General features: G+C 39.9%; 1 protein-coding gene across 2 annotated transcripts; it reads left to right on the top strand.

Annotated features, from left to right (window-relative positions):
- Positions 1 to 1,388: 1,388 nt before the first annotated feature.
- On the top strand, positions 1,389 to 151,781 carry ANTXR2 (ANTXR cell adhesion molecule 2). Of its 2 annotated transcripts, XM_045995396.1 has the most exons (18): positions 1,389 to 2,236; positions 2,279 to 2,477; positions 3,124 to 3,195; positions 5,322 to 5,393; positions 19,966 to 20,047; positions 20,517 to 20,624; positions 20,744 to 20,812; positions 21,595 to 21,675; positions 40,917 to 40,977; positions 43,423 to 43,521; positions 45,532 to 45,601; positions 56,901 to 56,979; positions 68,947 to 69,042; positions 88,065 to 88,110; positions 88,945 to 89,036; positions 95,587 to 95,754; positions 96,061 to 96,141; positions 149,881 to 151,781. In XM_045995396.1, exons 1-18 carry the CDS (start codon positions 1,399 to 1,401, stop codon positions 149,917 to 149,919), a joined length of 2,352 nt encoding a protein of 783 aa, XP_045851352.1. In that variant the 5' UTR covers positions 1,389 to 1,398; the 3' UTR covers positions 149,920 to 151,781. The 2 variants fall into 2 exon arrangements, with proteins under 2 accessions (XP_045851352.1, XP_045851345.1); XM_045995389.1 differs by having other exon boundaries at positions 1,389 to 2,477.
- The last annotated feature ends 136,577 nt before the right edge of the window (positions 151,782 to 288,358 follow it).

Here is a 288,358-nt window from a genome sequence, read left to right on the forward strand (position 1 = left end):
TACTGATTCTGAGGGACATACGCATCCTGATGTTTACAGCAGCATTTCCAGTAATAGCCAAATCATGGAGAGGGCCCTTTCCTATCAGCAGCCTTTCCACCGCATCAGGTAAGAAGCAGATGGTACTGGCGTTTCCATCTCCAAGAGGCAGATATTTCCAGACTGGGGGTCTGTCTGAGTTTATTAAAGCTTTCATCCGGGGCGCCTGGGTGGCTCAGTGGGTTAAGCCTCTGTCTTTGGCTCAGGTCATGATCTTAGGGTCCTGGGATCAAGCCCAGCACTAGCCTCTCTGCTCAGCAGGGAGTCTGCTTGCCCCTCTTCTCTCTGCCTGCCTCTCTGCCTACTTGTGCTCTATTTCTGTCAAAACAAAACAAAGCAAAAAAACAAAACAACCCAAAACTTTCATCCATTCATCTTTCTTAGTTTAGCTGCTATAGGAGTGACGGTTCAAGGTACCATTTTATTGTGTCCTGACTGGTCTCCTTGCTGCTTCCAAATCCATTGTATCATACCAGCTAGAATGATCTTTGAAAAGCAGAGACCAGCATACTTTATCCTGTATTCCACCCCATGGGTTAAAACCCTGTAATGGGCTCCTATAAAATATCTGAATTGTTTGTCACAGTCTACAATGCACCATGTGATCTGGCCCCTGCCTGCCGTCCTTAATGCATCTTACCCACAAAGTTGGAGCCATTCTACTTTTCTTTCCCTTTTCTTCACGGTGCTAAGCCCATCCCTCTGGTGAGCTGCAAAAACTAAGGGGTGTTTCCTCTTTTGGTTCTCAGAATAGCTGATTGCCTTTCTGAGTCACCTAGCCAGTCCTTATCTACCGTATTACCGTATTTTAACTCAGCAAAGCACCTGCTAATATGGGTATTTACTTCTCTATCTTTGTTTTTCCTCCTCAGGCAGGCTGCAAGCTTCCTGAAAGCAGGCCTTGTCTTGCTCTGAGCAGCGCCTCACCGTCAGTGGTGTTCAGGACATCTGTTTAAAGGGACTGGTTCCTGGTGCCAAAGCGCTCACGAATCTGGAGGTGCATGTTAGACAATGTGGAGGGCAAGTTCAATACGCACGACAGCCCGGCCACAAACAGACGGGGCGGGAAGGGCAGTGTGAGTCCGCACTACAGAACTTGTTCTCATGAAGCATCGACTTAGACGACACATAAAGGAGGGGACACCTCGTGTTCCTGCCAGCGAGGCCGCAGGGTCTAACCGCGGGCGTCAACGCGGGGAGGCGAAGTCGCAGGCGGAGGTGCGGGCGGAGAGGCCGCCGCTGTGCAGGGGCGGGGGCCGGAGTCGCGCTTCAGCTCCTGCAGGGGTGCGGCCGGAGGGCCTAGTTGGCTGCAAGAGAAAGTTTTTAAATTTTCTGGAATTGGGGTCAGATGACGGTTGCATGGGTTATTTGGGGCACAACTTTCCGGTCCCAGAATCCTGCCCAGGGCCTGGCCTCCACCCGCTCCCGGCTGCCCGCACCCCTGTCCGGGCTCCGAGCCGAAGGCTCACGCGGGGCTGCGGGCGAGGAGGAAGCGGCCTAGTCCGGGGCCCGCGGCTCGGCGGCGGCGGGAGCGCCCGCGGCGGGGGGGTGGGGCGGCGGGGACGAGCCCGCCCCGCCCCGCCCCGAGGCGCTCCCCGCGGGGTCCCCGAGGGCCGGTCCGCAGGCCGGCGGGTCGGGGCGGCCGCGGCGGACGGCGCTGTTGGAGCCCTCGGAGTCCGGCCCGCCCCGCGGACCCGGGGCGCGTGTGGCTGCGGCGCAGGCCCCGCCCCCGGACGCGCACCCACACCCGGACGGCCCGGCCCGACCCCTCCCGGCCAGGCCGAGCGGCCACTCTGCGCCGAGCCCGGGCCCGCTCGGCCTCCCGCACGCAGGGCAGCGGCCGGCGCCAGCTTGGAGCCGGGGGGCGCGGGTGCAGCGCGGGGCGACCGGGCCGGGCGGGGCGGGCGGGGGCCGCGCTCCAAGTTTGCGCGGCTCCGCGCGTCCGGGCGGCCGCGGGGCTTCGGCGCTGCGGGCGGAGCGGGGCGGCCCGGCGGGTCCGCGGCGGCTGCCCTCGGGCGCTCAGGGGCTGCGGCCGCGCTCGGAGCCGGGGGCCCGCGCGCTTCCAGAGCGGTCGTCGGGAGTTCCGGCACCGCGTCTGCCTTTGTCCTGCTGGGACCTCCCTCCCCGCCCGCCCCTGCGTCCGTCCGTCCGTCCGTCCGTCCGTCCGCGGGTCCCGCCGCCCCGGCCGCTCGCCGTCCCCCGCCCCGGGGCGCGCCCCCGCACTCCGGCCGCTCGCCGTCCCCGCCGAGCCGGGACCAGGGCGCCGGGAGCGGACGCGGCCGCAGGATGGTGGCGGGGCTGTCCCCGGCCCGCAGTCCCGGGAGCTGGCTGGTCCCCGGGCTGTGGCTGCTGCTGCTCAGCGGTCCTGGGGGGCCGGCGAGCGTCCCGGAGCAGCCGTCCTGCACGAGAGCCTTCGACCTCTACTTCGTCCTGGACAAGTGAGTGCTGGGGGGGCGGGGGGCAGGGTCTTCTGGCGGCGGCGGTGGAGGGGCCGTGGGGGGGGGGGGCACGGCGCTGCGCGAGCGCCCTGGGGAGGAGGCTGGAGCCCGACGGCGGGGGCTCCGTGCGTCCCGGTCCGAGGGCCGAGCGCTCTCCGGGCGGGGCGGGCGGGGCAGGCGCTCTGGGGGGGGGGGCGCTGTTGGCCCGTCCTGGGGCCTCTGGGGAAGGGGCAGTGTCTGGGGTGGCCGTCTGCATCCCCGCAGCCCGGACGGGCCCGCCCTCGGCCCCTCTGCCTTCGCCCCCTCGAGCTGGCTGCAGTTCGCGGGCCCCCATCCTCGTCCCAGCGCTGCCCCGTAGCCTGCAAAGCCCCAGGGTCGACAGACTCCAGGCGGTTTGCGTATCCCCTGGAGGAAGGTTGTGCTTGTTTCGAGGGGGCGGGATCCTTCTCCGAGCCCTTGGGCAGGTGGTCCCCGAGGGCGGGTGGGCTTCCCGGAAACTCAGGCGCCGAGAGAATCCGGGGAGCCACCCCCGAGTCCAGCCGCCGGGACTGTAACTTTACTTGAGGTGCAGGCCCGGATACCCCCACGTACACGTTTTGCTTTTGCGTTTTTGTTTGCTTCTGATCAGCTCAGTTTCCCTCCGCAGGTCCGGGAGTGTGGCTAATAATTGGATCGAAATTTACAACTTTGTGCAGCAGCTCACGGAGAGATTCGTGAGGTATCTCTGCTTCCCTTTCCTTTTCCAGGCCCGGGGTGGGCGGTGCAGGGAAGTAGCCCCAGCTGTAAGATGCTCCTGTTTCCAGACCTTCTGCAGGGAAAGCCTCCCCTGAAATGTTGATTTTTTAGGTGCCTCCAGACCGTTATTACACACATAGTTACCAGGACGGCCCTTCAGTTGTTCAGGATTATTTCGTCGAGATTCCAGAAACTTGGCTCAGGCCCTGGGGAGGCATCTTCAAATACTATTACACATGTCTTTTCCTTTCTGAATTTTCATCTGTTTTGAATTTCAGTTACGCTTTCTCATAATGTATCACATTAAACAAATTTTATGCTAATAGTATCCATAATGTATTTTTCTTTCCACACAATTCTTAACATCGTAGAGGTCCTCATTAAAAAAAAAAAAAAGTGTTGGTAAACTTCAAATGAACATGTGTTAATAACCCACTACCAGAAAAGACACTTGTGTGTGTTTAAAGAGAGGACTCGTGTTTACCCGATGTGTGGGTGTGTGGCTGGTTTAAAATTTAACTGTTCTATATATGCAATAAGCCTTACTAGGAGAGACTGGGTTTTCTCCTACAACAGGCATAACTGCTCTGAAGTGCAGCCTACTCTCTTCTTTACGGGTAACTAGGAATTAGTGGCATCTCTATTTAAAAATAACCCTGAAACACCAGGCTTTTGAGCCTTTTTTTTTTCTTCTTCCCATTTTTCTTCTTCTTCTTCTTCTTCTTCTTCTTCTTCTTCTTCTTCTTCTTCTTCTTCTTCTTCTTCTTTAAATGCAGTGAGCAAATGCAAGTTTATCAAGATAATGGAAAGGACACAAAAAGGAGCTGTATCATTAAATATTGCTTCTTTCAGTCTTGTTAGCCCAAATGTTTTCTGTAAAACAGGCTTGGATGATCAAAACATTTTGAAAGTCATGTTGTAAGTAACTTCAAACAATCTGTAGAGGCCTAGGCAATCCTTGCTTTCAGTTATTGGCAGCAGTAAACTTATCCCTATAAAAATGTATGCGTGTCCATGTTCAATCATCAGTCTCCTGCTTAAAAGCCAAGTATAACACTCTCATTTCTGGACAGGGTCTGAAGTAAAACTGTCTAGGAAAGAAAAATAAGGCCCTGTATCTTTAAATGTGGAAGGCCGTAGAGACGGTTTATAAATTTTCTGATTTAATCTGAGAGTGTGCAGAGAGTATCACATAGATTTTGATTGAAAGTAATGGATCATTTCAATACAACATTTTGAAAAAGTGGGGCTTTTATTTATTGGGTCTGGTTTGCAAGTTGCAATTCTGTGTGCACAGTTCTCTGGCTCAAATTTAGTTGCTAACTCATAATACGTTGTAGAAAGTGACTAACGGCTGAATACTGGATGACAGTGTCTTTAAATACGGAAAAGCCTTTGAGATCATTCTGATCTTCAGTTTATAGATCTTAGTTTCCTGTCTTCAGTTGCAGAGCTTGGTCGTAGTTAGGGAGAGTGTCTTGGAGACAAGAACCGGTCTGTGAGATACATGCCTAAAGCTTACGAGATGTAGCTAACTGGGCCAGGGCTTGCCGGTTGGCAGTATGATGTTTGAGACTTGGACAATAGAAAAATGTCTAATCGAAACTGATTTGTGAGTCTCTTTCCCATTGTCCATGACACTCTTTAAGTTTTCTTACTTCGGGATCACTTTTGTCTGAACTCACATCATAATTGTGGTAATTTAATCAAACTGACTGCTCTCCAGCCCTTCAATGTTGCTAATGACAATCGCTTAGAAGGGCCTGGCCCCTTTAAGGAGATGAGCTAGAACAGGGTAAATACTGAAGGAAGAAGTATTTTCATTGAGAAGATTTTACATGGCCTAGAATTCATCTTTCTAGTTAGTCTCTTCCCTGAATGGCCTTAGGGGTCATGTAGGATGGTTTGAGTGCTGAGACGCAGTGACTAATCCCAGGCTGGCTTCACAGTAATGTCAAGCAGAGTTAGTGTATCTATTTAGGAAGTTCCATTTAGAAGAAGCCTGGACCATCAGAGTCGGATTTTAACTGAGACTCCATAGCCATGTATCTGTATTATATCAATATTTCTTTTAAAACTGTTTTAACTGCCTCTTTTCTTATTTTGCAGCCCTGAAATGAGATTATCCTTCATTGTGTTTTCTTCTAAAGCAACCATTATTTTGCCATTAACTGGAGACAGGTTAGTGCATTATCATTTCACTGTAGGCTTTTAGTAGAGACTAATCTTGAAGGAATGATTGATGTTTCTGAGTGGTGATTCAGGCCTCCCAGTGGAGTCAAGCAAATGCACAGACAATTCAGCTCTGTTCACTAATAGAGGAGAAAGGAGGTGTGAGGAACAGGAAAGAGCAAATAATCTGAAAATCAATATCACTCTTGTGGGCTGTGGAATGTACAGTGAAACCCAGATACCTGCCTTAGCTGGGTACTCACTACTTCCCAACTTTCCCCCTCTCTGGTACTATAAGTAGTTCTACATCTGTCTTGTTTAAGTGTAATATATTAATCTACTAGGAATTTGCAGGACATCAGGGAGGAGAAAGATACAGATCTCTGGATAATTTACTAGATTCAGCAGATATCCCACATCTTCCGTCTTACTTGGAGATCCAAAGGAAATTGCTTTCTCTTTTTATTATATATATGCTTATTTTATGTAATAAATGTACTATATATGTAATATAAAATATGACCTATAAATTTGTAAATATATGTAAAAATACATATTTTATATACTTAAGTATATATAAATATATATAAATACAAATATAAAGATTATACCTATAAATGAAAAATATATATATTCTCGTGAAAGATGTGGTGTTTTCCAAGTCACTGCCGTGGTTTTTCATATGACCATTTCTATGTCACCTGAAACCAGTGACAAGTTAGAAGTAGTCACTGACATGTTTTAAAGAATGGCTACCTTCCATTGGATCAGTTTTGGATAGTAGACTATGAATTCCAGAGCAGGAAGAGAGATTTTCTTCTTCATTTTTGTATCTACTTTACTTAACACAAAGTATGAAAAGACAGTTTTTGCTCAATTCTTGTTGAATGAACGGATGGTTTAGCATTCTTTTCAAATCATATTTCTCCAAACTGTTATTTCGGTAAGGGAGACTGGTGTACTTTGTTTTGCATGATATGTGGATTTCTGAAAAGCTACACTTGAATATAGCTTTTTTTTTTATAAATTAATTTTTTCTTTAAAAATGTCAAGAAAATAAGGGCGCCTGGGTGGCTCAGTGGGTTGAAGCCTCTGCCTTCAGCTCAGGTCATGATCTGAGGGTCCTGGGATCGAGCCCCGAATCAGGCTCTCTGCTCCGCGGGGAAGCCTGCTCCTCCCCCAACCCCCTGCCTGCGTCTCCGCCTACTTGTGATCTCTGTCTGTCAAATAAATAAATAAAATCTTTTAAAAAATGTCAAGAAAATGTAATATTTATTTAAGTATTTTGTTTCTTTCAACTTTTTGCTTAAGCTCTGGTTAAGGAAACATAATATTTAAAGAAACTCAGGGAGAGAACTTACTTATATGTTGCAGAATTAATTTGGAAAATTATGTGTATATGTATATACATATATACACACTATGTGTGTGTATATATATATCCATACATATGGGTATATATATAAACTTCTAATTTATTTGTGCTTTAAGTGTTGCTTTTTCTGGAGAGGAAATAACGTCTGTAGATGAGGCGTCCCATTCACGATCTCCGTCTTCTCGCTGACCCTTTCCTTCCGTACTTTGTTTTGTACATCCCAGTGTACAGTGTACAGAACAACAGTGGTCCCTTATAACCCACATGCAATAGCTTTGCTTCCATGAAAAGAAGTTTTTTTCATTGCCCAGTTTAATTTTCAAAGATGCACATAGATCTCCTAATGGGGTATTTTCAGGAGAAGGAACGGACAGTTCAGAGTTTACCGAGCGCATATGTAGGGAAAAGCCCTCGGCATAACCCCAGACAGAGTAGCCAGTCGTCACCTGCTTGTGCTACCAGGTTCTCTGTAGGCACTTTCGATCGGGGTCCTCCAGCACTTGGAAGATGAAGTGTAGTGATTGGCCAGGCGAGCTGGTATTGCTTAGAAACGCATGGAAAGGGGTGAAAGTGTTAATCTAATTTGGAGAGTCTTCCTTTATCGTGGGGGGGGGACTCTCACAGAGCAGAGGACTGGGGTAAAGAGGCTTCTCTCTGAAGACGCAGCAGATCGAGAGTTGCAGTTGAGAGTCACTGAACCAGTTTCCTAGCCAAATGGTCAAGGACAAGATAATTTAACCTCTTCATGCCTCGGTTTTGTCCGTTTATGTAATGATGACAGGGAGGATGGTGACAACAACGTCTGCGTCCTTAGGCTGTTGTAGAATGAAGTCCATCAACGTGGAACGCAGGACAGAGCCCGGTGCGTGTGCATTCAAGAGATGGAAGTTCTGTCGTTGTTACTCTCCATTTCTCCTACCATTATTATTACTATTATTTAATCTAGGGAATATGTAGTGTTTTCATGATTAGGGAGGAACGATGCTTACATAAAGGGATAATCATCCTGTTAAAAGGATTTATAATCTAGGAGGGATGTGAATAATGCTACTTGAACTTATATACAGTTCACTCCCCTGACTCTTCGCAAATAATGCTCTATTCATTTTTAATGAATCGCACTATCTGTGGCGTGCTGAATTAGGTGCCGTGGCAGACAGGATACTCAGACCTAGGTTAGAATTACAGCTGTGCCACTTCCTGATTCAGAGACGAGGGGCCGATCATCAGTGTGTCAGTTTTTATGTATGCACACCGACAGATTTGGCCATGTTTTCTTTCTTTCTCTTTTGAATCTTTATTATTGATACTCTTTGCTTTCTTAAGAGACTTTTTGTAAAGATGAAAATAAGACAAGGCAGAGAAAAGTACTTTGTGTATCACAGAACGGTTTCCATTAAAGGGTATTATTTTCTGCTCCTAGATCTTTTACTAATTTTATTTTATTAAATCAGTAACTTCTCAAGTGTCTCTGTCCTGGGTATTTGGGTAGAGGGTCAGTTTTCCTCCGTTACCTACTCTCAAGGGTGTAGAAACAGCTCACATATTTAGATACAAAATCCGAACCAATATTTCTGCAACTATTGTGGAAATTGTTTTTTGAAACTATGTTTCAAAGCATAGACAGTGGAATTCTACCTATAAACTTTCTTGATGTCCTAGATCACATCACACAGAGACCTGATAAAATGAGACACACAGCAGGTTCCAGAGTTTTGGTTCTATTGCTTATAATTCTTCATTCCTTTGGTTATTATAAAGAAGTACTTCTTTCATGTTTCTCAGAGTGTTGCTAAATATTTTCAGTAGCGATGAAGGAGATTGGAAGGCACTGAGTCCTTAAGACAGAGCAGTGTCTTCTTCTAGAATTTCAGCATGGCGTCCGGTACTCGGTAAGTACATGAATAGAATAATAACTTGGCAAGATATGACCAGTTCTACATTTTATATACTCATAATATAAAAACTTTACCCTTTTAAGTGTTTCAGTTTGAGACACTCTCTTCTCTTGCCCCATGATTTTTGTCCTCTGTGTATCCGTTGGCTGATTCATCTACTTGTCTATCTACCTGCTTGCCTACCTTATATATGATGTATTGAGAATTATGGGCTCTGGGGGCAACACAAAGATGAGTAATCTAGTGTGTGTGAGAGTAAGGGGTGTGAAAATGCACTTAAATAGTTCAGGGCTGGGGCGCCTGGGCAGCTCAGTTGGTTATGCCACTGACTTCGGCTCAGGCTGTGATCCCAGAGTTCCGGAATCGAGTCCCGCATCGGGCTCCCAGCTCCGCGGGCAGTCTCCTTCTCCCTCTGACCTTCTGCCCTCTCATGCTCTCTCACTCTTTCTCTCTCTCAAATAAATTAAAATCTTAAAAAAAATAAATAGCTCAGGGCTGTATTATAGGATCAGATAAGAGGAAAGTCCTGTGTTGATTCAGTATGGACACATCTGGCCTTTCAATATTAGAGAACCTAAATCAAGAGTAATTTTAAAGGATATTTTTAGTTATTATGCTACATAATTGGGGATAGTGAATTATGCTCAGTTCTATGCAATATGATCTTAATGATGTGAAAGTGATTTAGTGGAAAACATTTAGTGAACAGTTATTATGTGCTACGCAGTGTGCAGAATGCTTTCCATTCATTACCTCATTTAATCCTCATATCAATACACGTAATACATACTATTATTATCTTAACTTTACAAATGAGGAAATGGAAGCCCAGAAAGGTAATGTAGCTTATCCAAGGACATACAGTTAATACGTGGTGAGGGTATAATTAGCCACAATGGTCTTTTAAAGTATAAGGTAGCACACGCCCCTCTCGTGCTTGACAGTTCTGATGGCTTGGAATGGAAAGCCCACGTCTCCCGGTGGCCTAAAAGCCCTACCGGATTGCCCTTACGCAACCCTCTCCTGCCACATCGTGTGCCACGGTTTAGCCCATTAGTCTTTCCGTTCCTTGAACAGGCTGGGCTCGTTCCCACATCTCTGCCGCAGGACTTCCCTGGGCTCGCTCATTCTTATTATTTAGGCATCGTCCCGTGTGTCCCCTCCTCTGAGACCCTGAGCCCGGCCACCAAGTCTACAGGCGCTCTGGCCCTCCTCCTCAGAAATCTGTCACGATAGTCTGTTTGTTTATCACTTTTTGAAATTATTCTCTTAATTTGTTTTAATCTCCATCGCCCTCACATAAATTGCTTGAGAGCAGAGGGTCTTCTTTGTCTTGCCACTCAGGTGTTCGATACTAGAACAGAGCCTGGACACAGTAGATTCTCAACAAATGCTTGCTGGGTGAACGGTTGAATTGCTCTGACTCTGGAACCTGGGTTGTTAACTACCATAATATATTTTCTCTCTTTGAGACATGATAAATGATGACTTAGGTTTGCTAAGTTTCTTCCTACTCTTGTAGATCAGTTATAAACATTTTCAACTCTCTTTTTACTCTATTTGTTCCCAAATTGAAAAAGTCACATAATTGTTTGACCTGAGCACAATGATCAATTACTTAAGAAAAAATATTCCATAGGCAAATTTACAGGAAATTAAAGGGAGAAGTCATTTGATTAAGTTTAGAGAATATATACATTTCTGTTTTTTGAAAAGATTTCTTCTTATTCCTTAAAATCTGAATTAAAAATTTACTTGTGATAAAACAGCCCTTCATAGGAATTGGTAGCTTATAAATCGGTTCATTAATTTTGCACAGAAACTTGGCAGTATCTGTAAAAGTTTAGAAGGTTCCTATCAGCCATTCTGCTTTTTAGGAGTGTTCCACGATCCTAGCACCAGTGTGCAAAGATAGGTCTATGCGAAGTTGGACCCTGCAGTGTTGTTCTTAATAGTGAACATTGCATTCAGTCTAAATGTGTTTCAGTTGGCGTAATTAAAAAAATATAGAATGGGATGCTATGTAGTCATGAAAAGAATTGAAAAATCCATGTGTATTTAACACGAAAATATATCTAAGATACACTAATTAGGAAAAGCAGGTGGCAGAAAGAGTTAAGTATGATTTTGTTTTTCTAAAATAAAAAAAAATCTTTAACCGTTTTTATGGTGTGTGTGTGTGTGTGTGTGTGTGTGTGTGTGTGTGGTCATACATGCATGGAAAAGTCTGGAAGATACACAACAAACTGCCGACCACGATACTATCTTAGTGAGAATCTGGGTGGGGAGAACCTTCATTTTTTAAATTTCCATACACCTTGGTGATTCAGTTTTATTTCAACATTATTATTTGTAAAAACAAAAATAAAACCAAAAAAAAAAAAAACTGAAATGCTCAAATGAGAAAAAAATGTTACTGACTTCTTTAGCCAGAGATAGCTGTCTTGGGGACAGAATGGAATTTGGGAGTTGGAAAGAGAGAGCATTCAGAAAGAACACGTATCCAGTCGCTACCTTGGGGGATCCTGAAAGCTCCTTGTTAAAATGAAATCACCAGGAGTGGACCTTGAGTCAGGTAGACATGGAAGCTACATACTAGTTGTGTGACCTTGGCCAAGTAATGTCACTTCTTGGCGCCCAGTTCTCTTGCCCGTTGGAAGGAGCTAATCGTTCCTACCATGTCACCATGTTAGGACGATTACATGCCTGTGACGCATGGTGTGGGCTGGGGTCTAAGGCTGGGAAGGAACTCGGAGGTTATCAGTGTGCACCACCATCATTTCATCCTCGGGCGGCAGGATTCGAACCGTAGTTCACAGAGGCCAGATGAATTTGCTCGAAGTCACACAGCCCGGCATTTGGGACCGGGGTTCACGCCCGGGGCCGAATCCGGAGCATGAGCGCTCACCACTGTTGTGCGTCGGACTGGCTGGCATGTTCCCCCTTCTCCGCTTTTCACAATTAGTCAGACTTTGTCGTAGTTCAGAGACGGGTTTTTCCTCTCAGTCTAGTCTATTCTACAAGCCAGTGATGCGGAGAGAGGAAGTGAATGTACTTTTTGTTGTTGTGGATTGTAGTAGAGAAGTGGTTCCTCCTGGTTAGGAACGTCGGCTTGGGCCACACATTGTGCGAATCCCGAGAGTCCGGGCAAGGCAGCTGCTCAGATTCTCGTCGTGGATGTGCTAACGGTCCCTTTCAGGGCAGCCCCGCGTCTGCCTTATAGTCTCCAACATGCACCACGTGGTTACTCGTACCTGGGAGACGCACCTGGCGCACCCAGGTGGTGAAATGCGGAGGTCGGTTTCTCCTGAGTCACCGGGCGGGGAAGCGGGGTAAAGCATGCACCCAGGCGGCCAGCGTGGACTTCGGGGGTGACCCAGTCACCACACCTCGGTAAGCGTAGACGAAGCTGGAGAGAACTTTTTCATAAAATCCAGATTGTGCGGAGCTTTGTGTCAGCAGCTGTTTTTGAATCTAGGGCTGCTGCCTTGGCTTCGCTGGTCTGGACTCTGGACCGCAGAGACATTGGCGTATGTTGGCCTTAGAGCGACGTGTTATATAGGCAATAAGCAGGTTTTGATTCGTGACAACACACCGCAACACTTAGTGGCTTACACAACAGCCGTTTTATTCCCGTTCACAACTCTGGGTGGATGGCATGGCTGGGAGGTTCCTCTGCTGCATGTGATATGACCGGATGCTGAGTCTTGGAGGCTGGTTGTTATTCTGGAGCTCAGCTAGAGCTGTTCGGTGGAATGACGTGGTTCTCCTCCATGGGACCTCCTTATGTGGCACAGCTTCTCGCGGTATGATGACTGTGTTCCAAGACGGAGCATTTCTGCAGCAAGTATTACAAGATGAAGGAAACTAAGTCCCCGTTTTTTTAAGGGTTGAACTCAGATGGCCACGAACATCACTCTACCTTATCCGATGGCCAGGCAGTAGCAGTACGAGGCCAGGTTCAAGTGGGGAGGACGTAAATGCCGTCTCTTGATGGGAGAATGGGCCTGTAGGGAGTGGGAAGGAGTTGATAGAGGTCGTGTTGGAGGTCACCTACTATAGGTTCTATGAAAAGTAATAACGAAACTCCAAGATGCATCTCTTTCAAAAGAGATGTAAACATGTCAGCTTAGAGAAAAAATATAACCCTTGTATATAACCAAAATAAAAAATTAGACTGGTAACTTGGACTCTAGTCTTTAGATTCTGGTGTGACCCGTAATCCCTCTCAGTAAATTTTGAATGCGAAGTGTCCTTTACTTTTATAATTTTTATTAACCTCTTCCTTTCTTTTATTCTTTTCCATAAATGAAAATCATTTGTTTATTAACAACATTAATACATTCTCTTTTACTTTTATATTTTTAACATTACCATTATGCTTGAATCACGTTAGCGTAGATAGGCACATTTTACTTTCCCTCCATGATTTTAAAAAGTATTATTAAATTTCAACTATCAAGGACTTACAGATTAACAGAAGGTCAGATACTTTCTAGAGCACTGTGAGGTTGGAAGTTTTCTTAACTGGAAATGACTGCAAATTTTTAAAAATATCTTTAAAATTTCAGCTGTGAAAGAAGTACGTTTTGAGGTTGTTGGTATTCAGCTCTTTGTTCTTATTCAAGAGCAACAGTCCGCACTTACGGATGTGACTTGTTGGTTGTGTAATTTAACATAAAGTTTTAAAATGGCGTGTTCTGCGAGGAAAGAGTAAAGGCATAGTTCCCCAATGAGGCTTCGGGGCTGCGACTAACAAAGCTGTTAATCCGTCCTTGAGTTTCCTTCTGTGGATAAAGAGACCAGAGTAGAGCGAAGGTATAAACAGCGGGTGTTGTGATTGACTCCTGCGTGCTGTGCGGTGCACGAAGGTTCTGCGCGGGATAGAACCTTTCATTTTGATGAAATTCTGCTATGTAAGTCCTGTTATCACCCCCATTTTTCAATGGGAGAAATGGAGGACCAGAGAGGCTACCTAACTTGCCCCGAGTTGCAAAACTAGGAGGTGTGAGGGTCGAGAATTGAGGCCAAGGCCCGGTTGCTAGACTGTGTGCCGCACGCATTGATGCAGTGATGGGGATGGGCTGGTGGAAACCTCACTCGATCCCTCTCGCGTGACGGGATAAGGGAATTAGAGAATTATAACTAGTTACAATTACAACTCACGTCTGTTAGTATTACTATTAACAACTAATACTAATAACTAATACCATCTCATGGTGGTGGTGTACTCTGATAACCTTTGTACCAAACCCTTTATACGCGTTACCATCTGACAGGTTTTCCAGAAGAGCAACGAGGCGGTGGAAGGGAGAACCTGCGGGGAGGAGAGTTTGTTTTGGGTCCTACGCACTTTTCTTTCTCTTGTCTCTCTTCTGCTGCCCCCTCTGTCCAGGCACCTGCTACCTTCTGAATGCTCAAAGCTGCCAAGTAACATTACATTATCAACATCATAGTGGGCACCCAAAAATATCTGTAAAATGAATGAATGAAATCCCAGCTGGACAGGCATTATTGTTTACATTTTATGGAGATGGAAACTGAGACAGTAAACGGCTGGTGCGTATGGTTTATTAGTTGTAGAACCAGACCGTAGCTCACCTCTGGTTTACTCCAGTCTGTAGGTCTTCCTCCCTCATTACGCAGCTTCCCACTTGACTTCTTCCCGGGACCTTCTCCCACCAAAGTTCCATATAACTCCTTTCCTTCCTTTTTTTTTCCTTTTCCCTCCTCCTTTCTGGTTTCTTCTTCTTCTTCTTCTTCTTCTTCTTCTTCTTCTTCTTCTTCTTCTTCTTCTTCTTCTTCTTCTTTTTAAGATTTTATTTATTTATTTGACAGACAGGGATCACAAGTAGGCAGAGAGGCAGGTGGAGAGAGAGGAAGAAGCAGGTTCCCCGCTGAGCAGAGAGCCCGATGTGAGACTTGATCCCAGGACCCTGAGATCAGGACCTGAGCCAAAGGCAGAGGCTTAACCCACCGAGCCACTCAGGCGGCCCTCCTTTCTGGTTTCGGTATCAAAGTGTTCCAACTCTCAGTTTGCTGAGGGAGTGCTCCTTGGAATCAAGGAGAAAGTAACCTGGTCAACAAAACCCTACGAACATGGGAAATGACTGATACCAACTGAACAGCAGTAGTACCTGTAACTTTGTACCTGTAACTTACTCAGTACTTCCTGTGTGCCACTGAAGCCTCACCATGGCCCCACGGGGGAGATACTTTCATCATGTTTTACAGATGAAGAAACAAGGTAGGGCTTGGAATTAACCTAAGTTCTCTCTGACTATAAGCTGTACCATCCGAAAAACTGTGTTTTATAGTTAAAAAAAATTATCCTAGTTACCCCCAAACCCTTTCAGTGGAGGACTGACTGGCAAAATACTTAAGGAAAAGAGCATTCCAATAACATGGAAAGATTTTTTAAATTAGATCAGAGGTGGGTGCTTGGGTGGCTTGGCTGCTGGAACGTCTGCTTTGGCTCAGGTCATGATCCCGGAGTCCCAGGACAGGGTCCTCTGGCGGGCTCCCTGCTAAGCGGGGAGTCTGCTTCTCCCTCTGACCCTCCCCCGTCTCGTGCTCTGTCTCTCTCTCTTTCACTATCTCTCAGATAAATAAATAAAATATATGTAAAAAAAGAAGATTCGATCAGAGGTTCTTATTTCTGGGTAAACATTAGAATACTCTGGGGAATTTCAAAAAAAAATAACCCCGAACGTATCACAGACCACAAGTAAATTAGAATCTCTTCAGTTAGAGCCCACAAGGGATTTTTTTTTTTTTTTTTTTAAGCGCTTTGGTGATTCCAGGGACGGCACGGTGGAGCACTAAGATGTAGGGCTGTGTGTGGACGACGTGGGAGCCCTTCTCTTTACCACCGTGCAGACTCAGTGCTCACTTGTGGGAGGCGCTCCGCAGGTGCACGGACATCGAGTGAAACCTAGAAAGAGTTTTGAAATCTGGAAAGTTAAGAGGTTGTCCCTTGGGAAGTTCAAGTACTGTACAAATGTATAAACATAATATCCTTAGTCACAAGCTGAAGGTACTTAAAATAAAAAAATCGTGCCTTAATTGTGTTAGTTGGGCAAGTCAGAATTCCGCCAATAATTGTATTATGTCACTCTTTACAGTATATATTTATTTGAGTTATGACATGGACACCTTCCAAAATCCAGAGTGTTCTATGGATGGAGAAAAGCCATTGGTGTGTCCCAGAGTGTGGTGGTGTGGTTGCTATGTTTCCTTCCCTTCTCTTCTTGCCTGTCCTATCCTTTCCCTTCCCTTTTATCTCTTCCTTCTACTCGGCAGAGAAATTGGAGAGATACTAACAGAATGGAATGTGTTACTTTATGGACTAAAAAAAATAAGTCAGTGTGTTATTGCCTCTCTCTCTCTCCCTTTCTCTCTCTCTCTCTCCAAAAATATAATTGTGATGTAAAAAAGAGTTGATTATAGATTTTAGCCCACTGATTCTCAACAAAAAAATCAGAGGTTTAATATCCCATTAAATTGTTTTAATTCTGCCTCTTTCCAAAGGGTATCGGAAGCTGCAACGAACATCACAACATTGTAGAAAGATCACAACATACAAAAAGAAAAGTTAAAATTTTGGAAAAGAGGATGTAGCAATATGATAACCATAGGAACTTAGCAGAATTCTGTGAATGAGTAAGAAATTTACTGTGGGCTTCCCAACAGTTAGGGCAAGAAACAGTTGACATAGTTGTAGTTAGCAGAAAGGAGGAAGTGTGTGGTGATTACTCAGGGATGACGAGAACCTTCTGCCACGGACCTTAGAGGGGATATTATGTGTTATGATAGCAGCACCCTTGACTACAGCTTCACAACAAATAACAAAGTGGTTTCAGTATCACAATTCCTGTAGCTGGAGACATAACGTGAAAACCAAACTTGGTGAGGTTGATCTAAGATGTTGTTGAATTTGAGCTTTATAACGTGCATTTTTTCCTTTGTTTTTGTCATCCCCCACTTTTTTCTTTTTTTTTTTTTAAGAGCTTTCTTAGAGTTTCAGTTTAGATGAATCAGTTCTCTTTTTAACCTACGACATCATTTTGCTTCCCCCGCTCCCCAATTAGCTATTTGCTAACAAACAAATTTAGAACTTATTTTCAGTTGCTTGGCATCTTTCGAAGGCCTGAGATCTGCCTTGTCTTCTTTTGGCTTTTGTTTTGCCCTAAAATGACACTGGTTGGTGGAGGCTGACAGACTGTAGTTCCACTGAAAGGGGGTAAGACCAGGGCTCATGTGTGTTGGTGTTAGTGACTATTGGCAAGAAACACTTTGCCTCCAACGACCATGTAATGATGGAATTCCGAGCTACTTAGAATGTTATGGTGTCAGGTATGGTTATGGATAGAAAAGCCAGGGGTATTCTTCTTCTTCCAATGAAATAAGCTAGCTGAGTCCTGCCTGCCAGAAAAATTCCGAATTCCATGCAGGGCAAGTTGTTGTAGCCTCGAGTCCTCTGCTGGTGGTGTCTGGTTCTTAGAAGTAATTAAAGGGTGAGGTGAATCTGACCTGAATGGAGAAGGCGTTTTTTTACCATATCACCGTGCAAAATCTGTTTGTGTAAACTTGAATTTTAGTTGTCTTTTTCATTTCCCTTTTGGCAGCAAACATTCATGCTTGAGGACACACTGCCACTTGTTTTTGGGAGATACCGAAGATTTGGTTTTGGTCTGCATACAGACAGAATCAGTTTCAAGTTGTGTCTAAATTTTTAGATAAAGCAAGCTTATAAAGTAGGTAATTTACTCCATCATCTGTGAAATTTTGAATCTTTTTCCTATGGTAGATTGAAAAATTTATTGAACACTACTTTGTAAAAGGCGTTATAATTAGTAAGTGAGAGCAGGAGGATACATTATAAACGGCAGACCTAGTGATCGTTCACTGTAGACTTCCCGTCTAGTTGAGAAGTGAAAACTTTACATTCAGTTCAGTTAATTACGTTAAAGTAGAAAGTTTTTGAGAGACAAAGTTATTTATTGTGTCGTAGAAGTTGATCGTGGATATGTTTGGGGTACCTTAAGAAAAGAGCATAATAAAGTTAAAGATAGGTTCACAGTAGACTGATTTTAAACCAGGGATTAAAAGAGACAATCAGTGTGGATTGGTAGAGATTACTGAATCAGGAAGGAAGAGGATTAGGATCATATTTTGAAACTTATCTTATGTTTTTGGGAAGCTCCTTGAGATGGAAAACTTGTCTGATAATAATTTTCATTACAACATCAATACACAATCACTAAGTTACTTTTAAAACATGAATGTAGCTCTGGTGAGTGACTCGTGTATTTCAAATATTCAAAATACAATATTGCAGCATGATAAATTTTTTTTTACTATTTTTGACATATGTTTTAATAGTGTATGATATATGTTTTATGTATATAATTTTAATAGTGTATATGTGTGTATGTATATATCCTTTTATGTATGACTCTAGTAAGTTACTTTTTATAATTTTTCATCTATCATTCTTATTTGTGCTTTTTATGTTTTATTTAAGGCATTATACTTCAGTTTACTGTTGCAGGGACTTTTTTGTTGAAAAGGTGTTTTTCTTGGGGCACCTGGGTGGCTCAGTCAGTCAAGTGTCTGACTCCGTTTTTTAAAGATTTTATTATTTATCAATCCCAGGAGCCTGGGATCATGACCTGAGCTGAAGGCAAATGCTTAAAGACTGAGCCACCCAGGGGCCCCAAGTGTCTGACCCTTGAGTTTGGCTGGGGTCATCATCATAGGGTTGTGGGATAGAGCCCCATGTTGGGCTCCTTATGCAGTGAGCATGAAGCCCGCTTGAGTCCCCCCCCCCCCCCCGCTCTGCCTCTCCCCCAGCTGGCAAGTGCTCTCTCTCTCACACAGTCAAAAAGAGACTTGGCTTCTTTATAAAAACTACAATTCTGAAAACAATATATTAAGATCTCTCTTCTGATTCTTTAAATTCAAAAAAAAATTTTTTAAGATTTTATTTATTTATTTGACAGAGAGAGAGATCACAAGTAGGCAGAGAGTCAGGCAGAGGGAGAGGGGGAGGCAGGCTCCCTGCTCAGCAGAGAGCCCGATGCGGGGTTCGATCCCAGGACCCTGAGATCATGACCTGAGCCAAAGGCAGTGGCTTAACACACTGAGCCACCCAGGCGCCCCTAAATTCAAAAATTTAAAACAAAATTTTGAGTTTATTTTGGATTGTTTTTGCCACATTGTTGTATTTATTTCTTATGATTCTTATGGTTTCTCTATTTTTTAAGGGGTCTTTGAAACCTATATTGAAAAACTCTGAAAAATTGGTCTTCTCTTACTTAATACATAAAAATCGCTTTTAACAATGTATTCATGGGGCGCCTGGGTGGCTCAGTGGATTAAGCCGCTGCCTTCGGCTCAGGTCATGATCCCAGGGTCCTGGGATCGAGCCCCACATCGGGCTCTCTGCTCAGCAGGGAGCCTGCTTCCCTTCCTCTCTCTGCCTGCCTCTCTGCCTACTTGTGATCTCTGTCTGTCAAATAAATAAATAAAATCTTTAAAAAAAAAACAAACAAACAAACAAAAAAAAAACAATGTATTCATGCTTCTCTTAGACATACTGCATTGGGATATTAATCAGTCATGATGAAAAAGATTATTCTGTAGTTTTTTTATCTTTTTCCTTTATATTGCCTCTTTCAAGAGCCCATTACCATCCATGTCTCCGCCCATCCATCCTTTATTCTTTACTCTGTTTATCAGGTATGTACTAAGTACCTACAGTGTGCAAAAGAGTGAGTTAGTGTCTGGAAGGGTGAGAAGATGCTACAAGTGTCACTAGATTCTGAGACACACGACTCTGGGAAACAGGTAGAAACTGTAAATTTCTGTAAGTAGGGGTTAAGTAATGTGCCTCAGAAATTTACAGATAACAAAGAAATTTCCAGCTTGTAGGGAAGTGGGTAAGTGTTTCAGAAATGCTTTTCACTTAAGCTGACCTATACAATCCTCGTTTGTTTTGGATGAAGGAAAATGTTTTACTCCTTAGCATTTAGTCAAACAAATACGATAGAAGTTACCTGTTCTCAGCTCAAAAATGCCTAGAATAGACCTCGATGTTTCAAGATATTTCACATTGGCAGTGCTTTTATTTTTTGTAGTTAAAATATGAATGCTATTAAATGTTTATTAAATAGCAAAAAGTATGAGAAGTTATGTCCTCAAAGCCCGTGTTCTTTCCTCTTACTGAAGGAATCTTGATTGTAATATTGCCATGTTTTTGGATAAGTGCTTATTGTGATCTTTTGTTTAATTTTATATTTTTCAGAAGCAAAATCAGTAAAGGCTTGGAGGACTTAAAAGATGTTAGACCAGTAGGAGAGACATACATCCATGAAGGACTAAAGCTTGTAAGTTCTTCACATTTCTAAGTATGGGAGAGAATGTTTTCTTATTCTGTAATGCAATGAACTCTAACTTCTGGTCAAACTCTAAGACCTCTTTACATGTTTATCTTTAAAGAATTAAAAAAAATTTTTTTTAATGCTTTTAGTTGTTCTGAGGATGAAACTGATTGACTGTGGTGGTAAGAAAAATTTGGATGGCATTTTGCTTTTTAAGGAATTTTTCATTTTCTCTGTGGTTATTTTCAGACTAGTCAATCAAAGCTTAAAATTTATATCCTTAGACCCAATACTAACTACTCTATAATGTGAATCTATGCATATTTCAAATAAAATAGTTAACACAGAATACCCTGTTTTAAAAGCCCGTCTGTAATATTTTGCTTTTGTCAGACTCATAAATTCAGCTTGATGGAACATGCTGGTTAAAAGTTAAGATTAAATTGTTAGTTGGATAATTATTCTTCATTTTCAGGCAAATGAACAAATTCAGAAAGCAGGAGGCTTAAAAACCTCCAGTATCATAATTGCGCTGACTGATGGAAAGCTGGACGGTCTGGTGCCATCATATGCGGAGAAAGAGGTGAGTATGAAGTGAAACCGTGCTTCAAGCCCCAGTGTGCTTTGCTGTGTGTGTCTGCGTGTACAGCCTGATGTTGGAGTAATACCGACCGCCCTGCGCTGCTCTCTCTCTCTCTCTAGGCAAAGATATCCAGGTCATTTGGGGCTAGAGTTTACTGTGTTGGTGTTCTCGACTTTGAACAAGCTCAGGTGAGCACAGCAGATCTGCAGACTTCAATCTAAAGGACGTAATTGTCTTCAGGGCAGTTCTTCAGAATCACCACTGATGGCTCTCTGTGACCCTAATTGGTTGTTAACCATTTTCTATAGAGTGATTTTGAATTCTGCATCAATAATGTCTGGTTTGGATAGGTTTCATTACTAAAAATGAAACTCTAAAGTTTCTTGAATAATTATTTGGTTTAAAGGAACTAATATTATAGAACACACATTTGGATTAAAATATTATGAATACTCCTTCTTGAATTCAACTTGACCTCAAGATTATTATGACAGTCGTATTTAGGTGTTTTAGTTTGATTGAAAACTTGACTCTTAGGAGTGCAGGCACTTGGGAAATCTGTTTAGAGGAAATCCTTAATATTCTCATTCCCAAACCCTGATATTTTCATTAAGTTTTGAAGGTTTATATATATATATATTTTTTTTTCCTGCTCACCAGATGAATTTACATTTAAATTTTTAGTTAAATATGACTAAGATTCCTGTGTCTCTTGACATTTAACAGCTAGTAGAGCTGTGCACTCTTGAGATTCAAACTTGAGACCAGTGTAAAGGGCCTGTGGCAGATTCATTTCATTGTGATACATTTGCAGTAACACTAGTGCATCTCCTTCAGCCCTGACAGGCTGCCCTGGTGAATTAATCCTGTAGTATAATTTTCCAGATGAACATAACTGAAACATAATGAAGTGTATAAAACGTGTATGTCTCAACTACCTGTTAATTAAATGTTCCTGCTTTTTCTAAAGCTGGAAAGAATTGCCGATTCCAGTGATCAAGTTTTCCCTGTGAAAGGTGGATTTCAAGCCCTTAAAGGAATAATTAATTCTGTGAGTATTTTTCTGGGAGTAAGAAAGGCTTATGACTTTAGGTACATTTTATAACGTAAGCAGTAATCTTCGTATCCGTTCAGGTGGTTGTTGTCTTGAAGAAAGAGATTAAGAAGGACATTTGTTTGGTATTGAGAACATGGCGGCATTAATCCTAAAGATGTGGATTTTGTTTGTGTTCGTGGTTGGTATGAAGGCTTGTAGGTTGAACTCTGAGCCTGGGTGTGAGATTTCAAGTCGAAGATCTTCATGAACAGTCTTAACATGCCCTTTGAGCATGGAGTTCCTCACTGTCTTCATCTCTTGCAAGTTTATAGGCTTTGTAGAAGAAGTGTAAAATAAAAATCTGGGCCGGAATGTGTGATATGTGTCCCTCCTCCAAAACACGGTGTTTCTTAGCTCTCAAGCCGGCCCCGTGCAGCGGCGGCTGAGCGGCCCTTGTTGGTTCTGTTCTAACGATTCCTAGTTTCACTGGAGCTCGTCATGTTTCTGTTTGGAACCCAGCAGCCCAGTCTCTGGTGATTGTGAGTTGGGACCCCCTAAAGAGGGGAGAGGAGGCGGGATGATGAGAGGCAAAGCAAGGCTCCTTGGCTTCCACTGCTCAGGTTTATGTCTCCTTTTACTGCCTTTTGCTAGAAGCACTAGGAACAGTTGCTGTTAAGTATTTATGATATTTTGGTAAACACCATCCTAAAACGGAAGTGAATGATATATATTCGCTAAGCCAAAGCTTTTCCTCTCATCTTTAGGTATTTACTGAAGGGAAAAAAACAAAAACAAGAACAGTAAGTCTCAGAGTCTTTGGATGTTTGGTTCTGGCGTTGAAAATTTCTCTTGAAAGAGCATGTTTTTCAGAAACCGAGGGAGATCGATTGCTTTTGTTTTTAGGTAGCCTGTAGGTTTTTTTCCCCCTAATTCATGGAACTTTTCAAAGAAGAAAATATGATTTGGTTAGATTGCATATCAGTACATCTAGTGGACAGGCCGAATGTAAATGCAGAGATTTTATTATTTTAGGAGTTTGATTATGTCTAGTCTTTAGGAAAAATTTAGAAAAAATTTAATTATGTCTAGCATTTAGAAAAAATTGCAGATAAAAAATAGGAAATATTTGGATTCGTATTCATGTGGATTTATATTTGAATTCAAGGTAAATACTCTGTAACTGATTTGTTTTAAAATATAGGAAAGTGGGTGGACAGTGCAAAAGAGAGCATAATTTGATCCTGTAAATAAACAAATCTGTGGATTGTATTTTAAACTTTTAAATAGGATTTCATTGTGCTGGGGAATTAGTGGTTATTTTTATAATTATAGTGGGAAGGAGAGAAGACCTCGCTGGGTTATTCCCTTTGGAATCCCCCCCCCCCCCTTCTATGTAAAAGGTTCAATTCAAAATCCTTGGTGACTAATTGGTTTTTGAAACTCTGTGGGCTGTGACTGCATATTTCTCCTTCAAGGAATTAGTAGTTGACTACCAGAGGAGATAAAGTTGTTTTGCTACATTTATTTATTAAGTTTCATCTATTTTATTTGTATTAGGGAAAGTTTAGACGGAATTTCTAACTACAGCCTTTGTGGCCTGACGTTCTCGATGGACTTTAGCTTGAGTATGTTATGTTGAAAGACTTGGCAGGCAATTAGAAAGATTCGTGTCATTTCAGCCACAGATTGCATGCAAAGTCTCTTGCGTTTCATTTGCTGGGCCTGTGGTGTAGTGTTCATGCTCATTCAGTTAAACTTCAGCTCTTCTGTCAAAACAAGGAGGAGTGAATTGTCCTTTGGGAAGCTAGCCTTGGGGGGGTGGGGGGCGGGGGGGGCGGGGCAGCAGTCACGTGGCAGAGCTGAATGGGGTCTGTACAACCAAAGTTGATCCCGCTCACGGTTGAGATTTTTATCGACATGAGGATCCTGCGATTTTGGCTCGCTTGGTTGAAGTTTAAGGCAATTCAAGCACTTTATGTCTTTTCAAGGCAGGGATTGTTGCATCTCTGGTAATATACAAAAGCTATAATTCTGCCTGGAATTTGAATTGCACTTTATACTTACAAAGTACCATCTTATTTTCAAAAATTATATTTGGCATTTAAAACAAATATACTGCATCTATTTCAGGGTAAGGGCAGAGAGAAGAGACTGTCCCTTCATTCTTTATGATTTACCAGACTAGTGGATAAAATTGTACTGTGGAATGGATTTATGCAAAGCTAAGCAAATGTAAAGAATCAGAAAACTGAGGAAAATTCAGATGTCTGGTACTTTGAAGGCAAGATATTAGCTAAATTGGGAGATGATTTATTTTTTTTTTTTTGCTGGTAGTTATTCATATACATCAGGCCTTATTGTCAATTAATTTCTTTCTTTGAGAAATTTAATTAATTTAAAATTAATTTAAAATTTAAAAATTAATTTAATAATAATTTAAAATTAATTTAAAAATTAAATTAATTTAAAATTAATTGAGAAAAAAATGTAAGCTGATTTTCATGTTTTCTTTGTCTTCCCTCTCTTGCCCATCCAAATCCAGTGACCTAAATGGTCCGGTCCCCTTGCTGTAAATCACATTTTGTTAAGGCGTGGTTTGTACAGAATCAGCTTTTTAATCAGCAAAGACAGGAGTTCACTTTGGAGCCTTCTTTCATTGTAGTTAAAAAATAGAAAAGAAAAGAAATACTGTAGTGGTCCTTTCTCTTATAACTTCAAAAGTGAGTGATGGGAGAAGCCTTTGTTATGAACAGTTTGCATATTAACAATTTAATACCTTCTCTAAAACCCATTTGATTCAGAAAATCATTTGCATGTTTTATTTTGATTTAGAATGAAATAGATCATTTCAAAATTTTTAGATTTCTATCCCGGCAAACATGGTATCTAATTGTTTTCGAAATATTGGTTTAATCGCCAATCTTAAAGTTTAAAAGTGAAAGTTTAAAATTCATTATTAGCTCAAGTAGGTGCTGGTGAAAGCTTTCCTCTTTCACTCCTCCCTTCCCCCCATTATCTGAGTTACCCTTTCATCCACTCATTTATTGAGCTCTAACCTTGCTTAGGATACCTTGTTAAGCCCTGAAGAGGGACATGAACAAGACAAATTCTCTGTTCTAAAGGAGCTTGAAAATAATGATGACTTGAGGCTTGGAATATGGTAGCCCCTGCAAGAATTACAGAATGTGGGTATAAGGACGAGGTGGGAAAGTTCATGGGGTCACTCCGGCTGATAGAGAGGAATCCTGTCTTGCACTTTGCATTAAGATGCCAATATGGCGTCCATAGTCTCTCATGGTTCTGTGGACTCCGGGAAACAAACGGAGGGTTTTTGGGAGGGGGTGGAGGGATGCATTATCCCAGTGACGGGTATTAAGGAGGGCATGGATTGCATGGAGCACTGGGTGATACATGCAAACAATCTTGGAACACGACATAACAATAAAAAAAAATTAAAAAGCCAATATGGCTAGAGTAAAGTTGACAGAAGGATGGGATAAGTTTGGATATATGAAGTCCTGGGAGACTTTTGGTGGTGGAATTTGAACTGTGCTCTGACAATTAGAGTAAATTAGAAGCAGGGAGTCCAGAACTCAGAAGGAGCCTGGGCTGAGGGGCTGGAGAACGGGAGGGAATGTGGCCCGGCCTGGGTTATGGAGGAATAATGAGGGACAAATGTTGACAGGCAGGCTGGATCAGATTATGGAAAATCTCCAATGTTTGAGTGGGGAATTGGCACTTATTTTGTGAGTAACTGGAGAACAATGGAAGAGCAGCTTACGGATAAGATTTGTAAGCTAGCTGAGAAAGCCTAGGAAGAACATCCTTACGGTAATGTGCAGGATGATTTGGAAGACGGAAAGGTGTGTTATAAGTGTCTCGCAAGAGTTCCTTGTGAGAGACGTGGTGAAAGGAAACCTGATAGAGTGAAACCAGTAGGAAATTGGGAATAAGACCTGAGTGTGAGTTCCAACCCGGCTGCTGCCCAGCTGTGTGAAGTTTTGTACTTTCTATCATGCAATGTCCCTGGTTTTAAAATTCTTGTTAAGTCAAACAGGGACAATTCTATTTCGTTGGGTTGTTTTGTGAATTAAATGAGATAATGATTAAGAATGATCTGACTCAGAAGGGTGGGACTTGCAAACATTTGGTAGGAAGCTAGGAAGGTCAGGAAGTTGGGACCATGTAGGATGGGGTTACGGAGGATTCTGTAGGGCAGTCCACGGAGAGAGATGGCTGGAATTCTAAATAATCAATGGCTTAGGACTAAAAGGACATGGCCTTGATAGGTGAGAGGATCAGATCTACCAAGTGGGTCGTAACTACAAGGACTTCTAGATGGTGTAGCTAACCAAAATCGAATAGGTGGCCCTGCCCTGGTTCCAAATCCTCAGGCTCTGGGGCTGTGGCCCAACCAGCAACTGGGGAAGGAGATTCCCATGACAAAAACGGTGTAGAATTTCCAGAGTCCGCATTTAGAAGAGAGCTCCAGTTCTTGTTGGAGAACCCGTAGAGCTGGTAGTGATTCAGAGTAGAAACCTAGTTGTTCAGGGGGAAACAGCATCTCCAATGGACCATCGTTCCTTAGGGTGTATTTTGGGTACTGAGATTCTAGGTCTGTCCCAGTTAAAGTAGGTCAAGGACCATAAGGAAAACATGGCCTGGTCAGAATGCTGTCAGGAACAGGGAGGGGCAGAACCTCCAGGGCTACAGCTTTTCTCTTCCTGAGCCAGCTCGGCAGCTCTGGAAAATATTAGTGGCTGTTGTTATTGCTGTGATGGCAGTGAAACTGGAAACAAGGTGAATTCGGGAGTTCAGTTCCTAGAACCCGAGAGATCACTAGATACAGGTTGAAAAGGACAGAGAAGGGAGTCAGATGGAACTCGGACATTTTGCCCTGACAACTCTGAATAAGGGAAAGCAGGGAAGGTGAAGGCTGTGTTTGCAGAGGGGCCCGGAGTGCTGGAGGAGCCGGTGGAACTGGGCAGAAGGGCAGAGGGAGAAGTTGACCTGGACCTGGGGAGTCCCCACGGGGCATGTCCTTTAGGGATGGGGCAATCCAGGGAAATGTACAAGTCAGAAGACTTGAGAACTGACTCATTGTTTCTCCTCTTGGGTTTTCTCCCCTCCCGTTGCCCACAAACCCAAGGATATAATTCTTCTCTTTCCCACTTCAGATTATCTTTAATATCTTAGAATGTTAAACAATTATTTTTGGTTTCTTGGAAAGGTGGTTGCAAGACTTTTCTTTGAAAACAAAGTTGGTTTTTTTTTTTTTTTAAGATTTTATTTATTTATTTGACAGACAGAGATCACAAGTAGGCAGAGAGCCAGGCAGAGAGAGGAGGAAGCAGGCTCCCTGCCAAACAGAGAGCCTGATGCGAGTCTCCATCCCAGGACCCTGGGATCATGACCTGAGCCGAAGGCAGAGGCTTTAACCCACTGAGCCACCCAGGCGCCCTGAAAACGAAGTTTTATTTGAACTAGTCAGACTGACATGTGAGTGCCACGTGGCTCATTGTTTCATTAGGTGGTATTCAAAATGAAACAAAACCACAGACTGGTGCATAACATGGAAAGAATAAAGATAAAAATACTCCGTGAAAAACCTCCCTCCCTCTTTTTTTTTCCCCCTAAAAACAAGACCTTGGTATGTTATACTTTTTGCAATTATTTCCACAATTGTTTTTTGATCAAGGACCTCAGAATGTATTAAGCAGGGGAAACGAATCCGTTGTGAAACTGGTTTTATAAATAACCCTGATCCAGAGGAATTAAGAACACTATATCCTAGGTGATGGCTGCTAATACCTGAGCTCCGACATTCCTAATGGGGACGTAGAGGAGCGTAAACATAAATAGGAAGGGAATGATCACTCCTACGTGAAGGAAATTTAAATCAGACTGAAATAGATGATTCATAAAGAGAAAAAAGTGCAACGTGTGTTTCAAAAAATAACTTCATTCGTAGTGCTGAAAAGGTAAGCTTCAGCTGAACTTCGCACCGAATTGTTTGTATCAGTAATGTCTATTGTTTTTGAAACGTTTCTAAGAAAGGTGTCTACATTATGTTTTAATGAAATGAGAAGACACTGCAAAATCATTTTCTTTCCACGCAAATAATTTTCATGGAGAGGTGCCTAATGAACAATCTGATAAGACCTCAGTTTTAAGTGATTTTAGCAGGTTCTGCTACAAATATTGACTGCTTAGTTGTGGAAATCTTTATTTATAAAATCATGGTTTGATAAAAAAAAATCTGAAGTCTGAGCTAACGATAAAGATGCAGTCACAGGAAAAAAAACCCAAACTGGTAGGACTTACTTGAAATTGGAAATCAGTTTCTAGGACTCTTTAAAAAAGACTGGCTGTAATATGAGGCTCACTATAAATCAGCTTCTTCTGGGCTTCTGTTTATCCATGGATCGTTAGTACTGAATATAGATGAAGTGTCTCATTATAACATCGTTCACATCAGTGGTCGGAAGGTTGGGGCCATAGTTCCTCCTCCCTTTTTTGCCTAGTGTCTCATATAGCTTTAGGTAAGTAGTAATTGCTTAATTCATATATATCAACGAATGAATGAATAAAATTTACTTTTTGAAAATATTTTCATGTTTTTATAATATGGTTATGTTGTATTTAAGCATTTTAAAAAAACTTTTTTTTTAAGATTTTATTTATTTATTTGACAGAGATCACAGGCAGGCAGAAAGGCAGACAAAGAGAGAGGGAAGCAGGCTCCCCGCTGAGCAGAGAGCCCGATGTGGGGCTCGATCCCAGGACCCCAGGATCATGACCCAAGCCAAAGGCAGAGGCTTTAACCCACTGAGCCACCCAGGCGCCGCCCCCCCCCCCTTTATTTTGGCCAGAAAATACTTTACTTTGAATTGACTTATGATTCCATATAACTTTGATTTCATCATCTTATTTATATTCCTCTGTACTATGACTAGGGTGTCAAAAACCAAGTTCATACTAGCTTAAGAGGAAAAAAAAACTTACTGTTTTATATAACTGGGCGGTCCAGAGGGAGGAAATTGCCTCAAGTGTAATTGAGTCGGGAGAATCAATCCAAGTTCTTATGATCTGTCTTCATCAGTTTTATTTGCCTCATTCTTTCATTGTTCAAATGAGTGTCAGATGACGGTAATGCCTGAGATTTCAGGCTTTGGGACCAGTTGGCTTTACAAAGAGAGAGCTGTCCTTTTGGAGCATCAGTATACTCTGTCCCAGACAAGGACTCTCAGTGAGTCAGTTGATTCAAGTGCTCCTTCCCGTCACATGTTTAAACCGGCCAGAGTACCACGTCTACCCAGTGATGAGCGGTCGGCAGCGAGGTGGAGAGGAGAAGGCATCATGATCCGTAGCCTCACTAAGGGCCACATGCAGTGCAGAATGCTTTCCTCAGTACACGGGGAACACTGTTCCTATACCTGTAAGGGTGAGAAAGTGTTCTTGGTAGGAAAAAAATTCAATAGCTGTTATAGTCCATTATATTCAAACACCTTTAAAATGTTTTTGCCATATATTCTAACAAGGCACTTTATTCCTTCCAAATTCCAAGAAGCTAAAAAATACAAATAAAAAATTTGTTCTTAAGCTACTCATTTTAGGTACTGAAATTTTATAATCTTATCGTGATATCCGTAGTCCAGTACTCTATTTGCATTTCCATGATAATTTTACTTAATAATAACATTATTCTTTTTTTTTATTAGATTGGAACTGTAGTTAGGAAAATCTACTTTTAATAAATACAGCTTTGTGGGGCACCTGGGTGGCTCAGTGGGTTAAAGCCTCTGCCTTCGGCTCAGGTCATGATCCCAGGGTCCTGGGATCGAGCCCCACATCGGGCTCTCTGCTCCCTGCGGAGCAGAGAGCCTGCTTCCTCCTCTCTCTCTGCCTGCCTCTCTGCCTAGTTGTGATTTCTCTCTGTCAAATAAATAAATATTTATTTATCAAATAAATAAAAATATTTATAAAAAATACAGCTTTGTGACATTTTGTGAGAAAACTAAACTGGTACCATTGGGTTATATAGCCAATATTAAGTGCCAAATGTTTATTTCTTAACACCAATCTTTTGGGCTACAAAAGACAACCTTTAGAGGCTCACCTGTTCTTGAAAGCAAATTCAGTGAAGTAGAAGGACATCGATAAGGAGGATAAAATGGTTAAGAGTTATGGCTTAAATGTACCACCAGTATAGAGTATAATGGATAAATGCATGATTTCTCAGCTACATCTTATTTTCCCCCAAATATAATAATTCCCAATTTATTTGGGAACTTTTTTTTTGAATACTGTATACTTCATATAAGTATATATATATACACACACACTTTTGAATACTGAAAAAGACACTTTTCTGGGGTTGGGTCACACATATTGACATGGCACCCTTGACTTTTCTGAATTCATTGTTTTAGGCGTAGGTGTTGGATTGTAAAGCTAGTAGAAAAGCTGGCACGTCTTTGCTTTTCTATCCTTGTGGCATAGGGAAATACTTTATTTGCCACGCTGGATATTTCTATCCTTGTGGCATAGGGAAATACTTTATTTGCCACTCTGGATATTGAAAAATTAAGTAGAACAAAGACAGACTTAGAATGCTCAGCAGATAGATTTCGCATTTCAGTTAATAAAACAAGAGAGTGAGCAAACAGGACTAATATGAAATACTGCAGGTATCAGAGTGAAAAACATATTGGGATTCAGTTTCTTTAGATTCTAAAACAAATAGCAGGGGCGCCTGGGTGGCTCAGTGGGTTAAAGCCTCTGCCTTCCGCTCAGATCATGATCCCAGGGTCCTGGGATCGAGCCCGGCGTCAAGCTCTCTGCTCAGCAGGGAGCCTGCTTCCTCCTCTCTCTCTGCCTGCCTCTCTGCCTACTTATGATCTCTGCCTGTCAAATAAATAAATAAAATCTTAAAAAAATAAAACAAATAGCATATTTGTTATAACTTTATCCATAATTTCGATGTGCTTTTTATGGAAAGTCTATTCATCCTTTAAGAAAGCCTTTAATGCTTATTCTGAATTTGAGCTGACCACAAAAAAAAAAAAAAGTGGAGGCAGATAAGCTTCTTTTCAAATCTCAATCCATTTTTTGGCTGATTTCTATGTTGTAGTGAGAAAGGAAGACCTGCTAATATGATTTGTTATGAAAATTCAATTGTGAAATGCAGAGGAACTTAAACGTCATTTGAGGTTTTTGTGTCAATTCCTGATATGGGCATATTTTTACCAAGAGTATTGTCAGAACTATTCATCTGTTATGTTTGGAGCTGAAAAGAGTAAAAGGCAATGATTATAACTCACATTCTTCCTTAGATTTCTTAGAGTAAAAGTTTGTTTAAAAATTTCTCACTGGTGCTTATACAACTCGCTTACGTGCCAAGGAGGAGAGAATCCATTTTTAGTAATGGGCCAGCGCAGAGGGTGCTGTATCGAGCAGCTGGGATTTTGAAGCTCCAAACACTTTTTAAAAAATGAACTCATCCAAAACACGTGCTTACAAATCATCTTTTAAAAGATTTTATTATTTTAAAATAATCTCTGTACCTGGAGTGGGGCTCCAACCCTCCACGCTGAGATCAGGTGCCGCGTGCTCCGTGCACTAGCCCCATGACGACAAATCATAATCATTTTTCACTGATGTCATACCTCTTAAAGAAGAATACATTTGATAGGGATGTTTGGCAGCCAGAGAGAAAAGAAAGATCATCTGAATATTGAAAGCTAAGAAGGAAACAAGAGAAGATTGTGAAAACAGTCTTACATTTGTTTTAGCTGTGTATTTTATACGTATGTACGGCTAATTACAAAGGCTTCATTTTGTTGGGACCTAGGAATAATGCTGTTCAGTGATTTTTCCTTATGAGATATAAACTTGGAATCCTTCATATTAAGATGAACTCCTGTCGTGCTTAAAGCTGCTCAGTGAGTAAGGAAAAAAACACTCGCTTTTTAAGATTTACTATTATCCTTACTGATATTTTTTGACATATTGTATGTCATGGAAATTAGCAGTTTCTGTCTGTTAAAGACATACCCAGGGTGCTTGTAAATTATCTATAATGTTCTATTGTAGATCATGTTATATATCCAGAGTTGGTGTTCAAAATTTATTACTACAATGAACTTTTAAAATTTTTAATAAAGTTGAAGAAAACGTTATAGATATCTAGGTAGTGTATTGAATTTAAGTGTAATGAAATAATCTATTTTGGGGGAAAATCTTTAATATTTAGAACTGACTTTTACACATAAGATCACAAATAAACCAGTCAATGGGATTTAATTTTTTTCTTCTTTCACATATCCTGCCTAGAATTAACCACTTAAGATACATATATATTAAGTTCATGTATCTTTTCGTGTTGTTTTTATTGTTTCTCAATTTTTTTTTTCCAATTTGGCTCATTGCCTTATCAGTGGCACAGTTACCAAAATTTATACGATGCAAAATAAGCTTTCTACTGTGTGTGACTGGAGATGTGATTTGATTCATTCAAGTAGTGCCTAATTAAGCTCTGTATTTTTTAATATGCTTAACTGTTCAGTATTACACACCTCATTTATTTGTCTTAGAGTCAAAATACTCATGCTTTTTATTAGAAAGTTTTACATTTACTTTTCAATTAATTCAATAAACATTAATTGAGCAGCTGCTATTTTTAATATATGGAGTTATCTACCTTTTATATTAGATTGGGTTTGAATATGTGGTATTATCATTCATTAAAAAAGAGTTTACCTACTTTTTTCTGGAATGGGCTGTATTCTATTTTCCAAATATAATAACCTGAATAGCCATTCAGAAATTGGAAAAAGTACAGATTTTTGTTTATATTGTTGTGGAAAATTTCTTTTTTTTAAAACTGATTGCTTGGTCTTCAAATCATAAAACCTAGATATGTCTCCAACGTTCAACATCAACTTCAAAGACACTGCATGTCCTAAGTCATAGGCTGCCTTTGTTTCTCCATCTTACTAATTTCATGCTGAGGTTTGTTTGTTTGTTTAAAGATTTTATTTATTTATTTGACAGAGATCACAAGTAGGCAGGGAGGCGGCCAGAGACAGAGGGGGAAGCAGGCTCCCTGCTGAGCAGAGAGCCTGCCCTGGGCTCGATCCCAGGATGCTGGGATCATGACCTGAGCCACCCAGGCGCCCCCATGCTGAGTTTTTATCTTGGGTGTCTCTCAACTGCAGTTTTCCACTAATTAATTCTATTTTATCTTAAATGCCCGAAGAAAAAGGCCACAACTATGTACAAATACGCATTTTTTTCAGGCCATAATACGGCTTTTACTACTTCTTCCATGTCCCATATCTGTTATTATAACACGTGTACATTATGTAAACATGTTGAAGAACTTACAAGCTCTCAAATCAGAATATGGTTTCATATATATCTTAAAATATCTCAGAAAGAAGAAATCAAATATGGTGCTATCTGGTTATTTCTGCTGTAGATGGCTCCTGGATGAAACTGCCACTTTTCCTGATTTTTATTCAGTAGTTAGAAAGACCTGTTTGTAACTTTATAGGGAAGCAAGATGAGTTGCTTTGTAACCAGGAGGATATTTCAGAGTTGTGTCTGACTGCGCAGTGGTTCTCACCTCTGTTCCTGCGAACATTGCCCGTTCTAGCTACAGAGTGCGTGGCTGCCCCTTGCTACTTGTATGTGAATTTGGCCCAGAGTGAAATCCTGCAACCTGACCGCAGAGCATTAGATGTAGGCTCACTCCGAATTCATTTGAACCTGCCTGGAGTGGTCGGGCGAAACGCCATTCTGATACTTCATTCAAGTGGCCCTGCAGAGAAGGGACAGCAACAACGGGACCTACTTTGATCTTCTGCCAAACATCCGTGATCTCAGATGCCAGCAGGGGACAAGGTCAGGGCTGACTCCTAAGGCTGCATCTGGTCCTCCTGCTAAGCAAAAACGAACCCAGAGGGAGGCACGAATAACCATGCTTCTTCTATCCCCCTCCCTTGCCAAATAGCAAAATTCCATGAAATTAATATTTGTGGTGTGCACCGAACTAACCGGAGTATTTGGATGATCAGAATTGCACAAATAGTGAATTAAAATTGGACACACCAGATAGAAGCGACAGAAAACAATTACAATTTGTAGTGGTGAATGCTATTGTTCCTCTTGTAGTTGTATCCCAAACAACTTGGAAGAGGGGTAATATTTGTTCAAATTTATTATCGTAATACGGGGCAGACTTTTTATCTCATGTATGAAAGGAAGCGTTCAAGACAAACACGTGTCATTTTTTAATTTTTTTTAAGGTATTTATTTATTGGAGGGAGAGAGAGTGTGTGTGCAAGTGTGCACCCACGTGTGTGCTGGTGTGCGTAGGAAAGGAGCGTGGCATGGGGGTGTAGAGAAAGGGAAAGGGGGAGAATGCCAAGCCGACTCAGCGCTGAGCACAGAGCCTACGCAGGGCTCGATCCCACGGCATGGAGATCACAAGCTGAGTGGAAACCAAGAGTCTGAGACTCAGCCAACTGAGGCACCCAGGCGCCCCAAGACAAATACATTTGAAGCAGTCCTGAATGTTTTATTAAGGAGAAAGGACAGTGACTGTGATTATAGAGATTAAATATATAAAACTGTCTTCTAGGCATTAAATTCACAGTTTGCAAAAACGTGTTGGGGTATAGAATTTTTATACAAATTACTAGAATTTAGAATTCTGTGTCTTTTAACTTCTCTTCCATTTTTTTTAAAAGATTTTATCCATCCGTTTAACAGACAGAGAGATCACAAGTAGGCAGAGAGGCAGGCAGAGAGAGGAGGAAGCAGGCTCCCCGCAGAGCAGAGAGCCCGCCCGACGCAGGGCTCGATCCCAGGACCCTGGGATCATGATCCGAGCTGAAGGCAGAGGCTTTAACCCACTGAGCCACCCAGGCACCGCCCCCCTTTTCCATTCTTGATTTGTACTGGCTTATGAACACAAGTGTTGCCAGTGGTCTTGTGTTTACCAACAGCTGCTCTGCGGGGACCTCTCTCTCCTGGAGTTCACACCTTCATCTTCCACCCAGCCATGCCCTGCGGGTCCAACTGTAGGTTAAAAAGTTTTCAGAGACTCCGTGGTTCACAAATAGCATAAGAGGGAAAGAAAGCAAGGGAAGAACAGCCGAGGAGCAGACCTCCCTTAGGCAGGCACGGAAGTCCACCTCGTTTTCCAGTGTGTGCATCCCAATATAAAAAAAAAAAATAAGATTTTTTTTTTTAATTTATTTGACAAAGAGAGAACGACACAAGCAGCGGGGAGGGGCAGGCAGAGGCAGAGGGAAAAGCAGGCTCCTTGCTGAGCAAGGAACCCGATGCAGGGCTCGATCCCAGGACCCCGGGATCATGATCTGAGCCAAAGGCAGACGCCTAGCTGACTGAGCTACCCAGGCACACCTGGGCACCCCATTTTAGAAAACATTTTCCCTCATGCTGCTTGCATTTATTGCTTGATTGGATGGTTATACTGTCAGAATTTCCATGCATAGGGATATTCGTGGTCTAAAAACTTTCTCTTAAGGATATAACCCTATTAGGTTGTTTGAAGAGTCATCATCTCATATATTTGCACTCATATATTAGTATGAATCAGTTCATGAGATGAGAACAGCTACATTGAGATGGAATATTTTGGGCAGTAGTAAACCTGGATAATGATTGTGTTTAAAAAAGGAGTGTCTGGGGGCGCTTGGGTGGCTCAGTGGGTTAAAACCTCTGCCTTCGGCTCAGGTTGTGATCCCAGGGTCCTGGGATCGAGCCCCACATCAGGCTCTCTACTCGGCGGGGAGCCTGCTTCCTCCTCTCTCTCCGCCTACCCGTGATCTCTCTCTCTCTGTCAAATAAATTAAAAAAAAAAAAAAGTGTCTCTGTGTGTCTAGCAACCTAGGTGAGACAATGAGCGAGGGAGAGAGAAAGACTAACTTATTTCTGTATAAAAAATTCACCTAAAGTCTGTTCCATGTCCAGAAAAAATGGAGAAAAACAAAAGAAAATGAAATAAAAAACCCCCAACCTTCTGCCTTCTGGCTCCGAATATCCTTTCTATTCCTAAGACTCAGGCAAGTTCTGGAAATGTATGAAACCTAAATGCCTTTAAATGCCATTGACATCATTGCTTTTATGAAATTAAAAAATGTGTTCAGATAACAAATTGATTTTCTAAACACAGTTTGATTTTCTTTTTCCAAGTGCTTGCTGTGCCCCCAAATCAGAGTTAGGACCTTCTGTTGTTCTAGTATAGCGTCTCTTGTCTTTTAGGTTCTAGAGTACTCTGAGAAGTGAAGAGTACAAGTGTTTTATCTGTGCAAAACAAATTTGAGATAGAAAACAATAGTAAAATAAGACAATAGAGGAAAAATTAATCAAAGAGAGAGGGCCCTAAGCATTTGCATATCCTATATGCTACTAATTCATAAGATGATCTAAAATGTTGACTTACTTAAATCAGTGGAATTGGGATTTTTTTTTTTTTGAAGTAGGCTTCACACCCAGCATGGAGCCCAATGCAGGACTTGAACTCATGACCTTGAGATCAAGACCTGAGTGGAGATCAAGAGTCAGATGCTTGACCGACTGAGCCACCCAGGTGCTTTGGAATTGGGAATTTTAAAACAAATATATAAAAACCCCAATAAATGTAGGCAAAAGCTTAGTGACATACTTTTGAAGATAAGAAATAATATAGATTGTGGAACGTTTTGATAGTCTAAAAGGAACGTGGGCAAAACAAGCAGATCAATTTTCAGTAGTTTGCTAGGTATTAGACTTTGTGATGGTTAGACCTTCTGTCACAAGCCTGGAGGGTAGCAGACTGCACTGGTAAGAGCAGGCTTTAACGTCAGTCAAACTTGAAGAGATCTGGCTGGGCTATTTAAAAACTCGTCGTTCTTATTTAAAAAATTAAAATTAAAAAGACCTCTCTAAAACCTCAGTTTTCTCATCTATAAAGTGGGGATTAAAAATAGGACGTATTTCATAAGACTTGAGAGGATTAACTGAAGAATTTCAGCTAACGTACTTAGTACAGTTCCTGAAACATACTAATTTCCCCCCAAATGATAATTATTATTACCATTGTTAGAAGTTCTTTTGCATTTTTGACTCCTGATATTTGTACTAAATTTAGGAAGTTTGACTTTTAGTAAATTTGGCTTTTGTTATCCCTGTTAATATTTGAGGACTTAAAAATAGGGATTAAGTAATAATGTACTGTTATTTTCATTTGTAATTATTCCTTAACACTGATATTACTTTTTGAGTGAACAGATGCTTAAGTAGTATTCTTCTTTTTCATGGTGAGCATCAAGTTCTTTGCCAATTTATATATATATATATATATATATATATATATATATACACACACACACACTTCAGAATCTCAAATGATGCAATTTTGCATCTAGTGTGTGCATGGCTTAAAGTGCCTAGTTTTATTAATAGCATTTGGCTTGTCTTTAAATTTCGTCTATGGTGCTATTAGCTGTCTCTGATGTCAACCAAGGCCGACCTTTAGTGGAAACTATTTTCCGTTTCTATTGAGATATAATGAAGACAGACGGCAACACATATTTGAAGAAACATCCTTACAAGATGCTGTGTTGTACAATGATGGAAATGCAGAGTAGGAAGGATAATGCGTCAATTATCGTGGATGGGACACCTGATCCAATGTTCAATCAATCAATAACAGTATTTAATTTAGTAAAAATTAACTAGAGTGTTTAAAATATTTGTCCTCTCTGTCAGTTGCCATTTGGTGATGATAATTTTAATATAATAGACCTATTTTGGTATCTTGAGCATTTGAACTTGTGTGCAATTGCTTGTACGGAGAATAGATTATAAACTGTTTCGTGTTTATGGAACTGATTGTTTCAGTACTTTAATGATGGAAAACTATCTGCATACAGACATTGAGTTATTTTGACTTCTAGTTATTTTCCTAATAAGGGACTCTAGATGGTAAACTCTAGATGGAAAAACCAAATTTAGGATGTATTTTGTTTTTTAAAACAGCGCACACTTTCTTTTCTCTCTTCCTTCCCCACCACATTCTCTTTGCCTCTCTTTGTTTTTCATTTGGAAGTGGTTTGGGTGAACTTGGTGAAATTATGAGTTTTTGGATTTCCGGCACTCACAATTTATTGGAGGGCTAGATGCTTTTTCACATCAATTAACTTTATTCTGCCTGATCTTTGCCACAGTATGGTTGCTGACGTGCTTACTAGATAGATATTTGTAGCATTCTCAGTAAGCCGTGTAATCTGTATTCCCTGGACACGTACTGGTTGTGCCGGCCCCGAGAGGATTGCACATGCGATACCCTCTGTCTACACCAAAGAGTTCGTCTTCCAGTAGAGGAGATGATTCATATACCCAGCTAACTGAACATCAGGTCCAAAGAAATTAAAAAAAAATCACCACAAACTTCAGAGAAGGGCAGGTAATGTCCTGTGGGGAATTCAGCCGGATTCCTGCGGACGGTGATGCCACTTTCATGACTCATGGTCTACACGGCTTGCCTTTCAGTCAATGTGCTCCTCGAGTCACTTTTCCACTCAGTAATATCATGTCTTTAAAGTTCATTTTATTGGGGCGCCTGGGTGGCTCAGTGGGTTAAAGCCTCTGCCTTTGGCCCAGGTCATGGTCTCAGGGTCCTGGGATCGAGCCCCACATCGGGCTCTCTGCTCAGCAGGGAGCCTGCTTCCCCCTCTCTCTGCCTGCCTCTCTGCCTACTTGTGATCTCTGCCTGTCAAATTAATAAATGATCTTTTTTTAAAAAAGTTCATTTTATTAAAATAAGTATGAATATTAAACTAATGTACGTGTATCCTGAGGTATAAATGTATATTACACAATTTCTTGCAATATATAACCAATCTTTAGTTATTCTTAGTTTCTGCTTAATGTAACTTGATTTCTTTATTCTCAGAGTTGAATAGAAAATAAATTTCTAAATGATCTTGAACCTTTATTTTAAAATGAGAATACCTTACGGAGACTGGCTTCAGAAATGTATAGTAACAGTGCTTAAAGGGGTTTACTCTCCAGTCTTCAGGAGAGTGCCACGGTAACTGATCATTTGATCTTGCTGTTGGAAATATCATTTTATTTTTGGATCCTTACTGTTTGTTTGTTTATATTTAGAGAGGGCGGGGGGTGGTGGTGTGTGGGAATCTCAAGTAGGTTCCACACCCAGAATGGAGCCCAATGCAGGGCTCGATCTCACTACCCTGAGATCAAGACCTGAGACAATCATGAGTGGAACGCTTTACCCGCTGAGTCACCCAGGCACCCCTGGAACTATCATTTTAAAACTATTCAGTGGATTACATCAAATTAAAAGAGGAAGTCAAGATACACACACGTGTCTTAAATATTTTGAGATCTGATTTATTTATGGTCAATATTGCTAGGAGAGAGAAAACCAGCACCATTTTAGAAAGTCCCACTGGTCATTCTGGGTTGCCTCTTCTTGGCCTTTGGAAAATCTTGCAATGTCTCCGTGTACCTTATTCTAAGGAATCTTTAAAAAAAACAGCTGCAATTTCCAATGGATTCAAACTTTAAACCTTTCATAGTTTCTCTTGATGCTTGAAACGTTTTTCAGTAATGCCCCTAGAGGTGTGCCTAAAATAACGAATAAAGAAATTGTGACCTGAAAGACGTTCCTTCACAGGAGCCTCCTTAATGGGATCTGTTTTCCCATAAATTTCTTCAGACTTGCTGGCAAGTCAAATAGATGGGGAGGCCTTGTGTTTCCCTTTGACCCTTCGATTTGCACGGCTCCCTGTTCTTTTATCTCAGATCGGCCAAAGCCAAAGCTAGAACGCTCCATTTTGGTTAGTTGGAACCTTTTCTGTTCTGTTCCCCTCTGAGTCTTGTTCCCTGTACCGTGTTGAAATCTTGGGATTCTTCCCCTCCACGAGGTGGGTCAGTGTGTGACAGTGGTCCTCAGCGCTTTGTCCAATTCTTAATTGAAGCGTGGTACATTCTCCCGAGAGGAGTGAGTACTGATTATAGGAGATAAAACAGCAGACCAAGAGGACGTCTTTGGGCAATGGAAGGCCTTTGGGTGACTATGGAATCCATCTCTGGTCATTCCTGAATTTAAATAGACCCCCTCCAGAATTTCTCAGACATAAAATTTTACTCTATTTGTTTCCCAATCACATAACCTTCAATTGCTTTGCGAAAAGTGGAGCCACTGGGGAAGGGATCTTTAAAAGTACAAGGGACCCCTCTTCTCCATGATGTCTCTTCAGCGACAGAAATTCCCAGCTGGGTTTTAGAGTCTGACAGTTTATCCTTCTATTATTCAAGAAGGCACGGAAAGTGTTTCTGCTTCCTTCCTTCCTGTTGCAGCTCTGAGCGGGAGAGGCTGGAGCCCACTGTCCTTCATCCGTCTTCAGCTCTGTGGAGAAAGGAATGTCTCCCAAGATCATCTGGAATTTGTCTGAATTTGATAATGTAGTGCAGAGCAGTTCTAAAAATAAAGACGGGCTTGTTGTGTCCATTAGGAGCCGCTTATTGCATCATTGTTGTTTTTCACTTGTAGCCTTGGGCCTTGTATGGTGGTTTCTGTTTCTCTGAACAAGCTAAGAAGAGCCGTTCTGTTCCTGCGCTCTGGGAACGCCGGAGTGCGGAGTCTGTGTTTTTGAGGGTCATACTTGGCTCGTACACGGAGCCTGTGTTCCGCAGCTGTGATGTTTGGTGCATGTAAGGGGGATTGTCATCTGTGGGAATTGAGGCTGAGACATGGAATAGAAACACCACAGTCAAAGAAATGTTTATTTATTGATACTCTTGAACCTCTTATTAAAAAAACATATTAAATTAGCATAATTGAGCAGGAGGTCTGATGTGCTCTCTTGTTTTTGCCCGACAGGGAAAGACAGTCTAGATTTTACAGCAACCGAGAAAGCGTAGTTGTCTTTGTGTTCAAGGCTCCCAGACTTTGAGGTTAACATCTGTTTTATCTGTGCTTATCTGAATTTACTCTAATCAGATAAGGATTCCTACAGAACACAGTCTCGGAATGTATACTGAAGGACAGCACAGAAATTTTCTAAGGGCTTGAGAGCTATGTCTATGATCGTAGATTTTCTCTGCCGTCTCTTGAAGTTAAGGGGAAGACTTTAAGATCGTTAGCAATCTTATAATTCACTTTGCATGTTAGAATTTAATTCTCTATGTTGGTCTTCTTTTCTCCTTTTTAGATACTCGATCGGTCATGCACTGAAATCCTGGAATTGCGGCCTTCAAGTGTCTGTGTGGGGGGTAAGTGGTTAGAATTTAAAAATACCATGTAAGAAATTGTATTTTTTCCCCCTCGTTAAATTATATGATTTGAAACTCATGTTGGAAAGAGAATAACAAAATTAACTTTTTTGGCATCCTTTTCTGTAAGAATTTTTAAATAATTCCTTGAAATATTTCTATTTTAAATTCAAATTTTTTAAGATTGGAGTGTTATTTTAAATAATGAACATATTGTGTGACAGGCTTTTAGAATTTTCTGTATATTTAGTTCATGTTTGAGACCTTTCCTATGACAAGTAAAATAAAATATGAGATTTTTTTTCTTTTATCTGGTTGTACAAACAGCCTTGTATCTGTGGACTCTGAGCTGCGTGCTTTGGTGACCTGGCCAAAGCATGGCTCCCACCGGCTCAGGGCATGCACGGGAGTGATGGACGGACGGGCGGATGGCGGGAAGAAGCAGGTGGTTTCTTTAGCCGGCGCTAGAACAAACCCAGGGTTTAGCACTTCCAAGCCATCCTTACCCAGGGAGAATGTGATACTCTCTGGCCCATTCTGTTTCTTCTTCAAGGCTGACCTGGAGTTCCTTTCAGTCTAGAAAAGGAAGAGTATTGGGCCTAGTGGAGAGGAAATGTGGTGTGTAATTTCCCACGGAGCCTCCCAGCCGCTGGAGACGGTCTTAAGTTCTGTATCTTGTCGACTCCCTGTTTAATGGTCATTGGGACATTGAAGAGGACTAGTGCATTTGACCATCCTGGAGCATCCCCCTGCCTTCAGGATTTTACCTGCTCTTCCTAACAACAGTTCGACAGTCCTCTTTTCTTTCTTTCTGTCTTTTTTTTTTTTTAAAGATTTTTGTTTGTTTATTTGACAGAGAGACACAGCGAGAGAGGGAACACAAGCAGGGGGAGTGGGAGAGGGAGAAGCAGGCTTCCTGCTGAGCAGGGAGCCCGGTGCGGGACTCGATCCCAGGACTCCTGGATCATGACCTGAGCCCAAGGCAGACGCTTAGCGACTGAGCCACCCAGGTGCCCCTGACAGTTTCCTAACCCCTGGCCCAGGATGATGAACTTGAGTCAGGAGTTGCCCTAGCTGACTCTGTCCATCTGACTCGAAAGCCCTGTTCTTTTTGCTGAGTCACATTTTTGAAGTTTTACCTGCACTTTTTAAGTGAAATTCCTTTTATAAGATACTTAATGAAGAGTGGCAATAGCAATATTTTCTTCCTCAATAAATTACTGTGTACATGTCAGGTTATGGTAGATAGGAGATCGTCTGAGAAGACCGACAGGTAATCACTGTTGAAATAGTTAACATGCATCTTATAGCTAAACAGCGGACAGTTAAATGCCAATCAAGATATTCGATCAGTTAACCTGTGTTTCTTGAATTTTATTTTACTAACTAACATTTAGTGACAGTGCCTCCTATCTGAGTCCTGAGCAATAAGCTGAATACACTTTCTTTAGTGACTGGCCGTAGATCGTTAATATCGTTAATAGTCCAAAAGGCATGACCTTTGGTGAGTTATAAATTTGTATGCAACAGAATGACTCCGGTTAGTAATGTCAGGAAACCGTGAAAGAACTCCATATGGGCTGTCGGATTAAAGAAAGTATGACCCAGGACAGTTCTAAGAAACAGAGAGCATGAATAAGTAATTTCTCTTTACATTCCCATACCTTAATACCCTAGAGTGGAGGAAAACAAAGAAGCTTCTTTCCTGCTGATACTTCCCTAACCATAGAATTTGGGGAAGTTTTCCTTTTTTTCTTTTCTATGCTTTCCTTTCTCTCTTTCTTTTTTCTTTCTCTCTCTCTCTCTGTCCCTCCCTCCCTCCCTCTCCCCCTCCCTCCCTTTCCTTCTTCCTTCCTTCCTTCTTTTCTTCCTTTCTTTCTTACCCCCTCTCTCGCTCCCCCTCCCTCCCTCCCTTCCTTCTTTCTTTCTTTTTCTGGGGACAGAGAAGATGGGGTCAGGGGAAGTTTCTGTGGTATGCGGGAATAACTGTTAGGCTTCAATTCTTATATCCTGGTTACTATGGGAAAACACTTTGTTTAAAAAATGGTGGCTCAGTGGGTTAAAGCCTCTGCCTTTGTCTCAGGTCATGATCCCAGGGTCCTAGGATCGAGCCCCGTGTCGGGCTCTCTGCTCCACAGGGAGCTTTCTTCCTCCCCTCTCTCTCTCTGCCTGCCTCTCTGCCTACTTGTGATCTCTGTCTGTCAAATAAATAAAATCTTTTTTTAAAAAATGAAATAATGCCTTCCTTTGTGGCAATAAATGGTATCTTCCCTGAATTTCACTAGAGGGCCCAAGAAAGAAAGTTGGAAATAAAGCAATGTCTTCATTGTTACTAGTGGGCTTAATACTGTGAAGAAATTCATTCTGTGCATCTTGATACTTTCAAATTATGTCTTTTTTTTTTTTATAAAGCAGGGATTAAAATGTTTATTTTTTTTCTCCTAGATGAATTTCAGATTGTTTTGTCCGGAAGAGGATTCAACTTGGGCAGTCGGGATGGGAGTGTTCTCTGTACCTACACTGTAAATGAAACGTACACAAAGAGTATGTTCCTCATAGTCTCCTTGTTGCCCGGATATCTGCATGGCATATAAGCACCACGCGTTTTCTCTTCTTTCCAGCTGAAATCAACCATGCTCTGTTTTTTAATCACAGGAGGAAGAAATGAAATCCAGTGATAGTACAAATAGTAATAATAATTATTTTTGTTACTTAGTGATTACGACCTTTGTTTATAACTTAAGAAATGCTGAACCCGGGGCACCTGGTGGCTCAGTGGGTTGGGCCTCTGCCTTCGGCTCAGGTCAAGATCCAGGCATTCCGGGATCCGCCCAGCAGCGAGCTCTCTGCTCGGCAGGGAGCCTGCTTCCTCCTCTCTCTCTGCCTGCCTCTCTGCCTGCTTGTGATCTGTCTCTCTGTCAAAGAAATAAATAAAACCTTAAAAAAAAAAAAAAAGAAATGCTGACCCCTGTCCTAAGAAGCCTCATTTTACAGATAATGGTCTAATGGCTGAAAGAGTAAAATGATTTGCCTTTGGTGATATAGTCAGTAAAGGGCAGAGCAGAGAGTTGAACCCAGTTTTCCTGACTCTGTGTGGACATCAACTGCTGGGCTTAACTGCCTCTTTCCCCGGATTTATTTATTATCACTCTTGCCTGAAAATCTAGCTCTCTTGGACTGTTCTACTGCTTACTGTCTTATTTTATTCCCGCTCATTTTTTTAATCTAATTTCCCAATAGTTTGCCCAGCAGCTCCTGGACATAGGCTTTTCGTCTTACAGATATTTTATGTATTTTGTATTTTTAGATAGTTCACATATTTTGATCTCCAGTGCCGGCTCAGGGCTGTTTGTTGATAATTATCATATTTATGCAATTAGGTTTTATTTTCCCTAATGTGGTTTTCCAAACAGCAGATGAATATAATGTTTTTATCTCCATTGTGCAAGAAGCTCCTTCAATAGATCCTAATATCCTGAGCATTTTGGGTCTCTTTTAAGACATTTTTTCCCTCATCGATGATTATATTGGCTTCTAAGATTTTAATTTGTAAGGCAGATGCTGTAATTCTGTGAACTCTGATAGAATTATTTTCTGAGAGGTGCATGTAAGCTTTGCTGCTTCCCCGATGGTACTAAACATCCCAGTAGCGTGGCTTTGGCTGTGCGCACAGCAACCGTTCAGTGTGTGTTTGCTGAGCTGACGTGGGGAGGACCTCAGCATGGGCAAGGTCGTAATCATCTCCTGCCTCTCCTGTGAGCATCCTCATTTGGGGAAGGCAAGACAACAGTATTCGAACCAAACTCTCCAGAGTAGTTTCCGCAGTTGAAGAGGACAAAATAATTCTATTTTTATTCATCTGAATCTGAGAGTTAGTTTCACCTGACTCCCTTTGAGTATGAGTAGATAGTTGATTGTAGTATAAGTATAGTTTTTCCTCTGCTACGTAAGATTAAATTTATTAAAGTAAATCACTGAAGAAATAAGTGGAGTCAGATTGTGTTTCCATCCCTCACATTCTAGGATTATCCATTTGCTTTTGTAACTTTTCTGAATATTTATAGGCCAGATTTTCCCCCCCATATGTTATTAAAATTATTAGGGCAATTTAAGCATTTAGTTTTATGAAATGTAAGATCCAGCTATCTTATTAAACTGAAATAAATTCAGTCTTCCTTGGATATTCATCTTGTCTCCATTGTTTTTAAATTCTGCTTTTTAAAAATATATATCATTTATCCTTCAAAGTCTAAGATATTTGAAAAGTGGAGATGGAAAAGATGATAATTTTATAGTTTCTACAAATACTTGTGAATTTAGTCTAATAAAAGCCATAACTTATAATTGGACAATACTGTATATCGATGAGGCTTACGACCTCTATTTTTTCATTTTCTTTTCCTTCTCTTTCTAGATGAGAATCTATTCGGTTTTTTATGCTAATGTATCTGATGTTTCACCATTGACCTGATTGCTGTTAGGTTTTTCATAGTATTAATGAAACTGTGAGATACATAGAGCTCTGTATGAATTCAGTGGCTTTTTATTTTCTAGGTGTTAATCCAGTAAGTGTGGACCTTAATTCTATGCTTTGTCCTGCACCTGCCCTGAATAAAGTGGGAGAGTAAGTACTTCCTTAAAAACATTGAAAAAACATGTTAGGCTATGAATTATTAGGAATTGATGACAAATATACATTATTATTTTACTGCCTCTTTTTTTATGTACAGAGTGAACATGAAACACTAAGCTCTGGGCAAACTGCTCAGATAACTACTGTAACTATACATAATATACGCTCAGTAGGTTGAAAATGCTAACGTCTGCTTTATCTTGTTTCTTAAATACTGATTAAAAGGCCCTATAAATAGTTATCTGGATGGGTATGAGAACTATTGCTAGAGCCTTTAAATAGTCAGAGCTACAGTCTTTATTTCAGACTCTATAGAATAATACGTTTACCCACGCACACACACACATACACACACGCACGCACGTTCCAAAGTGAGATTTTGATTAATTCCTATGGTCTTTATTTATTTATTTATTTATATTACTTTTTAAAAAGATTTTATTTATTCATTTGACAGAGAGGGAATACAGCAGGGGGAGGGGAAGGGGGATAAGCAGGCCTTCGGCTGAGCAGGCAGCCCGATGTGGGGCTCCATCCCAGGACCCTGGGATCATGACCTGAGCCCAAGGCAGATGCTTAATGACTGAGCCACCCAGGAGTCCCCTATGGTATTTAAATATCAATATAAAAGAGCAGGAGGAACATGGTTCAATAAGGCATACCTTGGACTAGAAAATATTTGAGCTTTAATTTGTATCCAGGTCCTGTTAGAATGTCTGTTTTCTCATGATCTTTCATGTGGCAATAAACCATAATGGTAGCTGGTAAAATAAGGGATATTTAGTTTGGAAGAAGAGATTTTATTTAAATCACCCAAACACAGGTAATTTCACTAATAATTTAGTTTTTCTATTTGTCATTTTTTCCCCCCTCTCTTTTATGAAGGAAATGATTGGAGACAGTTCAGATGTTCCCTAGCCTAACAGTAGGGGATACAGTATGTTTAGGATAGTAAATAAGTTAGAGGATTACTTTATATTGATCTCGCATGTAGAGCAGAGGAAAATAAAATATAGAAAGTTCATTAGCTTCTCTTGGCTTTTTCTGCTTCCGTCCTCAGCAGGAATGGTCCTGTTAAGGCTGGTCATTTATGTCATCCTGCACTCAAAATCCTCGATATTTTCCACTCAGAGTGAAAAATCTAAATATTGCAATGTTTTACGAGGTTCTATAGGATCTGGGTCCCTTTTCTTCCAACTTCCTTTGTCCCTTCCTTCTGTTATGGTCACACTGGTCTCTCTGCTGTTCCTCAACCACGTAGACACTTTTCCACTCATTGTTCCTCTGCTTGAATGCCCTTCTCCTCGTTCACTTGAACCTGCTTCAAGCCTTGTTCAAATATTACATCCTTGGGAAATGCTTCCTGGTCACCCTCTTTAATGAATACAGTCTTCCCCCTCTTAAGTTTTGAGCTCCCTCTTCATGTCTTTCATGGTTAATTTTTTTCTCCCATGCATTTATTTGTCTGTTCTTGTGTTTCCCTTTCTGCTAGGTTACATTTTGTTGTTTTTGCTCTGTCTGTAACACCAACATGATGCTTGAGAACAGATTCATAGATGTTTGTTAGATGAGAGGATGTATGCATTTCTCTCAAATATTTTGAATTACTGGTTACCTAAAAGCAAAAAGAATGCCTTTTATTGCTGGGGGTGGGGGCAGGGGCTCCTATCAGGTAGGAGAAAAATGACCAGAATCTTTTTGGGTGGTGTGCCATTTAAGAGAAGAGAAAACTATCTTGGCATTTTAATAACAGTGACTGGATTAGGAAAACAGTTTACTTTCTTCTCCAGAGTAGTTATAAAATGCAATATGGCTGTTCTGCCCCGGACACGGAATTCGTTCTCTACAGACTTTGCCCTCCAGCAGTCCGTTTTGAGGAGACGACTATAGAAATTGCTGGTATTCTTCAGTGATTTGTAGATTGGCTAAAAACCCGGGAGATGTCATTGTACAAAATTAAATAGAGCGTAATAAGCATGAGACATGAGAAGTCATCATTTGTTTGGCTTTGGACATTAATATTTCACCTGCAAGCAAACTGAGAATTTGAGGGGAAGGAGATCTAAAATAATTATTTTTGGTCTTTCTTTCTTTGTTTCTTTTTTTTTTTTTTTTTTTTGGTATCAAGTACATGATACCACTGAGGCAAAGCATGAAAAGCTTTTATTTGTGAATGTATTGCGCATTTGGGGACATCATTGTTGCAAGTCATTTGGACCTTTCCTTTGCCTTGAGTTTTCTTCAGATACTTTCGTAGGTGATGAGCTCTCTTATGAGATTGGATGAAAATCAACACAATGGAAACAGTTTAGCCGTGTAAGGTGACTGATGCTTAATATGTTTGCCTAATTAGCTTTTGGCTAAGGATTCAAACCCATTAAGTAGCTAGTTAGTCTATGTTTCAAATAAACACATCTGGGCCAACAATGAATGAGGGCTTTTCCTGTGTGAGGGTGACAGATGTGGTGATGGTTCCCCCTGTTCTCTCACTTAAATAATTAACAACACCCCGGTGCAGTAACCCTACGTAGGCAGCCTCAGAGCCAGATGCACGGTCTCAGAGCGGGATCCGTGGACACGCGCCTCATCTCATTAGCCGGCTCTATCAGTTCCTTTCTCATCTTTATGTTACTTCCTGAATTCCATTTGCTTTGAGGATTTTTCTTTCAGAAACCTAAAGGCTGGTGAATTTCAGTTTGTAAGAGGGTTAATGGGAAGTTGCTTTACTTGGGGAGATGGGGACAGAGAATAGAGCAGTGGAGTTGGACCACAGGTTTGCGTTTGGAAATTGATCCTGTGAAGTAAACAAAGGTTAAAGGGATCTGGGCACATCTTACCCAGGTATGTCATGGCTCAGCATTCTTGAAATGGGTCTTTGAAGTACTTTCTTTGAGAGAGATCTCCGTTTATCAGATTTCTTTATTTGCTATAGATTTCCAGATGGAGATGGATTCTTTTTTTTTTTTTTTGACGATTTTATTTATTTATTTGAAAGAGAGACAGAGCAGAAGGGAGAGTTCGAGAGAGCAAGCATGGGCAGTGGGGAGGGGGGCAGGAGGAGGGAGCAGCAGGGGGAGAGGGAGAAGCAGACACTCCTGTTGAGCAGGGAGCGCAACGGGGGCTCGATCGGAGGACGCGGAGGTCATGACCTGAGCCCCAGGTAGATGCCTAACTGACTGAGCCACCCCGGCGCCTCTGAGGTGGATGGATTCTTAGTACTTAAACAGGAAGAATGTAAAGGTGGGAGTCGTGAGGTTGTTCTTTTGTATCTCTTTCACTGGACACAATTCAATGTTAAAGCGTCTGTGATAAAACAGATGATCTCACCAAGACAAATCTGTGGATCGTTTGGAAGTTTATTTCTACCAGTGGCTCCTCTGGACCAACATGTCTCCAGGGTGAATAGGAAGGACTCTGTGAAGTGCCTTCCCCTTGCAGGGCATTCACCTCCTGGCGTAAGGTGCACGTGTCCGGGTCCTTGCAGGACGGGCTCCTCCTCCGACCCTTGTGGAGTGAGACATCGACAATAGCACAGCTGCTCCGCAATAGCTGAGATCTCAAACCTGTAATTTGGCAAGAAGAACAGAGCAAATTGGGTAAATATACATAAACACATTGTGAAGAAAGAAAAACAGAACAGAATGAACCGGAGCCTTATCCTACAGCTTGTTTGATGGAGATGATTTAAGGAGGCATATGGTATAGTTAAATGTGCTTTCAAAAACATTGGCCAGAATCTTCTGGCAAATATGAAATAAATATCTAAATCGGATGAAACTGATAGTATTAGTTCTCTTAAGAGGCAGTGTGGGAAGACACTTGACAGAGTGTTTTAGTAAGAAGTGGTGGGACATTAGTGCATGTGGAAAATTTCAAGCATGTGATATTGAAGGATCATCCAAAGGAATGGTGCGGCAGTCTCGGGGTTAGAGCCCGACTTGGTAATAGGATCTTGTTATTTTCTTCAATGTTGTTGTTTTTTTCAGTACCGTTATTTTGCCTGGAATAAAACTGATTCATTCCACTTGTCTTTCTCGGTTAGACAAATTTTCTGCCTTTTGCACAGCTTCCCACTTGAACACTTCTTTTCAAAAATACACCTATGTATGGATGTGCATACAATCCCTCATACCATTATTTTAGTAGCAGGTGGTAAGACGACACCTTGTTCACTCTTCTGTTCCTAATGAGGAATGAGACTTGATTTATTTATTTTTGTCTCGGATACTAGGACATTAGTTATGTCTTTACTCTGAATGTAAACATCAGAATCTTAGTGAGATCTAATCTGATTTCAACTTTAGTAAGGCTGAAGACTCTGTTTCTTTATTTCTCTACCCCCCACCCCAGTGTTAGAACCATTTATCTTTTCTTTCATGTGGTATATTGCTTTCTTTCTTTTTAAAAATTTTATTAATTTATTTGACAGAGAGAGAGAGACAGAGCACAAGCTCCGGGAAGGGTGGAGGAAAAGGAGAAGTAGGTTCCCCACAGAGCAGGCAACTTGATTCGGGGCTCTATCCCAGGACCCTGGGATCAGGACCTGAGCTGAAAGCTCAAATGACTGAGCCACCCAGATGCCCCTATTGCTTTCTGATTAGACCCATAAATGTGATCAGTTCACCTAAGCTGCTTTGCATCTCTGTCCTAAGTGTTATATTTAGTTTTGGAAATTGTCTAAGAGGAACAACAATTAATTTGAACACATGGAGTGATGGCCAAGAAGATGTTGCCACTGTGGAAATGTTAAATAGGGCGAAATTTAAAATACGGAAAATGAAATGGTTCGGGTGTGGCGCATCAGCATCAGCTGTCTTCACACACCAGCTCTGTCATGTGAAAAACAGGTTTGACTTTTTATTTATTGTTCCGAGAAAGGAGGAGGAAAGAGTGGAAGGTAAAGGGAAGCACATTTCAGCTCAGTGTAAGGGAGATCTTTCTAACAGAATTATGTAGAGTGTTGAAGTAACCAGGCGTGTTCAGAGAGGGACGGATACACGATGAGATAGAGGATGCCCTTTCAAATGTACGTAAATCCTCTTATGTGGTGCTCCTAAATATTATCATTTTTTTTGCTATTACTAAGACATTTGGCATTTTTGGATGAAAGGAACTAAAAACTCAGTGATTATTTCCAACTATGTTTTCATTATTTTGTTAAAATATACAAAAACAGGAGGTGCCTGGGTGGCTCAGTGGGTTAAGCCACTGCCTTCGGCTCAGGTCATGATCCTGGAGTCCTGAGATTGAGTCCCGCCCACGTCAGGCTCCCAGCTCTCCAAGGAGTCTGCTTCTCCCATTCCATGCTCTCTCTCATCTCTCTCTCCCTCTCTCTCAAATAAATTAATTAAATTAAAAAAATACATATATATACAAAAACAGCTAAAGGGGTTATTTTCAGTGTAATACTGAAAAAAATACAAGTTTAGGCGTGATGTATGGCGCATCTCTGAATAGAGCTTTTTTTCCTCCTGAAATCTAGCAGTCTTCATATATTAGTTTACACATTTATTGAAATGTCTCAAAAATTACTTTATTCAGGAATCCTTTAACCATTTTAAAGAAAATATCCTTAGACAAAACACTAATTTCCATATATACTCCTCACTAGAAGTAGAATCTTTAAACTATTCACAAATATGAAGACTTAAAAGTAAGTTTTAAAAAGGTCTGTGGACTATTTAATGGTAGCTCTTGATTTCAAAATACCTGAAGTCACCACAGTTCTAATAACATTTTGAGTATTTGCCCGCTGAATTTTCAGTATATGCACATTGGAGGTAGATTATTTATTGCTTCTAGCCAATGTCTTTCATGGTTTTATTTAATTTTTACATCTTTGTACATGGATCATAAAATGGCACTGTTTTGTTGGCTGTGCATGAAGTCAGCAGCAAGCGAATGCTTTGCCGATAGGCCACTGTGGATTGAAACGTCAACCGTATTTCACGGTGTATGGAATTTCTTAGTTCAGAGTAGCTCTGACATCTGGCACTGAGCTATTCTGTTTTGGAACTCTCCTACATCTTTAAACATTAAGTAAACTCTGTGACCATGAGGATTTACTGAGTTTTATTTACTTCATTATGTTTCACAATACTATTTAATAATTTTTCATGTGGGATGGATTTAGTTTTATCACTGTTGAGTATCAATGACATTAAAATGCACTTAAAGCAGTCTTTTTGTTATGGTAAGTGCTTGAGGTTTCTTCTATCCTACTTTTTTTTTTTTTCCTTATATGAGTTCTAGACCCAATGTGGGGCTTGAACTCAGGACCCTGAGATCAAGAGTCGTGTGCTCTAGGAACTGGGCCAGCCAGGTGCCCCTATCCTTCTACTTTGAAAAAATATTCCAAGAATGGAACAAAGATTGGATTAAGATATTTGTAAGGAATTCTAAACAATGTAGAACCAATTTACAGAAAAGAATGTGGGAAGTTGTCAATTCTCAGCCTTCTTCTCTGCCCTGACCACCCCTGCATTATGGACTGTGGGCCAGTCCCATCTCAGAAGTTTTCCCTTTGTCTTTCATGGTTTATATTCTCACCTCCCTGGCTGTTTCTTCTCAGGCTCCTCTTCTTAACTCAATTATCCATTAACTCAATTATCATTATGGTGAGATGCCTGACCATAAATGCTTTTTCTCTAAGGCTTCCTTTTCTTGATGAGGAGCTCCAGATGTCCAGACAAGATCTTTTCCTTAACTCTAAACCCACTATCAAAGGTCCAGTATCCAGATATCTGCTGACTCACCTGGATTTTTCATGGGCACGTTCAACTTGAAGTTCCCAAGTTAAACGTGTGTACTTCTTTTTAAACTCTCCATCTCTTGGGTTTCCCGTGCATACCACCTCCCAGCAAGGTAGAAACTCCGGTCATCTTGAATGATTTCCTTCCTCCTTACCTTGTACATCCAAGGAATGTCCAGTCATTTTTATTCTAACTCCTTTATAACTCCCAATTTTCATTTTCACACCACGCTTATTGCCACTATTTCAGTGCAATTCCACTTTGGTTCTTACCTGAAATACACCAATGTATTTGTAATTGGTCTTTCTACTGTAGAATTTACTCTTCCAATCCATGCCCTGCTCTGTAAGAAGAATGGTATTTGTAAAACACAGTTCTGACAGTATTTCTACATAATTTAAAAACTCTTAAGACTGATTCCAAGTGTCTAAACGATGGCCTTCTGGGGTTATCAGAGTCCTTCCCCACGCAGTCTGCATATTCTGAGTCTCACACTTGTTGCTGCCGCCATATTGAATGGTTTCAGTTCCCTGACTATTCTGTGCTTTTCTTCCCTTCCAGCCTGTCAAGTAGCGTTCCTCCCCCTTGGATCCATTTCTCATCTCTTTTCCTCGTTATCTCCTGATCATTCTTTAGGATTCATCTTTGTGTGACTTCCTGCAGGAAACCTTGGTTGGTGTCCCCATGGCAGAGCCGAATAGTAGTGTCTCCCACCGCTGGGTCCTGTAGGAGCCCTATGCTTCCACCTGTTTTAGTAATAACGCGCTCTGTTACAGCTGTTCATATGGCTCCCTTTCATTACGGTTTAGTACCATGTTTTATCTGTTACTGCAGCCCTGTTACCCGCACGTCCTAGCTTGGTGTGTTGGAGGCAGTTTACAAATAGTTGTTTAATTCACTTACAATAGAATGATTGAGGGACCCAGTGACCTTACTGACAAACATTTATAAACTAATTTAGAGTGCAGTTTGAGGTTTGAAGTTTAAGCACACAACCTCTGATGTTGGGTTTAATCAGATGATGTTTTGTAACAGGGAGGAAATAACATTGAAAAATTTCTCCACGCCAGCCTGCATGATGTTTATACACTAGGCAGCTGTTGAACAGGGTCTCTGTCTGTATTTTCATACAGCAGTAAGTAGAATAGAAGTTCTTTAAGCCAACAAGTGTTAGGTAATTATTTTATTGCTGCTCTGTATTCTTCTGTATTATCTGTGTATTTTTTAGCTTGGGTCTCAGAGATTTTATATAAAAAGCAGCTTGTTATTTTAAATAATCCGTTAGAAAAATAATCAGGGGTGACTAATGTGGGAGTATTGTGTTCCAGCCACTGTGTTGAGTATTTTACATTTATTATTTTATCACGCTCTCCTCCCCCAAACAACTCTGAAATAGGTTCAAGTATACCCATGAAATCTGGTGGGAAACATTACGTATATTGGAGTTCGGGGGTAACGAAAGGTCAGGGTATTAGGTTTGGGTTAGAGGGCAGGGTGGATTTACCTGTGTGCCCGCAAAAGACTGGCGTAACTTTGGGCAAAGGTAGCTTTCATGGCATTGCCAGTATCATAAATTTAAATTATTTAAAAAATGTTTTTCTAAAGAAACAACAACATTTAAAAGCAGAACGAACTTTAATAGTGTATTTTTCATGTTCTCTTAGTATCTCGTAAATGCCATTCTAGTTAACCATGAGTGATGTACGAATATGGTGAAAACCCGGGGAGTGTTGCTTCACTGTGGCTGATGAGAGAAATGTAAACGTAAGACTTTCATGTACTGATCAGGGATTAAGGACGTTTGGGGTAGGAGTAAAAGCACTTTGACTACAGAGTCAGAGAAGTTCGATGTTTGGGCGGGTGAGCCTGGGTTTCCTCACTTGGACAGTGGGGGAGATGCTGCTGCCCAGCCCAGTGGGTCTCTGCGCCGGTTACACGAGAAGATGAGCGAGGTGTGTGTGTGGCTTGTAGCAGGGACTCAGTAAATCCCGTCACTCTCAGTGCCGTTGTTGATGCCCGTGGTCAGCTCTCAGGAAGGGGAAGGTCACCTGTTTCAGTTGAGCCCCCATGTCAGAAGAATCATCTGGGGCTTTCCGTATCTGTGGAGGCTTGACTCAGTTTTGTGACACTAACCACGTTTACTGAGATCGGGGACAGTGCGCGGTTTTTCGGTTGCCTACAAGGTCTCCTCAGCATGTATCTCTACTACGGCAAAGGGTGAATTTGTTGTAGGATGTAGCTTCTGTTCTTACTCCATTTGGATAAGCATGAACATCTTTTTTTTGTTTTCTTTTTCTCCATCCAACAGCGTTAGAATGTTTAATGTTTCCTTCATTAATTAGAGAATGGCTTTATTTCTGGTGAATTCTAAGCACCAAATTATCAACAACTTCAGTCTTATCTACCGAACTCATAAAAATTGAATCAGTAGTTTACTTGCAACAATCATATGTTATTGTGAATTAGATCATTTCCCCCCAAACTGAAACCATGCCTACCATGTGATATGCTTTCTGGTACGTGTTTTAAAATAGAGGAATTGGAAACCAGGAGAGATTATTTTTGGATTCAACTATGCTTCGTCTTCAAAAAAATAGAGAAAGAAACAAACCAAGGCACTCGTTTCTGCAGAGTAAGCAGTTGGGTTGCAGTTTTCTTTCTCAAATAAGCCGCTTGGTGTTCTGTGGGGAACTAGTTCAAAAGTTCAAACAAGTTGATGTAAACATCTTAAGTTCTCATTCATTTCTGGAGATAGCTTAACTTTTTTTTTTTTAAACAAACCATTTTGGAGGGAATAATTTATAAGACATATTTTTAATAGGAGTATTCCTGAATCTTGAAGAAAACAGTTCAGCTCCAAATTTGCTAGGAGTATCTCTCCTGATGGCTGTTCCTGTATGACTCCAAACTAAATGTAACATTGAGAAAAAAGCACATTAAGGATTTTGATTTCAGTAAGCCTGTGTGGTCTGATGGGGAGATTCAAGATTAGTCAGAACCCTACCTGGCGTTACCACTTTAGGCAAAGCAGTTAGCATTTCTGGGCTCTGTGTACCCCATCTGCACAACTGTGGAATGACCACTTACGTTAAGGGCTATTGTGAGGATTAAAGGAGATAAGGTCCATGAAATGCTGAGGGCGGTCTTTGGCACAGAGCAGGGACTAAATAACATTCCTCATCTCCCCTCCCTGGCGTCATCTTTGAAAATTTTACTGGTGGTTGGAGATTGTTTCTCTTTTATCATAACTCTCTGCAAGAGTAGTGTTTGGCTTTCAATTCAAGGGGTAGAGAAGAAATCCTCTAAATATAACCAAATTTTTCTAATTCAGAATTTTAATAATAGCTGCAGTTTTTAGCTCTTAATTCTTAGAATTTAGAATGTTTTACTGTATTGAAGCTAGATTACTAGAATGTTACCTACCACTTTCTGCTTTAATGGGTGGACAGCTTTGAAATGATGGCACACTGCTTATTATAGGATAATATACCACGTAAATGATTTTGGAAAAGGGCTGTTTCCTTAATATTTAAAAATCTCCTTATTTATTTATTTATTTTTGCTCTTTTGATATCTTGCTAGAGCTTTTTCTGTCCTTGTTAGAGCTATTTAGTAAAAGAGTTACCAGGGGTGCTCAGATGGCTTAGTGGGTTGAGCATCCATCCATGATATCAGGGTCCTGAGATCCAGCCCCGCACTGGGCTGTGTGCTGGGCATGGAGACTGCTTAAGATTCTTTCTCTCTCCCTCTCCCTTTGCCCCTCCTCCAAAGCTTCGTGAGCACTTGTTCTCTCTCTCTTTCTCTCTGAAAAAATAAAAATAAAAAATGAAAAAAGAAAGTGACCAACCCCTGACTGAGTGATCCCAAATAATGAATTACTAGAATCTGAATTAATGAAATTTAATTATTACTGTCTTATCATTTGAAATCATATTTCAAAAACAAGAGCAATATTCTAACTCTGATATGTCTTAGCCATGAAAAAAAAATTATCCTTTCTTCTTCTGCCTTTATCAAGATATTTTAATGTCCTGGGACCCTCCGCAACAAATACCTACAAGTAAATTGCAGTATCTTTTTTCTTCACTTTAGTTCTCTTGTATTATTACTTTTTCTATATTTTACCCTTTAAGGGTTTTTTTTTAATTTCCAATTTTTTTGTTTGTAATAATCTTACAATGATAGTAATATCTGAAGATTGGTAAAGGAACCTAAATAAGAAGTAAGAGTTTTTTTTTTTTTTTTTCCTTTTCTTCTTTTTAGGTTTTTGTGAAAACAGTCTCAGCATTTCTCTTATGGAATTTTTTAAAGTTCCTACTTATGTTAATACTTCTTCAGGAACAATTAGATCATTTAAGGAATTTGCTTCTGGCTACTAAGTAGGGACTCGATGGAAGGAGGAAAGAAAAAAGCTGGGACAGCTGATCAAAAGTCGACTTTCTTGATGGTTTCGAATCATTTAAAGAAATAAAAATCTCCCACAATCCTCTGGTTTTTAATGTGTCTTTAATTACTGTTTTTTTAAAATTTTCTTTCAGAACTCTTGATGTTTCAGTGAGCTTTAATGGAGGAAAATCTGTCATCTCGAGCTCACTAATAGTCACAGCCACAGAATGTGTAAGTAAAAAGTTTGCATAAAGTTACGCTTTAAAAATGACTCCATCCGGAAATAATTATGGCTTGTCAGTGTTCTTGCGTGCTGTAGTAAGGAGGATGCAAACAGTGACGGGGGAGACCGCCACAAGGAAAATGCCGTATAGAATTTATTTTAGATTGTTTCTTTTTTCTCTTTAGCCTCATTAAAAAGATATTTTAAGACAGTATAACTTTTATTTTGATATTTATAAAACGCAAAAGTTGTATTTAAAAATCAAAATAAAGAAGGAGAATAATGTTCAAATGAAGCATTTTCCTTGAAATGTTAAATGTCAAAATGGAATAATTTTTTCTATGTTATCAAGGTTGAATTATTGTGCCTAAGACATTGATTATGTTTTTGAAATTATTAGTATATCTTAATGATGGGCTCACATTTTGTCTATTTTTAATGTTGGTGCTTTCTAATATGAGTAAGTAATCTGATTTTGATAGCTTGATATATCTTAGTTTGGAAGTCTGTTTTAGTTGGGATGATTGATTTGTAGTACCTAAGATGCAGTCATTTAGGATGTAAACTTCATTGTTAAGACAGTGTTTTTCTTGTAGTTAATTTTTGGGGCTCATGGAAAGTTTTGATATTCGATTGTTGAACATGAAAACAGAGAGCACTAAAGGGAATGAGTACATGGCTATTATTTTTATGAGTATATTATCTTTGCAAAAAAGACATTAATCAAAGCAAACAAAACCCCCAAATTCTTGCCTTTTGAAAAACCAAAAAAACCAAAATTACAAACATTTTCTCATTTCTACATTTTCTCATATCTCATGATTTCATGGCTTTATATTCTGATCTTTAAATCAGAGAGACATCCTTCCTTCAAGAAAAAAAATAACTCAGTATTATCTGTATAGGGACAGTTGTTTTTCTCTTTGTAAGAAAACATTGCAAGGAAAACAAATATCCATTTGGACCCTTGGGCCAGTATGGAATTTTCTGGATTACTCTTTATCAACACCTGTCTGTGTTTCGAAAATTCTAGGTTTTTTTTTTCTTTTTATATGTAATTCATGTTGCAATTTGCAGGTTTTCTGGTCTGTCAGGATGTGGTTGGGATTACAAACATTTTGTGGTTATGCCATTTCTCTGTGTTTAGATCACTGAAATGGCATTCTTACTCTATCCTTCCACTTACTGTGCTCTCCTAGCCATCTTTTTTAACCTCTCTTGCATGCAAGCAGGAACGTAAGTGTTTGCATCCCATAACCACTCACAGTTTTGGTGTGCAGGGATGCGAGGTTAAATGACTCATTTGGAATTTACAAAACACGTACTTTTACAGAAGTCCTCCTCGGCCTTTCCGGTTCTCAGGAGAGCACATTGTGAGTCGAGTTCGTTTGAGAGTAAGGTGATTTTTAACAAGGTGACGTGGGTTGTGTCAGACATGGAGAGAGGAAAAGGGTCAAGTTGTAATATTAAGTAAGGGGTCGAAGTAATTTTCTTGAAAAGGTGAGATCTGAATAAAGACTTGAGAAAGGCGAGGGAGTGAGCCCTGACGACCACCCGAGGGAGGAGAGTTTTACACAGCAGGAGCAGCTAGGACAAGGCTAAGAAGGTGCTGTATCTGACAAAGCAACGGGGCCCCGGGGCTGGAGTGGCGGTAGCTGGGGAGAGCCAGAGTCTCAAGATGAGTGGCGGGAGGAGCACGGATCATGTCGGGTTTTCTAAGCCATTATAAGGACTTGAGTTTTTCTTCTGACGGAAATGAGGAACCATTGGAAGGTGACATGATATGACTTAATACTTTGAAAAGATCATTCTGGCTACTATGTAAAAATAAGCTTCACACGAAGGCCAGATGGTTTTTAAGAAATCTGGAGACCAGATCCTTGGCTATTTCAGTAACCTAGGAGAGGGGAGGATGTCTCCGCTGAGGAGTCAGCGGTGGAGATGGTGAGACGTGATTGGATTCAAACACATTAGAGTACAAGGGGAGCACGTGGGATGTGTAGACAGATTAGATGTGGGTGTGAGAGAAGATCATTAAAGATAATTCTGGACTTTTAACCTGAGCAACTAGAAGGATGAGTTGTCCTCAGGTAGAGCAGTGTTTAGAAGAAGACGAAGACCTCTGTTTTGGAAATGTTGAGTGCGGGATGTCTCTGTAGCCATCTCCGTGGGAGTATCATAAAAGCAGTTGTTGAATATACAAGACTGGAATTCCAGATAGTGGTCTGGGTTGGAGATACACACTTGAGAGTTGTATAGGGTGAAGTAATCAATGAAATTCCACGTGATTTTTGCTGAAAAATAAAAAAGGAAAAAAGAAAGTGGCTTTTATGAGCTTAAAGCAGAAGGGAAAGTGTACCAAAGAAAGTCATTTTTTTTCCTCATCTGTTTGTTTGTTTGTTTAATTGGAGAATAGTTGACATAGTTTTATTAGTTTCTGGTGTACAACATAGTGATTTGATATTCATGTACATTTTGAAATGGTAACCACAAAAGTAGTTATTATCTGTCCCTATACAGAGTATTACAATATTGTTGACCATGTTGACTGTGTTCCTTGTGCTATGCATTACTTCCCCGTGTTTCATTGATTTTACAACTGGAAGATTGTACTTCTTAATCCCCTTCACCAGTTTCATCCCTCCCTTCTGGCAACCACCAGTTTGTTTTTGAGAAAGGTTTTGTATTCTTGGAGGTCAGGATAAGCTCGGTCCTGAAAGGACAGCAGGACCTAGGCAAGGAGAGGAGGGGAAAGCAGATTACAGATAAATAGAAAATGAAATTGAGAGTAGATATATTTGATTGGAGTGAAAATGGTGGGATGGAAGCTTGAAAATAGAACATTTAGACTGGATTATCAATAGCCTAAAGAAAGAGAATAATCTGATGGAGTTAAAATATCCTTTGGGGTCCTGGGGTGGCAAAGTCGGTTGGGCGACCAAGTCTTGGTTTTGGCTCAGGTGGTGGTCTCCAGGCCGTGGGGTTGACTGAGCCCCACACTGGGCTCTGCGCTCAGCAGGGAGTGAACTGAAGACTCTCTTCCTCTGGGCTTGCACTCTCACTCTCAACTAAACCGATAAATCTTTAAAAAAATAAAATATCCTTTGATTGAGGAAAGGATCACAGTAATAATTTGTCAGGTCTGTCCTTCCTTCATTCCTTTTTTTTTTTTTTTTGGCCTCTCCTTCTCTCCTTTCTTCCTTGAAGTTAGAGAAATATGTAGTGATAAAGAAAAATTGTGCCGGACAAAGCTAAACAGGTGAGGAAGACCTTCTTCACAGCTATACAGGGCCCCCTGGCTTGAGCATGCTACTCTTGATCCCAGGGTTGTGGGTTGAAGCCCCATGTTGGATGTAGAGATTACTTAAAAAAGAAAATCTTTAAAAAAAACCTATTACAATAGGGGAGAGAGATTGAACTCAAGACAGCTGGGACAAGGGGTGGAGGGAGTTGCAGGCCACTCGTGTACACTACTGGGCTTTACCCAAAAGAAGAGTAAACTTTCTCATATTTTCCTAACAAGAGGTGGTGTTAAAACTTGGAGCTAGGCACCCATGATGTTAAGCCCCCGCCCTTCCATAGAGACTGAGAGATGGGGCGCCATTTTGTTTGGTGATTACATTTCAAAGTGGTAGCTCTCAGGTTGAGAAAGACATTCCCTCTGGGACCCATACAACTGGAAAGACACTAAAATTTCTATACATTCCAAAGAGACAGAGAAAGATTTTGCAATTAGAAGTTTTGTAAAGCAGATTCTCTTTTTAAAAAAAAAGGGAGATGAGGGACCTATTGCCAGGAAGAAATCTGTCTAAAGTTTAATCAGAATGAGGGAAAGTGTAAGTCCATCTTGGTCCATAGAATAAGTGAAGTGAGTAACGGAAGGGATAGCTCACGAGATGGGAAGATCAGGACACTTCCCATGTAAAGGAGCCAGAGGGCAATGGAATTCCCATGGGAAAAGAAGGCAGCATTAGGAGGTGAAGGAGAAAAGGTCAGAGGTCACAGTGACTTTGATGCTTCAGTTCAGATTGATGATTTATAGCCTTCTGTGTGAATTTTATTATTCCAGTAGTTATTACAAGATAATAAATACTGCATTCACTTTATTGCACTAATAATCATAGTGTAATTCATTTTCCCCATTAGAATTAGCCATTATCGTGTATTCAAACTCAAAAACCTCCAGTGTGTGGTAGTAGTGTTATCATTTTATAGCTATGGAAGGTGAGACGCACCTGCCGACGTGTGTCTTAAATCTCTATTCAAGGTAGAGTGGGATAGTGGGCAGCATCATAAATGCCCAGGCATCGTGTTAAGTGCTCTTCAGTCTGTCGGGCACATTCGGGTAGGACGAGATGCAGGTCCTAGTATCTCTCCTTGTAGGAGGATGCCTTTGGCTTTCACAGGCGTTGGAAAGCCCCACAAAATAAAAACCATTGCTTTGGCAATGGACGAATCCTTGTGGAAATCCCACAAATAAAGAAGCCCTTCTTGTTTGCTCCAGGAGCACCAGGCTCAGTTCTGCCGAGGCCCTTACATCACTGAGCTGCAATTTCCTGTTTACTTCTGGGCTTCTCTCAGCCGTTGGAGATGTTGACGGCAGGGCCTGGGCCATGCTCTTTGCCCTTCTCCTAGTGTCTGGTCCTGACACGGGGCCTGGGCTCCAAAGTGACTTGTCGAATGAGTGAATGAAAGTAGCTGTATACCTAGTTTAAAAGTGGGGAAGCGAAGGATTAGATTGAAGAGATTTGAGATGAGAGCCTGAGAAGGGCTTATCTCTACACAGTGATTTCCCTTTATCCGTCTGGAAAGATCTCCTCAAGGTGTCTCTGCTTAAAAAAAGCAGTCAGAGATACCTTTCCTTTCCCCTTGGAACTACTGTTCTCTGGACTCTTCTGACATAACTGTATCCAGAATGTGTTTTCTGAGCCTGTATTACGTGCCAGACACCGTGCTAAGCCCGCAGAACCCGTGCCAAGCACGTTATGACTTCTTTAAACACGGACAACTCAAGAGGAGGCTATTCCTGTCCCTTAATTTTGCAGGTGAGGACCAGAGAGCCGCCTCCCATCCCTCGTGCACATTTAGGCGAACATGTTAGAAGGTGCTGCTTCTGCGGGGTAGACCCAGCTCTCTGCAGCGTGCCTGGCTTGGTGCGACCGAACATGGGCTGACCGCAGCCCTCACTGCCCCTGAGAGGGGGACTTGCAGCCTGGGGGCTCTGGAGGTTCGCTTACCGGCTCAGTGTCACGGTCAAGTAAATGCTCGAATTGAGAACGGAATCCGAGGCCGTCTCCCGCCCCCAGCCTGAGCATTTGGGCAGTCTGCCATTTGTAACCAGGGCCTGATTTCATTTATATGGAACACGGGTTGGCGGTTGGTTTCTGTAAGAGGTGGACAGTATCTCAGGGTTTGAGGGTCGTACAGTTTCCATCACAGCTACTCCCCTCTGCTGTCGTAGCACGAAGGCCTCTGTAAGTGTCACGTATGTGGATGGGTGTGGCTGCGTCCAACAAAGCCATGTACCCTGACATTTGCACTTTATGTAACATATTCTTCTTTGGATTTTTTTCCAGCTATGTAGTAACATTAAAAAAAAAAAATCTTAGCTTGCCAGGGGTCTTAGGAAACAGATGAGCTGATTTGGCCTTTGGGACATAGTCTGCTAATTCCTGGTAGGGAATCTTCCAAGAGAATCCAGAACATCATCAGCATTCTGGGACTTTTCTTTCTTCCCCTAACTCTAAGTCTATAGGAGAAAAAAAATTATGGAAACCCGTTTCCCCTTTCCCACATCTGTCTTTTTCGATTGTGGCTCTGTAATTAATTATTTTCTAGGTAGGTTATGACAGTTTGGGCATTTTTTGAGTGATTGTTCTTTCCCGTAGTTACGTGAGTTTTGAAATTTTTGAGTGATTGCTCTTTCTCACAGTTATTTTGCAAGGACTGTTGTGGCTGGTTTGTTTTTATATTTGTGTGATTCTCTTGGCTCGAATTTCAGTTGCATGGGCAGGGTGAAGTTTCTGATTAGAAAGCTTGCTTGTAATGAAGGAGAGGAAATTAGATGCAGACCAGGTTCAAAAACTTCTTGTATCCCAGATGACTGCAGACTAGACTCTCTCCACCCTAACGTCAGGCTCAGGCTCCGGTATGTCCTCAGTTAAGACTTCAAAGAGTTTTGGCTTCTGGCTTGAACCATCTTCGGGGCAGTAATTCTCAAACGGGACTCCTCAGCTGACTTGCACAACCAACTCCTCAGAGACATCTGAGAATGCCGTTGTTTCAAAACTATGGTTACAAAGATTCAGTCCAACAAATGGCCAATTGAAAGGTCATCCAACAAACAGACATTAATCCGTCGTAACAGATGGCCAGTTCTCTCTGTATTGAAAAGAACGACCATTTTTCAGAAATTTGTGTTTCAGACCTTCTCTTTAGCTCCTTCGGGTGCCACCAAGTCCCCTCAAACGCTGTATTTCAGCCACGGTTGTCTTTCTCTTGTCCTTACAAGAGGTCACTAATTCTGCCCCATTTTCTCCCTGGGCTGGCTTCCTTTCCTTTCCTTTCCTTTCCTTTCCTTTCCTTTCCTTTCCTTTCCTTTCCTTCTTTCTCTTTTTAAAGATTTTAGTTATTTATTTGAGAGAGAGACGGAGATAGCAATGGAGATAGCAAGAGAGAACACGAGTGGGGAGGAGAGGGAGAAGTGGTCTTCCTGCTGAGCAGGAACCCTGATGTGGGACTCGATCCCAGGACCTCAGGATCATGACCCTGAGTGCAGACGCCCAGTTGACTGAGCCACCCAGACGCCCCCCCTGGGCTCCCTGACTTCCTCAGAGCCCCTGGCCAGGTTATTTGGCTTCCACGTCCCCACATCTGTGGTGGTTCGCTCAGGGCTTGCCCCTCCAGCTAACCCATGGGCTTCGCGAGGACTTGTCCAACTTTGTAACTGTGACACCTGCTCACTGCCGACGATCGACGACACAGCTCTGTGTGCGATCGTGGCTGGTTTGCTTCACTCTTGCAGACTGCAGGCTGCTGTCCGCTCACAGGGCTGAAGTCTATGTGTTTGACCTTTCCTCAATTTGTTTATAAAGCTACGTGAACAATGAGATGATTTCCCTTTCAAGATTGAAGCCTTTCATGCTCCGATAATGGCTCTGGCCAATGAAAACAACGGAACGGGGAAAGCCTGAATTTGAATCCAGTTAACTGAGCTCATGTCTGGGCCTGGGGGCATCCAGGGACGGCTCCGACGCTGACCGCTGACCACACGGTTGCGATGCATGACATTCTTTGCTTCCTCTGCCCTGTTTCCCATCACACTTAGCTAAAATACGATAAGGATTAGGTCTGCAGGTCTTTAGATAAAGTGTGCATTCTTTTTTAAAAAATTTTATTGAAGATGAACCTTTGGAGTCAGTTGATGTAATAATATTGCCATAATAAATGTTTATTTCCATCTGGATGTGCATAGTATTTTATCAATATTCCTAACAGAGTCATTGTTTTGGAGGGAAAACCAAGAATTTTAACTGCCCGTCATGGCGAGCCCGTCCACTTTACATTCTGTCAATGCGATTTCTGAATTTCCGGCTCACGACACATCCATAGAAAGAAAAAAATGTAACCACTACATTGTTAGCAGATTGATATCCTCTAGTTGCATGTTCCTATTTCTGAGCACAGAGTTTGAATTCTAAGAAAGGAGGAAATGAAGTGTTCGTGGAACCTTTTTGAGAACTGTATTGCACAGACAGTACATTTCCATGAGTGCTGTGACCGGGTCCTAATGTGGGAAAGGCCGGGGAGGGGTTGCTGTAGTCATTCTGTACATAGACAGATTGGGGGTATCTCCTCGGAGAGGTAGGACCCTGCATTTATGCATTTGACAGCGCTTCTCCCCTAGGATATCACACTTTCCTATGTGTTTCTTTAACGTTCTTATACCGTCACATTCCTCTTTGCCTAGATTTTGGAGCCAAGCGTAATCCAGGCTGTGGAGAGTCCCATGATTTGTGCATGGCTGTTTAGAAGTCTGTGTAGAAAGATGCCCTTTGAGTACTTCTTAAGTGGCCTGGTGTATGTTCTGAATTGTTTCCTTAGGTTTTAAGGAGAGAGAATTTAGATATTTGCCTGGAAAATTTCCGTGAAGTATTGATATTCTGTCTCTTTTCCTCTTTTTCTCCCTCTCTCTCTCTCTCTCTCTCTCTCACACACACACACACACACACACACACTTGAGTTTCTATGAGCCAGACATTAATTTAGATATTTAAGATACATTAATAATAAAATGTTGAGCTCATATTTTCATTCTACCAAGCTCCACGACAAGAGGTTGCCACATGAATCCTTGTCTTTTTATTTCTTTTATCTTGAGTTAATTCTTTATGGTGAATATCACATAATAGCCTCTTCTCGTGCCTTGAGGACGGTCAGATAGTGAATGGTAGAACTCAGTGAAGACAGTGTGTATGCACGTTTCCATAGTTATTCTCGTCTTCTGGAAGATGAGATAAATAAAATGCCCAGAGATTCTAAGTGATAATACTTGGTAACTTTGCGGCCTTACACCAGCTGCACAAATTCCTGTGTGCTTGTTTCCTCTTCTGTTCTGACGCAAAATCAAAATCAAAGGAGGGCTTTCATTGTTCATGTGCAGTTCATGCTTCATCTCTGGAAAGTAATGAATGTTTGATGATCTATGCTGTCCTGAGAATTAGTTATTTTATTTTTTAAAATTTTTTATTTATTTTAGAAAAGATTTTATTTATTTATTTGATAGAGATAGACATAGCGAGAGAGGGAACACAAGCAGGGGGAGTGATGCTGAGCATCACAGCTGAGCAGGGAGCCTGATGCGGGGCTCGATCCCAGGACCCTGGGGTCATGACCTGAGCCAAAGGCAGGTGCTTAATGACTGAGCCACCCAGGCACCCTGATAATTAGTTATTTTAAAAGTAGATTTATTGAAACTGAAAGGCTGCTAGTAATTGCTGTCTACGAAAATGGGGTTGTTTTGGGGTGTTTCCATGCTGCTGTGTGCTCATCTTCTTTTCCCCTCCATTGTGATAAGAACAGATGATACGGGAAAGGATACACATGTCGAGATTTTTCTGATAAGCTGAACTGAGTGTGTTTTGCCAGCACGTCATCGTCGCTGTGTCTTCTGAGAACCTTCTCTTCTGTTCTCAGTTGTTTACATGTAACTGTTTACATAAAGATTCTTATCTCTTTTTGTGCCTTTGCCATTGTGTATTGCCTTTAATTTATTGTTTAAAAAAAGATTGATTGATTGATTTATTTTAGTGGCGGGGGAGGAGCAGAGGGAGAGAGAGTTATGTCGACTGTGCACTGCGCTCAGAGCCCCAGGTGGGGCTCGATCTCACCACCCTGAGGTCATGACCTGAGCCCAAACTGAGGGAGTCTGGCCCTTCCAGCAGGGCCCCCAGGTGCCTCGTACTCACTTGAAATTCCGTTACAGGAAGTTCTGACTGGATGCTGCTACCACTGTCCCTTAAACGTTGGGAAATCTCTCAGCCTTGAGCAGTCCTGGCCCTTCTCAGCGCGGGTTGGGCAATCCTAGATGTACAGGATACTGAAAGCGTTATGAGGAGAAAGATGCTGACGGAAGCAGAACTTCTTTACTGCAGAGCCACTCAGAGCTTTTAAGCGTGTTAGTATGACCAGTGATTTTCTAAGAGAGCTAGCACGGTAATAGCTTTTCCACAAAGAGTTCCATGCTATGGGAGCCACTGGCTTTCTTCTTTTATGAATTAGAAAACAGAGGCTCCAAGAAATTAAACAATTTACTTAAAATTAAACCTCTAGACCAATACTTTTAATACGGTGCCATTCTAAGATGGATGCTGGTGCCCCCCCCCCCCAACCTTGCCACCCCTCTCTCTCTGTCTGCTCTTGGGATAAAAGTGGCTCTTACCCTGACCTCTGGGCTTCGGTTTGTTTTTTTTTCTTTTTCTTTTTTTTTTTTTTAAAGATTTTTATTTATTTATGTATTTGACAGAGAGAGAGGTCAGGCAGAGAGGCAGGCAGAGAGAGAGGAGGAAGCAGGCTCCCTGCAGAGCAGAGAGCCCGATGCGGGGCTCGATCCCAGGATCCTGAGATCATGACCTGAGCCGAAGGCAGCGGCTTAATCCACTGAGCCACCCAGGCGCCCCTGTTTTTTCTTTTTAATTTCAGTTCAATTATTGAACATTACGTCAAAAACTAATGTTTTGTTTTGTATTTTAAAGATTTTATTTATTTGAGAGAGGGAGCATGAGCAGCCGAGGGAGAGGGAGAAGCAGACTCCTGCCTGAGCAGGAAGCTCAATGGGGGGCTGGATCCGGGACCTTGAGATCATGGCCTGATCCGATGTCAGATGCTTAACCCACTGAGCCACCCAGGTGCCCCTGGGCATATATTCTTACTTGTTTTGAATGGCAGGAAATGTATCTCTGAAAATGCCCATGAAGTCCCAAAGAGAGACTATATTGATTTATTTACAGGTTTTTTTCCCCTGCATTCATTCCTTTAAAAGAAAACAACAAAATAAAATAAGGAAAGAAATGAAACAAAGAAAACACACACACACACACACACAAAACAAAACATTATTACTGGGGATACTAGAGAGTGGGGTTTGGGAGAGACACCTTGTGCCCTGGGGAATTATCCCCCCAAATTTACCAAATTTTACCAAAAATTACCAAAAATTTACCAAAATTTACCAAAAATTTCATAAATACTAGTCTTTGCATTTATGCATTTTGCAGTTCTCTTTCTTTGGAGTTCATTCTCTTAGTAAATCATTTTAAATGCCAAGCATGGTGTACACATTGGTAAGTAGGTTGGACAGAGCCCCATGACTTGCTAGAGCTCATAGTCAAGAGTGATAGAAAAGAGAAATTAAAGAAATAATCACAGGGTATCAGAAGTAAACAAACAACGTGTGATCAGCTCAAGACTGATTCAAGAGAACCATAAATGGGACAGTGAAGAGGAGCATTCCCTAGTCAGAGGCTCAGAGAAGACGTCCTGGGCAAGTGGCTTAAGGCGAGCCATGTGGGATGACTAGGTGGAGGAAGGGCTTGGGGGCAGGGCCCAGAGCTGGTTCCTTAGGGCCGGAGGAGCTTGGTGGCAGGAAGTGCGAGGACACCAGTGCGGTTCTTGAGAGGGTAGTTCCAGAGCTTCCAGGAAAAGTCCTCGGAGGTGTGAATGCTTGAGGTTGCTTTCTTGCATGGATGCAACGTACCATCTGCCAACAAGAACCGCTGCTGCTGGGACGCCCGGGCAGCTCAGTCCGTTAAGTGTCTGCCTTGGGCTCAGTTCATGATGATCCCAGGGTCCTGGGAGCGAGCCCCACATCAGGTTCCCTGCTCAGCAAGGAGTCTGCTTCTCCCTCTGCCCAGCCCCTGCTCGTGCTCCCCCTTGCCATCTCTCTCTCTCTCTCAAATATATAAATAAAATATTAATTTTTTTTTTTGAAGAACCATTTGTTGTTGGTTTCTCACTTGCTTGGTGATTTTTGATATTTATCTGGCCCTATCATTTCAATATATAATGTAAGTAGTGTTTTATCATCCAAAAGTTTGGGGAAAATGTTGCATAAGTTTTGCCTAAAAGTAATCATGCTTATGATCAAAATAACTCTTCTTCAGAGATAAATGATAGGGACCATACGGCCCTTCTGTATAACCCCAGACAGTGATTTTTCTTACATTCTTTTAAGGCATGATTTAAAACTGTTCATAGCACTTTGGAAGCTTTCTTATTTCTTATTGACTGTTTTAACATACCTGTATGAAATAGAATATGAAGGAATTTATAGAATTGAAAGGAATGTAATGAAAATCTGATCTGACATTGGTTATGCTCTCCGCATCATTTTCTGGTGTGTCCTTAAAAAAATGTGTATTTGGAATGTAACCCTATGCTTTCCTGACCACTTTGTTTCTGTCTTCTGCCTTTTTTAGTCCAGTGGGACGGCTGCCATCATTGCTATTTTGGTGTTACTGCTACTACTGGGCATCGGTCTGATGTGGTGGTTTTGGCCGCTTTGCTGCAAAGTGGTGAGTAAGGAGGACTTGCATCTCTGCTCTTCTGCGGAGCAGTGAGGTGTAAAGCAGGGCCCGGAGTGTGACTCAGTGCCGGTTCCAACAACGGCAAAGTGTCAGTTAGCAGATTGAGTTTTAATAGTTTTTATTACGACACTAAATTCTAGAAAACGTGCATGCCAATAAATATTATCAAACTTCATCGAAAACACATTTCAAAATCAAGTTTGGAGGGAGGCGGGGAGAGGGGAGAGGAAGGCGGGAGAGGTCAGAGGGATAAAGGGTTTTCCCCTGCAGCGCGAAAGAGTTTCAAGTAAGTTGGATGGTATTTTCACTTGGGGTCATGGGGAGAAGTTGATGGCCTGTCAGGTTTTCTTGTCAGTACCGAATCCTTCATTACCTCTATGAAAAGTCTATTTCAGGACCTTCTCTGTTTGCCTCTTGGAAAAGCATTGTAGAAAATAAGTCATGGGCAAATGTTAGTGTGTCTGGCAAATCCGCAGTTTTGAAGTTACGACTGTTGGTTTGTTTGTGTTCTTTTTTGTGTTTGAGTAAAACCTTTCAAAAAAGACAGAGTGTTTCTATTCGCTTTCTACTGCTACTGTAACAAAGTGCTCCACATTTGGTGGCTTAAAGCAACACAGATTTATCATGTAACAGTTATTTAATCACAGATACGAGCTGGGTCTCGCTGGACTAAGCTGGGCTGAAAGGTATTGACAGATTCATTCCTCTCTTAATGCTCTGGAGGAGTCTCTTCCTTCGGGTTCCCACCTTCTAGAGGACACACCAGTCCCTTGCCTCACGGGCCCTCCCTCCATCTTCAGAACCAGCGACACTGTATCTCCTGGGCCATTCTTCTGTAGTTAGGCTTCCCTGCGACACTTAACCCAGCTGAGAGAGGACCTCCGGTGTTAAGGAACCATGTGAAGAAATGGGGCCCACCTGGATTATCCAGGATGGTCTCAAGATCCCTGACTCTCAAGCTGCAAAGTCCCGTTTGCTGTGTAATGAAAATGACTCATAGCTCCAGGGACCTCCGGGGGGTTGTCATTCTGTCTTCCACGGGGTGGACTGTTGGGTCACAGAGTTCAGCACATTTCAAGCAATCCAGCTGGGACTGTTCAGGTTTCATAGAAAAGAGTATCCTGGAGAGGCACCCGTTCGAAGCCCACCTCCTCCCCGATAACGTTCCTTTCATTGTCGGCAGGTCACACAGAGCTGGACCTTCTGTAGATCACAGTGGGTTGTATACGAGTTTACTAGAGAAGCTTTTTCCTCCCTCGCTTTCGGTGACTCATTTCAGTTTCCTTGTAACTTCAGGCACTAGTCTGCAGTACTCCGACATCTATTACTAATTACCCTTCAGCCTGCTTTCGTGAATCAACAGTCCTTTATCGCAGAGTAGTTGGTCCATGGGGGAGGCACAGAATTAACTCCGACAATGGTAGATACGAGAAGCATCCTGTCTCTTTGCTGAACTAATCAGTTTCCTGCCCTAGCGATTTCTGCTCGGTTTCCTGCTGTAATCTTGAGTATCCTAATGTGGTTATTTAAGGGTGGACTGCATTCTCAAGTCTCAAATTGAAAAGCAAAAACGTGCCCTAATATGATTGGTTTTTTAAATTTAAATTTTATTTAAATTTTAAATAAATAAAAATTTATTTCATTTTTTATTTAAAATTTGCAGTGGTGGATTTCCTTCATTACTTCACAATTTCATTTATTATTGATCAGAGGGCTCAAAAGTGTCAAAGTATCTGATTTTTTAGAAGATGTGTGTGACAACCAAGCTCACTTCTCTGGGACATTTCTAATGGGCTCAGGTACAGATCTTGAGCACCATTTCAGATGTTATGGAGAGGACTCCATCTCTGAGAGTAGGTCCATTTACAGCCTGAGACTGCAGATCGTGGATCATGGAGTGTATTTCTTTATGCAAAGCCTAGAGGGAAGCCTTGAAGGTGTGGTGTCAGGATGTCGGGAGGGCTTCCCAGCGTTACGAACATCGTGAATGCCTACTAATTTCTGAAACTCAGCTTAGTAGAGATGCCCACCTGTTTATGACGTTTAGAACTACAGATTAAAGGACACCTAGCCCTGAGTATGAACGGATATTTATACTTAGGTACAAATGAATCATAGCAACTGTTTTCTAAGGTAGCTTTAAAAGCAGGGTAGAGGCAAAATTCTGTACTTCGTTCTTGCAATCCATGTCAGTACTATGTTAGGAACTGGGGGGAGGGTAACAAAAATGACTATAATACGGTATGGAAACTCACATTTTTAATACGGAAGCACAGAAATGTGGGCAGAGTGTAACTGGAGGGGCACGAGCGACCCAAGAGCAATGTCTGTAAAGCACAGGAGGAACATGAGGAGAAGGGATTTGCCGGAGTTGTGGGGTTATTTCAGAGAGACTTTACTGGGCTGATGACTCCAAACGGAGTTTCGAATATTGAATAAGATGTTTACAGTCGATGAGGGACATTTCCGATGACGTGTGCGTGGAATTGCGTAGGGTCCCTCCAGCGTGCTTTGGGAAGCAGTAGGCTGAAGCCTACCTAGCATGCCAATGAAGGAACAGCCGAAAGACGGTGTGGGATTTAGGCAGGAATCCCATGCGGGAGGCTTCCTCTGTCTTTTAGGAAGTTTGAACTCACCCCAGGGATGATGAGAGGCCACTGGAGAGATTTGGTCGGTGTGATCCCCTGAAGGAGGCTGTGCTTGCTTTGTAGCAGTGTGTGCCAGGTCTGGTCCTGGTGGGCATTAAGTCTGTATCCAGCTGAGTTTCCATCAACAACTCAAGTGGAAAGCGAGAGACAGATCATGCACCTTAGAGAGGGCTACAGCAGAGGGTCACTTGCGAAGTAGACGGAGTGGAAGATGGAACCTGAGAGAGCTGCGGGAGGATGGAGATGGGAGCGAGACAGAAGGGGCCGAGGGACCATGGCGGAGGGCGTCGTCATCGTTCAGTGGCAGGGTATTTGTTTTATTTTGTTCCTTTTAGAGAGTATGTCTGTGCTACGCTGGATTTAGAATGTAGTTCGTGCAAACTCATCCTTAGTGGTTTAATTATTAGGGATCAACTTACCTTCGACTGTATGGTCACCATGATATTACTTCTAATGGGAAATGAATTGCATTTGTGTCTGCTTGGTGTGGTAAAAGTTTTGCTTTGTGTGAATGTTTTAAAGTACTAGGGGCAAACATTTAAATCTCATCTTTCAGCTGAACCATGATGAAACAGCTTAAAATGTCTGTTCTTGATAAAGTTCTAGAACATAGGTGAGGTTCGGTGGGGTGAGGTCTGGAGCTGATGACCGAGAAAGAATTCTTGACCCATCTTTGGTGCAAAATGGTGGTTTATTAAAGCTCGGGGACAGGACCCCTGGGCAGGAAGAGCTGCTGCCCTGGTTGCGAGCCCTTTGCTGGTTACGTACCCTGTACCCTGCGGTTGGGCGAAGGTGAGGGATTCAATGGAGCTTTCGTATGCTAAAGAGGGCCTACAAGGTGTCAGGATACAGGAGGTCTTGCAGCTAGATCAAGGTTGTCTTTCCCTTTTAGCGAGCCATTAAGATCAAGATAGTTGGGAGATTCCTAAAGAATGTCATATGTGCGCACCCAGGAGTGGTGGTGGGAGGAGGGGGAGATGGGAGGTGTCAGCCTTTTGCTTGGTCCTCAGCCAGCCTTCTGCTCCCTCGTCACTCTCAGGAACTTCAGATTTTGCCAGCAGGCCACCTCCTCGGAAAGCCTATGCTCAGGAAGTCTGATAAAGATAGAAAGTTTGGAAATAAAGCCCTGAACAGAGGCCCTAATATTTCTCACATATTCTTACTCTTTAATTTCTTATTTTATGTAAATTCTTATGAAACGATTTGTTCATTGTTCAGAGAAGATTAGCATTTCGCAGATGTCTAATCCATAACTCAAAAATGACAGAGTCACTTACATTTTAGACAGCGGTTCTCATTTTTTTTTCTTTTCCCCTGCCCTAAACAATGGGAAGCTCTCAGAGCAGTCGTGGTAAGATTTCCAGTGGGGGTGATTCTCCCTGAAGGGAAAGAGTGGGCAGGTGAGGTTCTCCAGGGCTGAATGGCATTTGGAAAAGCCCTTGTAGTAGCTGAATAATGGTCCCTGAAAATATGCAGGTGTTAATTCCTGGAAACTGTGAATGTAATCTTCTTGTGGCAAAAGGGACTTTGAGATGTGATTAAATTAAGCTCCAGAGGTAAGGACATTAGTGTCCTTGGAAGGGGAAAAGGCTTGACCCCAGAGGCAGAGGTTGGAGGATACCCCTACTAGCAGGGAATGGTGACAGTCACCAGGAGCTCAGGGAGGCAAGCAACAGCTACGGAAGGAACCAGCTAGGGGAGCTCATAAGCCCCACATCAGATCCCTGCCCAGTAAGAAGCCTGCTTCTCCCTCCCCTACTCCCCCTGCTTGCGGTCCTTCTCTTGCTGTCTCTCTCTCCATTAATAAATAAAATCTTTAAAAAAAAAAATAAGACAGAGGAGGAGGAGGAAACAGCTAGTCTACTAATGCCTCATTTTAGCCTTATAAGACTCAGTTCAGACTCCTGACTTCCAGAACTGTAAGAAGTTTCTGTTCTGTTAAGCCATTGAAATTGTGGTAATTTGTTATGGCAGCGTTAGGAAACTAATACTGTATTGTTCCTATACAGTATATAGGAAACTAATACAGATATTGCCCAGGGTTGGGAATCACTGCTTACGGCTATCGATTATGGCAGTTCTTATGTGATACGTTTTCAGAGCAACTCGTTACAAAAATCGCTCATGGAGTCTAAGAGGTTGCAAAATGGAAGACAGTGACTTATTCTTCACAATGTTAGCAATGGTTAAAGGCTATTAAAAAAATCAGTATGCATTTTTTAAACTTAGAATTACTTTCTGTTTTGTTTTAACTAACTATAAAATAAATTAACATAATGTTTTATATTCAGAGTGGAATTTACTTATTTCAGAGTGGCAAGGAGTTATTGGAAGAAACAGGCTTCTAATTGTTGAAAGTGTTCAAGGCATATATGTTGTTAGAATCATTTGACAAGGGGATCCAGGGACAGCTTTCTCCCAGGGCTTCTTATTTACCGTCCCATTCATATTCAGATATTGAACCACTGAATCCTATGAAAGCTAGGAAGTGACCTTTTTAATCTGCAGGGAAAAGCAAAGAACTTGAACATTTAACTAAGTGACTCTGTCTCGGAAACTATGCCATTGACCTCATTAGCTGTACCAATTTGGGATCAGGAACAAGAAACATATCAAAGTCATAAATATCCCCTCTAGCATATTTTATATTGAAATTTTAATCAAAATCCTCAAAGAGTTACCCCGCTCAGGTTAGAAAAGGGTACTGTTTGGTGGTACTTAAAGGAAAGTAAGATTGAACAATGATTTATGTGATTATTTGTTGAACATTTCTCTCACTTTATAGTCTAATAGTTTCACGAAGTCAAGTACTGTGTGTATTTTATTTTACTCCTCATTGTAAACCAGGCATCTTATGCAGTAAACACTTAACCTCCTTGAACTATGTCAATTCTTAAAATTGAAATACTTGACAAGTTTTTATCTGGAAGACCACTTCAAAACAGGTTACCTTGTTGCCAGTTTTAATCAAAATTCTGTCAACTGTGGGGAAGCATTTTACATGAGAGGATTAATGGTACAGTCTTAGTTCTCTGTATGATTTTCACTGGTTTTATTTAAAAGGTATCCTTTATGATGTATCTGTAATAGGAAATGTGGCCTTTGCCATTCTTTAAAATAGGAACCAAGAGACAAGTAGGTAAGGATTGTTAATTGTAATAAAATTCTGAAGTAGAAGCAATTTAAGTTTTGTCTGGTGGCTTCTCCATGTATCCGGCAGGGATTTCTAACCTGAGGATTTTGTGAACTTAGGTGGAAAAAAAAATCTTTATTTTTACTTCCAACTGAAATATATTTTCTTCATTTATGAGTGTAGACCACTATCCACAAAAGGATTGGCAGTTCCGGAGACTTTGTCAGCCATAGTAATCACAGATATCCTATGTCTTCAGATAGTTTTGAAATATCTTTTACAAGTATCATAACTTCAAAAGTTAGAGTACTTCCCATTATTTAATGTAGTAATTCTCATTATTTAATGGACTATTCATAACGTAGCATTTATTTCTATATCATAACTTTTGTGGGTTTTTAAATTTTTTTTTACAGATCGGATAATTATATTGTAATGCAATATAATTGGATTCCTTAAAATCCTTTGTATTTTAATTTAGCTTAATTAATCTGGGAGGGGATCTGTAGGTTCAGAGAGGGGCACAGCCTAAAAAAGGTTAAGGAAAACCCCCTGCAATTGGAAATCAGGCCACGTGGAATGCTTTTCATCTGAGACGACTTAAAAATTTTAACTCCCTCAGTTCATTTTTTTTTTTAAAGATTTTATTTATTTATTTGACAGGCAGAGATCACAAGTAGGCAGAGAGGCAGGGAGAGAGAGGAGGAAGCAGGCTCCCCACTGAGCAGAGAGCCCGATGCAGGACCTTGGGATCATGACCCATCCCGAGCTGTCCTTCGGTTCATTTTAATGCATATTTTCAAGGATAAAAGAGAGAGAGAGCATCATTTAAAATGTGGCAAAGTAGTTTCCTCTGTGTACCCGTTCTTTCCATGACAGAAGAAACCTACACCAGTGATAGTTGGAAGACTTTTTCCAGTGGTAATCATGGTGCAAGCGCCCTTATGCACAGCGGAGATTTTTTAGGCACCACATTAGTGAATGACAGAGTGTGTTGAGTTTGCAAACTATTCCGTGAGGGAAAAGTTCTCATTTTTGTGTGAAGTTATTTCTCACCATCTGTTGCAGAGTCTGTGTCCTGCTCACCGAGGATCCTCACATCCATCCTGTACAGCTGCTTGTCGTTAACAAAGACATCAGCTGCGTCCTTCCTTTTTCCTTAAGTTAAAAATGGGGGCAGGAGAGGTTAAAAAATCTTAACCATGTCCTGAATCACGAGTGAAACGTTAGCAGATATGGATGTTTTCATCACTGTTTAGCTTGGAAGATGTGCTGAGCTGATGGCAGATTTGTTTTACTCTCAGGATGCAGAAATGACAGTCCTACGGTTGTATTGCTCGGCAGAACCAGACACTCTGCAGAATTACAGATGTAAGGCTAATGAGGTGGCAAACAAAGGCTTTCTGGAGTGTTGTCAATTACAGTGTGTTATACAGCTGCAGATAAATATCCAAATATGCTGGAAATGATAAATATCCACTCTGCTCTCGTGTCCTTGGCCAGAGTTCTCCACCCTCGGGGGGAAATTGCAAGCGCCTTTTACCTCCGTGCATTTAAGACATTACATAAAGGTCTCATAAATCTTAATTTAAAGAACCATTTTGAAAAGTTATCCCTTTAAAGCCCAATTTGCTTATAAGTAAGTTGAGCTTTCACGATGAGGTTGTATCTGCCTGGAGCTCCATGCAGTCGTTTTCTTAGCCGGCAACAGCTGTGCTGTTCTTTCTAAATAGTAACAACCCTTCTATATTGCACTTGTGTTTTATTGTCCAGGAAGGCTCTTGGTGCCTTTATTGAGTTCTTTGAGAGTAGCCTGACTTTTTTTTTTTTTTTTTTTGGAATGCACAATAAAACAGAAGTCATTTAAATTTTAATATGCCTTCTTTGCACCATTAATTAAAATGATTTATGTTTGGTTGCCTCCTTGGAATAGAGTGTGATGTTAGTGCTTATTGCTTCCATGGAGATGTTTTCCAACAGAACATCATTTGCAGAACGGGTGTCCGACCCTTCCTGGTCTAGTGTTTTGCTGTGGCAGCAACACCTTCCCTTAGCTCTTGTCCGAACACACTCCTGCACTGTTCTTCCCAGTCCCCGCTTGGCATTTTAAATCCTATCTATCGTCTGGACCTCCCACTGGTTATTTATTTGTGCAAAGTAGGAATCTCTGATCCCTGATGAGTCTGTCAAGGAGGAAAGGAGAGGGCGGATGCAATGGCTCAGATCATATTTTGATCTGGATGATGAAGGCATCTAACTTGAAGAGATGCAGAAAAAAAGCTTCCCAAATACCAGTGTAATAGAACTTGGTGTTTCTGCACTTGCTCTGTGATCTTATCAGAAAGAGGAAGGAGAAGGGAAGGAAGGCCCCCATCTATTTCAGACCAGTTTTCCTAAACACTGAGAGCGGCTTCTCCATTGTTTGTGGGCTCTTAGTTGCTTAGATGACATTGCTGATAAATTGGGCATTTGTTTTTGTCCCTGGCAAGAATCAATCCTGAAACGCTACTTGATCTACAGGCGTTGTATCGTATCTTTTTTTTCATCCAAGGCAGTCACTGTTGACAGTTCTTTTCACTCTCTTCGGAATATTGGAACATATGATCGCATCAAGCTGGCTGCAGGTTCCAGTGCTGACATTTTCTAGCGCAAAGAATGCCCACATCACTCGAACATTTGAAAAGTGTTAATGAGCAGATCAAAAGGACTGTTGCCTGAAGCAGCTAACTTTTTTTTTTTAAGAAATCGGCTCTCCTCCAAACTGAAATCTTCATTCTAGCAGCTAAGTAGATGAGATGTAATCCTCCCTGATGATGATAATAACAAATGAAAAAAAAATTGGAGGAGAATCAAACTCTACATATGGTTCATAAAGTGGTGAAAGTGTTTTCCAGAATCTTCAATACAGAACTCAAGGATGCTAAGTGGAAAAATCCTGGCAACTAGGCAATATTATGCCTTTTAAAATCTGCAAATTCTCATAAAATATGGTGCATATGAATACATCCTTTTCTGAAATGGATGTGTTCTTGCACTATTTAGTACAAGAATGGGATTCTCATGACTGTTATTTTTAATGTATTTACACTGACAGTAAGGTTTCCTTTTTCTCCTGCACTAGATTTGCTGAAATGGAGGGATATCAGTTGGACACATATTTTTTTTTCCCTAAAGATTTTATTTATTTATTTGACAGACAGAGATCACAAGTAGGCAGAGAGGCAGGCAGAGAGAGAGAGGGGGAAGCAGGCTCCCTGATGAGCAGAGAGCCCGATGTGGGCTCGATCCCAGGACCCTGAGATCATGACCTGAGCCGAAGGCAGAGGCTTTAACCCACTGAGCCACCCAGGTGCCCCAGTTGGACACAGATTTTTTTCCATTTTGACTTTTGAGCCAAATGGCTTATTTTCAACCTCTTTTGTTCCTTATGAGGCCCTGTAACAGAGTGGTGAGAGGGAACATTTTGAAACATCACATAAAAATCTTTTATTTCCTGTTCCAACATTTCTAGGTCAGTGGTGTTGGGCATATTAATTAACAAGTTATGTCTCTATAAAGTGGGAATGATAATCTCTATCTTTCATAGTTACTGTAAGGTTTAAATTAAACTCAGTCTATCTTTCTACCTACCGACCGACCTATCTCTCTACCTCCCTACTACTTCTTCATCCACCCACCCACCCACCCATCCACTATCCATCCCTTCATGCATTCTAGCAGGTAACAACTACTCAGCACATCTTCAGCCTTTTCTTTTGCACCCTTTCCTGTTGCAGTCCCAACCATATTTTAAAAGGATATCCTTTGGCAGAAGAAGTCAAACTTAAGAGTTTGGAGATGGATGGACCTGAGTCCTGCATTTCAGGATTGCATTTCTGATTTCTCTTTGTGTACCCTAGGGCAAGTTATTGAAATTAGAGTCTCCCTCTCCTGATATTTAAAATGGGGATAAGTATAGGAACTTCACAGGGCAAATAGGAGAATAAAAGAAATTTAGAGTGTATGACATATAGCAGCACCAATAAAGGGTGATTACTGTTAATAGTAGCAGCACAGAGATGAGCCTTAGCTCTGGGTTGGTTTCTGAAGTTCAGCCTTAGCTGTTGTGGTGGTGGTTGTATCCCTTAATTTACTAGATCAAAATTTGATTTAAGTAGAGTTTTAATGGCTGTATTCCATTGTTAACAATGTGGAAAATGTACTTGCTAGAATTTCAAAGTCAAACTTAAACTCATAATAAGTAACTCATTTAGACATACATGAGATGAATTACACACTATTGGGGAAAACAAACCTTAACGTTCTTTTCTGGAACAAGGTGAATACAAATGTATATTGATACATGGCCTGCTTAATTATGGAAAGGCACAGAAGCAAAAACCTGGTGGAAAAGTTGTGATATGTATTTTTTTAAATGTTCTATCAGAATTTTCATGTGGGAAATAACCTATAATTAATTAAATTTATTTCCTAGATGAAGAAACTTAGGATGGTCTTACGTCTTCCCATCTGCCATTGAGTTAATTAGTTCTCTGATTTTATTGGTTGAAAGAGAAATTTGATGCTTCATTTTCTTTGAAAATAGCAATATTTTAGTTTCATGGGAATCTGTGTCTATCTGTTTATCATTTATATTTTTTTCCCTGAGTATTTTTCTTTTAATTTAAGAGATTGGCTGTGAGCCCTTGTGAACATTCTTAGTCAGTTCCTTCGGGTCACTTTCAATCATACTTTAGTATATTATTTTCTGAGCACTTTATTAGGTACTGGTGATACTTATAAAGAAGGAGAAATGATTATTGCCCTCAATAAATCTACACTCTTAAGAGATAATTTTAAAAATTTCCAAATAAACATATAAGCCCAAGTTAATGAAGCATGAATGACTCAACTGTGCAACAACATTTATTTTTAGAAGTTTTCAAGCTTCCAGATAGACCAGTAGGAAGACTGGATGGGACTTAACATGGAAGTGGCCGTCTTATTTAGGGCAAGCAAAGGGATCTTTACTTTTTCTAGACTAGAGATCCATATAAAGGGATATTTATAGATAGGGTGTGAGGTCAGAACTGCATCACAGGGAGGGATTTCTATGAGCTGTATAAAGTTATGGCTTACGATACCAGGTAAAGGGTCTCTAGTAAAGGGGAAAAAATGCAAAGGTGTCTCTTATTATCCTGTTATCCTGTTGTGATTTTGTCAGCAGTTGTCATATGAGGTTTTATTTTATTTTATTTTATTTTATATTTTATTTTTAAGTGGTCTCCATGCCCAACATGGAGGCCAGTGTGGGACTTGAATTCATGACCCTGAGATCAAGACCTGGGCTGAGATCAAGAGTCATGTGCTTAACCAACTGAACCAACCAGGTGCCCCATGTCATATGAGGATTTTAAATTGAAACAATTTGCTCATATCATGCTAAAACAAATGCTATGCAGGGTAAAGAATATGACAAGTATGACATAAAAAAGGATGAGTCATGGAGGAGGATGTTCAATAATTTTCAGGAGGATATAACATAGAACCAGGTTGGGGATACTGTTTATATCCTCAGAAATATATATTAGTACAAGATGAACAGGTAATAAGCAGAGTAAATTTGAAATCCTCACAAGAAAGTGAAAATGAATTCAGACACACTGTACTCAGACTTAGTGAAATGAAGGGTGTACCTTGGTCTTTTTCTAGGGAAAGAACTCCAGAGAACATTTTAAAGTAATTTGCAAGACTAAGAGTAGAAGCATGAAGCATGATTTGTAAGGATGTTCTAATAAAAGTTAGTAATTCATAGATTTCACTTGTGGTCATTGGACCCATTGATCTATTTTGACCAGAGAAACAATTAGGCTTCTGTTAGGAAAATATACCTGGTTACACAGGTTAGAATGAGGGATGGAATTAGAGATAGAAAAACAAGATAAATATCTAATTTATGTAAGTAGAGCATGTAGACGTTGATGCCAAAAAAACTATGGTAATTACCGAATATCAGTGTTATCAGTGTGTTATTAATTCAGAAGCACAGAGCATAAGTAAAGACTGATGGGGTGCATCTGTTCGGTCTGAGTACCATACATCTATTTATAATGGCTTGGCTACACTTAAAATGCTGTTATTGGTTCTGGCAACCCCACTTGGAGATATTGATCAAATGAATATGTACTAAAGCAATGGCCCAAGATCACCAAATAACTCAGGACGATTGCATGAGAAGTAGTTGTGATGTTTAGCTTCTAGATGACTAGGGCTAAGTAGATACATGGTTATTTTATTCTAGTATTCAAAAATAGGAACTGCTGTCTTCTGGAAGAAAGATTAGTTGTGTGTGTATGTGTGTGTGTGTTTCTACATTCTAGGATCGGGACTAAAGATTGGAAACTATAGAGAGGGAGTGGAAACTACAGAGAGGGAGACTTTGGCTTCTTTGGGGGGGGAAACTTTCAAATGATGTGAATTCCTTGCCAGTGGAATGAATTGCTTTGTGAGGTAGTGAATTCCTCTTTATTACAGGAATTCAAACATAGTTGGACTACAGCATGGTGGGTTTTCAGAATATTGAAGTTTTGGTTGAATGTGAATTGGAGAAGTTGAAAAATGTTGTACTAGATATTTTTAAGGTCCAGAGAATTATGAGTTTATAATTTTAGGTGGTAATAGAATGCAAAGGATCCTTCCTTCTTCCTTTGTTCTTCCTTTCCCTTCCCTTCCTTCCCACCTTCCTTCTTCCCTCCCTCTCTTTGTTCCTTTCTCCCTCCTTTTTTTCTCCCTTTCCCACCTCCATCCTTTTTGTTTCTTCCTAACTTCCCTATATTCCTTCCTTACAAAACAGAAAATCTATTTTGTGCCAGACACTTTACTAAGTCCTGGGAATACAGTGAACAACAAAGCAGACCTAAATTTCCTCCTCTCGGAAATTACACTTTTATGGGTCAAGATAAAATTATCAACTCTGATAGATGCTAGGGAACCAATAGGCATTTATGCATATGAAGGAAATCTTATCCACATTGGGAAGACTGAGGGAAGTCCTGGGGGGAAGGTGAAGGACACAGAGAGAGAAATATTTCATATGGGTGGGAAGGTGAGGGACAGAGAGAGAGAGAGAGAGAAAGAAAGAGAAATACTTCAAAAAAATCTGTTGGACGTGGCAAATGATTTGGTAAAGTCATTTAGAACTGAAGAAGAAATTATAGATTATGTGAAAATTTTGAGACTGCAACTAGAAGGAGTAATTTACTTTGAAAGAAACAAGGAAGAAGCGTTGGCACTTTTGATCCCTTTGAGTGTGAAATATTGATAGATCTGGTTTTCACTGACTGAGTTTGGATGGGTGGTTTGATAATGATATGAGGTGCTTCCTTTCTGTGAAGGAAATGTACCTGTAGCTTGATCATCTTTATTTTATTTTACTACAGCATTACTTTAAATATTAAGCCTCTACTGGCATTTATTTCTGGGCTAATTATAAAAATCCACAGAGTTTTTAATCTTTCAAAATTACTAGAAAGAAGGGAAATTTTATTGGTAAAATAAAATTGAATTAATTAAAAGGGCTGAATAGAAATAGCTGCATTATTTGTAGCATTCAAATTTTTGAATGAGTTAGAGGCTCAGACATAAATGTCTGAATGTCTAGTCTAACAAATGACTAGATGTCACATCTTTGTGGAGGTTGCATCTATTTGAGATTTAGATGCAAACTAAAATTTGAACAGTGAAGATTTTATATATTAAGAAAATTAAGAGTTCTCTAAGCATTATAAATAACATTACATTTTAAAAACCTTTCACTATGGAAAATTTGAAACATACAAAGAGAAAGTCTAAAATAATGAGTTCCTTCCTGTTTCTTTCATTCAGCTTCAGTGATTTTAATTTATGGCTGATCTTATTTCATCTATAATCCTCTCCACTTAACCCACCCCAAATTATTTTAGTGAAATATCAGAATCATATAATTTAAAAGGTAAGCAGTCTTTTACGAACAATATCCATTGCAAGGAGAGACCAAAAGCAACAAAGACTAGAAAGGAACAGAGATAATCTACAGAATAGTGACTTTACAGGTAATACAACTAAATTTGTACCTATTAATAATGATTCTGAATGTAAATGGACTCAGTCCTCTGATTGAAAGACATAGGGCCTCAGAATGGATTAAAAAAACCCAAGACCCACTGATAAGTTACTTACAAGAGGCTCATTTTAGATCCAAAGACATCTTCAGTTTGAATACAATGGGGTGGGGAATCTTCTGGCATGCTAACGAATGCCAGGAGAAAGCTGGAGTAGCCATACTTAATCAGACAAACTAGACTTTAAACTAAAGACTGTCATAAGAGATGAAGAAGGGCACTATATCATAATAAAGGTGTTTATCCAAAAAGATGATCTAACAATTGTAAATATTTATGCCCCCAACTTGGGAGCAGCCAGATATATAAATATATTAATAACAAACTCAAAGAAACTCATTGGTAATAATACAATAACAGTAGGGGACTTTAACACCCCACTTACAGTAATGGACAGATAATCTAAGCAGAAGATCATCAAGGAAACAACGGCTTTGAATGATGCACTGGACCAGATGGACTTAACAGACATGTTCAGAACATTTCATCCTAAAACAGCGGAATATACATTGTTTCTGAGGGCATGTGGAATAGTCTATAGAATAGATTGCATACTGGGTCACGTCAGGTCTCAACCAATACAAAAAGATTGAGGTCATACCATGAATACTTTCACATGACAATGCTATGAAACTTGAAGTCAACCACAAGAAAAAATTTGGAAAGACCACAAATACATTGGAGGTTAAAGAACATCTTACCAAAGAATGAATGGGTCAACCAGGAAACCAAAGAAGTGTAAAAAAAAAAAAAAAAAAAACAAAAACAACAACAACAAAAAACACATGGAAGCAAATGAAAGTGAAAACACGGCAGTCTGAAACCTTTGGGATGCAGCCAAGGCAGTCACAAAAGGGAAGTATATAGCAATATACTCAGGAAGCAGGAAGTCTCAAATGGCACACCCAAACTTATACCTAAAGGAGCTGGAAAAAGAACAGCAAATAAAAGCTGAAACCAGCAGAAGAGGGGAAAGAATTAAGATTAGAGCAGAAATAAATGCTGTAGGAAAACAAAACAAAACAAAACAAAAACAACAGCAAAACAGATCAGTGAAACTTGGAGCTGGTTCTTTGAAAGAATTAACAAAGTTAATAAACCCCTAACCAGACCTACAAAAAAGAAAAGAGAAAGGACCCAAATAAATAAAATCATGAATGAAAGAGAAGAGATCACAACCAACACCACAGAAATACAATTATAAGAGAATATTATAAGCAATTATATGGCAACAAATTGGGCAATCTGGAAGAAATGGATAAATTCCTAGAAACATATAAACTACCAAACCTCAAACAGGAAGAAATAGAAAATCTGAGCAGACCCAAAACCAGCAAAGAAATGGAAGCAGTAATCAAAAATCTCCCAATAGAAGAGAGCCGGGGGCCAGAGGACTTCCCAGGGGAATTCTACCAAACATTTAAAGAATTAATACCTTTTCTTCTGAAGCTGTTTCAAAAAATAGAAATGGAAGGAAAACTAAATTCATTCTATGAGGCCAGCAGTACCTTGATTCCAAAACCATACAATGACCCCACCAAAAAGAATTACAGACCAATATGTTGAACATGATTGCAGAAGTTTTAGAGATATTAACTAATCAAATCCAACAGTACATTAAAAAGATTATTCACCGTGGTCAAGTGGGATTTATTCCTGGACTGCAGGGGTGGTTCAATATCCACAAGTCAGACAACATGATACACCACATAAATAAAAGAAGAGATAAAAACCATTTGATCCTCTCAACAGATGCAGAAAAGGCATTTGACAAAATACAGAATCCTTTCATGATAAAACCCTTAAGAATGCAGGGATAGAAGGAACATACCTCAACATCATAAAGGCCATATACAAAATATCCACAGCTAATATCATCCTCAATGGGGAAAAACTGAGAACTTCTCCACTAAGGACATGAACACAACAGGGATGGCCGCTCTCACCACTGTTGTTCAGGGTAATACTGAAAGTCCTAGCCTCAGCAATCACACAATAAAAAAATAAAAGGCATCCAAATTGTCAAGGAAGAAGTCAAACTTTCACTATTTGCAGATGACATGATACTCTATTTAGAAAACCTGAAAGTTTCATCAAAAATTGCTAGAAGTGATACATGAATTCAGCAAAGTTGCAGGATATAAAATCAATGTAATGAAATCTGTTGCATTTCTATATACAAATAATGAAGCACAGATAGAGAAATCAAGGAATTGATCCCATTTGCAACTGCACCAAAAATCACAAGATACGTAGGAATAAACCTAACCAAAAAGGCAAAAGACCTGTATGTTGAAAACTATAGAACACTTTGAAAGAAATTGAGGACACAAAGAAATGAAAAAACATTCCTTGTTCTTAGATTGGAAGAACAAATATTGTTAAAATGTCTATACTATCCAAAGCAATCTACATATTCAAAGCAATCCCTGTGAAAAACCACCACCTTTTTTTCACAGAGCTAGAACAAGTAATTCTAAAATTTGTATGGAACCAGAAAAGACCCCAAAGTGATATGGAAAAAGAAAAGCAAAGTGGAGGCATCACAGTTCCTGACCTTAAGCTATAATCATCAAGACAGTATGGCACAAAACAGACACAGAAATCAATAGAACAGAATAAAGAACCCATAAATACACACACACGTGCACGCGCTCAGATGCGCGTGCACACACAGGAATATTACGCATCAAAAAGAATGAAATCTTGCAATTTGCAACAATGCGGATGGAACTAGAATGTATTATGCTAAGGGAAATAAGTCAGTCAAAGAAAGACAAATTCATATGATTTCACTTGTATGTACAATTAAGAAACAAAATGGATGAACATAGAGGAAGGGATGGGAAATTAAGATAAAAACAGAGAGGGAGGCAAACCATAAGAGATTCTTAAATACAGAACAAACAGGGTTGCTGGAGAGGAGGTAGGTGGGGGAATGGGCTAAATAGGTGATAGGTATTATGGAGGGCACTTGGGGTGAGCACCGACTGTTATATGTAAGCAATGAATCACTAAATTCTACTCCTGAAACCAGTATTATCCTATATGTTAACTAACTTGAATTTAAATTTAATACTAAAATATATATGTATGTATAATATACATGCATGTATATTATATATATTTAATACATATATAGTGTATATATATAGAGAGAGAGAGAGAGAGTTAAAAACTAAGAAATAAAGGGGTGCCTGGGTGGCTCAGTGGTTTAAAGCCTCTGTCTTTAGCTCAGATCATGATTCCCAGGGTCCTGGGATCGAGCCCCACATCAGGCTTCTCTGCTCATCGGGAAACCCCCGCCTGTCTCTCTGCCTACTTGTGATCTCTGTCTGTTAGATAAATAAATAAAAAATCTGGGTGCCTGGGTGGCTCAGTCGTTAAGCATCTGCCTTTGGCTTAGGTCATGATCCCAGAGTCCTGGAATTGAGTCCTGCATCGGGCTCCCTGCTCATTGGGAAGCCTGCTTCTTCCTCTCCCACTCCCTCTGCTGTGGTCCCTCTCTTGCTGTGTCTCTCTCTGTCAGATAAATAAACAAAATCTTTAAAAAAAAAAAAAATCTTAAAAAAAAGAAAAATAAAAACATATCCATGACTATAGTAATATACCTGGATAGTAGTAATAATTCTTTGATGATGCTGATTTTCAAAATTATTACTGTTTTAAACTTTTGAAATGTTTAAAAGAAAATTGAAACATTTGACCTTAAAGTGAAACAGTTCATATTTTCAAATAATTTTTCTTCTTAGGCGAGAGACTTGGATTTGTACTTGAATTATCAGAGACATTTGGCACTTGGTCATTAATTTTCCTTTACCTTTTTTTTTTTTTTTTTTTTTTAGTTGGGTGGAGGGCAGAGGGAGAAGAGGGAGAGAGATTTCAAGCAGGCTTCACATCCAGCACAGAGCCCAAGGCTCACGATCCTAACCTAACGACCTGAGCTGAAATCAAGTCAGATGTTTAACTGATTGAACCACACAGGCACCCCTGATCAATAATTTTATATAATGATGGTGTGATATACTACCTCAGTGCTGGTAGAGGTCACTTAGACTTGAACTCAGTCTTCATTCCTCTCATATAAAGAATCAGCCATATATAATTTCATGAAAGAATGTATTGAGTAATGATTTATAGAAAGGGCATCTTGGTTAAAAAGTCGATTTGCTTCTAGACTCACAGGTGGGGAAAGAGAGTAAGTTAATTTCCCTCTCATCTCTTGCAAAGCAAGTTAGCTTGTGCATTGTAAATTTAAGACAAAGTCAATGAGTCTTAGAAGGAAGATTTCAGCAGAAAATTCCTGCTGTGTGTTGAGGGGACATACCATAATCTAGTGGAAAATGTTTGCATTTTGACATTAGAGCAACTGTTCAGTGAACCTCGCGCAAGGTATTTGACAATCTTTGTTCTTGTTACTCACCTGAAAAATGAAGGCAGGAATACGTTTGTGGCATAAAGATAAAATGAATGAATGAAGGTGTTGCGTGAATTGTCAGGTGGTTCCACAACCGAGTGTCTTCAGACAGTTTAGCGTCTTCATGGTTCTGTGGAGACTGGCTCAGCAGGAGGTCCTCTCCCTGGGGTTTTCTTGTGTGATTGCTGGGGCCAGCTGGGCTGGCGTCATCTGAAAGCTCGACCGGCCTCCAGGTAGAAGAGAGCCACGTTTGGCACTTCGGCTGGGATGGCTGATGTAGCGGGGAACTGGCTGGCACCCCTCATTACCTAGCCGTTCCGTAAGGTTATCCTGGGTTTCTTCCTCCTCCCGGCCCGATGGTCTCAGGGTGGACTTCTGGCATGGCAGCAGCCTTCCTCCAGAGTGAGTGCCCCCGGATGTTGAGGGAAGTGGAAAAGCTTCTTTTGACCGGCTGCAGAAGTCACGTGGTGCCTCATCACCTCATGCTAGCCCGTCAGAAGCTACTTACAAGTGAGCCTGTATTCCAAGGAAGAGGCGTACCCATTGGAAGGCAAAGTTCACTGGGGACATCTTTGGCCTACCACGGGGTGTTACTAATCGAGTTATTTTGACACGTCTATGCTGTCTCCTTGCCATGCCACCACAATTTTTACCTTTTTTTTTCCCCTGGACAGGTTATCAAGGATCCTCCTCGACCACCACCTCCTGCACCAAAAGAGGTAAAAAAGTACCTAATGAGTGATGTGGATTTCTTCTATACTTGGATATCATCCCCAAGTTTATCAGTTACCTTGTTGCCGGATAACTGCGAGACCTATGTATTGACTTCTGAATTTATGAAAATTAATCGGCGTTTTTCATCTTCTTGTGTTTCCTTTCATGTGCTAGAGGGATAGGACCTTCAAAGACGGATAAATATAGACCGGCCATGAGACTCAGTAGTGCCCAGAGATATACTTTACTTTGTCTGTCGGTCTATCAGTGGTCCTGATGTTACTTACTTTATTTATAAAAACTTAGGGAGTTTAACGGTGTTCATCCTTTCTTCAAAATGATCATTACTTTTATATCACTCTATTTGTTAGCCAAGATTGTGTTAGCAATGTGAAATGTGGAAGGTAGTGCACTTTCCAAACTTCCCAACTGCCTGTCTTTTTAGTACCAGTTTTGCCATTTAACTTAACGTGTATGTTGCTGCTTTAAATGATTTTTGAAAGCTGTCTTCAGTTTAATGTCTTACCTTTTTAAATTGAAGAAACAAATAGAATTGGGAAAAAACAAATGGCGCTGGTCATAGTTAAGGAACAACTTCGGGTAGTCTGGTGACTTAAGGGAGATTCCTAAAACCAGAACGGCAGGATCTTTCCATTCTGTCGAACTCCACTTGAAATTGATGCACGTAAGTCCAAGTGGATCCAGATGCCGCGTATATAATGGTTACTCCATTTCTTATCAGTGGCATTATTCAGAAAAGTGTTTAAATGTGTGTTCACTCTGACTAAACAGCATTTTAAGAAATTAATTAAACCCGCTCTTAAAAACGTGCATCTCCATAGGAGGAGGAGCCTCTGCCTACCAAGAAATGGCCCACCGTGGACGCTTCCTACTATGGCGGTCGAGGGGTTGGAGGAATTAAAAGAATGGAGGTTGGTACCTTTAAAAAAAAAAAAAGCTGCTAATCTGGAATGTGTAATTCTAGAACTATTAAGCCATGGAAACTCTGCTTTTCAGAATTTAATAATACCATTCAATTTTACTTAACACTGGGCCTTTTTTGGATAATTTTTTTTTTCCCCCTGTGGAAGCATCCTGGCCATTTCAGAACGGTTCAAGAAGAACTGACTTCATTAGTCAAAGAATTGCATTGATAAGATGTTTGAACTCTAAAGGGCAAAACAAAGTTGGGGTTTTTCTCACTGTTTTGGAAAAAATTACTGCAGACAGCATCAACTTTGTAGAAGCCAGCCACTTGGAGTAGCAACAATGCTCGTCTTTGAAAAGATCCAGTAGTTATGTAGCATTTAGGGATAAAAACATTAAAGGATTCGTTGGTATGGGTATGACCTTATCACAGATGTAAAGGAAGCACATTGAAGGCATTTCTTAAATAGCTTTTAGTTAGCACTTATGAACAACCATAATTAATTCTAAATATCATTTATAGAGTATATTGAACTTCTAGACTGACTCAAAGTGTGGATTAAACTTGAACTTTAATATTGTATCTCAAAGATGAAATGAGGTCTTCTTACCACCACAGAAACAGTCTTCAAAGTGATGGATTAATTAATAAGAAGCCCTTACTGCCAGCACTGAACCAGCCCTAAACCGCAGCGTGGACAGGCCAGCATCCCACCTCAAGGAACAGCTGGAGAATTTTCTCATTGATAGGCTGACTTTATCATTAAACACAGATCCTGGCTTCTCTTTCTTCTTGTTATTATAAGTATTAATAATTATTCCTTACTTCTTTTTTTTTTTTAAAGATTTTATTTATTTGACAGACAGGGATCACAAGTAGGCAGAGAAGCAGGCAGAGAGAGAGGAGGAAGCAGGCTCCCTGCTGAGCGGAGAGCCCGATGCGGGGCTGGATCCCAGGACGCTGGGATCGTGACCTGGGCTGAAGGCAAAGGCTTAACCCACTGAGCCATCCAGACACCCCAGTAATTCTTTACTTCTAGATAAGAAGGACTTTTCACGTGTTCTGCGGTCAGTTCACATGTCTTCTCCCATCATATGGGCTTTGTCCTTTTACTGCCAGCAAAAATCAGTGAGCTAATTAACCACCTCACAACTGTTGCAATATCCTCTTTTTTCTACATTTCAGTAATGTAGTAATGTACATTGAGATTCCCAAGGAGAGTTTCCCCTTTTCGGAATAAATTTCAGTGTTCTTCTGAAGGAGCTCAGACCTATTTCACATGGTTGTCATTTCCCACAGTGGTTATTCAAGTCATCTGATAGTGATTCTCACTTTCTTGACCACATTAGATCTTAAGATAAATCACATTTTCCCTAAAATAACATGCGCTTTATTGCTGAAATATCCTCGAGACTGGTACCCCACCGCTAACAAGCCACGGAAAAGGCAGGTGCTAGAAGCTATTACATTTGTCTCTTGGAGAAGATACTGTGTAGGCGTTCGCAAGTGGGTGATTGCTAGTATCCAACAGTCCCGGAGGTCGTGGCTAGGCTCGCTCTTGTTGCTGACACAGAGCGAAGGTGATTTTCCGCCTGCTTCCCCTTTGTTGTGTCATTCTAGGCTGGAGGGGTGGGGAAAGATTAGATTAGATAATCTAACTTACATTAAAAACTTGTAAATACAAGAGTTATATACGGACATCTAAATACTGTCCTTCCCAATGTATTTTTAATTTATTTCACCTCATTCCAAAATGTGTGTATAAAACCTGTACCAAGGGGAAAAGTGGTTTGAGTGTGCTCTACTTTATATTCAGAATAATAAATTTAATTCCATTTTGAAATCTACACATTTAAATTACCACATGACAGTGAGATAAGGATATGTTAGTAAGTGAGCCTTAAATGAATAATGTTTTTGCTGAAAACACTAGGAATTATGCCAGATTTTCCAGTGTATCTTAGATTGCAATCTCTTTCTAAAGAAAAGCATACCCATGAGCTCCTGAGGTGGTACTGAGTTAAAAGGAATAATGCAGTTTATGGTCAAGAAAGCCAAGGACTTGGGTGCTGGGTGGCTCAGTGGGTTAAGCCTCTGCCTTTGGCTCAAGTCATGGTCTCAGGGTCCTGGGATCGAGCCCCACATCGGGCTCTCTGCTCAGCAGGGAGCCTGCTTCCCCCTCTCTCTCTGCCTGCCTCTCTGCCTACTTGTGATCTCTGTCAAATAAATAAATAAAATCTTAAAAAAAAATTGTTAAGAAAAAAAAAGCCAAGGGCTCATGCACATTCCTGAGTAACTCACATTTCAAATTTCAGGAGTTACTAATTCTTAGTATGTGAAATTCCATTGCCAGCCCTTTTCAGTTTCAGAAAATTTGTGAACAGGACTCATCCACTTTTAATACACTGGGGTGCATTTTAGCTTTGGACAGTTGTAGCTACGTTGCATGTGGTATTCCATCAATGAGATGGAATGGGGATGAGAAAAAAATGAGAAAGTAAATGTGAACATTACAAAGGGGAGACAATACATAAAGATACACAATAAAAATTGAATCGAGGGGCGCCTGGGTGGCTCAGTGGGTTAAGCCTCTGCCTTCAGCTCAGGTCATGATCTCAGGGTCCTGGGATCGAGCCCCGTATCGGGCTCTCTGCTTGGCAGGGAGCCTGCTTCCTCCCCTCTCTGGCTGCTGCTCTGCCTACTTGTAATCTCTCTCTCTCCCTCTCTGTAAAAAAGAAAAAAAAAAAAAAAATTAAAAAAAAAAAAAATTGAATCGAGAATTAAGCATCATTAAGCTCTCTCAAATCTGATCTTATTTAAACTTCGGGAAAATAGAAAACAATCTATTTTGAAATCATGCTTATTTAAACCTGGAAAGTATTTCCTTAAAAGAAATACCCTTTCCTGGGGAAAATAAATGGAGTTACTGAAATTACAAATCTTTGTAACTAATGTTATTTTAAGCCAGGATAGGGATTTCACATAGATTTTTTTTTCTTACTCCTCCTTTAAATTAAATATTTAAATACTCTGGTAATGGCAATTTGCAGAAAGCTGGAACTGAGCTGATGTTAATAACAGCTGTTAGCACAACTGATCCACAGTACCTAATGACTTCAAATGTGTGTTTCTGCCAATTCAGCGTGAAACTGTTTTTGTTTCTTTTCTCAAATCTGAAATTGCTCCTTTATGATACAACCTCCTAGTCATCCAAATATTCTCTGGAAATTATGGAATTTTATTGTTTATCATGAGAGCCAAGTAGAGTTGGAAGAATTTAGCTATCAAGCTTGCATTTTGGTTTTTTTGTTTTGTTTTGTTTTTTCCATAGTAAGAAATCCAGGTATATTAATTCTGCTAATACTTTTTTAGCAATTTATTCTTTTTTGTCCTTTTTGACTATCTCCATGTACTTAAACTAAAATATTAAAATGTATACATATGAGTGTATATGTGTTTACAGGCATACCTTGTATGCACAGATACTGTGTTTTTTTTTTTTTACAAATTGAAGGTTTTTGGCAACTCTGCACTGAGCAAGTCTATCAGCATCATTTTTCCAACAGCATTTGCTCACTTTGTGTCTTTGTGTCACACCTTGGTAATTCTTGCAATATTTCAAACTTTTTCATTATTATTATTTGTTATGATGGTCTGTGATCTGTGATTACCACTTGTTAAAAGCTCAGATGATGCTTAGAAATTTTTAGAAATAAAGTATTTTTTAATTAAGGTATGTACATTGGTTTTTTAGACCTAAGGCTATTGCGCACTTAACGGACCACAGTATAGTGTAAACATAACACTTACATGCACTGGGAAACCAGAACATTCATTTGCCTCATTTATTAGATGCTGTTTGCTTTATTGCTGTGTCTGGAACCGAACCCACAGTATCTCTGAGGTATGCCTGTAGTTGCTTTTGAGAGTTTTAGGAAAAATCCACAAAATATTTCCTAATTTTAGACTTTAGGATTGAGTGAGAATTATTTGTTGGGTTGTTTGTGATGATGGTGATTTGGATGACGGACCAGCTACTTCATGAACTAACACTAAGGATTTACTTAATGAGTTTCCTTTAGGCCTCAGCAACTCTATTTCAGAGGTGAGTCTCTAAAAATACACTGAGTCAGAACTCTGGGTCATGGGCGCCTGGGTGGTTCAGTTGGTTAAGCCTCTGACTTCAGCTTAGGTCATGATCTCAGAACCCTGGGATCAAGCTCTGTGTCGGGCTCCCTGCTCAATGAGGAGTCTGCATCTCCCTCTGCCCTCCCTCTGCTTGGGCTTTCCTTCTCAAATAAGTAAATAAAAATCTTAAAAAAAAAAAAACCAGGGGCACCTGGGTGGCTCAGTGGGTTAAAGCCTCTGCCTTCAGCTCAGGTCATGATCCCTGGGTCCTGGGATCAAGCCCCACATCGGGCTCTCTGCTCGGCGGGGAGCCTGCTTCCCATCCTCTCTCTCTCTCTGCCTGCCTCCCTGCCTACTTGTGATCTCTATCAAATAAATAAGTAAAATCTTAAAAAAAAAGAGAGAGAGAGAGAGAAAGAAAACCCAGACCTACTGAGTGAGTCAGGAATTCAAATTTCAACATGGTTCCCAGTTGGTTCACTTTCACCTTCAGGTTTGGAGAAACATGGTTCCATGGTGTAGAGGTTTTAAAAAAAAAAGAAAGAAAAAACAAACAAACAAACAAACAAACAAACAAACACCTCCAGGTCAGCCACCTTGGTGTTCTTTATCTGAGAATTGTTCCAGTGATTCTTGGAGAAAGACTATGATTGCCCTTACCTCTACAGTATCAACTGTGAAGGCTAAACTAGGAAGCTGTATATGTTACATCCATAATTTCTGAATAGATGTAACATTTATCTACTTATATTTTTATTTTGAATTACTTTTCTGAGTTACAACATTTATTTGTTGAGTTAACTGTGTATCTTTTTTTGCTTTCTGTTTTTTCCCTTAAAACTGAGACTTCACAACTGCCAGGATATATATGTGCATATATCCTGGTTTTAGAAGTTTTTTTTAGCTCAGTTTAGCTGTATCTAAAGATTTCCCAAGTTTTAGTTTATCTAGATGAAGACACTGTGATTTGAAAGAGAAGGTCATTGCTCTGGAAAGAAAGCCAACTAGCTAGCTCTCAAGGTTTAATGGTGTTTAAAACAATTTTAACAACCTCATAAAAAATATTCTAGTACCACTGATCACACTGAAAGATACAGGTACATTTTAATGACTCAACAGGGTCCACTTGAGTTTGAAAGCCTATTCTAAAATTGTAGTAAAAAGGGTAAAAACATCTAAGTAAGCCTTATCAAAAAGCCTTGAGTCGTTTTTCTGTGAACAGTAATCATTGTATCCCTAACCACGAACTCAGGTCATTAAAATGCTTTACAAAGTATTCAATTTTTTTTTTCCTTTGTGGAAATCACTTAATTCTGGTGAGTCACTGTGTCCTGGACAGGCGTTTGTATTTCTTTGCAGAGTTTCACTTACCTCATCTTTGTCATCTCTGTTAACGTCCTTGGCTTTTGTAGGCCTTCTCCACACTCCTGGCTGGCTGATGTCTTTCTTTAGGGGTCACAGTGAATACCGTGCCCATGACATAAAGCTTAGCTCAGGTTTTGCTCTTAATTCCTGTTCACTGAAGAATAACGAAAATAATAATTTGACTCTATAGTTTATATATAATTAGTTTATATAAAATATATATATATATACTTCTCTATAGAGTCTAATTATATACATATATATGTATATATATAAATATGTGTATATATATATGTATATATATATATATATATAAAATTTGTAGCATTCTCTACTGCCCCTGAATTTGTCTTCTCAATGCAGAGCCTTTTCAGATTTGCCTTCCTCAATGAAAAGCTGGTATGTCGAATAACCATACTAAGGCGAGCTCAGAACTAAAGACTGAAAGCTACTTCACAAAGTTGAGTTTACAAAAGTAAAGAAAAATCATAAAACCTTTTTTACTTCCAAAGGCTAAATGTTTCAATCATACTTTTTGACTCTATGTTGATGAAAGTTTGATGAAAAGTTTGGAACAATTTACTCCTTTGTATAAAATACATTTGTGAAATACATGTAAAAATACGCTTGTAGAATTCAAGCCTGTTTGAAACTTACTGACTTATTTTAGGTTCAGATCCCTGCCCCGTCACTTGCTAGCTGTGTGGCTTTGGGCACATCACTTAACCTTTCTGTGTCTCGGTTTCCTCATCTGGAAGGAAGACACTAGAGTATCTGTATTTTGTCTATCTCATCGCATTTTTTGGGTACGGATTAAATGCAGTTGTTACATAGTAACTGCCCGTCATCGTCTCTTGCCCCCACGGCCATCAGTACATATGGCATGTGTTTAGCTAGAAGGGGAACAGACCTAAGGAGATCTCAGAAGAGGAGGAAGTTAGAGTTCGTGCTACGCATCTCTTCACTCCAAGATGGTGAACCCAAGGACTGTCTGCTAAATAGGAGTGTGTTCTTCTAGGACACTCGACGGCTGGTACAAGTATCTTCCCTTTGTCTTAAAGGTTCGTTGGGGGGATAAAGGATCTACCGAGGAAGGTGCGAGGCTAGAGAAAGCCAAGAACGCTGTGGTGAAGATTCCCGAAGAAGTGGAGGAACCTGTCAGGCCGAGACCACCTCGGCCCAAACCCACGTACCAGGCTCCTCAGACGAAGTGGTACACGCCAATTAAGGTCAGTGTCTGAGTTTTCTGTGCCTTAACTGAGAGACTGTAGCTAGAGAAGCGACGACTTCCTTAGCCCCCCACAACCCCCAGCTAAGGGAGGACCAAGGGTCCAGCGGCCATTCATGAGCCGTTCGGACAACGAACTGTTTCTCCGTGGCAAGGACCTTCGTTTTTGTCATTTATTTTTGTTTGTTTAGTTTAGGGAAGAAATGAGAGGAGAGAATAAGACTTTCCCGTCTTCGTTTTAACGCTTTACTTAGTGACTAGAGGTCGAATACGTGCCATCGGCATTTACAAATCCTGCTTCCCCCAGGGTCGTCTGGACGCGCTCTGGGCGCTGCTGCGACGGCAGTACGACCGGGTTTCCCTGATGCGGCCTCAGGAAGGCGACGAGGTTTGTATGTGGGGGCGCCGGCCAGGAGCCGAGAGCCTGGGTCCGTATGACGGAGGTGGTGAAATAATTATCACAAAGAACTTAAAGCTTTCCCTACACTTGGGGAAGAATCGAATTATTGCTTTGTGCAAGTTCCTATTACACGGGGCGCTTAATAAATGATCAGCTCTTGTTAGAAAACACCTTCGAACCAGGGTTTACCACGAGTCCCTTCTCAAGGAACACGTGCACGTTCTGGTCTGTCCTACACATACTCTAATAAGCGCGCTCATTGCTTCAGCCTTTGACTCGGGCGACATCACATTCTGAGGTTTTGCCAAGTGGGAAGGACAGACTTGGGATTAGTCGCTGGAGTCTTTCTCTACCGTTTACTGGCAGTGAGGCCCAGGGAACAGGCAGCGCCTCCTTTCCGTCAGGTATCTATATATATTTCTGTGCTTTCAACACTGATGCAAGCTAATTTCTTAAATAGATCAAAGTGTCTTTTGGTAGTCCTGCCGCAGCCACAGTTCCAGTGACCTGTAGTCAGCCGTGACCCAGAAGCAGATAACCCTTCTTCTGACATACGGCCAGAGGGCCAAGAGTAGCCCGATGGCACATCACAATGACTCCGTCGTTCATCTCACTTCCTCTCGTCACACAGACATTTTCTCATCCCACATCATCACAAGAAGAAGGGTAGGTGCAGGACAATAATATTTTGAGAGCAAGACCACATTTACATAACCTTTATTACAGCGGAGCACTGTAATTTTTCTATTTTATTATTAGGCATTTTTGCTAGTCTCCCACTGCACTTAATTTATAATTTAAACTTTATCAGACGTATGTATGTATGGGTTTGAACATAGTGTACGTAGGATTCGGTACTATGGTTTCATGCATCCATTGGGGGTCTTGAAGCGTATCGCCTGTGGATAAGGGGAGACTGGAAAGCATCCTAGAAATCTGCATGGTGAGATACACATACACTCACATTAAAAAAATACACACACACACATACATGTGTATATGTTTTTCCTACCCAGGAAGCTTATTTGATGTTTTTTTGTTTACGGAAATTTGGCTAGAATTCCTCTAGTGTTATGATTTCTTTACTGTATTAGCACTATTTTTGGTCAGTGTAAGAAAAATTGTTGAAGACATTTTCTTATGTAGCTGCGGACAGGTTTGGTTCAGACATAACACTGTTAGCAAGAACAACAGGATCATTTCGTTGTGTGTCAACTTGCCGTCCTCCTGATCACCAACTCTGAAGTGAGTGAACTTTATTCACCTCAACTTCAGAGGACTTTAAGTTCAGTCAGGTTCAATAGGCTGTTTTTTTTTTTTTACGGATGAAATGATCAATGAAAATAGTAGTTATTTTGCAGTGCCAAACTAAGTTATGTTCAGTGTTACACATTTTAGCTTGGTGCGTCACATACAAAAACATATAAATCTTTAACATTTTATGTCTATGAAATGAGGGTCATTTTAAAAACATCTGAGTTCAACCATTAAGGAAGTCCGGTTTGAGAATTCTCCACAGATCATTTATCCTTTGCTTGGATGATAGGTAGAAATGACACCGGGCGTATGAAGGGGTGTCTTTTCTTACCAGACCATTATGGTAATAGAAAGTGAAAGACCTAGTGCGGAATGTTTTCGAGAAGAAACAAATAGGAAAAATGAAGATGGTTGGATGGACAGATGGATGGATGGACAGATGGATGGATGGAAGGAAGGCAGGCGGGCAGGCAGGCAGGCTGGCTTTCATTTTCAGGTTTGCTAATTTTTATACCAGTTTATACATTTCTAACATTTTCTGCTAATCTTCTTTTTGGCTTCTTTTGCATGAATGAAGCTTTTCAGTTGCTCTATTCTTATCCTCATGAGCACAGTAAATATTGTTACTGACAAGGGCAGCCATGTGACTCTGTAATATTTGTGTCTCCCCAAAATCTGTGCCACTCATGAGACACATAATCTTAGCAAATATTTGATCAATTTTCAGGCTTTACAGTAACTGAAATACATCAGATAATATCATCCAAAAAAGTAATAATTACTCACTTATATAAAATCACGATTGCATGGTGCAGGGGCATAATCTGTATGGACTCGTGACAAATTTGATTTTAAAAAAAAAGAGCAATGATATTTCTTCAATTCCAATACCTTTTTGCCGTTAGAGTATCTTTCATTTGAGAAACAAAGTGATTTACATAGTGAGAAAAAGAGGACCCAGAGGTAGAAAAAGAATCAGGATATAGAGCATATTCTGCACTGCTAATTTTGATGTACATTTCGTGTATGATATTAAAATGGGATGATTTGGTAACGCTTTGTTTATGCACGAGAAGAAGACCGTGGGTCATCATTACCTTCTTACGGTGGCTAGTGAAGCTCTCAAAAATTAAATGGACTGATTTTTCCCCAGTTCAGTTTCTGTAGACCTGGTTTGTCTCCTAGGATTACATGGAATAGAGAAAATTTTCAGTTTAGGAGACTAAGATGTCCAAGTGGCAGTGGTTTGCGCTTCTCTGGCTCTTCCTTGTGTTGCGCACTCTAAGTAACCCAGAGTGGAACCCTGATTGGGAACCTGGTCTGGAATTTTTCGGATAGCTTTAGATACTCCTGGTCACCTGTGATTGGATACCGTAGCTCGTGGAAGGGTAAAATCCTATCTTCGGCCTTACTCCTGTGAAACCAATCAGTACTGAGTGAAAATAAATTGGGTTACTAGGACTGTCATGAACGGTTTCTCATGTGGGTACACACTCTATAGGTATATATAGTAGGGATAATCATTGTCCTTCCAAACTTTATCAGTTTTATTTCACAAATGTATTTCTCCATTAAATTTTCCTATTAAATATTAGGAAATTGGTAAGTGGTAGTATATTAGCTGAGAGACATCGGTCCCGTCCAAACGTTTGTCCTCGCGTATGGAGTAATGCAGTGACAGATGTTATTAGCTATTCAAGGACAGTCTTTGGAGAAGAAACTTTCTTATCACCATGTAAGCGAGTGAAAAAGTTTTGCAAGTCATCTGTTTTCCGAGCTCACAGAGCCTGTGCGCGGGCCCGCGGACGCGGTTGGTGCGGGGCCGAAGCGAAGGGAGACGTTTGGAGGAGTTTTCCGGCCGCTGCAAACGGAGGCCGTTGCTTCCCGCTGTCGAGACAGACGCAGGAATGTTTGTCCTTCGCGCGTGTCAGAGGAGCCGTGGCCAGTCGTCGTCTGTCTGAAAACCTAACGCACAGGCCGCGGAGAGGCCGTAGCACGGCGGCGTCCAGGCTGGGGCTGAGGCTCCCCGCGGCCGGGCCGGCGCCGGTGCACCGCGGTCTTGGGCGCTGCACAACCGTCCTGTGCGCCCCGCGGGCTCGGCCTCTCGGGAGTTCGGTGCGAGGAGCACGTGAGCGCGCGGGGCTCGGTCGGCCCCGTTCCGTCCCCGGTTCGGTCCCGCCCGCGCCCCGACGCCCCCCGCCCCGCCCCGGCTCAGGCACGGTTCGGCGCGGGCCCGGGGCGCGGGGGTGGCGGCGGGGCTGGCCCGGCCGTCCGCGGAGGCTGCGCCGTCCCGGCCCCGCGCGCGCTGCCCGAGGCCCGAGACTCCAAAGGCGCGAGCGCGGGCGGACGCAGCTGCGCTCCGCGCCTCGCCTTGGGCGCAAACAGAGATCTGACGGCGGCGGCGCTGGGGGGCGCGGGCGCGGGGCCGCTCCGGAGACCGCGCGGCGCCGCAGCATCTGCCGCCGCGTGTCCGGGGGGGCCGGGGGCAGCGCGTCCAGATTGCGGCCCCCGCGCCAGCCGCCGCCGCGGAGCACCGGACGCGTTTGAAGGGGCGCATCAAACGGGCGCGGAGCGCGGCGGGGGCGCGCCCGCGTTTCAAAGCGCGTTTGTTGTGCAACAACAAGGCGGTTGATAAATCATGCATCGCCGCGCGCCGGCTCCTCCGGACGGCGGGGGCTGCGGAGCAGAGCGGGGGCGAGGAGGAACGCGCAGCCCGGGTTTGGAGCTGTTCCACGAGCCCATTAAATCTCCCGGGAGCTTCCAGGCTGCGCTCGAGGTTGCGCTCACCTTCAGCCCGCCCCGCGCCCCGGCGGCCCGCGTAGACTCGGCGCCGCAAGGGAAGGGCCGGGCCGCGCTGACGCCCTCCCGGGGGTCCACTCTCTGCGTTTAAACCGACTCCGCGACTTCTCACTCCGTGGACGTGAAGGGAGATGATTTTCAGATGGATGCAGATGTTTAGCAAAACAAAATTTAGAAAATTCCATTGGCTTTTTGGATATGAACAATAAAATTCGAAGTCAGAAGTCAGAATTGCAGGTTCAGGCACGCATTTTCCTGTTTGAGGCCTTTTCCCGCTCTGTCCCCTAGATGCAGCCAGAAAGGAATTCCAGAATGTGTGTGCACTTCGTGGGAATGTTGCAAAAGCTCCTAATTGTGTACACCCTCACGTGATGTAATGAGAAAGCGGTTCAGTACTGGTCCGACAAACAAAGCTCCAGGGTCTGGCCATAGAATATTTTGCGCTAATGTAAACTGTTAGTGTTGATACAATTTCGGCTCCTCACCTGAGGGACACCTGCAGGGTTCCTGGGCCATAGGGCAAGGCGCTAACTCAGAGGCGTCCTCTGCAGTGCAGGAGCCAGGGACAGAGGCCGGGGGGATGCTAGAGGACGGCCCAGTTTTCATCAGTCCGCAGTGAAATGAGCATAGAAGTGCATAGTGAGTTTCCAGTTAAGCTAAATTTATTACGTTGGGAGAATTTTATTAATTGTGCAGATAGAATTTTCAGGTTTTGAAAAGATTGATGATAGCTGCTTTTAAAAATGAAGTCATTTTGACAGAACCCCGTGTCTGTCCTCTGGTTTTTAAAAAATCTATATAAAACAACAACAACAACAACAACAAACTGAGAACAAAGCACAGGCTCATTGAAAAGGCTCCAGAGAAACCCGGTAACCTCAAGGGCAAATGCTGAAGGCTGCCCCTCTCGGTTCTAGCTCTAGCTCTAGCTTGTGCTCACTTTCCTGCCCATCCTGCTGCCGGTTTCTCCTGTTCCAAAGAAACCCACCTGTCTTCCAGGGCAGCTGCTTCCATGATCCTAACCCTCCCCAGGATCGCGGTGAGGTCTGGCCTGCTTCCCATCACCCAGCGCTCGGTGCTATTAAAACACTTCATCTTCAGACTGAATCTCATTTTGGTGGGAGAGGTCGTGTGCCCCCTGCCTTTAAGTTACCCATCACATCTGCGAAATGTAAACCACTCCTGGGTGTTTCTGAACAGATTGAAACCTTCCCTGAAGTGATTTGATATTTCAGATGTTTTCAGTGCTTGGACTTACGCTACTAATGAGTGCATTTTTACACTTAGGTTTTAGGTTCCTTCTTGATATTTTGTGTCCTGTAGCTGGACTTTGCAGTAGATTTTTTAAGAGCTGTAAGAAAATCCTTTATTTTAGCCTGAGGTCATTGAGGCCTCCTGTACACAAAGTGTTCCTGGTAGCTTCAGACATTTTCATTTTTGAATTCTTGAATGAAAGAATAGAGGAAAATATCAAGCTTTTTTTTTTTAACTCAAGTGATTGCTTACCTTTTATTTTTGTAAGATCTGAAATTTTATATGACAATTGAAGCCAATTATGATTGACACGATTTGGAAAAACTGCTGTCAGAGTTTTCTAGCCTTTGTGTTATCACTAGTATCTTTCATTCTGATTATCTCTTGTCTTTATATTTTGGGGCACCCTTAAAATACCTGAAATACCCTGCTTAAATTAGTAGAAGTAATTAGCTTTGGCTTATAAATATTTGAAAGATGAATTTTTTTTCCATTTTATTTATTTTTTCAGCGTAACAGTATTCATTGTCTTTGCACCACACCCAGTGCTCCATGCAATACGTGCCCTCCCTATTACCCACAACCAGTTCCCCCAACCTCCCACCCCTGACCCTTCAAAACCCTCAGGTTGTTTTTCAGAGTCCATAGTCTCTTATGGTTCGCCTCCCCTTCCAAATTTTTTTTTTTAATAAACATATAATGTATTTTTATCCCCAGGGGTACAGGTCTGTGAATCGCCAGGTTTACACTGAAAGATGAATTTTTACTTGAATAACACATGGACATGCCGTTATTACTACAATCCCACTGAGTATGTGTGGATGTGTGTGTGTGTGTGTTTACTCTAAATATATCTGTATATACCTGTAGAACACATTTTCTCAGTGTGTGTGTTATCAACTAATGCCTGTTTCAGTGGAAAATAATAATTTCATGAAATAGAGTACTTTTTTGATACTATTTCTTAGGTTAAATAAAACTGTCTCTTAATTATGGATAAAAGCAGGCAAAAGTACTGACTCGTTTCCCTAAAGTGAAATATAGAATATGTTAACTGTAATAATTTAAATCATTACAAAAAGAAGACTTATTTCTTCAAAGAAAGTATAAATAGAACCTGGATATTTAATTGGCTTCTTAACCCCCCAAGACAGGCATAATTTGGATTTACTGGCCTCATACATATATTATGTATTGACTTATAAGGTTAGATTTTTCTTGGTTAGATTTCTTGGTTAAAATCGATCAACCAGCTTTTGAAGGGCAAAAGACGAAAATTATTATATTAATGTTAATATTCTCTTCTCAAATTAATGTGCTGATCTTTGAAATAAGCTTTTTTTTTTTAATCATCAGTGAGTTCTGGCACACTAAAACAATACTTCAAAAAATATTGAGACTTAATATTGGTTGCCCGGGGCTAAATACATTATTTTCTTAGCCTTAATATCCAGGATTGCTGTAGAACATCTTGAGGACAACAATTAAATCATCCAACTGGGAACAGAAATGTCAGCACAGATACAGTTTTTGACTTTTTTTTTTAACCACTTTGAGTACTCTATGTATAGCTTTTTACAATTTTAATGATGGAGGATTAAATATATTTAAGTAAATCAGTTTATAATTTCTAATAATTTACAAAAATTATTCTGCATATATATTCAATGTAGAGCTCAAAGGACCCAGGCCAACAGAGGAAAAACGCATTAAATTTTGTAGACAGTTTATTATTTTAACAAAGTACATTATGATGGTGCCTTCATGTCTACCAGACCCCCCATTTGTAAGTTTAGTTTAAGGAAAGCTTCGTAACTCAGTTAAGGAAATTGGCTTGCGGAGGAAGCTTTTATTGTTCCCTTATTCTTCAAAATGAATTTATATGAACACGTTATATAAATATATACTTTAAGAAGAAATAAATGTGGGTTTTTTTGCTAAATATCTTTCATTTTTATTTCTAAATAAAATAAAACACTAGGATTTTTATAAAACACACTTTTAATCTCTAAGTAAGTCCTTTTTAAAATTGCTTTATGTAATCTTTGTAGTTTCCATTACTTCTGCGCAGAATCAAATTGCAACCTCTAATACCTGAGAAATTTGTAACTGATGTAACTTTGAGGTATGGAGTAAAAATGATTTACTATTCACACTTGGAGAGAAATTGTGTCAGAAATGCTCGTGGACATTCCCTTGTATACCATTATATAACTGGATTAAAAATTGACTCTTTTATTTCAAAAGGTTCCAAGGAATTTCTTGAGCTTTTTTTTCTTTCTTCCTTTTTTAAAATTAACGAAGTTGAGATAGTTTTTACAAACTTGTTCCCATTTCAAAGCCATTTTACTCTCTGATGTACCTCTTATCTCTCTCCTTAGAGAGGTCTTTTCACTTCAAGAATGTAGAAAAAAAATGTATCTAATTTCCTAAACTTCGAGTCCCATAATATTTCTTAGCAGGTTAGTATACTGAAAATAATTTATATTATACCTATATTTTAGAGACTTCTCCAGTACTAAGCACATTTTTGTTTCAGATCAAAATTAAAGATTTCAAACAGTTTTTTTTTCCTTAAATCAAGCACGGTTTCCTGCTTACAGTAAATTCTTCCATTAGAGCCATTTCCTGACACTAATGGTATCTTAATGAAGAGTTTATGATGAATCCAGTAAATTTTACTCAAATATCATTAAGATCTACCCTAATGAGAATGGGCTACACACACAAGGATTATATAGTTATGCAATTATCCACATGATATCAGGTCATATATCATATCCTATCTTGCTTATCTAACAAAGTAAATCCATAAAACGTATTTCAATAAAGAATTCAAATAGCACATTTATATCTATAGTGTACAGATAAAGGCTCTATCTAGAGTTAAGAGTGTTTACTCTAGGATTTCTGCATCGTCCATTTCTCTCTCTTTTCCCTCCTCCTAACTTCGGTCGTCTCCTAAGGTTTAACCCTTGGTCTCTTGTTAGTCTCACAAGTCACTGTTCTTTAGAGAGCACCTTGACGGGCGCTCCTTCTGTCATCATTAGACAATTCCTCGTCTCTCCTAAATTCTGCTGACTACCACTGAGAGCTTATATGAATTTCTTCTTGGGTGTCCTGTTGTCACCAGGTCTCTACGTATGGCTTCCAAACTGTAGTTACTACACAGCTTTTCTGTCCGTTGTTCCCTCTACCCTTCACCTGAGTATCTAAGTCGATGGTTCCCACAACTCAGTGAACAGGGTCAAGACGTTAGCTTTCTAATTCTGCGTGCGGAATCTTAGGCCAGCAAATCATAATATTTCACTATAATGCAAAACAATGAGCTATTGAGGAACATATGCGTTAGACTCTAGTGATTCTCAGGGGATAGATCATTTTGACTTTGTACCCTTCAGAATTTTTGTTATCATGACTTACTATTTTAGGTTCATGATTCTTCCCCTGAGACTAAGCTACTAAGAAAATTAAGACTTCAGAGCAGTTCTGAAATTTGATAAATTTGAATTACTTCTTATAAAGATATGGCTGAGGTTGCTGATGTATAAAATCGGTATTTATCATTTTGGACAATAATTAATTTATAATTCAATCCATTGAACATTTCCTGAGTTATGAAAACATGACACCATTTTCTTTTGGGTGGAATTCTGAACGGATAAAAGGTTATCATTTTTATTAATTCTCCTTGTCAGGATATGTTTCGTATGTTGTTTGCAGTTGTATTGTTCTCTCTTTTTTCTAAATCAGATTTAGTCTTTGCTGAGTATTTGCTCCAAGAAGAGATTTCAGTGATTGGAGGTCTTGCTAGATCCGTATTTGTCCTAGACATTGTGCATTAATTGCACTCTCTTCCATAATCGTGTCTGTGCAGAGCTGTATGTGGCTTATGCCAGCTCTGCGCGCCTTGTTGGTCCAGTTCATAGAAATGCTGGCTCTTCTGAGCAGAGAGAAGAGGGCTGATGATTGAATTCAGTTCATACTCTCCAGAAGAGGTGGGATGGCTTTATCTGTCCTCTGAATCCAGATTTATGAACTAGTCCTATGCTCTTAACTAGATTAGTTCCTTTTCCATTACTGCTTAAAGTAGGCCAGCTGTCTGAGCTGTTGGTTGTAAATTTGCGAATGTCTACTTCGTTAATCTCAGATACAAAAGGCAACAGAGAGCAGGAACAAAGTTTTAGGACCTTGATTTTTCACAGCCTGAAATGAGCATGGAATGGTTGGAGGAATGAGAAATTGAAGGGATAGGAGAAGTGTCACACTGAGGAAAAGGGGATGACTTCTGTCATTAATCTTAATTAATTGTCAAGAGTTTTAAATCTGAGTTATTAACACTGAAGTTAAGCCTTTAATGCACTGTTCAAGCTTTGGCATCAGATGCTCTTTTATGAGATAAGAGGTTTAGGAGGGAGAGTAGGGTGTGTGTGTGTGTGAGAGAGAGACTTACATAAATATTTTCATTTACATCTTTCAAACATGTCCCTGGGTTAATATTCAGGCCTTCACCTTTTGACAGTTACTGTAGGGCAGTTAGGAATTATAGATAAGTAACAATAAATCCAAATAAAATCCCTGGGTACAGCATCAGCAGTAAATCTGAATGATACTACTTCATGGTTACCAGCATACAAAATACTTCACTGAAGAGGAAATGTCAGATTATGGGCTAAAGTAGAAGGAGGGAGGACCAGGAGCAGAAAGAGGAAAACAAGGGAAGAAAGAGGAAAAACATGAAACACGAAGAAGAAAGATTATTCCTCTGAAACACATGCAGGCAATAGGAGATTCAAGTGTTTATTTAAATAATAAGCTGCAAATTATATGTTTGTAAGGTTGCTTACTCCACCGCAGTGAGGCATTAATCATTTGGAATGAAGCTGACCCTTGAAATGACTAAAACATCTACTTAAAATCTCTTTTTTTCCTCCCCCCCAGCTGTTCCATTCATGTTTGTCAGGTTAATCTCCCTTCACTATTAAATCTATGTTATTATTCTGTGATACTTTTCAATGTGAAATCACAGAAAATATTATGAATATTTTAGCTATAGAAAAATGACTTGCAATTCTTCCAGATTAAATTTGTAAAAGCACATAAGGCTCAAAATTTAAGAATACGGTTTCAGGATTAAATCTCATGTTCCCCATGCAAAATAAAAAAACAAAAAAGGCTTCAGTGAAAATATGCAACACAATAAATTAGTTTTTACATGTATATCTAACTTCTGATGACCGTAAACTAAACTTCAGTAGCAAGTTATAGTCGGCGACTTAAATATTAGTGTCTACAAATTTGAAATCACAGATTTGGCTTGAGACATTTATGCTTATTCTTTGCAGCAATGTTTTCTTCTTTTTATCTTTTTAAAAGATTTTATGTATTTATTTGAAAGAGAGAGAGTGAGAGAGAGCATGAGAGGGGAGAAGGTCAGAGGGAGAAGCAGGGTCCCTGCTGAGCAGAGAGCCCGATGCGGGACTCGATCCCCGGACTCCAGGATCATGACCGGAACTGAAGGCCGTGGCTTAACCCACTGAGCCACCCAGGTGCCCTGTTTTCTTCTTTTTAGATTAGCTCTAAATGTAAATAGGAAAAAGCATGAAAGTGAAATAGTATTTATTTATTCACCTATTTATTTATTTATTTATTTATTTTTTAAAGATTTTATTTATTTATTTGACAGAGAGATCACAAGTAGATAGAGAGGCAGGCAGAGAGAGAGAGGGAAGCAGGCTCCCTGCCGAGCAGAGAGCCCGATGTGGGACTCGATCCCAGGACCCTGAGATCATGACCTGAGCCGAAGGCAGCGGCTTAACCCACTGAGCCACCCAGGCGCCCTCACCTATTTATTTTTGTACACAATAATTATTAGAGAGACCAGAAAAAATCTGCATGTGTTAAGAGTTTAGCTCTTAATTTATAGTTAGTGGACAGCCAGTAAGGGATTGGAGCTGGGCAGTAACATGATCCTCTTGAATGGTTCTCAAATAAATTTGTGACAGGAGTGGAGATAATTTGTGTTCTCCTGTAGAGCTTAGCCCCTTATCAATGTTTTTGTCTTTGTCTATAGTCCTTTCATTATGACTCACGAAAAAGAATCATATAAAAATTTTGATATAGCAAGTCTCGTGGATTGTCAAGAAGTCAAGGGGTTTCTTGGATAAGGTAACACTTTCTCCAGTAGGAATCCTATTCTTATTATTTTTTTTTCTTTTTTTGCTAAAGGGTTGATAGCAACTTGGGTTTATGAGCGACCAAAAAAGAGATTCATGGCTTCAGATACTTATCTTGGTTTTTCAGGGGTTTTCTTCCTTGCGTCTTAGGGATATACAGATAGATAAGTGCAGCTCAGGCGTGTGATACCAGTGTACACGAACATACGAGTGTGTCCGTGTGTGTGTGCATGTGTACGTGAAGAGTGTTTGTGCACCTGGGGGCGCGGTACTGCCTGTACTTGCTGAGGGCACTGCTAACTTCGGGAAGGAGGAAATCTTTCTTTTATTAAAAAAAAAATTAAAAATTTTATTAACATCTAATGTATTATTTGCCCCAGGGGTACAGGTGTGTGAATCGTCAGGCTTACACTCCTCACAGCACTCACCATCGCACGTGCCCTCCCCAGTGTCCCTAACCCCACCTCCTGGAGGGAATCTTTCATAGGGAGGATTCAGAACTCAACTCCAGCTAACAGTCGTTGACTGCCCGCTGTGTCCTAGGTATGTTCTGTTGGGTGTATTGAGCTCTTCACTGTGCTGAGAGTGAGGTGTCTGTACTATTCCCGTTTTAGAGATGAAGAGTATGAGACTGAGGTATTTAGTGAATTTCCCAAGGTTATGTTGCTGGAAAGTAATAGAACTTGGATTCAAACCCACGTTTTCCGGTTTCTGGTTCAGTGAGCGCTCCGTTTCGCCATGCTGTCATTTCTCAGGGCAATGCTTTATTTCCCTTCCTGTTCAGACAATAACGGACCGAATTAAGACAATTATACAGGTCAGGAAGTACTTTTAAAATTTCGGTTTTGGATCTAATTCTTTTGATACAGAAATTACTAATTTTGTATCAATGTCCGTATCAGTAGTTTTGGAATATATACAGAAGGCATGCATGTTATTCCCTCTCTGTGTAATGTACATTCACTTTTGCATGCGTCTGTAAATAGAAGATTACATTTAGAAGTGGCAGTGAATTCCACAGAAGGTCAATAAGCTGCATCTGTAAATAAAAGATAATATTTAGACTTGGCAGTAGAGTTCACGGAAAGTTGATAGGGATCTTCTGCATCATAAAGGACCTGAGAAGTTGTGTAATTCATTCTCTTCCCCTGCCCTGCAGGCCATGCTCCAGAAAGAAGAGCATGTTCAAAGGCACAAGAGGTCTGGAATATCTGTATATTCCAGGAATACTAGTGTTCTAGCCTGGGACAAGAACCTGGGGACTAGGGAAGTAAGGAATGAGAAGAAATCAGGATTATAGAAGTCCTAAAGCCCTTGGTGACATATTGGTAAGATCACTACTTTGGGAATCCAGAGGCTTAGATCCTATACTGTCATTGATTAGCTTTAAATCCAGCACAAATTGCCTCTTCTCTCTGGTCCTCAGTTTTCTGATGTGTATATAGAGAAATAAATGATCACAAAGACACCTTTGAATTCTAGCAATCTTGTCTTTTCCCCCTAATTTCAACCAAGCCAGTGATATGAAGACAGGACTTTTCCAGTAACGTTCACACGGCTATCCCCAGGACACTGTGCACTGCCTCTCAGGAGGCTTTAGTAAATTCTGATGAATAAAAAAATTGATGTCAGTAGAAAGTTCAGTCTGTTGTTTACAAACTTGTTTAAACTAATTTGTACTTTTTTAGTGGTTAGACATTTTGTAAGCCCATCCATAATTTTAATACTACATACAAACAACTTGAAATTAATATAACACTGTATGTTAACTTCACTGGAATTAAAATAAAAAATAATACATACAAACGTTTTACAAGTTACTTTAAAAGCTAAAATATTGCACATGTTCCTCACCATCTTCTGAAACGTGTTGGAAACACGGTAATGATACTGTGATTCTAGATCCATAATGGATACTCTGCTGCTATTATGCTTTAAATAAATTAAATAAAAATAGCTCCATATGGAAGAAAGTAGAAAGAATACAGATTTAAGAGAGCATTTAAATTTTATGCCAGTTTTCTGTCTTTTTAAGGCTAGTCTATTTCTCACTGCTTTTCTTCTTTCAGAAAAAGAGAAGATATTAATGTGTGATATTGAATTATCTCTATTGTCATTTTGATATGTTGCAATTTGCTGCCTTGTGTCACAACTGCAAAGTAATTTAAACACAAATTTTCTTTTATTTAGTGCTATTGTAAGCAGTGAAGAATGTGTTTCTGTCATTAAATATATATAACTACATGGAACCCTTCTCCCACTGGGTCACTCTGAAATTGATTTTCCAACTTGAGTTAACAGTGGACAAATGTTAAATGAAAATCAATCACTTTGATTTAAATTAACCAAATACACTTCTATTAAGTGGTCTTTTCCCCCTAACTAGATGACAACACTTTTGGTGATCTCTAGCCTTTAAATGCTTTTAACATAAATCGCTAAGGACAATGGTTTGATCATAGTTTTATTCTTATAGTAGAATTACCTTAACTCTTGATTGGTTAGATAAGATTATATTTTAGATATTATTTATAAATCAAACAACCCTGAATTAATATTATTTTAATATCAAATTCTTAGATTTTTAGTATTTCAAGTGTATATTAGCAATATTTCATTAAGAATATAATGTGGATAGGGGTGCCTGGGTGGCTCAGTGGGTTAAGCCTCTGCCATCAGCTCAGGTCATGATCTCAGGGTCCTGGGATCGAGTCCTGCATTGGGCTCTCTGCTCAGCAGGGAGCCTGCTTCCACCTCTCTGCCTGCCTCCCTGCCTACTTGTGATCTCTGTCTGTCAAATAAATAAATAAAATCTTTAAAAAAATTAAAAAAAAGAATATAATGTGGATAGAGACAGCAATTATACAGCGAATTATAAAGCTCAAGCAAGACTTGGAAACAGAGCAAACTTTAGCTTCTTTTTCTTTCTTTCTTTTTTTTTTTTTTTGCTGTATTGTATGGTAGCTCTGTTCTTTTTTTTTAATATTTTATTTATTTATTTGACAGAGATCACAAGTAGGCGTAGGCAGAGAGACAGGCGGAAGCAGGCTCTCTGCTGAGCAGAGAGCCCGATGCAGGACTCGATCCCAGGACCCTGAGATCATGACCCGAGCCAAAAGCAGAGGCTTAAACCACTGAGCCATCCAGGCGCCCCTGGTAGTTCTGTTCTTAATTTTTGAGGAACCTTCATACTGTTTTCCATTTCCTATTTATTTATTTATTTTTTTAATTGCTTGTTTCTAATTTACTTTATTTACTTATTTATTTTTTAATTGAAGTACAGTTAGACACAATGTTATGTTAGTTTCAGGTGTACTGGATAGCGATTCAACAACGAGTCTGTATGTCATGCTCTGTTCACCGCCAGTGTGGCTGTCTGTCCCCAGACAATGCCATTACAATACCATTGACTGTGTTCCCTGTGCTGTGCCTTCTGTCCCCATGACTTTAAAATAGGCAGAGATACAAAATCAGGAAAGACCCCAATGCAACATATACTTTAGGTAATTAGGATGTTGGGACAGTGTTGGGTTCCCAAACTGTCCTGGCCAGCATAGAAAGTCAAGAATAGACTTAACTAAAAAAATTGTTGAAGAATCTAATTCTGTGGAAGACAGCACACATCACCATCATTATTAACACCATCATTAATAAGCAAACGCAGCATGATCTCTAGAGAAGCCCTTCTGTACCAGATACTACGCTAGTGACCTTCGGTGTGTTGCCCAGATTTTTAAAACAGCTCACTGCAAAGTACGTGTTATCCCCATTTTATAGATAAGGACACTGAGGCTCAGAAAGTCAGGTAATTGCCAGAGTCACGTAGGTGGGTGGTGAGTGAGTGAGTAGTATTAACTGTCTTTGAATTTTAAATATGTTATTGGAAATTTAGTTTGCTAATTCACTTCTACTTGATGTTTCAGATTTAATTGGCCAATTATACAGAAAACGCAGCACAGTTTAAAATTCACTGTTTTGGTTCTAATTTATAAGCTTATACGTTGAATTGAGAATGACATACCAATGAAATGAGATCGAGGAGGCCAACATAGAAATGAAACACACTAGTAAACTATTTAAATAACCTCAGAATCACTAGTGACTATTTAAACATAATATATCCAAAACATAAATATTCAGCCTTCTAGTCAATCACACTGTTGGAAATATTGGGCTCAGAAAATCACTTGTGGATTGATTTTTGAGCATCTAGTTATTATGCAGAGACCAAGGCTTAGGAACAATTATAAAACATTTTCTTTAAAAAATAAATGAAGTATAAGTAGTGGTAACAAGTCAACAGGTTACTCTCTTTTATTTTTTTTTTTTAATTTAATTCCAGTTTAGTTAATATGCAGCGTTACATCAGGTTCGGGTGTACAATACAGTGATTCCGCAATTCTGTGCATGTCCTCTGACGAGCACTCATAATCCCTGGGCCTGCTTCACACCGCCCCCACCTCCCTTCAGTCTGCTCTCTGTCGTCAGGAGTTTGTTTCTTGGTTTGTCTCTCTCTATTCCTTTGTTTTCCTTCAAAATCCCACGCATGAGTAAACCATGTGGTATTTGTCTTTACGTGGCTTATGTCACTTATTCTCCTCTGGCGGCAGCCGTGTTGCTGCAAACAGCAAGATTTCATGCCTTTTTACGACCGCATAATACTTCATTCTCTCCATGTACCACATCGCCCTCATTCGTCTATTGATGGACCCTTGGGCTGCTCTCTAGTTTGGCTGGTTATTGTAACTAATGCTGCAGTAAATGTAGGGATGCATGTATTTCTTCTCATTAGTGTCTTTGTATTTGAGTAACGACGCAGTAGAGTGATGACTGAATCATAGGATAATCTGTTTTTTTGTTTTAAGATTTTATTTATTTATTTGACAGAGCGAGAGCAGGAACACAAGCAGGGGGAGTGGGAGAGAGAGAAACAGGCTTCCCGCTGATCAGGGAACCTGATGTGGGGCTGGATGCAGGGCTCGATCCCAGAACCCTGGGATCACGACCTGAGCCAAAGGCAGACGCTTAATGACTGAGCCACCCAGGCGCCCCTATTTTTTAATTTTTTACAGAAACTCCATACTTCCTTCCACAGTGGCTGCCCCACTTTGCATTCCCATCAGTGCACAACGGTTCCTTCTTCTCCAATCCTTAGCAGCACTGGTTTCTTGTGTTCCTGATTGTAGCCGTTCTGACAGGTGCCACGTGGCATCTCACTGTGGTTTTGGTTTCCATCTCCCTGGTGACGAGTGACGTGGAGCATCTTCCCATGTGTCTGTGGGCCATCTGGACGTCTTCCTTGGAGAAATGACTATTCATGTCTTCTGCTCATTTGTTTAACTGGATTATTGGGGGGTTTTGGTGTTGAGTTGTGTAAGTTCTTTGTATATTTTGGATACTGACCCTTTACAGATACATCATTGGCGGGATCTCCTTCCGTTCGGCAGGTCGTCATTCAGCTGTGTTGGGTGTTTCCTTTGCTGCACCTTTTATTTTGATGGAATCAACAGCAGTTTATTTTTGCTGTCGTTTCCTTGCCTCAGGGGACGTATTTGGAAAGGTGTCACTATCGCCAACTTCACAGGTTACTCTTAACATTAAACTTCTAAAATCTTTCGTTCTCATCTATAAAATCAAGCTAAAAGGAAGAGTTCCCCCCGGGGACTTGGATGATGACACAGTTCCCAGTTACATTTTTCAAATGTGCTTCGTACCAAAATTCCTGTTCGCTGTCGTAAAGCCGTAATTTTTAGTTTGGGAAACTGTTGGGACAGTCTCGTCATTTGTTGTTTATAATCCCTGAAAAGCAACCTGCTTTTCAGAATGTTTCATCCTCATTTTGGGCTTCTTAAATTTATGTTAAATTGCCTGTTTATTTCCCTGGTTACCGTCTCTTGCCTCAGCTATCATTTTGATCCTTGGAGCAACGGACTCTGCTTGTCGGAGTTATCCCTTGATCTCGCTCAGAGTCCTACGCCCCCATTGTCCTTAAAACCACCTCGCTGGGGTAGATTTTCAAGTGTCTCTCTCCTCGGGAACATTGGGGAAAATTGAGGCAAACGGGCTGCCATAACTTTTAAGACAAATCCCTGGCCTGTGAGTGGTAAACTGAAGGTCTGCTTCCTCTTCAGTCCGCCTGCGGTCCAAGCTGTGGTCTACGGTGCGCCCTAAGTCTCTTAAATGTCACATGGGGCACTTCCTCATTTTAAAGCCGCCTTTGATTCCATTTTCGATGAGGCATCTTGAAAGATTGTCATGCCATGGCATGCTGACATTATTATTTTCATTTCTACATTGCTGAGAAAATACCGCTTGACCAAATTGTAAGAAAGAGTAAGTCTGTCTTATTCCCAGGGTATCATTCTGTGTGCTCCCTCTCATCTAAAGATACTGATATTAATAGTAATGACCAGACAGTTTTTGTAATTGAAAGTTACAAAATGTCCATATTAATCAAATTTTAAAGCTAAAGTTATGATATTTAGAAGAAACGGTTTTCTGATCCTTTCTAAACATTTACTGCTTTGTTTTTGGAATATTTTTAGGAGTAAGAAACAGGGTAAACACAGGAATAGTTAATTATATTAATATAATCGTGATATATGGTATGTAAGATTATAGGTGAATATTTGATTTTTAAAATTATTAATGCTAGAATTTTTCTTTTTTGGTGTTTTGAAAAACATGAGCATTTAAACACATTTCCTGCTTTTGTCTTTTTTGAATTTTTGGTTAAAATGGTTTTTAGTAAAATTAGACTGAGAAGAAAATGAACTAGAATCTTGACAATGAGCTCTTTTTAAAAAAGTAACTATTACTAGATATTCCCTACCTACCAGGAATTTATGATCTAGTTGGGGCAGGTGATAAAGTAAAGCTCACAAAGTATGAATCAAAGCAAAGAAAGTAAAGTTCCCTTAAGAAATAAAAACAAAAACAAAAAAATGAAGCCAACGGAACAATCTAGATGGATTTTAATTCCTAATCCAATTTTCTCATATTGTATGGCCATGAAGTCTATGACAATGCAGCTATTGATACTGTATTTTGAAGAATTAACATAATACTTTTGCTTTATATGAAATCTTAGAAAAACACACATGACTGATTACAGATAATGTGTAACATATATTTACAGGAAAGAATGGTATGATAGACCATTCAATGATAGTTGCAATTTGACAAACAGTAGTTTAAAAAACTGAGCTAGAATTAACATGTGAGAGGCATAAAAATAAAATTATTCATTTCTTTGTGAACATTCGCGATTTTAAGCAATTTTTGAGACCGCAAAATACTTAGTACACAGCCCTCAATAAGACTGTAATCTACTTAAAGGACCAAGAATACGTGTATAGATAACAAAATAATGAAACACATAAAAACCAAGTCAGGCAGTAACAGAAGAGATGTTGCCGAAGTGTTGTCTAATTAATTTCCAAGTGAATGGTCTAGACATTAATTGCTGCTCGAGTTATCAGGGAAGAGCACTTCAGACTAGGAGGTAAAATGACAGTTTATAGATGAAGAAAGATTTGTGTTAACCTTGAAGGATTTGTAACAGGTGGAGAAGGTAGGAAAGTTCTCGTTTGTTCCACAACAGCGGTTCAACTATTTTCTTGAGCAACTTCCAAGCTGTGTGGGGTGGGGTGGTGGGGGGTTGTGGCTGTAGGAAATAAATGAAAGTCGTATCCAGTTCTCAAGCATCTAGTGTATTTGACTCACACTTAGCAATCAATGTCCAACAAATATTTATTGCTCTGTTTCTCAAGTTTTTTAAACCTTTGTGCCACACTGGGGCGCCTGGGTGGCTCAGTGGGTTAAACCTCTGCCTTCGGCTCAGGTCATGATCTCAGGGTCCTGGGATCGAGCCCCGCATCAGGCTCTCTGCTCAGCGGGGAGCCTGCTTCCCCTCTCTGTCTGCTTCTCTGCCTACTTGTGATCTCTGTCTATAAAATAAATAAAATCTTAAAAAAAAAAAGAAGAAGAAGAAGAAGGAAGTGTTAGCTTGCTGGTCTACACCCTGTACACTCCTGGATGGGTTGAAAGAAAGATGTCTGGGCTCATGCAGGTCCCCCCGGTGAGGGAAGAACAAGGAAAAATAGGATTTCATCAGAGTGGGGAGGAGGAGTTCAAAGGGGCTTCTCACAGGACTTGAAGGGTAGGAGGCCGTAGGTGTTTGACAGAGAGGATAGCAAGAAGAGAGAGCTCCTGACGGTGGGCTGTGAAATTGAGCTTGGAAAAAAAGCTGGAAATGCTCGGTAGGAAGTTAGAAATACTAGATTTATCAGAAAAAAATCTCCTGTGGCCATATTTAAGAGTCTGAGGATCGGTTCGTCCCACTCTGTGTTGGTTATTTTCTCTCCTGTAGGTCCAAACTACATCTGTTTTATTTTTTAAAATTAGAAATGGCTTCCTGATGGCTGCTTGGCAGATGTTCTCATTTTCCAGCTCTTTGCCCTTTTTGGTAGCATGAAATATATAAAAACGGACGAATATGAACCGTCTGCAGCAGGGTTGGGTAGGTAGAGAGAGCGGGCCAGGAGGGAGAAGGAAGGAGAAGTAGCAGGTTTGGTTCATCAAATTCTGACGCTGCTAACTTGTAGCTGTTTTCAGCCGCTTCATTCTTTTAAGAGATGGAGATAACGGAGATGGGGCTTTTCTTTGAAAGCCGTGAGAGTTTCCCAAATGAACTCGGGTAGTAACTGAGAGACGAGGGTCTACAGGTTCTTGTGAGCTGTCGGATCTGAAAACAGAGCGTTGCAGGATGATGCGAACGATGATACTTGCTGTGTTAAAAGGAATGGTACAAAGAGTAATACCAAAGTCTTAAATAGATTGGGGAAGGAGTACAGATGTGGTAAAGGGATTGGGGCTGTTTTCTACCACAGTTTCTAAGATGGATGACCCCACGAGCCATAAGATGACTGTTCAGTTAAAAGACAATGTAACAGATACTAAGATAATGAGTGTCTAGTGGGAATTTTTTAAGGAATTTGCTAGTGATTTCGTGGATGCAGTTGGAACCATGCATATTCAAAAAGGATGGCACCGATCTTATAGCCATTCTGTTCTCTTCCTCAACATGTAAATAGATCATCAGTTGCGTGCCTCATTTTTTAAAATATTGGACCATAATTCACTAATTATACGCTTTTTAGGTTGATATGTTTTCAGCAAAACTTTTAAGAGTGGCATACGTTCCCTCACAGAAAACGGTTTTAATCTAGACTTGACCAACTTGTTAGAGGGTAATTAAACTTCATCCCATACCTTCTCTGTGCCGGCTGTGTTCTGTTCTGTTTTTAATTTAATCCTTGTAAAACATAGGTTCTCCGTTATACACAGAAGAATTTAACAAAGATCAAACAGTGGTTTATTTAAACTCATGACATCAGACCTCACACTTAGAGTACACTGGAGTTGTGCCTTATAAAGACATACTCCACCAAGAAGTAAATTCTTGGGGCGTTGAGGAAACAGATTTTAAGCGTGCGTTTCTGGTATGTGATAACTTGGGGTTTCAAACCTGCTGCATTAGCCTGCACTTTCCCAGGAAGGACCTCCGTAGCGATGAGGGTTACGGCAGTATGGTTACCCACCCGGGACGGTGATAGCTGCTGCCGCTGAATCCAGCCCTTGTCATCGTTAATGACCTGCCTGTGACACTTTATCCCAGCCATCCTTGTTTGGTGTACAATGTATTCCATTCAAATGATTACTACCTGTCATCCTCTATTTAACAGACAGCTCTTAGTCATCCCAGACATGTAAGCATCAGGTGACAGGTACCAAAGCCACTTGGCTCCTGGGCCTTCATCCTGCATGTGCATACCTGTGTCCTCCGCCTTTTCTTTCTTCCTGTGATGTTCCAGATACACCTTTTTTTTTTTTTAATTTGACAGAGAGATCACAAGTAGGCAGAGAGGCAGGCAGAGAGAGGGGGAAACAGGCTCCCCGCTGAGCAGAGAGCCCGATGCGGGACTCGATCCCAGGACCCCGAGAGCATGACCTGAGCCGAAGGCAGAGACTTAACCCCCTGAGCCACCCAGGCGCCCCTCAGATACACTTTATACTTGAAGCATTTTCATATTGTTGTTCATATTAAAAGCTCATCTCCTTGGTTTTTAAATAATAGCAAGATGTTAAGGGATAATGTTTTCTGAACAGAAAGCATGGCCAAAGGATGTAGAGTCTCTTTTTGTCCTGCTAAAAATATTGGAGATAAAGTAGAAATCAGAGAATGAAATAGGACCCAAGGAAAGATGATGACTAAGTCCAAAGGATATAAATCTTGTACAAAGGGTATTATAAAGCTGATATCAAAAACTTTGTTTTAATTTAAGGATCTGAGTTATTGTTCCAAGGACAATTTTATTTTCTCCTTCCCACCTTCCCTCCCTCCCTTGCTTTGCTTTGCTCTCTTCTCTTCTCTTCTCTTCTCTTCTCTTCTCTTCTCTTCTCTTCTCTTCTCTTCTCCTCTCCTCTTCTCTTCTTTCCTGTCTGTCTTTCTTCATTTAGTTTGAGAGAGACACGGGAATCACTAAGTTACTGAAATTGAAAAGACCCCCATCATGATTTCAAGTCATTTAATATTGTTACAAAATTTATTGAATGGGTTTAGAAATTGCTTTGCCCCAGAGATGGAAGGTTGTGACTTTTTTTTTTTTTTAAGACTTGTATTATCTTTGTTTTGCTTAAGACCCTACTCATAGGCATCTGTTATGGCTGATTTCACTTAAGAGAGTTAGTCTAAAATGTGCTTCTGAGTTTCTGTGTATCTTAATTTGATAGCCTGAGAAAGCAAAACAAGTCATGCCTGAAATTTGTAATAATGCATGCCTTGTATTTGTTTTGTGAATGACACCCAGCTTTAGTGTCCAAAGCCTAGATTCTAATACCAGCTTTTGAATTTACCAACTGATTGGCCTTGAGCAAGTTATATAACCTCTCTGTACCTTAAAACAAAACAAAACAAAACAAACAAACAAACAAAAAAAACCCCAGAATTTTTCAATTGAGGCTTCTTGCCTGAATCACAGAACAGAGGAGCTATTTTAAGGGACTGGACTGTTTTTCATTCTCCCAAGGATGCCATGCAGTGAGCATAAGGCTTGGGTGAGAAGTTAGTATATCATATACAGATAGATGCCCCCAAAGACCTTAAGCACTTGTGGAACCCTGGTTGAAAAAAGCTAACGAGCCTAAAAAATTTTCCACTTTATACATTTTTGCCACTGTTTTTCTCATTAATTGAGAAAGGCTTTGGTTTTGCAAACCAGAAGTGAATGCAGTTGACCAGCAATTTATTTATTTTTCACTTCCCAGATTATCACTCAAGGAAAAGAAGGTCAGTTTCTCTGAAGCTAAAATTAATTTCTCAGATATGTGCCTTCTGGATAAAGTATAATTTTATAACAAAATGAATAGTGAGGACAGAAGTCTGTTTTTAGATGGGCTTATTCAAATTTATATTTGTGATATTAAGTTTATATATTCTATTAACTTTGGCAGGCGACCTTTTTCAGAGTTTTGTGGTATACTGACAAGATACTTAGCGGTAGGTGGTTACTGCGCACGAGGTGCGTTTTTGCAGTAAGTCGTGTCATCACTCAACGGTGACCTTGGTAGGTGAGAGGGAAGGCAGGAGAGACATCCAGTGCTTCCTCGGAGCAGGTGGATGATGCGTATCAGAAGACACTAAAGATTTATCGTCTGTGGCAAAGGAAACACAGTTCTCTGCTTGTGTAGTAAGTGTTTCTGACATCACCCATAGTAAGAGTGTTTAGAAGCTCTAAGTTAGAAGATGTTCTACTGAAATGAAATAATAAACAATGTTATGTTGTTTGTATTATGAGCTTATCTCACTGTTTATTCTCGGTAGCACTTACACCATGAACGGGGTCGTGCCAGACCAGTCTTTGTCGTCGGTAGGACGGTGCTGCCCCCATAATCAGGTTGACCTAGTTGAACTAGTCTGTAGAACAGATTTTGGTTCTAAGAGGAGGGAGCAGTGCCAAGCAGCGTAATTATCATTTTTCTTCCAATTTCGTATGTGGCTTATGTGGACTTTCTTCCCTGTTTACGACAGCTAGTTTAAAGTAAGGCAAATGTGAATGATCCACTGAGCCCGAAATTTGAGGAGGGAGAACAATTCTGATGGGAAGAACGGCTCTCCTTAGATAGTTCTTCTCAGTGGTCTCAACATCACCCCATCTCGCTAAGAAATGGGGTTACAGTTCAGTTACTGTAGTTTGTTTCTGTTTGCCTCCGGCCAGAAGAAGCAAGTGTCTCACACACAGCAGAGAGTCACAGCAACTTGAAATATTGTCTCTGTGGATGTACTGAGTCTTCACTTCAGTAAGAAGAGAGACGAAGCATTGTGCCCTTTTCATTTTCTATGCTATCTGCCGCCTAAAGCTTTAGGATTAGGATATAAACTATCTGGTATATACCTTTAGGTAGCATTAACCATCCTAAGAAATAAATGCCTTCAGTTAAACAAAATCAAGGAGGGTTATCTGGCTTGTCACCTGATTCTGTTTATCTTTTTTCTTCCCTTCCCTTCCCTTCGTTTTCTTCCTTTTTAGTTGGACAGTTTGTGGGAGCTGTAGGAAAACTATTTCCTCTGATAGTTCAACAGGAGCAGAGGAGGGCCGCGCACATTGAGAGGCTGATTGATGTGGGGTGCTCAATTCTGAGCCGTATGAAGGGCCATTCCCACTTCAGAGACCCCCAGTGAATTGGGGAAGGTCTCTTGAAACTGCAACATGACACAGATTCTCCTTGTCAGTCCTGCTTCCTTCTCAGGAACAGGGCTGTCTCTGAAAGCACTCCCAGGGAACGTTTTGCAGACACTTACCATAGAATCTGTTTACAGGTGCACAGGACCTCGCTGAGTCACCCGTCGCTTTCTTTTCATCCCTAGGCTCTGTTCCTCATTGTACTATTTACTAACTCTGTGCCCTGAAACACATTCTTAGACTCTCCAAAATGCATTTTCCTTTTTTCAATATTTAAAATAGAATTTATTACATAATAGCACTTGACCACACAGTGTTGTTTGGAGATGCGTTGAAATAGTGAAGCACGTAGCCAGTGACTGAAACCCAGAAAGTTCTAAATAAGTATTTGCTGTTATTATTTGTACCATGATAATTATTACATTTCCCAAGTTGGCAGCCTCTGTTTCTTAATTTTATTCTAACTACATTTTCCTGCTTTACATATTCTGCTTTTGAAGCGTTTACGTTCCCTCCTCAGCTTTTTTTTTATTACATTTTAAATTTCAGGTCATTATGTAGTGACCAAATCTGGGATAGATATGTATTTATGTGTCAGAACAAATATACTAAAGTAAAGCCTATTTGTGATGGCCAAAATAAATTTAATTTAGGTCTTCGTTGCTGTAATTCAGACTTTTTTTTTTTTTAGATTTTATTTATTTATTTGACAGACAGAGATCACAAGTAGGCAGAGAGGCAGGCAGAGAGAGAGGAGGAAGCAGGCTCCCCGCTGAGTAGAGAGCCCGATGCGGGACTCGATCCCAGGACCCTGGGATCATGACCTGAGCCGAAGGCAGAGGCTTAACCCACTGAGCCACCCAGGTGCCCTAATTCAAACCTTTTTGACCACCTGGGACTCCTTCCTCCATTCTTGTTGCATCAGAAGCAGGATGGCGCCGTCCTTGGGGGGAGAACCAGGACAACACCAGAAATGGGTCTGAACACTGTGGTACAGAGGTACCTGATAAAAACTGAGTGTTTTAGTTTAACTTGGGTTGAGGATCTGCCATCAATATGTAGTAGTTTTATTAGGGCAGAAAATGTAAAATTGCCTCCCTGGCTTTCTGTTATGTCCTGTAAGTAAGTTCCCTGCTTCGTTTCTGTGCAGAGTGTAGGAGCAATAATACCTGTGAAATGCTGAGCTCATTGCCTGGCAGCGAGTAAACTCTCCATGAATACTACCCACTGTTTGAGCCATTAGTTGTAATACAGAGGAGTCGGTGCATTTCTCCCAGTCAAATGATAAGAGATGGGTGCTGGCTGGCGTGAAAATCTGGGAGCTGAGATTGTAATGGGGATTCTGAGGATTAAGGTCATCCCATACTTAGGCTAATTGCTGCTATAGAAAGAAACTTCGAGGCATCCTCTCGAAAAAGAGATTGCCACGTTGAACTGCTACACACGTCGCTTCGCGTACTGAGTGGACTTCTCCCCGGGCAGGAGATGGGCACCTGCTTGCCCTGCATCCCTCCCTCCGGTGGGTGCGGCCGTGCAGGGCAGAAAGGAGAGAGAAGGCCTGCTCTTCCCCAGGCACCCCAGGATGGCTGAGTCCTGGGTGAGTCCGTTTCCAGTAAAGCTGCTGGAAGCTGAGGTCAGATTCAGGAGTTAAGTGAGTCAGGTCATGCTTTAAACACCAAGAGTGACCCTGTTTGCAAAGCCCTTATGCTTCATTGTAGAAAGCCTGAGCGTGGAAGCTTGACATGTCTTTAGGCGGTTACAAAACCACCCTGTAATTTGAACCGAATTTCTTTATCGTCCAGTTGGCAGGAGTCACTCTGCTGCCCCCTCGGGCTCCAGGGTGAAAACATGGGGCTAGGAGGACAGAGCATCACAGGGGCCAGGAGTCCAGCAGCCGGGGTGGATATGCTTAATGCGTTTAAGAGATTAATAGGCTATTGAAATGAAAATTGCCAGCACAAAGCGTGTTATCCCAAACTCACAAACGTAAGTATAACAACCATATGGGCTACAGCTCAGGCCAGTGGGTTGCTTTTCTACTGTGACAGGCAGAGAGGAGGCTTGTGTGTGTGTGTGTGTGTGTGTGTGTGTGTGTGTGTGTGTGAAGGCTTAAAAAATACCTTTTATTTGTCACACAAATTAGAAATATACACGTAAGTACAAGAACTCCTGTTCACATTTCTCCCCCAAGTGATACACTACATCATTCTTCTGGTGCCGTGCCAGGACCCGGTACCGTAAAGATCTGAACGTTTTTCTCCTACTGCAGCAGTTTAAAATGGTCTTGTGATTTAGTGGCTTTTAATGAGTCTAACAGTAGTAATTATTCCTATATATAATACAATATATTAACCACCGTGGGTAACAAAGTAGCCATACTTAAGGTAATGTACTACTTTCTCAGCATTCTTTAAATTTTTCTGTAGGGACTGAATTGGTTATAGAGAGCTTGGCATGAAAATACAGAAGCATTTTGGATACATTTAATGGGCTTGAATTCTAGAGCTCTCTTCTCTTCTCCTGCTCCTGCATTTCACAAAGATATCCTCTAGAGTAAAATATTTTGTTAATTTGTATGAGTAGCACTACCAGTGATGTTGGGCTTTGTAAAGCTGGTGGCACGTTTTAATTGGCTTGATTCAAACTCAGAAGTGAATGACGTTTTGCCTTCAGACTAAGCAAGATTACTTGCCATCATCCTCAGTGCTCTCTCGTGACCATCCCTGTCTCAAATGGACAGTAGCGATGTCTGTAACCAGCCCCATGGAAGCTTTTGCAAAAAGTTGAAACAACAGGGGCGCCTGGGTGGCTCAGCGGGTTAAAGCCTCTGCCTTCAGCTCAGGTCATGATCCCGGGGTGCTGGGATCGAGCCCCGCATCGGGCTCTTTGCTTAGCTGGGAGCCTGCTTCCTCCTCTCTCTCTGCCTGCCTCTCTGCCTACTTGTAATCTCTATCTGTCAAATAAATAAATCTTTAAAAAAAAAAAAAAAGTTGAAACAACAAATTCCTAAAACCGAGGAATGGGGTGAGGCAGTCATTTATGAATAAAAACTAGAATGAAATAGTAACCAGCTGTCAAAATCTCATTTCTTGTTTTTGTTGAAAAGCAATGAATTATTCAGTAGTATTAAAGGGATTTAAGAACCCCAGCTCGTGATAGGTAGACAGTTAGTGCTCAGTGTAAACACATGGTTCCTGTAGAGACTTAATTGCTCAAATTGTACTTTGTCATTGACACACAACATTGGATGACTTCTCTGTTTTTAGTTTAGATAATGAAAGAGCAGCCTGTTTTTTGAGAATTGTGGTATCGCTATCGGATGAGTCGCAAATCAGAATTGGGAAGAAGTAGCCCAGGGGAGGGACAAAAAAAGAGAAAAAGTTGCTTGCAAATCGGCAATGTTTTGTGAGTGACCCAGCGAGAACGTCAGTGAAAATACTTCCAAGTATCGGTAATCAGAAACCAGCCCCACCGGCCTCAACCTCCACGGATATCGTAGTCTTCCAGAGGATTTCCCCTTCTGCCCTGTTCTGTTGTAGATGGTTATATGAGATTGGTTTTCAAGGAACTTAATTGAGCCAAATCTGAATCTTTTGAGGTTTTCCTATTACTGGTAATTGGCTCATTAAGAAACTGAAATGGGCACCTTGTTTTCTTAATGCTACTGTTGAGACTGTAGTGATTGATTCCTATTCTCTATAACCAAGTTTAAAGCTTAATTAAGTTTATGGGTGTTTTTAAACTACATAAAATTAGGGCTAATTCATTTATTTCTTAAGAGTAAAGAAAACGATCATCAGTACATTTTTCTCCTTTGTAACAGAGATTAAAATGAGAAACGCCTTCAAATGATTGAACACATAATCGAATTATTCATTACTTGCTGACTTTGTTCCTAGAATTGTATAAAAGATAGCAAAAAGAAAATTATAGTTCTCACCTTTAGATAGCACCCTTGTGTCTGTGAGCACGCTTACGGAGAAGTGTAGCTTCTGAACCGTGCGGGCACTATTGCTCCTTGATTGCAAGTGCAAAGGTCATTATCATCCCGAGTGCAAGAAATAACCAGCTTAAAGTGAATCCCTTTAAATACTGTGCAATAATTTTAAAATGAATTGCTTTCCAATTATTTCATGTGTTAGTTTTTTTTCTTCTTTACTCTCTTTTAGGTTTAATAAAGGATTTTTATTTCTTTTGTATCATTGTCCAGTCCCCGAGACCAACTTGAATGCTGTTGAAATATCTCAGTATTTCCTTCCATCAGCAATTACACCTGGACTTTTATGAGGAAATAAATTATCTTAAAAGGAAGAGAAACTTTAATAGAATTAGAAAAATGTGAGACCGTTTTGGCTGTTCATTTAGGTTTTGGATGTGAGATTAAGGGGAAAGCTTCTTGCCCTGGATGTCTGAGTAGGGTTCTAACGCAGGGCTGCCAGTGATGGTGCTGACGGAGGAAGGACTGTAATGGTTTTGAAAGCGAGTAGCCAAGTTCAGATGACAGGAGATCTGAAACTAGTACAGTTACATAGCATTATATCATTTTGAAATTTATCTGAAGAGAGATTAAGAATCCAGCAAAAAAAAAAATGTACCTATGGACTCAATAATTATCTTATTTGTAGTGTTTGAGCGATGATCGTAACCACTGAAGCCCTTTAGGAAGTGGCGTCACAATGGTAATGGCGATGGTGTCTGGTTACTTCCCACACTTGGAACTGAATGCTAGCTCAGTATTAGAATATGCGATCGATAATTAGATTATAAGATGTCAAATCCCTGTCAGCCACAGTTTCTTACAACTTTAGGATCGGGTCATAGCTCTCAGTCCTTTTTGTGGGGGGATGCACTTGTCGTTTAAGAAGATAGACCCACTGAAAGCTGAGCCATCTCTTGAGAGTACACGAACGGAGTCTCCTTCTGTGTTGGGCGATCCAACAGCTAGAACGTGGTAGAGACGCTCTACGTGTCATCACAGTGATGTCAGTGGCCGGTGCTCCTTCCAAAAACGGGTAGCCGGGATACACACAAGTGGGCACGACATACTCCTTTCCTAATCCACCTTAGATTTTCAAGTCCTTGGGCTGAATTATAAACATATCTTACAGTTTCCGCACACTTCAGTCATGTGAGCGTAAATACCAGTGTACTTCCCTGCACTTTAGTTTCTTCTACGCTTCCTCATTCTTGCGTGTTGAGTGGCCTTCACCCATTACTGCTCCTGCTGGCATTTCCTGTTTCAGGTCCCATTTTTGCCGTCCCATCTGGCTTTTGAGCTTCTCTTTTTATGATCCATTTCTCCCTAGACAGTCTGCTCCCAACTCTTTGTTACTGTTTTGTGTTCACGTTTGTGAACCGTGATGTACCATCACAAGTTCTGTGTCATTTCAGGAATGCCGTTTCCAGGTGATCAAATTACGTCCTGCATCGAGGTGGGAACGGAGGGAGTACCGGAGGGTCATGGAAATCCAGCCCTGCCTTGTGCTAGCCAAGCTGGGTCCACCTGGAAGAATGTACACTTGTTCTAATCAGCCAAGGTGGTGATGTTAAAAATCAAACAAGCAAAAAAAAAAAAAAATAGGAACATATAGTTTTTAAATTCTTCACATTGTTGGAGGGCATTCAGTTTAATTTTAGGAGAATGTTATATTACCTAATTTTATTAATTTTTTAAAAAGATTTCTTTGTTTTAGAGAAGTGGGGAGGGGCAGAGGGGGAGGCAGTGAGACTCCAGCGCGACTCTGCACTGAGCTCTGCGGAGAGACGGATCTCATGACCCTGAGATCACGACCCCGAGAGCGCCAGGCTCAGCCCACTGCACCACCCACCTGGCCCCAAACCTGTCTGTTTTTAGCAATGGCCAGCACTGTTTCGTTTTCTTAGAGTGCTCGGAGTCAGTCCTCTGAAAGCACCCAGATCTCACTCCAACAACTGTGTGTTTGAAAGAAGTTCTCGATAGATAGATATTTCTTTGGTTTGGAGCTTGACTACAATGTAGGTTCTGGGTTTTGCTCCATTATCTGCTTTGAAGTTCTATATAAACAATTCCATGTATCAACCTATTTGCCAGTTCATCTCTGTTAGATAGAAATACTAGTAGTAGTAGTAGTAGTAGTAATAACTTTTATTAGTGTTTACCTTTTTTTATTTTTTTTTATTTTTTTATTTTTTTTTTTTTAGTGTTTACCTTTTTTTAAAAGATTTTATTTATTTACTTGACAGAGGTCACAAGCAGAGGCAGGCAGAGAGAGAGAGAGAAAGAAGGGTCAGCAGGTTCCATGCGGAACAGAGAGCCCCACGCAGGGCTCCATCCCAGGACCCTGAGACCTTGACCTGAGTTGAAGACGGAGGCTTTAACCCACTGAGCCACCCAGGCGCCCCTGTTAGTGTTTATCGTGTGTCTGACATGGAGCTTCGTGTGCAAGCCTGTAATTCTCCCACCAGCTCTATGAGGCAATACTATAACTTCCACATTTTATAAATAAGGAAAATCGGGTGAAAAAGATAATGTCGTTCCAAGTCAGATGACTCTCAAACAGCAGATTTGGTTTTCAAAGACGACAAAAAAAAAACCCTCTACTCTCTCTCTTTTTTTTAAAGACACACTTATTTATTTATTTATTTTAGAGAGAGAGAGAGGTGAGAGAGAGTGCACAAGCAGGAGGAGGGACAGAGAGAGAGAGAGAGAAATCCTCAGGCAGAGCCCAACGTGGGGCTCAGTCCCAGGACTCCTGCTTCAGAAACCGAGAGTCTGCTGCTTAACCAGCTGGGCCACCCAGGGGCCCCCAAAAAGCCTCCATGCTTCCCCACCTTTCATCTTATTCAAAAGCATTGACAGTCATTTGCTGATACACAGAAACTCTTTTCTGTTGCTTTTTCCGTATATATATATTTTTTAACATGCCACAGTTTATATTGGAGGAAAAGTTTAAATTATTGCAGCTATTTAGTTTCTTTCAATAATTTGATTCAGTGGGAAGGCTACAACTAAGAAAAAACTCCATTTGTGTGTGTGTGTGTGTGTGTGTGTGTGTGTAAGATGTGGGGTAAAATAAATAAATAAGGTAGCAAGTCTTCTTTTAAATGTTTCTTACTGCAGAACAAATATGTACTTATTAAGGACAATTTGCAAAAATTTCAGGACAAAGAAGAAAAAAGTGTCTTCCCAAATCACACAAACCAAAACTATTCAAGAAAGTATTACTTCAAAACTTTTTCTGAGCCTGTTTTTAAAATATAACTGAAATCATCCTATATAAATACTGATTTCTAGCCTTTTAAAAAGTTATATGATTATCATTCTTTATATTGTCACATGGTTTTTATGATAACACTCATATAACATTTCACCAAGCATCCTACCATAATCAGTTTAGGAATCCTGTGTTTGGATAGTTAATAATTTTTTCAGTGATGAGAAGGACACTGTTTTACCTAATGCAGTAATGATGACTTATATTGCAAGTTGGGTATATTTGAGGAGCAAATAAATAGTTGTATAGTGAAACATTAGGAAATTAAATTAAGAAGGAATATTTTTTTCCAAGGAAAATGCATCACTCCTCTATGCCATTAGGAGTTGTTGTTGAGGGGCGCCTGGGTGGCTCAGTGGGTTAAGCTTCTGCCTTCGGCTCAGGTCATGATCTCAGGGTCCTGGGATCGAGCCCGGCATCGGGCTCTCTGCTCAGTGGGGAGCCTGCTTCCTCCTCTCTCTCTGCCTGCCTCTCTGCCTACTTGTGATCTCTCTCTGTCAAATGAATAAATAAATAAAAATCTTTTTAAAAATTCAAATAAAAAAGAGTAGTTGTGAGCCGTTGAAAGAATCATACAAGGAAATTCTTTCTGCCCCGCTGTTACTGCCCTCCTGGACTGCCTCCTTTCCGCTCTCGCCCGACTGAACCACACGTGAAATGTTTAACCTGTTCTCCTCTCGGCGGCAGCCTTCGTGAAACAAACTTACCTCTGACATAGGCACAGGTAGGATTACTAAGCAGGGGTAATTTTATTAATGTTCTGCTTGTCTTCAGAATGAACAAAATAGGACTATTAAAGGAATATGCCCATATAAGGGATATCTTTTTTTTTTTTTTTAAAGATTTTATTTATTTATTTGACAGATAGAGATCACAAGTAGGGAGAGAGGCAGGCAGAGAGAGAGAGAGAGAGAGAGAGGAGGAAGCAGGCTCCCCGCCAAGCAGAGAGCCCGACGCGGGACTCGATCCCAGGACCCCGAGATCATGACCTGAGCTGAAGGCAGCAGCTTAAACCACTGAGCCACCCAGGCGCCCCCCATATAAGGGATATCTTGAGGGCGTTCCAAACTTAGAGTGTGGTGATTTGACTTAGTGAGTATTTTGTTTTTCTTTTTTTAAGATACTCTTCAAGGAATCTTATATTAACAGTTTACGGTAAATTTGAGTGTGTGTTGGGAGACTTTGAGCATGTGAGCATATGTACAGAGGAGGGCCTTTATCTTCTCTTATACTCGTTCAGTCAGCGGTTTATCACTGTGTACTGAGAGACCAACTGATCAGGACAGCCGCAGTCTCTTGTGGAGTTTACCTGTAGCTCAGGAGACAGAAAACAAATACTTAACCACAGAATGTGAAGTCCTGTGAAGAATGATACGTATAAGAGTAATAGGGGGCACCTGGGGGGCTCAGTGGGGTTAAGCCTCTGCCTTCAGCTCAGGTCATGGTCTCAGGGTTCTGGGATCGAGCCCCGTATCAGGCTCTCTGCTCAATGGGAGCCTGCTTCCCTTCCTCTCTCTCTGCCTGCCTCTCTGCCTACTTGTGATCTCTGTCAAATAAATAAAATCTTTAAAAAAGAAAAAGTAATGGGGGGCGTATTTGGCATATTAGTATGCAACCAACAATAATTTGAGATAACAAGAACTAGAAAAAAAACACAATGAGGTAAGGAACTAGAAAATGGGTGGGAAGAGCGCATAGACCCTCAGATACACGAGTACGTGACCGCATTCAGGCAGGTGCACAAAAGACATTATCCCCTTTTTTGCATTATTTCTAAGGCGAGATCCTTCATCGAAACACCATCTAGATGAATACATTTGTGGCAATTAAGATGAATTGAATGTGCTTATTTGCTGAGGAATTGCTGTTGTTGATCTGGGAACAAATAGGGAGCTCTCGCAGCCGTGGCGTTAACCTTGCGGATCACAGACTTCCTGTAAGTGCACCGCGGTTATCTGGAATCTGTTCTGGGCTGGCGTTGGCATTCTTTTACTAGATTACATTTATGCGTCCGTACCATCTGTGCCGGCTGCACCTTCTGTGAGTTAGCCCCGGCCAAATGACTGGCATTTATCTGGAAGGAGAGAGGGAGGGAGGGAGGGAGAAGCAGAGAGAGAGAGAGAGAGAGAGGGAGGGAGAGAGAGAGAGAGGAGAGAAGGTGGGGGAGAGGGAGAGATCCAAGAGCATTTACTTTACTTGGCTGGTGCAAGAGGAGTTTGGGAAAGGAGACACGTCAGTGAACATAAAATATTTGCCCCTGGAGTCCCCTGACTGCACCCCTTGCAAAGCTCACTACTCGTTTGCTTTCTCTTAAAAAATAAAATGTAATAGTTATTTACTTTTAGCCTGGATATGCAAAAGAAGTTAAAACCAAGCATTTAAATCAGGAAGTATAGCAAAACACATTTGCAAAATTTTCAAGTTGAGAGAAATTATGTGCGATTTGAGTATGTGTGCACTTCTAGACAGTGAGTACATAACAATGTGAGTTTGGTCTTGTTGTTTAGATTGGTAGACTGCTCGAGTGGGACTCTATTTTGGTAATTGTGTTGAAATGTAGACTTCAGACCATTACAGTCATGGAGGAAAAGTGTGGCTCTATATTCAACAGATAATCAGGATGCTGAGTTGAATCTGTAGAATCTCATGAGATTGTGTTACAAATACAACCGACCATCAAGCGATGTGGATTTGAATTGCGTGGTCCTCTTAGTGATAACATTTTCATTTCCTTAGCTTACTTTATTGTAAGAATACAGCAAATAACATAGAGTAACGTACAAGATACGTGCTAATTCGCTGTTCATGTTATCTGTGAGGCTTACAGTCAGTAGGATGTTGTTAGTGTTAAGCATTTGGAGAGTGGGAAGTTATATGTGGATTTTCAACTATGGGGGGGGCAGGGCACAGCAACCCCCTAACCTCGGTGCTGTTCCCATGAGAGTCAACTGTATGTGGTATTACAGAATAGATCAGCAACTCCCATGCCTAAAACACACTCTGCAAGTGTCGATGGAAATAAGTAACGCTCTGGTCAGTAAAAACAGGTGTCGAAGAGGTCCAGCTCATTTACATACACCATGACCTGTTCTTACCTCCTACCTGCTTTTACTGGGCTTGATGATCTGGTTTCCCTCCCAGTGATAGATTAGGAGCACGACAATAGAATTGGGGGCAGGGGGGCTACGAAAGATGGACACAACACAGTAATGAGGTCAGCATCGCAAGGAAGAGAATCAGAGAACTGACAGGCACAAAACTCAGAGCAGCACTGCTGTGGCGGTGGGGGGAGGGTCATATGATGGAGGAAGAAAGAGCTTCACGTTCCCCGTTATGCCCTGAGGACATGACTGATTACGTCCTGGTGTAATAACCAATATTCATTTTTAGAAAGTTTTATCTTGATATGAGAACGTGTGCCAACAACTCCATTTAGGAAGGTAGAACATTAAAATGAATTGATGAGCTTGATAAATAAAATAATCATGGGGGCACCTGGGTGGCTCAGTCAGTTAAATAAATGCCTGCCTTTGGCTGAGGTCATGATCAAAGGGGTCCTGGGATTGAGTCCCACATCGGGCACCCTGTTCAGCAGGGAGTCTCTTTCTCCCTCTGACCCTAACCCTGCTCATGCTCTCACTCACTCTCTCTGTCAAATGAATAAATAAAAACTCTTTAAAAATAATTATGATAAATATATATAGATAGCCACATATTAATAATTTATAGTAAAATCTGTTATATATTTTTAATAAATTAATAAATGTTTTTATTTAAACATAATCTTCCATAATATTCCTAACTTAATTATTATCCATATATGGGAATTTTTAGTTTTTGTGTGTCTTGAATTTGTCAATGAATTCTACAAATTATGATATTTCAGCTGATTTTGAAATCCTATAAATTATAACTGCTTATTACGGCAAAATATGTATAACATAGACTTAACAATTTTGGCCATTTTTGAGTGCAAGAGTCAATAGCATTAAGTACGTTGACAATGGTACGCAGCCATCACTGCTCTTCATCACTAGAACTTTTCATCATCCCGACTGAAAATAACTCCCCCTTCTCCCATTCCCCTAGTCCCTGGTAACCATCGTTTTATTTTCTGTCTCTCCAAATTTGACTATTTTAGGTGAGACCTCGAAGTGGAATCATATAATGTTTGTCCTTACTAGCATAATGTTTTCAACGCTACACATTGTAGCGTGTATCAGAATTCTTTTTTAAGCCTGAATAATATCCCATTGTGTGTATATGCTATATTCTGTTGAACCATTTATCTGTTGACGGACTTTGGGTTTCGTCTGGCCATGATGCAAAATGGCGCTATGGACACGGTGTGTAATAGGGACTGTACACAGCTGTTTCAGTCCTCCCTTTCAGTTCTCTGGGGGCACACACACAAGCGGGATTGCTGGTCATCTGATAATCCTGTGTTTAATTTTGTGAGGAGTCACCATTCTGTCTTCCCCAGTGCACCATCTTCCCTAGCCCCAGCAATGTGTGAGGGTTCCAATTTCTCCACATCTTCAACACTTGATATTTTGTATTCATTTATTTATCAATATTTTTATAATAATTATCCAAATGAATGTGAAGGGGGATAACGGTAAGCTTTTTTTTTTTTTTAAGTTTCTGCTTTTTTACTTATTTTTCCTTTTGTGGGTAGGTAGTATGTACTTCCAGTGCAGGCATTTTGCTTGGCATAGGAGAACAGAGATAAAAGACTTTAATGATATGTTAGGGTAACCTCAGAGCAGCTTTCCCATATAAGAAACATAGTTGGATTTCTTAGTTCATTTAAAAATATCTACAGACATGTTATGTTCAGCTGTCTCTACATTTGATGAAACTGATTTTTTTAAAATAAAATAGTTAAATTTCACATGTAAGTCTTTACATATCTTTATAAATTCTCATTTTCCTTTCTAAGCTTGAAATCAAATCTCTGAATTTGCTTCAATATGGCAACCATCTCACTTCTCACATAAGCTAACATAACCTTCAAGATAGGAAACTGACATGTGGTTTGTAAAATAATAAGGTTAGAACTTGAACCTTATTCTGACATCAAGTTAGACACATTTCCTATCTCATCAACAACATGGTACAATAAACTGTTTTCATAGACATGATTGGGATTGCTGTGTTTTGGTAAGCTAAATATTTTGGTTAACTGAATTTTCTCAAAAACATCTCCAAGAACATATGAATCTTAGATTATTAATTCTTACGAAAATTGGATTTGAATTCTCATTCACAAATATTGGCTGATTCGTTCAATGCATATTAATCACTATTAATTCAGCACACCCTTTACAATCTTGAAAGTTTTCCAAAGCCATCATTTCGGATCAGTGTTTAGGATACAGTTCTCCCAATGTAAAGACCTAGGACATTGTAGTGATTGACACTGATTGGCGGAAGGTCATTTGGGTCATTTTGTTAGGCATAATTTGTCTTTTCCCCCAAAAGCGAAAAGCAACAAAGGAAAAGTTCTTTCAGTTTTTTTTTTCTCATCTTGAGAACAGCTGAATGATGTTAAATTTTTGTCAGACTTTGGTTGCCCCATACTTATTGTTCATAGACACCACCTCTGCGATAATGCACTTAAGCAGATAGATGGGAATTGTTAGGCTAACAGTACTTGCGGGCTGCTGTTAGTTTATCCCCTGGCTGATTTGTATGGGTGCTGTTTTTAGTATGGCTCCATACAGAGTGACCCCAAGTCACACAAAGAGAAGGATTCTCCAGACATAATCCTTTGAAAAATCTGTGAATAAATTTTGTAGAACCTGAACCATGAGCTATGAACCATGGGAATTTTAAGTCCTGGAGATTAGATTAATTGTTTCTGTTGGTCCTGAGTCTCAGTAACCTGCATGATTTGAAATTATTGTAAGGTAGCTTTTGAACCAATATTTGAACTTGGAATTCAGATTTGCTTTTTATCATTTCCATATGCTCTGTTTTAAACATATGTCAGACTGTGTATTTTAAGCTAGAAGTACCAAAAGAGCCACATAAAAATATGTTTTCTCCATTATCAAAGGCTTCAATGCCATCGTCATTTGGAAAAAAACAAAAACAAAAAATACAACCCAGTGAATATAATTTAAGTCTGTAAAACAGACTTTTAATAGCACTACATAGAATGGACATCTGGCTTTCTTTTTGCAAGGTGTACTGATGTCAGAGGAGAATAAAAATGCTCATACAATGGTCTGTGTTTGAGGTTTGCCAATACAAGAATACTGTAGTCATTCAGTCTTCTCTAAGTTCCAAAGACAGGTGTTGACTTTGATGAAAAATACAATGGTATATATTTAGGATGACCAATCTCTCACATTTAAATCTAAAAATGTGCTGCTGCCGTTGGGTTTTTCGCAGGGATGCCATTCAAGCAACACATTCCGTCGTCATCTCCCAAGGCCTTTCTATCTGCGATGATGGGATGCCAGGTTAAAGTATGACAGCTTGGCGCACCTTTCGTTACGGTGTTGCCCTGATGCTTGACTACCTCTGTTTTGTTTCCGTCATAGAGCTGTTTTAAAGTGGCAGGGTCTGGAAAGTGAATTTTCATTGTCATATCTAAAAAGTGTACCAGAGGCTGACTTTAAAGAAAGCAAGTTTTATGAACATTAGAGGTTGTGTAATTGCAAAAGGCCGTTTCTCGCCTCTTCCTTTCATGTTTCCTGACTCTGAAGAATGTTCTGTGCTCCAGTCCTGCCCCAGAATTATTAACTTTCTGGTACCTTCTCACCAAAGGAAGAACAACTCCAACAATGCATTGCAGATTAAAGACCTTCTCGTTAACGTTTGTTTTTTTTTTTTAAAAGATTTTATTTATTTTGACAGAGGTCACAAGTAGGCAGAGAGGCAAGCAGAAAGAGAGGAAGAAGCAGGCTCCCTGCTGAGCAGAGAGCCAGATGTGGGGCTCAGTCCCAGGACCCCGAGATCATGACCTGAGCTGAAGGCAGCGGCTTAACCCACTGAGCCACCCAGGCGCCCCAAATGTTAAATAAGATGTATTAATGGAAATTGATTTATCAAGATGTATTTATTCCTTTAAAGATGTTTTCAGTCTTTTTAAGCCCAAATTTTTACTTGTTGATAAAGAGCCCAGTACTAATTAAATCCTAAGCTTTCACATTTGTCAGCAAATGCCACCAATGTTGAGAGTGTTTTAAAAATAGACCTTTTGGAAGATCAGCACGAATTATGCTATATTGCTTTCAAATCCAATGGTGTTAATAACTAATAAATGTAGAATAAGCTCTCATTGATGCATAACAATGCATAACATTGATGCAGAATGTTTTAACAATGAACAGATAGCAAATAGCATGCCACTGTGTGAAGGAACCTGTTTCTTCAAATATGGATTTCTTTGACAAGGTATAACTGAGGGATAAAGGAAAATAAATGCCCAGGAAATCAGTTAACTTACTGGACACTGGTTTAATGTTTCACTACTTCATGATATGTTTATGCGTGCTTAGGTTGCTCAAAATGACTACTTCCTGCTTGTCAAAACGTGCAGTGATTTAGATCTAAAAATCACAATGGACTTACAATATATGCTTTTATCTCTCTCTTCTCTGTTGGTGCTTGCAAGCATGAAAAGACTCACTTTCTACCATCTGCTGTCCATTTAAAATTGACATCAAGTTCCGTTCCTCTCTGATGCCTACTTGTTTCCCAGCTTAGAACAAGTCTATCCTGAAGTTCAGCTATCTCCCTCTTATGCGTAGTCATTGGTTTGGCATATAGGAAATGGGAGACCTAGGATGGCTCAAATATTCATATCTCAAAATAAGCCAGGAAGACTTTGTCCATGGAATGATGGCCACTGTTGCTTAATTGCAATCAGCTAGTAAAAACTGAAGTCCAGTTTTATAGTTTTGTGTTCCTATGTTTAGACAAATGAACCATTATATTTTATTTTATAGCTTGCTAATCATTCTGTAGTTAGATTGAATGATAGTCATATGGATAGCAATGCCAGTTATGTATTTCAGAGAGATATTAACTGCATAGATCAAATTCAGTACCTCAAACCCAGTAACTATTAACTCAGCAAATACTGGTAAGCCCTCAAACTGTAGGGTGAACACTGTGTTATGCCTTTGCAAAATGGGGGGGGGGGGAACATCATGGAGCTTGGGGTCCAGGAAAGAAGAGAAAGCTGAAACTAATACTTAGATTTGTTTGTTAAAAATAAATTAGGAGGACTGTTAAAATGCTGAACAGTTCTGCTATCATCCAGAATCTCTGATTTTTTTTATAGTATTTTTGGCATAGAAAATCATTTTGGCTTAAAATATCAGAATTTGTTTTTCTAGGATAACTGAACATTGACTCTGTATTCACCTCAGTATATCTGTATATCTTCCTTTCCTTTCCTTTCTTGCCCTCCCTCCTTCCCCTTCCTTCCTTCCTATCGTTCCATCATCTATCATCTCTTTTGCACAAACTCAACTTTATTGAGTTCTGTGGACCAAGAAGCAAACTGTCCTTTGATGCAGAAGAACCGTATTACACACGAGTAAGTTATTAGTAGTTGGAAACACTGTCACATCAAATCATGTTTGTTTACCTATTTGAATGCATCTATATGCTTTTATGTGTCTAAATGTTTAAACTTTGAAAGTTTATTCTTTCTGTTTGGGGAAATTATGTTGGATTAATTGTATCTCCAGAGATGGTTTAATATTTCCACAATTATTTTAAGAGTCAGTCTTTTTTGTTGATATGCTATTTAGGCTAGGAAAGCCTGTATTGATTAAGAGGCAAAATTAATGCATGTTTAGTTTCTTTTCAAACTGTGAGCAAGGCATTCCCATTAAATGTTGTTGTATTCTCATTCATCAGTGAAATGACATCTGGGTCACAGTGGTATCTATCTTCACAATATAAATCCCTATGGCTGTATTTGAAAACTCTCTGCACATACAAGCAGGGAGAGACCTCATGCAGTTACCAGCCTCATTTTAGGATATACAGTTTAAGGTGCCGCTCCCAGTTTTGTTCTCTATGGTGTAAATTTAGTAATAAATGTAGTCGTTTGGCTGCTGTGCCAGCAGTCTAGAATGTAGAGGTCTAATGTGAAGAATTTTAATCCACATTACTTCTGTGTTATAGAAAAGCATATATCATTTTGTATCATACGTCTAAATATGAGTCTCTAATAAGCAAAACTAAATCCTGACTTTGGGGATTTGGATGTCTTCTCAATTAGATAAAAAATGACTTCATCAATTATTTAAAATTGTTTTTCCAACATGTGATAAAAAATAAGTAAGGGATAAATTTGTTGCTCAAAAATTGAATACATCCATATGTCTTCTATTAGGACTGAGTGCCCAGAATGAGCTCACTGAATACTTGCCATGCTGGAAGAAAACAATATTCCAGTAACTTATGGTCCAACTAAACTGATAGGTGGATTTTTTCATAAAAAATTTTTATTTATAATCTTAGAAAATAATCTGTAATTGTCCTTTACAATGAAGATTTGAAAACTTTACATTTCTGTAAAGTATCTTTAATTGATATTATCCATATGTTATCAATTTAAACACTTTTTTAAGTGAACTTTTTAAATTATTGGTTTTCTTTGAAAAAGCCTTAGTTTCAAATTAGCTGGGAATTCAGCTGTCTGACAAATGACCCAAAGAACTGTGAATTCTTTTAGTTCTTTTAAGGGAGCTAGTAAAAATCTCTGTGAATTAAGTGCAGGCTGAAATCATCAACATAGTTTTAGTATTAACTTTTGAGTGAGACAACATGTACTGTTTCAGGGCCACAAAAGTAAGGATTTAATTCTTAGAAACTTAGCAAGAGATACATCACTGCATCCCTAGGGTCTTATACATTAGGAAAATCTCTCAATGAATATTTTTCAGTGTTGGCGATGTATATGTAAGTATTCAGGATTTCTTTTAAATGTGCCAAAAGCAGTTTGAATTGACAAAAGAATTTTCTCAATGCCTAATTTCCTAGGAAAAAATACATGAATTGCTTATAAAAGTTCTGCTCTGTGATATTAACATAACCATTATAAGTCTAGAAATACTCTAATGAAAATTAGTATTTTAATGCAGCATTCTTCCACACTGAATAAATTAATTTATTTTATTTCTCATCTAATTAAACAGTAGTGATGTAATATGGCTCTCATTTAGATTTTTTAACATTTTCCTAAATGCATAGTTCAAATATGGATTGAGTTTTCAATTAGCCATTATTTGATATAATGGTAGGAATTTGAGTTTATTTTGATATTGTCTGTTGAGTGTGTGTGTGTGTGTCTCTCAGAGAGGGAGGGAGAGAAGGAAGAAGGGAGGGAGAATATTTTGGCACATGTGAATCTTAAGAAGTTTGAAAAGTAACTCATTTAACAGTTTAACTCAATCCACTGTGAAAGAGATGAGAGAGATCCAGATGTTAACTTGTATTATTAGTAACTTTGCTTTTTTTAAAAAAAGATTTTATTTATTTATTTGAGAGAGAGGGAGATCATGAGCAGGGGGGAGGGTAGAGGGAGAAACAGACTCTCTGCTGAGCAGGGAGCCTGATTTGGAACTTGATCCCAGGACACTGGAATCACGACCCAAGCAGAAGGCTGACTCTTAACCGACTGAGGCACCCAGGCACCCCAGTAACTTTGCTTTTTAAAAGGAGGATTTGTAGCAGTTACCCCTACGAGGCTTTGCTTGATTGGGTCTCTGCTTCCTCTCTGGCCTCATGGTCTACCTTCTCCATTGTTCAATCTGTTCTTGCCACACACTGTTATTTTTCTGTAGATATGCCTAAAATGCTTTCATCCCAGGGTCTTTACACCTGGTTTCTCTAACAGGATTATTCTTCCCCAGGTAGTCCCAGTTTCATTGACTTCCTTTGACTCTCTACTCAAGAGCTGCCTTGAACACTTTTTACACAATTAAAACTCCTCTAGCCTTGGTTCCCAACATACACTTATATATAGTGATACTTTGTACCCCTTACTGTGATTCACATTTGCCTTTTTCTTTTGGCGTGGATCATTCATAAGCGGCGCTGTGCTCTTTATAGTGCATTGCATCAGTTGTTTTACTACTAGGTATGCCAAGATAGATCAGAGAAAGCAGGTGGTAAAAGCCTGATCCATCATATTGATTATTCTATATTTTTGACATGGCCCACATTAGTGTTTCATAAATTTATTTTATTTTGGCATAAAATGTCCCAGACTCATCTTTTACATTTTTCTGTTTTAAAATAGGAATAACCCATTCAACTCCAAAGGGCCCTAGATGTTTTCAGTAGATAATGGTATTTAGAGAACACATTTTGGATATTAGGGGTGCTAATTATTATTGGGCTGTCATTGCTTCTAAGCATCTCAGTCCATAAAGCTAGAAAATTAAATAATTTTGAGAAAAATCATGCGTTTATGGTATATTTTTCAATTCCAATTTAGTATTAAGAGATTTTATTGAATATTTTATTTTTTTTTAAAGATTTTATTTATTTGACGAGACCACAAGTAGGCAGAGAGACAGGCAGAGAGAGAGAGAGAGGAAGGGAAGCAGGCTCCCCGCTGAGCAGAGAGCCCAATGCGGGTCTCGATCCCAGACCCTGAGATCATGACCTGAGCCGAAGGCAGAGGCTTTAACCCACTGAGCCACCCAGGCGCCCCTTATTGAATATTTTAAAATTTATCCTTGTATTATCTTTCTCTTAACTCTGTCATAACAATACCAAAGAGCTTACTTATTTGCTCTAACCTATTAAATACATAGCTACACATTAATAATAAAATAGTATTAATAAAATTAAGATTGATGAATGAAAACATTCCTTTGCTGTTCTATTTATCATTGGATTATATTCTATTATTGATATATAGTCAAAATACTGTCTTAGTCACTTGAAATAATTTTTTTCTGGGTGTAGTTATGTATCCAATTCATTTGCTTCAGTTTGTTTCCTGTTCTTACATCTCTATTTCATTTCTATTTGTTCTGTCCTTCTTTATTATGTTTCTCCTTCTCTGCTCTCTTTTGGGTTAACAGAGTAATTTCTTAGAATCCATTTCTTGTCCTCTCTTTCTTAGCTATATTGTTGTGCAAGTTTTTTGTGGTTGCTCTGGAAATAACAATATGCTATTTGAATTTGTCACAATTTATTATCAAATAATATAGTAGTTTAAAAACAATATATAAACATTACAGTGGCCTAATCCCCATTTCCTCCCTAACCCTGTGTGCTTTTATTATATATTTTTAATTCTGCATATGTTAAAAATTCCATGATGTTATTTTTGCTTAAAGTAATCAGTAATGTCATAAAGAAATTTTATTTCTTTTATATATTTGTATCCCTTGTTTATTCACACATTTACCCCTCTGTTTCTCTTTATTTCTTCTTGCAACTCTAGGTTTTCATCTGATGTCTTATCTTTTAGTTTCAAGAGCTTTTAGTACTTGTTTTTGTTGAAGTCTGTTCCAGATAAATTATGTCAGGTTTGCTTATCTTAAGATGTTTCTATTTTGCCTAGATTTTTTTTCTTTTTTATACTCAATTAAAAAAAAAATTCTAGTTAGTTAACATATATGGTAAAATTGGTTTCAAGTGTAGAATTTATTGATTCATCTCTTACATATAACACCCAGTTCTCATCACAGGATGTGCCCTCCTTAATATGCACTACCACTGAGCCTGTCTCCTGTTCACCTCCCCTTCATCAACCCTCAGTCTGTTCTCTATAGTTAAGAGTCTCTTATGCTTTGAAGAGTCTGTTATGGTTTACTTCCTTCCCTCTTTTCCTCCTTCCCACTTATTTTTATCTGTTTTGTTTCTTAAATTCTACATGTGAGTGAAATCTTAGGTATTTGTCTTTCTCTGAGACATTTTATTTCACTTAGCATAATACACTCTAGCTCCATCCACATTGTTGCATATTATTTTGCCTCCATTCTTGGAGGATATTTTCTCTGAATATGGAAATTTAGGTTGACTTCCCTTTCTTAGCCCCCATTTAACATTTTTTGGGGAGTTCCATTGTCTTGTGTCCTCCACTGTTGCTGATAGAAAGTTGACTGTCCTGCTTATGAGTGTTTTACTGTCTGGTGGAGGGTGATAAGGGACAGAGAGGTGTGTTTTTATTATATTCTCTGCTTTTCATAACTTTTATTGTATGTTTCCTGATACAATTTTTGTGTATTTATCCTGCTTGGGGATCACTAAATTTCTTTGATCTGTAGGTTTATGCCTTTCATCAATTCTAGGAAGTTCTCAGCCCTTATTTTGTCCAAGTTTTTCTTCTCCATTATTTCTCCTTTTCTTCTAGGACACCAGTTATTCATTAATCCATTAGATATAGCGCCACTAGTCTCAGATTCTGTTTAGTTGTTTTTTTTTCTTTGTTTTTCAATTTGAACAATTTCTCTTCCCCTACCTTCAAGTTCAGTGAGCTTTTCTTATGCTGTATGTCTATCTTTACATGAATCAAAAACATTATTCTTTTTCTCTAAGATTTATTTATTCATTTGAGAGAGAGAGAGAGAGAGAGAGAGAGAGAGAGTGGCACACAGTGTGGGTGGGGAGCAGAGGAGAGGGAGATAAATCCTCAAGCAGACTCTGTGCTGAGCACGGAGCCTGATGTGGGGCTTGATCTCATGTCCCTGAGATCATGATATGAGCCAAAATCAAGAGTCACACAATCAACTAACTGTGCCACCCAGGCACCCCACAAAACAATACTCTGCTATTACATTTTCCTCTCTAGCTTTTCCATTTCATTTCTATTTATGGTTTCTGCTGAAATTTATCATATTTTTATGCATGCTACCTATCTTTCTCACTAGACTTTTTACTTTTATCATAGTTATTTTAAGTTTTATATCTATTAACTGCAGTTTTGCCCATATTGACTGTGTTTTCCATTGATTATGGGTCATAATTTCCTGCTTTTGGTGTGTACCATTATTTGTTATTTTATGCTGGTCATTGTACATAAAAAAAGACTAGATGATATTTACCTCTAGAAACAAATATATCACTTCCTCTGTCATGTTACCAATCTGTAGCTGAGCTGGATCACAGTTTGTTGTCTTCTTAGTTATTTTTAGTTCACCATTGGCTTAAAAATTTTTGAGGGAAGGGTCAGGGATTTCTTTTCATCAGAGCTCTCTTCCTCTCATGCTCTCTCCACTTTGTAGCCCACCTGTGAGCTTTTTTGACTGCAGGGAGTTGTCTTTGCTCTCCAGATGCTGGTATCGCATCCCCTCACTCACACCCTTTGCCACTTCCTACAGCTTGAGGGACCAGCTTCCATGTTGATTCCTGCCTATAGCCTTTGACTGGCCAATGCCTTGCACTCTCAGAAGGCCTCATTAACCTTGGAGATTTTTCTCAGTTCTTCTGTTCCTAAGTTTCAGCAGGGTACTGCCTTATCATTTTAAAAGGTCCTGGGTCCCTCGGAGTTATTTTTCTCAGTCCTCTCATTCTCCAAACCTTTAGTGAGCTGTTTCCTTTCCCTTGGGGAAGGTCCCTTTGGAGAGGGAAATATATCTCTTCCTTCCTGACTTTATCCCAGCTTTCAATTGAATACTTCCATGTTCTAACAGAAAAGCTCATGTACTATGGAGGGATCTCTCTTAGCTCTCTTGCCATATCCTCAGTTTTTGGCAGCATTCTGACTTGCTCTTAGTGAAGGCTATTTCAGTTTGTAGGGCTTTCTTTTCTATTAAATATTTTTTTGAAAACATAAAATATTTATGATTGCATTTGATAGCATATAACAAGATCTACTAAAAGATCTCATTTACATCTTTATCCACTCCACCCTGGGCCCCCCTTCCACCAATCAGTAACGGTTTTTACTTTTAAGGCAAATATTGGCTTTGTATTTCATTTGAAAATATAAGTATGTATCAATTCTAATATATTTTTCTTCTTTGTAACAAAATATAGCATAATGTATATCCTCTATGCAGCTTGATTTTTTTTTCATTAATAAATCTGGTCATTATTCCACAGTAGTATATAGAGAGCTCCCTCATTGTTTTTAACAGCTGCATATGATATATAATATTCCATTATCTGTCTGTATCTTATATTTATCTTGTCCATTACTGGTGGATATTTGGATGGTTTTCAGTCTTTTTTTATGTACCCATAATGCTGTACTGTGCATATACAGAACTTACGTATTGTTTTTCTATAGCTATAAGTTATATTTTGACCTTTTTTTTTTACTATTGGTTTAAGACCAAAGATACAATTAGTGCTCTGAGATTAGAAAGTAGAAAATTATTCCTACATTACTTATGAGGTACCCAACTAAAATAATACATGGAATTCTGATTTTACATATATAATTCTTTTGGTCATCTCCTTTTCATTACAATGTGTCATGAGGCCCAAGAAGGTATTTCCAAAAATATTTTGGAAAACTGTCAAAATTGTGTGTGTGTATATATATATATATAACTAATACAACTAATAACTTTGAAGGGTCAGTTTCATATCTTATTATGAGGTATGGATTAGATAGTTTATTAACTTCCAATTGTATGCCTGAATCTCAAGAGAAACTAGGAGACCAACCTAAATAACATTTCCCTGAAGTAAATGTTAACAGTATGTGTAGAGTCACTAAAATTTTGCAGGTGTCATAATAGTATGAAAAGGGTAAAAAAACATTTGAAAGTAAATGTGTCAAGCAAACTCAGCCCTTCATGACATCTACTGTATATCCATATGGTGTGTGGTCTCTGCCGTAAAATGGGGCATTTATGCATTGAGTTTCCATTGCAAAAGAGTATGTGGAAATTATATTTCAGCTCAAAATCTTGCACTTTTATTTTGAGCAGAGGAGGTACAGATTATCTCATATTATATATATGTATATATATAATTGTATGTGTTTATATATAAATTGCACGCTCTCTCTCTATATATATATCTCTCATGTATAGATGGAGCTCTGCCGCGTGAATATGAGAAAGAGATGACAGTCTATGCCCTCTCTTCAGTCTTGTACCTTCAGTTGCTGTAGAAAATCTCCACTTAAAGAGCCTACTGTGTCCTCGAGTTGGCATTCTTTCCTGATAATCATGATTTCCAGGACCTCTTGAATTGTTTTGTGTCTATTTCTATATATCTGTGCTTTGTATACAATTTTAAATTTGAATCGCTGTTTACAGTTGCACAGAGCATGAAGGTTTAGTAAATTCTTTTTAGAAGTAGAGATATAAATAAATCAGCTATCTGTGTTTGAAAAGTCTACACTAAAGTGTAGGTGTATGCTTCAGCTTGTCAATGGATATTTATGAGGTGAGCGTAATACTGTAACAGTTATAGCAGTGAAATATATCCTGTGCGGATAGCTAGTAAAGGAGTTCATAGGCGTTAATGCCAGCAGAATTTTAATGCTCAAGAGATGGGAAACGTGGCACTTGCTCTGGCTAACACGACTATTACTGGCTACAGTGAAAATGAATAGTTGGAATTAGTTTTCAAAAACTGTAACAGAGTTGGGGTCTGTATACTTAACCAACAGCAAATATGTCAGTTTCTACAGTTCCCTTGTTTTCATCTCTTGTTTAGTTAACTGCAGAACAGTAACAGCACTAGACAATTTTATTTTGGCTATCGATTTCCCACTTCTGTGTATGAGGAAACCCAAGAGAAGGTATTGCCAACAAGGATTTCTAGAGAAATGTCAATGAACTTCTTGTTCTAATAGATACTTGTTAAATGCCTGAAAATCACTTAAGTGAAGCTAAAGTTGACAGATTCTGTGAATTTAGACTTTGTTATGACCAAAGTTTTATTTGTGATTTATCCTTGATACATTTTGTTCCTTCTTAGGCTGAGGGAAAGTGGATAATGGAGTAAAGCTTTGTCACAGAGCTCTACTCAAAAGAGATGAATTGATACATAAATACATTTCAAGTTAATAAAGAGTGAATCATAGTACACCTATTTTTTTTAAGAAGCCAAAGAAAACAAGGTGAAGCTTTTAGTTATTAGACGAAGGGTATTTATGCTTGTAGAAGAATTGGGGGGATTTTATGAAGAATATTATAGTTTTAATATGGTTGCATGTATAAACTTCAAGTTCATATTAATTATCTAAATTAACACAGATTAAGTTCAAATTAGTCATCATTTGACATCAGCCATCTGCAGAGTACCTCATTAAGTCCTATCGGAATAAGAAAAGGCAACAAAGAAGGGAAGTAGACATGATATTATCTTTTTGTATAAGATAGAAGTTGAGGTAATTCCTTTGTGGGAGGGTTTTGAAGATTTAGCTCAGTATGGAGTCTTCATGAATAAGAAAATTGAGATTTCAGAAAGAAATGTGTATTAGTTTACATTTGCTTATAGCTGGTCTACTTCTAAGGAAGTCTAAAGAAGAAAACCTACCATAAAACTTCAGTATAAAAATAAAGAAATAGTTGTGGGCAGAAGTCAAGATACAGCTAGCTATACCAGAAAGTGAACACTAAGGGTAGTGGTAACTTCTAGAATATCATGTGCCTGAGCTCTTTGGAAGTCAACTCACAAAGAGAAAGGCAAAGTTGTGGTCGCCGTTATATAATACAAAGAAAGCAGGTAAACTTACCGGAAGTGATGAGCTTTTTCTAGCCGGCTTGTAATTTCCGTAGTTGATCCCCTAATATCTATGTCCTCAGTAGCAATTCTCCAAAATAGAAAATTCTCCTTATATGACCAGACATCATTTGGGCTCGTTATGTGACCAAATGTTGAGGGAATGGTGTCATAGATCTAGATCTAGGAAGACCTTTCTAAAGAAAAGTAAAGAAACCAAGTCTAGGTTTATAAATTGTTTACGCATGACCTGGCTTAACATAGGCGTGAAAATCTTGAATAATAGTTATCAAAATACATTTTTGATACAAACAGAAACAAAATCTTATAGTGAATTATGCTTTTAAAGGCAGGTGAGGGCAGAGTTATTTGAGGATTGAGAGGCTTGCGTTGTGCCTTCTCCTTCCTCTCCTGTGCACCACGCCAGCCCGAGGCAGCCCCGAGGCACCTTGTAGAACCCACTGGTCTTCATGGACTTCAGGAGGAATAAACCCGGACCTAGAGAGACGGCTAGTATTTCACTTAGAACTTCGCTCTTGAAGATACTTTTGCTAACTGATCTGGAGAGAAGGAATTTCAGAGTTACCACGATGAGTGCCTGAAGCATAAATATTCTACATTATTGGTCGAATAGAGAAATATATGCTCTAGATACCAGGGATATGGTTAGAAAGATTGATGTGATGTGAAAATTGAGGAGCTGCTCTATATTCTTCTTCTTTTTTTTTTTTTTAAGATTTTATTTGTTTGACAGACAGAGATCACAAGCAGGAGAGAGGCAGGCAGAGAGAGAGAGGAGAAAGCAGGCTCCCCACTGAGCAGAAAGCCCAATGTGGGGCTCAATCCCAGGACCCTGAGATCATGACCTGAGCTGAAGGCAGAAGCTTTAACCCACTGAGTCACCCAGGCGCCCCAACGTCTCTGTATTCTTATTTGAATCAATCCTAGTCTGCATAGCACTTTTGCGATAGGCTGCGTGTGCACATGTCCACGCACACACGAGCGCGCACACACACACACACACACACAATTTGTTATGCTGTTTGTGGCCTGAACAAGTGTTTGACCAGACATTTCATGGAAACTCCTAGAGCTGTGTATTGTAAGAGTGAAAACAGTAACTGTGGGCTATAAGGTATTTTGTTCACTGGCTGTATCACACCCATGCACTCTTGAGCAGACTTGCATTTAGATGGCTCAGCCAGGATGTTCAGTAAGCACCACCCAGAGATGAGTGAACAGACTGGTCTACGGGAGCGTGGAACGCTGAAACGCTTGGCGCAGTTGGTTGTCGGGAGTGACCCCAAGAGGGAGTAGTTGACAGATTCCTCTGGGAAGATCCCTGATGAAATACTGAATAAAAATTCCCTTCTGACCAACAGTTTCTTTCTTTCTTTTATTTTAATTATTCCATTTTTATCTTTTCCTTTTTAGTGCTACTCTCTTTCAGTTTCTCTATATTTTCTTCTATCCTTTCCCATGGCTGTATTTTTCTCCTTTGTAATCCCTTTTCTCTTTCAAATTTATACTTACTCTGTCTTCCTGTTTTTGAAGTTAGTCACTATGTATTCGTTCATTTATGTGTTTACCATCCATCTACTCTCTCATTTCTTTCTTTTTTTTTTTAATTTTATGTATTTATTTGACAGAGAGAGATCACAAGTAGGCAGAGAGGCAGGCAGAGAGAATGAGAGGGAAGCAGGCTCCCTGCCGAGCAGAGAGCCCGATGTGGGACTCGATCCGAGGACCCTGAGATCATGACCTGAGCCGAAGGCAGCGGCTTAAACCACTGAGCCACCCAGGCGCCCCTACGCTCTCATTTCTAAGTGAGGATTTATTATGGGTGCGCTCTGTGTTAGGCACTCAATGACACAGAGGAGGTATGGGTAATAAGTACCTGTTTCTTACTGAGAGTTTACTAAGTGCCAGGTAGTGTACAAAGTGCTCTCTGCATATTAATAGATTAATAAGATTAATAGGATTAATAGGAGTCCTAAGAATAATAGATCCAATTTTTATTCCTCGCTGTACTGATGAGGAAACTGAGGCACAAGCTGTTAAATGAGTTGTCCATGATCACACAGTTAACAAGTGGCAGAGCTGCGATCCATAACTAGGGCTTTGGAACCTTAGACTGAATCATTGTTACCTTATTTCTTTAGATATTCAAGCTGATAGTTATGGTATAATGTGGTTTGGCTGTAGTGAAGATGCCATGGAAAGAGCCCCGTGACTGGGAGAACAGGATAATGCTTAACAGAGGAAGTAATTCTTGAACATAACTCCTTCAAGTTACCATTTTTTGGATTTCTGTAAATTAAAAACACACCCCCACATTATCAGCTCTTGATAAAAGGTGGAAAATACTGAATCCTTGATTAGGAGGGGAAAAGATATTTATTTATTTATTTATTGTTGATGGGTGTGTGTTAAAACACAGGAGTGGATGTTGCTTTTAAAAGGTGTTTTTAGTACTTGCATAAATAGACATTTGATAGCTGATGATCAGTACTACTCCCAAATTTTGGAAGAGGGGAAGTAAGGACCTCAGAGTCATACTCAGTAGGGTTTTCTTTATTTGGGTTTCTATGTCTATAATTAAACCACATCAAATGAAATGGAAAATAATTAGGTCTGACATAATTTAGACATTGAAGTGATTTTAAGAATTCAGGTTAGCTATGAATCTCATTTTTAAAAACTATCCAGTTTCTTCAAGTAAGTGAATCTGAGTCACTAGGATTAATCTGGTGTGTAGAACCAAAGTGGTCAGAGAAGGAGCCCTATATCTACATCTAGTTAATTAGTGATGACAGTCAAATCAAAGTAGAGATTCATGATAACTTCTTTTCAAAATTATGCAGAAGAGAGAAAACCTTTACTTTTTTAGGTCCATAAACACACAAGAAAAAGATGTCATTAATTCATGTCTATGCTGCCATAATATAATTCTTCACAGATTTGTTGGATTCTCAAAGGACTCCAGAAGATCATATTTTTAATGTTCATCACTGTTTTCACAGACATAGTTCAGATCTATTTCTTATTGCATCTATAGTTAGACTATTGCAGCTTAGAAGCACTGTGTTATTGCTTTGCTCAAATGTTGATTGATTATGTCATTTTTCCTACCAGTCCCCCTTGAAAAATATGTTTAGAGAAGGGGTATGTAATGAAAATAACATTTATAATGTTCCTATGGCTTTTGCTAATTATACTTAGCTAATTTGGAGAAGAGCATCTTTTCACTTTACATTCATTCTAAGGATGTTGTTTGAGGGTTCTGGACAATAAAAAAATAGAGTCTGAGTGCATGACCTAGGTGACCACTGCATTACCAAGGATTTGACCTCATTCTCAGGTAGTCTTCTCTCTGCTTTTCTCACACTCCCTTTTGCACAGATATTATTTGTAGACATTAGGTACAAGGTAAGTAATAAAATTGACAATTATAATAATATTGTCTCCAAATTATTAAGAAGATGTATAATTTGATCAATGTCTCTGCCTTTTAGGCAAAAGTTATGGAAACTACTTTGCTTTTTGGCTTTTCTCTTTCTTCATTAATTTCTGAAAGATCTAAATTTATTGAGCAGACAGTTTTGAGAGGAAAATGGACCAAAATCCCATTTTGATGTTCCAGGCTTTCTTCTCCAGCAGTATCTGTTGTTCCTTTTGAATATTCCCATGGATTGGATATCTAAAATAAACTTAACTGTTCACATTTAGAGAGAAATAAAGAGAAGTTCTAAAATATGAAGTTAGAGAGCAGGTATTAAGACAAATAGGAAAATCTCAGTAAGATGATACTCCCTACCCTAAACTACCCTAAACTAGTTTTTGGCCTATTGAGAAATCTGGATGTGATTTACATAGCACAGGGTATCAGCAGGGTCATACCAATGAGAGGGAAGAGGGGATCCTTTATCAGTAATTGAAAAGTTTTTCAAATAATTCTTAGATTACTTACAATTACATATGAAACAATGTGTCTTTGTAACCTTTATTGAAGTGCCAAGGAGTTGGAATGACAAAGTCTCTTTAAAACTGTGGAATGCAAATAAATAGTCACCATTCGGGGAGGACATGTAATGATGGCGTGTAGTTGTGCACGGAGAAATGGTCAGCAACAGAGGACACGTTTTCTAAGTCTTTTGCAAACTGGTTATAAAATGCAGTCCCAGAGCGACGCCCTGCCTTCCCTCTGCCCGACTCTTACCACCTCTCAACTGCATTCCTCACGCATACATTTTAGAAGCACCAGATTGCATAAAGGAGTACTTTCATCTAAATCCATTATAGAAGGAAACACAGGGTTTGGCTTTGATATTTTTATTGCTGAGATAGTAATGCAGTACTTTAAATAGCAATAGCATAGTTCTATTTTACAGAGTTTTTTACACTCTAATTTTACCGTACCATTGTATAGATGAACTTGCTGTGGAAGGATCTGAATGAACTACCATGCTTTGACCCAGGGCGAAAAACATGACTTTGTGGTTCATCTTAACATTGACCTGTTCTTGCAAAGTTGTTTATTATATCGTGGTAGGAAAACTAGGTATTCTTATGCTTTTTTATAATTGCTTTACTATTTCAATAATGATTTTTTTTTTTCATTTCTAGGGCCGGTGCATAAACTTCTCCCGAGTTCCATCTCAGTAAAGGAAAGCAGGAAGACCAAAGAAGACATGAAGATACATCTTATACTGCTGATATCCAACCAAGTGAAAAAAAATTAAGTGAATTTCAGAAGTTTTTGGAAGAACAGCTTTCTTCCTCTCAGTCAGGAAATGTTTTCTCTGCCTTCTGCTTTGCTTGCACCAAACACTTTTAAATACTCGTTCTGCCGTCTACATGAGAGTTGGTGAAACCCACTGGTAACTCATGATTCATGACATTGAACATACAGACTCATGTTAGTCTACCTGCTATGGTTTATACAAGAAAGTTCATTGGAATGTGGAGAGGAGGAAAAAGCAAAAACAACAGCATGAAGATATCAAAACAGGGACCCCGGAACAACGGGCCATGATGGGTCTGTAATGGAGACAGGAGTGCTTTACATGGAGACGTGGCACTACCATTTTTACATTGCAAGACTGTCCGCCAGAGGCGGAGTATGAAATTTCCCACCAGGCCAAGCAGATACGGGAGTCCGTTGCCTCGTAGCTATGTCAGATCACAAAATCCTCCCCAGTCCCCCATCACACTGTGCCTTACGGGAAGCTTCTGACTGGAAGATCTTGTCATTCTAACACTGAAAAGTGCACACGCATGACAAAATGTAGACAGGATGCCTCAAGGTATTGGTAGCAAGCAAGATTTTGCCCTTTAGTTGTTGAAGACACCTTTCTTCATTATGCACTCGGGAAAAGAAGAAAATTAATAGAGCGTTATTACGCAGGAAGACAGCCTCTAACCAGAGGTCTTGAGTGGAGTTTAAGGGACTTGTGCTTCGAGAACTCGTCCCTGGGAGTGGTGGATTTACCCCACTCTCTATGTTTAGGGTTTAGTAGCGCATAAAGCATTAATATCTGTAAACACACCGGGAGTTTGTTTTGCTTTAATTTAAAGGAAGCGGTAACCACAAAGCTTCCGCTCAGGGTTTTTCCTTCCTCCAAGTCTCCAAGGGCTCTTCAGCGTCACAAGCCAGCAACTCTCTTTGCATGAAAATTTCAAAGTTTAATTAATATAATTAAAGGCAACAGCAAGCAGCAGCCTGTGAAGATTTTGCTCATCTTTTTTATGCCTTTTGACATTGAATGACCTATTACTGTGTGCGCATTACTTGGATCTTGAGGGGCACTCTACCTTGGTTATGAGTCAGTAGAGAAAAAGACCTCCTCTCATCAATGTATACATTAAATTTTCAGGAGGGTCGGCCATCACAAAACATCGAAATGTATGTATTATAATTTTTTAGAAAAACCACCATCGTGTCACGTCGACGATGCCAAATTATGTTAGCGTGAGCGGAAACAGTGTGGGGGAGGAAGAAGGCAGCAGCTGAAGAAAAAAGCTCAAATGATCTAGTCACTTTCGATACTGTACTTCAGATGCGAAATGGATATTCGACTCGAAACCTGACAAAACCCGCCTGTTTTGATGTGAACTGGTATAGACAATGACCAGTGGCTGGGTCAGTGGGATGTCTCTCTGCGAGCACAAAGGCTTATCAAGTGACACTAAAAATAAGTTCAACAACCATCACGTTGGGAAGAAGAAGGCGAACATTTCATGTTTGGCGGGCATGTGAGTGCACAAGACGGAAAGAGCGATTTGGAGCATCCCGGTATAATTACCCCCATTGTGCTCTTAATGGAAATTTCAGAGGACGGGAGTGATTCTGTTGGTTGGTGTCCAGATTTGTGGCACGGCTCCAAGAAGCCTTACTCACACACACAAATATATATATACGTGCATATCCTCTAGCTTGAATCATTTGCTCAAGTCTATTTATGTCACTGGCTGGCTGGATCCAAAGTCATGTGTCTCCGTATTCGTAAATAAAATTTTACCTGTGCCTCCGCGACCATGTTATTTAAACCTACATAAACTCATGCTTTGTTTGGCTAAATATCGAATTGTCCTGGTTACTTTCAGGATAGAATTATATTCAGTCCCAAGATGTTGCTTACGGTCACAAATGGTACCATTGCCGTTCGGTTATCCATGTGTGCAGGTGCCCCTTGGATGCCTGATGCACGCCCAGGGAGTTCCCGTAGACCTTTGCTCGACATTTGCATCTGAGACAGCATGTATTGCTGTTTTCCTAAATTGGCGCTTCATTTCTGATCTGTGCACACCCATAAACGGTATTTAAAAGCACCAAAGATTCTGCAGAAGCTACAGCTGTTTCTTGGGATTTGTCCCCTGGAATTTGTCTACTATCATATGGCATTTGTGTGGCATTTCGATTTTGCTGCATGAGCAATTGTGAATAGACCTCTGTCCTCAAAGGACAAAACAGCTTTCCGTGGATCGTAATGTAAATAGGTTTCCAGTTGTAATACCACCAGGAAGAGCTCTCAGTGACGAGGGAGAGGCGATGGTCTATATGTAGACTAAGAAAGCACCATTCATAAAGTTCAAAGACAGATGGAATTTCATTGCACTGAAAGAGATGAACCAGATCTATGCTATTTTCTCTCATTTTGCCATCTAAGATGTAGAAGAATTTGCTTTGAAAGAGTGCTGTTTACTCACCAAAGAACTAAATCAAAAACTTCTATGCCCTTTAAACAGGAAAATAAAAGGTTAGAATAAATCCATTTCTGTAAGTTTAATAACATTTTTAATTTTTTATAGGGAGGTATAGTTCCTGTTTAGTTTTCCGGACGTAATGTCAGTGGAGATCTCCTCTCTGTGTGTAAACGAGGAAGTCTTTATCCGTAATCTGTTTGTGTTGCATAAGGTTGCGACAACAATTAAGTGGGAAATGATTCCTAACTTATGTGTCTCCTCTGACTGGAAAGAAAGTTTTGAAGGCATCTATATATATTTCATAACAATGTCTGTTCTTTATGGATTTGATCCATAAATATTTATCTATCTGAAAACTTTGATACTTGGAATGTTTTCCTTAAAGCAGTTGGTGCTCCAAGAAAAAACATTTGGTGCTAAGAGTTGCAGCACTGACGCCTTTCCCCAAGTTAATTCTATTTTAAAGATTTATATTTCCTTCCCAATGAGATGCAGAGTAAAATTTGAGACCCTCCATTAAGTAGGGAGCAGCATCTGTCTCCTATAGATAATTCTTACTTTGACAAAAATAGAGAAGGTCTAAGCCTCCTAAACAACTTTAAAATTGTTTGAGAAATGACTTGCTTATATTCCCCCTGAACTTTATTTGAACCATTTTAAATCATAAATTATTCAATATTTGTTTTTCTAATAAATCCTTACTGTGTATAAGATCTGGGTGTCTCTGTGAAGTTAATAACTTTACTATGTAAATATCACTGACCGTTGTTTACTGCTCAGAGGCCATGTGTTAGTTTAGTTTTAAAATCAAAACATGGTCTATAGTATACCCAAAAAGTATTTAAAACATTTTTGATTGATCCATTTCCATGCATCTTTTTTGAATTTTAAGAGGGCAAAACGTAATTAGATGCCATAGACAAGGATTGTAAAGCACTGTCCTCTTCCGTGGCAAGACCGTGCTTAACTTTTGTTGGGTCTTGGACAGCATCCCAGTACTTTAGGAAGTTGATTAGTGTTGTATTCCTGAAAAAGGTTTGGTAGGTGTGTAATTCAGGAGAGAAATAGAGACGTTATTTTAATACGAAAGGAAATGTGTAATCTGGAATCAGAATAAATGGTGCATCTGTCATGCATTTCAAGAAAGGAAGGGGCAGGTGAGGCTCAGGATGTCTGCTCTCAGATAAAAAGGCTGAGTACTGGATGTGTTCTAGCCCGGGGTTAGAGCTGTACTTTGTGTAGTGAATTTCTACGGCATATTTCTGCAAACACTTTAATTTTGGTATATTCCTGCACTTACTAAGATATAATTCAGTCAAATGGACCAAAGGAAATAAATTTTGAGAACTCATAATGCAGCAAGCTCTGTGCTATTCTTTTAAAAATAAACTTTATTTTTGTGCTTTTCTGCCAAAAGAAGATGCTGTTTAAAGAGTGCACAGTAGAAGGTGAAAATTTATATTAAAATGTGCTTGTTCAGATCACTTTACAAGACCTATATTAAGGTAACGTGGGGTGTGTGAGAGAGAGAGTGAGTCAGTGTGATTTGCTACATACATATCCTCTTAGCTTAGGAAACGGGACGAATGATCCAGCCCAGCGAGCTGGCCACAACTCACTTGCTGAAACTGAACTGAGCATCTTCTCAGCCACAGACTAGAGATGGACTGGAGGTATCTCAAGTTCCTTCCAGCTCTGACATTTCTGTGAATATAGTCATATTGGAGGTTTTAGTATTTATGTATTTCATATTTTTAATGACTGGCCTCATTTGAAGAGAACACAATATTAGCTCTGTAAACTGCCATTTAGTTTTCAAAAAGACATTGAACCATAGTACATAATTTTATAATTAGCCATAATAGAATAATTTCTCAGTTAATTTCTTATAACTAGAATTTGTCAAAGAGGCAACTGATAATAAAATTTATATCTGATGAAACCTCTGAAACGATGAGTAAGAAATACTAGGAAGTACATCTGTGTGTTTCATTCTGACTTTACAGTCATAACAAGTGTCTCAAAGGCATATGCAAAGATGTATAGAAATTGTAACAGTATACTTACACTACCAATTTTAATGATGAGGTACTTTGTATACTGCAGAAAGTTAAATTATTAAACCCTTCTTTTCCTTAGTTAAAATTAGAAAACAATCTTAATTGACAATAACTATGCTATGTTCCCCATAGGAAGTATTCAAAAGGGCAAACATTTTACTGAGTAATTTGAATACTACTTAGAATATATAGTATGTTAGAATTGCTAAACTTTGACAAAGTTACCATTGTTTTATTATAGAAGAAGACTCTGGAAGTGAGAATTAAAAAAAAAAAAAAAAAAAAGATGCTTCGCATTGTCTCCTAATCACTATAAAGTTATTTATGTTTTGGTTGAATTATATTTGCAAGATTGTAAATGCCATGGATAAGCCAAAATAAATTGTAAAAGTTATTAAAATATACATTTAAGTAGATCTCAATTTGGTTAGAAACATCAGGAGTTAATCTTGTAGAATACATACAATCCAAAAGATATGCATTGTCTTTATGCTAAAAGGCCAGGTATTCAACAACTTAGATGCAAAACAAAGGAACTGAGAGCTCCCAAAGTTATAGATGATAGAAAAAGGAAATTGTCACATCATGTACTGAATTAGAAGCAAATGTAAACCTCTAGCCATGCTTTTGTACTCCACCATCTGATTCGTGTAAGTAACTCGGGAAAAAAAAACACACAATATAAAATAAGATTGACTAGTTCGAGCAGATGACACCTGTAAATAGAATTTTTACCAGTTGAAATTCAGATGTGAAATGAGATGATTATCATTATCACACTAAAGTTTTCTTTTGAGTTCTTTTTTTAACATCCTATAATCCTAAAAGTCTCTGTTAATTAAATAGAGCAATGACAGACCTTCATCTTCTTTAAATACTTTGTTTGTGTGAGGCTGTCACATGGGAAGAAAGATTATATTTTAAACAATATGTTCAAGTGTAAAAAAATCTTCAGCAAATTCTTAATGTTTAAAAAAGTGGGAGAAAGTTCCAGGACTTTCATAATTAACATCACGGGATTCTTCATAAAGAGCTGAGTATTTCAGAAAGATTGAAAAGATTTCAAATATATTTTTTAAAAGGATATCAAAGACTATATTATTCAATATTCAGTGTGTTTTTTCTCATTTTAAAGGATATTGGTATGATTAGAATAATATAGACAACACTGAAAACAAAAGAAAATCACAATGGCATTACTGTTTGTTTAATATCTCTGTATTTCTGCCACCCTCCAGAAAGTACTGAAGTGATGAATTTTTGTCAATGATTTAAAAAATTTAACTCAAACGATAAAGACCAGTTCATTAGTGGTTTCACAATTACTAAATCTATTGAACTGGTAAAGATAAAATCATCAAATTATTTTTTCTAATCATATATGAAATGGAAGGGATTCCTGTGCTTTAAAAAAGATTTCCCTCGACTCTTCAAAAATCAGTCCAGTAATCTCTACCCAAGGTCATTATGCATAGTTTATAATTTCTAACTTTGGAAAAAATGTTCTTAGTGTCAATTAAATTGAGAAGAGAGGGCTTTATTAATTTTCTGTTGCTTCTATCACAAATTACCACAAACCTGGTGGCTTAAAACAACACAAACTTCTTCTCTTAATGGTCTGAAGATCAGAAGTCCAAAATCCATTTGAGTGAGCTAAAAAGTTGTGGTTTCCACGGCATTAATTCCTTCTGGAGTCTCTGAGAGGAGGATTTGCTTTCATGTCTTGTTCAGCTTCTCGTGGCCACTTGTAACCTTGGCTTGTGGCCCCTTCTTCTGTCTTCAAAATGAATCATTTCCAACCTCTGCCACAATTATCACATCCCCTTTTGTCTTTCTGGCTTCTTCCCTCAAAACCCCTCACATAATCATATCTGCAGAGTCCCTTTGCCATGAATAGTAACAGTCCCAGGTTCTGGGGATTAGAACATGGACGTCTTGTGGGGCCATTATTCAGCCTACCACAAAGATTAGCATGATTTACCTTTCATTAAATATTTCCTTTGTATCTAATGCCCTGAGAAAATTCAAGTTGGTTTAAATGTATCCATCACATCCTTGCTGGCCCATATTCTTTAGATCTTGTCATCACACAAGTGATTTTGTTTTTGGAGGAATTCCATTTGTCCCCATTCTACTGTTTCATATTTTACTTGAAATTTTTCTCAGAAAAGGAAAAATGCCAGAGGATAAGTTCTTGGAAGATTTTTTGCCAGATGATAAACCTCGCACAAGGCTGAGAAGCATATGGACAGTTTTTTATTGCCTCTGGAGAATTTACCTGGCCTATCTGCCCGAGCCCAGAAGTTAACCTAGATTTAGTCTCTGTAATACTTTATGCTGTCCTACTGAAAACCTATTTGGAAGGTATTGAGATACCACTAGAGATAAAGGGCAAAAATAAGTTGATATTGCTAATATCAGCAATATACATATAAAACGAACTTGAGAAACATCTTAATTATTATTATAATAATTAATTAATTATAATAATTAAACATTATCTTAAATTATTGTATTAACTATTTTGTGCTAACTCATATGGTGTTCACACTGGTACACCCTGTGTTTATATAGGTCATTGACTGCAATCTTAACTCTCATACAATTTATATATGTATATTATATATATGGATATTGTATGTATGTGTATGTATATCTATCAAACTATATTGTATATAATATATGTAATGGTTACCTGTTGAATCTTAGGTTGTGGGATATATGTTCTAGAGTGACATCATACTGGGTTCCATATATGATACCACTCCAGAACATACATTCTACAACCAAGAATTCCACAGATGACTATTGTGATGCCTCCTGAAGGCAAGATAGTGCCTGTGGCTCACCAGGGAAATGCTGTAATGAATCAGCTGGTCTTCCCTTCCGGTGGAGAAAATCCCTTCAGCAAATAGGTAACAAGTGGGATGAGTATTTTAAATGTGTGAGTGCTGCAGTTGTTGATATTGATTACTTAACTGGGTTGCAGCTTTCAGGGGAAAAACTGGAAGAACAAGCACTTTAAAGGATAAGGACACGAAGGGAGAAGGAAAGAAGAATGTGGTAGACGTTGGAGAAGCATGCCCCAGAGTCAGTAGAAACTGAGGCTGTCTGTGATGACCCAGAGATAAGAATGACAGGAGAGAGAGCAGGAAGGGTGGGAAAAGGTGGGGCAGGGTGGTTTAGGAAGGGATCCGAAGGCGTGTGGTGCTATTCACTCTTTTCTACTACATCTTCAGGACGGGAAGAAGTTGTTGAAGGTGTCAGAGGTCTAGAGAAGGAAAGCTAGATCAGCAGGTTGGTATTTTGAAGCAGAGATTAGGGAGGTGACCGTCAAGGAAAGGGTGTCATGGACACTTCGGCATCTCTCCTCAAACCCCCACGTCCCTGTGCACTGTCTGGGTAGCACATTTCTGAGCTGCTCATACCTCCTTGAGTTATGGGAGCATTTGTTTTGTACTGCCTCAATTAAAACCTACCCCTCAGTTTTAAACAGATGCCATGTGTTTAAAGTTAGAACTAGTCATTCTTGCTTCACACTTGTATTTTTCTCTGTTACTTTTAAAGCTCCAAAAAGAGTACTACTATTTTGAATAATTTGGCCCACAGTACTACCTCCCCCCCACATCCTGTCTCTGTGGGACTTCTCAGCCCCGTGCCGAGATCTCTGGGGTCTGACCCCCACCTCGTCTCTTGTTGCCTTCTTCAGCCTCACCCCCACATGAGCTAGAGTGAATGCCATGTGGGCGCTCGTGCAACCCATGCCCCATCACAGCGTGTCTGGCCCAGAAGAGCACTCATGAGGACGCCTCTCCCATCGAATTCACCTTCACTGTGGGGCTTCTGCTGCAATGGAGACAAAAAGACCCCACTCTAATGTGATGTTATAATTTACTGAACAGGCACCATTTTTGGTGCTGGACAAACAGTAGCGAAGAACAAGACGTTGGCCCTCGTGGACTTTCCATTCACATGGGGAACTAGGAAACACACAGTGGGGCTTCCAGAGGCGCTCCAGTAACGTGGCCATGTATAGTCCAGGCCGGATGTGCCGTGAGGGAGATAAAACAGGGGAGATACACCCTGAGTAGAAAGGGATTTACAGTTGGGGGAGTCAGGGAAGGTGTCTCAGGGGCCGAGAATTCCAGGTAGAGAGAAGAGCACATTCCCAGGGGCTGAAGCGGGAAGGAACTTGGTAAGAACAAGATGATGGCTGGAGCAGGGCAGAGGGTGGAGAGTCTGTGATGGGAGAAGAAGCTGAGGTAGCAGGAAGCAGAGCTCGTAGGGCCCCCAAGGCCCCGGAGGGAGATGAGCAGATACTGTCACCAGGGCAGGAAGCCCGTTCCTGGAGGCATCCCCCAGGACAGTGGCACGTTCTGCTTTGCACTAGGGGCCAAAAGAAATGACTCTAGCTTCTGTGTGGAGAGTAAGCTTTGGGGGGCCAAAATGGAAGGGGGGAGATGTGTGTGAAGTACTGAGAGATCTCGTCTTTACATTCTGTGTCCGTGTAAGTTCATATACGTGTTTGCCGAAGAACAGTGATCAATATGCAGGAACTAGGTTTCAAGTTGATATTATTAAAGGAATACCAGGGAGTTAAAACTATCTTATCTTATTTTATTTTATTGTTAAGTTATGTCACCATACAGTCCATCTTCAGTTCGGATGTAGCGCTCCATGAGTTAAAACTATCTTGTACTCCAGTTGCTTACGTGCTTGGTAACTGGAACAATAAACTGCCTTTCCTCTCCTCTTTGTAGTGAACAATAGAGCACGACAAGCCATGTCGAGGGACTTACCTCAGTGCGGAGGGGGTCTTACAAAGTCATCCCTTCCGAGCTTCCGCTGAGTCCCCCCATGTGAAATGAGTCTCAGATCCGTGCTCTGCAACAGCGACTGAACAAAACTGAATTTCTCTGCGTAAAACAAATATTGGAGGCCTTTCCCCCTCCCCTGAACTAGAAGGGAAATAAAATGGAGAAAAAAGAGGAGAGGAGAGGGGCCGAACAGCACTAACAGAGGGTAGACATACATGAGAAGATGACAGAGGGAACGGTTGTGTGTAAGAATGGAGAAGCCTGGGGTTCTGTCTGCCGTGGCAGGCATTCCCGCAGCGCAAAGCCTACCGTCTCCTGATGTCGTCCGTGGACTCTGCTCTTGAGTTCAGGAAAAGCTTTCAAGGGATGACAAAATGATCCTTAAGGTTAATATAAAAACGAGCCTCTCTAAAAATGTGCAAAAATATTGAGAACTGGCCATTCTAAAACTGTTGAATGGGTTTAAGGTAATATTATGTGGCTCTTAAACAGCAAGTTGTCCCCACCTGTTAACTGTTTTCCTAGACTTATATATATATAGTATATAATATGTATATAATATGTATGTAATATGTATATAATATGTATATAATATGTATGTAATATGTATGTAATATGTATACATGGTTAGAAGGGAGAGTGATTTTGAAGTCAATAAAACTAATATCTCTTGCAATCATTGTTCAGGTAGCAGTCTTGAACAAGACATCCATAAAACTGATAAATTCTAAAATGACAGAAATAAAAGGGGCCAGATTCTCCAAATTTCCCCTAAAATATTTTATCATGTGCCAATGAACCTTGACTTTGTAGGAACAAATTATTAGACTCTATGCATGCAATAAAGGTAACATTTACATCTCTTGTATTTTTTACTTTAGATAGCTGCATACACACTCCTCTTTAGGAAATACATTTGTATTCAAAAATACTATAAACAATTCAAAATATGAACCTTTGTGCACTTCACAATCCTAAGGATATCCCCAATATGTCCGTGAAGCATTTTGACGTCCCAAAATAATGATTTCTTAGCTTGCTTAAAGAAAACAAGGCAGGGGCGCCTGGGTGGCTCAGTGGGTTGAGCTTCTGCCTTCAGCTCAGGTCATGATCCCAGGGTCCTGGGATCGAGCCCTGTATCAGGCTCTCTGCTCCGCAGGGAGCCTGCTTCCGCCTGTCTCTCTGCCTGCCTCTCTGCCTACTTGTGATCTCTGTCTGTCAAATAAATAAATAAAATCTTTTAAAAAAAAGAAAACAAGGCAAATCACTTAACATTAATAACTTGCACTTATGTATCTTTTTATAATTTTCCAAAGTACGTCCATGTGTACTCTTCACTGTTTTTATTAATAAATATGTACTGGCCTTCCACTATGTATCCAGCACAAATCTGGTGAAAACCCACGCAAATTTAGTGTGAAATTATGGTGTCAAGGTATGGGTGGAAGGTGGAAAAAATGGCCTTCCCATGATGCTCAGTAAAAAGTCTTGCAGCATGAATCCTGAGTGGCCCATTTAAAAATAAACCCTGATCACATAAAATGAGATTTAATGCTAAATGAGGCCTGCTTTATATGGGCAACCCTAGATAAACTCTGTACCGCTGAGAGTATCTCATTTTGCTGCCACACAATTTTCCGTGTATGTTAACAGCCTTCCTGAGGAAGCAAAATACTTTTAAATCATTTAATGTACTTTAAAACATTACTTTGGTCTAACTCACAGATAAGTTAAGCCACATAAAAATTTAATATCCCCTAAGGGTAAACAAAACAAAACAAAATACCATAAAAATGATGAGGTTAAGAAGGTTGACATGATTCCTTGGAAAAGCGAAGGTTTCTGTAGGAAATTGTTTTCAGGGCCAGCTGAAGGACATTATGATAGAGATCATTGCTTTAACATAATTTCAGAGGCAGTTAATGTTGAACAAGAAAGGAAAGAAAACCCAAGACAGTGAAAGGATAATTAATTCAGTCTTGGTTTTAATTTCCAAGGATCATATGGTGAAGTGACCCTTCGCAACAGACAGCTGAACTAGATGTATATTTTGCTTTTTTACCTTGTGACGATTAACTCTTCCTGGTGTTTATTCCATTTTCCCAACTGACCTGCACAAAGCAGGTGGGGAACAGTGTTGCAGAGGACGAAGCTGGGCACCGAAATATTCCTGCCTCCAAGGCACCCTAATTTTCTGATAGTCCCTGGAGATGGCATGATGTTCCTGGGAGGAATCCTGGGGGCAGCAGAGGTTAGTCATGATTAGTAGCTGGGAATGTAAAGACCCCAGATTAATGCAAACCCTGTTGCCAAAAACGGACCAAGAAGGTCAGAAGCCAATCAATGCCCAGTGTTACAAGTGGTGAAAAGCAAAGGTAAGAACAAAGTCAGAGCAGGAAACCTGCCTTCTTTTGCAGATTCTGTAACTTCGCTGGTTAATTTTGACGGGTGCCTCCATGTGACCTTCTCTGCACTAGGCCAGGGGACCCTGAAGTGAGAAAGACAAACTGGTCCCAGCAGTCTTACCGGCAAGTGCGGACCAACATGGAACAAGATGATGCAAGTCATGAGTTCTCCCAAGGGGAGACATGAAATGCTACAGGGCCAGGTACTGGGGGGCGGGGGGGCTAACCTCACCTGTGTCAGTGGGGGAAGCTGGGAGGTTGTCACTGACACCGGGAGGGTGAGCAGCATGTCCTTCCTTCCCTCCTTTCTTCAGTCCTCCTCACTTACAGCGTAAGTCTACCATGGGACAGCGGATGGCCTGGCACATGATAGGCTCTAAATGAGTATCTGTTAATGAGTTAGAAAGTGATTATTCAGACTTCCAATTCCTCCAACGACTGAGCAGTCCTCATCCCTCCCACGTCCTCCCTATTACAGCGTCAGGTTCCTGCACACAACACGACAAAAACATAGGCGGCCCGCGAGAGGTGCTGCGAAGAAGGCAGAGTCCCAGAGCTAGAGGAATAACATGCAGGTGAATCCCCGGCCTTCCTCGTGCTTTACCTGAGAAAGGGGGCTGCAGAAGTCTCCAGCTGGGAATCCTCAACAGGATAGACCTAGAAGCCCCAAAGACAGCCTCGTTCGACCAGGCAAAGGATAGGGGAAGGGGGCCTACCAGCAGAAAGCCTTTCTGGCAATACTTAGTCAAATCCAAACAGTGATAATGGAAAAAAGAACATGCTCCTCCGACCCTGGTGTTGTCCGTGGAACTGAGCGGGAAGTTGCCTCCCGCACTCACCCCCTCACCATGCCAAGGAAGCAGGGAGGGAGCTCCCATTCACCTGCTGGATTCTCTCCCGTCTAGTGGAAACAAGCGGTAGAGAGTTGAGGGGTTACCCTTAACTAGCAGCCATGAGACTTAAGTAAGGGGTGGCGAGGTTACACGAGTCACCATTATGCTTTAATCCACAACCCCTGTGGGCATCAGCAAGGTCCTCCACACACCAAAATTCCATTTTTGGAATTGTTGCCACATTCATCATCTTTGATTATTTTTGTCATATTTACAAATTGATCCATGTGCCATTTCTTTCTTTCTTTTAAAAATGTAGCACAGAAGTTAAACTCTCCACTGAAAAAGAGTATAATGTGTGTGTGTGTGTGTGAACACTCTTTCGAACTAGTATAACTTGTTTGTTCCCATTCAACGTTAGACGCCCTCAAGGCCACACTGTAAGGAGATTCACGTTTTGGAGGCAACAGTAGTATAACAGTGCATTTCATGCTGTTGTTCCACAGTTTGCCTAAGCAAATAAAAAGAGATCAAGTGAGGCGCCTGGGTGGCTCAGTGGATTGGGCCTCTGCCTTCGGCTCGGGTCATGATCTCGGGGTCCTGGGATCGATCCCCGCGTCGGGCTCTCTGCTCGGTGGGGAGACTGTTTCTCCCTCTCTCTGCCTGCTTGTGACCTCTCTCTCTGTCAAATAAATAAATAAAATATTTAAAAAAAAAAAAAGAGATCAAGCATTACATTGGAAGGATCCAACCTCCCCATTCATACAAAGTTATGTTTAGCTAATCACAGGAGAAATTACTCTTTTCCCAGGGTTTTGTTTACATTTTTAAGCTAGTTCGAAGTCAGAATTCAGTCAGTGTTTCCTATACCTCTTCCAAACTCTAGTGAGACCATTTGCCCTACTAAGTAAAACTAAGATAATGAAAGCAATGTGTGGGGCTTAATTAATGAATGAAATTAATAGATAATTATTGATTACCAACATACTAGTGCATCTTGCTGGCCACTGATTCACAGTAGTGATAAAAGACAGAAACATGATCCTATCATTAGCAAGTGTCTTCTCTCTAATTTCAATGGTTGATATAACGAATTACTGTAACTCTCCTATCTTCAAACAACACAAATTTGTTATCTTCCAGTTCTGTAGGTCAGAAGTCTGACAACATTTTTTATGGAGGCTCTAAGAGAAAGATCTGTTTCTTTGAGCTTACAGGATTAAGGTGTCTGGTTTTGTTTGCTTGGCTGTCAGTGACTGCTACCCCGGTAACCGACGACCACCCCATCCATTTGCTCATGGCTTTCTGCCACCTTCCAAATCACAGTGGCAAGTCAGATCTTCCTCACTTTACATTTCCTGGGCCCAGTCTTTTGCCTTTCTCTTCCACTTTCAAGGAAAGATTAGATTGGGTAGATAATCCAGGACAAATTCCCATCTCAGGGACCTTCATCATAATCCCATCTGCAAAGTTCTCCTTGACACTTCAGGTAGCGTATTCACAGCGTCTGGACATCTTTGGGTGAGGGGAGCAATATTCTGCATGGAGAATGAATTTAAGAATTTGGCCTGTGAAAATATTTTCTTGAAATAAATTTATTTCAAGTAACAGTTTCAATTCCTATCATATGCTTTGAGAATGAAACTAAATTAAAAAGTTACTCAGATATTCATAATGGCATTTGAAAATTTATGTTTGTTTTTAATTTCAGATAAATCCAACTTATTTAAACTCAGGTGGAAAAATTCTGGTTTTCCTCATGCCAACCAAGGCCTCTTTTCTAGTAATTTTGAAAGACTCAACATTCTCAGTTTCTTTGTCTACAGCCATCGGCCACATCCACCATACAAACCGCCAATTCTGAATTATTGTTTTCAGTTTTCCTGTTACAAAGCTAAGGAACATTGCTAGAGGACATTGAGTCAATTGCCAATTGGCACCATTAAAAAGAAGAGAGAGTGTGTGTGTGTAGTTTCCCAGTATCATATACAGCTCTACTGCTGTTGAGAATAAGTAACTCTTCTGAAAGATAATTAACATGTATATTCTCTAGAATCAGATAAGTTTGCTTTGTTTCCTAAAAAAGAAAAAAACTATAGACATGAACAAAAATATAACCATGTGATTGAATATTGCAGCACCATCAATAACAATAAAATACTGGAACCCATCTAAACAACAATGGGGCAGTGATAAATTCTTATACATATGATATATGGAAGAATACCTGATTGCAGGGGAAATCTGTATGATTTATATATATATATATACACATATATATATCATACTTATTTAAAAATACACGACATATATAAACTTATTTTAAAATACTAGGTTATAAAATATAGCTATGCTATGATTTCATCATAAAAATAATTAAAATCATAATAAATGTACATGAAAATTTAGATATAAATTTAAGTATAGCAGTACATGCACACAAAAAATTGAGTGGTAATAATGAATGGTGGCATTTCAGTTCATTTTATTTTTAAGACATTATAATTTCACTCAAAAGCAGATATATTTCCACTTTAAAATGCCATTTGGATTGCAATCTCTGATGTAGCTATTTATAAATATCCACAATAAAAGAAAAGAGTGAAATGGTAAAAATTAGAAAGAAAGTAAAATTCAAATCACTAGATCAACAAAAATCAACATTATCAGAGTAGATGCTACAGAATAGGCACACTGAAAACACAGCTCTTTCACAGTTAAGAAAAAAAGGCAAAAAATAACCACCATGATGATGAACTTGAAAGACTTTACCTTCCAACTCACTCATCTCCCTAATCTACTAACACAATCTACTGATCAAACAGGCTTTTATTCAGCAATTCATGAATCAGGAGGCCACCAATCAGCAGGTAGAAAGGCGCTCCCAAGAGCTGTGCAAGGAGAAAGACTTCTAGAGATCAGCATGAGCAGAAACAAGGAAATCATCCTGGCTATTTGCTGATTGGTTAAAGCACATTTTCCTCACATGGAGCAAAGGGCGATCTTGGAGACCCGTCAGGAAGCATGTTACCCTAGATTTTACCTATGAGAGAATAAAAATGTGTAAATTACTTATTGAGTTTGGTATTTAGAAACATTTATGTTGAAAAAATTTTTTAAAGTCATTTCAAAACTAGACATTATAGAGTTAAAAGTAAATTATTTATTTCCAAAGAACTGAGGAAGACAAAAACAAAGCTAAATGAAACAAAATTGCTCACAAGAAGATCATAAAAAGGACTGATAAACATAAAATAAAGGCAAATAACAGAAACTAAAATACCAGAAGGACAGAAGTAAGACCAAATATATCATTTATAATCGCAAATAAAAATAATTTAAATTCTTTTGTAAAGTTCGGGGTTGCTTTTTATCATAGAGAGATTAAAATAGAAATAAAGGTAAAAGTTAATAAGTCTAATTAAATGACACAAAAATATAACAGAATGAGTAAAGCAAAGCACAAATCAAAATAAAATTTAGCACATCAAATACAAATAATAAAAAAGTTGATTAGTTAATGGAAGATAAATACAGAAATCAAAAATTCAAAGTGTCTGAAGACCACCAAGCATACATGTTACAACTGCCAATTTTCGAACTTCTGAAAAAATTCAATGGCTCATGTTGAGTAAAAGGAGACCCAAAATAATCATTCCTCTTATACTATGTACAAGGACAAGCAAGACTAAACTATGATAAAAGAAATCAGGAGGAGGTTAGATGGGGGTTTTGCAGAGTGTTGGATTTACTGGAAAAGAGAACAAAGGAATGCGTTGGATTCGATGAAAATGCTCTACAGTCAGTGGCTCTCAAAGGGTGGTCCAGACCAGCAGCATTAAGTATTATCTGTGAACTTGATGAACATACAAATTCTTGGTCCCCACACCAACCTACTGAAACAGAAATAGAAATTCAAAAGGTGGGACCCAGCAATCTACATCTTACAGATTTTAAATACATGCAAAACTGAGAAGCAGTACTTTGTTTTGGGTGATACTTACATAGATGTAATAAATGATCAATAGAGTTAAATGTTTAGAGACTGATTTATTTTATGTAAAATTTATTTTATGTAAATCTTTTTTTTTTCTTCTTTTTTTTTTCTTTTTTTTTTTTTTTTACAGAGAGAGAGAGAGATTACAAGTAGGCAGAGCAGCAGCCAGAGAGGGGAGGAAGCAGGCTCCCTGCCAAGCAGAGAGCCCGATATGGGGCTCGATCCCAGGACCCTGAGATCATGACCTGAGCTGAAGGCAGAGGCTTAACCCACTGAGCCACCCAGGCGCCCCTATGTAAATCTTTTTTGAAGTCAAATAAAAAGACTCACTTTTCAGGGACGCCTGGGTGGCTCAGTTGGTTAAGCGGCTGCCTTCGGCTTAGGTCATGATCCCAGCATCCTGGAATCGAGTCCCACATCAGGCTCCTTGCTTGGCGGGGAGCCTTCTTCTCCCTCTGCCTCTGCCTGCCACTCTGTCTGCCTGTGCTCACTCGCGCTCTCTCTCCCTCTTTCTCTCTGACGAATAAATAAGTAAAATCTTAAAAAAAAAACCTCACTTTTCAAAAAAAAAAAAGGCTTACATTTTGGGATGAAAATAAAGATAACATAAAACTAAAACCTACCAAACAATGTAAGAAGAACATAAAAAAATTATCAACACATAAAATTTTATAAGGAAAACACAAGTGTAAAGTAGAGACGCAGATTGTCAGAGGCACCTGAAATTAAAAGCAGGTCACGTCTCATGACTGGTTTAAATATTCAAACCAGAAAAAAGTTAAATGGCTTATTTCAACAATATCTATTGGTTAGTATGTGATAAGGAGTTAATATATAAAAAAGAAAAGGCAGGTCAGTTTTATTTAATTAATTGGACAGAATTTTGTATTATTTTTAATGCTTCTTTAGAAAACATGAGACATCAAAGATCTCTTAGGACAGAGATTTCTTCAATATCCTGCTCAGAGATTTGGCTTAACAATTTGGCTTAACAACAAAGCTTAGTTGTAGGAGAAAGGAAAGTCTCTATATTTAGATAACTTAACCAGTCAATTCCTGGGCAAGTGCTAACAGCTGTGTTCCATTATAAACAAAATATGAATTCTAAGGTAATCAATAACTCATACTTAATATATATTTGTACAATGCTTTTTTGTACAAGGCCTGAATGCCTTTTTATAGGATGAAATGCAGTAGTCTCAAAGTAGTGTATCGAGGTGTTTAAGGAGCAGTGTGTCAGTGTTGTTAAAGTGGAGTTAATGTCATGTCATTCTAGAAAGAAATTTTAAAATCTTTTGATGTCTTCATGGGCAGTTTTTAAAAAATTCAAATGCTTGATAAATTTCTTAATAAAGTTCATTTCCCCATATGATACCATTATGAGGTTTTCTTAATGGTAAATTTAAACCACAGGAAAAATACATATTTCTGAATGGAGAAACAAACCAATGGAAACAACTGATTTTCACAAAACTCATTTATTCTAAATATAAGATCATAGAGACAGTGAGAGTTCAGCACTGTCTTGGATGGTTCTCTAAATTCAACAGTTGGAGAAATGGGAAATTTTTAGTGAAGTGTCTCCTGACACAAAGGCAAGGAATACAGTGCCTGGGGTAGCTCAGCCATGAAGCTTCTGCCTTTGGCTCAGGTCCCAGGGTCCTGGGATCCAGCTCCCTGCACCACAGGAAGCCTGCTTCTTCCTCTCCCACTCCCCCTGCTTATGTTCCCTCTCTCACTGTCTCTCTCTGTCAGATAAGTAAATAAAATCTTTAAAAAAAAAGAAAAAGAAAAGCAAACCAAAGGCAAGGTATAGAACAGAGATTTTAATACTGTGGGCAGTGACATAGGAAATGTCCACTACAATGTACCACTGTCATCTCACACTCAACAACTACAGCAGTGACTCTCAACGTGACCCCTGAATAGCTTGGCATTTTCTATTTCCATCAATTCATCAACCAGTCATGACATCCAGAAATCATAATCAATTAACTCCTTTCTTTATTCTCCTATTTATTACTAGCACTAGTTTTCCCTTTCTCTTCTTTGCTATTCATTCCAATTAATAATCCTAAGTAGTCTTGTCCAATAGAACTCTCTGAGATAATGGAAAACTTCTGTAAATCTACACTTGTAATATGGTAGTCACTAATCACACGTGAGCTCTTGAAATACAGCTAGAAAGACTGAGAAACAATTTTCAATTTTATTTAATTTTAATTAACTTTAATTTAATTATGACTGTGCCCTGAACAGCACACAGTGTAAGCTTCATAAACTTGCTTCATCCATACTTGCATTTGGTCATTTAAAAATACCTTTTTGCGGAAAACCTACAATGTGCCCAGGCATAGTGAAGCTTCAGATTTCCAAAGGGTGTGGTGGCAAAGAAAAGAAAGTTGTCGAGGTGTGTGCACAGGGGGTTATAGGTGAGTAGATAGATACCAACTAGATGCTGAGAAAAGACTTCTTGAGGAAGGTGGTGCTTGAAATGAGACTCAGTGGTAAAGGGTAAAGGTGAGGAAGAGCAGAGAGAGAGGCCTGTAGAGTATTAATGAAGCAAAAGAGAACACGGTCCACTTGGGCAGAAATTAGAGAAGTTCAACATAGCTGAAATATGAAGTTTGAAATAAGGAAAATGTAATGAGATGAGCCTAGAAAGTTAACCAAAGACCTCAGCTTGATGTCTAACCATTTCTCCCCACTACTTTAAAGTGTTCAGAAGATAATTATGAGGTAAAGGACTAAATCAAGTTTTATCTTGGTTCTTAAAATTTGTTTATTTTTAAGTAAAAGAGAGATATAAATAGATGTGGAGTTAAACAAGATATACAGGAGGGAGAATGGACTGGAGGGTGCAAAATTTGTGGGGATGTCAGTTGGGAGATTGTTGCCATAGTCCTAGTCTGAAATGACGGTAGGGAGAGAAAATAAAATGTATTGGGAAAACATTATAATGGAGTTAGAATCAGCAAGATTTGTGATTGATTACCTGTAAGATGTGAAGGGAGTTGGGGAATCAAGACACCCCACAAGTTTTTTACTCTGGCCCATTGGACTTGCAAGAGACTGGTGATATCATTCATTAATGGAGGAGGGTTGACCTGGACTGAAAATTATTTCCAAGATAACTCACTCACATGGCTGTTGACAGACGATCTCAGTTCCTGGACGTATGAACTTCTTGATAGAGTTCTTTGAGTGGTTAGAAGGTTTCATTCCCCAGAGCAAGTGGTGAGAGGAGAGAGAGAAAGAGAGAGATGAGAGAGAGAGAGACAGGGAGAGACAGAGAGAAAGCACAATGCTTTTTATGACCTAGTTTTGGAAGCTGTGCATTCTTCTACCTTATCCTATCTGTTAGAAGGGAGTCAGTAGGCCCAGCTCAGTGGGAGGGGATTAGAGAATTAGGTTCCAACTTTTGAAGGGAGAAATATCAAAGAATTTATGGACCTATTTTAAAACTACTACTAAAACTACAACTCTAATATAGGGGAAGTATGAGCTTATTTATTATAGCAGTTAGCGTTGGTCTAACTATTGTAGGGGAACTATGAATATAGTTCTTTTTTTAAAGATTTTATTTATTTATTTGATAGACAGATCACAAGTAGGCAGAGAGGCAGGCAGAGAGAGAGAGGAAGCAGGTTCCCCGCTGAGCAGAGAGAGAGATGAGGGGCTCCATCCCAGGACCCCGAGACCATGACCTGAGCCGAAGGCAGAGGCTTTGACCCACTGAGCCACCCAGGCGCCCCTGAACATAGTTCTGATCCCACTCATTTGCCTTTGTGAAGTACACAAATGGCAATTTTGATGGCCTGTCAGGGAACACCTGCACTAGGAGTGTATCGACAGAAGAGGAACCCAAAAAGGATTCTAAAAACTCATAGTCAAACTGTGTGAGGAGAACCAAGGACTATGTAGAAGTTAATGAATCATAGTATTTTGAAAAGGAAGCAGAGGTTACATACCCACTGACTTTAGGTGATAAATAGTTACTCCCGGAGAGGAAGAAACAGAGAAAGGATGGAGATTGTTAGGTATCTCTTGTGTTTTATTTATTTTTTACTAAGATAGAGTTCCAGAAAGCATGACTGTATGTCTGTATTTGTTTGCTCTGATGAGTAATGAGTGTCTGTTGTATTTATTATATGTATTTTTATATTTGAAGCACTTGTATTTGAAGTACCTGTAATATTAATAAAATTTTAAAACATGATTAACTTTGCAAAATCCCAAAGAAAGTTAAGTAGGGTAAGGATTGAAAACTACCTATTGGATTTAGTAATAGAGTGGTCACTAGGGACCTTGATAAAAAACAATTTCAGTGAACTAATAGTTATAGAAATCAGATTTAAGTAAGAAAAGAAGTTAATAGGGAGGTTGACTGGAAAGATCAGAAATAGGACTTTGTAGATCAAGAGAAGTTATATTTTTGTTACTGCTTCTTTCTAAAACAAGGTGACTTAGGTTTATTTATTAACCAAGGTGGGGGGAAGCTAGTAGGGAAGGATGTCATGCAGTATCAGACCAAAACCCCCAAAGAGCAAAACAAGGTCCAGAATGCAGATAGAAGCCTTGTCAGGAAAGGGACTTGGGCCTTTCTTTGTCTTCCTCTGTGGCGGGGAAAAATGTGAGAAGGTGAACACAGAGGTTCTTGTTAACAGCAGGAATTCTAGAGAGTTGCTGCGAGAGGGAGGCAGGAGCATGAGGAAGGCTTGATAAGCATTGGAAAGTCTGGATAGCTGTTTCCGGAATCAGAAACTAACCCGTCACAAAACTGTTCTGGTGCCTGGGACTACCCACCTGAGATACCCCGCTGCTTTCTCAGAAGCAGACGGTGAAATGGAGTTTGGGGTGCAAATGTTTATTGGGGATCTATGCCTACAAAAGAATGGAAACCGTCTAATGAATTTTTGTGGACCACTGGGTGAATAGCCATGGAGCATTCATGTGGTAAAGGTAAATGTATCAATATGGAGAAGTCCCAAGAACAGAATGTTGAGTGAAAAGAGCAACCTGGCTAAGGATATCTGTCATATGATAAAATTTGTGTAAATTTTTAAAACAAATGAACCGGGGCTCCTGGGTGGCTCAGTGGTTTAAGCCACTGCCTTCGGCTCAGGTCATGATCTCAGGGTCCTGGGATCGAGTCCCGCATCGGGCTCTCTGCTCGGCAGGGAGCCTGCTTCCCTCTCACTCTCTCTGCCTGTCTCTCTGTCTACTTGTGATCTCTCTCTGTCAAATAAATAAATAAAATCTTTAAAAAACAACAACAAAAAACCAAATGAACCAATAATATACGATATGTTATGGATAAATGGAGACAGAGTGGAAATATAGAAACGTCTACGGGGATGGTACACATCAATTTAGTCACCTCTGGTCGGCATAAAATGGAAAGGAAGGGAAGGGTCTATCTGCGAGGCAAGTATGTCAAGACTCATTCTTGACGCATAATAAACACAATAGGTGTTAACTAATATAACAATAAAACATGCTTACACATGTTTATTCTTACTGGTGTATATACAGGCATCTGAGGTTTTATTTTATTTTATTGCTATTATGTTTAAAAGATGTGTACTTCATGATTTTGAAGAAACAAACCCCATCAGGGACCCTTTCCTATTAGACAAGGTCAATAATAATAGCAATTTCCAATATGACATGTGACTTTAATTTCAACTTTTGGAGGGCCAAACCTCTGTGAATTGGTATTTAAGTGAAATAGTCAAGCCAATCACACACTGTTTGAATACACATGCATGCACACACACACACACACACACGAACCTCCTCTCGGTGTAACATAAGCACCAATAACCTCATTTAAAGGCTAAGGCCAAGTGCATTTGTCTTTTCTCTTTATCTGATGAATTCTTCAAGGGCAGGATGGTGTCCCTTAATGCTCTGCTGGCCAGCCGTCCCTGGAATATTGTGTGCACTCAATAAATAATAATTACTTCAGCTCCTTAATAAACAATCATGCAATTACTCAATAAATAATCATTAATGATAATGAAATGACCGAAAAGAATGGCAAAACTTGAAAAAAGTTATAAATGAGATGTACCTGTTTGAACCCAATTAAATGTGGTTTTTGTGGAAGGTGTATTTAGAACTTGAGCCCTATGAATTTCATATAGGTATTCCGTGCCTTAGATTTTAGGGCGCTCTCGTTCTTTTAGTTCCTATTATCACTGGTGTCTCTGCTATATTCATGTACATGTGTATGAAGCTGTGTCATGCGTGTGTGTATACATATATGTATATATCCATATCCCTGTATATGCGTGTATATATGTTTGTATATGCTCACATTTTTAAAAAATATTTTATTTATTTATTTGAGTGAGAGAGACAGTGAGAGAGAGCATGAGCGAGAAGGTCAGAGGGAGAAGCAGACTCCCAGTGAGCTGGGAGCCCGATGCAGGACTCGATCCCGGGACTCCAGGATCATGACCTGAGCTGAAGGCAGTCGTTCAACCAACTGAGCCACCCAGGCACCCTATGCTCACATTTTTTAAGGTTTGTTAAACTTTATTTTATTTTTTCAGTGTTCCAAGATTTATTGCTTATTGTTCAATGTTTATGAATAAACACATTGTTTATTCAATGTTTATTCATTGTTTATTCATATATTATGTTTATATCACACTCAGTGCTCCATGCAATCCATGCCCTCCTTAGTACCCACCACCAGGCTCACCCAACCCCCAACTCCCTTCCCCTCCAAAACCCTCAGTTTGTTTCTCAGAGTCCACAGTCTCTCATGGGTCATCTCCCCCTCCTATTTCCCCCAACTCCCTTCTCCTTTCCATCTCCCAATGTCCTCCGTGTTATTCCTTATGCTCCACAAGTAAGTGGAACCATATGATAATTGACTCTCTCTGCTTGACTTATTTCACTCAGCATAATCTCCTCCAGTTCTGTCCATGTTGATACAAAAGTTGAGTATTTATCCTTTCTGATGGAGGCATAATATTCCATTCTATACATGGACTACATCTTTATCCATTTGTCTATTGAAGGGCATCTTGGTTCTTTCCACAGTTTGGCAGCTGTGGCCATTGCTGCTATGAACATTGGGGTACAGATGGCCCTTCTTTTCACCACATCAGTATCTTTGGGTAAATATGCAATAATTTCTTTTTTTTAATTTATTTTCAGCATAACAATATTCATTGTTTTTGCACCACATCCAGTGCTCCATGCAGTACATGCCCTCCTTATTACTCACCACCTGGTTCCCCAACCTTCCACCCCCCGCCCCTTCAAAACCCTCTGGTTGTTTTTCAGAGTCCATAGTCTCTCATGGTTCATCTCCCCTTCCAATTTCCCTCAACTCCCTTCTCCTCTCCATCTCCCCATGTCCTCCATGTTATTTGTTATGCTCCACAAGTAAGTGAAACCATATGATACTTGACTCTCTCTACTTGACTTATTTCGCTCAGCATAATCTCTTCCAGTCCCATCTGTGTTGCTACAAAAGTTGGGTATTCATCCTTTCTGATGGAGGCATAATACTCCATCGTGTATATGTACCACATCTTCCTTATCCATTCGTCCATTGAAGGGCATCTTGGTTCTTTCCACAGTATGGCAACCAGGGCCATTGCTGCAATAAACATTGGGGTACAGATGGCTCTTCTTTTCACTACATCTGTATCTTTTGGGTAAATACCCAGCAGTGCAATGGCAGGGTCATTGGGAAGCTCTATTTTTAATTTCTTGAGGAATCTCCACACTGTTCTCCAGAGTGGCTGCACCAACTTGCATTCCCACCAACAGTGTAAGAGGGTTCCCCTTTCTCCACATCCTCTCCAGCACACGTTGTTTACTGTCTTGTTCATTAAAATTAACAATGTGGTTTTGATTTGAATCTCCCTGATGGCTAACGATGATGAACATTTTTTCATGTGTCTGTTAGCCATTTGTATGTCTTCTTTGGAGAAGTGTCTATTCACGTTTTCTGCCCATTTTTTGACGTGATTATCCGACAAACACATTTTTTCCATCTCAATCCTGTATCACTGATTCTTGGCCAGTCTATGAGGCATTACATTTATCTTTGACAGTATGTATATGGGAAGAATCATCTCTATTTTCTATCACCATTGACACTATGGTGGTCTACTTGGGCCCCCAATCTTCTACGCATCAACCATCACAGGTGTTAGGTAATATTATGACTATCAGATTACTATTCATTGATCTCATAAACTAATTTGTAATGAGGTATTAGTAACTCAAAGGATCATTTTCTTACTTGGGACCATTGATACTTTCCTCTGAATAAGTGATTGACAGTATGAATTCCAGACATATGTACTGTCCATGCATGCTGTGTTGGACATACAGTTCAACAGGGATCCTTTGGTAGTAATCAGATCATTGCATATGTACATATCCTTGCTACACAATTCCGATGGCAGGTGAAACATAAATTCGCCCTGTCATTTTTTCTCAGCTATCTACCTTTTTCATCAAACAAATGAAAAAATCATTGATTTTGCATTATTTTCCTTTACTTTAGTCCTATTAAAATATAAACCAACTTTCAGCAGTGCATTTGGGAAACAGGATAGCACATTAAAAATCATGTGACATGTTGTAAACAAACCTAAATTGATAAGCCCACAATTAGCTACCGAATTTCCAGTTTGTTTCTCAGTGGGACTTCTTGGAGACTCATCCATTTCCTCCTTTCCCTTCCACAACTGCAACTGAAATTAAATACTGTTCATCTCATTCATGATCCAAGACGTGCCTCTCAAAAAAATGAATGAAGGTCTACCCTTTCTGAGTTGGTTTCATAGAGCAACTTTAAAGAGGGAATACCACACTTGAAGAACTATGTAATTCAGACAATGCTTTTATTGATGGGAACAATTTTGCTTAAGTGTGAAAGCTTTTTTAAAAGAGGATAATGTGAGAAATAGATGTAATAAAAGGAATGAGCCCTTTAGATGACAATGGGGTGATAATAAGGACTTGATGTTATGCTTATGACTTATTTTGTTATTTTAGTCTAATGGCCTAAAAGGTCCTTTAAAAATCATCTAGGCGGATATATATTACATGGAGATAATAGTGTAGGTGGTTGTTTCCATTTGACTTTAAAATAAACTTCAAAGTCAAGAACTTTTTGTATTATGTTGGATTGTTGAATTATGTATTTTTGAAAGGCATGGTTTTCATATGCAAAATATCTTCCCAACATGTGCGTGTTTTAAACGAATTCTTTTACTCAAAATGTAAAAACACAAAAATAAGTACCTCAAATCAACCAGGGAATTGGTTGATGAGTCCTCTAACGGAATAGCAAGTCAACTCTGCCCCTTTAAAACTCACCTTTGTCTCCACAGCAAAAGTCATCGCTGAAGATTAAAGACAGGCTTCAAAGAAGGCTATTCTTCCCGTTTTACCTGTTCATTAAATGCCAAGATAGTTTTTTATTCAGTTATACATCTGCCAATGAAAATGGTGAGCAAAGACAACATCAAGGCCATGTTTTCCTTTCGATCATTGTTCCCTGGTGAATTACAAGGGTGTGAGCCCCCTACAAGAATTTATGTTGACCCAGGCTTCATAAATCTGGCACAGGAGACTGCATTGCTGAGCTATATGTTGTGATCATGTCTTTCTGCTAACAACATTAATCATTCGCTCGAGAGGAAGTAGCAGTTCAAGAGTGTTCTTTCGGGGCTCTTCTCAGAAAGGACGTCTTCCCTGAAGGCTTTCATGTTTCCCTTTCCCCTTGGAGTGTCTACACTCCTCTCTATAGGTTTTCAGGCTCCAGCCCACCTTGGACTCCTTTTTAGGCAATGCCAAGATTAACAAAATATACAAAGACTCATATACTCATGAGAAAAATATATGATATTTGTCAGCGACAATTTCTAAGATGGAGATAAAGTTAAAAGGACATGAAATACATTTGCATATGAAAAAATAATCTTCCATGTTTAGAATCACTTGAAGTTGGAGATGTATTTGAGATAAAATGATTTTATATTTCTACGGCTTCAAACTAGTTTTTAAAACACATTGTTTTCTCCCTAAGAAACTACTGAACTCGGGGCACCTGGGTAGCTCAGTCATCTGCCTTTGGCTCAGGGGATGATCCCAGGGTCCTGAGATGGATCCCTGCCTCAGACTCCCTGCTCGGCGGGAAGCCTGCTTCTTCCTCTCCCACTCCCCCTGCTTGTGTTCCCTCTCTCACTGTGTCTATCTGTGTCAAATAAATAAATAAAATCTTTAAAAAAAAGTCTGAATCTTAAAAAAGAAAGAAAGAAAGAAAGAAAGAACGAATGAATTACTAAATTCAACCAGAAACTGCCAGCACATCTGTCCCTGAAATGTTCCAAGGGAAGACAGTAACATGATTCTGGCAGGTTATGCATCTGGCCATCAACATTTTATTTGGAAAAAAAGAAGGGCTATGACTAATATACAGGAAATTGTATTAGAGAACAAAGCAACACAAAAAATTAAGCTAGTATGAATGAAATGAAAGGAGATTGTTTTAGGTATCACACACTATAATCCATTTCTTCCCATTGTCTTTGTGACTAGACAAGAGTATTGCTATAGAGTTTTTACTAAAAGTAAATGAATAATATGCCCTATTAAAATCTGATTTCTCATTTGTCCTCGTATAACTATAGTCATTCTTATGGGAAATTTTTTTTTTTTTGCAAAGTAATTTGTAATCAAGTAGTTGATTATTTTAAAAAGTGAGATACACTTTGTTGAACACATTCTTCCTGACAGTACTGGCGAGGGCATAGAACATTTCTTTCATTCTTTTCTTTATTCTCCTGTTTTTTGTTTTTTGTTTTTTAAGCCTCCACGAAGAGCCAGGTGTGGAGGGGACACTTAGTTTTAGTTCTCAAGACAAGTATGGCAGCATTTTATCGCAGGGAGACAAACAGAAGAGCTCTCGGAATTCATCCTTCTCTTGCCAGTGCGGAACATGTGCTATACTTTTAGAAATGTGGCTCCCATCCTCCGTTCCTTCATTTGTGATCATTTTGGAAAACCACTTAGATAAGAATTTAATTGTACACAATTTATCAGACTGATTTCTTTCATATCAATGGCAGTTTTAATTACTGTTGGAACTATTGATTTGCCAGGTATTCTGGGTCTGGAAATAGAGAGGTCAATTGAATTGACTTTTTAAAGTATATAAAATGATAATAATTATTCCCAGCCCTTTGTGCAAAGATCTCTGTCTCTAACTGGCAACTCATAAAGCCAGGGATCCTCTCAGTATTATCCATATGATAAAGACCATTTCTAATGCTGCGATCTCATGGTGGATATAGAACCAGATTGTGGAAGATTTGTTCACTGCTTATTAAGTCATCTTATACCATCTGTACCTGGACTACATTTTATTTACAATAAAATTAAAATGAGTCTGTGGATAATGAAGACATTTAAAGGAATGCTGGATAACACAACTCAAAGCACTCAAAACAATACCAATGCTAATATTTTGTACAAATACAATGCAATATGACAGTAAAATCACTGTATCAATAATATTTATTCTTTATGATATAAAATAATGCTTATAAATCATAAAAACACAGAAAAATTCAAGTAAGAAAAAATCCTTCATAATACTAGAGTCATATGAAACTTCTACTCCACTTTTTTTTTCTTCATACACTACTTAGTATTGCTTGAAAATTCACAAATTAGAATGTCCTGGAATCCTAATCTACACTGAAGCAAAAACATTTTGTATGACCAAGAAACCCCTCTTGAACACATGAAAATAATCTAAATCACCAAAAAGAGTATTTTAACAGGTTATTTCATAGAGTGGGTCTTTGACAATATCTCTCCCCCTCAACTGTAAAGCTGGTTACTTTACAAAACTCAGATCAAGTTTGACATTTCAGTATTGAAGTATCATCAGGTTTCTAGGAATATCCCAAGAAAAATAAATAGTTATGTTAGGATTGAGATTATTATAGGCATCTTGAGTTTTTCATGTAGAAGATTATTTTAGATTTTTTTCTGTGTAGAGGAGTTAAACGACAAGAAATGAAAGCAACTGCTTCAAGGAATGGCATGGTAATTATCAAGATCAATATCAAGAAAATTGAGTTGATCCATCTTTAAAAAGCTAATCTAATTAGAAAGTAGAGAGAGGCTTTATTAAAATACTTGAGCCACAGTCTTCCTGGAAATTCTTAAAGGAACACTGATGTGCCAAAGAGTTTTAAACCTCTATCTCCAGTGAGGTCTCTCTTCACACTCCAGACTTGTGCACTCGCTGCGCAATATCAACCATCTGGATATTTTAGAGTCAACTTCTACTCAACGTGTCCAAAGTGGAACCTCACACATTTTGCCCAAGCCAGAAAACAAAGGGGGAAATCTTTATCCCTTTAAATTCCAAATTCAATCAATAGTCAAGTCCTGTGATTGTACTATTTAAACATGTCTCTTGTCCTTCACTTCTCTCTATCCCATGATGACTGCCAGCATTCCGGCCACCATTGCCTCTCGTCCAAATATGCTACAATATCGCCTCCTCACTGGCTTCTTGGTCTCCTTTCTCTCCAATCCACATTGCAGTAAGGGAGAGAGAGAGCAGGGAGGTTGGTGAAGAGGGGGAAAGTAAGTGAGACTCTGATTTAGACTCATCCTTGACAAAATCTTTAAATATTTTCTGAGTATAAACAATTGAAAGTGGATTGTGGTGGCTCTTATGCCCTGGTTCTTGTTTTCCCCTCTAGCACATCTCTAAACCTCTTGCCTTAAACTCACTGAAATATGCGTCCATGTAACACATTGCTCCCTTCTTGAATCTGTGAACATTTTACCTTTTTGAATATTGTGTTCTAACCTTTGTCTGGCTAATCCCTATTCATCCTTCTGATATTATCCCTCTTTTCCTTTTTGTAAAGATTTATTTACTTATTTTAGAGAGAGGGTGCGTGCACCTGTACGGGGTTGGGAGGGCAGAGGCAGGGGGAGAGAGAATCTTCAAGTGGACTCCCTGCTGAGTGCAGAGCCCAACTTGTGGTTCCATCCCAGGACCCTGAGATCATGACCTGAGCTGAAATCAAGAGTCGGATGCTTGTGCATTGGATGGCTGAGCCGCCCATGTGCCCCCCTCAGATCACTTCTAAAATATATATATTTTTTTTAAAGATTTTATTTATTTATTTGACAGAGAGAGAGATCACAAGTAGGCAGAGAGGCAGGCAGAGAGAGAGAGGAGGAGGCAGGCTCCCTGTGGAGCAGAAAGCCCGATGCGGGGCTCGATCCCAGGACCCTGAGATCATGACCCGAGCCGAAGGCAGCGGCTTAATCCACTGAGCCACCCAGGCGCCCCCTCAGATCACTTCTAAATGGAACCTTCACTGGCCCTAAAGGCCTGGCTGGATCCCCCCTCCTATACGCTTCTTCATCAGAGGCCTTCGAGATTCCTGAATACTTGTAAGGTATTAAGCCAGGAATTGTGTCTTCTTCTTCTTCTTCTTCTTCTTTTTAAAGATTTTATTCTTTCATTTGAGAGGGAGAGAGAGAGACAGAGACAGAGACACGAGTGGGGTAGACAGGGCAGAGGGAAAAGCAGACTTCTTGCTGAGCAGGGTGCATGATGCGGGCTGGATCCCAGGACCCCGAGATCATGACCTTAGCCGAAGGCAGATGCGAAACCAATTAGGTCAACCAGGTACCCCAGGAATTGTGTCTTTTTAACCCTTGTATGTCCAGGTTTATATTTTCCAGATTTCTTTCATTTTTCCCACCTATGCACTTTGGTTCTATCCAGGTGGACTATCCAGAGCTTGGTGAACTTGTCCCTATCATTCTCCCTCTCTCCATTACTTTCCCTTGAAATCACCCATATTTCCCTACATCTCACTTGTTCTTCAAAGTTCTGCCACCTAGCACCCCATCTAGGAACACTTCCCTGGTTACAAAGTGCAGAACCTGTTAGAGCCTTTGTACAATTTGGTAACATTTAACTGGACTTGTATGTTAGATGCCTTTTTGATAGTCTTCTTTTCTCCCTTATATCACACAGGAAGAGATTATATACTATGCATCTGTGTACCCTTAATTCCTACCTTTTAACACTAGTACCATGGAATAAACATTTAATGTATAAATAAATGCCCACTAATCTCCAGTTTTAAAAACTCATATGTGAGATATACTAATCTTTGTCTTGGTGTCTCTCTTCCTGACATGCCTTCTCTCTCTCCCTTCTGTCCTTTTCCTGATTCACCTCCTTAAAGATATATTTCAAATATCGTATTCTCCATGGATGCTTTATGAACCCACTGCCATACTCTGACTCTGCCCTCACTCTCCTTTTCCTGTATGCTTCATTATTATATTATATTATAATTTCATATTACTTTATAGTGTTAACATATCATGTTGGTAATTTTCAGATTATTTCAAGGATACTTATTTTGTCTCCTAAAACCACTTCTAAGTTCTGGACAGAAGCTTTTCAATAGGACTGTCTGTTGTGCTGGACATGGTCTGTATCTCTGCTATGCAGCAAAATACTCACTAGCCATGTGCACCTACTGAGCACTTGAAAAGTGGCTAGTGTAACTGAGGAAATAAAATTTCAATTTTATTTAATTTTAATTAATTTATATGTAAATAACAACATGTGGCTAGAGGCTATTATATTGGACAATGCAGTTTTCAATGCCAAAGAGAGATTATTTTAAATTATTACTCTTCCCTAACATGTCTGGTACCTAACAGGAAGCAATGCCTCATGTTTATAAGGTATTTTACAATTAATATATAAAATACAATTAAATACAGAACCCAACTTGCTTCAGAACTACTCTTTAATGCAGGTGAGATAAATAGTATTAAACCTATTTTTGAGATATAGTAACCAAGAGGGTCATTGATTAAAACAAGGCCATATGAAAACCACTGGCAGATTTGAATCTGCTTCTTTAAAAAAAAAAATCCTAGTCCTTTTCTTTTCAAGATTATGTTGACCATCAATAAAGTCTATCAACAAACGGAATTATTAAACTAAGAATTTACTTAGATCGTAGAATCTTCATTAACTGGTCATCTATTTACACATTCCAAAAACACTACCTGGACCCCGGCAGTGAGCCAGGCCTGCTGTGAACCAGCAACAAGTGGTGAATATGGGGATCCTCGCTCAGGGGGGGCGACTGCGGGTGGGCGGGGAGTGGTGGTGAGTGACAGTGAGTGAGCAAACAAGCAAGTAAATGAATACAGATGGGAAAATGTGCTCTGAAAGATACACGCTGGGTGGTTAGGTAGAGAGTAACGAGGGAAGTCTCCTTCAGGTTAGGTCACTGGAGCGGCATTCTCTAAGGATATAAGATGTGAACTGAGACCTAAAGGATGGGAAGAGCTGGAAACTGATTCTCGGAGACGGAGCAGCAAGTCCTGAGGTGAGAGGGATCTGAGGAACTTGAGGAACAAGAAGGAGGCTCGTGTGGAGAGAGCATGATGCACGGGGTAGGGCTGTCTTAGTCTGCTCCGGCTGTCATGACCACATTCGCAGACTGGGGGACTTAAACAGCAGAATCTTACTTTCTCACAGTTTTAGAGGCTGGAGTTCCGAGATCAGGCTGCCAGCAGGGTCAAGTTCTGGTGAGAACTCTTCTCACCTTGGCAACAGCTACGTTTTTGCACACGGCCTTTCCATGGTACACATTCATGAGAAAGAGTGAGGGAGAGAGAGAGAGAGATATCTTCAGGATATAAGTTTTGGTTTGCAGTACACTTTCGGTATTAATAGAGTCCATAGCAGGGTTATACTGTTAAATGGGATTAGAAGGAAAAGTAAACTTCTGTCATGTCATGCCTGGTAAGGAATTTGGATTTTATTTAGAGAGCAAAGGAAAAACATATAAAAATGGGAAAATTGTAAGTACTAACTCAGCTTTCTTTCACCTTCTAAAAAATGTATTCATCCAGTGGACATTGACTAGCTCCTGTATAAGAGAGAGTATGCCGAGCTCTAAGACCACAAGGATCAGTCCCAGGTAAGTAATAAACTCACAGAAAAGCTGTCTTTCCAACAAGGGTTTGGGAACAACACTGTCTCCTACCTTGCAACATACAGAAAAACTAATTGGAGATAGACCATAGACTTTAACGTAGAAGCTAAAGGTACAAAGCTTGTAGAAGCAAATACATGAGCAATTTTCATGACTTTTAGGGTAGGCAGAGTCCTTAGAAAGGACAAATATGTATAACATAATGCATTAACTGTCAATCAATTATAATATAACGTGCAATATAATATAATATGCTTTACAATTAAGTACAATATACTATAATGTACACAATACAATAATTGAAAATTAGACCATCAAAATTAATAAAAACTTTTGCTTATGTAAAGACAATTAAAAATAAAAAGGCAGGGGGAGGTAGGATTGGGAGGGGGGAGGGGGCTATGGACATTGGGGAGGGGAGGCGAACCATAAGAGACTATGGACTCTGAAAAACAACCTGAGGGTTTTGAAGGGTCAGGGGTGGGAGGTTGGGGGAACAGGTGGTGGGTAATAGGGAGGGCACGTTTTGCATGGAGCACTGGGTGTTGTGCAAAAACAATGAATACTGTTACGCTGAGAAAAATAAATAAAATGGAAAAAAAATAAATAAATAAAAAATAAAAAGGCAAGCGACATACTCAAAATATTTACAATGCGTTAATCCGATAAAGAATTGTAACTACCATATATTAAAAAAGGTCTTACAACTGAATATCAAAAGTACAAGCCATAAAAATATGGGCAAGCAGACACAATAAAAATATAACAATGGTCAAAAACTACATGAGAAGATGTTCATCATTAGTCATTGGGGAAATGCACCTGCACTCACTAGAACGACTAAAACAAAATGTAGGCAACACCCAATGCTGGTGGTGATACAGAGCAAGACAACTCTCACATTTCCAGTGGACTGTAAAATGGTACAACCAGTTTAGTAGATCCTGATACAGTTCAATAGGCACCTACCCTATAACCTAGCAATTCTACTCCGTTGTGCTTACCCAAGGTAGATTAAAACACATATTCCACAAATACTTGTACATTCATGCCTGTAGTGTCTTCATAACAGCCAGTAACTAGAAACGATCAAGTGTCCATCGATGTAAAAATAGATCCCAACGTGTGTTATATTCATTTGATGGAAAATAGTAGCAAAAATGCCGATACAGTCAACATCATGGATAAATCACAAAAATATCATACCGAGCAGAAGAAAATAGCATGAAAGGCTACATGCAGTGTGATTGTGTTTGTATGAAGTTCAAGTGCAAGCAGTAATAATTTATAGTGATAAAAACTGTAGACTAAAGTTCCAGCGAGGGGTGAGGCTGGTTACAGGGAGGGGTGAGGATGGTTGACTGGAAAGGAAGAAACTTTCAGGAAGTAAGAGAAACCTCCGTCCTGAAAGGTTGATGCTTCCATAAGTGTGCCGTTTGTCAGAAGTCGTCCAACCCCACACACATGCTCTGCACCTTCTACTGTGTGTAAAATACATAAAATAAAAAATAAATGTCCTAGTAACATACGATGAGTAATAGGAGGGAAATGCAAGGAAGCGTCTGACTGGAGTGTGGAAAGGAATCAGGAGTAAAGTTTATCATCGAATCGGACTCATTCGGGAGCCCATGTTGGGCGCAGACATGGAGGGCTGGACCGACTTGGCGATGGTATTTCACTCGACCTGGGCCATGAGCCAGGCTCAATGGCGGGAGCCTCTGACTTCTCTTCCCACCTTTTAAGCACAAACAGATGCTCCAGTGACTACCAGGAGACTCTGATCTTAAGAAGAAGGTAGATTAAAACTTGTGACGAGATCTGAGTTCTCTCATTAGTGGCATCTGCTGACTTTGTCAGGTCCCGAGTTTGAGCTCTGCTAGAGGGGTGGAGAATTTTCCATTTTGGAACTCATTTATGTTGTTGTTCTGTGGAAGCCTGAGAGTGCTAACCTCCAGGGCATGGGGCAAGCCTCAGCTGTTCAGCCTTATTACTAAGGGAAGGGCCGTTCAGCTGTAGTCAGTTTGGGAAGGGTGCGGATGTGCATTTTTTATGTGTTTGCTTGCTAATTTTAAGTACATGCATAAGGATGGTGGTTGAATACTAGCTTTAAGTTCAAAGTCAAAACGAGACAAATTAAAATAAGAAGGCCAGACATCAGATTAAAAGATTTTCAGCTTTTTAAGGAAAATGCTGGATAATACGATGAACTCTGCACAAGGGAAAGCACCGTCGGCTCCTCCTTGCTCCATTCTCCCTCTTCCTCAAACGCCAATGTGCTTTTGCATAAAATATTTAATATAATTCTTGTAATGACTTTGAACGATGGAACATCAAATATTTAATAATTAAAGAAACAAAACACTAACGATTAACTTGCCCACGTTTGCATGGCTAGGAAGTGTTGATGACACCTGAATTAGAACCTTATCTACACCCTGCAGAGTTGTGAGTCTTTCTACATAAAAGACACTTTTTTAAAAAAGATTTTTATTTTTTTATTTGACACACAGAGAGAGAGAAAGAGAGCATAGAGGGAGACGTAGACTCTCCTCTGAGCAGGGACCCGCCTCAGGGCTTGATCCCAGGACCGTGGAATCATGACCTGAGCTGAAGGCAGACACTTAACCAACAGAGACACCCAGGCACCCCCTAAAAGACACACTTTTAACACAGAATTCCTTCCAGGGCTATTTGTGTTTAGCTAGGTGCTAATCCACAAACCGAGATTTCAGGCATCTGAGGAATAAGCAATTTAGGAAGACAGTTGGGGGTGAAGGCTCCTTATATGGCATTACACTTGTTCCCAGTCTTGTCAGGCTGGTTCTGTGCACGTGGAGCCCAAGCATTTGCGAATGGGAGGCTGCCTCTGCTTTCTCCTGTGTGCACCGGGAAGAGGTCAGTGTCTGCTTGGCCTGTGGTGATTGTTGTACGGACTTGGCATCTTACATTTCATTGCCTGGTGACTTCTTAACATTACGACTCAATCTACTTAGAAAGCCTCTACATTTGGTTCTTCCTCCCATCTAACCTGGCCAGTCCAAAAAAGGTGGCTCATTGACTGCAGTGTGACAGGTCCTCAGAGAGCCGTAGAGAAGGAAGTTCTCATGTCTCTTTGGAAATCGTTTCAGCATATGACTTACCTACTTAGGTTTCACTGAAGCTAATTTTAAAAGAGTTTGCATTCTTTTGGCAAATAGGCAAGAAGGGACTCCAGAAGGGTGGTGGGGGTCATTAGACAACCGGACAGTGTGGACACGAATGAAGCCGTGTGGCATTCACACACGCTGTACATGTGTTTTTCAAAACCTTGAGACCTCATTACTCTTCTTCTAGTCAACACAAAATGTTAAATTTCCCTAAGTCTTACTTTCCTTATCTTTAAAATAAAACCATTGAACCTGTTGATTTTTAAGATCTTTTCCTACAGAAACATTTATTTTTCTATACTGCAATATGCTATGCCTATATATTTTTGTGTTTCTTAAAAATACAGAAGTGTAAATAGGATGGATTCACTCTTTCCTTTGTTCATCTGTTTTCCCATCCCACAAATATTTATTGAGAGCCTACTTAGTGCTAGGTACTCTGTTGACTCAGGTGCAACAAAGATAAATAAAGCAGGGGGTCCTCTCTCAGAGCGATTGTTGCATGGAGTTGGATAAAGCTTGACGGTACAGAAGGCTGGTGCCATTCTCATGGGTGACATTCTTCTCAGAGATAACAGATGACAACTGCTCCTCCTTTCATCTCAAAACTTATGAAAGATCCATTTATTTCACAAGCCAACAGGCACACGTTCCTCTAGCAATGCGCTTATCTTCTGTGTAACTTCCTCATAACCAGGAATGTCTTTTTTTCCTCTTTCTTCTTCCTTTTTTTTTTTTACATAAATGAATAACACAGGAGACAACCAATAGCCACTTTATACTCCCTGCTGTCCTTCTAAAGCTTCATAGCCCAAAATAAAGGTGCTGCGGAGGTGGAGAACCCAATTTCCATTCCAAGATTCGCACAGTGGGTTTCAGTCAATTAAAATTTCTGTTCCTAAGATACAGTTGCTTATGGAGGCAAGTAGCACCCACATTATCTGGAAACAGTGATCTTGGTCTGGAAGAATGGTCTTTCCCCAATACCCACTGAGTCCCCAGTCAAAGGATCCTGTTCCGTTACCGCTGCAGGATATCGTAAGGCTGGTTTCTTCTCCTTGCTCAGGCATCAACTTCTTCTTACTACCTGGGTTTTGACTCCTCTAAAGCAGCACAACAAACATCTTATGGGGGAGACAACATGTTTGTCATTCTTTTTATCCTCACTAATGCATTGGAAGGAGGCCATCTGGCTGCCTTTTGGGTAAATCCATTTTATAACAGGATTTTTTGTGTGTGATTCAGTAATTAAACCCCTTTGGATAGAGTTCAAGATGGACCTGCCTTATGCTGAATTTTGCTTTAGAGCAAACTGTTAGTCACAGGTGCCAGTGAATTTATAAATCAGGATGAGAAATCTCTTCTAGGTTTTGGAAGATTAGTCATCATCTTGAATTTCCTTTCACCTTAGGTGCTCTCTTCTTCAGAGGTGAGCAGGGTGAGAATGCGCTTAGAATTGCCCCTGGTCTGACTTGGCTAAGACTGCTCTCTGCCATCTAGGCTGAATGCAACCTCCCAGAACTGAAATGCTGAAATGAAGACAGGAGGGTATTAATGCTACTCATCACTATAGACACCATAATAGACTTTTCTATTCACTCATTCGTTCGGTAAATATGTACTAGCCAAGGGTACAGAAATAGCTAGAAAAGCTTGTGAACTCATTATGACATGATTTATTAGAGACCTGATATTCTTTTCTTGTTGTCATTTTTATGTGGGGGCTTCAGTTGTCAAAGTGCCTTATGACATAACATCACCTTTGAAATATTTTCTAAGAATAATTTATTCCTTTTGAATGAATTACCTTGCCATCTCAAACTCAAAAAATATAAACCAGTACAAAAATATGGTTAAAAGTCAAGTGCTCAGTCCTGTTTTTCTTGATATCTTGTGAGAAAACGTTCAGCTTCTTGGCTTGCTGTGCTCCCAATTTCTTTTGCCATGAGTCATGGAAAGTTAATATTCGGTTTGAGAATTTTCTTCTAGCTGCTGATTCCTATGAAAGTCCCTTGAAAAACATCATCAATTTGATTGGACACCATTTGCCTTTCATCTTTTTTCCACATTTTCCCACTTCTTCCTTCCTTCCCCTCTCCCTCCCTTCCTCCCTTTCTCTTTCTCTCCCTTTCTTTCTTTCTTTCTTTCTTTCTTTCTTTCTTTCTTTCTTTCTTTCTATCTTTCTTTCTTTCTTTATTTTTATTTTAGATTTTACTTATTTGTCAGAAAGAGAGAAAGAGAGAGAGAGAGTGCACAGGTAGGGGGACCAGCAGGCAGAGGGAGAAGCAGGCTCCCCACTGAGCAAGGAGCCTGATGAGGGATTGCATCCCAGGACCCTGAGATCATGACCTGAGCTGAAGGCAGAGACCCTGAGATCATAACCCACTGAGCCACCCAGGTGTCCTTGCACCCATTTTTGGTTGGTGAGATGAACCATTCTCAACAGCCCTATGTGTTCTTTCAGCTATGGTATAGTTATAATGTCATTCATATCAGCAGCACTGAGAGTTTGTGTGACCCCGAGAGCAACCCTCTATGGCGGTTAATTGGGTAACAATTCACTTTTATATCAAGCTAAGTTGTTTGCATCTTTTAAATACATAATTAGCTTAGAACCTGTCCTCAGGCATAAGAATAGTCTGCTTTGGGAAGAGTAAGGTATTTGAGCTCTGGTATTTTCTGGGCATAGATTTGCTTTCCTTTTGAACACCCATGAATGATCACTGTGGTCTAGTCTCCTTGAGCAGAGACAGAAAGTTCCCAAATTCCTGAAGATTCACCAGATGGTTCCAGGCTTCAGAAAACAAGTGGTGACTTTGGTCTCCTTGTGACTTTGGGTTGACTGACATAAGCCAACCTCCACAAAAGGACAGCTGATATTTATAGTTAGGGAGAGATGTACTATCTGGCTTAGGTCTAGACTCTGCAAGGACTAAAGGGGTAACAATGGGTTTGGGGGCATAAGACCAGTTGTTGGAACTATAATCAGGGTCATATTTGGAAAAGATTTTTATCTTGCTCTCACTGAGGTTCTTAAAAGCTGCTAATATAGTTGTGATTCACTTTGAAACTTCCTGAGAACAAACTTCATCATGAGGTTTTTAAAGCATTTTTTTGTTCTGGTTGGGTCCTATACTCAAAGAGAAAATTATCTAAGTAGAAGCCAAGACATGCTGCTTTCCAGACATGTTTCTAGAGAGGCAAACTACCACAGGTGCGAAAACTTCTCAAGAGCTCCCTGAGTTTAGATAAAATTAAAAATAGTTCATTGCAATATTGTGAGATATATTTTTGTCACACATTCTTGCACGTACTACAGCATGATTATTTCAAAGGCTTGTCAAACTGATCTTGTGTTCACAGGATTTTTGTGTAGTAGCGAGTTTTATTTTATTTATTTAATTTAATTTTGTTCATTTTATTTTTTTTGGCTTATGGGTTTGGGTCTTCTCGGCCATAGTAGATTGTTCTTTGTGTAATGTGTGGCTATTGGAAGGGACTGACAGACATATTGATGAATTTTACAACTTGCTAGCTGGAAGCCCTCCTTGCTAGTGAGAGTAAATTCCAAGGATTCCCCTGTGGAGCGTAGTCTTAGGAACATGTGCTTCCTTAGGTAAGAGTAAGACAGCTCTCTCAGACTGAGGCAGCCAGTGCTAATGATCTGGGCTTCCATCAGTGAAAACTCTGAGTTGACGAAGTCTAAAGTGAAAAGGGTTGAAAGGCACAGTGAGTGTTTGAAACTGCAAACTTAACGTACATCAAGAGCATTGCCTGTGCTCAAATTAGTGACCAGAACAATACAGTGCATCACTGGGTGAATGAATGACCTGTTTTTCCAAGAGTCAAGCCTGTTAAGGCAGTACCACCAGGAGAATAGCAAGTGGGGTTGCAGGTAAAGGACTGCAAGACTTTTCTTTCCTCCGGCAGAACCGACAGAAATGCCATTGGTGCAAGAGCAACCATCACATGAAGAGGCCAGAAGTCTTCAAAGGTTCATGGGTTTTTAGTTTTTATATTTCTTCTTACAGTATAAGATACATTAAACTATGCATTTAAATTTTATTTGAATTCAACAATATACAGAGGTTTTAATTAAAACAGGTGTTCATCGATCACACCTGTTCTCCATCCCTGAGTTCCACTTCTCAAGAAGAACATTCATGTCGTAACTGTTTCTTCTGGAATTCCTCTCCACTGGCCTAAATAGCAGAATAATCGCATCATTTCTTGGTTGAAAAACTTTAGACTTTATGGTTTGATTTCTTACTACAGACAATAAATATTTACAACCATTCCTCCTGTACCCCTCTCTCAGGTGTACATGTTACCTTCTTCAATCATTCTAATATGGCTGTTTTCCAACTTTTGGTTAAGCCAATATTCAGTATTTACTTCATTGTTGTTACGTAGATGTCATCAACTGCCGAGTCATTTGATATAATAAAGTGGCTTTCTTGTATTTGTACAAATTTTGCATTTTTTTGTCTTTTCTAAAGTTAATTCTTTTTAATTAATTTTTATGCATTATTAACTCATAAAAATCTGTGAAAGAACTGACCAAACACATCAAATAAGCTATTTTTTTCTTTGAGTTTTTTATATTTCTCCAGGAACATTTAGTTTTCTTTTTCAAATCTTGCCTTTCAATTGCCAGATCTTCTGGGATTTTTTCACAACCATTTTGTCCTTTTTTGTCTTGGATTTTACATTGCTCTTATGTTTTCTGCATTTTTGATTCATTCCCTAATTCTGTTGGAGTGCATTCTCCAGTAGCTTTCTGCAAAAGGTTGCGTAAGAGACTGATGTTCTGAAACACTGCATATCCGAGTGTATCTCTATTTTATTTTCTTTGTCATTGGTACTTTGGCTGTGGGATTCTGGGCTGTATGTTATTTTTTCACTATCTCCTATTTTAGCATTGCTGCTAAGAAGTCTCATACTGTTCTGATTACTGTTCCTTGGTAAATTCCTTGACTTTTTTTGTCTCTCTGAAAGCTTTTGCAACCTTTTCTTTCCTTTTCCTCCCTCCTCCCTCTCCCCCTCCCTCCATTCCTTCCTTCCTTCCTCTCTTTCTCTCTCTGTCTCTTTTTTCCATGCCCAGTGTTCTTGTTGAGATCTTTAAATCTGAAATCACAAACACATGTTCTTAAAAGAGATCTAAAAAATGGAAAACTTACTTGTATTTTGTGTTCAATAATTTCGTCTTTGGTTCTTTTTAAGAATTATTTTTCTAAAACCCTTATAAATTGGATGTTGATCTCCCAGACTAATCCTTTTCTGACCTCCCCCCTCCCCATTTGTTTTTTCTTTTGACTCTATTTTCTGAGTCAATTCCTCAACTTTATTTTACAACATTCTTATCAGTTATTTATATTTTATATCTTCTTTCATATTTTTAAGTTCCAAAAGCACTTTCCCATTACCTGATTGTTTTCCATTTATGCTATCCTGTCCTTATTACATGGCTGTAAACTCACTCCTCACCTCTGTAGGAATACTAATCAAAGAGTTTTCTGCTGGTCTTTTTTGGAGGGGCAGGTCCTCTTCTTTTATGTTAGAGTCTCTCTTCCAATATCAGGTTTTTCTTTATATTAAAGAGATAAGATGTACAGCTGCTTCTGGAAGTACAGAAGATTATCTAAATTTTCCTCTTAGTTAAAATAAACTTATGAAAAAATTATATAAAATTTTAATTAAGTGCTTTTTAGGCCTTTACAAAAGAAAGAGACCAAAAACAAAGAGGAGGAACCCTTGAAGTTAAAACACACAAGCATACCTTGATTCTGAGGAATCCCAAAGAGAGAGACTGAATGAGACTGCTGGCTTAGATGGGAGGTTGGAGGAGTAATTCCAGGCTTACCAGTCTTTGTACACACCTTTAAGGATACTTTATGTCATTTCTCATTGCCTTAAGTCTGACTTCAGCATATATCAAGTTTTTCCTTTCCCCAAATTTTACCATTGTTTAAGGCTATGAAAAACAGATGGGTGGGGTAAAGATTAAGGAAGAGGGGCAAACACCAACAGAATTCTTGATGGATGGAGTTCTGGAGACTCTTGGTCTATGGGGAACAGGGAAGGCTTTCTACCACTTAGCGACAGAAATTTAGTGGAATAATCTTTTACTTTCCTCCCACCCAAAACTTTTCTTAGGAGTAAAGTGAGCTAGGTTTTCCACAGGTGATAGCTTCTTTCATTTTCCAACTTGAATATGTCGTGTTTCAATATGGATTTTTCTTTTGTTTTTTGTTGTAATAAGCACGAGATACTTCTTTATGAAATGTTATATAAAATCAGACGTTTATTCAGACCTTTCTTAGTAACTGAATCATTTATTCTTTCCAGTTGGGAAACATGGCTTAAGAGGGGAGATTTTCTTTCTCATATTAATCACAGGTCCTTATTTCATTTCCCTTTTGTTGATTTTCTTTTAAACAAAATTTAAGATATATTGTTTCACAAAGTAGCCAAGAAAAAGAGAAATTATCCCTCATCCTCTGAGTGTAAAAGAACAGTAATAATCTAATATCAAGAGCCTTTAGGTTAGTGTCTAGCTTAAAGTACTTCAGAAACATAGTATTAGAAAAGAGGAAACATGTCTCAGCAGGCAGGTGGTTGTACAAGAAAAGAATGTCTATAATGGCTGGTCTGCATTACTGGAAGCCAGAAACACTACACTAACACAGCCTTAATATAGCTGCAACAGACAGTAGGATATAACTTAATGATCAAGCAATAAATAACAAAGAAAAAATTAAGCTACAGGTGGTACATAGCCAAGTGTGATATGGAAGTCCTGAACTACGGAGCAGAACTTAGCCAGTAACTTCAGCACTTCTACAGGACTGTGAGATCTCGGGGTTGAACTAAAAGCTTTTTAAGGAAAGAAATTGTATCTATATCTATATCTCTAGATAAACATGTTTATTCACATGCACTCTATTGTGGCAGAAATTGATTCTAATTGGTGATTATCACTCATTCAATGATTTACTTTATTTTATTTTATTTTTATTTATTTTTTTAAAGATTTTATTTATTTGACAGACAGAGATCACAAGTAGGCAGAGAGGAGGAAGCAGGCTCCCTGCTGAGCAGAGAGCTCGATGTAGGGCTCAATCCCAGGACCCTGAGATCATGACCTGAGCCGAAGGCAGAGGCTTCAACCCACTGAGCCACCCAGGCGCCCCTCAATGATTTACTTTAGAACCTTAATTGAGTGCCCGCTCTGTGCCCACTCTAAACCTGGCACAGTGGATGCAGAGATGTCCCAAAGTTCATGGTCCAGTAGTAGAGACAAACAGCAACTTTCCCATTAGCCCTACCGGATGTTGAGTTCTGTGGTGAAGGGAAGCAAAGGAGGCTGGGTAAGGAGGGCCGCCTAAGCCAGCCTAGAGCCTAGAAGACGTTCAGAGGGAGCTGGTAAGAGGCCACATAAGAGTGGAAGGCTAAGAGGATACTTCTAGGGAAGGGAAGAAGCATATACAAAAGCATGAGAGATGGCTCAAATTGGCAACTTGAGTTGAGTATATTGGTATATATGGTGCAAGGACTAAGCAGGTAGACTTAGATAAGATTATGAAAGGTGTCGCCTGAAGTCACTGGGAAGCCATTGCAGGATTTAGAAAGATCAACCTGTGGCAGTGTAGCATGTAGGTTAAAGGTGATTATAAGTGGATGTTGGGAGACCAGAAAAAAGCCTGTTACAGTAACAATGTGAGAACTAATGAAGTCTCAAAACAAGGTAATCACAGTTGATATAAACAGATATCCAAAATTTAAGAAATATTTTGAAAAGTAGGATTAACTGAAAGTGATGACAGATTTGATGTGAAATAAGGGAGTCAGGAAAGATGATGAGTCAAAGATGATGTTCAAGTCTCTGAGCAATGGGTATGGGTCCTGCCATGTAGGTAGTGAGGATAGTCTGCAAAAAGAAGCAGATATGGAAGCAAACTGAGGGGTTCACTTTGAGGTGGGTTCTGGGTTTTTTGGCATCCAAGTGGAAATTCCCATACGTGGTTGTACATAAAAAGCTAGAGGTCAGGAGGAGATCTGGGCTTAGACATGTACAATAGACATTGTACAATACAATAGGGTGTTACTGACTAGAGAGAGTAGTTGTTACCATTAGTATGGATGTATTAGCTAACAGGGTTGGCCAAGATAAATCTAGGGACACGTTGACTGTTAAGGAGCAGATAGAGAAAGAGTAGATTATGAAAATGACTCAGAAGGACTAGCTGGTGAAGTCAGAGTACAACCATAGGAGAATGGTCCACCAGAGTCAGAGCAGTTCAAAGAAAGAGTCTGGGTTACAAAGGTAATTGCTTTAATGTAGTCAAGTAAATTAAGGACTGAAAAGTTGAAAGAGTTGTGATACAAATTATCCTCCCAAATAGAATAAGTCTGAAGAATAAAGGGACCATGATGGTTGTTTTATGGGTCAATTTGACTGGACCATGCAGTGCCCAGATATTTGGCTAAACATTATTTCTGCATGTGTCTATGAAGGTGTTTCAGGTGGAATTAACATTTGAATCATTAGACCGAATAAAGGAGATTGCCTTCACCCGTGGGTGTGGGCATCATCCAATCAGTTGAGTCTGAATAGAACAAAAAGCAGAGAGGGAGACTACACTGTTTCTCCACCTGACTACTTGTGTGGGAATATTGGTCTTTCCAGCTCTGAGTGGGATTCACACCACTGACACTCCTCATTCTCAGGTTTTCAGACTTAGACTGGAATTTATACCATCAGTTCCCTTGGTTCTCAGGCCTTTGGACTTGGAGTGGAACTACACAGCCAGCTTTCCTGGGTTTCCAGCTTGTAGACCACAGGTCTTCTCAGCTCCTATAATCATGTGAGATAAACCCTGACAATAAATCCCTTCCTGTATCAATTATCTCTATATCTATATCATCTCTATTTATCTATCTGTCATCCATCTATCTGTCTATTTAATCAATCTGTCTACACATTCTGCTGGTTCTGTTTCTCTGGAGAGTCCTGACTAATACAGGGGTTGTTACTGATAATTATGATAGGGTCACAAACATAAACCAGATGTTCTCCAGGCAAACCAGTATAATATGGTCATTCTACATTTGGAAGAATTATTTCAGTGAAGTAGTCAGCGTGGCGGCTCTACATGGTAAGAGCAAAAGAGTGAAGTGAATGATAAGAAAGTAAAGTACCTGTGAATGTAGTTTTTTGGGAACTAGCTTCTACTTAAAGGGGAGAGACTGAGTGGGAATTAGAGGGGGTAGAGGGTTAAAAGAAAACATTTGCCTGGCCAAGGCTTGAGCAAACCTGTATGCAAAAAAGAATGTGCCAACAAAGAGGGAGAAGTCAGAGAATTTACCAAAAGAGAGAATACATGATTGAACCACTGTTGTATGGGAGCTGGAGGATATGGCAGGATTGGCTTTCAAAAGGACGGTAGAATATTTTTTCTAGAGAGACAGGAGAAAAAAGAAATAGAAAGTCAATATAGCAAATGTGTGGGTGGTGAGTATGAGTTTGGCCAAGTTTCCACTTAATGGTCTCTGTTCTCTCGGTAAATCATGCCAGGAGGCCTAGTGCTGAAGTGGAGGATAGGATTACAGAACAGGGAGAGCAGGAGCAACAGGTAAGTCTGTGTAGTTATTCCGGAGAGTGAGAGACAGGCTGATTAGGAGCACCACAGAATTTTCAGGCAATATTATGGGCCAGCTGGACACTGTTAACTCTCAGAGACATGGACCTACAGTTTCGTGTTTTATGCTCCCCACCTGTTTTAAGTAGTAAGGATTGTGGCATTGGTACAACAAATGAATGCACAGAGAAGTGATTCAAGTTCTGGATCATGGTCCCTGTGGGAAGCGGGAACAGGAGGAGTCTGACTGACAGGAAAGAATGGGGAAATGTCTGTGAACATCAGGTCACCGAGTTAGGAAACGAAGATGTTATCATAAAAACACAATAGCTAGAAGGATAGAAAGCTGTGTAGAGAGAGTGGATGTAGAACTTTAAGGTTTCAGAGGTGTGTTCGTTCTGGGTGACGGTGGGTCCATGGGTGTGTGTTTGCCGTGGAGATGAGCGATGTTCCAGAGTTGATGTTGGCTAATTCAGCCACGTGGATGTGGAAATCATTAAAAACTGTGATACAACATAGAGCAGAGAGAGGAAAACCTTAAACCAAAGAGCAGTGAGACAACGGATGTGAACAAAAATATGGGGATGATGTGGGTGATCTAGCCAGATACTTTTTCCAAGAATTTAGAGAAGTGAAGGTTCCGTATGGCCAAGTGGCGTTGAAACTGCACGTGCTGCCTTCCAGTGTAATCCTGCAGTGGCCTTCGAGGGGTGTGTGTCATCAGACAGAGATTTTCACCCAGACACGAGATCTGGGAAACATTCTGTGAAGAGGAGAGAGGAAGGGTTTGCAAGGATAAGAGGACTGGTCGTGAGAAAGAATGGGAGGGACCAGCTGGGTCTAACACTAACCAAGAACAAAGTATAACTGAGAGGTCAGTCTGCATTTTGGGAGGTGGGCAAGGATAAGAGGCATTTATTGAAGCTTCTGCCTTCTTCTATTCTTCCTAGCCCTGGAAATCTATGTGTAGAGCATGGGCTGTAAACTCCAAGACAGCAGAAATCATAGTGTTTGGTATGAAAGGAAGGAATGAGTGCATCCTGGGGTGAGGGGAAAGAGGGTTAACAGCAATGGTTAAGAGCACGAGCTCTTAAGTCAGAGAGCTCTGAGTTGGGATCCTGGCTGGGGAATCTTGGGCAATTATTTAACTTCTTTAGATCGCAACTTCCTCATCTATCGATATCGGTTATGTTAGTAACGACACTTCGGAGTTTCTGGAAGCAGCTGGCGCCTGGGCCACACCCAGTAATGGCAACTTGTAACCATTTTATTTGTTGGGATGATATCTGGTGTGACAATAATTTGTAGTTCAAGCTCCGAGGTTTTTGCCTTTTTTTTTTTTAAAGCAGGCTTCCAAGTAGAATCAGTGGTTAAAAATCCTAGAAACAGTATACCAGTCTCAGAATTAGTTAACTCCTTAGAAAGAGAGAATCCTTTCCTTGTTTTTAAATAAAAACTGCAACATTTCTACCCAGTGACTATGACCAAAAAATTTTTGGGTAAACCTTGGACACACGGAGCAGAACTACAAGGATGCTCTTTTTATTCTGGGACTGGTACAAACATCTGTCCTGTTTCAACTCTACTCGCACCCTGGAAAAAGGCAAAATACTGCAGGAATGTGTGGCTGTGATTTCCAGTTAGTTTATACCTTTCCTGAATTTTCTTTGATTTTGTAAACTCTTGAGCTCCAATGACAATTACTATCTACAGTATTCACTTTTCCCAGAAAAGTATACATTTTTACGAAGTTACGAAGAAGAAATCTTAACACAAAATTATTTTAAGTTACTTAATTAATAGGAAATATTATACTGTGTCATATGTGCCCACGGAGAATTTGGGTGTGATCTGTATCAGCAAACCCACTTACCTTACCTAATCTTCTATCTTACTTCCCTGGGTTTGCACTGGGATCTTGTGTGTTACTTGCATCTTGGCTTGTTTTTTCCCCCCAATTGACGCAAATTTCTTCTCTATTAGCCCTGAAAACATCTTTGTTGGGGACAAGTAGCATGTTCCATCTCTGAAACTCAGTCTAATACCCTTAGAATGTACATGACTCATGGGAAAGCAGGGGAAGTCACTTCCAAGCCTTTTACACTGATTCTGGCCCAGCCTACAGTTTCCTCAGGTTCTGATCCTTCCACTCTTTTGCTTAAAAATCCCCAGACTGGGGACACCTGGGTGGCTCAGTTGGTTAAGCAGCTGCCTTCGGCTCAGGTCATGATCCCGGCGTCCTGGGATCGAGTCCCACATCGGGCTCCATGCTCGGCGGGAAGCCTGCTTCTCTCTCTGTCTTTGCCTGCCACTCTGTCTGCCTGTGCTCACTCTCGCACGCTTTCTTTCTCTGACAAATAAATAAATAAAATCTTAAAAAAAAAAAATCCCCAGACTGCAAAATAGCTCCCACCCACTGGAACAACTTTCCTTGCAAGCCATCAAAATCCACTCTGATCTTCCCAATGTGGGGAGGTGACTTGATTCCTCTCAGTGCTGGAAACCACCTCAGTGTCTCTAGCTCTCCCATATCCCCATCTGCGAGTAAACTCGGGAGCCTTTTCAAGACTTTGCTCCAAAGCTCAAGATCAAGTCTAACCTCCACTGGCAGATCTTTGATTTAAGCTGTGGGGTTTTCCAAAGAATTTACGTATTTGACATGAATATTTTAAATGAAAACTTGAGACATTGTTGTCAGCAGAGCTATGGCTGTGAATCAATCTCTCATGTCTTCTCTTCTAGGTCTGTCTGTGCTACTGGACAAGGACACTTCCTGAAAGCCCACACGGTACAGGGGGTCTGGACATGATGGTACAACAAAGTTGCTTTGATGATCAAGCGGCCAATGGGTCACTCGTTGGCTTATCCAGCAGGAGTTTTTGCAAAAATTACTTCGATGAGAGTAAAGAAAAAATTCCATTTTTTTCCTCCCCTGGAAGCTGTAGTAAGAATGGATCAATAAATAATTTTGATTATTTTAATTAATTTTGATTAATTCATCCTAAAGAGAAATGTAAGGTCTTAGGTAGGGGAAGTTGCTGAAACCCTACTGAGGCAAATGCTAATACTGTTTTCAAGGTCAAAGACTAAAAAACAGTAAAGTTAAACTTGGCTTGTCCCTCCTTTGGCATGTGTTGAGAGTAGAGATTCAGGGAAGCTCACTCTCTTATGTACACAGATTGAGTTCTGCAGTCATGAGTTTATGCAATACTAACTAGCTTTAATCCAGTGAGAAATAACTTGATACAGCAAGACTGTAATGCCTGGAACAACCAGAAAACCTGAAAAAAAAATGTTCACACTATGTTATGGGTCTAAAGAAGCCTGCAGTATTAAGCAGGATGAGATAAAAAATTTTTTACCTCTTTTCTTTCTGCTGCTCAATTTGCTACTTAACATCCTCTCTGTCATAAATGCTGAGTAATCTGCGAGGGAATTAGAATGTAAATCAGGCTTATGTAGCTGTACCTGTAAGTGCTCACCTTGCTTGGAACTAGATGCAATTGAGCATTACAGTTTTATTTTTCTTAAAATCTTTTCCCTGATTAAAAGATAAACTCATACACACACATCCACGCATACATATATTCCCAAATCAATGATTAGACAAGTATTTAGGTATGTAATTATTAGACTGTTGTGTGTCCGCAAAGAAAATAGGAGAAATTTAAAGCACTGAAGTAGTTTTAATGAAGGCATAGTATTTTATGTATATTATTTCTTCAAAAATGTCTCATAAAGGAAGGGAGAGAGGAATGACGAAGCACACTCATCTGAGGGTATTGGGGCCCAGTTTTACCTGAAAAGCTCATGTGAATTTTATACTTTACTGTGTATTGATAGCTGTCTTCGACTTACTAAACGTAAAATGTCTTTTACTTTAAAGGTTTATTTATTTATTTGACGGAGAGAGAGAGAACAGGAGGAGGGGCAGAGGCAGAGGGAGAGACTCTCAAGCAGACCCCCCGGCTGAGTGTGGAGCCTGATGTGGGGCTTGATCCCAAGACCCTGAGATCATGACCTGAGCTGAAATCAAGAGTTGGCCACCTGGGTGCCTGGGTGGCTCAGTGGTTTAGGCCTCTGTCTTCGGCTCAGGTCATGATCTCAGGGTCCTGGGATCGAGCCCCGCATCGGGCTCTATGCTCAGCGGGGAGCCTGCTTCCCCCTCTCTCCCTGCCTGCCTCTCTGCCTGCTTGTGATCTCTCTCTCTGTCAAATAAATAAATGAAGTATTAAAAAAAATAGCTTTATTAAAAAAAAAAAAAAAAGAGTTGGCCGCCTAACTGACTGAGCCACTCGGGAGCTCCATAATGTCTTATACTTACAATGACCTTTTAAGAGGAAGGGAAAATAATGCTCGTTTTTCCTCACCAAATCTTTGAGTAACATGAATTTCCCAGAAAGATATGTTTGGTATCTGTCCTCTAGCTCTGTGTATGGCTGGGCACACTAGGGAGTTGTTCTCATTCAAAGGATCAAAGCTCTGGCTGAACAGAGAAGTCACTAACACAACTTTTTAAAATCACCAATGCCCAAGCGTCACGGAAACCCAGTGAAATCTGCATCTCTAGGAAAGATTATTCACACTGCTATTTTTAAAACACTCCCCAGGTGAATCCAGTGGGTACCTAAGGCTGAGGCTCACTGCCATAGCTAGAGACTTCCTCTAGTTTGAGGACCACGGAGGACATCGTATTCGATACTCCCTATCATTATACCTGAAGACAGGTATACCTGTTGTACCTCTCTTTGGACTTGTCTCCCTCATCCCCAGGACCCTGGGATAGCTGTTGAGTACCACAGTGAGCTGATTGCCGCGAGCAGAAACTCAGGCAGCAGTGAAAGCGTACCTGGTGTACAGCCCAGTGAGATCCTGAAGATCAGCATCGACACCACTGATTCCACAGCGGAGAAAGAGAACTACTCATTCTAAACAGTTTGGGCATGGTGTCCTCTCTCCCCATGGTAACTTCCTCCAACTAAAGAAAATTTTAATTTGACAAATTCCAAAAAGTGTTGATTTTTGGAAGTATTTAATAATTTTAATTTTATCAGTTTGACTTTTTAAAACCCCACCAATTTCTCCTACTCTATTTTCAGTATTTGCTGAAGGATGACATCCCCCTTGCCTTAATCATGTGCCAGATCACTTGTAAACCTGGACCATATGCCGCTGCAATTTGCTGATGGGCCCAAGCTGTTTTGGTAGATAAAAAATCCGAGGGGATTAGAACGGCTCAGTCCTCACTGTGAACAGAGCAACGGCGCTGGGGCAGCTACATGCTCACTGCTCTCTCCTTGTCCACGCATCACCTAGCTTCTCCTCCTTCAAGTCACTGGTGACCCCAGCACCGGAGATCACGTCAACGGCTGCAAAAGTGTATTTCACTCGAATGAGGCTTTCTGTAGACACTCGGACAGAAACCAAGTTTCAGAGAGAAGGATCATGCGAGCCATGGGATAGAAATCACGATGTGTGGAAAGTCAGAAATGTTCCCCTGGGTTTGGCTTTCGGATGGTCCCGATGGGGTGAGCGCTCTAAATGCATGACTGACGTAAAGCATCTTTCCCCATTATTTCACTCCTATTTTCTGCTCCGCACAGTTAATGGTGATATTCTCTGTCATCAGTGTTTGAGTGACTGCAAGTTCTTCTGTTTATAATAATGTGAGCCTCTATGATTTCACTTCAGAACCTCTGTGAGTCTTGAAATCAGAATCAGGGGGTTGATTTTTTTCTTTATTTTGAGAGAGAGAGTATGTGTGAATGGGGTTGGGGGCAGAGGGAGAGGAAGAGAGAGAACCTTTTTTTATTTAAGATTTTATTTATTTCCTGGAGAGAGAGAGAAGACTCCCCACTGAGCAGGGAGCCTGATGTGGGGCTTGATATCAGGACCCTGAGATCCGGACTTGAGCCAAAGGCAGCCACTTAACCAACTGAGCCACTCAGGTACCCCAGAAGAGAAACTTAAGCAGGCTCCACGCTCAGCATGGAGCCCAACTCTGTGCTTGATCTCAAAACCCTGAGATCATGACCTGAGCCGGAATCAGGAGCTGGATGCTTACCCAACTGAGCCACCCAGGTGCCCCTCTTCTATGCATTTCAATGAGGGTTTTTCATCTGGTGTGTATTGTCTGGAGGGAATTTAGGTTTCTCCTTTTTCCAAATTATCACTTTATCTGCTATGTTTCCATCTTCTCCCGTTAGGAAAGGGGCTGTAACGGAGACAGAAACAGCACCACTGAGGAAAGAACTATTTATATTTCTTATTATTTCACATCTGCCTTGGTCTCATTCTCTCCTGCCCTTTATAAACTTTTCCCTTGTGGTGTATGATATATTTATACATAGCTCTGAGTTCATATCATCCCATTCAGGGACCCCCACAGGAGTGACAAAGTTCCCATAAGCCTCTGCATGAAAAAATCTAAGGATGGTAGGGGCATTTATATACCTGAACTGGTGCTCATGACATTGGGCTGATATCTCGAGTAGTCAGGCCAGAGTCACATGCCTTGCTTTGTACCAGGCTCCAGTGGATGGATTATCTGGTCTCTCCCTGTCTTTCCCACATTGACATGGAAGGCAGAGTGGTGTGGGTAAATGGGCACATAGTTAATTTGAGAGCCATGAGCTTAGGATTTGAACTTTCCTAGTGACTTTTGGAATTCTGAAAGCTAAGGAAACATATTTTTTCTTAATTCTTATACTTCTACTGTTGAACTCTGTCCCTGAAATGGCTTCAAAAAGTGAATATATTTCTGAAAATATTTTTTTTGTTCTGAGACAAGTTATATCATTAAACCCACACACAAAAATCCCTGCCACATGGAAAATATATAAGGTAGATTTATTTATAGTGATTAGAAAACAAAATAACAAAATTTATGATGAGCACTCTGGGTTATAAGTAATGTCTTTCAGCTGTCGATGTAAAAGATTTCAAAGTCTCTTTTTTGTCAAAGGAAAGCATAGTAATAACAAACAGCTTAAAGAGATATTTATTAGGTTCTGATAGTTAAATAAATAACCATTTAAAAATTTCTTAAAATCTTTAAACATCATAAGTAATTCTTATAAACAGAGGAAAAGATGTGGGAAGTGTGAAATCAAAAATGTTTTTACTCATTAGAGTTGACCTTATATAGTTTCACCACTTATGGGTTATCAGGACATCTGTAACTTGTGAAAATGATTTTCATATTTTATCCCCAAATATTATGTATTTTCCCTTTATTTTTGAAAACATATAAACATTCAAATGCACATATTGAGCGATGTATCTTTCATACTTAGTTATACCAAGTTGTTAAAATACGAATGAAAAAAATCTATTTTTTTAATATATTTTTAAAAAGATTTTATTTATTTATTTGCCAGAGATCACAATAGGCAAACAGACAGGCAGAGAGAGATGGGGGAAGCAAGCTCCCGGCTGAGCAGAGAGCCTGAGGCGGGACCCTGGGATCATGACCTGAGCTGAAGGCAGAGGCTTACTCCACTGAGCCACTCAGGTGGCCCCAAAATTCTCTTTATAAGACACTCCAAGAAAAGCATAACGAAGTATACTACCAAAGTTCTGTGTCTCTGCTCCTTCACAGAAGGGTCACCTTTCCAGAGGAATAACAAACTGGTGCATTGGGACATAGAGAAACATCAGTAAAGACAACCAAAGTTTTCACTTGTGTACTGAAGGTACAGTAGGGGAAGCGTAACATCTTTTTTAATTATTGAAAAACGAAAGAGTGAACAGATGATCCGTGTGCTGGTTGAAGAATCAAGCAGATAGAGAAATGGAAGTCTGTTTCCAGATCTCTTTCCATACAGTCATTTTAAAGAAAGGCATGACAAGGCGATGAATGTTGAGGGCACGTGCTGTGATGAGCACTGAGTGTTATACTTAACTAATGGATCACCGAACACTGCATCAAGAACCAATCATGTATTATTTAGTGGCTAACTAAATGTATTTAAAAAAAGATGTCCTACAGGAAAAAATAATAAAATGATAAAATAAGTAGTTTAATTACTTGAAGTGAATTGATCCCTGAAAATTGTATTTTGTAAGCATCAAATACGCCAAATTATTTGTCATGAAATCGATGATCATTAATAGCTATTTTTAGATTAAAAAAAGAAAGGGATGGGAGACAGGGTTTCAAATAGTCGGATTAGAAAACATAGACTGATTCTTCCGTGTGATTACGTCCAATGGCATCTGTATCGAGTGCCTCACGGCTTCTTGGGCCGCTTTTACTCCAGCCATGGACGCAGGTGCGGGTGCGGTACAGCTGTAGCAGGACAGGCTCGCCTCGGCTGCACCGTGACATCGGGCCTCCGCGGAGGGGAGGCTGATATTCAGTCAGCTGGTGCTCGTGCTGTGGGACAAATGAAACAAGGAAGCAGGAAAGGGATGCCAAGGGTGGTTGCAATTTTTTTTTAAGATTTTATTTCTTTGTCAGAGAAAGAGCCCAAGCTAGGGGAACAGCAGGCAGAGGGAGAAGCAGGCTCCCCACTGAGCAGGGAGCTTGACATGGGCCTCGATCCCAGGATCATGACCTGAGCCATAGGCAGACACTTCACCGTCGGAGTCACCCACACGCCCCTGCAATTTTTAATAAGGTGGTCAATGAAGACCTCCTGGGGAGGAGAGTATCGCAACAAAGGCCTGAACAGAGTGGGAGAGTGAGCCTCCTGGACACAGGAAACGGAGAGCAGGAGCTCTAAAGCCAGCAGCGTGGCTGGAATGTTCCCTGGGACCAAAGAAGCCAGTGTTCTTGGGCGGAAGCCAAGGAGGTGGAAAAACAGGAGAAGAGGGGAAAGGAGGGTTACCAGGATGCAGAGAGCTTCCTGGGCCTCTCCGAAGACGACCATGTGCCCTCTGATGAGCCGGGAACGGAACGGACAGTTTTGGGAGCAGGACCGACGTGATGTGGCCGGTGTTGAGACGAGACTGCAGAGTGTGTGGGCACGTGTGGAAGCAGAGACGTGTGTTAGGAAACTAGTGTAATAATCCAGTCAAGAGACAATAGCTTTGTAAAAGGTGGAAGCAATAGGTGCGGGAGGTGAGGTAAGGTTTTGGATGTATTCAGGAAGTAGAAGCAAAAGAATTTGCTGATAGGCGAGATATGAGAGAAGTGAAGGGTCATTTCAAAGTTTGAACTGAAAGACAGGAGGGAAAACATTGCTCTTACCTGAGGTTAAGAAGACTTTGACTGTTGAGATTTGGGGAGGGGGTCAGGTTTGGGTCTAATACGTTTGGCTCTAATACAACCCCATGGAAATATGAATTGGGCAGGGGGTGGGCAACCATGTCGGCAGTGTAGGAGGGGCATGGAGAGAGTCATAAACTCGGGAGTCATCGTCACACAGAGGGAAGTGAGAGTCCCAGAGCTGGCTCAGTTTCGTGGTGTGTGTGGTGTGCGCAGGGAGAAACGAGAGGAGGCCTGAGGGCTGAGCTCTGGGTCACTCTAACGTGCAGCTGTTGGGGAACTAATGAGAAACTTGCAAAGGAGCCAGGGAAGGCATGGACACTGAGGTCCAGGGCAACTGGGGGGAGTGTGAAATCTCGGCAGCCAGATGGAGAAAGAGTTTGAACCGTGTCAAACCCTGAAGGGGGGTGTGGGTGAGGATTGAGAGTTAAGCATGGGATTTAGCAATGCCGAGGTCACTGAGGACACCACAGAACTGTTTCAGTGCAGTGATGGGGGCAAAAATCAGAGAGAGCCCGAGAAAGAAAGAGGACACTTAAGAACCATGAATACTGTGAATGCAAACTGTTTCTAAAAGGGAGACCAGAGTGGACTTGGAGCTGGGGTGGGGGGGGGGTCTGTGAGGTCAAGAGGAGGATTCTTTTGTTACTGTCGGAGAGATGACGTGCATGTAAGCTGTTAGAAACTTTGGTGGAGAGGGGAAATTGGAGAAGAGAAAGAAATGAAGAAGTTCTGGTCTTGACTAGGCAAGCAATCACGTGACCCAGAGGACAAGGGAACTTAGAGAGAAGCAAGTTTGTGCAAGATGGCGGGCAGATGGGAAGCTTGCAAGACTGCGTGTGCAAGAAGGCAGAGAGTGGCCGGGTGATGCACGCTGCAGGGGTTGATTTTGCATGTGGTTTCTCTTTCCCTGTTAAGTAGGAAGCAAGGTCAACAGCTGAAGTGAAGGTTCGAGGGAGGTGTTGGGCATACGAGGGTAGAGAAGTAGATGCTAAGTGGTGGTCTAGGTGTCGGGGAGTGAACAGATTAGGCGAATGGATGTGGTTTCTGAGCAGCGTTGGGGGCTGGTTAGCAGGTGCACACACACACACACACACACACACACACACACACACTCTTAAAGCTTATGCTTTTCCCAGCCTTTCCAGCTGGGTGGGGGAGCGGAGCCATCAGAGAGTTGAACTTAACCAGGATGGGGTTTTGTCCACCCAGTATACTAAAATGGGAGACATGCAAGGGGACGGAAGGTGTACACAAGGGGGGATTTTCATGATAGCAATGGATTTATGCTAGAGAGAGTCATGGTTTCTTTCAAGTAAATTCCCTCCTATGACCTCAGCCTTTCTATGGAAGGTACTACCTCTTCTTCATCAAACTTTGGAATCTCAGAATCATTCTGTATTTTCGTTCCTCTCCCTGTTCAGTTACACCAACCACCAGGCAGCCGCTGTCATGTCATTTCCGCCCGTGTCACTGGCACAGAAGCTAAGTGCAGGAGCGAACCATACAAGGAAGGGGTAGAGCAGGACAACACGGGAAAACCAGTCGACTGTCAGAATACGGAGGTTCTAGAAGGCTGAGTTAACTATGATGCTTACCTTAGGCGGGCTTCTTCAGAGGGAGCATCCCAGGGGAATCAAGAGGAAATTGCATGGTCTTTTGTGAACTTATCTCAGTAATCTGACTTAAAGAGTAACCTCTTTGTCTAAAGAAATTTCATTGGAAAACAACCACGTCCATTTCTCTGCATCTTGTCTATGGCTGTTTTGCAGCAACAGCAGAGCAGAACGATTGCAACAGAAACTGAAGAGTCGGCAAAGCTCAAGGTGTTCACTATCCAGCCACGTAGTGGAAAAAGTTTGCTAACTCCTTCTCTTAAACCCGGAAGGAAGTGTCCTAAGTGGGAGCTTTCAAACTGACCAGTCGTGGCCTTTGTCATAGAATCGACCTCATACCGTGTCTTGAAAACCTACGCTGTTCCCAGAGCACTATCTACAAAAAGATCACATTTCTCAGTGAGGTTAGAGGGCAATTCCTACCCCTCATTTCCTCTTTCCGGAATTATTCCCCAACACAAGACCAAACACACGAACTGCACCCAGATTTAAACATTAATTTTGGGATGTTTGCCAAACCAGATGGTTAGAAAGCTAAATACCATTGATTCATTTCTTACCCTTTATGAAGCAACATTAGAGACAATGGACCTTATCAGAACAAATGGGAATAAACAACAGAATGCAGATCAGAGGAGAATTAAGAACAAATGCTATAGTATTTTATTATGCTATAATTAACTTTGTATATAGAAAAGCACTAATTATTAGCAAATTATAAACTCCCCCAACCAAGCTTTTGCTCATAGCAGCTGGACAAGGATGGGCTTTCCTGCTTCACGAATGTCGCTTTTCCTCGTGTGATACTGACCACAATTTTCAGCATCCTGAGAATGCTCTCCTGCAAACGCAGTTAATCATTCGTCGGATACCTTGTGAGCACTTCGTACACTTCAGAGGCTGGGGACACGCGATCCCTGCAAACAGTATTGCCAGATAGTGGTGATTTGCACCCAGAACTACAACAATAATTCTTGCTTATTTTGGATCACAGTCCTTTATGGGAATGTGATCAAAGCTACAAATGCTTTTTTGAAAAACACGTGCAAAGGCACGTATAAACAAAATTTTAATTATAATTTCAGAAGGTTATTTTATTTCCTGAAGGTCATTTGTGAAAGCGCATTTGAGGGTTAGCCCTGGTTTTAGGCTCTTTGTGGTACCGCGAAGGCACAACTGAGTGAGTCTTTGTGTATGTGTGTGCATGTGTGTGCGTGCATGTGTGTGCACATGTCTAAATGTCTTAGTTTCTTCAGAAAATTAAGATGGATACATATTTTCTAGGTGGGAGGATTGGTTTATGCAAAAAGTAATGAGACATGATATCGCAGGGTAATTGAGGAAGTCAAGGTAGTTGGGAAAGACACATCCTGGGGGAGGAAGACTGAGGCCTTGGAGGAAGAGGTTGTACGTTGGCTCATATCAAGTTTTGTGTACTGTGTAGATAAGTCTGAGTAGACTTATCTCATTCCCTTGCGGGAGCATACATCACTTAGGGGGACGCACACCATTGGATGAGGCATTGATCACAGAACACTCAGAGACCCATATTTGCTTGCTTTTGGCTGGTTCTTTATTGCTGATTTTCGCTTTCTTTTTTGTGTGTGAAATAAAGTATTTGCTACTAAACAAGGATCTTTATGTATATCTTCTCATGGTATTTAATTTTGTAGCAGTTGTGCTAGAGATCCACGGAGGTGACTAGCTTGTTCAAGCCCACGCGGCTGGAATCATCCTTTTTTTCTGACTCCTCCAGGCTTAAGATACTGAACCAAATAAAAAAATAAAAAAATAAAAATTTTTTTATTTAAAAAAAAAAAAAAAATTTTTTTAAAGAATAACTGATCATTTCTGGCTGATGTAGAATATTCCCTTAGAGTAAATCAGAGTATTAATTAAAACCACACTTTTTATTACGTATTTTTATTTAGTAGTTTTCCTTAGACCAAGATTTTGGAGGGTATAAGCCTTATTTCTATGTGTTAGTGATCCTTCACTCCTACCTACCCTTATTTTGGTTTTCACATTAGCAAAGAGAGAGCTGGAGGAAGGCTTATCGCCGGCGTTGAACTGAGCAAACCGGACGGATGGGAAAGGCTTGGCAGGGCTAAGAACCTGGATTACAAGGCGCTGGGAATTCCTCCAAGACAAGAATTCCAAGCAAGAGACAAAATGTGTATCATAAAGAGAATTACACATTAGGAATTTAAAAAAAAATGTCTTCAGCCTTCTCCAGAGGTGGCAAAAACACATAAATACATAAAGCAGAAGTGGAGAAGGTCTGAAGACTTCGCAGATGGTCCTCTCCTGGGTCAAGTGTGGCTTGAATTCTCCCTGTGAACTTTGCTTTCGGGTATGAGCGTTTATTGCTAGAAAACCTTTCCAAAGTTTAAGCTAGTGAACACCTTAACTGCTGTCGAGAACTACATGCCAGTTAAAGAAGAGACAGGGTAAGAACGGGACAGTGTCCTGGAAATCTGGGCTGTGATCAGGTGTAGAACACGGAGCCGTCAGGAGATTGGGCTTTGGTGTGGCGCTTTCGCATCAGATGAGTCCAGTGGAAATAGTCAAAGTCCAGCCGAAAAAGCAAAGACAATGACTGAAGATGACAAATGGGCAGCTCCGTAACTTAGTGAAATAATTTATAATGAAACATTGAGTCATATTCTCAAGAAAGGGAAAAAAATTGTCAAAAACACCTCCCAGTGTTACCTGAATGACGGGGAAATATTTCTGGCACAGAACATGCAGGGCATGCGGAGTACTGTCCGTCTGTCATGCCCCTCTATAGGACAGACGGCCTCTTACCCTGTTAACAAGGAGCCAGTCAAGTCACACTCTGTTTCTGTGGAAGTTTCTGTGACCTCTCTGGCATGCTTTCCCTCGGCTGGATCCCAAGCACGGTCCATTTCCACAGCCTTGCCTCATCTCTTCGGAGCCGCGCCAGGTGGAGAGGGAACAGCTGGGAAGGGACGAGCATGAACAGCCCCAAGGACTCTACAGAGGGTCCGGAAACCCTGCATGAAGTGACCCCAAGGACTTGAGGGCACTTTCTTCAAGTATAAGGACAGTGTAAGTGGAGAGAAACAAAATGCAAGTTGAGTGCATGACCACTTTGTAGGGCAGCAGACACTGCTAACAAGGCTAAGTTTTGTATGTTTTTTCGCATTTGGTAATAGGACGACAGACATGTTTGCTAAAGCCTGCGAACAGATGCTCATGATACAATAGGGCATTCAGCCCCACAGCAAAGACACAAAGTCCCACTGTATCTCCATAATTGAAATACGTATTTTAAAGTTCCTTCTGATCGTTCCGTGTCACTGCTCACATTGCGACTCATTTAAAAAAAAAATCTGTTTCTAAAATGACTCTTCCGTACTGTAGATAGTTCCATAACATGAACGCAAATTATTTTAAGGGAGTATCAGTTGGTATCATTCAATCTTATCTCATTCCTCTAAATTGAAAGACATTATTACTACCGCAAATCTCGGAGAGATACGAAGCAATTTCCCCCTCTATTTTGGTTCTTTGAACGATTTTCATTGCTGTTTCGTGATTTACAAGCTGGGCATCATTGTGGAGCTCTTAAATCTCTCTGTGCCTCTGGAATTGCGACTCTGAAATGGGGGTAACATCAGGATCCAGTGGACACCGTGGTTCGAGAATTAAATGGAATAATATATGTAAAGTGCTTAGCAAAATGCTGGAACATAGAAAGTGCTCAGTAAGTGGAAGAAGCTATCATCTTTATCATCACCATCATTATTCATCGAATTCAGGTTAGTCAAGAATACAGGAATTTTTAAATGATGCATTTTATGTTTGAAGGTAGCATATAACTTCTGATTGTTAACTTTACATAATTATTGCTAATGTCTAATTTGAAAACGTACAAAGAAATTTCAGCACCCTCCAAATTTGCTTGGTAAGGGTGTCCTATATACATAGGGAAGTTTTTTTTTTTTTTTTTTTTTTTTAGTTTTATCAAATTCTAAATATAGCCAGATTTAATTTTCAGGCATGATAATGTTGAATTTGTGACAAATCTGTAGGGTTAAATTTTGTTAATAATCATTTGCATTATATATTTTGTCTAATCTTTAAACCAAATACACCAGCACAGAATCTGTGATGCTTTGGAGTTTGTTTACTCCAAGAAAACATGGGAACATTTGTACGCCAATGCGGAATGCTGAAAAAATGTACCACGCAGAGCAAGTTGGAAGCAATGTTTGTGAACCTCAAACTCCTCTTGTTTGCTGTATTTTAGGGCACCAGATTCCCAAGCTTTACTGAGAAATGCTCAGAGATGAGTGGAAAGTGTTTTGAAATCAGACAAGATGTACGTCAGTGCCTGCCGCAGCACGGAGACCGCCCTTTGCTTAAAGGCCAGCCAAGCATTGTCTCGGGTCTGCATGTGCGTGTCCCAGTGGCATAACCGGGAGTGTCAGGCTGACATCCCTCTGACTTGGCCACATCGCGTGCCGGGTTGTTTTGGATCTCGCTGTAAGAACAGTCTCCAGGCGGAGGATCAGAAGTGATGAGAATAAAGGGCCCCATCAGTTAGTGTTCTAAAAGCTTCGCCTCTAACTTAATTGAGGTAGGTCCTCATGTGATAAATGAGTGTTTCCCAGGTTCCTGCGTACACATGTAATGCTTCAAGTTGGGTAAGACTATTATGTTTCAGAAGTTTTTCTGTTCTGGCTTACCATGACACTAGGTTTCCTAGTAGTCACTTGTCTTCGACATTCTCTGAAGGCGGATTCTAAGGCAAAGGATTTTGTGTTGCTAGTGTGCTCGTGAATGGCTGGAAAGCAAAAAGCAAACGAGACCAGAAAGCAGGATGTGGAGGATTGAGCAGGAAGGAGGAACAGCCAACCTAGGGGCGGATTACAAGGTTGGCCACCCCAGCGGCTCTCAGCTCTGTGCTGTTTTGTTTTTTCTAAAGAGCCTCATGGTAGCCTTGTGGCAGGTGTTTCAGAATCGAGCAGCTGGGAACCAAAATGACGGGCATACCCTCTAGCTTCTGTCCCCATCGGCTAAGGGAAACCGTACTGTGACTCTTTTGCATTTCTGAATGTGCCTAGGTCCTTACGTACTTCCCACGCAGGTGCATCAAAACAAGACCAAACAAAGAGCAGAAAAAGCCCAGGTAGAAGTTGAGAGGCACTTAACACAGGCCTGAATCAAATGTTGTCAGGTCGCACCTGCAGGAAGCTGGGTGAAGCCTTCCACGGAGCAGGCCGCACCTCAGTCCTGGAGGAGGTCGTGGAGAGGGTTTGAGGCCGAACCCAAGGTCTATCTGCTATTGTCCCTCGCTTTCTACCTCTCGGTCCTGTCATTCTCACTGCAGTCCCTTTCAGGTGGCGGGCAGATTTGCGAGGACTTACTGAAAGAAGGTTAGTTGAAGGCGCTACAGGCCTCACTGCTGGGACCCAAGTCCTAAGGCCATAATCAGTATTTTCTTTCCTCCCCTGTCTATTCTGAATTTCCACTATATTTGGCTGGTAGGACGATCTAACTGTGTGTCCCGTGGTGTGACTCCAGACCCTTACCCGCAGCGGTCTGAAGCTCTAGCCGCCTGGCCTCGTTGGGCTGTGGCTGTTCTACCTGCTGATTCTTAGTTACTACTACGTGTTGAAGCACCAGAAGACATCCCAGGGCGTCTCCTTTTTCCCAGGCATATGCCTCCCTGTCCCCCATGCACAGCAGCCGTTCTAACGCTCCTGTAGCAATTAAGGTGAATTGTTATCCCCTGTGGACCCACTCTTGGCTTATTGACTCTCTGCCACGAAGAACCCAACAAGACCGGACGGTAGCTGTATGTTCAAGCATTCTAGAATGTTCGCAGTGCGCCCCGGGAAAGAGGACTGAGTGTCACATAACTGAAGTGAGGGTGACAAGAAGCGTGCATTCTGCAAGTGCGTCACCAGGAGTGATGGTGAGAAGTACCAACCCTGCTTCTACCCTTGGTTCCCAGACCTGTCTCTCTGATGTACTGGGGACACAGAACAAGAAACGAGCCGTCGGTTCGGAATATAAGCCACATTCTGGAGAACTGCGCCCCGCAAGACGCTGGCCCCGAGCTGGAGCCTTTGCCAAACCTTCCTACGATTCCACTCCCTGGTAGCTACTCTATTGCAGCGATTGCTTACGTGCTGAGTCTAAAGGGTTCCGGGGGTGTGTGTCTACTCTTTTCTCTCTTCTGCTGTAAGGCTGGTCTGTCTTCTCAGGATGAAGCGGATGGAAGAGGAACGTATACGACGGATACACGTGTAACTTTCTGTTCAACTTAAGTAATGATTTTATGGTGGTGCAACCGGTAAAGGTAACAAATTCGTTTTGCAGATTATTCATCCAAGGTGCGATGCAAAACTTACGGTTGTTTACAGGATCACAGGATAGGGAACTTTGCTAAGAAAGCCATGCACCCTGGTGAAGAGCTGTTTATGTGATTACAGAAACGGCCAGGCTGAGGCCCCGGAGAGTGTGGCATGGAAAGAGAAACGGAAATCCTTTGATGTCTGCTACCCCCTTCTCTCTCTCCTCCTTTCCGGAACTTACTCGAAGTTTTGGCCTTAGCTTCAGGTACCTCGAGTACCACGGGCAATTTAGAAAAAGGAGATGCCATTTGAAATTCAGAACTTGCAAAGTACTGAAAGAATAATTGATAGTAAGGAGTTTAAAAATCAACTTTTTATTGCCTTCGCACTAGTGCCAAAGTGCTTTGTATCAGTGAACTTTCGCCATAATGCAGTATAGTACATTTTTAAACCTTGAATAAAGAATAAACTTTTTTAAAAAGGGCAGTGTGTGTACAGAGCCTGGGGAAGTCACAGCCCGAGTGTGAGGAGCTGGGAGAATAAGGAGGAGTAGATCTGGGCTCCTGCTTGAGCTCAGCAGTGAGCACTGTCACTACTCACCAAGAATCCTAAGCAACAACTGGGCTCGAAGGGCCAGGTTCTGGTTCAAGAACATGAACTTCGAGAGCCTGGAAGCGAGTGTGTTGTTTTCCTCCGTTCTGTCTTGACAACTGTGCAGTTTATCACAAGGATGTCTTGGGTTTGGGGCACTTCTCCATGGGGAAAGGAACTTCCTCAGGCACCACAGGTGACATGTTCTATGCTCAATTAGTAGCGGGGTGTGTCTCCATCCCCAGGCAGAATGGGATATTGGAACCCAACGTTTTAGTGACATCAGTGAAGGTGAAAATGAGGAAAATAGGACATTGGATCTATAAGAGAAACATGTCGTCTGGTTTCCAGACCAGACAGAATCTTCTCCCATGGAGTATTCAGAAGCGGAGCCTGACTTAACTCTGGCCCGCGGGCAGGAAGAGCTGCCCACAAGACGATGTCTGCTCACCGTGCAGGGCCAGACCTCCATGCCAAGGAGCATATACTGTATTTCACCCAACCTGTGAACTGTAATAAACATGTGTGATTCATTTTTTTCTTTTTTTCACTTTTTTAAAATTTCTTTTCAGCATAACAGTATTCATTGTTTTTGCACCACACCCAGTGCTCCATGCAATACGTGCCCTCCCTATTACCCATTACCTGGTTCCCCCACCTCCCACCCCCCGCCCCTTCATTTTTAAATGTAAAAGCAACGCCTGTTACTGTGAGGGAATGTTGCATGGGATATCACGGTTGGTTTATGCGTTAGGTTAAACACTTTAATAGTGGTGCTGGAGGGATTCTGTGGATATGAAAGAAAAACCCTGGTGTCAAAGCTGGTAAGGATGATTCAGGAGGGAAGAGGGCCAACGGAATGGAATTGAGATCAGGCGGTTGGTGATCTCCTCAGTGAGGGCGCCACATTGCTGCTGGTGATACAGCATTCAGTAGTGGTAGTAGCTAGATCACTCTGGATGAGAGGGAGCCCAGGCTACAGAGCACAATGGCCACACCATTCGTAAATCATCGTGCCCGCACCCCTGGGCTGAGTAAATGAGATGACTGACGGTTACAACATGGGTCATCTTGGCCTGTGGTTGTTGATTGCCTCTTTCGTGTTGAATCCCCTTCAGTAGGTACTAATGTGAGCCGTGACTATCTGCAGACTATCCACTTCCATTGTTCCATCTACCCTGCAGACTTCCTTGCCTCAGATTTTTTATTACTGTTCCTTCAGGCACAGGAGTCAAGGTAAACTCCTAACTCAGTCACAATCCCCTCCACGCATGGTAAGCAATAAACTGTACTGCTCATAATTTTTAACATCTGCAGAAGCTCCTTAACCACAGTCTTTTGGGACCACCTGTGAGCGAGGCTGTGGCGTGGCAGCTGTACATTTCTGGCCAGTCACAACGCATTACGTATTGCCATCTGTGGACCAGACCTGAGCTTTTCCTTCTCCATCAGCTGGTCATAACTGCTTCAGGTTGGGTGTCCCAGGAAGTAGACTCTGTCTGACATGCAAGAGGTTTATCAGTTTGTGCTCTTGAGAACAGTATCTGCGGAAGGGAGACAGAGGCAGCAGGCTTGGGCAGGAAGAGAATTGAGCTATGACACCATGTCTGTGGAAGGCCTTAGAGGGCCCTGAAGAAAAGTCTGAAGACCAGAAGATTCTTGAGAACTGTCCTAAGCTGGGACAAAAGGACCAGATCTTTAAATCCCTTTATCAATGGTCACAGAATGTAGACTACCCAAGAAGAGAAGTAATCCTGTGACTTACTCCATAACTGGAAGATTGTATCTCTCTATTCCCTTCACCCATTTTGCTCAATCCCCTACCCTCTCCCCTCTGGCAACCATCTGTTTGTTCTCTGTATTTATAGTTCTGATTCTGCTTTTTTGTTTATTAAATTTTTTTAGACTCTATTTATGAATGGAATCACACGGTATTTGTTTTTCTTATTCTGACTTACTTTACTTAGCATAATACTCTCTAAGTCTATCCATGTTGTCTCACACGGCATGAGCTCATCCTTTTTATGGATGTGTAACATTCCATCATGTATGGAGACCCCATTTTCCTTATTTGTCTGGTGATGGATACCTAAGTTGCTTCCACGTCTTGGCTATTGTAAATAATTTTGCAATTAACACAGAGTGCATATATCTTTTTGAATTTGTGCTTTTGTGTTCTTTGGGTAAATATCCAATAGTGGAATTATTGGATCACATAGTATCTTTATATTTAATTTTTTGAAGAACCTCCAAACTGTTTTCCATGGTGGCTACACCAGTTTACATTCCCACCAACAGAACATGAGTGTTCCTTTTCTCCCCATCCTCACCAACACTTGCTGTTTCTTGACTTCTTGCTTTTAGCCATTCTAGCAGATACAAGGTGATATATCATTGTGGTTTTGACATGCATTTCCCTGGTGATTAGTGATGTTGAGCATCATTTCATGTGTCTGTTGGTTAATGATTTATTTTAATATTTGACAACTGTAAGTGAATCCTAATGTCTATACTTAGCTATTGATTGATCGATACAGATGTTAGAATTTATACATAAGTTGTACATATGTAAAACACATATATTTTATATATAACATACAAAGTAGATGTATAATAACATGTAAACTATACATATCCAATATATTATATATCCTGGTATCAAAGTATGAAAACTTGAGAGAAAGGAAACTAAATTACATACACTATTCGTATCTCAAATCTGCAAGATTATGTGGTGGTTAAAAAAAATTGTTCGAATATCTTCCCATCAAAATTTGGAGTCTAAGTTCCTTCCCATCGAATGTGGACGGGCTTTAGCAACTCTATAATTAAAAGAATGTACCAGATGTGAGCTACGTAACTTCAAGGCCAGATCAGAAAAGACCATGAATCTTCTAACTGGCTTTCCTGGGAGGTTTGCTCTGGGAGAAGTCAGAAACCATGTAGTAAGTCTAACTCTCTTGATATCTCTGTGTTGGAGAAGACACATGTAGACACTCTAGCAATAGCCCAGCTAAGCCACCAGCCTACAATCAATCCAAGTGGCAGCATTTGAGCAAGCTGTCTTTGACATCCAGCCCCTGTAGACTTTGAGATGACGGTAGCCCCAGCCAACATTTGAGTGCAACCTTATCAGAGACCTTTAGAGTGAATGACCCAGCCAATATCTGACCGACACCTGGAGAACAAAGTACAATATTCACTCCCACGTTTTTGGGGTTGTTAGGCAGCAAAAACAACTGATTACTATGTGCCACATACTCGGCTCTGTGCATGACCTCAACCAACTCCCTTAATTTTGTTTATACTGCGAAGTGAATGTTATTGCATTACAGAGATGAGGAGAGTGAGGTTTGGAGAGGTTATCCCTCATAATGTCACACAGCTAGGAAGAAGTGAGACAGAACCCAAGTCTGCCTGACTGACTGAAACCTGAAAAATAAGATGAAAAGAATCTTAAATTTGTAGAGTAAGACCTACTCTTCAAGCAGCAGAAAAAGAAAAAAAAAATTGGCAGCATATTTGAGATCAATTGAATTAGAAATACCCACATTCAAATAAAATAATTAAAACACTTTCTAGAGTTCAGTATGTGCAGGCTGGAAATGAAAATTTTGGATGAGAGGGCCCTAGTGAAAAACAAATTTAACTATTACCATATGAACATTGTTGCCTGAATAGTGATGATGCCAAATGGCTGAGCAAAAGGTATTGGAAATAATCTGTAACAACTTTTGTAAAGATGTTTTGGCATGAAAGTGTACAGCAGTTTCATTTTGAAATACTGAAAAGCACTGGAGCAAACATAATTAGTATCCATAAAAAGTGAATAATTCGAGTGCTTTGCTTTAAATGACCTTTGATGAAATTCTAATTCTTCAATATACCATTACCCGTTTAACCTTACATAAAAAAGGAGAAATCATTTTCTTTACTTTTCATCCTTTTATGGGTCTGCCATCAAATGAAAATATCAGACCTGAACTGCTGTGTCACACGCCGGGACTGAGGCACCACAATTCACTATAATTATGCTTGTTCACTCACAAGACTAAACATAGTTTTACATTGGTTCTGATTGTGTATGTGACTTACAATTTATTAGGCCAAGCAAACATTTCCCATTTCTGTTCTGTGGGACTTACAGTTTTGTACATCTTCACTCTACAATATCAGCCAAGAAACTTTTCATCATTAAATAGTCCCTCCGTCCCTTCACTTCTTTGATTGTTCTAGTGTCTTCTTCAAAGGTTCTTTGCTTTATCCCTGATTAGTATTTGACATTTAGGGAATAGGTTGGATACATGTATCAGAATCTGCTTTGTTTGAGCCATGGTTCTCCAATATTTGTGCGCTGAAGAATCATCTGTGGAATGAATGATACAGACAAAAACAACTGTGGATTCCCAGGCCACACTGCAGAGATTCTGACTGGATGCCTGTGGGGTGGGGCCAAGGGATCCACATTTGTAAGGAGGGTTCTAGAAATTTCTTTCTTTCTTTTTTTTTTTAAGATTTTATTTATTCATTTGTCAGAGAAAGAGAGAGAGAGAACTTGCAAGCATACCACGAGCAGGGGAGCAGAGGGAGAAGCAGGCTCCCTGCTGATCCAGGAGCCTGATGCAAGACTTGATCCCAGGACTTTGGGATCATGACCTGAGCTGAAGGCAGACCGTTAACCAACAGAGCCACTCAGGCGTCCCTCTAGAAATTTCTTTTGCAAATAGTCTGAATATCATCTTTGGATACACACTGTCCTAAGTATTATGGCAGTAATTTTAGTAACTGCTGTCAGATTGTAGGATGCCATTTACCATGAACTGATCCATGTATAGGCCTCATCATTATAGTTCTTAAAAATAAGAAAACGAAAAACATCCATACTTTAAAAATATTACTTAAAATAAATAATTAAACCTTTAAAGTAAAAACAAAAATATTTATTATAACTATTTGGAATTATTGCTAAAAACAGTTTTATCACAACTTAAAGGTATACAACAAATTAATACAGAATATTTACTTTATAATACTGGTCATAATTGTATAGAATGTGTACTATATCATAATGATCTAAGACCATTAACATTTATAATTACTAGGTAAAATAATCATTGTTCAATTTAATTTTGCTATCTGGCTCTAACTGTCCATGAGAATTTGCAAATAATGAGACGTAGCCAATGCTGAAATGGTTATGTAGAGGTAGCCTCGTGCTCTGGAGCTGGTTGTGTACTCTTTTGTCTAAGTGTCAAAGGTTGATATAAAGCCTACGAATGCTCCTAATGATTTAATTGCTCTTATGCTTGATTTATCTTTACCAATATACTCTTATCCTTCAGGCTATTTACCTCCAGTGTTTCTACACAGAGTTTTTCCTCATGATCTACAAAATTGTCACATCTTACCTCAAAATGATCAACTGAAATTAAAAAAGGAAAGAACAAGGCCGTTAAAATTTCCTCCACCATAATTCACTTCTGTGTTAATTCAGCAATAAACCTACCACATAATCTCTATTACCAGATACGACCTCAGTCCTCAGAGTATAAGATAACACAAGGCAGCTGCTAAGATCCTGTTCTAATAAGCCTCTGGGCTTCAAAATCGCAAGTTTTTTTAGTATTTTTCTGAAGTAACTATTTCTCTTCTGTATCCCGTCTTTGCTATTAAACTAGTTAGTGTTATATATGAACAGAAGGAGCTTGAAATCTGTATTTTTCAAAGACTCTATTCAAAACCCATCTCAACAATGAATCATAATGGGAAATAACAACAATTTCCTTATAAAATCAGGATAATAATATTTAATTCACAGAATTTTTAAAAAGCATTTCAAAATTCTCAGATAAGATAATATGGAGGCTCTACATCCAGTATGATCGTATGAGTTCTGTGGACCTGCTTCCCAGCAAAACTAATGAAAAATATTTAAAAACAGTCATTAAAGTCTCTGCAGATGGATGTAAAAGCATACAGCAAACGAAGAAATATTTATTCAGGAAAATCTACTACAACTTGGCAAGAATGATGAGGTTGGTGGTTTTTGAACCAAGAGCCACTCCCTCCTGTGCTCTCCCCGCTAAACCACATGGAAATTCCACTCTAGACTCGGACAGTTAAGAACACAGGCTCCCTTTCACCTGAGGGCCAAGTCCGAGCGAGGGCTCTTTCCCCAAACGTGCTTCTCAGTCAGCTCCCAGCTGTCTGTTGCTCAGGCTAAGTTCTGGGTCAGTGACTGACAAGTAGGGGCTCCTTTCTTCCAATCTGCTCTTGGCTCAGGAAACAGAGACTCTACCTTGGGTACAGTGGCACAGAGAATCCTGAAGCTTTCATTTTCCTGGTTTGCCATGCTGAGAAAGGCAAGCTAGGGTACTCTCTGTCCCTTTCCATAGCGCTCAGCTACGGAAGCATATGTCTCAGAGAGAAACCTGACCATTGTCACCATACCCAGCTCTAGAATTATCACTAATGTATTTTACTAGAGGGAGAATCAGGACATGGTAGAACTTTGAGTCTCTTCCAGAAGGAACTGACTTCATTTGCAACAGAATGTGGAAATTTTTAAACAGAAAAGTTGCTTTCAAAATCAGTGAGGGTTGTAGAGACAAACAATTGATAAAAGATTGGTAGATTCTTTGGGGATACAGGTGATGGCTAGCTAGTTTGCCAAAGAGAGCCAGGGAATGAGACAGCTGGGAGGAACATTCCTTGGGCTAGACCAAATCTCAAACACTAGCCTTAGGAGCTATCCCTTCAAAGGATCCCTTCACAGGATCCCTTCACAGGGTCCCAAATTTGACTGGATCTGTCTGTCGAACTGTCCATGGCCAAGGACACTCCCGAAGACAATGAAGCCATTAGCTGTCAATTATTGAGCTAGATGTCTGCAGAGAAAAAGAGGTCAAAGAGAGTCCTACAAGGGGCGGGGGTGTGGACTGTGGGCTCTTCACGGCTGTATGCCTTGGACAGCATCAGAGCCTTCACAGAATAGTGGGTGGGGGTGGGTAGCATTGGCAACATACTTCACTAAAACAGTCCAGCTAGTGATTAAACAAATAATAATAATAATAACCCCAATAACGATGACAAGCCCTGGAGGGGACGGACCGGTACCAGAGTTGCTGCAATATATTATCTGTAATGCCATTCCCAACAGAAGAGTGTGACACACACAAGGAACTGAGAACACAGGACCATGCGCAGGAAAAAAGCAGATGGTGGGAATGACTAGATGTCCGGTTTAACAAAGACGTTAAAGTAGCTACTACAAATACTTTCAAGGAACTAGAGGAGAGCATGTTTAAAGAAACAAAGACAAATTATTATGACAATATTGCAACAAATAGACAATATCTACAAGGAGATAGAAATTATTTAAGAAAAGAACCAAACGGAACTTCTGGTGCTGAACATTTCAGTAACTGAAATGATAAATTCGATTCAACAATCGATTTGAACAAACAGGAGAAATAATTTACAAACTCAAAAACAGATGGATAGAGATTATGTGATCTGAAGAGCAAAGAGAAAAAGGTGAAGAAAAGTAAACACACTCAGAGAAATAGGAGACACTCCTAAGTACACCAACAGACAATCATGTGAATACCAGAAACAGAGGAGAGGAAAGAGAAAAAAAAAATTGGAGATAATAGTTGAAAATGTGACAAATTTCTTAGATGACATTTATCTACATATATCCAGGAAAACATTAATTTCCACATCAACAAACTGCATAGATCCACAGACCAATCACAGTATAAATGCTGAAAGACAAAGGCAAGGAGAAAAATCTTAAAAACAGGGGAAAAAATGACTCATCATTGCAGGGGAACTCCACTAAGATTAACAGGTAAATTCTCCTCAGAAACAAGGGAGGCCAGAAGGCAGTGGGTAACAAATCCAATGGGCTCAGTGAAGAAACTGTCAACCAAGAATCCTGCATTCAGAAAAGCTGTCTTCCAAAAATAAACGTAGAAAAAAGACATTAAGAGATAAGGGGCGCCTGGGTGGCTCAGTGGATTAAGCCGCTGCCTTTGGCTCAGGTCATGATCTCAGGGTCCTGGGATCGAGCCCTGCATCGGGCTCTCTGCTCCGCAGGGAGCCTGCTTCCTCCTCTCTCTCTGTCTGCCTCTCTGCCTACTTGTGATCTCTCTCTCTGTCAAATAAATAAATAAAATCTTAAAAAAAAAAAAAAAAAGAAAAGAGATAAGCTAAAGGGGCTCCTGGGGGGCTCATTCTTTAAGTGTCTGCCTTTGGCTCAAGCTGTGATCCCAGGGGCCTGGGATCGAACCCCACATCAGGGGCTCAGTATGAGACCTGCTTCTCCCTCTCCCACTCCCACTGCTTGTGTTCCCTCTCTCACTCTCTCTGTCAAATAAAAAATAAAATCTTAAAAAAAGAGAGAGAGAGATAAGCCAAAAGTGAAATAATATATTATTCACAGATCTACCTTTGAGAAATACTAAAAGAAGTTTTTCAGGCTAAAAGCAAACAATCTTATTTTTTTCAAATCCACACACAAAACAAAGAACATCTACAAAGGTTTTTATGAAATGATGAAGGACTGTAATGTATGTCTCCTCTCTTTTCTTAACTGTGTTAAAAAACCAATTGTATAAAACAAAACAAAATGCGTATAGTGAATTGTTGAGCCTATGACCTAGAGAAATGTAATACATTTGCCATTAACAGTGCAAAAGAGGTGGGAGGGAACACAGCTCATGCGGGATAAGGAAATGACTCCAGAGGGTAGGTCAAACCCACAGAAACAAATGAAATGACAAATGCTGAGTACTCTTGGTCTTTCCCATAACCTTTCCTTGCTAAATATGACCTGACTTTATACGTAGTTTCTCACCCTCTCTTGGAAGCCCCGGTCCTTCCTGCTCTGGTATGTTTTTGTGATGCTGGAGGTAAAGAAAAGGGAGCAGAGGACAAGAGGCATGACCCAACAGTCAACAAGGGGTCTCTCCACCTCATTTCCCAGGGGAAAAGTCAGAGCCAGGGAGGGTACAAAGTTATATATGAGAAACTAAAAAGGCATTGTTATAGAGTGTGATCATGATATTCTATCAGTTTAAGCAGAAAACTTCAGAACTTATTTTAAAATTAACTTTTATTTTCTGATCTGCTCTTTTGATAGGTATCTCTCTGAGCTACACTATTCTTACAGCGAAAGTGCCAGATACATTCTCTATGAGCTTTTCTCACACTCGTTTCAAGTCTTTCATTAGTGTTTTTTTTTTTTTTAAATTCTGTATCTTAGACATTTCACCACTTGGTTCAAATAGTACTTTCTTTTCCTTTTTAAATTGATAATGTTAATTGGAAACAGTAACTATTATTTTATCAATAATACTAATGATTTACACTTCCTAGCCAAACAAGTAGTTTTAAGTAGAGTCATTGAGTAAGGGACATGCATTTTTATCATTATCCCCATAAATATCCTGGTATCTCCGGACTGTTTCAATACTTTGAGCATCAAATTTCTTATCTGTTAAATGATGAAGATGGCTTGATCATGAGTCACATGGATAGACTTCATTCAGCAGGTCTATAAATACCCAAAAATTGTGTGTATAATTTTCTCAGTACGTATGTTTGTTTTTGTTTGGCTTCTATCAGAAGTTTGCATAGCTCTCAAGTGATTTTCCAATGGGAAAATGATTTCCTTCAAAAGGATAGAAAACTCTGTATCGAGTGTTCCAAGGTCTCTAATGGCTTTAAAATTACACAATGCCGTTAACTAAACATGATCTTCAGTCTTAAGTATTATAAACTTGCTTACCTCTTGCCATAAAAAAGGATTATTTCTCATTTATTCAATGTTCAATTAGCCATAAAGGAATTCATTTACAAATTACAAACAGGTTGGCGTCTCATGGTCTGAGTTTCGACCTCTGCAGTCCTTCAACTCTTGAAGGATTTGTGAACGCTCTTATACTGATATCAAAAGAGAAGTACCACCCAATTCTGTTTTTTTTTTTTTTTTTTTTTTTTTTTTGGTCTGTATCTATTCTTCTTTAGCAGAAGAATTGTCATAGGTCATTTAATCCAGTTCTGAACGTTGAAGATGAGGACACTGAAAGGAAACTGACCATTTCACTAATTTACTTAAAACCACACTTAATCAGCCCTGGGGTTAGTAGCTCTTTCCAGTCTTTCCAGTCTTTCTAGAGCCTCGTTTTTGCCTTCTGCTGAGACTTTACAGGTCTGTTTTGTACTCAGAGAGTCATGAACAATACTATCAGTTGAAAAAGTAGAAGACAGTGGAAAATATGATAATGTAATTCAATCTGTGTGGGATGAGGGAAGAAAAAAAGTATTTAAAAGGCTGTGTGCTGGTAAGCTTTGAAGTTGTTTCCTTTCTGGTGAAGAGAATAAAATAATTTAAATACTTTTGTCTATTAACTGACATATGGATTATACTTATTATGCTTGAAAGCAGAGATGGCAACTTTAATTACAATTTAACTCTTAATTCTTTAGAATTAGCTAATACTTCTTACAGATGCTTAGGATGTGACTCAGGATACAAAATAAGGAGGGAAAGAAGGCTTGTTTTATGTGTAATACTAAATGTAGAGAACACACTTCTGTTTTGCTTGTTGTCTGACATAGTCAAAATCATCTCAGAGTTTAAGGACCTTTATTTATCCGAAGTAAAATCTAGCCTGTTTAAGTGAGTTCTAGAGAAAACGAAACCACTTTCTGCAATGAGTTAGAGAGGCACTTTTGTTTGAATCTCGTTTAGAGAGAGCAGTGGAGTGTTTTCCAGGTGATTCTTTCTGACAGAAACATGTAGAGCTCATCAAAGAATCATCAGTATGCAGAAGCAACTTTTATATGACCAGCTGTGAAAGAATATCGGACAATTTTATATCTTATGAAACAGGATTAAAAAAATGTATCCTCAGTTTAAGAAGGTGTATCAGTCAGTGTACAGCTGAGGGAAAGAAAAAACCATTTTAAGTCTTTCAAGTGAAGAAATTCAATGCAGGGAGTTGCTAATGCATGAAATGGAAGAACTGAGAAGCCAAACCAAGTTTGGCCAGGTAATGCAGAGATGAGCCAACAGAACTCTTTACCTTTCTACTGCATGGACTTACTAACAGGAAGACGAGATATTGCTAGAACCCAGGAACTGGAGCATCCGGTGAGAGGAAGCACTGTGTCAGACAGACCCTGCCTGGCAGGAAATATCCACGATAAAAATACGGGACCTGCAAGAAGAATTGCTGGCAACAGAAATGTCCTGTATTTTCCTCTCTTCTCCATCTTCTGTGAATGTCTCCCATTACTAAATTCACTGGGAAGCTAGAGAACAGGGAGCCTGGTCCAAGTAGATGAACAGAATGTAGAGCAAAGCAGGGAAAGAGTGGGGCATGATGAGAGCAGAGAGGTAGAAGCCAAACACCAGAGGATGTCATCCATTGATGCTAAAACCACGACATGGCAACATAATAAGCAAGTGCTCAGAATTGCACAGATAGAAACCACCAGGGAACTTAGATACCAGAAATGCCTCTGTTGGAAGGAACACAGTACAGAAATCAGGAAAAGCTGAGCTGAGCTGGGTCTTACCCTGTGACTTGATGATTTAGAGTGAAAGAAGGGAGACATTTGAGGAAAGAGGTAGAACCTGAGAAAAGGAAAGATCGTTACCCTGAAGTTTGTGTGTGTGGTGGGGGTGGAGGAGGAGGACGTTGGTGGTGCGGTCCGTGTGGAAATGAGGAGAACAACTCCCTCCCCTCCCCTTCACTATCTTCCACCCTTACTTCCTTTCTCATTACATCAAGTATTTATTGATTACCTCCTACTTGCCTGGTACCTATAGTAGCCTATAGTAGGTATGAGATACCTACTGCCCTTGGGAAGCTTACAGTCTAATTAAAGAAATAGAAAATAAATCAGCAAAAAATATATAAATACTCAAATTGTGGAAAAGATATAAAAGGTACAAAAGGGTGACATCGAATAGAAAAATGTTTGATAAATGGAGATACATCAGGGCTCTTAACCCTTTGTGTGGAAAGCATGAAAAAAGATTTTTGGTATATCTCCTGGTACTGTGGAAAAGGATTCATTGCAGCCTGAACTCAATATACTACGTTGTGATAACAGCATAAACAAAATTGTGGACGTGAGGAAATAACACCGAGGACGTGGGGAGATGGAGAGGAGAAGGGAGTTGGGGGAAACTGGAGGAGGAGACGAACCATGACAGACTGTGGACTCTGAGAAACAAACTGAGGGTTTTAGAGAGGCGGAGGGTGGGAGGTTGGGGGAGTCTGGTGGTAGGTATTAGGAGGGCACGTATTGCATGGAGCACTGGGTGTGGTGCATAAACAATGAATTCTGGAACACTGAAAAGAAATTGAAAATATAAATAAAAATTTTTAAAAAAAGGAACACAGCTGAGATCACTCAAGACTTAGTGGCAGACTTGACTCTGGGTCTGAGGGGAAGACGTCCAAGTGCAGTTAACACAGAAGGCCAGAATAATAGTGATGACATCAGGTTGCTGGGGGGAGGTGGGATTGGGAGAGGGGGAGCGGGCTATGGACATTGGGGAGGGGAGGCGAACCATAAGAGACTATGGACTCTGAAAAACAACCTGAGGGTTTTGAAGGGTCAGGGGTGGGAGGTTGGGGCAACCTGAGGGTTTTGAAGGGTCAGGGGTGGGAGGTTGGGGGAACAGGTGGTGGGTAATGGGGAGGGCACGTTTTGCATGGAGCACTGGGTGTTGTGCAAAAAGAATGAATACTGTTACGCTGAAAAAATAAATAAAATGGAAAAAAATTAAAAAAAAATAGTGATGACATCAATAGAGGAAGACCTAGAGCAAAACAGCAGACTTAAAGGGGAAAATGGTCTGTTTTGAACCTTTAATCTTAAAGATGAACTCCATTCAAGATAACTGGTGACTTGGAAAAGTATCCCAGCTCATTCTCCTGGGAGCAGGTCATTTATAGATAGTTAATAAAGAGAAGCAGGGATGTTCAGGGCACGTTCTTAAAAATTTGGAGTTATGTAACAGCATACTTTCAGGGCAGTGGCAGAAAATACAACCTGGGATTATTCTTACACCAATTTATAATCTTATCTGTACCTATCTATATATCTATCTTAAATTTGTATACCCACCGAAGTCTAGGAATTGTGTTTATACCTTAGACTCTCAGAGACTGTTCCTGAAACACAGTAGGTACTCAAGCTCTTTAAGGAGGACTAGGTTGTTAGAATGAGGCAGATCTTCGAGGAGGCAAAGATACTTTTCCAAACCATTTGAACTCTGATTCTGCTTGCTTTCCCTGATTGGCATGCAGCCTGGTACATGATGAATTTGATACAAAAACAAGGAAAATCGAATTTGTGTTACCATACATTTAAGCAGGAATGCATAGAGTAGAACAGTGGCTATGGCGGAGGCACCGTGGTGGACACAGCGATCGCTCAATCCGTCTCCTGTCGGGTCTCTACCCATTTACAGACATGAGCTCCCCATTATTTCTGAGTCAGCACCGGTAACTCTTGGTAGGCGGATGCTTTCAAACCTTCAGATTCTGCTTGCCTACCTGTGTAGAAATCTAAAAATACCTGGCAGTTTGATCCTACAGCTTCACCACCAAGGACAGTATGTAGGCAATGTCTGGGCAGAGGAGAATTGATAACTCAGTCCTATTGGCATTTAATTTAGGATGACTTTGAGAAATGACCCACATTTTCTCCAAAGCTCCCCAAGGCAACTGAGCTGAAGTCATGGACTTAGCTTGGAATGGTTCCCTTGAGAGGCTTCTTTCTGTCCTGATTTCACTTCCCTACTCCCCCAAGCACATTTTGTTTCTGGAAACACTTTCTAATAAAACACTTTCTTGTGAATCCTTATTCCTGAGTCTGAAACCAGCCTAAGTAAAGAGTGTTAGTTTCCTATTTGCTGCCATAATAAATCATCACCAAATCATGGCTTACACAAACGCGAATGTGTTATCGACTAGTTCAGAAGGTCAGAGGTCAAAAAAGAGTTAAAAATCAAGTTACTATTAAAAACCAATCATTGATGGTGGCCTGGGTGGCTCAGTTAGTGTCTGTCTTCAGCTCAGGTCATGATCTCAGGGTGCTGGGATTGAGCCTCACATGAGGCTCCCTGCTCAGAGAGGAGTCTGCTTTTCCCTCTTCATCTGCCCTTCTCCCCCACCCCTGTACATGTGTGTGTGCATGTATGGGCTCTCTCTCTTGCTCTCTCTCAAATGAACAAATAAAATCTTAAAAAAAAACAAAACAAAACCACAATCACTGGTCTAAAACAAAGGGGCTGTAGAGCCACATTCCTTTCTTAAACTCTAGGGAAGAATCCTCTCACAGCTTCTAAAAGCCACCTGCATTTCTTGGCTGATGATCCTCTTTCTCCATCTTCAAAGCCAGCGAAGGCTGGATGGTTTCTTCTCAAGCACCTCACTCTGACCTCCTCTTCTGCCTCCCTCTTACAGTTTAAAAGACCCTCACGATTACATTGGGCCCACACGAATGGTCCAGGATCATCTACTTATGTTAAAGACAGCTGATTAGCAACCTTAATTCCCATTTACCCAGGAAACTTAGCATAGTCTCAGTTCTGGGGGTTGAGAGGGGGTGCCATTATGATATATTGCAATATAGCATATTGTTAAATCCTGAGTATAAAGGCTGTTGGTAACAAAAATTAGACTGTTTTCTCAGATCAGGCATTACCCTACAATGTTCAAAGTGTTATCCGTTTCTCCCTTTTTGGTGAGCTGGAGGCCCCGGAAGAGTCACGTCACGATAAATTACATCCGCGTCTAACTTGTGTGGTCCATATTGCTTCTGTTAATTATTTGTGTCCATGGCTAATTAAATCCGGAATTTAATCTAATCTGTACGTGCATGAGGAGAATGGGAAATCTCTTCTTGCCAGTCCAAATACCAGAAATTCAGCAATAATGAAGTTGTAAAGCACTGTTATTTCAACTTGTAAGGGATCAATAATGAAGAGTGTGAGCAGTGCTCCTCTGTTAGTGAATTCCCTCCCAGTCCCACTGTTCGAGAAGCTGCTGAGTGGCCACTGCTTATGGACAGTACAGGAAGATTTCAGAATATAATGGGGATTAGACTAGATCGTGTTGAAGATACATTCTATCGTGTGTTTTATCATTTTCATTATATCAACACAATAGACTTAATAATGACCTGGGAATCATCTATCACAATATAACTCAACCAAGAAGCCATCAGGCAACAGGAGAGAAAAGGAGACTTATCTGCAGCAGAAACTACCCACATCCTGACCAACGAAATGGTGAAAAAAAGAAAAAGAAAAAAAAAGCACAGAATTCTGTGTCACATTATAAAGGAAGGTTTTCAGTTTCCAGGAAAGTTTGGAGAAGTCTCCTTGGGAGACACTCATAAGGTGTACAGAGCCATGAATTAAGTGCTCCTTCAAAAGAGGGTTTTAGAAGCCAGAAGAAGATCGATGTTTAAATATGCTTATGCTATTTTATTTGAAGCCAAAAAAGGAGACACTAGAATTGTTTGTCGTATCAGAACTGTTGCTGGGAAACTAAGAAAGGTATTTCCAAAGTAGGATGCCAGCGAACACTGAAAAACCTTGGGGGCTGCTTGCCAAGACTGTAAACTCCATTTGTCACAGAGCCTGTGTAGTACAGTTGCTTCTAAATTTATCTTCTCCATTTGTTTTGTCATAGAATCATAAACAATGTGAGGTTAGACACACGAGAAAGCTGTATGTGTTGCTTCCCTTAGCTCTGTCAGAAGCAGCTTTGTTTAATACCAACGGCACTGTTCGAATCTACGAGCACTCAGTTCATCAGGTCCTGAAGTTTCCAGGGCTGGAGATGCTGTCTGGCTTCTTCCCGTGTGTTCTGAAATGGCCTGCTCTGTGGCTGGTCCATGCTAGGATGACACACAGGCCAGATCTGTAAACAGATGAATGAATGAATGAAAGAAGAGAAGGAATTACCGACTAAACATCAATGTGGGGGGTTTCTTCCATGTTTTGTGAAACAGAGTATCAAGCAGACACGGTAAATAGAGCCATATGGAATTGTTGAGACACCATTTCTGATGCACACGGTGGTCATCGGTTATGGTTCAATCCAGTCGATGGGCTGGTAGTTCACTTGTCTTTCCTCTCCTGAACATACTCAGGATAAATCACGATTTAGTAGCTCGTTAAGAGCCAGGTATTCAGAGTGCCGAGGTGGCTCAGTCATTTAAGCATCTGCCTTGGCTTAGGTCGTGATCGCAGGGTCCTGGGATGGAGACCCAGCGAGGAGTCTGCATCTGCCTCTGCCGCTCCCCGACTCACGTGCGCGCTCTCGCCCTCTCTCTCAAAAATAAACAAATAAAAAGAGCCAGGTGTTCAGGTGAGTGTTTTTGCATGCTATCTTATTTCATCCTGAAAAATACCCCTGTGGTAAACAAAACTCAAAAATGGCCTCCAAGCCCCCCACACTTGATGCATATTTTTGTACATTATCCCGAGGCCTGTGAGGCTCATAGAGTTGACTTTCCTAATTGCATCATGTTCCATGACTGTCGACTTTAGGAGAGGCTGAGCGGGCGCGATCGAATCCCGGGGGCCCGTGAGAGCTGGGTTTGCAGGTCAGACAGAGGTCAGAGATCAGAGACCCGGCGGTGTCGGAGGTCCCCCGCGGCGGCTTTGCGGATGGAGGGGCCACTGGCGAGGCAGGCGGCAGCTTCCCGGGGACAGGGCGGCCCCACGCCCGCGGCCAGCGGGGAACGAGGGCATCAGCGCGGCAACCGCACGGACGCGAACTCGGCGAGGCTGCCGCGCCGGGAAAAGGCCCACAGACGCGAGCCGCCGACCCGCGGACGCTGAGCTTCAGCCCGTGAGCTCCCGAGCGAGAAGTCCGGGCCCGAGGGACGCGCAGACGCGGAGGAAGAGTGGGTCTCGCGGTCAAGGCCGGTGTGGCGGAGGAGGCCGGCGCCGCGGCCGGCGGGCACGAACGCAAACCTCCGCTCGCGGCGTTTTCCGGAGGACGAGCCTCGGGGCCGCGGGCGCGTCCCGCGCAGACGGACGCCAGCACGAGCCTCCGGGCGCGCTTCCTGCGCCCCTCGCCGCGGCCTGGGAGAGGCGAGCGCCGCAAGACGCGGGGAGAACCGGGGCCTCGGAGCTCCGCAAGCCTCGCGCCGCCTCACGCATCTGTGTCACAGCGTGTCGCACGGAAGGTCCTTGCACGTGGCCTGATGACGCGTCGCACAACTCCGGATGACGTAACCAGGAAGGCCCCTGCCCGGAGGCACGGAGTCGGGCGGCCCGGGCCGCTCCCGAGCTGCGGATACACCGGTTCGCGGCGACGCCCCGCCCGCGGGGTCCTCCGTGCGGACTCTGCGGAGGAAACGGCGCCGCGGCCCGCGTCTGCCGAACCCCGCTCGCGGCCGTGTGTCCCGGGGTGTCGGGACCGAGAGCGGCGGAGCACGAGCCCCTCCACCGGCGGGTCCGCGCCATCGCGCTCACGACGCGCGCGGGTTTGCGATAATATCATTCAGTTTCTCAGACCTCGCCATGCACCGAGAACTTTATTTCAGAAATAGGTTTTGTTGTGTTTCCAGCTCCGACGGTCGTATTTCACGTAAGTCACGTAACGAAGAAAAGTCCCGAGACGTTTGTCGTCCGTCCTCGTCCCCGAACCTGGCCGAACCTGGAGTCACGTTATCGTTGCGCTCGCGGCGCAGCTTTGCGCACGCGCGGACGAGCAGAACGAGGTGGATACAGCGCACCACGGCCTCAATAATCAACAAAACGGACCTCCCGCTGGGACGGCCGAGTCAAGGTACGCGGGGGTGTGATCCACGTGCGGGCTCCTGCGGCCTCACACCCACCGCACTCCGAGCTGGAACCGGCTGCGACCGCACTAGCTCGCCAGGTCCCCGCCACCTTCCCGCGTGCGGAACCAGCAGTGCCCCCTGCTCCGCTCCCCGTCCGGACACGAGCGTCCGTGCCGCATGCCCCGTTACTTCCGGAAGAGCCACGGGGGAGCGGAAGCGGTGCAGTGTCGGCGGCCCAGTCCGTCGCGTCCCCATGACCGCCGGCCCGGCCCCGCCCCGCCCCGCCGACCGCGGGCTCCGTCCCTCCGGTCCGTCCGGTCCTGACGACCGCGGATCCTCGTTCTCGTTCCCTAGTTCTCTGCTGTGGGACCGGGCCGTCCCCCATCCAGCCGCCCGCTGATAGGGGACCTTCGGTAGTGTCCGACCTCGGGTCATTATAGACAGGACAGTCGGCGCTGCTGTGCGGGTGCGGGTGGACACGGATTCACGTCCGCAGTCCGGGGGTCTGGCCGCGCACATGCCCAACTCTGGGAACCCGCAGTCGGTCACCCTGCGCGGCAGGGCTCCGTGTAGACGGCCTGTCCGTTGGGGGAACATGGATCTTCATAGTCCTCCTCCGGATGTCCCCAAAACCGAACAAAGCTGAGCACTTCCAGTGTGTTCTTGGCGACTTGGATAGTCCCCTTTGTCTTCAGGTATTTCGCACATTTTCCATTCCGTTGTAAGCCACTGTGCGCATTTCTCTTGTTGACTGTTTCTATCTTCATCTGTGCTGGAACGGAACCTTCGGTTGAATATACATAATTCAAACAAACTCTGCTACGTTTACTCTTCTAATGGTGTCTTTTGAGGAAAAGAACTTTTTTTATTATAATTTGTTCTGATCTATTAAATTTTTTTTGATTAACAGTTTTTGTATCCTATTTAGAAAATACTTTCCTACTCCAAGGTCATGAAGGTAATTCTCCTAAGTTTTCTTCTAAAAGCCTTAATATTTTAACTTTTATGTATAGATTTTGACTTTATCTTTGTATGTTAAGTGCGGAAGAGATGATAATATTGGGAATACTTTGTTTTGCCCAGCACCATTTACTGACAAGGCCATCTTTTCTGCAGTGCACTGATTAGTCACTGAGATCAAATGAGAGATGATAATTTCTCTACTCTCCATTCTGTTCCATTGGTTTATTTCTTTCCCCTTGCACCATTACCATATATTCCTAATTATTAGAATACATCTTGATATCTAGCATGGTAATATCCAGATTTTCTCCTCTGCAGGAATGCCCTGGATGTTCTTGGGTGTTTACATTTCCATATAAATTTCATAATCATCTTGTCAATTTTCATATGGTCCAATTAAATTTAATTTATAGATTAATTGGATGTAAAAATTTACATTTCACAATACTGAATATTCAAAGCCATGAAGATGATATAACCTCTAATTTTGGACTATTCTTCTAGTTATGACAATTTTGTTATGCTTCTTGTCTTTATAGTATGTTTTTATATTTACGTATTGCAGCTTATCTCTTAAAGTGAATCATGTAATCATAGAAAATATACAGTTAAATCTTATACTTTTATAGTATGACGATCTCTGAGGTTTAAAAATGAATGTTCATTTTATATAGAATACAATTAGCTTAATTAATAGGATTTATGTCTACCATTTGCTATTTTCTTTTTATTTTTTCCCTCAGATTTTTTATTCCTCTGTTTCTCTTTGGCTTTCTTTTGAATTAATCAAACATGTTTTAGTATTGCATTCTAATTTTTCTATTGGCTTTTTATTATACCTCTACATACTTTTAAAGAAATTAATAGAAGAAAAATACATATATCCATCATCCCCAGTGGTCCTCCTTTGTGGAAGGCATGGAAGATATTACAGAAACCCTGGTCTGGAGAAATAAAAGCCCTTTCTGGAGAAATAAAAAGAACTAAAATCTAACCAAGTTGAAATAAAAAAAGCTATTAAAGAGGTGCAATAAAAAATGGAGACTCTTACTGCTAGGATAAATGAGGCAGAAGAGAGACTTAGTGATATAGAAGACCAAATGACAGAGAATAAAGAAGCTGAGCAAAAGAGGGACAAACAGCTACTGGACCACAAGGGGAGAATTTGAGAGATAAGTGATACAATAAGACAAAACAACATTAGAATAATTAGGATTCCAGAAGAAGAAGAAAGAGGGAAGCAGAAGGTATATTGGAGAGAATTATTGTAGAGAATTTCCCTAATATGGCAAAGGAAACAAGCATCAAAATCCAGGAGGTGCAGAGAACCCCCCTCAAAATCAATAAGAATAGGTCAACACTGCATCACCTAATAGTAAAATTTACACGTTTTAGCCACAAAGAGAAAATCCTGAAAGCGGCTTGGAAAAGAAGTCTGCAACATACAATGGTAAAAATATTAGATTGGCAGCAGACTTATCCACAGAGACCTGGCAGGCCAGAAAGAACTGGCATGATATATTCAGAGCACGAAATGAGAAAAACATGCAGCCAAGAATACTATACCCAGCTAGGCTATCATTGAAAATAGAAGGGGAGATAAAAAAGCTTCCAGGACAAACAAAAATTTAAAAAACTGGTGCCAAATCAGCTCTACAGGAAATATTGAAAGGGGTCCTCTAAGCAAAGAGAGAGCCTAAAAGTAGTAGACCAGAAAGGAACAGAAATAATATGCAGTAACAGTCACCTTACAGGCAATATAATGACTCTAAATTCATATGTCTCAATAGTTACCTTGAATATAAATGGGCTAAATACCCCAATCAAAAAGCACAGGGTATCAGAATGGTTAAAAAAAACAAGACACATCAATATGCTAACTACAAGAAACTCATTTTAGACCCAAAGACAGATCGTCTGAACAAAAGATCAGCAAGGAAATAAAGGCCTTAAATGACACATTGGACCAGATGGGACATCACAGATATATTTAGGACATTCCATCCCAAAGCAACAGAATACACATTCTTCTCTAGTGCACATGGAACATGCTCCAGAATAGATCACATCCTGGGGCACATATCAGGTCTCAACTGGTATCAAAAGATGGGATCATTCCCTGCATATTTTCAGACCACAATGCTCTGAAGCTAGAACTCAATCACAAGAGGAAATTTGGAAAGAACCCAAATACATGGAGACTAAACAGCATCCTTCTAAAGAATGAATGGGTCAACCAGGAAATTAAACAAGAATTGAAAAATTCATGGAAACAAATGATAATGAAAACACAACGGTTCAAAATTTGTGGGACACAGCAAAGGCAGTCCTGGGAGGAAAATACATAGGATACAAGCCTTTCTCAAGAAACAAGAAAGGTCTTGGGCGCCTGGGGGGCTCAGTGGGTTAAGCCACTGCCTTCGGCTCAGATCATGAACTCGGGGTCCTGGGATCGAGTCCCGCATCGGGCTCTCTTCTCAGCAGGGAGCCTGCTTCCCTCTCTCTCTCTCTGCCTGCCTCTCTATCTACTTGTGATCTCTTTCTGTCGAATAAATAAATAAAATATAAAAAAAAAATAAACAAGAAAGATCTCAAAAACACAACCTAACCCTACAACTAAAGGAGCTGGAGAAAGAACAAGAAAAAAACCCTAAACCCAGCAGGAGAAGAGAAATCATAAAGATCAGAGCAGAAATCAATGAAATAGAAACAAACAAACAAACAACAACAAAAACAAACAGTAGAACAAATCAACAAAACTAGGAGCTGAAAGAATAAGATTGATAAACCTCTGGCCAGACCTATCAAAAAGAAAAGAGAAAGGACCCAAATAAATAAAATCATGAATTGAAGAGGAGAGATCACAACCAACACCAAAGAAATACAAACAATTATAAGAACATATTATGAGCAACTCTACATCAGCAAAATTGACAATCTGGAAGAAATGGATGCATTCCTAGAGATATATAAAGTACCACAACAGAACCAGGAAGAAATAGAAAACCTGAATAGACCCATAACCAGTAAGGAGGTTGAAGCAGTCATCAAAAATCTCCCAACAAACAAGAGCCCAGGGCCAGACAGCTTCCCAGGGGATTTCTACAAAACATTTAAACAAGAACTAATTCCTATTCTCCTGAAACTGCTCCAAAAAATAGAAATGGAAGGAAAACTTCCAAACTCATTTTATGAGGCCAGCATTACCTTGATCCCAAAACCAGACAAGGATCCCATCAAAAAAGAGAATTACAGACCAATATCCTTGATGAACACAGATGTGAAAATTTTCACCAAAATACTAGCCAGTAGGATTCAACAGTGCATTAAAAGGATTATTCACCATGGCCATGTTTGATTTATTCCAGGGCTGCAAGGTTGGTTCAACATCTGCAAATCAATTAATGTGATACAATACATTAACAAAAGAAAGAACAAGAACCACATGATACTCTCAATAGATGCTGAAAAAGCATTTGACAAAGTATTGAATCCTTTCCTGATCAAAACTCTTCAAAGTGTAGGGATAGGGGGCACATTCTTCAATATCATCAAAGCCATCTATGAAAAACCCACCATGAATATTATTCTCAATGGAGAAAAACTGAGAGCTTTTCTGCTAAGGTCAGGAAGATGGCAGGGATGTCCACTATCACCACTGCTATTCAAGATAGTACTAGATGTCCTAACCTCAGCAATCGGACAACAAAAAGAAATTAAAGGCATCCAAATTGGCAAAGAAGAAATCAAACTATCACTCTCTGCAGATGATATGATACTTTATGTGGAAAACCCAAAATACTCCACTCCAAATCTGCTAGAACATGTACAGGAATTCAGTAAAGTGTCAGGATATAAAATCAATGCACAGAAATCAACTGCATTTCTCTATACCAATAATAAGACAAAAGAAACAGAAATTAAGGAGTTGATCCCATTTATAATGTATCCAAAACCATAAGATACCCAGTAATAAATCTAACCAAAGAGGCAAAGAATCTCTATTCAGAAAACTATAGAACAGTTATGAAACAAATTGAGGAAGACACAAAGAAAAGGAAAAATGTTCCATGCTCATGGATTGGAAGAACAAATATTGTGAAAATGTCTATACTACCTAGAGCAATCTATATATTTAAAGCAATCCCTATCAAAATACCATCAACTTTTTTTTCACAGAAATGGAACAAATAATCCTAAAATTTACATGGAAGCAGAAAAGACCTTGAATAGCCAGAGGAAGGTTGAAAAAGAAAGCCAAAGTCGGTGGCATCCAAATTGCAGACTTTGAGCTCTATTACAAAGCTGTCATCATCAAGACAGTATGGTACTGACACAAAAACAGCCACATAGTTCAACAGAACAGAATAGAGAGTCCAGAAATGGACCTCAACTCCATGGTCAACTAATCTTTGACAAAACAGGAAAGACTGTACAATGGAAAAAAGACAGTCTCCTCAACAAATGGTTTTGGGAATACTGGACAGCTTCATGTAGAAAAATGAAACTGGATCATTTCCTTACACCACAAATGAAAATAGACTCAAAATGGATGAAGGACCTCAATGTGAGAAAGGAATCCATCAAAATCCTTGAGGAGAACACAGGCAGCAACCTCTTCGACCTCAACCACAGCAACTTCTTCCTAGGAACATCGCCAAAATCAAGGGAAGCAAGGGCAAAAATGAGCTATTGGGACTTCATTAACATCAAAAGCTTTTGCACAGCAAAGGAAACAGTCAACAAAACCAAGAGACAACTGACAGAATTGGAAAAGATATTCGCCAAATGACATATCAGATAAAAGACTAATATCCAAAATCTATAAAGAGCTTATCAAACTCAACACCCAAAGAACAAATAATCCAATCAAGAAATGGGCAGAGGACAAGAACATTTCTGCAAAGAAGACATCCAGATGGCCAACAGACACATGAAAAAGTGCTCCACATCACTCAGCATCAGGGAAATAAAAATCAAAACCACAATGAGATATCACCTCACACCAGTCAGAATGGCTAAAATTAACAAGTCAGGAAATGAGAGATACTGGTGAGGATGCGGAGAAAGGGGAACCCTCCTATACTGTTGGTGGGAATGCAAGCTGGTGCAACCACTGTGGAAAACAGAATGGAGGTTCCTCAAAAAGTTGAAAATAGAGCTACCCTAATTACCCAGCAATTGCACTACTGGGTATTTACCCTAAAGATATAAATGTAGTGATCTGAAGGGGCACACACACTCGAATGTTTATAGCAGCAAAGTCCACAATAGCCATAGTAGGGAAAGAATGTAGATGTCCATCAACAGAAGAATGGATAAAGAAGATGTGGTATATATACACAATGGAATACTATGCAGCCATCATATGAAATGAAATCTTGTCAACTGTGACGACATGGATGGAACTAGAGGGTATTATGCTTAGCGAAATAAGTCAGTCAAAGAAAGACATCTATCATATGTTCTCCCTGATATGAGGAAGTTGAGATGCAATGTGGGGGTTTGGGGGGTAGAAAAAGAATAAATGAAATAAGATGTGATTGGGAGGGAGACAAACCATAAGAGACTTTTAATGTCTCAAAACAAACTGAGGGTGGCCAGAGGGAGGGGGTTAGGGAGAGGGTGGTTGGGTTATGGCCATAGGGAGGGTATGTGCTATGTTGAGTGCTGTGAAGTGTGTAAACCTGCCGGTTCACAGACCTGTACCCCTGGGGCTAATAATACATTATATGTTAAAAAAAAAAAAAGAATCATGTGGTGACCAATTGGGATAACTATAAAATGAGCCAGTCAGCTTCTTCTTGGAATTACTGTTGCAAGGGCTCTAGGTAAGCGTGGTATTTCCTTTGTCCTGGGGACAATTCAGTTGTCATTGTTATTATGGTTGTTAGAGCCCAAGAGGTTTATTGAAGCCTTTAGGTCACAGCTCTCTGTAGTACTACCATATAATTACCTGATAGCTTTTCTCTGTCTTTCCTGTGTTACCCTCTAGTGGCTCCGGAGGTAACAGGAGAGCATAAAGGTACCTGATCTACAGCTGCTCCTTCAGCTCCACCCCCACTTGCATTCTGTGGTCTAAATCAGTCTCTAATATCATCTTATCCATTGTTTCTTGTGATGCAGATTCCTCTGCTTCTGGGGTCCTTCATCCAGGTTACATTTGTATGAGCCATTGGAGAGGATGCTCCTTACTGTTAATAAAATTCTGAAAAAAAAATTGGTCAAATCTCATCTTTCTGCTGTATTTTGGTTTTATATTTTTTTGATTTTTATATTATTTTTGATTTTATATTATTTTGCACGTATGCTTTATGTTTAAGTTTTTCTAAATTTTTAATGTTTACTATTTTCCACTTATTTCAAAGAAAAGGGGTGAGGAACAAACTGTCATATTTAATTGGGAGTCCAGGTAGGACTCTTTGAAACATTGTTTATATTCTACCTTTTAGATAAAAGAGAGTAAAGTGATGGTGATGATTTATGATACTACCCTTATGCTTCTGGTGTTTGAGAATTTCTTGAATCATACAGTACAAATTTTACTGTACCTTGAATAAGATCTTCAGCCCAAGCAATGCTCATTAAAGGAGACAATATATAGACGTTAATATCATAGTTTCAAAGTTATATAGGCTTGGATTAAAATGTTACATGTATCCATACCTGTTGCATATAATTGAGAAAATCACTTAATTTCCCAAAATCTTAATTTGATTTCTGTGTGCTAGTGATGGAAGTGTGGTATGGATTAAATAACACAGAGAAAAGAGTTGATACATAGTTAGGCTGAATAAACAGTAGCAATTGTTTTTATTCTAGATTACAATATTTTCTTGAATCAAATTGTGATATTAATTGTCACAAAGTTTTATTGCATCTTCTATATCCTTAGGTAGAATTATATTATATATATATTATAACTCTGCCCATACAAGTAAAATTATTTTGCTGGAGAAATAGAAAAATGGTTGCTATGTCCTAGGATCTCGATATCTAAGGGTTGAGCTAACTGGGAGAAAAATGTTGCTTATGGAAGCGTATGCCAGCTGCTGGCATGTTATCTTTTGTCTTGTCTATACTCTGACCTTTCAGCTTTATAACTTCCAAATGTTTATGTAATGAGAACTGCCCTTTAAAAATTGACACAGTGATTAAAACTGAAAATGAGATCTGAGACTGTTCGCTAATAAATAGACTGGTCTGAACATACATCTGTCCAGCAAAAATCTTCTAAGCAAGTAGGCACACAATTCTTGGCTTGTATTGAAAAAGCGAAGGTGACATTTATACCGTTCAATAATTTTCCTCTCCATCTGTTTATTCAATGGTAAGATTTAAGTTGGCAAACGCTGCACTCACATTGTTACTACTCCTAGGATATTTTTCAAATATTCAGCTTTTAGAAGGATGCATCCAGAGCCTTATTGACACATAAATTTCTTGTGTATTCGAACTTGTAACAAAACACCCTTTCAAGGAGAGAAATATAATCAGAGTGGAACCTACCCCACTCCAGTAGTTCATCTTGCTAACAGACCTTCCAGCTCCTCAAAGATTCCCAGATCCTATGTCTCATTTTCCTCACTTCTGAGGAAAAAAACTTTCTTCTCATCTAAGTGAGAAGTAAGAAGTAAACTTCACCGAATTTATTGATTCCAACATTCTTTGCTTTAAGGTTGGCTCTAAACCAGGATTTTACATTAAGGCATGGTAACCACACCTCGTTCATCTGTGCTCTGCTTGTTGGGTAAACAGAAGGTGGTTTCTTTTATTTCAGATGCCTGAGTCTCCTATTTGTTCTTTCACGAAGTCCTGTATCTGAAGTTGAGGGATGCATCTAAATTTTACTCATTTTCTAGGAAAAGAACGTTGACATCACTAGGTCAAATAAATGTGACTCATTCTTTACACCCAAGTTGTAATTGATGAGGGAACAGAAGGCTGGCTGAGGACAAAGCAAAAGCTGACACCCTTTAACCTTCCCCTACCCCCACTCCTGGTTGGGACTTCTGTGACATTCTTTAGGAATCTCCCACCCATCTTAATGCTAATACCTTGCTAGGGGGCAAAAGGACCTTGGCCTTGGCAAGGCCTCTGGTATCCGGTATCTTGTAGGCCCTCTTTAGCATATGAAAGTCTATTGAAACCTCCCTTTTCCTTACCTCCCCCCAACTCAGTGGTACATTACCTGCCATCCCTCACAATCCTGGGGCAGCAGCTCTTTCTGCCCATGTCCTGTCTGTCCTGTCCCCGTGCTTTAATAAATCACCTTTTTGCACCAGAGATGTCTTAAGAATTCTTTCTTAGCCATTGGCTCCAGACCTCGCCCCACCAAACTTCACTTATGTTCTAGAACTTCATCATAATCATCTCTGTCCTGTGGGAGACAAAAAACACGCATAGAGCATCTCAATATGCCAATTTAAAATATTTAAACATTAAAATATTCAAGGAATAAAAGTTTTTTCTATTATTCAGGAATCTACAAAAATTCTGAAAACATAAAGTCTCATTGCTTTGTCAATGTATTTTATTATTGAAGCATGACGTGAGTCTGTGTGTTTTAAGAGTGGATACTAATTGTTAAAAGTTGAGGGATGTAAGGGATCTTGGAATCATTCAGTCCAACTGGTCTTCAGTGCTTGCCTTCTCTGTGCTGATCTCCTCCACGTAATTGTCTGATGAGTCTGTGCCTGAACAATTCTATCAATAGAATCGACATGATGATTTGAGACAGTAAATTCTATCTTTGGATAATTTTTACTGTAAACAAAAAGAGATCTTAAGTGATTAGATATTTTTCTGAGGTGTCCTTTAATTGGTTTCATTTATATTCTGAAATATATGAAAATTTTTATTCCAATTACCAAAACAGTTTCTTTTCTAACATTTCTACTGTGAAAACTGTGTTACAATAACAATTCAAATATTATAAAAGGATGTAAAATTAAAAGTACCTGTTCCTTATTCCATCCTGGTAGCTCTACTCCTCAGAAATCACCACTCTCAAAATTTTCTTGGAGAATTTTTGTGAAAATTCTCACCTAAAAACTCATACCTACTGATATAGATGTAAATTGCATAGATTTTTTAAGCACTAGTGGGTATAAAAAACACACACTATTCTGGTTTCCTTTTTAATTTTATAACTGATTCTTATTTCCCCATGAAAATGGACAGATCAACCTCATTCTTTTATTAGTTGCAGAGTATTCTATTGGAAAAATCCTGATCTGTTTACATGCATGTGTGAGACTACGCATAGGATAATTTTTAGTGGGGGTGGGGGGGTAGGGGTGGTGGGGGGATGGGTAGGAAGAGAGGGAATCCTAAGGAGTTTCCAAGCATGCTCAGAGCCCAAGACCAGCATCCATCTGATGGATATTGCTTTCAGCAATTATGACAGTAGTGCCTACCTGGTTTATATTTCTCTAAGTCCCTCTACATTTACAAATAGGATTTCTTTTTATAAAAAGAAGCTGCTAGTCCCTTTATTTATTTACCTGATTATTTATTTATATAAATATGGACTCATGGATATTTATTTTGTTCTACAATATTCTATATTTAATTCTATAATTACTCTCCTGTTTATTTTCTTGCTCACATTGTTCCAAATTTGGCTAGTAAGACTATAACAAAATACCCAGACTGGCTGGCTTAAACAGCACAAATCCATTTCTCACAATTATGGAGACTGAATTCCAGTATCAAAGTGCAGCCCTAAGACCTCTCTCTTCGGCGTGCAGATGGCTGTCCTCACATGGCCTTTTCTCAATAAACTGCAGTTCCCTTGGGTCTCTTCTTGCCAGGACAGCAGTGGTAAGGCCCCACCCTTATGATGCGATTTAAACCTTAACTACCTCCTTAATGGTCCTATCTCCAAATACAATCAAGTCGGGGAGTTCGGGACTTCAAGGCCTAACAGCATCTGTTTGTCTTCCTGTCTTTGATTAGCAGTCAAGATTGGCTGCCATTCCCGGCCTCTCCTTCACCAGCCTGCTTCTGCTTAAGGCCCTCTTGTTTTCCTGATTCCTCATTCGGCCTCTCCCTCTGCTCCTCTGTTGTGTGGAAGGGCTGCCACGGCTCTCACATTTTCCAGTCTTGCATTTTCAGTGCAAGCAGAGTCATCGCTGGAGCCCTTCAGGCCCGGCTGATTATCGGAAGACTGAACGATGTGGAAGACTGGCAGATGTTGATGTCCTCTCAAAAAATCTTCTTAATTTGGTACAAATTCCATTGGATTTTGCAGCTCTCAGTCATAGTCTGATTTTGCTGTGCTTTCCTCGTTTTATCTGTAAGGACCTATTAAGCAAGAGGCTTTCATTAAGGATAAACAATAACCTTGTTGTTTAACCCTTAAACTGTCCCTGCTCCCCTCTCCCCAGGGGATTTACTTAAAAACAAGTCCGGAAACCAGCTCCAGGTAACAAAGCCCAGATACAAGGGTGGGTCAGGCCAGGTGGAGCCATCCGATCAGTGGGGAGACGCATACTGTCTCTCTAGCTACCAAGGAGTATAGGCCCCCGCCCTTTGGGAGCCTTTTGGGCGCCAATTCTAACCAAGGTGTGATAGACTAGTTGCAATGTCTACTAGGGTAAATTGTAACTCAATTGTTCACCTAGCATCATGTGCAGCTTTCTCTGTGTGTTACAATTTCATTGGCCCCCTGTGCATGGCCAGGCCCGGCTGCATGGCCTTTGCCCTTAAAAGCTAGCCTGTGAAACAGAGAAAGGTCGCTCTCTCTTGTAAGAGGTGCGGCCCCAAACATTCTGTTTGATTCTTGATGCTTGGCGCGAAATAAAGCATTGCTTGACCTTCGCTTTATATCAGTCTCACTCCTTTAATCATGGACCCATTTTGGGGGGGGGGGCATAACATTATCTAGATGGAGTTTTCTCCTGTTTTCAATTCTTTTTATTTTTTTTACTTATTTATTTTTTCCAATTCTTTTTATTTATTTTATTTCAATTCTTTTTTTTTTAATTGGCTTTGGGAAGAGTGGGGTGAAGTGCCTTTATTTGGCCATTATCTTTAATTAAAGATAAACAGTTATTATGAATATTATGAAAGTTCTAAAGAGAGGACTGAATATTAAAACAGATTATATACTGATAAATGTTAAAAAAACATTCTCAAAATATTTGTTTGTGCTAAATATAATGATAATTAAAATAAGAGCCACCAATAATTACTGAACTCTCAGTCTATGCCAGGGATTGTGCTGAGAATCCATAAGGAAAACCTAATTTACTCTTACAACCACTCTAAAACAGAGATTAACAGTATTAAATTTTACAAGTGAAAATGCTTGTTCAAGGCCACACAAATGACAATGTTGGAGTTGGGTATTAAACACGGGCCTACCTATCTGAAATCGTCACGACCACTATGTCACAACACCTCTGTGTCACTGCTGTGGGAAACAAAGGCAAAAGAAAAAAAATCCCCTTACTACTCACAGCCCACTGACAAGTCCTTGAGAAAGGCAGAGTGACCTTCCTCTGGAAGCTTGGTTTCCATACTTTGCTAAGGGCCAAAGGTGATCTCAGCCCCACCTGCAGGATCCTGTAAGTCTTCTTTAACATATGAAAGCACCTTTGGAGCCTTCCTTACCCCTACCTGGCGAGATCCTGGTAGCAATCATCCTCCAAGCAATGGCCGTTTGATAGACACCTGAAGAGTCTCATGACTGAGGGTTTACTGAACGGTAATAAATGACCTTTTCCTTACAATAGCTAGACCCCTCAGGATCCTGGACACCTTATTTCCAAAATTCCTTGGGGGCTCGTGCTATCCCTCACTCCCTCCCAACTTGAAAGTACGGAATGGGCCACTCCTCAGGACCCCAGTGCAGCAATTTCTACCCATGGGTCCTGTCCTTGTGCTTTAATAAAACCACCTTTTTACACCAAAGACATCTCAGGAATTCTTTCTTGGCCCTCAGCTCCAAGCCCCACCACCTCCAAATGCACACCCATGGTCACTATTATATGTTATTCTTCACTTAAAAAAGCCACATATTGCCTCTAATGTGAGTGGTCTCTTTGTTTCATAGTTACTTCTTTATTCACAGGATAAATCTACATAGGAAATGAAGTATTGGCACTGGTTACTTTGCACTAATACAGCCAGTGCAGAATGATGCGGTTTTCTTTCCATGCCCAAACATCTATTAACATGGAGAAAATCTGGATTATCTGGTACTGAATGTGCAAAAATGAATTTAGCTTTCTGCGCTGGATGATTGAATGCCTCCTTGGATGAGCCTATCAAGGTTTAATTGAACTACAAATCCAATGATAATTGGAATAAAACTCCAGTCCAAAACAGGACACAAATATTCTAACCTTTAGTTAATGAACAGAAGCAAATGGAGATTTCTGCTTAAATTCACGGCATCCTTTGACTGTATCAGTTGTTCAAAAAACATGACACGGCAATGTTTAAAATCAATAGTTATGTAACAGTAATTATACGGTAGCTATTTGATGTTCAATAACTGAGACTAGAAAACTAAAATGTAACAATAGGCTATTTTAAAATAATGTAAGTCCTCCTCTGTATTTTAGGTTCTTCAAGGCTTGATGTCTTTTCATACAATATTAGTGCGGTACTAGGTGCATAGGAATTGCTAACTACAAGTTTTATTTTATGTATATATGGTTAGTCCTTGGAGGAAATAGATTAGTGAACGAAGTATAATCACATGGATTATTAAGGTCCTATGGACAAAAGAAGTTTTGCTGACTGATAGGAGGATATCTATGAGTACTGCAGTTGCCATTGTCAACATTGTCATCTGGTGTCCCGAGTGAGAGTCACTGGAATTACAACACCCAGTGCTCCATGCAATATGCACCCTCCTTAATACCCGTCACCGGGCTCACCCATCTGCACAAACAGTGAATCATGGAACACTGCATCAAAAACTAATGATGTACTATATAGTGACTAACATAACAACAACAAAAAAAGAATTACCAGAATTAGTTAAGACGCATGCAAATTCATTTAGCATTGTCTAAACCTCTTATAAGGTTTGAAAGCTCTGATGTTTACTTCCGAAATGTTTTTGAAAGTGTTACTATTTTAAAAATTCACAATTACAAATGCACATAAAACTAAGGATAAAAGTGATTAAATAAATCCAAGTGACTAAATTATAGATAGATGGAGAAGAGATTAGTGTTGTCAGGAGTTAGAGATAAGAGAAGAGAGGGAAAAGGCTGTGACTCCAAGGGACAGCATGAAGGATGCTTTTGTGGTGACGGATTAATTAGTTCTATATCTTGATTGTGGAGGTGGTGGTAGGAACCTAACATGGGATCAACGTGTTGTAAATGGCACACGGAATAAATCCACATTGTATCAGTATCCGTTTTCCGGTCCTGATATCATTCTATAGTTACATAAGGAGTAATTATTGGGAGGAACTTGGTGAACGACATACAGGACTTCACTATTTTTGCACCTTTCAGGGAATCTATATTCATTTCAAAGTAAAAGTCTAAAAAATGAGCAGAGTAAATCTCGACTTGCATAATAGTGTGGATTTTTTTTCCCTCATCACTTACATTTAAATGTTTTCTACGATTCCAGTTTGAAGGATGCTCCTTACAAGCTGTACATACTTGGGCTTCTGACAAGCAGTTGCAGGCGGCATATCAGCTCGTCAAATGCATCGTGTACTCTTGTTTTTCAGTGATGAACACATGGCATTCAATCTGATATTTCTCTTTAGAGGGCAGAATTCCCCAAGTGTTTTGGTCGAAACACTGTTGTGACACTTGCTTGTTTCTACCTTTATTGCAAATATGGTTTTATATATTTTACTGTACAATAAAAAATGTGAAACACTGGGGTTTTCCTGATTTTATAGCTTCTCTGTGATGTCAAGTATACTTTGAAACAGTATATCAATATTTTGTTACAGATTCTTTCCTGTGTTCATATATATTGTACGTAGGTGAGTGGTATAGATCCTCCTCACAATGCATAAATAATGCCAGAAGGCACATCACTGGCATGTTAGTATACATGTATAAAAGTCGATGAGAAAGGTTAGAATTTTCTTGCCCTCCCTGCCTCTGTCAATGCTAGGAACCTTCCACAGTCAAATATCCCACCTCATTATTTCAATTTGCATTGCCTTAAAAATTTGTGAAATTGAACATTTTAATATTTATTTCCATTTGTGTTTTCTATTTTGGGATCGTCTGTCGTGGTGATGTGCCTGTATTTTTTCTACTTAGGTAATATTCTTTTCCCAGTTGATTTAAGGAATTCCTTCTGTTGAGTACATAAAGCTTCTGCTGTATATATTACAAATATTCCTCCTTATGGTACACTTAGGGACTTGGAAAAAAAAGCAAGGTTTATGTGGCTAATGCATAGAGATTAAAGGGAGTATGAGTGAAAAATGCAGGCTGTGTAAAGTTTTTTAGTTTTTATCCTAAAGCAATGAGAAGGCTTTGGAATGTTTCCAGTTGGGGCTGTGGGTTGGAAAAAGTATGGAGATAGTTGTGGGGTTGTCACTGAGATTTGCTGTAAACATTCTTTAGCAAATCTAAAACTCTTAGCAAAGAAAGTGAAACATAGTTCCAGATACTTAACAAATATCCAAGTTCACTGTTAATATGAATATAATAATCACTGTTAACATTTCTGGCAGAAGGAGACTCTGAAATCTTGTGAGGCTGAAGGATTATTCCAATGTTATATAAAGAATCACAGATAGCTGTTTCTAAGCTTGATCTCATTCTGATTCCAATATCCAGGGCGTGAGTATGTCTACAGCAAGCAATTCGTGAGCTCACAATGGAAATCCAGCCAGGGGAATGATCCTGTTACAGACCAAAACATTAGGAGTATTAACAACAAAAATTCAATCATGCATTGGGTCACTCTCATGGGAGTCATACCAAGTTCATGTGATTAATGCACTGGAGGCCAAAAGACTTGGTTACAATAGCATTTACACAGAACAGGTTTTGGAAAACAATATTATTCTCATTTTAAATTTAGTCTGCCAGAATTTACAAGTGCCATTTTTCAAAATTAAATAGTGTACAAACTTCATGTTCACAAACACGCACATACTCTGTGGACCCTCAATAAATACTAGCTGACTGGCAGATAAACACTCCCATAAACAGATAAACACTTCGAAGTGAACGGTAGCCATATATTTAAAGAGGCAGTATCAGTTCTATGTGTATCAGCTAGAGATTAAATACATGAGAAATGTAGCAAAAATACAATAGTGCAAATATCTTTCTAAACTGCGAGTTCCTTCAACAGCAAATGAAGATGAAATCCCGCAGTTATTAAAGAATCCCAAATGAAAGCTTTATAAAATAACTTTCTTCAACAAAACAGGAACTCTTCAAAGATTATAAACAAACCCATCTTTGTAACTTCAACTCTTCAGGCTGCTTGGTAATCGATTTGTGAATAATGGAGACCTTGATCTTGTGTGTATTTCTTGTGTGATATGTGTGGTATCTTGAGAAGGAAGGGTACAAGCAAAGAGCCAAGGCAAAACTAAAGACCAAGAAGTGGACATGGGATTACATCCTCTTATCCGTTATTATTATGTTAAAATCCTTATCTAAATCAATGAGCATATCCTTAATAATTAAACTGAAATGTAGTGACAATTTGACTAACAATTTTGAGTTCAATACTTATTTTATGAAGTTGGGCAAGATTTAATCTTTCTGAATTTAAAATCTTTTTACCTCAGCAATGGGAATAGGGTAACGCATTACACAATTTCTTTTAACAAAGTATTTTTTAAAATATGTATGCTATTTGGTACTGTGCTGGACATTTCATGGGAATGAAATAAGTCTTATTTGCTGGTATTAATTATCAATTAATAACAATAGTGATAATTTCCCCAGTGATGAAGCTCCATTTGAGTGTGATCGCTTTTGATAATGGGACTGTGTTTAGGAAGTTCTGTTGCAGTAGCTGAGTTTACAGGATGAGAGAATACAATGGCCCCTACAGGACAGGACAAATCTGTCTGAAAGGAGGGTCTTGCTCTCAGGTTTGGGGCAGACCAGATGCTTGAACCGTGTGAGTTACCCTGGCTAGACCCAAAGGAGAGAAACTACCATGCACTTCCTTACTAAGGGAAGGAAGAGGGCCTTAAGTAAATGACTTTCAGTAAGAGTTAAAGGGAGATCCAAACCCTGCATTGAAGACATGGTCCTCCAGCCTATTATGTTAAAGTTCCAAGGAAACGGTTTTGTCGATGTTATCTGTTCTGTTTTAAAAACTTGGAAACCCCAATTCCTTCTTGTTATGTTGCATGTAGATTTCAGTCATGACCCAGATGGACTGAAAGTGTTTCAGTTGTTGTGATCATTCCAAGTACTACTTTATCCTCCACAGAGGTTACATCTTGCTTGTGAGGACTGTAAAAACACGGTGATGTACTTTAAAGGTTGATGCAAGTGGTACAATTTGTGAATATTATATTAATAGTATTAACGGAGAAGAAAGTGACTCATAAATGTGGAAAATTATGCTCTTTTATATTCATTCCCTCACTTGTGTTCTTTCACTACAAATGGGGCTTAGACTGAATGGAAGGTACAGGCTGAGTGTTGTGCTTTGGCATTTCATTTGCCTTCTAAAACTACTTCAAATGTTTTCTTCTTAGGGTCCCTAGTAATTCTGTAAAAGGCTATTTGTAGGCCAAATTGAGTTAAGAAAGTTGATGTTTAGAAGACAAAAAGTAATAGGCCTAGTATTAAGCCGCAGATAAGAGGTAGAATTTGAAACTAGTAATTTTTAAAATTCAGGAAGACATACCATATTTCTGACTGAAAAGACTTGATATTATAAGGATGTAAAACAATCCTAATAGATATGCATCTAATAAAATTGCAATCAGAATTCCAAGGTATCCTGTTTCAGCTCATCAAAATAAGTAATCTGTGGGATAATAAGAGTGTAATAAAAATTGCCAAGAGATTTTGAGAAAGAAGGATATTAGGGAAGAATTTCCCCCATCAGTTAATAAAACGTATTATAAAACTGGAGACAGAAGAAATGACAGTGGCATAAAGATAGGTAAGGAAATAAGTGAATCTGACCATAGTTAAACCGCTGACTAACATGATGTGCAAACATTGTCTCAGGACTACGTATCTCTGCCTATCTCTGTCTCTGTCTTTGTCCTAACCCTTTTACTGCTTCTACCCCATCTCTCGCTCTCCATCTGCCCAAACCAGAACACACACACTCTCTCCCTCCCCACCTAGCTATCATCTATTTAGTTATCTGTCTGTCTTCACCCATCTACCATCTATCTTATCTATATCTATGCACAGATATGAAGTAGGGAAGAATGGTTGTTTCAAGATAAATATGTTGAAAAAGACTGAGAGGTTTGATTATGACAGTCTTTTCAAAGTCGTTAGAGAAAAATGTATCAACAACAGAATCAAAAGACAAATAATTAATTAAAAACATTTCTAACACTGTGATCTGGGTTATTCCTAATACACAAAGTGCTTTTATTTTATTTTAAGGTTTATTTATTTATTTTAGAGAGGGAGACAGTGGAGGGAGGGAGAGAAAATCTCAAGCAGATTCCTTGCTGAGCATGGGGCCCCACACGGGGCTCCATCTCAGGACCCTGAGATCATGAGCTGGGTGGAAACTAAGAGTTGTATGCTCAACCGACTGAGCTACCCAGGCATCCCACAAAGTGCTTTTATATATGAAATGTTACCTGGGCAGTACAGTCTGATAGCCACTGCTGTCAAAAACCTCCCTACCCTGCATGTTTCTTTGAGTTTCTCCTCTTAACCCATGACTAGAGAACCCAGTACTCTATAAAATACGCTCTTCCCCCAAATTTCTTCATTCTCCAAAATGTGCGCATCTTCCAATTAAAATTGGAAGGTGATTATAACACACTATCGGCTAGAAATTAATTTTAAAAACGCTCAGGAAGGTGAGAGAGGTCTTATACATTCTAAGGTGCCTGTATTTGCCCAAGTAAATGACACGACTGTTACTGATCCTGCTGTATAGACTGAGGAGGCAGAAGGCTTCTGCTGATTGGTTATACGACATTCTGGAGCGAGCTACATTTAAAAGTAGAATTAAAATTCAGGGATAACTATCTTCTAAAGAAGTGACTCTTCATCTTCAGAGTTATAACGTAAATAATCACCATAAAATATTTGAGCTTGTCATGTAAGAATGTTCAAAAATTACCAGAGAGATTTGTGTTACACACTGGATTGACTTTAACCTGCGATTGGGAGGAAGAGCTCCACAGTGGTGACACCTGAGGTTGCCGGTGATGGTAAAGCCAGAGGAACAATAAAGAAGGCACAGCTGCGCAGCCAGGTGCAGACGCTGAATCCCTGACGTGCCTGGGCTCAAAGGGGCAAATGCCAGACATTAGTGTGGATGAACATAGAGTGCGACGTCTTGAGAAGACAAAGGTCAATGTCTACAACAGTAAAACAAGCAAAGCAAAATGAAACCAACCAACCAACCAACCAAACACTGAGCCTGTTGCATGATGCATGGATTTGGGAGTTCAGTGGAGAAACTCTCCAGAGCAGGCAGTACGTTGTGTAGCTTGTCAAGAAGGAAGCAGAAAAGACGGTGACGCAGGTTCTCCTGAAATACAAGGTATATAAAAAAAGGGAAGTGGGACGGCTTTCAGACTCTCTCAAAGAGAGTAACTGCCTCTCTGGTGTGCACTGCTGGTATTTTTAGCCAGATCTATGGACTGAGAGGCACGAGCGGTCGATAAGGCATCCCAGACCATTTTAATGACACCCCAGACTGAAGCTGAACTTTATTCCACAATTTTTGTCCAAATAGTTTTATGAAATCTTCACAGGCAATAAACCAAATATCTTTTTAAGACTTCAACTATCTGTCAATAACGTTGTTATTAAAAAGAATCAATGCTTTTACATGAAACCAATCTTATAACCCAATACATACCTCTCAAAATATTAAACTAAAAGCTGTACAGATTTTTCCTACTTTAGAGAAACATTGTTTTGAAAATAAATCCTGTTGACAAGTGCTGATTTCTTCCCCCCCAGCTCCCTCTTGTCTCCCTTCCCTCTCTATCTCTTCTTTCCAAATGGCAGTTTCTTTTCTTTTTCCTAGCTAGAAAGCTATTACTGCTGTCTTTTGGAAGATTCTAAAAACATATTTATGTTAGTTTTTCTTCCCTACGGCATTAAATTCTCTGGTATCTTTGCTGTAATGGACGTACAATAAACATTTTGGTAACTGCAAAATAAATTTTACAAGATCAAAAACCTATGATAATCTTAGTTCTTGAGTGCTGGGTGTCAAGCATTATGGTAAGTGCTTTATTTTTTATTTTTATTACAATTTTATGAGCTAAGTCCTATAATGACCCCCATTTTCAAATGAGGAAACTGACACTCAGTGTTTCCGAAGCAGTGAGGAGGTTCCTGAAGGGAGAAGGGAATGAATCAACAGTAGCACTAACACACCACCTTGTCACTGCTCTGGAGGTCCTGGGACCAATGCCTTCAGCTCTTGGGGGGACACCACATTCTTTCATGATTTCCAAACAATTCAAGGCATTCAGAACTATAACATCACATTCTGTAGTCTCACGGCACGTGATGAACCATGTCAAGCCTTGAAAGAGAGACCGTTGCATGTCTCTGCCTCATTCTTCTCATTTCATTATATTTGTAAAATCTAATGAAAATACATGAAATATTTAGTGAACAACCTGGCTTTCTAAGGAATATGTACAGCTTGCTGGTTTCATAAATTTTCCAGATTACAATGTAATTATTTAGGTTTATTTACTTTTTTCCTATTCCTGGGATAAAGTGAGTGAATTAAATCCCAGCCCTCATCGTTGACTCCCGGTTGAGATTATAGCAAGTATGTTTTCAAATATTGTTCATCAGAAAAGACACATCCAACCTCATTTCAATAGTCATCTGAGCAACTATCAAAAATACATTGTGGTTAGAAAGAGAGGTAAGAAATGAGTGTCAAATTCCTAAAGACATGACATCCTAATTAAAGGAGTCCTGTGTCGAATACCAGAAAGGGTATAGTCAGAGCCAAAGTGATTGTGAAATCTTGTCTCTACAAACGTCAATATCCCCAAAGCCGGTCCTTTAATTGGAATCTTCTTTTATTTTGTGTAAGCCCAAGACAGGAAAACTCACTGCAAGTCACCCTTCCTTGAAACCGAGTTGTTGAGAACAAAAAGATCTGTCCTGGCAAGAGAAAATCAGGGTTATAACAGGCCAGATATATAAATATGTATATGGGCTATCATTTTCTCTAACAAATGGTAAAGAGCGGCGCCGCTGACAGCGAGAGAGTCACGCGGAGGGTCTGCTTTATCGCCTGGCTCGACTGTTTTCCCAGGCAGCCTCTCGCCGGTCCTAAACCCGGGGCCATCATTAGTCCCTGCACATGGCAGCAATGAAGGTGTCTCTCAAAGTAAATCATTTGGGGAGTTTTATAATCGCAAATAAAATTTTCTAATATTTTTTCCTAAGTTTTCCAGGTTTAAGGTTTTAATCTTTTATTATTTATTGGGCAGCCGTTTTGGAGAGCATGGTGAGCAGTCCTGGGTAAATCGTTGATGGCGAGGTGGGTGCCGAGCGATGCTCTATTGAAAACGAACTAGTGCTTTCTTCTCCGTATTACCACCGTTCTGTCCTCTGGAGCTTAAAAATTAATAGCATGTGGGTTTATAGACCTTTGGCTGTCGATCAGCAAAATCGCTGATAAATGTATTTTTAGAGATTGCAAGGCAAGGAAGTCTGCATATAAATTTTCTCTTCGACCGCCGGAAAGACCACACCACCCATTTCAACTGAACATGTTTTCCAGTGTTTTTTTTTTTTAATGATATCAGGATGAAGAAAATTACACATCAACAAACCAAAATAAATCTATTTCAAATGGCAACTTTGAAAATTAATCGGGAAAGATGTTAATAAGACAAATGCTTAAGGAATAAAGGTAAATATTTCGTTCCTATGAGGGTTTGAGAAAAGAACAGACCATCACAAATAATTTTTTTTTTGTAGAATTTTGTAGAATAAGTTCAATAAGGGGGAATGTACATTCTTCTCACTTCTTTTTTGAAAGCCTTAAGTCTCTGTATTTATTTCTGGTATTCAGCAGAATTGATTTGCGTGTGCCAGTGAAGTGTTCCATATGGGCTCAGTCGGAAAATTAGGAAAACGGAAAGGGTCTGACCCTTATTTAATGAAGAAAAAATAAAAAGGAGACACACTCAGAATCAGTACAGAATGTGAGGTGATAATGACATGGACTGTTGAATATTACTCTTGTATATTTCTACGTTTGTGAATCCAGCAGACAAGGGAGAGAAGGCAGGAAAGCAGGAACAAGGGATGGCAAGTAGAGGAAGAGGGAGGACGGAAAAGATGACGGAGGGACAGCAGAAGAGGACGGCGAGCGACTGCTGGCGAGTGTGGGATGAGAACTGAACAAACGTAAATGGGCTTTACATCCTATGCTGCTTCTGTAGCACAATTCTAGCTGTATTTTTTTCTCAGTGTTTACAGCAAAATATCACTTCTATCCTTTCAAGATAAGTATTATCCTTCCTCCTCTTAGTCTGTGATTTTGAAAGGGCTTTACTCTAATTTTGGATTATGTATGCCATTTGGACCTCCAATTTATTTGTGGCAGCAAGCACTCTGATGAGTGTACTGTTTGTCCTGTAACTGCTATCTTCCAGGGAGCGTTTTGTTCCATTATGATCTCCTAGAACATTTTATTCTCGAAAAGATGTGGCACAGGCTGATTCTTCATTTTAAAGATGCTCCTTTAACTTCTCCAGATTTTAAGATATTTTAAATTATCTTTTGAATAGTAAAATGAGGAATGATCAAAACTGGGATACACTTTAAAATTAATATTGAGTATTTCTACTTTTATTTTGAAAATGAGAGTATATTATGGAAGGTAGCCCAGCACAAACAACTCATTCCTGATATGCTTTAACAATATAAATAGGTGAATGAAAGCAAATTGAGTTGTAGAAACATAGAGTAATTCTGAGTGCTTTTTAGCAAACCATATATGTATATATAGTACGTATACATATTATATATATATGTACTTTCTTTTTAAACTTTCCTTATGCAGGTTTCCTGATGAATGCAGTACTGTTGATTTTTAAATAAAGACTATCAGGTATTTTTTTTTAATAAGTAAAGAATAATGACTTTATCTCTTCTATAAATGTTACATAGTTGTCCACAAGCTATCTTTGTGATTTTTAGAAATGAGCAATGAATGCTTAGGAAAATATGTATCTTATTTTAAGTATATTGAAATAATTTAAATTCTCATTAGCATTGTATCAAGGCCCATGTGAAAATATCTTATAAGAATTGACTACAGAAATAACTGTTTACAATGTTTACATACTTGTAAAATATGATCAGAAGTGACACACAGAGTAGCAGGATGGTTATAAATAAAGTTAGAGAGGTCAGCAAACATATTCTTCAACTAAATGTGGTTGACAAAAAAAAATTGTAACAGGAACATATGACAAAACACTACGATTTAGATTTAAATACAACTCTGGGCTTCCAGATTGCCAAGTCAAATAAGAGTATATTTACCATTAAATGACAAAAGAAAACATACCAAATCATCTGACAAGAAAAGGTAGAGTATCACTATGCAAATAATATGGTCAATAATTCTGTTAGGAAGAAGCCAGTTCTTTCTTTTTTCTTTTTTCCTTCCTTCATTTCTTCCCTCCTTCCTCTCTCACTTCCTTCCCTCTCCCTCCCTCTCTTCCTTCCTTCCCTTTTTTTAAATTTTTTTATTTTTTTTGGAAGAAGCCAATTCTTAAGACACAGGTTATAGATGGACTTATGCAATTATATAGATAGAAATTTCCTAGATGTTGTTGAGAGGAGGAGGGAGTATTATTGATTCCCGTGGCTCTAGACTTTTCACATCATTTACAAGCTTATCACATGACAACATCCTGAACGGTAGTGTGGATGATACCGCCCACACTCCTAGGTGTCTGCCTGAAATGCTACATCTAAGGAACCCGTAGACTTTATTTCTGAATGGGCGCTTTCTCTAGGCATCTGAGCTTGCTCATAGCACCCCGGGAGGGCATTCTTCACTCTGTGTTGTTACAGTGGATTTACTTCTCCCCCAAGACCACACACTTCCTGAAGGCGTGGGCCATCATAGTTAGTATTTTGCTCCCAGTATCTATCATGGTCTTTGCCCCCTAGTAGATGTTCAATAAATCTTTGGAGGATGGCTGAATGGATTAAAGGATGAATGAGTGAACCCAGCCATGCTGGGTTTGGGGTGAGCCGAGGAGTGAGGAGAAGTGAGAGAGGAAAGGCTGGTCTGCAGGTCTGCACGTGGAGGGGCTTGCATCTCAGCCCCAGCTCAGATTTCACCTGCTTCCCTGAGCTGCTTCCCGGTCTTTAAATGCCAGCCTGGATATTGATTCTTAGGAATGGAATTTGGTGAAGGATGAGGAAATGTTTTGTTTAATCACATTTCCAGAGCTCAAGCTGCTGTGCTCCAGGGCTGACGGAGAGAACCAGAGAAAATCTTGATACAATTCTATTCTATGAAATGGATGTTTTCATGCATTCATTTTAAATAGTGTCTTTATCTCACTTGCCTTTGAGGAAGGCAATTTATATTTAGCAAGAACTGCTATTAATTAGTATGCATGGGCATAGCCTTTCTTTCTGTTTGTTCCGATGTTCCAAAATTGCAAGGAAAAAATGCCTGCCATTTAATTATATTAAATCAGATATGTGAACAACAGAATTCTGGCGTCAAGGACTGTATTAGCAAATTGTGCCAATTAGAAACACACAGCAAGTACCATGCACTTTCCTTTTGCATTAGTGGCTTTTAAATTGTATAGTGGCATAGTAACAAACACAGCGAGCATGGTATGACTGTCACATTTTCCACACGTTCATTTTTAGCTACTTTGCCTTCTAAAGAAAACATACAGTATGCTGTAGGCCTACACATAAAATGCTTCCCAGAATATAAGAGATAATTATATGCTTAAGGAATAATATGCAAACATTCTTCTTCAGATAATTATGAACCTTATTTTTCCTCATGGGAAGCTAGCCAAGAAGTAAGACATACTGCACTTTGGGAAGTCATCCATTTTTAATACATGAAGCAGTGCCCTATCAATACTACAAAAAGAAAGTTATCAAATGTCATGTGAGCCAAATGAACAGCCAAAAGTAAAAAGAAATGCTTAAAATGGCAATTAGCATCCATCACACCGTGCCCTATTAAACAACAATCACATGAAGAAACAAAATCTGCTGTAGCCATAAATGTTGGCAGCCTTCAAAACCACTCAATTTTTAATAGGTTCTGGAGGTATTTATGTATATCTTCCTTCTTTTCTAAATATGTATTTAAAGTGATAATTGATATAGTTTGATTAAAATTTACTATTTTCTAACCAGGTTTTCCCCCATCAGTTCCATGTATCCTTTATTTCAAATTCTCTTTAATTTTGTGCTTTTTCTGGGTTTGAGTTTTTTTATGATTCTACTTTATCTTCTTTACTGTCTTAATATTTGTATGTTTATAAAGATTGGTAGTTGTCCTAGTTATGTTCAGATAAAATTACAGCATCTTACCCGCCCTTAGGATCTTATACTAGTGTATTTCCAATTTCTTCCCCTCATCTTTTGTCATACTGTGTTATGTATTTTAACTGTTCCATATGCTGTAGACACACAATACACTGTTACCATCTTTTGCTCTGGTCAATTACCATTCAAAAGTTAAATTAAGAAAAAAACCCCGGGTGGCTCAGTTGGTTAAATGTCTACCTTTGGCTCAGGTCATGATCCCAGTATCCTGGGGTGGAGCCCTGAGTCCAGCTCCCTGTGGAGTCTGCTTTCCCCTCCCCCATCCCTCCTCCTCCCTTTGCTTGTTTGCATGCATGCTCTCTCTCCATCAAATAGATACAATCTTTTTTTAAAAGAGTTAAAATTAAGAAAAACACATATTTATCTTACGTTACTTTATTCCTTTTCCAATGCTTTTCATGTCTTGTGTAAATCTAAATTTCTTACATTCTTTCTGCCTGAAGAATTCCCTTGAACATTTCTTTTCCAGATAGTCAGCTAACAATAAATTTACTCATTTTTTGTTTGTTTGAGAAAATATTTATTTCTCCTTAATTTGTGGATGATACTTTACTGCGTATAGAATTTTAGATTGACAGTCTTTCTTTTTTTTTCCAGTGCTTGAAAGATTTCCCTCTACTATATACCCTGCTTGGTGTCCGATGAGAAGTCTACAGCAATTCTTGTTGTCTCTCTGTAAGGAGTGTGTCTCTTTCCCTTGACTTCAAGATTGCCTTCATCTTTGGATTTTAGCAGTTTGACAGTGACATGCATAGTTGCTGCCTTCCCCCTTCCCAGTCCCATGCTTCTCTGAGCTTCTTAATTCTGTAGTTTGGTATCTTGTCATTGATTTTGGAAAATCTCAGTCATTGTTTTTTTTAAGTAATACTTGAGACTGTTTGTTCTTTCCTCCTTCCAGGATTCTAATTATTCATATGTTAGATTGTTTGATAATGTCCCATAGCTCACAGATGATCTTTTTTTCATTTTTTCTCTTTATGTTTCAAGTTGGGTACTTTTTATTGATTTTTCATTAAACCAATTGAGTTCTTGGATCTTTCCTTGATTGTGTAAATTGTGTGGAGTCTGTTGAAGGTAGTTTTCATCCTCTTCTTATGTTTGTTTGTTTTTTTAAAGATTTTATTTATTTATTTGAGAGACAGAATGGGAGAGAGCTGAGCGGGGGGGGGGCAGAGGAACAAATAGACTCCCCTCTGAACGAGGAGCCCAATGCCCAGCTCAATTCCAGAACCTAAGATGATGACCTGAGCCAAAAGCAGACACTGGACCGTTTGAGCCACTCAGGTGCCCCCCTGTTCTTATGCTTTATATTTCTAACATTTCTATTTGATTTTTATAGTTTCTATTTCTCTCATGAAAATACCTTTCAGATCTTTACATGGGCTATTTTTTCATTAAGAGCATTTCATTAACAGCATTTAACAACATTAAATATAGTTATTTTAAATTCTTTGGTATTTCCAACATCCATGTCATATCTCAGTGTGGTTCTGATAATTGCTTTGTCTTCTCAAAATTTTGCTTGTTTTGCATCATCACTTGCTTGGTAATTTTTTTTTTTTTTTTTTTTTGGTTAAAAAACCAGACCTAATGTACAGAACAGTAGAGACTGAGGTAAATAATTTTTTATGTGTGGATATGTGTATGCCTATCTTTATGCTAGGCTTTTAGTGGGGAGGATTATAATATGCTCAGGAGTTAGGCTGGGTTTGCAATTTGTTGCACAGGCTTCAAATTCCTACACTTAGAGGGTGTGGAGAATCCCAGAGGTCTTCTTCTCACTTTTTTCCTCCCCAGAGAAGATGTAGCCCTCCAGCTGCATCCCACTGTTACAATCACCAGATGTTGTTGGTACAGCGGTGGGAGGTGGGGGGAGGAAATGTTCTCTGATGTTCTGATTAAGCCTTATCCTTAGGCAGGGTGAACCTGGGACTCAGAGTGGTGTGGCCTTCACAAGTGCCCCTGCCCTTCCTTGCTCCAGCTGGAGTGCTTTGCTTAGTCCATGTTCTTGCTCCTTCCCCAGAGGCAGAACTTTATGTTCCCTGTTCCATTTCTGTAGCTTGGATGGATTTCCAGCAGTGCCCTAAGAAGAGTTCTGTGGATCTGAGGAGTTAGGGGAGATGGGGTTGATGAAGTCTTGGCAATGGCTGCTGTTCCTCTCCCCCAACAAGTATCATGAGGGAAATTTTCTCAGAATTCTGCAGTCTTGTCTGTGAGTACTTGGTGTGATTCATGGAGGAAAAATATATTAGCAGATGCAAATGACTTACTACTCTTCCATCTCTATATATTTGGCCCTTAGTAATTCATTAAAAAAATTAGCTGACTCATTACTAGCTTTATGTTTTCTGGCAGCAATTGACCCAGGTAGAGAAATGCCTGGTTCTTTTTTTTCCATGAAAAGTGAATGTTTTCTGCCATGAAGTGAATGTTTTCTGACAGATTAAAAAAAGGACACTAATTTCCAATTTGGTAAGGTTTTTTTTTTTTTTTTAATTATAAGAGTGAGATTAATGATCTTTTACTCTTCTCTATACATTGGAATGAAACAGGAAATTTATCAGTGTTTTTAGTCTGTCTATTCTAGTGGTAGTGTAGTAGTATCTCATTGGGATTTTCAGCTGCATTTTTCTTTTTTCTTCAGTTGCACTTTTCTTTTTCTTTTATTTTTTTTAAATAATTTTTAATTTTTTTTATTAACATACAATGTATTATTAGCCCCAGGGGTACAAGTATGTGAATCGCCAGGTTTACACTTCACAGCTCAGTTGCATTTTTCTGATGAAGAATGATATTGAGCATCTCTTTATGTGGTTGTCAGCCGTTTGTATACTTGTAGTGTAGTTGAAAGACTTTATGCTCAAGTTTTTTTAAGTATTGCTTAATTGGGTTGTTTGTCTATTTATATTGATTTTGAAGAGCTCATTACATATTTTGGATGCAAGTCCTTTGTCATATAGATTCATTGAAAATATTTTCTCCTTGGATGTGACTTGCTTTTTTATTTTTTAATTGTGTCTTTTGGGATAAAGAAATTTTTTTTTATTTGGGTGAAGTTCAATTTATTGATTTTCTATGGTTCTTATTTTCCTTTTTCTTTAAAAAAATCATTGCCTACTCTAATAACAAAAAATTCTCTTTTTTCTTGTAGGAGTTTCACAATTTTGGATTTCTTGTTTTCATGTCTGTGATTCAACTCAAATTAAATTTTGTATGTGGTACAATGTAGGAGTCAAGTTTCAACTTTTCCCCTAAATATTTATGTAGTTTCTAGCACGACTGGCTGAAAAGTCTATTTCTTCCCCCATTGAATTATCTTGATCCCTTTGTTGAAAATCAGTTGGCCACATGTATGTGTTTCTCCTGCTCTACTCCATTAATTATTTTTTCCATTAATACACTTGTCCATCCTTCACAGTACCACCAAACATGATTACTATAACTCGATTGTATGTCCTTGTTTTTCTTAACAGTACATTGAAGTTGGATGGTGTTTTACACTGTGCTGAGAAGGTACTAGAGTTGGATTCATAAGGCTCAGAGTCTTATATCTGTTTTAATTTCACTGGCAAAGAAATGAAATCAAGACTTTTAAATCTTCTAAGCTCTTCTATCTTCTCTTCTTCTATATTTTCTTTTTCAATTTTTATTTATTTAAATTAAAAATATAATATTCACTTTGCCTACTCATCACATAAAAATGCTGTGAAACATCATTGGTCTATATAGAGTTATAAAGAGTTTTGTTTTTACACTGTGTGAAAAGACCTGTGTACCTTTTAAGAATCTTCAGATTTTTTTTTTAATTCTTGATTTTGACTTAAAGACAAGGAGAGCCAGGGACACAAAGCCATAGCAGAATGACTGTTGTATTTCAATTAAAACGGGGCCTCTTTTCTTCTCATCACCCAAAACCTCTATCTAGAGTCAGGCAAAAACCCAATTAGTTATTAATTGATGTGCATTAAAATTCATTAACTCTGCATGTGAGGCCTGGGCTATAATTAACTGTCTTTCTTACCTTTTGTTCTGAAATCTCTAGGTAAAAGATCCCATTGCTAATCAGAAGGAGGGAACCAGTTTTGTGCCTGTAGTTAGGAGTAAGGTCTTCAGAAAGCTGGGATCTCAGTGCTCAAAATATATCCTCATAACCAAATGATGATGTTTATTTTCCTAAGTGAAGTTTGACATATTTGAAAAGGGAAAAAATTTGTAATAGTTTACAACTTTCTGATTGTATGATAGTCACACTTTAAATTACACTTTGTATATATCTTCAGCTAAATAAAAATTCATATGCAAACTAAAGATCCAAAGAAATATCCCCTGAATGTGCAGTTTCTAATAGTTTGAAAATGATAAATTTTAAACTAAATATATTGAAACTGTATGTTTTCTTAAAAGACACCTTACAAATGCATGTTAGACAAAGTAAATTATCTCAGACTCAACTGAAGTAAACATTTTCCTGGAAAGCTTGCACTCTAGCCTGCCACCATGCTATTTAGACAGATTTACAGTAAGAGTTATTTTGGAGCTTTGGTATATATCTGCAAAAATACCAAAAAGTAATTATTATTCCTTATGAAGTTCCTAAAACCTGGATATGAGGAGAATTATGCACAGACTATGTAAGTGAAGCTCTTAATCCATTTTGCAGTGGATTCCATCCATGGGTAGAGTCAAAACAAAGGAAATCATGTGAAATACCCCAAAGATACAGATGTAGTGAAAAGAAAGGCCATCTGTACCCCAGTGTTCATAGCAGCAATGGCCACAGTCACCAAACTGTGGAAAGAACCAAGATGCCCTTCAACAGACGAATGGATAAGGAAGATGTGGTACATATACACGATGGAGTATTATGCCTCCATCAGAAAGGATGAACACCCAACTTTTGTATCAACATAGACGGGACTGGAGGAGATTATGCTGAGTGAAATAAGTCAAGCAGAGAGAGTCAAGTATCATATGGTTTCACCTACTTGTGCATCATAAGGAATAACATGGAGGACATTGGGAGATGGAGAGGAGAAGTGAGTTGGGGGAAATCGGAGGGAGAGTCGAACCATGAGAGACTGTGGACTCTGAGAAACAAACTGAGGGTTTTGGAGTTGGGGGAGGCTGGGTGAGCCCGGTGGTGGGTATTATGGAGGGCACATATTGCATGGAGCACTGGGTATGGTGCATAAACAATGAATTCTGAAAAGAAATTAAAAAAATAAAAATTTAAAAAGAAAAGAAAAGAAAAAAAGAAACAAAGAAAGCTTAAAATTCATAAAATTTAGGGAAAACCATTAAGAGCTTCTACTCTGTCCACTTCCCTACTCTTTAAAAGGACAACTGGAGCCCATGATTTAAATGACTTTCCCAAAACTGTATCTCTGGTAAGTCCAGAATACAGGACATGCTTGTCTCCCAGCTAGTTGTTAACCAGTTATTTCCAGGACATAATGAACTTAACTTCCAATTCATGCTTGAATCTGAAAAACTATCACTCATTTTTTTATAGCAATGGCAATTAAGTTTCTTTAGCCATGGCAACTGAGTTCCAAATTTAAATATTTGTTGATTTGCCTTTTATCATCTCCACTTGAATTATTAACAATCCCAAATTTAATATAACCTAAATAAAACTCTATAATTCCTTCTGCCCTCAAACACAGATCAGAAAACAAAAAGAAAACTTACTCTTAGGAAACAAAAGCACAACAAACTATTGAGACTCCATCAAAATAAAAAGCTTTTGCACCATAAAAGGAACCATCAATAAAACAAAAATGTAACCTCCTGAATGAGAGGGGATATTCACAAATGATATATCTGATTAAAGGTTATTATCCAAGATATATAGAGAGTTACACAACTCAACAACAATCCCCCCCACCATAACCTGATTAAAAAATGGGTGGGGAATCTGAATAGACATTTTTCCAAAGAACACATGCAAATGACACAGAAACAAGGAAAGATGCTCAGCATCACTAATAGTTAGGAAAATGCAAATCAAAACCACACTGAAATATTACTTTACACCTGTCAGAATGGCTGGTATCAAGAAGACAAGAAATAAAACAAGTATTGATAAGGATATGGAGAAAAGGTAACTTTGTGCACTGTTGGTAGGAATGTAAATTGGCATTATTTAGAACAGCTGAGATATGTAAGTAACTCATGTCCACTGACAGCTGAATGGATAAAGATGTGGAGTATTAGTAAGCCATAAACATTTTTCCATTTACAGCAACATGGATGGACCTTGAGGGTATTATGCTAAGTGAAATAAGTCAGATACAGAAAAACCCATATAATATGATTTCACTTATGTTTAGGATCTAAAAATGAAAACAAATGAACAAACAAACAGACACAGAATCATAAAGAGAACAAACTGGTGATTGCTAGAGGGGAGAGAGTTGAGAGGATAAGCAAAATAAGTGAAGTGGATGAAGGGGTATAAAATCCCAGTTATAAAACAAATAAGCCACAGGGATTAAAGGTACAGCATTGGGATTACCATCAATAATTTTGTGTTAAGTTCTGTGGTGTCCGATGGGAATCACTTACTGTTGTGAGAGCATGGGGTAATGTATAGGATGGCAAGTCACTATGCGTACACCTGAAACTAATGTAACATTGACATCAACTAACTTCAGTAAACAAAACAAAACCACTCTTAGTTCAGCTTTTTCCATATTAATGAATAGAAACCCATCCATCTAGTTGTTCACTCCCCAATTAAGTCGTTATTAACTTCTTATCCTCTCACTCTCTACAATCAGTCCTTTAGCACATCCTCTCAATTCTTCTTCCAAACCATATTTCATTTCCACCCCCTTTATTTCTTCTCCACTGCTATCATACTAAGTCAAGTCACTTACATCTCACACCTGAATTACTTGGGAGTCTGATATTTGATGCTCTTGCTTCCACTCTTTCCCCTTTAGAATACATTTTTTATATAACAGATAGAGATACATTTTTCAATGCAAATCTCAGTCTGTTGCTCATATCACTTCTCTGCTTAATGACCTTCAAAGACTATGCACCACATTTAGAATAAAACCCAGCTTTTCACCATAATCTCCAAGACTATGTGATCTCAATCTTGTTTATTTGTCTGATTTCACTACCTGTCACTCTCCTCTCTACTAACTACATTCCGGCTATAAAAATTGGGTTTCAGCTTCTTAAACAAGTCAGCCATCCTTCACTTTTGTCCCCCAAATATATTACTGAAGACTGAGGGTTTTAAAAATATGGAGAAAGAGAGAGAGAGTTACTGGTGGATCATGTATTTTTCCAACCACCTCTTTAGAAGGGGATTCCTTCTCTGGCCTCCAAGCCAAGTAGTTTCAGAAATCTACTCAGAGTTCTAACATGGTCAGGACAGGTTGAAGAACACAGGAAATGCTCTGTAACTTTCACCTGAAGATGTCTGACAATGACCTGATAGTGTAGGAGTAAAGAACATTATAGAAAGAGAAACCTGGGCTTCCTTTGATGGAAAGACAGTGTGAATTTTTCCAGGAGGCTAAGTGAGCCCTTGGAAAAGTGCAGAACTTGAAATTGATCCCTGTCTGGAGGGCAAGTTATCCTCAATAGACAGTCTTTATGTACCTGATGGACTGCTGAAAGCCAGAGGATAAAGGGCGGTCATGAACATTCAAATGGAAAGAACATTTCTTAGACGAAGAAACCCTTAGTGAATGGTTAACAGCAGGATTGGTGCTATGGACTGAATCATATCCCTCAAAAATTCATCCCCCAAATGTAATAGTATTGGGAGATGGAGACTTCGGGATATCATTAGATTTAGATGAGAGAATGAAGATGTGTTCTAATGATGGGATTAACACCCTTATAAGAGACACCAGAAAATCATTCTCTTAGTCTCTCTCCGTTTTTTAAATGAAAGAAATGACTTTGAAAATTATGTGCACATAATAAACGAGATTACTAATGGGACATGTGTGAAGGCATTAACACAGGAGAACTTAGAATGGAACCTGGGAAAACACTCATGTGTTAGGGGAGTAGAAGAGGATCCAGTGGAAGTCAAGAAGGAGCATGGAAGATGCTCAATGTCACTCATCCTCAGGGAAATACAAGTGAAAAACCACGATGAGATACCACCTCACACCTGTCCAGAAAGGCTAAAATTAACAACACAAGCAACAACAGGCATTGGTAAGGACGTGGAGAAAGGGGAACCCTCTTGCACTGCTGGTGGAAATGCAAAGTGGTGCAACCACTCTGGAAAACAGTAGGAAGTTTCCTCAAAAAGTTAAAAATTGAACTACCCTACAACCCAGCAATTGCACTACTAAGTATTCACCCAGAGGGTACAAAAATACAGATTCAGAGGGGTACATGGCAGCATTATCAACAATACTGCAATATTTCCATAGCAAACTATGGAAAGAGACCAAATGTGCATTGACTGATGAATGAATAAAGAAGAGGTGATATATTATTACCTAGCTATCAAAAAGAATGAAACCTTGCCATTTACAATGGCATGGACTGAGCTAGAGTGTATTATGCTAAGCAAAATAAGTCAGTCAGAGGAAGACAAATAACATATAGTTTCACTCACATGTAGAATTTAAGAAACAAAATATATGGGGGGTGAGGAGAGGTAAGCAAACCATAAGACACTCTTAACAGAAAGCAAACTGAGGATTGATGGAGAGAGGTGGATGGTGCATCGGTTAAATGGGTGACGGGTATTAGAGAGGGCACTTTTGATGAACACTGGGTATTGTATGTAAGTGATGAATCACTGGATTCTACTCTGGAAACCAATATTACACTGTATGTTTACTAACTAGCACTTAAATTTTGAGAAAAAAAAAGGAGCAGACACAAAGGGAGAGAAAACCTAGAAATATAGTGTCAGAGAAGTCGAATGAGAGGAGTGTGTTAAGGAAATGAACAATTGTCAAATTTTGCAAAGAGATTGATGGTAATGAGGAATGAAAAAAGACCACAGGCTCAAAGTTGTTGTGCTTTAATTTCCATATTTAGAAAATAAAGATAGTTGAGGTGTTGCAAAACAAACAAAATGAAACCACACAATACTAAACACCAAGCATTACTTCTAGAAAATCCAGATTTTAAGAAGGGAATAATAAAGATTTAAATTATCTTTTGCACCCTAATAGGATCGTATTGGGCTAGCGTGGTGTGGAACTCAGAGTTGTGTACTTTTCTTTTTTACATTGTTTTAAGTTTTCTCCCATTTTAAAGAGTTATCCCCAGGATTGAGTAACTGAATATATAGTAAATTTTTAAATACCATGTGAAATCGCCCACTTTTGCCAAAAGTTATAATTAGCTAGTCAGACTAAAGTCCTTTCTTTACGTGTGGCTATAACTGGGATTGTAAAGCCACGGGAACCTTGTGTGTCATCGAGTTTTGCAGATGAGGAAACCAAAGTTCAGCGAGGCCACTTCTCCCTCAAGGTCACTGAGATAGTTATTGGCAGAAACGGCACCTCTTGAGGGGCAAATTTTCACTATATCTCACCGGTGCTTCTTAAAAATTATAAGAAATGATCATTAGCGACAGGATGAAGCCGAGCAGATGCTGTGGTGAGGTAAGGCGTAAGGCACAGAGCAGAGACACAATTAACAAATACTGTTGGATTTGCCATGGAGGAAGTGAGTTTTATGATTCATAATGAAGCCCCACAGAGGAGAATTCTGGCAGTTTCAGGTCAACTTCCAACAGCCCTTGCTTGAGACCCAGCTTGCGTAATGGGCTGAGCTCCCCTGGATCCTCCTGGGGCTCATTAGAGAAGTGATGATGGTCTTTAGACCTTGAGATTTGGAGCCGAAGCTGCTGTGCTGTAAGAGGCAGACCAGCAATGACTGTTAATACGAAAGAGCAGTAGATGGTTGGGATTTGAATTAAGGGAAGCAATGCCAGTTCTCTTTTGAGGACACAGAGATCCCACGAAAGGCTTGGGATAAAGGTACATTGTCAACTTCTAATCACCGAAACTAGAATCAGCAAGTTCATATACGAACTATAGCTCCTCACAGTTTTGCTTCTTATTTCTGAGTTGCACCAATAAAATATTATTTTCTACCCACTGGCTAAGAGATACATGTTGTGTTAAAATAAAACATACAGTAAAAATGGGAGGGTTATTTACTTCTCTAAGTGGTACAAATCATGATGGAACCGCAGTGTGATCTAACTCACACCTCTGCAGGGCAGGTAAAGCCCACATAATCAACTCGGGCAGCCCTTCTCATGGCTGCTACCGATTTAACACTCAACCACAGTGACTTAAATTTGTGGTTTCTTCTCAAGACCCCTAGGACTTCTGGGAAGCTGAATAATCACATTTTTTAGTGAGAAAAGTCCTCAAAACATACGAATATGTAAATAGATGAAGGCATCTTACACCAGTGTCCTGGGCTTGTAGCCTCATCTTTGGTGGCGAGAAGATGTTCCAGTCCTGGGAAGGCAGAAGAGTAACTTCGTGTTTGCTGTCATGTGGATGATATTTCAGACAAACCAGTTGAAAGAAATTCTGCTGAACTTACTTCACTATCAATGACGCCTTGGAGGCTGTGTGCTTGACTGCATTTTCTTTTGCCCCTCGAAGGGTTTCTCCTCAAAGGGGGTTGGCTGCATTAGCGTTTTAGAAAAACTGTACAAGGGATGCTAATTCTGGGGAGGGTACATGTCTTGCAAAAGCCTCTGGGGAACTTGGATGGTTCAGTGTTCAGTTTTCATCCAAAGATGGGAATTAGTAGAAATGATAAGATGGGCTGAGCCTAGCGGGCCTTGTGAGAATCCAGAGCAAACACCAAATCGGATAACGCCTGCCCTTTCGTTATGCAAATCTCTCAATGAGCGGCATCATCAATCATGAGTTTCCTGCCTACATTAACTTCTTTCACTGTGCTGGTGTATTTTCACAGTGGACTGGAATCAATATTTTGTTCTGCCAGGACTAAACAGTAAAGAGTGGTGTGTACAGACCCTATAATTCATTTAAAAAGATGAGTCCTACAATCTCTCTCCACTCGATGATTGTTTTTAAAAACTCTCACGACATTATTTTCTCTTGAGGGATAAATCCTCTAATAGCAATCTTGAAGGGAAAAAATGTTTTATTGTGGAAGGAGCTTTGAAAATGTAAGCTCAACAAATTCCTTAAAAACATAAACTGATGGTTATCCTTTTTATTTTCCTAATCGTGAGTTTTCTAGCACTGCCTACAATGTCTGCTTCCTTGGTTAAACAGGGAGGAGGAAGTTAAAGTTAGAACACCAGCAAAATGGTGAAGGCTGTAGTTTCTCATGAGCTGCTATCAAAATACACCCATTCATTTTTCTTTGGTAACTTTTCGGCACTCTCCACCATTTCTGAATCTGGAAGTATGAGGACGGAGAAGAGATCAAATGGATTTGGTGACTGAAGTAAAAAGGCAGGACAGCAGCAACCATGAGCTTGCCATGGGTGGCCAAACAGGGAACTCTGAGACAATCCCTTCTGTTCCATGCTCTGTTGCTGTCGGGTGGCTTGTCCTCACCCTCTCTTCCCCAACTATCGCCTCGTTACTATAAAAAAATGATGTCAAATTGCTGACTCGTTTGATTGCTCTTCTGCTTTCCCAACTTGTAGGTGACATTCTAGGAGAGGTAACCCCAGAAAGTCATCCGTTTGGAATATGTCATGTGGTATGGTGGGAAGAAAGGAAAGGGGGAGAGGAAAGGTGGGTAGGGCATTCACTCCATGATTCTTCATGAAATTAAACTGCTGCCAACATGTGTCACTCTGACAAATTCCTAAGCAGATATTAAAGCTTCTTAGAGACGTTTAAGAGGCTGCATTAGCCAGCAGCTGTGGAGATCACCAGTGAGCAGCTGAACAATTCTCTGCTTCAGTTGGGGTATAAGCCCAGATAACAGAAAGATGGGAAATAGATAAAACAGAGATTTTCCCCTATCTCTACGACTCCATAAGGATTGTTGAGGTACCCTGTGAAGACAGAGAAGGTGTGTGGGGTGTATTATTCTTATCTTACTATCTACATGATGAACAGTCCTAAATGACAATGTCCTTGGACATTAGAAGGAAAAGGGCAAATTTAGAAAGTGTCTTTTCAGCCCAATAAAGCCATGGCATTGCCCACCACTTAAAAAACTAATAGCCACAAGTAATAAATAGTGGTTATTCCAAACATGCAGAATTCAGAGGCTGCACATTACTGCCTTGAAAGCAAAAAAGTTTTCTTCTTTTCTGAAAGCAGTGACCCCCAAACTCTGTCATTAGTAACAATAATTAAAAGGTGCTCTAAGAGGGAATGGATGGATGATTGCCACTAAGAGGAACATTCTCATTAATTTACTACCAATTTTTAACTTTGCTTCATTAGGACATGCCTGTTGAAGGCCATTTAGGACTCGGGGGATTCCCCTGCAATTCACGTTGCCTCCATTTTGGTTCCAGGAAAGCAGGATCATTTCAGTTTGTTGTTCTCCATGGACCTATCTGTACAGGGAGGTGGAGGCAAATCTACTGCCTTGTAAATCTTCCAATCAAGGAAGTGGTCAACTTCTTTAGGATGTTCTTGGAATGGACTGAATAGGTTTTTAGAAGTTAGTTCTGGGAAACAATCACCAGCTAAGCAAATTGTGAAACAGTTTGCATGTTATTTATGCTTCTGCCCCAGCAAAAAGTTTAAATAAAATTCAACCCTATCCCAGGTGAATAAGAAACCTGGTCTTGAGGATTCTGAAAGCACCTTAGGCTTCAGCTCCATCAGTATGTTTTGCTCTGTGTTTCCAGCTGACACGTACTTTCTGAAGATTGCCTCATGGGAGAGGGTGAGCTCTCCTAGACGTCTGATCTTGGAACCATGCAGCAGGTGCCACCACAACTGATAGTAGATGGTTCATCTCAGAGATGTTCTCCACATGAACTCACTGAGCAGAGGACCTATTTCTTTTTAAAACACTCCTAGTCAAATAAATTATTCCTGTCATCTTTCTGCCTTAGGGCTAAACATCTAGATCTATGTCTCTTGGTTTCCCCATGGGTATCTCTTGTGATGTGCTGTAAAGACATGAACTGATCTACCCCAGACTTGGGCAACCACCAAGGAGACTAGAATTAGGCATTTGTTGGCTGTCTTGTGGCATAATTTACTAGAGCTTGTCTTTGTCTCTTATGAACAGCAAATGACATACCAAATGCCCTTGAACTTTATTTGAAAGGATCAAGTATTTAGGAGTCTCTAGGGTGACATTTTCTCCATCATTATCATTGCTTTCATCTCCCCAAAGCCTAACACAAAACCTGGTATAAAGTTGACCCTGAGTAAATGAATAATTGAATAAAGTGTTTGTTCATATCATGAATGTAGTGGCCTTTTAAAGTCTTTTCCCCACAATGTTAGATATAGAAAATTTGATTCAAATCATCTGAAGTGAATTTTTGAAAATGAGCTGGAAATTATATTTGCTTTGGTCATATACATAAAGGAAAGTATTGCTTTCTTTAGTTTGGCGGAAGACTAGGAATTCTGGATTATGCTTTTAGGTACTTTTTAAACAAAGCAATTAAAGACAAGAGAACACTCAAATTACCACGATAAAAATAAATGCTGAAAATGAATCCATTACCTAATACTCATAGAGCACTGTGTACCAATAATTAACAAATCCAACTGATATTAAGGACTTAGCCCCCTCTAATGGAGCAGGCCACAGGGAAATATCAAAGAAGTGCTAACAGCTGGCTTGTTAATATTCTCAGTCTTTTTTCTTTTACAAGAGAAAACAAATGGGAAAGCACAAAAGCAATTACACAGTAGTCCTGCTTAAGATAAACCAGAAGAAGTCAAAGTATTGGCTGAATTGATAGCATTTCCATATCCCAGATCATAAATTCTAACACTGGTTACAGGAATATAAAATATTACCAAATTAAGAAGTACTAATATATAAGCAGATGACTTAAGTCCTTAGTAAATACTTTACTAAGAGAAAGACCCAGCCACAGATCCTAATGGGAGGAGCATTTATCTCATTAAATCACCACCACACGCCATCTGTTTTCAAATCAAACCCACATGAAGGAACCCTTCAAATAACAAAAACACCATAGAGAATGCCGAATTTCACCTTGCTCTCATGTTTTATGTTTTATATCTTAGTTTATTTTAAACCACTGTGTATATAGTTATTTGAACAGGTAAAAAATAAAAACTAAACACAGAGCTGAGCTAATCCTTTCAAGAATAAATGAAACAAGATGGGATTGGGAGGGAGACAAACCATAAATGACTCTTAATCTCACAAAACAAACTGGGGGTTGCTGCGGGGAGGTGGGATTGGGGGAGGGGGAGCGGGCTATGGACATTGGGGAGGGGAAGCGAACCATAAGAGACTATGGACTCTGAAAAACAACCTGAGGGTTTTGAAGGGTCAGGGGTGGGAGGTTGGGGCAACCTGAGGGTTTTGAAGGGTCAGGGGTGGGAGGTTGGGGGAACAGGTGGTGGGTAATGGAGAGGGCACGTTTTGCATGGAGCACTGGGTGTTGTGCAAAAAGAATGAATACTGTTACTCTGAAAAAATAAATAAAATGAGAAAAAAAAAAAAAAAAAAAAAAAAAAGAAGTAGCTATCCAATCTTTTGGATTCTCTCTGCCTTCTTCACTCCCTCCTGGCTACACAAATCATGGCTCATCTCAAAGGTCAGTTGCTTGAAGAAGAAGCCTTCCCTGATTTTTAGACTTGTAAAGCTCCCTGGCCATATATAGTGCGTGTTGTTTGGGTCATCGTGCTCATCATATGTAAGTTTCCAGGGTTCTAAGACAACATTTATCTTTGGCATAGTTCCATTCTCTTCAGTACTCAGTCAAGAGCCTACTACACAACAATATTTAATCTGTGTTTGTTAAATGAGTGAATAACTGAATTAATTAAAAACTTACATAGTAAAAATATAATTGTTCCAGCATGGCCCTAAACTAGAGATTTTTAGATGACATTTTACAGGTATCACCTGGAAGGATACATTTAGGAAACTTCTTAATCGGGAGAACTTTATACTTATTAGGTCTAGAATACCTATCCTATATTAGGTAATGGGTCTCAAACAAATGTCTATCTCAGTAGCACCCAACTCATTTAATGTGTTTGTGTGTGTACGCACACGCGCGTGTGTGTATGTGTTCATGCACACACACGCATGCACCTTGCAGGTGAAGAGGCAGTTAGATGCCCCCACAGCTTCTTGCATGAACATGTTTAAATTCCCAGAGGAACATTTGTTGAAGATATTATTCCCTGAGTCACTGTAAGCTCCAGTTGTGAGAAACTACTTGGGTCTCCTGAAAATTTAGATTCAGTTTTAAACCAGAAGAGAATCTAACAAGTTATCATTCATCAGGAGCTCATTCTTTGGTCCTTATTCCAGCTGCTTGAAATAATCATTTCCTAATCATATTAGACCATCTCCCCACACACAACAGCTTATACTGGGACTCAGGACACATGCTGAAGGAGTCTAGCAATATATGGAAATATTTGAGGATCCTACAGCCGAGCAAATAAGATTTAAAGCAAAAGATTAGTAAAATCCAATTTCACTAAATGGAGAAGCGTTATGATTTAGTACCTTATACTTTGTGTAGTAATCAAACTATTTCAGTTTAAGTATGTCTGAAGCAAGTATATAAAAACCAAAATTAATGTTCACACACCTTCATGAATACTAAATGCTAAATGACTTAGACAGTAAAATAAGACAAGGAAGGAAAAAATAGGCTTACAATATCATTAACCTTTACCTCAATTTTACTATTTGTAGTAGAGGTGTTTCTTGACACGGTTTCAACTTTTAACTGTTTTGGTTTTAAACAGCGATAGTTTAGTGAATTATGAACCTACTATAAAATATATTATTAGTCTTGTTTTGAAATAACTATGTTTCTATGTTTAATTGTACAATGTTGAACTTGAAAATGTTTTAGGGTTTTAAATTGCTCCTTAGATTATTTTTATTTAATTTCAAGAAAAAGAAGACCCTAAACTTTGTGAATACTTCATTTTTGTTTTCATGAATATGTGTGCATGACAAGTGCCCTTTGTTTCATCTTCATTTTTGTGTTTATGTATAAGTAAATATTGTACAAATGATAATTCTTATTTTGTTTCATATTTCTGACTTTTTCTTGTTTTAGATTTCAAAGTAGGTATATGTAATCAAAGATATTGGAAATAAGGGTTCAATTCAAGCCTACTCTTCAAAAATAATTACATCTTTTCCTCGTGTCTATTTTCAATATATAATATTAGCATAGATCTGGCATTTAAAAGACTCGTATTTACAATTTATACTGTAGCATGAGAAATTGCTAAGTACATAGACCCAAGCTTCTAGTCTACTCAAGCTAATATTCTTCATATTAAATGTCTAATGAAAATTGCAATGTATCATAGCATCTTTGCACTTAAAACACTATCTACTGGAAATATAATATAGCAATACTATAAGTTAACTTCAGTATGATTTAAACTTGTTTCTCTTATTATTAAAGAAAGTTCTGGTATCCCAATATATATTGTAATCATCATAACCTTCTAATCAAATTCAGGAAGAATGGAGGAAGGTAGTGTTTGCTTAACTATGGGTTGAAGGGTTTAGAATGGATATACAAGAATGAAAAGGGGAAGAAGACATTCACATGTTTAGAAACATTGATAAAAGGATGAAATATGTGGCTGAAGAGAGAAGGAAGCAAATTCAGGAAGACTTGATAGATTAGGTAAGTGTCTCCATTAAGGTCAAGGCCTAATGTAATGGAGTCATAGAGTGAAAACTGAATGAGTAAGAGTATTGTCAAAGTGGGCCAATTAAGTTAAATTTTCAAGGGTGGGGCAGCCCCAAGGAATGGTTAGGTAAGGTAAAAATCAGGAGAAAGTGCTGTGGAAAATGAGAAGAGATACCCAAACTTGGAGACTACTTCATTGACAAAGCAGTGACCAAACTGGTGGGAGCATCTGTGGTCTGAGAGTGCCTCTGCTCTAGAGGCAACTGTTATCAGTGAGTTGGTCAAGAGTCACTTGAAAGTCGGCAACACTTCAGCAGGGTCAGAAGGCAACAGACAGCCAGAGCTCAGAGAAGAGAGACAAGCTCTGGGGAGTCAGAACAAGGAATCTGTGATCTAAAAGCCACAGTGAAGAATTGCAGAAAGCCAGTTTGATGGTTGTTGTTGTTGTTGTTGTTTTCACAGAGAAAAAGCAGGCTCCATTGTGAAAACTGCAAAGAAGCATGGGTTTTTTAGGGATGAGCCAAATTTCCATAATGGAAAGAGAATGAAAGGAATGCTGTGTGAAGAAAATGAAAGAACACTTGCTCGCAGACGCTGGTGGTGTTCCACTCGGACCTCGTCTAAACCTTTCTCCTGTTCATGTGGGCTCTTCCCACCCCATCCCCATCCCATCCCCATATGCCTTCACCACCGTAGTTCAGTAGTGTGCCCTTCGTAGGGTTTCTGGATCTACAAATAAAAATATGGAATGGCCGATTAAATTTGAATTTCAGGAAGACAGCAAATATTTTTTTAGTATGAGTTTGTTCCATGCAGTGTTTGAGACATACTGAATACTACAAAAGAATTTGTTGTTTGTCTGAAACTCAAATTTCATCAGATGTCCTGTATTTTACCCGGCAACCTTTTAAGAGGAACAGACTTGTAGGTGTAGTTTAGGCTCCAGAGCTCATGTGTGGGATCAAGTGAGGCTAAGTCTTTGCCCAAAGGTGGATCCCTGCTTGACTTCTTCTCTCTCTCTGCCCTGTCCCCCTCCTTCCATTCCGGGTCTCTCCTGGTACCTTAGTGAGTCACTTCATATGACTTCTTGTCTCAGGTTTGCTTTCGTGGTGCACGGATTGTGACAAGGACTTTATTTAAAGAGAAACTGAGTATAAGATTGAAAGGGTTTGTAAGGAGGTCAGCAATGGGACCATGAGTCCAGAAGAAGGCAAAAGGAAGGAACCCCCCCCCCCACTCCAACCACCTCTAGTTTTACAGATGAGGAAACTGTCACTTGGAAAAATTCCTTAACTTGCCAGGCTAAGACAGTTAGAAAGTGGCTATGCTGAGGATCAGACATAAACGATCTGATGCCAAAGCCTCTGCCCATGTCCACACACAACACTCTTTTTTTTTTTTGGGCTGTATATATTTTTTCAACAAATCTTATCAATTTCAGCAATAGGCTATACATAAAGCATCAGAACAATCTGATTCTGATATTAATTCCCAATTCTGTTTCATTGATATATGGGAAAACTGGCTGGGGAAGGTCCTCTGTCCAAGTCCCAGTTAAGTCCTTCCTTAGTCTCAGTCCGACTGCAGTGTTGGCCTTTCCTGGGTCTTGCACGGATCTGTTTTTGTCCTGTGTATCTTGTCTATTTCTAGATCAGTCCGAGCTAGGTAGCCACTGTCTCGCTGTTGGAGATGATTGAAAAATTGAAGCGTTCATAGGCTCTTCATCTAAAATCATGCTTTCTGAATATAGAATATTCTATGGTCTGAGATCTAATATTGTAGTCATATGCGCAGTTCAGGCTTTAAAATATAGACTTCAGTTTTTCTTTTTCCATTGTTACTGGGATTTTCTTTTCTTAATCACTAATTCCACAGATATGTAAAATGCTGAAGGTTATGTTCTTTCCATATAAATAGGCTCTGCAAAACTGTCTGCTATAAAATGCCTCCTGTACATTCTGCAATGCCTATGAATGTCCTTCATGCATTTCCAGGGAGGAGTTTCATTGAATGCTGTAGCTTTTGGTGAGTAGAAAACACCTTTGGTAGAATGTTACCAGAAATAATCTTAGGATCTAAGAATCGTATTCACATTATAGCTGCTTCTTAAGTTTGCTAGCTGCCTCCTGGAGGGTTTTTTTTTTTTTTTCCATTTTATTTATTTTTTTATTTCTTTTCGGTGTTCCAGAATTCATTGTTTATGCCCCACACCCAGTGCTTCAAGCAATATGTGCCCTCCTTAATACCCACCACGAGGCTCACCCAACCCCCAAACCCCCTCCCCTCCAAAACCCTTAGTTTGTTTCTCAGAGTCCACAGTCTCTCATGGTTCGTCTCCCTCTCCGATTTCCTCCCCCTTCATTTCCCCTTCCTTCTCCTAATGTCCTCCATGCTATTCCTTATGTTCCACAAGTAAGTGAAACCATATGAGAATTTTCTCTGCTTGACTTATTTCACTCAGCATAATCTCTTCCAGTCCCGTCCATGTTGATACAAAAGTTGGGTATTCATCCTTTCTGATGGAGGCGTAATACTCCACAGTATAGATGGACCACATCTTCCTTATCCATTCGTCCCCTGCACACAACACTCTTTAAGGCAGAGGAACAGGTCTGCAAGTGCCTTGACAATATACCCCTGGGTGCCACCTGCATGGTGAACAATGCACTGATGTTAAAGCAATGAGCCCGGGTTATATTTGCCTGGTGCCTCAGAGAAACAGAGATCAGAGCAATGAATGGAATGAGCTGACCTCAGGGTCTGAGGCCAGAAAGGAAGAGTTGGGTAAAACTGTTGGGGCCCAGAGGGTACTTCCAGGTGCTTCCTGAGTGTGGAATTCCCTGGCAGCCCCTCCCCCGCCCCCCATGCACTGAGAGGGCCAGAGCTGGAGCAGAAATCAGCTTTCCAAATGCCCTTAATAGCAGAACATACACCATGCTCTCAGGAAACTTTCCAGCATGAATCACATATATGCTTATAGGCACATTTTTCTCCCTTATTATTTAAACTTTCATTATGAAACATGTTCTGGGTTAAAAAACACTAACAATTTTAGGTGAAAATATAAAGACATTATTTTAAAATAGAGTTACTTAAAGATTTAAAGATTTATGTGATGTTCTGTTTGTGATTTTTTTTACTATGACCTGTTTTTTCTTTTATTCTCATTAACACACATTCCTTAAATATGAAATATTAGTGATATTTAATAAATAATAATGGTGTTTTCAATTGGAGATTAAAAGTTTGGAGAATGTGTGGCTGCGGAATGTGAAATATATCTTTGGCATTTGGACAGCCGGGGCTTCAAAATTTGGCGTTAAGAGGCAAGCAAAGAATGTTTTATTGCCAGAATCTAAAACAAATTTTATTGGAAACTTTTATGTTTGTAGGTTTGAGTAGTTTTTATAGTGAAGAGTTCTGAAAACTGCCATAAAATTTTGCCTTGGGTGTTATGATTACATTTGTATCTTTCCCAAACTTATATAAATAAAAAAGACAGTTTTTACTGTGAAAGCTTAAAAGGTTAGAGAGGTATTTGGTCTGTGATGAACCCTTTATAGGTTTGATGTTACAGGAATTTATTTTAAAAATATCAATAAAAATACAACTTCAGAGGTCCTGATAAAGAAATTGCAGGAAACTTGATGTTGAAGTTTCCATTCAAATAGACTCAGTAAAGATAATTTAATTAATTATTATACTATACAAACTATCTTTAATATTAGCTGATGTTACAATTTTACATGGTTGTGATATGCGGTTTATAATTTTTTTTTTTTTTGATGGCTAGGCAGTAATAGGAGGTAGATTTTTTTTTTTTTTTTTTGCTAGAGCTGTTTAACTATAGGCTGGACAGTCACGTGGTTGTGAAATTATAGAGGAAATCAACATCTTAGAGGAGACCAGATGAACCTTAAAATCCTCTTCCAAACCTGACACTGTGATTTTTAATCTGTAAGGGACATAATTTAAAAATAATATGTGGAAATGTCCCCTTTTCTCCTTTTCCTTCACACCAGAGATTTTATCCTGCAAAAACACATTCTGTATCAAGACAGAGAAGTGGAGGTAGAAGGAAGAAAGAGAGGGAGGAAATATTTGCAGTATAAATCATGTATTACTCACAATTTAAAGCAGCTATGTAAAGAAGAAAGTATTTCCACATTTTCTAAGTGAGGTAACTGAGTTAATGTGGAGCTGGAATCCACACCTGAGTGTCCCTGATACCCTGACATGTACTTCCCTCATGTATCAATTTTTAAATTTTACTACTTAGAATGCAAGGTGAGGTGAAAAGTGAGAAAGTGTATAATATATATATTATAATAATATGTATTATAATATATAGATTATATATAATAATGTATAATAATATATAATAGATAATATGGGCTTAGGCGTCAAAGGCAATTGTCTGGTTATTTCCCAGTGAGTCAACCAACAAATATCTATTGGGGACCTATTATGGGTCAGATACGCTACTGGACACTAGGTTCTGCAGGAAACAAAGCAAATAGAGTGCTTGCTCTTAGAAAGCTTGCCTTCTAGTGGAGGACGAGACCAGCAATGCACATCATTGAGACAATTCCAAGCCTTGATTAGTACTTTGAAAACAACAATGACTATGACAACAACAGCAACTAAATTTGGCTTGGGGAAGAGCAGAGGGAGCTGAAGGTGGGCAGAAAGGTTGAATATAGTTTCCTGAGAGCACTGAGAGCCATGCTGATGAAACTGGACTTGACCTTGCAGGTGGTAGGGGATCCAATATGAATTATTTTTTCCAGAAAATTACATGATTCAATTTGTGTTTTAGACTGTTTACTAATGGTGTAGAGACTGGGATGGAAAGGAAAGACAAAGAAGGCAAGAAGAAGAAGGAGTCTCTTCTGGTAGTTGAGGAAATGGTGATGATGTTACCATGGTAGTGAGGACACATTGCACATGGTTAGGCCAGTATTAGTGACTGGCTGTAAAGAAGGAGGCAGGCGATGAGCCGCACCATGGCCGACGTGCTTGTCTGGGGAGCAAAGTAGCTCTCCAACTTTAGAGAGACGAAGGACGTAAGAGGAGGCAGGAGGAGGAATAAGATGTTTTCCCACAGATTACAAGTTAGGTTTCGGACAAGTTGAACTGAAGGTACTTGTGGCATCCTCCAAGTTGATTTTTTTCAGTAGGCATCTGGAGATGTTCCCTCTTCCTGACAGCAGTTGGGTTGAAATAAAAACTAGGAGGTTAGCGACTAAGAGGCTAATGGAAGCTGTGCTGGGAGAACGTATTGGGGATGTTATAAAATTTGGGGGGAATGCATGTTGGGCATACATTAAGAAATATCGGTGATTAACTTGTTTTTCCCCTAGTAATATCTTTAGAAGTGAATATGATAAGCACCAAAACTACTTTAAAAATATAGACAACAAAGGAAATGTCCCCAGAGTGCGCCTGCCTCTCTGCTGCCGGGTGCTCACTTATAGCCTTCGCTCTCACCTTCATTTCATCCCGTCCCATCCCCTGCAGCTTCTGGATTCAAGGAGTTCTCCCTCTCCTTCTGTTTCGTTCATCCTCTCCCTCCGCCACATGCACTTGGTTCAACGCCACTGTAAGAGAGTCTCAGCCTTCTCATTTTCTTTGTGGTAAAAATGACTCTTAATTGAAGAAAATGAAGTCAGAGAAGAAGAATGTCCTAGCACCACCCTTGTGCAGGTGAACGGGAAGGGGAGCATGGTGCACTGGGAGGAGCAGGAGGTATGTTGCTAAAGCCTGGGTTTCCAGCTCAGCATTTCTACTTCCCACAGGATGAGCGAAGTCATGGCCATTAACCCCGCTGAATTTCTGTATACACTTCATGGGATTGTAACAAGTCTCAAATGAAATGATATATGTAGATGTGTTATGTACAGGGCTGTACAGGTATTAGGTTTTCATCTACTGTCTGGCTTACTTGATAAATGTTTGTTGAGTGAATGATCACCTCTATTAAGGATTCTTGGATCTACCCCTATAGATCGTCAGTCTCCATAAAATTGTTTCTTTAAGCATTTATAGCTGCCAGGATTTCTGGCCTTAAGTATGGTTTTAATAGTCTTATTTCTTTGTTATATTGGTTTTGTCTTAAATAACAAACATATGAAATTATGGTATATGAATCATATAATTAGTATTGAATTATGCTAACAGTAATACTAATTTGTTTCATTTTGATTATCCCCTTTCAAAATGATCTTGATTTCTCTTTTTCTGTAAATCTTTTTCATTCGTTTTTCAACCGTGTAGAAAGAACATAAAAATACTTAAAATGCTCTATAAAACTAAAGAGAGAGGTACAGCAACCAGAGAAGGCTATCGTTTAGGTGAGTTCTCGTTCAGCCATGATTTTTATATTGCCTACTAAACTGCATTTACTTCTAACATTTTTTTCTTACTGTAAAATATTCAAAATTGACCTGGAGGCTTGTCTTAACAACTTGAAACTTGAAAACCATGGTTATTTCTTAGACCCTGTTATGGACTTCTGGGTATAATTGTATGATTTCTGAGGGGCATGCTCTCCAGTCTGCAGCTTGCTTTCTTTTCTAGGAGATGAAGTAAAGCTCCCTTCCACACTATGCCAAGAGACTTGGGTAGATTGCTGTCCAAATCTAGTACAAATAAGCTGTGGAGATTAATAGTGGTGAAAACATAGTGCTAGACTACATGCTTTATGAAGACAAAGGCAATGTCAGATATTTTTAATATATTTTCAAGATCTAGCAGAGAAGTGACTCATGAAAGCTGATGTTGAACTAATAAACGGGGTGTGAAGCAAGGTTTAGGTTATGATTTAATAAATATTGTTTCAAGCAATTAGGAATTTCATTCTTTAATGGGTTAGAAAGCATACGACTTTTGTCCACTGGCTTCTGGCTTGTTCCTTCAACATACCCAGGTTGTATAATTTTTTTCTGAATGGAATTCTCTTCCCCTCATAGACCCTTATATAGTTTATTCCCTAACTTTATTTAGATCTTTCCTCAGATGTCCTACATAGGGTCATTCCTTGAACCCCTCATTTGGGTTTTTTTCTGCCTTGTCCTAATTATTAGTCTCGGTCTTCTTTTCCGTATATACATATGGAAAAAATATATAGAGAGATAGATTTTATTATATCATATACATACACTATAATCTATCTATATATGTATGATTTATTTATTTATTTAGAGAAAAAGCATGTGAATGGAGATGGGGTGGGGGGAAGGCAGAGAGAAAATCCTCAAGCAGACTCCCCACTGTGTGGGGAAGCTGGATACGGGGCTTTATCCCAGGACGCCGAGATCATGACCTGAGCTGAAATCAGGAGTGGGCCACCTAACTGACTGAGATACCCAGGTGCCCCTTTTCCTAATAGATTTTTGTTTATAGCATTTATTAATAGTGGAAATTAATCATTTCTTTGTACATTTGTATATTTTTGGTGAACTCACCTCCCCTGAGGCAGAAGTCAGGAGAAATGTTAGGAGCTGGGGTGAGCTAGTGGAGAAGTGCTGGAGAACATCAGGCGGGAGGCTGGTCCATGTCACTAGGTTATCTGTGTTAGCAGACATCAGGCTCCTCCCCTCCCACAGAGATTGGCAGATAGGGGCATGCCTTTCTTGATCAGAGTTCAACAAGATGCTTCCTGGGCTCAGGAGAAAGACATTCCCAGGTTGTAAAACTGTTAAGAGATTGGGAGAAAATTTACATCTCAAAGGGGTAGAGAAAGAATTTATAATATACTCTTTCTCTTTCGTCCTTTCTTTCTTTCTTCTTCTTCTTGTTCTTGTTCTTCTTCTTGTTCTTGTTCTTGTTCTTGTTCTTCTTCTTCTTTTTAAGATTTTATTATTTTCTTGACAGGTAGAGACACAGTGAGAGAGGGAACATGAGCAGGGGGAGTGGCAGAGGGAGAAGCAAACTCTCTGTGGAGCAAGTAGCCTGACGCCAGGCTCGATCCCAGGACCCTGGGATCATGACCTGAGCCAAAGGTAGACGCTTAATGTCTGAGCCACCCAGGCATCCCTACAATATAAATTTTCTAATGTATGTGCTAAAAGAAAAGGGAGATTTGAGACTTAGAGTCAGGAAGAAAACTGTTTAAAGTTGAGTCGAGCTGTGGGAAATGGTATGACTTCCTTGCTCGGTATAAGCAGGTGGTCATCAACATATAACAAATATTTCTGTCCATAGAATTAGGTGATAATTGCGTCTTTAGCTAATATCAATAAATAGCTTTGGATTTTTTTTTTGAGTCTGCCTTGTAGTGTGATAATTATTGCAGTTTATCAGAAGAGTTGTATGAAGCATGAAATAAAGGGCCCTTTTGTCTAATTTAGAGATTACTATCTAGTGAGGTTTTTTGGGAGAGATAATTCCCCCAATTTATTAAGTAACCCAAAGGGCCAATTCTAGAGTGGGAATTCCAGATCTTCCTTATGACAGGTTGTGGGTAGAAAGGATTATATCAGAGAGCTAAATTTTACATGCTTCAGAAAACAGCATTAGTTATGATACCTAACCATAACTCATATTCCTGAATTGTATATGAGTATAGAAATTTTGTAATGGACTTCTATTATAAATCTGATAAATTTATTCATTCAACAAATATGCATTGAGTGTATTATGTACTATGGGCCAGATATACTTTTGAGCATTGGGGATTCATTAATGATAAAAAAATGCCTGCCTTTCTGGAACATGCATTCCAGGTTGGGGGGTGGGAGGGAGATAATAATCAATGATGTAACACATAAGTAAATTACAGAGTATTTAAGACAGTGATGAGTGCTAGAGCAGGTAAAAGGGACTGAAAGGGCAAAGGGGTAGAGCAGGGACAGTGTATCACATTAATCAGGATTTTAGGGCAGGTCTCATTGAGTAGGTGAAATTGAGCAAAAATTTGGAGGGAGTTAACCCTGGAGACATCTGTTCTCCACAAAGGGAAGAGCAGTGCTCTGTGCTATAGATGGGAGCATGCCTTCCATTCCTGGAACAGCAGAAGTTCAATGTGGCTACAACCTAGTGATGAAAGGGGTGGGTAATAAAGTCAAAAGGAGAGTGGTGAATTCTGTGCTTTGAAGACTTTATACACTCTGGGGGGCAAAGGATGAAGCTAGGGGATCAGTTAGGTGGTTATTAAGGCAAATCACCTCTCAAAGCAATTGCACATTACAAAAGCAAATACTATTTTGCATATGGATTACTTCATAAATTATACATTTATTTGTTCAAGTTTTGGCAAATACTGTGTTTGTAAAAAGCTCACCTATAATTTCAAAATGTTGATGAAAACAGCAAATCAACTGATAGCGAGACAAAAATTGGTTACCCATAAAATAAAAACAGTTTAACTATTTATTTGTAGATTTCAGTGATTTCTTTTACCTCTTACCAAATTGATTGTCATTCTATTAGCATCCAAACAGACTTTTGTTGTTTGACTACCATAATCTTATGAAAATGATATATACCTCAGTCTCCCAGACAAGGCTTTTCTTTGAATAGCACTATACTGTTACCCTAAGAAAAGTGCAGGCATCATTATTTTTGCAGGCATTTGGATAGAATGCTTAGCATCTATTGATACCATCCTATGGATGCTATCTTTGACTTGGTATTGTGAGGACAAATTCTAAATCCATATATTTGTTATTTTTCTTAATAATGGAAGAACACCTTCTGAAATCCATGGGATCTTTATATCAAACACATTAATTTCTGAGTCTCTTGTGAAATCAGAAAGTTGTATTTACATGAAATCAGCGTGTCTACCAATTCTATGATTCAATGACCCTAGTGGACAAGGCACCATTTTTGTAGGAGATATGTGCAATGGAATGCAAGTGAAAATTATACTCTTGCTGTTTTCAGTTTTTAATTATCTTAGAAAACAAAACAAGAAACAAAACTATTTCCATATCTTCCAAGTGTTTGTTGTCACCTACTTGAAAAAGAAGTTACTTTAACTAAAGGATTGACACAACCATAAGAAATGCCCAAACCAGTTATTGTCAAATATTCTATTTTGTCCATTGATGCATGGCCCAAACATTCTTTCACAATACAAAGAGGAAATTAGAAAAATTTTAGGTCCAGCTTTATTAATTTGGAGTTTTATTCTGTAACTCTGATTTATTTCCTATAGTCAATATCTCCCCACTTTAGATTCTTAAAAATTTGACTTTTGTGCACATCTAAAGTAAGGCTTTTGATATCCAACTAATACTCTGATCTTCAAAGTCTAATAGTTTGTTATCGACTGCAATATTCCTTACATATAATTGTAAATACATATACATAAATCTCTCTACTCTCCAGAACAGTAGTCTTTAATCTCCAGTATGTATGTGAAGAAGAACACATTTGTAGCTTCTTGGTCTCATCTGAACTCTAAACCCAGGAATAATAGTATTAAGAATCCAGGGAGCTATATTTTTAACAATGTTCCTGTTGATTCTGATATAGTTCCACACAGTGAAAGCAGTACTTTAAAATATATCAACTATTGAGACATACTATACATGCAATAAAATATCCATATCCATATAAAATATCCATTTTATACAGTCTCATGAGTTTTGAAAAGGCTTAAATTGCATACAAACCATCCCCAAAAGATATAGAACATTTGTGTTACACTATAAAGTTTCATTGCTCCCATCCCAGGCAACCAGAGATCTCATTTAACTCACTATAAAATAATGTTCCTTTTTCTAGAATATCATATAAATGGAATCTTGTGGTATGTATACCTGTGTCTGTCTTGTTGTTTAACATAATAATTTTGAGATTAATCCATGTTCTTATATGCATTTGTAGTTTGTTCCTTTTCATGTCTGGGTAGTATTCCATTATATGTGTATACCACAATTTGGTATTCATTCAGCTCTTTAAGGACATTTGTGTGGCTGTACTTTGAGGATTTTATGACTGAAGTTGCTATAAACATTTATATATAAGTCTTTATTTAAACATAAGATTTTATTTTTCTTAGAAAAATATGCAGGAGTGAATTTCTGGGCTAAATAAATACTAAATTATATCTAACTTTATTAGAAACTGGAAGATTGTTTTCTAAAATGATTACATCATTTTACATTCTCATCTGCAAAATAAGAAAGTTTCAGTTGTTCTACATCTTCCAATTCATGGCTGGTATTTTTTTTTTTAATTTTTTAATTTTTTTATTAGCATATAATGTATTATTAGCCCCAGCAGTACAGGACTGTGAATTGTTAGGTTTACACACTTCACAGCACTCACCATAGCACATACCCTCCCCATTGTCCATAACACAACGACCATCTCCTTCTCCCCTCTTCCCCCGGCAACCCTTAGTTTGTTTTGTGACATTAAGAGTCTCTTATGGTTTGTCTCCCTCTGATCCCATCTTGTTTCTTTTATTCTTTACATACATCCCAAACCCCTCACATTGCCTCTCAACTTCCTCCTATCAGGGAGATCATATGATAATTGTCTTTCTCCGATTGACTTATTTCACTAGCATAATACCCTCTAATTCCATCCATGTCATCACAAATAGCAAGATTCCATTTCTTTTGATGGCTGCATAGTATTCCATTGTGTATATATACCACATCTTCTTTTCCATTCTTCTGTTGGTGGACCTCTAGGTTTTTTCCATAGTTTGGCTATTGTGGACATTGGTGCTGTAAACATTCAGGTGCACATGCCCCTTCGGATCACTACATTTGTATCTTTAGGGTAAATACCCAGTAGTGCGATTGCTGGGTCTTAGGGTAGCTCTATTTTCAACTTTTTGAGGAACCTCCATTCATTTCTCCACAGTGGTTGCACCAGCTTGCATTCCCAACAAAAGTGTAGGAGGGTTCCCCTTTCTCTGTAGCCTTGCCAGCATCTGTCATTCCCTGACTTGTTAATTGTAGCCATTCTGACTGGTGTGAGGTGATATCTCATTGGGTTTTGATTTATATTTCCCTGATGCCAAGTGATGTGGAACACTTTTTCAGGTGTCTGTTGGCCATCTGGATGTCTTCTTTGCAGAAATGTCTGTTCATGTCCTCTGCCCATTTCTTGATTGTATTATTTGTTCTTTGGGTGTTGAGTTTGACAAGTTCTTTACAGATTTTGGATATTAGCCTTTTATCTGATATGTTGTTTGCAAATATCTTTTCCCATTCTGTCAGTTGTCTTTTGGTTTTGTTAACTGTTTCCTTTGTTGTGCAAAAGCTTTTGATCTTCATGAAGTCCCAATAGTTCATTTTTGCCCTTGTTTCTCTTGCCTTTGTGTTCCTAGGAAGAAGTTGCTGCGGCTGAGGTCGAAGAGGATGCTGCCTGTGTTTTCCTCAAGTATTTTGATGGATTCTTATCTCACATTGAGGTCCTTTATCCATTTTGAGTCTATTCTCATGTGTGGTGTAAGGAAATGGTCCAGTTTCATTTTTTTGCATGTGGCTGTCCAATTTTCCCAAAACCATTTGTTGAAGAAACTGTATTTTTTCCATTGGACATTCTTTCCTGCTTTGTCAAAGATTAGTTGACCACAGAGTTGAGGGTCTATTTCTGGGCTTTCTATTCTGTTCCATATGTGTGTGTTTTTGTGCCAGTACCATACTGTCTTGATGATGACATCTTTGTAATAGAGCTTGAAGTCCAGAATTGTGATGCCACCAACTTTGGCTTTCTTTTTCAAAATTCTCCTGACTATCTGGGGCCTTTTCTTTTTCCATTAAATTTTAAGATTATTTGTCCCATTTATTTGAAAAAAAAAAGGATGGTATTTTGATACGAATTTCACTAAATGTGTAGATTGCTTTAGGTGATATAGACATTTTCACAGTATTTTTCTTCCAATCCATGAGAATGGAACATTTTTAAATTTCTTTGGGTCTTCCTCAATTTCTTTCATGAGTACTTTATAGTTTTCTGAGCAGATTCTTTGCCTCTTTTGTTAGGTTTCTTCCTAGATATCTTATGGTTTTGGGTGCAACTGTAAATGACACTGACTCCTTAATTTCTCTTTCATCTGTCTTGATGTTGGTGTATAGAAATGCAACTGATTTCTGTGTATTGATTTTATATCCTGACACTTTACTGAATTCCTGTACAAGTTCTAGCAGTTTTGGAGTGGAGTCTTTGGGTTTTCTGCATACAGGATCATATCATCTGCAAAGAGTGATAGTTTGACTTCTTCTTTGCTGATTTGGATGCCTTTAATTTCTTTTTGTTGTCTCATTGCTGAGGCTAGGACTTTTAGTACTATGTTGAATAGCAGTGGTGATAGTGGACATCCCTGCCATGTTCCTGACCTTAGCAGAAAAGCTCTCAGTTTTTCTCTATTGAGAATAATATTTGTGGTAGGTTTTTCATAGATGGCTTTGATGATATTGAGGTATGTGCTCTCTATCCCTACACTTTGAAGAGTTTTGATCAAGAAAGGATGCTGTACTTTGTCAAATGCTTTTTCAGCATCTATTGAGAGTATCATGTTCTTGTTCTTGTTCTTTCTTTTGTTAATGTATTGTATCACATCGATTGATTTGCTGATGTTGAACCAACCTTGCAGCCATGGAATAAATCCCACTTGGTCGTGGTGAATAATCCTTTTAATGTACTGTTGGATCCTATTGGGTAATATTTTGGTGAGAACTTTCGCATCTGTGTTCATCAAGGATATTGGTCTGTAATTCTCTTTTTTGATTGGGTCTTTGTCTGGTTTTGGGATTAAGGTAATGTTGGCCTCATAAAATGAGTTTGGAAGTTTTCTTTCCATTTCTATTTTTTGGAACAGTTTCAGGAGGAAAGGAATTAATTCTCCTTTAAATGTTTGGTAGAATTCCCAGGAAGTCATCTGGCCCTGGGCTCTTGTTTGTTGGGAGATTTTTGATGACTGCTTCAACCTCCTTACTGGTTATGGGTCTGTTCAGGTTTTCTATTTCTTCCTGGTTCAGTTGTGGTAGTTTATATGTCTTTAGGCATGCATCTATTTCTTCCAGATTGTCAGATTTGTTGCAATAGAGTTGCTCAAAGTATGTTCTTATAATTGTTTGTATTTCTTTGGTGTTGGTTGTGATCTATCCTCTTTCATTCATGATTTTATTTATTTGGGTCCTTTCTCTTTTCTTTTTGATAAGTCTGGCCAGGGGTTTATCAATCTTATTAATTCTTTCAAAGAACCAGCTCCTAGTTTCGTTGATTTCTTCTAATGTTTTCTGTGGTTTCTATTTCATTGATTTCTGCTCTGATCTTTATGATTTCTCTTCTCCTGCTGGGTTTAGGCTTTCTTTGCTGTTCTTTCTCCAGTTCCTTTAGGTGTACTGTTAGGTTGTGTACTTGAGACCTTTCTTGTTCCTTGAGAAAGGCTTATATCACTATATATTTTCCTCTCAGGACTGCCTTTGTTGTGTCCCAAAGATTTTGAACCATTTTGTTTCATTATCATTTGTTTCCATGAATATTTTCAATTCTTCTTTAATTTCTGGTTGACCCATTCATTCTTTAGAAGGATTCTCTTTAGCCTCCATGTATCTGGGTTCTTTCCAAATTTCCTCTTGTGATTGAGTTCTAGTTTCAGAGCACTGTGGTCTGAGAATATTCAGGGAATGATCCAAATCTTTTGGTACCAGTTGAGACCTGATTTTTGCCCCAGGAAGTGATCTATTCTGGAGAATGTTCCATGTGCACTAGAGAAGAATGTGTATTCTATTGCTTTGGGATGGAATGTTCTGAATATATCTGTGATGTCCATCTGGTCCAGTGTGGCATTTAAGGCTTTTATTTCCTTGTTGATCTTTTTTTGGATCATCTGTCCATTTCAATGAGGGGAGTGTTCAAGTTCCCTAGTATTATTGTTGATGTGTTTCTTTGATTTT

Source organism: Meles meles, chromosome 2 (genome assembly GCF_922984935.1).
Source record: "Meles meles chromosome 2, mMelMel3.1 paternal haplotype, whole genome shotgun sequence".
NCBI classification, from domain to species: Eukaryota; Metazoa; Chordata; class Mammalia; order Carnivora; family Mustelidae; genus Meles; species Meles meles.

What these genes read in the sequence shown, in the direction of transcription:
- ANTXR2 (XM_045995389.1), top strand. Translation starts at nt 1,399, where the DNA reads ATGGGTTATTTGGGGCACAACTTTCCGGTCCCAGAATCCTGCCCAGGG. An exon ending in CTCACGGAGAGATTCGTGAG is followed by an intron (nt 3,196 to 5,321) that starts GTATCTCTGCTT and finishes CTTATTTTGCAG; the next exon opens with CCCTGAAATGAGATTATCCT. An exon ending in AGTGGTACACGCCAATTAAG is followed by an intron (nt 95,755 to 96,060) that starts GTCAGTGTCTGA and finishes TGCTTCCCCCAG; the next exon opens with GGTCGTCTGGACGCGCTCTG.